At 41.0% G+C, this 235,180-nt stretch overlaps 13 protein-coding genes, 2 long non-coding RNA genes and 1 other non-coding gene across 23 annotated transcripts; 6 read left to right on the forward strand and 10 right to left on the reverse strand.

The window, feature by feature from the left end:
• Positions 1 to 3,898: 3,898 nt before the first annotated feature.
• On the reverse strand, positions 3,899 to 5,258 carry six3b (SIX homeobox 3b). The gene is made up of 2 exons (XM_034106911.1): positions 4,564 to 5,258; positions 3,899 to 4,031 (listed from the first exon to the last, which is right to left on the reverse strand). Exons 1-2 carry the CDS (start codon positions 5,256 to 5,258, stop codon positions 3,899 to 3,901), a joined length of 828 nt encoding a protein of 275 aa, XP_033962802.1.
• A 15,600-nt stretch (positions 5,259 to 20,858) lies between these two features.
• ppm1bb (protein phosphatase, Mg2+/Mn2+ dependent, 1Bb) lies at positions 20,859 to 65,662 on the reverse strand. Of its 3 annotated transcripts, none has more exons than XM_034106896.2 (6): positions 65,282 to 65,662; positions 34,697 to 35,539; positions 28,220 to 28,337; positions 27,619 to 27,730; positions 26,765 to 26,822; positions 20,859 to 21,539 (listed from the first exon to the last, which is right to left on the reverse strand). In XM_034106896.2, the coding sequence occupies exons 2-6, from the start codon at positions 35,525 to 35,527 to the stop codon at positions 21,510 to 21,512; spliced, it is 1,149 nt and encodes a 382-aa protein (XP_033962787.1). In that variant the 5' UTR covers positions 35,528 to 35,539; positions 65,282 to 65,662; the 3' UTR covers positions 20,859 to 21,509. The 3 variants fall into 3 exon arrangements, with proteins under 3 accessions (XP_033962787.1, XP_033962786.1, XP_033962789.1); XM_034106895.2 differs by lacking the exon at positions 20,859 to 21,539 and adding an exon at positions 24,361 to 25,171; XM_034106898.2 differs by lacking the exon at positions 20,859 to 21,539 and adding an exon at positions 25,122 to 25,211.
• A 6,197-nt stretch (positions 65,663 to 71,859) lies between these two features.
• Positions 71,860 to 71,953, reverse strand: trnai-uau (transfer RNA isoleucine (anticodon UAU)). The gene is made up of 2 exons: positions 71,916 to 71,953; positions 71,860 to 71,895 (listed from the first exon to the last, which is right to left on the reverse strand). It is a non-coding gene; the product is annotated as a tRNA-Ile (tRNA).
• A 1,079-nt stretch (positions 71,954 to 73,032) lies between these two features.
• mta3 (metastasis associated 1 family, member 3) lies at positions 73,033 to 98,703 on the reverse strand. Of its 2 annotated transcripts, XM_034106883.2 has the most exons (19): positions 98,421 to 98,703; positions 95,883 to 95,950; positions 94,634 to 94,727; positions 90,094 to 90,220; positions 89,800 to 89,863; positions 89,236 to 89,353; positions 88,603 to 88,705; positions 87,839 to 87,938; positions 87,566 to 87,754; positions 86,321 to 86,395; positions 85,086 to 85,144; positions 84,823 to 84,941; positions 83,721 to 83,878; positions 82,370 to 82,592; positions 80,595 to 80,687; positions 80,342 to 80,503; positions 79,789 to 79,820; positions 79,579 to 79,697; positions 73,033 to 74,431 (listed from the first exon to the last, which is right to left on the reverse strand). In XM_034106883.2, exons 1-19 carry the CDS (start codon positions 98,446 to 98,448, stop codon positions 74,260 to 74,262), a joined length of 2,103 nt encoding a protein of 700 aa, XP_033962774.1. In that variant the 5' UTR covers positions 98,449 to 98,703; the 3' UTR covers positions 73,033 to 74,259. The 2 variants fall into 2 exon arrangements, with proteins under 2 accessions (XP_033962774.1, XP_033962776.1); XM_034106885.2 differs by lacking the exons at positions 73,033 to 74,431; positions 79,579 to 79,697; positions 79,789 to 79,820 and adding an exon at positions 79,971 to 80,048 and having other exon boundaries at positions 98,421 to 98,700.
• An 810-nt stretch (positions 98,704 to 99,513) lies between these two features.
• Positions 99,514 to 102,744, forward strand: kcng3 (potassium voltage-gated channel, subfamily G, member 3). The gene is made up of 2 exons (XM_034106900.1): positions 99,514 to 100,282; positions 102,046 to 102,744. Exons 1-2 carry the CDS (start codon positions 99,657 to 99,659, stop codon positions 102,689 to 102,691), a joined length of 1,272 nt encoding a protein of 423 aa, XP_033962791.1. The 5' UTR covers positions 99,514 to 99,656; the 3' UTR covers positions 102,692 to 102,744.
• Positions 102,745 to 107,899: 5,155 nt separating this feature from the next.
• On the forward strand, positions 107,900 to 115,028 carry cox7a2l (cytochrome c oxidase subunit 7A2 like). Its single transcript, XM_034106921.2, has 3 exons — positions 107,900 to 108,067; positions 113,457 to 113,591; positions 114,152 to 115,028. The coding sequence occupies exons 1-3, from the start codon at positions 107,996 to 107,998 to the stop codon at positions 114,290 to 114,292; spliced, it is 348 nt and encodes a 115-aa protein (XP_033962812.1). The 5' UTR covers positions 107,900 to 107,995; the 3' UTR covers positions 114,293 to 115,028.
• A 6,749-nt stretch (positions 115,029 to 121,777) lies between these two features.
• On the reverse strand, positions 121,778 to 125,128 carry pigf (phosphatidylinositol glycan anchor biosynthesis, class F). The gene is made up of 5 exons (XM_034106920.2): positions 124,746 to 125,128; positions 123,743 to 123,834; positions 123,257 to 123,373; positions 123,024 to 123,132; positions 121,778 to 122,134 (listed from the first exon to the last, which is right to left on the reverse strand). The coding sequence occupies exons 1-5, from the start codon at positions 124,971 to 124,973 to the stop codon at positions 122,021 to 122,023; spliced, it is 660 nt and encodes a 219-aa protein (XP_033962811.1). The 5' UTR covers positions 124,974 to 125,128; the 3' UTR covers positions 121,778 to 122,020.
• An 858-nt stretch (positions 125,129 to 125,986) lies between these two features.
• LOC117464584 (cysteine-rich PDZ-binding protein-like) lies at positions 125,987 to 127,233 on the forward strand. The gene is made up of 4 exons (XM_034107113.2): positions 125,987 to 126,055; positions 126,259 to 126,324; positions 126,879 to 126,933; positions 127,107 to 127,233. Exons 1-4 carry the CDS (start codon positions 126,040 to 126,042, stop codon positions 127,231 to 127,233), a joined length of 264 nt encoding a protein of 87 aa, XP_033963004.1. The 5' UTR covers positions 125,987 to 126,039.
• An 8,127-nt stretch (positions 127,234 to 135,360) lies between these two features.
• On the reverse strand, positions 135,361 to 138,712 carry LOC117464466 (phosphatidylinositol-glycan biosynthesis class F protein-like). The gene is made up of 5 exons (XM_034106918.2): positions 138,330 to 138,712; positions 137,326 to 137,417; positions 136,840 to 136,956; positions 136,607 to 136,715; positions 135,361 to 135,717 (listed from the first exon to the last, which is right to left on the reverse strand). Exons 1-5 carry the CDS (start codon positions 138,555 to 138,557, stop codon positions 135,604 to 135,606), a joined length of 660 nt encoding a protein of 219 aa, XP_033962809.1. The 5' UTR covers positions 138,558 to 138,712; the 3' UTR covers positions 135,361 to 135,603.
• A 766-nt stretch (positions 138,713 to 139,478) lies between these two features.
• On the forward strand, positions 139,479 to 142,339 carry cript (cysteine-rich PDZ-binding protein). Its single transcript, XM_034106924.2, has 5 exons — positions 139,479 to 139,639; positions 139,841 to 139,906; positions 140,466 to 140,520; positions 140,694 to 140,797; positions 141,859 to 142,339. Exons 1-5 carry the CDS (start codon positions 139,624 to 139,626, stop codon positions 141,921 to 141,923), a joined length of 306 nt encoding a protein of 101 aa, XP_033962815.1. The 5' UTR covers positions 139,479 to 139,623; the 3' UTR covers positions 141,924 to 142,339.
• A 1,589-nt stretch (positions 142,340 to 143,928) lies between these two features.
• Positions 143,929 to 146,406, reverse strand: gch2 (GTP cyclohydrolase 2). The gene is made up of 6 exons (XM_034106917.2): positions 146,004 to 146,406; positions 145,471 to 145,580; positions 145,259 to 145,314; positions 144,603 to 144,634; positions 144,410 to 144,494; positions 143,929 to 144,067 (listed from the first exon to the last, which is right to left on the reverse strand). The coding sequence occupies exons 1-6, from the start codon at positions 146,293 to 146,295 to the stop codon at positions 143,938 to 143,940; spliced, it is 705 nt and encodes a 234-aa protein (XP_033962808.1). The 5' UTR covers positions 146,296 to 146,406; the 3' UTR covers positions 143,929 to 143,937.
• A 15,638-nt stretch (positions 146,407 to 162,044) lies between these two features.
• LOC139435823 (uncharacterized) lies at positions 162,045 to 163,988 on the forward strand. Of its 3 annotated transcripts, XR_011645025.1 has the most exons (6): positions 162,045 to 162,131; positions 162,284 to 162,436; positions 162,724 to 162,860; positions 163,380 to 163,483; positions 163,645 to 163,758; positions 163,922 to 163,988. It is a non-coding gene; the product is annotated as an uncharacterized lncRNA (long non-coding RNA). The 3 variants fall into 3 exon arrangements; XR_011645024.1 differs by having other exon boundaries at positions 163,645 to 163,938; XR_011645026.1 differs by having other exon boundaries at positions 162,060 to 162,084; positions 163,645 to 163,938.
• A 2,419-nt stretch (positions 163,989 to 166,407) lies between these two features.
• Positions 166,408 to 178,666, forward strand: msh2 (mutS homolog 2 (E. coli)). Its single transcript, XM_034108002.1, has 16 exons — positions 166,408 to 166,656; positions 166,841 to 166,983; positions 168,929 to 169,213; positions 169,622 to 169,768; positions 170,167 to 170,316; positions 172,010 to 172,143; positions 173,478 to 173,677; positions 174,133 to 174,242; positions 174,350 to 174,473; positions 175,933 to 176,083; positions 176,171 to 176,268; positions 176,567 to 176,812; positions 177,168 to 177,372; positions 177,455 to 177,702; positions 177,788 to 177,948; positions 178,389 to 178,666. Exons 1-16 carry the CDS (start codon positions 166,449 to 166,451, stop codon positions 178,566 to 178,568), a joined length of 2,790 nt encoding a protein of 929 aa, XP_033963893.1. The 5' UTR covers positions 166,408 to 166,448; the 3' UTR covers positions 178,569 to 178,666.
• A 116-nt stretch (positions 178,667 to 178,782) lies between these two features.
• On the reverse strand, positions 178,783 to 192,642 carry fbxo11b (F-box protein 11b). 3 transcript variants are annotated; one of them, XM_034107432.2, is made up of 21 exons: positions 192,322 to 192,642; positions 191,020 to 191,183; positions 190,766 to 190,826; positions 190,395 to 190,539; positions 190,179 to 190,308; positions 188,498 to 188,581; positions 188,193 to 188,325; positions 187,935 to 188,041; positions 186,481 to 186,592; positions 185,048 to 185,154; positions 183,549 to 183,686; positions 183,248 to 183,465; positions 182,886 to 183,066; positions 182,633 to 182,755; positions 181,594 to 181,679; positions 181,412 to 181,488; positions 181,181 to 181,324; positions 180,820 to 181,038; positions 180,615 to 180,723; positions 180,214 to 180,312; positions 178,783 to 180,110 (listed from the first exon to the last, which is right to left on the reverse strand). In XM_034107432.2, exons 1-21 carry the CDS (start codon positions 192,407 to 192,409, stop codon positions 179,981 to 179,983), a joined length of 2,655 nt encoding a protein of 884 aa, XP_033963323.1. In that variant the 5' UTR covers positions 192,410 to 192,642; the 3' UTR covers positions 178,783 to 179,980. The 3 variants fall into 3 exon arrangements, with proteins under 3 accessions (XP_033963323.1, XP_033963322.1, XP_033963321.1); XM_034107431.2 differs by having other exon boundaries at positions 190,395 to 190,536; positions 190,745 to 190,826; XM_034107430.2 differs by having other exon boundaries at positions 190,745 to 190,826.
• Positions 192,643 to 209,835: 17,193 nt separating this feature from the next.
• Positions 209,836 to 211,066, reverse strand: LOC139435792 (uncharacterized). The gene is made up of 2 exons (XR_011644988.1): positions 210,053 to 211,066; positions 209,836 to 209,969 (listed from the first exon to the last, which is right to left on the reverse strand). It is a non-coding gene; the product is annotated as an uncharacterized lncRNA (long non-coding RNA).
• A 5,024-nt stretch (positions 211,067 to 216,090) lies between these two features.
• On the reverse strand, positions 216,091 to 229,816 carry fshr (follicle stimulating hormone receptor). Its single transcript, XM_034107962.2, has 14 exons — positions 229,394 to 229,816; positions 225,153 to 225,224; positions 224,493 to 224,567; positions 224,297 to 224,371; positions 224,139 to 224,213; positions 222,325 to 222,399; positions 221,906 to 221,986; positions 219,994 to 220,062; positions 219,828 to 219,902; positions 219,174 to 219,359; positions 218,276 to 218,487; positions 217,760 to 217,941; positions 217,482 to 217,673; positions 216,091 to 216,665 (listed from the first exon to the last, which is right to left on the reverse strand). The coding sequence occupies exons 1-14, from the start codon at positions 229,522 to 229,524 to the stop codon at positions 216,216 to 216,218; spliced, it is 1,950 nt and encodes a 649-aa protein (XP_033963853.1). The 5' UTR covers positions 229,525 to 229,816; the 3' UTR covers positions 216,091 to 216,215.
• Between the last annotated feature and the right edge of the window lie 5,364 nt (positions 229,817 to 235,180).

Raw genomic sequence — 235,180 nt, forward strand, 5'->3', positions numbered from 1 at the left:
ATAACGTTTTGTTCACAAGTTATTGATCCGTGAAATCCGAATATCCCAATATCGTTCCAACTTTACTGAACTAAGCCAGTTGACCGTCTCATTTCGTAGACAGTGGCGCCTCCAGAAATGTATCATTGGGGTGGCCAAATGGGGCCACTGAAAATCTTGGGGTGGAATACCAAAACCAGGAATTTAATTGCTGTAAAAGTATAGACTAGATGAAAACAATGGCAAAGAGAATCACCTACTGATATACTTTGGTTTCTTATTTTACATTTTCTGATACTATTCATCTGAAGTGAATATAATACGGATAGTTAACATTTTACTTCAAACAACATTTAAAAGAACCTTGTTTTGTGTTATGTGTACATGTGCTGGTCATTTATTGTTTTGGTTTTTATATATGCTAGTTGTTCTTTCTTTTAAAAAAAGACAAATACAGCTTAATTTAAATAAGTTCCTTTATTGTAAGGCACACAATGTTCAGCATTCTCAACACATACAATACACAACAGCAACACAACATGTTCTTCAGTTATATTATGTCTCTAGGTTATAAATAGTTTTAGACACAACAAAGCTGTTTGTGTCACACTGGGATCAAAGATGATTGACATGACTTTATTAAATCAAGTTTTAAAACATGACTATTTTATTTCAACAGGACCCAAAAACAGGGGTATAAAATGGTAAATACATACTGTGATTGAACACAAAAACACCATATATTATTGACCTTTATAGCAAATTCAAAACATTATAAATGATACAAAACACCACCTTTTAGTATTAGACAGAAAATAGGTGACGAGACATATTTCTATTTTTTTAGATTAGGCCACTGTGGTGAGAGTAATCCATATAGCTTGTATTCCATTTGTTTTGAAATTAATTAGCATACAGAACATTATGAAAACAAACTTGACTAATGGTCGGCTCATAACCTCAGAACACAGAAGAGGAAAAACTGCATAGATTCTCGTTTCATTTTGAAGGAGCTGCAGACCTAAAGTGTGTAGAAGACTTAAATGATTAAAAAGGTCACAATCACATTAATTCAACTGTATTTAGGTTTTAGTTTCACTTTTACAAAACAGAGTTCCACATGTACTTTCTAGCATGTAAGGCCATCTCATCACTAGCCCTATGCTGCTGCTCCCCAGCCAGCTCTGTCTCTCCTTTACTCATCTTCCTCTTAAAATAAGAAGAGATGTCTGTTGACTTTCTCTTCATTTTCTGCAAATTGACATTACACACAGCAGTGATTAATAGTAGCCTACGCATTACATCAGCCCAGTATACCGACATCAGCTAACGTTAGCTTAGCAAGTTAAACTAACGCTAACTAGGATAGCCGCCAAAGTGTGTTTACAGACTAATTATACCTGAAGTCAAGCCAGCCTTTACTGAGCCCCGAGCCTGTTTTCCAGGTCTTCCAGCGTTTTTCTCGTTTTAATGCCATTGAACACACATTTTGATCAGAATAACAGCTAAAGGTAAGCATATCTCCGTTTTTTGCTACCTAAAGCTAACACACTAAAGCCTAAAGGGTTGTGGGGCTTAACAGGCAACTAATGTATATGACTTACCTTAGAAGTCTGGTGTATTTATGTCAAGTCAGTAGAAAAGTCAGTAGAAAGAAACGTTTTGCTGAAACCTGCTGCTGTCTGTGCGAATCTCAGAGTGATGCGCATGAGTATCAGCCTGGTGCGCCCGAGTATCAGAGTGGTGCGCCGAGTATCAGAGTGTTACCATGGTAGAAGAGGGAGAGGGAGGGCCTGCAGTGTGAGCGTTGGAAGCTCAAATCAAGCGACTCACTGGCTGTGTATTTATTGTTAAATATCAGATAAACTACTACGCATACGTGACTGGCGAGGCGGTGTGTGTGGTGGGGGGGCCAGTGGGGGGGCCAACAAATATATCAGGGTAGCCATGGCCCCCCCTGGCCCCCCCTGCTGGTGCCACTGTTCGTAGACCGCTCCGTTTGCTGTTCCTTCACTTTATTTTTATATACATTTATTTTGGACGCAAACTTAGCGTGAGGAAAGGCATGTGTGGCGTGAGTGCGTGAGATATGGGTTGATTGCATGACTCTCACGCTCAATGCGTGAGGGTTGGCAGCCCTGATGAAAGTGACTGACTGTGTTTCCACTCATACGGTTTCTTTTATCTGTATTTCTTTTTTCCAACAACGGAGGGTAGACTTGTGCATATTTACTTGACAATCAAAATATGGCAAGAAAAAAATGTGGGATATATTAATATGGGAGCCTTCTGAGTGCAGACATATTAGAAACTATTGCAACGTTTTAACAATTTAACAGAGAAAGCTTGAAAGTAACAGAACCCATCAGACAGCAGTGGAGAAAGTATTATTATAAAAGTAGCAATAGTTTAGCAATACAACCACAGTAAAGGCCCTGCATTCAAAGTGTTCCTTATGTAAAAACATTCAAGTGTTAGCATCAATAAAGTACATTATGCAGAATGGCCCATTTTATAATAATTGATATGATATAACTGGATTATTAATAGTGATAAGGATGTGACGGTGGTTTTAACTAGTTTAAATTCCACTGGCTTGTAAAATCATCCCAAGGAAACAACAATGTCTTATGTTAGGAAAACATATAATAATACATTAATTTATAACACATATGTTTGATGTATTCTACATTATTAATCTGCATCTTAAAGGTTACTTAAGGTATATAATACTACATGTATTATATACCTTAAGTAACCTTTAAGATTTTTTTAACCTTTAAAATAGCTTTTTACTGCACATGCAGTAAAAAGCTATCCATAAATTGTAGGTATCTGTAAAAAAATATACAAATTTGGTAATAGAAAAAAAAGCTTGCTTCATACTGAGATGTTTTAAAAATATTTGTTACATTTTTTATGTATGATTACCATATGCTTCTATTCAGTTTTTTATTTAACAAATTTAGATATGACAGATTAACAAACATAATTTACCAAAACTATTATTAACCTTTATTAACAAATAGATGTATAGACCATTGTTTTAGGCAATTATTATTATTAATTCCATTTTGCATTATATTCATATATTTGTACTTATTATGTATTGACTTTGATTGTCTATACATGAATGTAACTTAAAAAACATTTACAATTGTTGACAGTGATGGTGTTATCAAAGAAGAGTGTTGGGCACAATAACAGTGATATATTAAATACTTTTATTTATATAAAATACCAAAAACATTTATTCAGCATAAAATGTAACATTAGGTTTGACATAGTATCACACACAGACTGCACAGTGAACTCTGTGAACTTTAAATAAAGTAGAAGTGAAGGTAAAGGAAGAAATAAAAGTTCATTAACATAGAAACAGCCAGACAGGAAGGTAAGGCTTTAGTGCGTATTGATTGTCTACAGCATGACATCCTGGGGTCTTTTAGAGAAACAACTCGTTTCATTAAAAAAAACAAAAAAAAACATAATGACACATAATTAGAGAAAATAAGAGTGATTATCCCCCTGGCAGTCTGTAAAGGTCCTCCCAAGTGGGGGGTCCATGGGTTAAAGTCCAACGGGGGTCCATGGCTTGATGTCTGTTTAATCAGGGTGACGGTAAGCTGGGTCAACAGATGCACCATCCATGCATGGATGAAGTTAAAAAATCTAAAATGTGGGTCTGGTGATCATATAAACTTAAACCCAGCAGCATAGAGAAACATTTTTCACATTGTCAGGAAACAAAAGAAACTTCATGCAACTTGTTACATCACCTGTTTGATGGGCTGGGGATAAGCCCTGAACATTTATTGCAACCCAAACCGTGAAGAGCCTTTTGTCCACATCCTCCGCTCTCTGGTAATCCACAACTGACCATCACAGGCCCCTCGAAGGTCCATTGTACATTCAAGTCTTAAACATCCAAGTCAGAGTCACTGTCTGTTACTGAGAGAAGAGTTTCTCCATCTGCTCGCTCTTCATCTGGACTGCACTCTCCTCCGCTGAGCGACCGAACACCATCTGGACACATCCGGTGATGCTGCAACCTAAAAACATGTGATAAAGATGTGTCAAAAGTGGGAAAATCTGCTTGTGATGACATTGTTAAAATTGATAGAAATGTTAGAAATGAAGCCATTGTCCAACTAAAGTAGTGCATGCAGGCAATCTGCACCCATTAGTGAACATTTTGTCTTCATCAACAGGATGACCCACACACTGATCCTGAAGCCAATTATAGTGAGAGACAGAAAGAGGAAAGATCGTCCAGGTCAGACTGACAGAAGGAACACAAAAACCTACAAGCTGAATGGCTGTGCGTTTTTACGCATGAATGGCCCTCTTTTACGCACAACATTGGCTGCATGTGGAGACGAAATTGCCTCAAAGAGAGAATGAGTAAGAATAATCAATAAAGAGGTTGCTTTTGGCGAAATTAAAGTTGCTTTGACTTTAATAGTATTTCAATCCTATACCAACACAATCATTAGTAACACTTTATTCTGGCTGCTATCGCGTGGATTTTCAGCCCAATATGTTTTCTCTAACTGTTACTTATTAGAAGTCAAAGTCACTGACCTGTTTTTGGCGGCTGCCGCCCGGTCCCTCTGTCTCCGGTTCTTGAACCAGTTTCCAACCTGAGTCGGTGTGAGTCCGGTCGCATGGGCCAGCTCCCGCTTCTTCCCCGGGTTTGGGTAGGGGTCCTGCAGGTACCACTCTCTTAGCAGCCCCCGTGTGCGCTCTTTGAAACAGTGCGTCTTTTGCTCACCATCCCAGATTGTCCTCGGTAACGGAAACTTCTTTCTCACGCGGTACTTGTCAACAGGTCCAAGCGGTCTCCCCCGGAGCTTCTCTGCCTCCCGGTAGTGAGCCTCAAGCCACATCGCCTGAAGTTTTCCGTGCGATGCGCGCGTAAAGCGGTGCGTCTCCAGGATGTGATAAAGCTCGACGAAACTCCCCGTGTGGTAGGCCACCACGGCGCGAGCCCGCTGCACGGACTCGTGCTCAGAGATGGAGTCGCGCCCGTCTGCGGTCACCGGGAGGGACCAGAGGAAGCGGGCCAGCCGCTCGATGTCTCCAGTCTCCTCCAGAGTCTCGCAGACGCTGGCGATCTGCGCCGCGGAGAAACACATTCCCGGGAGAGCCAGGGGAGGACAGGCACAGGGAGGGTCCTTCGGGGACCGGGAGCGGGCCTGGGTAGGTGGCCCATCTGCAAAGTGTGGCAGGAGGATCCGGGAGGCTGAGAAAAAGTCGAGTGGCGACCTGAACACCATCTGGATGACAGAGTGACACCAGAGAGCAGTGCGTCTCGGAAAGAGTCTGACAGAAATCTGCTGAAGTCTGACTCTTTAGCTCACCTGGGAGTCAGGGAGGGACCCTGGATCTGACTCCTGATTGGACACCCTAGAGCTGATGCGGGGTTGTCATGGCAGCCCTGTCAATCAAACACAGAGGATTTATCTCCCTCTTGTTAAGCACAAGCTGGACATAGAGTCTCTTCTGAATTGACTCTCATTGTGACCTATTTCAACAGGAAACCGAACACTTATTAGCTTTTTCCAGAACTCTAAAGGAGATTAAAACGAGTCATGTCAGTCAGTAAATTAAAATCAGTGCCATTGGACCTAAAACGGCATCATAAAAACATTTAAAAAATATATGAAATTCCGTCGCAGTGATATATTTGAGATAAGATATCCACATGCCTTCATATCATCTTGAATAGTACTTTAAAAACAAGGTCTGTTCAACAAATGTGTTTGTTAAATATTAAAACTTTCTTTGTTATATTATCTCAAAAATATAAATGTATGTTAGCACACTATCTTATTTCAATCATATATTTTATTATTATTATTATAATTATTATTATTAGTATTAGTATTGTATATCTCACATTATTGATTTTATTATAGCCTTTTTTCCGTCCTGAATTATTTTTAATCCATGTAAAGAATTTGGAAACTCGTTTTGAAAAGTGCAAAGAATTATGAAAAGCTTTTTTTTTAAATGTATTTTTGTACTGTCGTTTTTTTTCTTCTTCAATTTAAATACATTTTATATTTCATCTGTTTTGCAGTGCAATGACTAACATAACAAGACAACCACAAGACGAATTGACTTGACTTAGCTTTTAGAGAATATTTAATAATAATAATTATAATAATAATAATAATAATAATAATAATAATAATAATAATAATAAATGAATAAATAAACAAGAAGGCCCTTTAAACATAGACAAATATATTGTGTACATGTTAAAAAAAAGAAGACAGGCTGACATCTCTGTCTGCTATCGTCTAAATCTCATAACCTCTATGGTTTTGGCGGTAAACCTCTCTCACCATTAATAGCAATAATGTGGACAGTGTGATTGAAATTCTCACCCTGAGCTGAAAGCATACGTTTCTCTAAGTGGTCTCCGTCCACTCTAATTACTTTCTAATCACTTTTCTATTCTCTAATATCCATAAGTTCAGAGATAAACCACAGCTCCATTCTCTTACCTTGGATTAGCATGGGGCCTGCTAACATTAGTCTAATAGAGCCGCATATTCAATCAGCATTAACACATATCGGGTTGGCCTGCTCCATATGCTTTGGAGCGTGGCACCCTTAGTGCAGATTTACTGCGTCTATGAGTGCGTATATGAATAAAAAGGTGATTCTTTTTAGTAAACCAAAACACACACTTTTATACGTTGTGCACCATCTCATTAAATGTTGTTGTCACAAACATGAAAACTCCAATGGGAGGTCCAGTGGAGATGTGTTGGGCGTGAAAAAGGGGGTCGCCCAGCTTTAAAGGGTTAATGCCAATTACCCCAACAGACAGATGTCCCTGCATGGCGGTGTGAGGAGACGTGTGCCAGTTTTTACCCCATGATGCATGGTAATCTCTCTCCTTCATTAAATATAATCAAATAGGCTTTACATTAATTAAAAATAATAACAGCCCAACGCAAACAGTTTAAGTATCTGAAAATGGAACAAATCCGGGGTTAAAAAGATCGCTCCTCATTTTTACTTGTGGCTAGCATCTCGAAGCTACATTAGCCGCATCACACATCGGAATAGCCAACCAAACTTTTGATGGTTGAGTTGCATTGTGGGTTACATAGTGCAAGGTTTTGACAACGAATGTGTGAAATAAAAAATATGTTATCTCCAGATCTGCGGCATGAATGTTGATCCTTTCTTTAAACTAAAGGTCATGCTTGGTTACAGGAGCACATGTTAACATCGTTTTAGCACCTTAGACTGACAGTAAACCCGATAGAGGAGATTTTTTGGGGATCGCCAAGGAAAAATGTTGCAGCCAAGAAGACGTTTCAATGTCAGTTAAGTTCCTTCTTGTTACCACATTCACATGGAGTGGTTCATTCGGCTCTACTTGAGATGCTTGAGTCTCCAGAGGATTGCAGCATGTTTCTGTGTGTGTGTTTAAACAGCAGAAAACAATGGACAAACACACACACAGAGTGACAGTCATGGCCAGGGCTCTTCCAAGTTGAAAATGCATTCTTCGAATTGAAGCAGGAAGGACGAACCAAACATAATCGAGGTGTGTATGGGTGTGTTGTGGTGATGAGGGGGCGAGTGTGTCGTAATGGTGACAATTAAGTTAATTCAGCTACATCTCCATTCAGCGGCGGGACAATGAGGGAGGAGGAAGGAGAGCAGGGCTGGATGACACTTCCAGGGTGGCTGGAGGAGCACAGCGAGGATACCCAGTGAATCACCTCCTGCGTCTCCTTATCCACCGTAAACAAAAGCCCTGCTCCTAATTAACCCCTCCACTGACCTCCACAACGTAACACTGACCTCTTAAGCCCTGAAACTTTAAACCCCTCACCTCCTCTTATGGAAGAGGCCATGCTGCCCCCGTAACTCCCCGCAAAGCCTCCTCCTCGTTAAGCCACTAATCACTTCCTGGGTCTTTGTTGTGCTTTTGTGCTCTTACTGGGATCCAGGAGAGTTCGGTGCACAATGGTACCCAGAAAAACAGAAAGGAGGGGGGCAAATTGTGGCGGGTGAAGGAGGATGAAAATTAAGATTTGGAGAGAGCGGGAGGTTTTTACTAAGAGTGACGGTTAATTTAGTGTCGCATAGTCTGTTTGTCAATAAGGTAGATGGTAGAAAAGTAAAATTATGATACATTCTCATTTAAAGGAGTAACTCATTTTATTTTTATTTAATGTTTCCTCATACAACACCTCATATGCATTATTCTACAGGCCAGCAATCAGGTTGAATGCACAAGACCCTGCACCATAAACTATTTCAATAACACCCAGCCAAAAAGGAAATGATGTACAGTATGGCACAACTAGGACACAAGCTGTTTTAAAGTCACTAATGAAGGAAAATGCTGGTTTCAGCCCCCATGAAAATTAGTTGCTTTATATACACTGTAAATAAAATATATTTGGGTTATGGGATATTGGTCAAATGAAATGTGGCATATGTGTGTGTGTGTGTGTGTGTGTGTGTGTGTGTGTGTGTGTGTGTGTGTGTGTGTGTGTGTGTGTGTGTGTGTGTGTGTGTGTGTGTGTGTGTGTGTGTGTGTGTGTGTGTGTGTGTGTGTGTGTGTGTGTGTGTGTGTGTGTGTGTGTGTGTGTGTGTGTGTGTGTGTGTGTGTGTGTGTGTGTGTGTGTGTGTGTGTGTGTGTGTGTGTGTGTGTGTGTGTGTGTGTGTGGTCACCATATGACCCCATGTCGACCTTTGCACAGACAGCTGAGAAAGACAGGTATTCACGTAACTGTACCTGAGCAGCTAATCCTGCTCCCTGATTGATTTGTAACCCAGCACCTGGAAGTTAATCTTGCTGCTTTTATTGGCGAGGTCATATTCCAGCTGTGTGAGTTGAAACCCCTGGAGTAGAGATGTTATTTTTTTACATAAAGAGAAACATAAATACACATGTAAACACCTAACCAGACACACAGATGCTCACAAACAATCATCCACACATGGCAGATGGGAGGCGAGACATTAAAGCACAAACACCTTACTAATAGATGAATAAACAAAATAATCAGATAATTTGACTAATAATTCCTCATATGACAGCTGGGCCAGATGTGAAGGCAGAGATTACATCATTATCCAGTGCTTTGTTAGTGTCATCTCGCTCAGTAGCTTAAGTGAGTCAAACACAGCAGCGGCCTGACAAACAAATGCAAGCGGCCAAAAATACAAACAGCTGGAACCTGAACAAACGTCTGGCAGAGACATACAGATGCAAGGAAAGACATACTGCCTCTCATACATTAACATCCTCCAATCAAACACATTCCTGTAAAACTCACCAGGTTGGGAAAACATGCCAAAGAAAAGGAAATGAAGAGAATGAGCCCGATTTTAAAATATTTTCAATCCAAACTGGGTATATAAATCTGGAAGAGAAAGAAAATAAATACAATTATTCATATTTGTAAAATGTATAGAGTGTCCACTCCAGACCGTGATATAATCCTACTTTATATTAAATCCTTTTTTGAGATTGACACTATTACGCATTTTGTTTTCATGCCTTTTCAAAATGATGCCCCTTTTTCAGGTTTTAAGGCCAAAAATGTGCCTTTAGAAAAAATTCTAACTAAACCCAAGTAGGAGGAATACTTTTAATATGAAATGTTAATTATAGGTTGCACTTTGGTAAAAAGTCACTGATCTCGGATCCAAAGCATTTCCACCCAAATGAATCCAACCTAAATGATTGTTCTGTATCTGAATTTTTTATTTGGCTTTGAAAGATTAGATTCCAAAACTTGGATTTGGACAAATAGAAGTGTATGTATTTGTAACAAAAATAAAAAAGATGTAGGAATAATAAGTGGAAAAAGCAAGACTAAGGGTAGAGGAAAAGTAGGGAAAGGATATAGAATTTAATTTAGCCAAGAGGATGAAGTGAAGCAAAGTCGAGGTCATGAAGAGTGAAAAGAGGAGGAAAGCAAAAGGGCGGGTGCTCAGAGGGGAAGTGGATGGAGGGGGGGGGGAAGCTGTGCTGTCTGGTGTGGTTTGGGGTAATCTGGTCTAATCTGCTGCATGTTAACCTATCTGAGCAGCAAGAGCCAGATTATCCCTCTAACAATGGCCACACGCTCATCTGCTAAATTACTCCACTCAAAATCATATGCTGAGACGCACACAACACAACACACACACACACACACACACACACACACACACACACACACACACACACACACAGATTTCAGGGGTCCATCAGTATATTACATTTCATCGTGTATGGATATTGCAATCCTTTTAAACTTTCATTTGGAGCCATGACAACAAATTCAGACACAAGGAGTCTCGGTTGAAATGTGATGCTCGTGCAAAATCACCCAGTTTGACATTTCAATTGTGCAATGTTACATCCTTCGCCGTGAAAGAGAAGGAGTGGGAGGAAGAAGAACGCGAGGGATAGCACGGGAGCAGTTAAAAAGCGTTTCTCATCCTGCTAACAAAGCTGTTGGTTTTTCTATTGGCACATCATCTTCAGCCCCTGTGGGGTCAAACAGGGTCAGCTGACCTTAAGATATAAAGAGGACTGAACATCTTCCTCTGCCTTTCACAAGAGGAATGCTTAAACAGCCACATACAGATACATTATAAAGATCCTGTAATGCAGGGCAGGTTCTGTGTCACCATGTATAAACTCTGTAAATTGAGTTTTTGTCAGCTTTCCCGACAGCTCCAGGTAAGGTGGAGGGCTGAAAAAAAGCTTTGTCGTTCAGAAGGCGCCGTCAATTTAAATGAGAAAAGAGGGAAACAAACCTGAAAAAATGTGATTAAAAAAGACAACTTTATATCATCAGCATAGTGTTTACCATGTTCACAATATCTTAGTTGAGCATGTCAGCATAATGAGATTTACCTGTCAGCACTAATTACCCAGTGCAGCTGAGGCTGATGGACCATAGGGGATCATGAGTTTTAAAGGTACAGTATGTTCGGTTGTTGTGTGTTGATGGTTATCCTCTTGTGGTGAAACTTTACAAACACGCAAGACTTGCTGCACAACAACCTTTCTTCACCATAACCAGCTTGTGGCATTTTCGCAGTTCTAGCACTACCCTCCAGACATGGCCAGTATTTATTCATAAACCGAAATATTAGACAAATTAGACCTTGTGATGGCCCAACATAAGGATATGGGCATAATAGATGTCTGAACCAAATTTCATCGCAATCTGTCCAATAGTTGTTTAGAGATTTAATTCTAAATCATAATGGTGTAACTACAGGAAAAGTCACAGGTTCATCCTCTGGGGAACATGAATGCCTGTACAAAATGTGTCCAACTCTATTGATTAGATGCCAGTAGTGTTTTGTTATGAAATAAGCAACTCAAAAAACATTAATAAGTACTTTTTTATCAGTTTTTCCAATATATGCTAAAGAAGACATTACTTCGTTTATCCGTATACAGTTTCAAAGCACTAATGTTGATTTATCATACAGAACACACAATAACTCAATAAAATATGAAGATTGTTTTCATCTTGCACAAGATCCATACCCTATGTGTGAACAAATAATATCTTTCAGGACACATTTTGCAGATTTGTATTATATAGTTTACCTAAAATATAATTTCGAATGCATGACTTTTACTCGTGAGTATAGTAGCTTTTTCTACCAATTCATGAAAGTCTATTAGAATGGTGATTGAAAACTTTAGAGTGCTGGTAAGTCACAAGATCTTCAACGTTTTCAAAATGGATCCAGTGTGAGTGAAGAATATCTGAAACACATTTCACGACACTCCATACAATAGGTTGAGATATTTCAGTTTGGACAAAGTGGTGGATTCCCCAAACGTACATGGCTTAGAATAAATGTGACCATGTGACTACAAAAAGCAAAAGGGGGTAGATCTGTGTCTTATCTTGTTTTATGTCATGTACTTGTACACAAACAAATTAAAGTGAAAGAGATTAAAGATCAACTGAGGAGGGGGGAGACACATTTGCAGGTCAGTGTCTATTGTTTTTGTAATATTAGGCTTAAAGTGGATTCAGTGGGTGAATCAGTGCGAGGGTGCACCCTGTACCCCCTCCATCATCAAATTAAATCCACCCCTTACACCCCCCTAAACACACACACATAAACACACAATCACCACAGTAATATATTTGGATGGCTCATTCACAGTCTGCCACACATGCTCTGCAATCCCATAATCCCACTACAGATTGAGAACACCTTCAAGATACGATGTGATTGTGATTAGGGATTAGGATCAAATTATGATAGAGTGACAGATTAGAAAGCGTGTGTGTGTGTGTGTTGTAATTAATCTATGGATGGCAAAGTCAGTACATCACTTTGGTTAGTATTGAAACATCTCAAAATCTATTGGATGGATAACCATGAAATGTGTGTAGACATTTATTATCCCCACAAGATGAAGCTTCAATCATTTATTTAGTTAGGAAAATATTTTTAGGTGGGGCTGTGGAAATGTTGACCAAACAATACTAGGGGGGCCCGGGGGGATGTTCCCCCGTTAAAAAAAATGGAGAAAAGACCCCTTAAATGATGACTTCTGGTGATGTTAGGGGGGGGGGGGGAAGGACAAATTGAGGCTTAAAAATATGAGGAGACTGATCAATACCTCCATAACCTTCAGTGTGGTTAGCTATGAATCTTCCAAAACTTCCAAACACCTTGTCCTGGACATAGTTTCTGTATAAACTGTGCAACAGTACAGTAGGCCCACACAAACTGCAGAACACCGGGGCTTTGGGAACACTCAAAATTATTTAAAGTGATTTAATTCCTATTTAACCTGTTAAGGGGCTTTTTACCCCTGTTTTTTTTCTCACAAAACTGTCTCAGGTCTTTTTAAAATGTAATAAACTATTCATGTGTCCTACTGATTTAACAGGAAGAAACTCAGCTAACTGATGATATGAACCATTTTTACCGAAATAAAACACAAGTCTCACAAGAAGCGTCTAAATGAACCCTGAGCGAAAAAATGCTAACGCACTCTAGGTATAAATCAATCAATATACTTATCGGATATGCACAAACAAGCGTAGCTAACAAGCTGAGATTCCACAGATTCTAGAAATATAAGTATCATCACTGAGCGATCAGAACTCGTGACAGGGGAAGCAAATACAGACATCACACGACGTAGCTTAGCAAAACACGGAGATATGCTCACCTTTTACTGTTATTCTGATCAAAAAACGAGAAAAACACAGCTGAAGGTTAATCCATAGGTTAATCCAATGTGTCTGTCACTTTGAAAAAATTATTGATAATCCATAATTCCATTTTTATGTCAAATGTTCATATTAGCTGCTAATGATAGCTTTCAGAGTGTATGACTGCTTCCGCCCCATGGGACCTTATTTCTGAAAAATTATGTATTGAAGTCAATGGAGAGAGAAAACTTATCTTTCGATCCCGTTTGAATTGTTCCATGAATTACACCAGTGGCGAACCATAGCCATCACAACTGGACGTTCTGTAGACACACCCACCCCCCATCCGCCGCCACTCCCCACTCCCCACACCCCTCCGTCTTTTCACTGAATTGTCGTCTTGAAAAGGGTACTCACAACAATTCCACAACAACTTCATCTTCACCTGTTGCACTTGTCATTTCAACGTTAAAAACAATAAAACGGCATGAATTGCTTCGTCGCATTCATCTAGATTAGATCCACTGTCTTGAACCAGTTAACTAGCGGGCCTTCTAGAGCAGTGATTCTCACATGGGGGTACGCGGACCCCTGGGGGTACGTTGGGGTACTGCAGGGGGTACGTGTGATACAAAAAAAAAGGTTAATTAAAAAAATACCATGCATGATTACAAAAATAATCATAGTACAATAAATTAAATAGACGCTGAGCGGAAAGCCAGTTGCAATATTATATTATAACGAATAGACATTGAAATGGAATTGTGGTTTAAACGTAGCAGCAATGGAGAAAAAAGAGAGAGACAAAATTGAGCCAACAAAATTACGTCAATATCAGGAGGTGTATGCTTTGATGGGATTCACGTCAACAAACGGCAACCCACCCCAGGCATTGTGTTTTTTCTGTGTGGAGAAACTAGCCAACAGCTCGATGAAACCAGCGCACCTCCAGAGCAGGGTTTCCGTTAGCCGGTAATTACCGGTTTTTAGCTGGTACAATTTATTAAAAACCGGTAAATTCAAAAACTGCCGATCAAAAGGTTTGGTAATAATTAGGGATGCTCCGATCGATCGGCCGCCGGTCATTATCGGCCGATATTCTCTCTTAATAGTTTGATCGGTGCTCTCTATAAAGGCCGATCAGGAGAGCTGGATCTGATCGATATGGACATAAACGTGAGTGAAGTTTAACAGGACGAGAGAGAGATCAGATCAGCTGCTGAGTCTGACCGAGACACGCAGCTCTGTATAATCACCTGAAGCCCCGCCCTCTGTTTAGCGAGCTGCAGGAGCTGCTTGAGAAACTGACGTGCTGTCAGGAGAGAGAGGGAGGGAGAGGGGAAAAGAGAGGATCCGTTTCTCCCGTGTTATTATTCAAATGTAATGTAAACTTCTGAATAATGTACGTTATCTACTACAAGTAGTTTGTTTGAATGTAATAATTATGTTGTTTGTTGTTTGTGGAATAATTTATTGAAAAATGAATCTGAATTTTTCGATCTGTTAAGATTATAAACTGAAGCAATATAAAAATGAGCCCCGTGAACTGAGTTTTAAACTGAAGCATATCTGCTCATAGTCCGGTAATTACCTGCTAACGGAAACTCTGCTACACAACTCTTATTATTATTATTGAAATATGACCGGTAAGTTTCAAATTTGTCCGGTAAAATAAATTCTGCCCGGACATTTGACCGGCAAGAAAAAATCCTAGCGGAAACCCTGCTCCAGAGACATCTCAGCACCAAACACCTGTGTCATGTTGGTAAGCCACCGGAATGTTTCAAGAGAAAACTAGCTGAGTACAGATCATCGCAAGAGATGATGCGAAAAGCCTCCACAGCATCAGCCAAAGCACTGGAGGCATCGGACCTAAAACTCCTAAATAGTGTAATTGCAGTGTTATTACATGGTTTGTTTATAATTGCACTTTCATGCATTGTGGTCACTACATTAGAGACTGCTAATTTAATCCTGTTTTCTTGCATGGGGTTTCGGATGGTATAGTTGCACATCAGGCACCACAGTGGATTTTATTATAATATTTGTGTATTGTATTTTATAGTTTTTGCATAATATATAATTTTGTTCATTGGTTTGCTAAATTGGTATTACTTAAAAATCAGTTTTAAAAAAATGTCTCATGCATAAAGATGAAAATATCCTTAGTTTGTTGTAATTCATGCATGAAGGAGTTAATAAATCACACACTGATGGAACATTACTATATTGTAATTATATAGGCTTTTTCTATCAAAAATGTTCGGGGTCGGTCAGGGGGTACTTGGCTGAGAAAATGTTTCAAAAGGGGTACATTACTGAAAAAAGTTTGAGAAGCACTGTTCTAGAGTACCCTGGAACCGAGGGGAACTCTGAAAGAATACGCCCATTGGCTACAAATCAATATATGATTGGTTGATCAAACTGTCAGTCCAAACGTACGCTCTCATTCAGTGCAACGGCCAGGGCATTATATCAAGGATGTAGAATACCTTGGTTGTAGGATATTCTACCCAGAGACCCAGAACAAGATCTGATTGGTTGCTTTCTTTTCTACTGAAATGCGTAGTGCATGGTCCGAGAAGGACAAACAAATCAACGTAACACTGTAATATTACAGATCAACAACACTCATTGTTGTCTCATTTATTCATTTTATATACATTTTATTACATTTTATTTATATAATTAAATCGATTTTTTGTTTGTTTTATCTGAGTGTTCCAGGGTATTCTCTGAATACCTTGAAGCACCCTGACGGTTCGCCACTGAATTACACATATGATGTTTGTCAATCTTTGTCTTAAAACTGTTGAAATATAAGACTATGAAAAATACGCAACTAGAAAGACTACAAATCCCAGAGTCGCGTACATTAACACATGGGCGTCTCAGCCATTATATGAGGGAAAAGTCCCCCCCACTTTTTCAAATGATTAGTTTCGACCCCCCCCACTTCTACCATGTGGAAAGTCCGTGAATCGGTCTCCCCACTCACCGCACTTTGTAGAGCGCTGTGTCAGTGCTTCACTATCAAATCCATTCCACTTGCTTATTGAGAGAATGTCCAAATCAATGAAACTCCGTACCATGTTTTCACTGCTACTTTGTACCAAGGCAGATTCTCCCATAGCGCGCACATGTTCAAGGAGTGTTGTCCAGTGGCGAGCCGTCAGGGTCCTCTAGACCCTCTGTGAGGGCCTAAGATATTCTAAAAAATAATATTTGAAAACATTAAAAAAAAAAAACGTTTTTTTAAAAATATTTTTTTAAATATGTTGTTGTTGTTACATTTTTCATTAGTTTTACTAAAATAACTTGATTTAATTGTATTTCAAATAATATTTCAAAAGAAATAAATCCTTCGAATCGGCCTGTTCAGTTTCTGTTGGAATGTGAAGGGTTAAATGCCTTCTCTGCGAGTTATGTGAAGACGGGAGGGCTTGTTGGTCCCTCTGTACATTCACAGAGGGCCCGCTATAGTAACTGAACGAGAGTAATGTCAAATGACAGTACAATTGACCAATCATATCTTCCCTCTAAATAGGCGGGCTTTATTTTCGCGGACTTTATGACAAGTTCCGCCCGCTGTGAGGTCTTTGCAAGTGGTGCAGTGACTCGTCCTAAAACCCGGAAGTAAGCTTCGCTCGGATTCCCTCGACAGAAAGCAATGGGATTTCTCCATAGGATTTTGGAAAATAGCTCGAAATAAGGTCTGTGGAAAATGAACCTGTTAGATAAATGCACGTTTTGTTCAGCCGGATAATATCCACATGTCTATCCTACTTTTATTATTTTCGAATCATAAATCTAATCGATAGATTTATGATCGATAGATTTATGATTAGCATAAGTTCGTTCATGATGGCTCACTTCAGTGATAGTGATGACAACGTTGCGAAATTATTAACCGAGTCATTTTCAAGATTGAGTTACAATGATAAACTGGAGTGGCAAAGGATCAGCTGCATGACCCGCCATCAAGTGCTTCATCCAAAAGGACAGGAGGATGGACTTTGTGTTTCAGTGATTTGATCATCAAAGGTAGGCCTAAGTCATTTTCAATGCGGGCCGCCGTGCCGACTTAATTCATTTGTAATTGTTGCTTGGCTGTGGGTGCCCTGTCATGATAGGGGGGGGGGGGGGGGGGGGGGGGGGTCAGAGGGGGCCTAGGTATAAAAGTCACGGCGCCACTGGTGTTGTCATAGTTGGACAGCTCAGATCTGTTGTGTGAAGCGATGCCGGTAGCGGAGGTAACACACCAAGTGTTCAGGAAATGGTTAATACAGCGAAAATCAAAGCTGACAATCTCTTTGGTTTGATATGTTTTCTCCCCCAGACAACATGGACATAAGAACATGTTTTTCAAAGAAGAGGAAAGTAAGTCTTCAGCTGGTAGCAGTTAATCAGTTAACAGTGATGGTGGCGGCGGCAAAAGCGTCTCATTTCTGGAGAGGAGTTTCGTCTTTATGTCATGATAGACAAATACAAATACTGAATAGTTTAGATGAGAAAAGGCATCGAAATGCCAGGTTACTAGTATTTACCATGTAAACAGGGAACATGAATAACCCGATCTCTATGTGCTCATGTAAACACCATGATGTACATGTAGACGCAGTCAGTGTTTTTTACTGGAGCCTCAGTTCGATAAGAGATTATTTTCTGAGTTCTTTAACTTAGGTACTCTCTCTCAAAATGGTAATGTGCATTATGTTTTAATTATACTTCTTATCATTCAGAAGCTTGTTGTGTGTGTTTTACTGAGTGCTTATAGGCCATTTCCATCCCAGTATTCAGTTAACTGTTTATTTTCTGTGCACATTACATACATAGCTAATATTCTACCTACTGCTTGGGACTTTGAGTCTTCAAAATGTCCAATGTCACAGCCTGGGACTTACTTTAGAGTCAGTTGTATTTACATTCAGTATGACTTGTTATGATTCAATGTGAAAGAGTATACTGCTCAATAAATAATGATCACTTCACCACCTCTCTTGACATCTAGGCGCTTGAGAGTGAGTCAGAGGCAGAACACAGGGACAGTGGAGAGAGGTTCATTGCTGAGGTGAGTGATGAAAGGGAAATGACAGTTTAGAGTAAATTGTGATGTGGACTCTCATCCCAGAATGTTAAGGAAATCAGTGGGGATATTGAACAGGAAGCATTTCAGTCAAGGGGCATCATATGGCCAATATAGACAGAAGAGCAACATTTAAGTCAATGATACCATTCCTAGGTGAACTTAACATCTGTATGGAGTCAGATCAGTCTCAATATTAATGCTCACAGAAGGATTCACAAATGTATTTTGCGATTTATATATAAATTACTCTCCACAACAATATCTCTCAATGCACTAACAAATATGTATTGTTGTATATAAATGTACAATGTACATGTGCTTTTTATTAATTCAAAGACGGCTCTGAATTAATAATCAAATATGTTTCCTTTCTTTACTACTGGATGAAATTACAAAATGTACCCATCATTTTCCTCATGCTAGTATAGCCACATAAAAGTATCAAACCACCTGATAAAATGCACCAGAATACAGGACATTTTTTTTTTTTCGTGGGGGGCGCCCACACCCCCCCAGTTAAAAATGTCCTCCCCACATTCAGGATGCTTCCTACGCCCATACATTACACATTACACTCGTGTTACTCACCAAAACCTTGTAAAGCCGGTCCCGCATGCTGGCTCTTACGGAACAGACTAACTCCCCTTTTGTGTACAGTTCTCAACATGGCCAGACTTGTAGTGATTTTCACCTATTTTAATACTTTTCACTTCATTCTGAAAGAAAGAGGTGAAATGTGCCAACGTGACGGCCATCTTGGTGTTGGTGACGTATGCAAGACCAGAGTTGTAGTTCATTGAGCGCTTCACACAAAAAAATGTGTTACTTCACAGTTTTACGACACATTTGATTTTTTTGGACTTGCAAAATTATCTTTTAAATTGACAAACATCATATGTGTAATTCGTTGCACAATTCAAACGGGATCAAAAGATAATCTTTCTCTCTCCATTGACTTCAATACATGATTTTTCCAAAATAAGGTCCCATGGAGGTCCACCGGCAAGGGAGGGACTTCGCCACTCTATACGAGTCCAAACAACTCACAGACTGCACCGGGCGCTGACATAGGTGCCCTGTGACCATCAGATTTGACGACGCTGATTGGCTGAAATTATGTTTCGGCGTCATAGTTTAAAGATAGCAACAGTTGGCTTCTGCTGCACTCTCGTCTGGGCGCTGTGCATAGCGCCCAGACGAGAGAGGGTAATGATACACGGGCAAGGCCAGGCAGGAAACATGTGACTTATCAGTAACTTTAGACATCGTAACACAATTTTAAACGAGATTTTATTGTAGATTATACATTTTACTGATACCAATAATATCATAATATTTACCTTTTTATTAAAAATAATGAATTGTTGTAATCAAATGATAAAGGTACTGGCAGACAAAATTAGGTTTGTGAATTTAGCATATTTTGTATGTCACTGTGGATGTACATTATAGTACAGTATGTACCTGACTGACACTTGTGGTTTATTTTTACCTGCTGCAACAGCATGTGGCTGGTATTGTTTTCACTGTGTGTGTGTGTGTGTGTGTGTGTGTGTGTGTGTGTGTGTGTGTGTGTGTGTGTGTGTGTGTGTGTGTGTGTGTGTGTGTGTGTGTGTGTGTGTGTGTGTGTGTGTGTGTGTGTGTGTGTGTGTGTGTGTGTGTGTGTGTGTGTGTGTGTGTGTGTGTGGGGTGTCATTACAGCATTCCTGCTGGGAATATAAAAAGCTTTTTGCAGCTATAGTTTTTGCAGTGTGGTTAACTATACCTCAGTCTCTTGATCTGATTGGTCCTGCTTCAGGATACGGGCCTCTGAGGTGAAAAAGAAAAGGCCTCTGGGGACGTACCCCAGCTTCCAGAAATGACATGACCTCTCATTAAAACAACAGCCACCACTTGATCCTTGGCAGGTATTTTATTTCATATATAGACGCTTTCTGTAATCAAATGTGAGTGCAATCAAACAACAGCAATACAAACATTACCAATGCAGTCTGAGAACCAGGAACAGGGTTAAAACAGGGAGTTCACTCACTCTACATAGCGAGCAGCTAGTAACCTCATGGACAACATTACAAAAAAAACAAAAAATGTTCCTCTGTCAGGACAGTCTGCCGTCATGTGTCATTTCCAACCATGAAGGCGGGGAGGGAGGTGGGGAAGCCCCCTTTGACCCACCGCCCTCCTGCCCTTACCCTCCTTCTACAGGAAGTCCAACCAGTGATACAACACCCCCCCCCCCCCCCACCCAACCCAACCCAACCCAACCCCGCCTCCATGAGTCCCACTTGCACTCGGCTCTTCAGTGAACAAGATAACTTCCCATTTACCCCGAACATGATTATCATCGTCATCCTAATTGTATCATAAACAACAAAAAAATCCAAATCATTTCCACTTCTCACACGGCAGGAGCCAATCAGAGTGCAGAGGTCCTTCGGGTTCAGTCAGTCTCAACCAATGGCTGTCGAATCCGGGTCGACTAGAAAAACCACAAAGCTGTACATGTAGAACCAGAGTCCTCATGCAGTGCCCTGCGAAGCTGGCACACATCAAATACACAGGTGGAAGTGGAGGGTGAGTTTGGGTTGTTTGTTTCTTTTTTTAATGGTGTGTGTGTGTGTGTGTGTGTGTGTGTGTGTGTGTGTGTGTGTGTGTGTGTGTGTGTTAGAATGTGTGTGTGTCATTAAAGAGGGGAGAAGCATGGTGTTAGGCAAATATTAGACCCAGTAGCACAATAAAGAAAAAAACTCCAGGAGAAGAAGAATCACAAGTCTTTATCCACATCTGTCTTCTCTTGGCCCTCTCCGGAAAAAAAAAAAGCACTCACACACAAACTCTCACACACACACATACACACATTATAGGTCCTCATGTCATTGTGAAGTCATGTGTTCAATGTCAACATTCAAGAAAAAAAAAAAAAAAAAAACACCTGAATGGTAAAAATCTCTACCATCACAATGCTTTCAGTTCATAAAATCTTGACATTTCTGAAAAGTGATTTTTTTTTTGTTTCCTCCAGGTTTAAAGCAGTATGCGTGTGTGTGTGTGTAGTTGTCGTCGTCGTCGTCGTCGTCGTCTTTGTCCCACTGCTGCAAACACACACACACACACACACATGCACAACCAACATACGCACACTCACTCCAACACACACCACATGTCCTCTTTTTAGTGGAGAAAGACATGGCGCAATGGAGAGACACTCCTCCTTTGGGCGGATGCACAGATCACCAGGAGGAGACGGGGGGTCGTTTCCACGGCTACCAGGGGTCTTCCAGCTCACCGGCACTCTGAGTGAGTGAAAAGGGGAAAAAGATGGGAGAGGTGTGGGTTAGTTGTATTGTTGCTGCGTCTTTCAATGCGCACAGAAGTAGAGACACTGCTCCTGATGCCCTTAAAAAATGGCAATTTTTGAACCTCGCTGCCCCTCTTATCTACCCACATTGAATGGATAATGGTGAAAGACAGTGACATTCCCCTGCCCAGCCTGTACGTTAACACAACTAGAACCCAGACCTCTGATGACTCACCTTGCGGAGAATCACGAGGCCAACTGTCAAGACTGAAAAACAGGGGGGAGAAATGGAGAGTCCCTATAGTCTACGCAGCTCCCCCTCCGCTCGTGTCGCCGCCAGCTCATGCAATGCAGCGGCAGGCTTTTATTTTGCTGCTATTCTTTTAAAGGAGACGACAGATTCAAATGTCTTTGAAGCAGCTGAGATGAAATTACAGGTCGAGTCTACGGAGCTAAAAGCTGACAGAGGGCGAGAAGGTGAGGATTTTAGTTTCTGCTAGAGTTAAAAGATCTTCGACACAGAAACAATAACAGCATATTCAGTATAGAAAGAGACACTACGGCCCTCAATCAAATGCCTCCACTTTACCTTGGGATCTGAAGATTTCTTGGGTGACAAAACATTTTTTGATTGGGAGAATATGACTATTGTATGCCTAATTACAACCCTGATCTACACATGTGTAAGGTTTGAAACATGTGCAAGACACAAAGGGACAGCTGTACATTCAAATTACAGAGAGATACTCTTACACACACTGGACACAAATCATAGCATTATACCTCAAACCATTTTTATTTGTTCATTTGTCATTTTAAAGTGTGTGGGACTCATTTGGCCCACATAACCACATACAAATACAACTCATACAAACACGCATACATACATACGCGCAGTGTTTAGCATAACCTCCCCTCCTATAGTTAAGTGCCTTAGATATTGTAAGGATAAGTGCAGTGCATGCATTACACTGGGTGCTAGGCTTTATACAGACTTTCAATAACATTCCTCTAGCTGCTATCACAGAAGAATGAACACTGCAGGTTCAGTCTGTTCTCTAACTTTCACAATGACGACAGACTTGTGCTGTTTTGAAGAGACGTTGTCATAACCTGTGAGGAATGGAATATACTTTGTGTGGGATTTAATCAAGCTGAAACACATCCTGCCAGGGTTCATACCAGCGGCTGTCGGCATGAACAGTGGGAACCTAATGAAAACCTGCTTCATTAAAACTTCAGCTACAGAGAACTGAGCGCAGGTACACAACTCTCTCCCATTATGCCTACAGTGGGGTTAAATGCTATATGTTTTAGCCACGCTAGCTATGACTCTTTAGGGATGTAATGTTAGCCATGTGTTGGGAAAAACGTGTGAGCCTGAGTATGTAGCCAAAACGTATTGTTACCTGAAGCATGATTAGTTAGTATCGATAGTGACTTTCTATGTGTGACGATATCTGCGGTCCCTCCAACAAAAACATTTGAAAAACTCAACACCAATGACTCTTTCGGAAATTGTGACCTTGTTAGTCAAGACATACCATAAACTTTATTAATACAAACTTATTTAGTTTTGTAGAAAGGAAACTAGAACGATACATTGCTCTTGAGTTTTTAAAGGAATTTCTGGGCCCTTCATATTCAAGAGAAGTCTACAACAAAACAATGTTTATTGCTAAAAAACACTATAGGTAAGAAGAGAAATATGTGTTATAATCTGGGGGGAACTGTCCCTTGACCTCAGGTTCAGTTCCACAGTTTGACTTTTTCTTAAAGATGAACTTTGTCAGAATAGCTGCACTGTGCATTGAGATGAATGCTAATGAAAGCATGTAACCAATGCTAACATGAGTATTCATCCCAAGCTCACAAGCTAAAGAACTGATATCAAAAAGTAGTTTTCTGATAAAGCAGGGATCATCAACATGTGCCCCCGTTTTCATTATGGGCTCATTCCTAACCTGAGCAGGCAGCGTTTAAGAGTAGAGCACAGCTTCCCTCTGGGACGGGGCTATGCCAACAGAGGCTAGGATTTGCTGACAGTATTACAGCCAACACTGACAAAGATGACACAGCCAGTACAAAGGTTGATCCATGTCACACGATGTAGAGCAAGAAATCACACACTGTACAAACTAAACCCTTTTTAATTGAATCCCTCCAACAGGTAACTTTTCCGCTGTGTAATGAGCATTACAGCCTTTGAGGGTTGCTACAGTAGGAGTAGTAATATACTGTACTTAAAGCCTAATTCTCATTTAAACAAACATTTAGTCACCTACTTGAGCTTTACTGACATATACAGGAACATATCTTGACCTTTATGTGGTTGTGAGGCAGCGTAATAAATGTGGTGATGTGGAAATAAGAATATGTGGTGATGGAATGATCTAAATAAAATGCCGTTCAAACTACAAGTGTCCCACTGTGGCTTAACTGCCCGGTTTTCCTGTATCCGGACTGGTTTGAACAACCTCAACATCGCTGAGCTGATAAACGGGCTAACAACCAATAATCACCCACTACCACATTTCTTTTTGAAATTACAGTAGTGATGATTGGTTGGACTCACTCAAACCCTCGCAGACACACGTACACACACTTACATACATACATAAACGAAAAAGAAAGTGTGTTCTGAGTCTGTAGAGGGAGTTGGCCTGGAGACAGTGCAGTGTGAGTGTGTTCTGAGTCTGTAGAGGGAGTTGGCCTGGAGACAGTGCAGTGTGTTGAAACACAGCTGGAGATCTCCTCGCATTCTCTTTGTCAGTACGTCCACTGTAAGCAGGTTTGGGGGGTGAGGCTCAGGGGGGGGGGGGGGGGGGGGGAAATCAGCCAGAAGCCATTACTGGTAAAAATGTTGGCCATGGAGTGCAAAGTTCATTTTTTGCTTCACCAGCCACTTTTGAATGTAATAATAATAATTTGTTATTGATTATTTCCTAGTCTAAACATCAGTGTGGAGTGTGAAAGTGTCTGGCAAGTTTAGGGAGTCCAAGCTGAGGCGGTCAGAGGACAGGGGAGGGAGGCAAAAGAAAAGAGCCCTCATTAGGAGGAAGGTATGCAAGTGGCTCGGAGACAGAACTTGAATGGACAGAAGGGCCGTTTTTTTAATTTCCTTTGCATTACAATATACTGAAATATTCATGAGCATGGTAGCTGTAGTTGTGCAGACCATGATGGAGGCCGATGTGTCCATTTAAGTTCTGTGCTGAAGGGAAGGAGGAGAGGTCGTAGCACAGCTGACTAGGGCTCTGGGGTTGGGCTGGGTTGGAAGGGGGGGTGGGTGTGTGCTCAGTCAGAGGAGGGGTCGGACTCGAGGGCGGGCGCATCTTGGCTGGCCTCCGGCTCTGCAGTGGCGGGTGAGGGTGGGGGTGACCGGGGAGAGGGAGGGGAGGCGGGCTGCTGCTGGCCGTTGTTGTCGCCGTCTCCGGGGGTCCTCCTTCCCTCCCCCGCCCCCTCCGCCGCGCTCTCCCCCCGCAGGGTGTAGGTGGCGAGGGACTCCTCCAGCACCGACTGATACTGCCCCCGGTGGTGCAGGCGGAACTGCCGCAGAGCCTCCAGCAGATGAGCCGCCGTGCTGCCACCTCCCTCCTCACTCTCCTCCTCTCCCCCCGCACAGGCCTGAGGTGACACGCGCCAGGGGTCAGACTCTGCAGGCACGCTCCACGGTCAAACACACACACACACACACACACACACACACGTACACAAACAAGCAACGGCAACAAAACTCACATCATTGGCACACAATTATCTGCTACACACTAGCGTGACGACGTCTGAGACATTCTTGCACCAGTTGGACCAGCCCATGCAAACGCTGCCTCTGACCCTGTGACCAACAACCCTTTGTGATTTTCACTGTATGGTGTAACAGAGAGGGGGGGGGGCACGCACACAGCCCAGAGACAAGAGCCTGCAAGTCAAGACTCCACTGATATTAATATGACAAGTACACTCATACGTAAACACAAACTCGCATCTCACACTTCCACGCCGTTTAAAACCTGACACTGAGCTCCGTTTGTCCCCGTGGCCTTTGCATCTATTTCTTTAACGTGATTCTCGACTGTATATTGTTTGTTTTTTTATTTCATATTCAAGCCCTGATTCTTTGAGGTCGGATAGGTGACTGTGTTAAGCATCTGTCGTTCATTTTGTCACAGAGTGAGGATACACAATCTTAAGATTTTTGTAAACAATTAAGCCATATTTCTAGCCAAGTGTAACTAAAATAATAATGACATACAGAATAACTGTAGTTATCATGGGCGAGTCATGTTAATAGCATTGTTCTAAATCGATACACCGTTATAGAGTTTTCCTGAATAATCATGACATGATTTTGATGCTAGAGGTGATTTGCCTATTTCTGCCCAGGTTGGTTGTTTTCCTAAAGAAATGTAATGAAGATGAATTATATTATCCAAGACAAGAAAAATATAGTCACGTGTAGCGATGGTCTTGCTTTCTGGACATACTTTATATCCTCTGTACGCTTCAGCTAGCCGCTTTTTAGAAAAAAGCAACATATTTATCTTTTTTTTTTTTTTTATTCCCTGCGCAATCAGAAAAGTGTTTTTCTTATAATAATTTAAGATTCAACGCGCGATGTTTGTGCAGAGTTTTACAGTAGACGTCTGTTTTCCCCTTCGTCTGCTTAAGAAGGAACGTTTCTCTGTGCTCACCCTGAATCTGCGTTTTAGACATGTACCAACCTGTTAATTGAACATAAGTGTGATGTGGAAACTTGAAGCCTCCTTGTAAAAGCACAACGAATGGACTGCTCAGTGAAGCACCTTGAGTCCGGTAGTTCAACATAACTTGATTCTAAGCAGTATTATTATGTCTTAAAACATGTGCGGGGTCTTTTGAAAAGCTATTAAAGTCATCAGTAGGTTTTTGTGGGCATTTGTTGCCGAGGAGTTTATGAGGTTAATGGAGGTCCTAATACAATACTATTCCAATGATAAATACAAGATCGACCGCGACGCTTCGATGCCTTTTGACATGGAATGCAGACAAATGAGTTTCACTGGGCTTGCCAAGGTAATTCTGCCAAGTCTATCCTCCACCCTCTTTCACACTTAAATCACATTCATTCTCCAACACACCCACACACACAAAAGTGTCGTTGTCTGGGCCTGTGTGCGTTTACATGTTGAGGGGGGGTGAAAGGTCTGAGAGGTGAGGGGTTTAAAGAGATCAACTCACCCCTTCCTCTTCTCTGTGAGGGTTCAGCTTGTTGTACACGGCCTCGATCACACTGCGTCTGTAAACACACAAACAGCACACAGCTCGCAGCTTAGAGGAGAGGACAACTCCCAACATAATACAAACAGTCTCTGTTCATTCTTTGCAAATGTGTATTGATTCACTCTTTAATGGAACTAAGAAAGCAGCCGAGTCGATACTTGAGCATCCGCTATTCATGTATAAATAGACCTGCAGGATCTCTTCATACTTTTTTTACAGGTAAGTGTTTTGAGGAGGAGATCAACAGAGCTAAACCCACATATGTTCTGTCTGATAGAATGGAGGACAATGGAAAGCAAACAATACTTCATTGTGGTGATTTTGGCTTGAAAAGTGCCATTAACGACTTTTTGGGAATCAACAAATTGTTTCAGCTCTATGTGTCAACTTAAAAAATAATCAGACAATCAGTAAACAAAGTGATGGATCAATAAGATCATAACATTTAAATAAATTCAGGTTTGTCCATTTTTTTTGACACTTTTTAGATAAAATGATTAACTAGGAATAAAGTGAATTCATTGATAATGAAAGTATTTTTGTTTACAGCCTTGTTATTGTATAATCTATTTCCTGTCTGTCATGTCCCTTTTTAAAGCGCTTTGTAACCATGTTCAAATTGCTATACAAATGAAGTGTTTGTTATTCCTGACACAGGATTTCTGTGTAAATAAGGGTGCAATATCTTGAAGATAAATGTTTGTGAAAGTATCCGTCACAAAATAATGGATGTCGACAGTCAAATCCAATAACATTTGAACATGTTCTGTGAGTAAGATGTAGTTTAATGCAGTTCCAGGCTGTGTATTTACTTGCTGGCCAGGCCTCCGCCAGGTGGAAGGTTGGGGATGTTCTCCGAGGCGATGCTCCTCAGGACAGAAACCAGGTCAGGGACTCCCGCCTCCCCACAGTTCCCCAGGAGCTCTGCACACAAACACAAAGGACACCAGGGGTTTGCGAGAGGTTATGTTGTAGATGTAGGTGATAAAACACTACCTTTGTCAGAGAACTCCTCCATGGTGCTGGAAAAATCACAGTGTGTGTGTGTGACTGATTTAAAATATTTGTAATGCTACCTAAAAAATGTTTATTTTGCCCAGGTCAAGCACATCACTTTTTTTTAAAAATATTTTTTGAAGAAGGCAAACGAAAGACTGCTGGGCCCAGAAAACAATGTGGGCATTTAACTACAACTCCTGGACAATTTATAATCCTTTACCACAAATACAGCACATAAGTCCGTTTAAAGATAAAGATCACTAAAATAGTCCTTAACAGTGCCAAAAGAATATGGTCAACTACCAAGACCATAGCGTTTTTCTAAATCTTTCTGACTAATTTGTAACTGTACCCTACAGAATATTTTTGAATAATGCATGTTTGTGTGAGTGAGCATGAGGTGTGTGTGCTGACCCTCAACACGGGTCTCCAGGTACTTATCCAACTCCTCTTCTTTCTTCAAAGCCTCCTCTGAGATCTTGGGAGCTCCGGGTAAAGACACCAGCACCACACTCATATTGTCCCTGCTCCCCTGCGGCACGAGGAGAGGACGAGAGAGAACAAAAGAGAAATTAAATTGTATTTTGTTAGTTATACAGAGATTTTTTTTTATTTGTTAATACAAATATTCTGTTTATTTTTTGTGGCTTTCTAGCCCAACAGATACCGTGGTGCTAACGTAAGCTGCCAGGTTGCTCGCACTCACAAGCTGAGGTCATGTTCGGCTTGTGATTGGCCCGTGCAGTTGAGTGGGCGGAACCTCAATATTGTGGCTCCAGCCCCTCAATCACTAGTGTGACAACTTTGCCTCAAAAATTATGTCAAAAGATGGCAACTTCCGTATGCTTCCTGGGATATTTTGGCTTCACTTTTGTACAGTGGGTAGGAGAGTAGAGGTGTCATCTATTTTTATATACAGTCTATGTTTATAACCGTTAAAGTCAACTGGGCAGTCCCAATGTTCCTAATTTTTCTTCCTTTTGTTTTGTTTTAACTCAGTCAGGGCTTTCCCTGTCAAAATAAATGCTAGGCAACAAGCCAGTAGTGTCGTTACTCATAGAAACAGTAGAAGACAAAAACTAATAGTGTAAACATCCTGCTGAAAGAAGTTTAGACATGATGTTTTTATATCAGAGTAATGTGTCCAGTACAGACCATTAGGGGTGGTGAAAGCATTTATATTCAAATATCTGTTACTAGTCCGCTCATAATTCTTCGCCTGAGTATTAATAAATGGTTTGGGATGTCAAAAATGTTTGAGCACAGTATTGAAGTGAAATGGCCAAAGTTGTGACAACACTATGGCCATTAAAATCTCTAAATGCTATGGAATTTATTCAAATGGAAACATATTATAGAAAAAGCAAAGCTCGGCCTATGGCTGGTGGCAATTTCCTGAACAATGAACAACATATTAATTGTCATTTATATGACACAAACAGTTAGTGACAAGATAGAGTTCTTGCACAGTACCTTGTGATTGCCTTGTAAAAGTCGATGTGGTCAGAGTAGCTTACAGTGCGTGTACAGTGTCACATAGTGCTGCGTACCTGGACTCACATTCAGGTTCAGGTCCGGACTCAAGTCCAGAGGTTCAGGTTCAGGTCCGGACTTATAAGTCCGGACCTGAACCCATGGCTTGTGTCAAGTTGTGTGAGTAACTAAAGTGAACTTATTGTGAGCTAATTATCAATATCAATTGAAAATTAACTCATAATCAACTCAAATTCAAACTAGTCAGGTTTATTGTGCTCCCTTCCAACTTGTGTCTACATTTCTCTACAAAGTACAAATGTAAAACAAACACTTTTTGCCACTTAATCTACAAATGACTTGCAACTACAGTGAACTACTACAAAGTTCAAACATTTATTTCATTTACCAAACTAAAGTAACCAAACAGTCCCTGAGCTGACTGAGACTAAATCCCTAAAACGTTGCTTTAAGGTAGAGTGTAGAGTAGACTATACGCATTACACTGTTACACACCTACTATACAGTATACACTGTAGTGACTGTACAGTCAGAGTGTACTGTACTGTATGCACACCATGTCTTTTCTACAACTCTACATGTGTACATTATACAGTACATACCAGAGGTGTGGAATCAAGTCACATGACTTGGACTCGAGTCAGTCTCAAGTCACCAATTTGATGACTTGAGACTCGACTTGACAAAATCACAAAAGACTTGCGACTCGACTTGGACTTGAACACCAATGACTTGCGACTCGACTTGGACTTGAACACCAATGACTTGGGACTTGACTTGGACTTGAGCCTTCTGACTTGAGGTTACTTGATACTTTAATTCAGAGGTCTCCAACACGCCGATCGCGAGCTGCCGCTAGAAGAGCAGCCTCCCGTCGGGGAGAGCAGAATCTCCAGCCGCTCCTACTCTTGCTGAGAATCCTTGCAGGCAGGGGCGGGTCTTTATTTAGCTGGGCCACCATGCGGCCAATCATATGCGAGGACACACTAGGATCATACCATTATGTGAAAGAAGGGTGGGGGGCACAGCAGGTGTAGTGGTACAGGCCAGTTGCACAGAGCGACGGGGAGACGGATTTAAATGCTAGAGCGTCGGAAAAAGTTAAGAAATGAGCGAAAACCGAAGAAAGAAGCAGCATCTGGCTGCATTTCAATGATATTGGGGAAAGCAAAGCTGAGTGCAGGATTTGTAAAATGAAAATAACCTTCAGAGCAGGGTTTGTTTTTTTTGGTAACCAGGATTTACTGTCAGAGGTGGGAGAAGTTCAGATCTTGTACTTGAGTAAAAGTACCAGAGTGTAGGAATACTCGGTTACGATAAAAAGTCCTGCATTCAAAATGTTACAAGTAAAAGTACAAAACTATTAGCATAAAAATATACTTAAAGTAGCCTACCACCTGCAGAGGGATCTAGATTCAGGTGTTCTCTTCCCCATAGAGCCCGCCTCGCTGCACATTATCCCTGGCATAAAGATAGATTGTGGGTCCCTTATAACATGTTGTACACAGTGCCAGTGGAAATAAACATTCTGGTCACCTCAACATCAGGGATCTTATCCATTAAACTCCTTCTGAATCAAACCGTCACGGTAGCCTTACCTTACTGATCCCTCTTAAAATAGAAGAAAACACGTACTTTACCAGCAGAGAGAAAATTGATTATTAAATTATGAATGTGACTAATAAAGAGCAGTTGGATTATTAAGTATTATTCTGTTGATCGATGTCATTACATTGCATTACATTGCATTACATTGCATTTAGCTGATGCTTTTATCCAAAGTACATTCGACCAGGAAGACACAACCTTGAAGAAAACAGAATCATATAAGTACATCAGGTTTCATAGAGCCAAAAATTTCAAGTGCTACTCAACTGGCTTTCGATAAGCCAGCCCTTTATTAGTATATAAGTGCTTTGTTAATAGTTCTATCGCTCGAAGTGGAGTCGAAAGAGATGAGTGTTCAGTCTCCCCCGGAAGGTGTGTAAGCTATCTGCTGTCCTGATTTCAATGGGGAACTCATTCCACCATTTTGGAGCCAGGATAACAAACCCACGTATTTTTGCTGATGGGAACTTGGGTCCCCCTCGCAGTGTGGGTGCAGCGAGCCGTTTGGCTGATGCAGAGTGGAGTGCACGTGCTGGGGTGTACAGTGTAACCATGTCCAGGATGTAGGAAGTACCATTGTTTTGAAGTGGATTCTAGCAATTACTGAAAGCCAGTGAAGGGAGCGGAGGAGCGGGGTGGTTACATTACATTTGGTGAAAAACACTTAATGACTTGTTTAAGACTCGTTTTGTCAAAGTTTAGGACTTGACTTGAACTTGAGCGCAAAGACTTGAGACTTGACTCGGACTTGAGCGCAAAGACTTGAGACTTGACTCGGACTTGAGCGCAAAGACTTGAGACTTGACTCTGACTTGCAAAACAATGACTTGGTCCCACCTCTGGTACATACTACATACATAGTGATGTCAGGGTTTCCCACACATAGACTATACTTGGGCGGGCCGCCCAGGTATATTAACAGCCGCCCAAGTATATTTCGCGACCCATTTAGGTTTTTTTTTTATTATTTAAAAAAAATGTATATATTTTTTTTTATTCGTACGTGACCACGACACCATCTGCGATCGATTAACTTGTGGACAATGATCCATCGCTCCCTTGCACTGATCTCGCCTCCTTCTGGCCTGTTAAGTGGCCTGCCTCACACAGGGTGACTGGCTGTCCACATGATGTGGCCTGCCGACATGGCCACTGTCATACAGATCATAAATCAAAGCCCTTGATTGGTCTCTGTGTCATTCAAGCTCGGGATAACCTCAGCTCAGCTCAGGTGAGGTAAAGGACTCTCTGAGTGTTTAGATAGTTAACTTAGTCTAAGTTCTCAGTGGGTCTCAAACGGTGTGGTCACCATTTATGTAAACACATATTTCCATTTGAGAGGGTAGTGAGTGGTCTAATGGATAGTGAGGTGGGCTGAAGATCGGAAGGCTGTGAGTTCAAATCCCGCCAGGAACACCACCACTAGTGTGCCCTTGAGTAAGGCACTTAGCCCTTAGTTACTCCAGGGAGAATGTCCCTGTAATCGATCATTATAAGTCACTTTGGATAAAAGCGTCAGCTAAATGAAATGTAATGTGATTAGTAAAATATGCATGAATGAATAAATAAATAAAAAGTTAACTGGGTGAAAAAAGGTAAGATACACTTTTAAAACTTGTTGAGAGAAAACTAGTCTTTGCTGCTGCCTCAATGAGGAGCAGGGGGAGAGGAGGGAGACAGGAGAGGCTGATTCAGGAGCACAGACACACTCACAACTATAAATGAACCAAAAATAAATTAATAAACAAGTTTCAGTGTTTTTTTCATATTGGAAATGGTATGTTATTGGTTATGGCCATGATTTTATGATTATTGAAATGTATACAGTTCTGTTTAATATAGGTGTTTCCATAGATCTAGTCTCTTTATTTTCCCCTCAAAATGCACCAGATTGATGCATTTAACTCCAAAATAAAAAATAAAATCTTACCGGGGGGGCATGCCCCTGGACCCCCATAGAGGATTTGAGGTCGACCCCCACTAAAAATCACATGGATAGGTTCCTAAATACATGTATAAATACATTTATTTTTTTAAATAGTAACCCATTTCCATATGTTCATGTGTGGGTAGTTTAAACTATAGGGCTATCATTATGGGCCCTGCCTGTACCTGTTCGCTCTGCCATCGCGTGAAGGGTCTGCTAACAAGCGACCAACAGAAAGGTTAATGTTGTTGCACGTCACCTCACCACCACCCCCCCCCCCCCCTTACCACCACCCCCCCAAGTATATTTCAGATATGTGGGAAACAGATCTGTGGGAAACACTGGCAGTTAATGAACCAGCACCAGAGGTGTTCCCATACACACAGGCGTTGGAGCTGTTCTTCATGAAATCCCAGAAGGATGAAGTGCTCTGACAAACAGTGCCATCTTTGCGCAAAATGATTATACAGGAATGAAAATTCAATAAATAAACATGTTGTTAAAACTTTTTTTTTTTTTTCGGCGTGGTTAAAGTTGTGCATGCTCTATGAGTGCACATACAGGTACTTCTCAGGCATGCCGGGTAATCTGTGACGTTTCGCTCTCTCAAAAGTTGGGCCATTTTGTCATCATGCGCCATTGAGCAACTCTCATAGGAATGAATGAGGCCCCGCCTCCCACGCTGTATCCAGTTCTTATTATACATCCATGACCTGGGCTGACGGGAGATGAGGAGAGCACCTCCTTTTGCAATTTCATTTGTACACCACCGCATCTTTTGTATAATTAAATAATGTTAACTTTTATAAGCTTCCCTTGACTCTTTTCAGTCTCTCCTGCCTTCAGGGAGGTTTTAGATGGTTTAGAACAAGAAGGAGAAGATACGTAAGTGCTAGTTTTTTTGCGAGTCCAAGTACCGGTTCCCGACGTTCCGGTTTTAACCGGACTTGAAGCGAAACTTTTTACAAGTCCAGTACCGGTTCGGCGTACCGGTACGCAGCACTAGTGTCACACACATCACAAAAGGCAGTGGCAGCAGAGGAGATTTATGACAGCGTGTGGCTGTTACTTGAGATTACCCATCCAGTAAAGTAAAAATAACTAGGCTGCTGTGCACTTGTTGGTTCTTGAGTACTCGAGACACAAAATAGGTGACACTCGGAAGGCAAAGTCCAAGATGTGGAGTGCTGCATGAGCTCAGCTGAGTAAAAAAAGCAATTTGTGCTTTTGTTTGGATCGATAGCTAAGAAAGCCAACAGGGAGGGACTGAATTGAAAGCAATAATACATTATTAATAATCAGATGTTTATGATCTCTCTCTCTGAGAGAGAACATTAGCCCATTTTGTTATCTTCTGATGCAGGTTTTCAAAATGTATTCCAGTATATTAATTTGTATTTTGAAAATATATGTTTAGTTATTTTGTTCTTTTCAAAATTCTAAGAATACGAGGCAAAACTGATGATGAACGCATTTAATATGCAGAAGAGGTATCTGAAACATAATTGAAATAAAACTACAACCTCATCATGACACTTTTTTCTATATTACTGCAAATGGCTATAATTAATCAATTAATAGAAGCATTCAGATAAATCTATCTTCCCTTATTGACCTTCACCAAAGCACCTGCCTGTCATTGGAGCCTTTGCTACACTGCACGCTTTGCTTTTATTAGGGAACCCTCTGTCCCGACTCCCATACACACACTGGACTATCCAACTTAATATTGGCATTTCAATCTAAGTTATGTTCAATAGCTCTTAGCTTAAAGACTAAGCTGAAAAGCATGTAACATTGTATACACTTCACCCACAATGTACATAGATAGAATAAATAAATAATGAGGAATAAAAGCTTACCTTGTGCAGACAGGTGTCCACCACCGAATTACAGACCTTCTCCAGGTCATCGCACACCAGGAGTCGAGAGCGCACAAACTCACACAGCTCCTCGTTGGACATGACATCCCAGATTCCATCACACGCAAGCACCACAAACTCGTCTCCTTCGGCCGCCCGCTCCAACACGTACACCTCAGGCTCGGGGCTCACCAGCTGCTCTGTGGGGCCCTTACCATCCACACATTTGTAGTCGTAGTCCCCCAGGGCCCGGGACACAGCCAGGGAGCCGTTTACCCTCTGGATCATGACTGAGCCGCCAGCGTTCTGGATGCGCTCCTTTTCACGGGGGTTGCAGGGCTTGTGGTCCTGGGTGGAGAAGCCCACCTTGGTTTCTCGACTCAGCACGGCCCGCGAGTCGCCGCAGTTAATGAAGTAGAGGTGGGTCGGGCTGAGCAACACGCACACAGCTGTTGATCCGCTGCGGTCCAGGCCCTGCCGCAGGTCGGAGAAGCTGCGCATGTACTCGTCAATGTTCAGGAAGCCCAAGCGGATGCCGTCTTTCACGCCATCCACGGAGCCGGATCCTGAACTGAACTCGGCCCCTCCTGACAAGATGTGTTCCAGCAAGTGGCCGGAGCAGTAGTTGGCCACCCGGGAGCCTGCGTGGCCATCGTAGACAGCAAAGAAGGACCAGTCGGTGAGTCCATGGGGGAGGCCGACCGCCGCTGTGTGGGCATCCTCCATCTCCACCCGCCAGCCCTGCATGGAGCTCAGGCCGTAGCGCAGCCCATTGCCATCACCGTGGGCAGTATGCTTCTCCGTCTTCGGCTTGTCCAGGAATGCACCCATTGCTGCCTATAGCTATTAACAAAGGGAAAAGAAGGGTTTATACAGGTTTAAGATTACACCATCACTAGTTAGGACAAAGAAGATATTTTCATTCCACTACTGTAGCATACATTTACTCACTTTATACAGAGTTAGTAATAGAGGTAGACCAATAAATGGCTCAATATTATAATATTAGATATTGGTGTTTATGTTGCAGTCCAGAAAAACTCATGTAGGTTTGAAGTCATTTAGAAAGTGATACCATTACAGTAACATATTTTACAGAAAATCTGTAATACTCCAGTCAGGGAGATCGATCATTATGCTGTCTTTTATTTATTTACACTGAACCAAACAGCCTCAGAATATGGCTGCACCAGTGTTTGATTTTAGCATGCGTTACGCGAGTGAAATAAGCGTGAAAATGTTTTTTAAAATCAGTATTGATCGAAGCTATAATTGGTGTAGGCAATATCAATTCTTAACTTCATTTAAAAAATGTGTTAGTTAATGTTTAACTTTATTTTTACTGTAAATATAAGGGGGAAAAATCCAAAAGGGAAGAAAGCATTACCATAACTGTAGTTGATATTGTATGTGTTTATGATTTACAAAAGTCGAAATAGTAAATAGTCAAGACTAAGTACAGATTATTTTCTCACATAATTATATTACAAGTCATTTTTATTTCATGTTTAAGATGCCAGTAGAGATCATATCATAAATTGTATTTATCATATAAATCCCTGTGCAAATCAGCAGTTATTAGTGTCAGTAATTCAGTAGGTTCCTTTCTTCTGTGATTACAGAGTGCTTTTAATTACTCAAGGGATGGTGAGAGCCCAACAACAAGACAAAGGTGCTGTTTACACGAGAACGAAATGGGTTGCATCTGCTACTTTTCTCTTCGTTCACACGAGGCCGTAACGGAACCGCGGAAACGGACCCCGCAAACGATAATGGGTCCCAACTAGTGTTGCAAGGTGTACCGATACTTGAAAGGTACCGCGATACCCTGCCGTTAAAAACGGTACGATTCCTCCGTTTCATTAGTATCGGTACTTTAAGAATGACGGGGAAAAGTACTCCGGTGAGAAAGCGCCGTTTTAATAAAAGCCGTGTGTTCAGCGCTCTGCTTCCACTCCCTGCACTGCAGCCGTGCCTGCCCTGCAGTCCCGCCCCTCTCAAGCACGTTCTAAGTCCCTCCCCTCTCTCGTGCACGCGGCCACGCGCTAGCTGCCAGAGCTGTGAGAAAACGAGAAGCATGGCTGCAAGTGGGAGTGCAACTTGCGCTGCGCCTCGGCTTGTTGACAAAAAAGACGCCATAAGCGAAATTTGGAAGTATTTTAGTTATATCTATATATATAAGCCTACGGACACCACGAGGCCTGTCTGTGAGAAATGTTTTAGATCCCTGCAAACCAAGGGAGCCAACACATCAAACTTGGTTAAGCACCCGCCGACCGGAATCCAGAGCTGTTTAAAGAATTTAAAGACAGACAGGTTAGCGAATGTGATAGATAACATGCATGATAACATGCCCATGCCCTCAAATCTAAGTCAAACCAGTGTAATTTATTTTGTGACAAACGAGGCAATTAATGGCAATGATAACTGTCTAATATGGCTATCGTTTTAGCTAACTTACCAATGTGGCTAACATCTGCAATATAATGTCAATAATTATTTATATTACTGTACTATTACAAGTTAATAAAATATAAAAAAAGTTATATTTTATAAAACAAGAAAGTTGTTTGAGATGATGCTTAATTTGATTTAATACGAATTCTTGTCATTTATTTTGTTTATTGTTCTCATCGTTTAAAAGTTTGTGTTATGGTTATGGTTCTGGTGTGAAATAAAGCACAATAATTACATTTAAGACGGTTTCCCTTTTTTTAAGAAAAGTATCGAAAAAGAATCGGAATCGCAATTCTTGACTTGGTATCGGTATCGAAACCAAAATGTTGGTATCGTGACAACACTAGTCCCAACTAAGGTGGATAGATCTGCAACCGGAACGTGTGAACAGACACGGTAAATTAGCCGAATGCGTGTGAACGGAAGACTTTTTTGAAAACGAATTTGGTGCGTAAACGCAAACGTACCTGTGTAAATGGGGGGCAAAGATAGCAAGGAGGAACCACAGAGCTGAGGATTACACTGCAGCAGTAAAGCTTCTGTGAGCACACATAACCTCTTGTACTCTGAGCACAAGATAACTAATACTATTAGTACCATTAATTTGTTGACAGGACCTCACATTACTGAATTAGCAAAGTGTTCACCTGCAGAGCTGAATGGGAACTCATCTGTCTATGTTTTTGTTCTTCGACAATCAAATGCATTCCAGGAAGTCCAGTTTGAGTGGCAGACCAATGAGTTTGAAGGCTTATCAGACACCGAAAGATAAGAGTGCACCAGGAAGGAGCACTTGAATTTAATTTATTGACCAACACAGTCTCCTGCACTGTTTTGTTGCAAGCTACAAGCTAACAGAGCTTGAATGAATTGCTACTGAAGTTAGTTAAATATAGAATATGTATTCATATTTTTGATCTACCCAGTTAGACACAGGTAACTGTTCAAATGAGGCAGAGGCTTTTGACTGAGGAACATATTTTCAATGTAGATAACTAATCTGTATCAGCCTTCAATTGCCTGACTGAAGAGCTTTTTCTTGTATACGAAAATGAAAAGGCCCCTAAAATTGCAACGTTTACAGTTTTTTATGTTAGTTTCATTCATTGGGTCAGAAATGTGTTGTTTGTCTACTGTTACTAGCAACTGTACCTGAAGACCCTAGCAGCCTTAACCTCATGCACAGCCCTACCCCACCATATCTTTGGCATTTTATGACCTGCACTATATTTTCCCATAATACCAATAAATTCTGACCTAAATGTTATCAACTGCTTCTGAAAGCTACTTACAGTATGTATTGGTTGGCTGGTTTAGAGCTCATGAGATCTCAAAATCAATATAAAGCAAAAAATATATATTGAAAGTGCTCTGAACATGTCTTTTCTTCCAACATATTGATTTCTCTCCCTGCATTACCTCCCACGAGTGCACACACGGCATGACAGGCATGTGCCCAAAAAAGGCTGGTACATGCAAGGAGTGACTTCAGCTGGTTTAGGAGGAACCTATGTGTGTATGTGTGTTCTGCGCATGTGTGCAGTGTCATAGGCTAGGTGCGAGAAAAAGGCACTCTATAAATATGCCAGGCCGGTTTAGATTTCATGTCCAGGGTGGGGCATCGGGCCACGCCATTCACATTTTTCCTGCCGTTCTGCTACAGGATTGAATGAACAGGATTCCCTCGATCAAGCTCTCAGCACTAGCTTCTGCCACTCACAATTACCTATATGTTCATGTATGGTAAGAAAGTGCCTTCACATACGTATGTGATAGAAAGAGAAATCTGTTATGTTCACCAGCAGTGATTCTCTCTAAAAATAAAACAAACACACTGCCATTGCCTAGCAACCACCCTCCCTGCAGGGCAAACATCCAGGCTAAGCTTCATTCAGCGACATCCCCCTCTCTATGTCTCTCCCTCACTCGCTCTAAAAGAAACACACACACAGCCGCCTGGTAGAGAGAGGAAAGGAGAGTTGCATCATCCATCCATTAAAGCAGTCGCAGCAGCCAGACCCTGAAAGGAGACTGCAAAAGCACATGCAGATACTATGAGATTCCTCTGTCTGACAATTGTTTTATTACACTGCTGGTAAAAATACACTGGGAAATATCTCCATTGAGACATCAGACTGAAACAAGGATCTCCTAACCACTTAACCCCCTCAAAACTGCTGTCACCCGAGCTGGAACCACAGGTTGAGAATCAACACCCCCTAATGCGAAGACGCACACGTCTGCCAAAAACCACTGTGGCTACGAAGAGGGAAGTGGAAGGTCGGGATTACATAATGCTGCAGAGAGCCTGAGTGCCGCTGTGAGAGCAGTGCACAAATAAGTTAATGCTATCCTGGAAGCAAGGTTAACATACAGCTTCCAGCACATCAGTACATACTAGGGATGTTAAGATTCACCGATTCGCATCAGTGCACCGGCATAAACGTTCAAGATGCGAGTGCACCGGTTGAAAGAGTGCACATCGGCTACAGTTTGGGTTGAACTCGCGATGCATCGATTGTAGCGTCTTTGCATCGGTAAAAAAACGATTCATTCATATAATATCCCCTCATCCTGTCAGCTCTCCGCAGAGACAATCTTTGATCCGCACTACGGAGGCCGAGAGTCTCAGATATCAACACACATGAAGTCGAGGATTTTTCAAGAAAGACGGTCAACTTGAAAAATCGCTCGCAAATTGTAAACGATGCCGTGCCGCTTTAAAGTACACAAGTAGTACGAGGAACTTAGCGACGCACATAAAGAGGCGACATGGGGTCTGCGGCTGAAAAGAGAAACCTGAAAGTTAGACATGAGTTAAATCACTCAGTGAGGTGTTCTGTCAGAGAGAGTGGTGTTTAGTTTACAGCAGCCTGTGACGGCCAATAATAATTTAAATGTCTTCCTTACTGTAAGGAGTTATGAAATACCTGTTTGTGAAAGGTTCTTTGTATTCTTTATTGTTCATATAGAAACCACTGCTTTCTGCTCACTGGTGAGTTAGCCTATGGATGAGTGTTAAGCACATCAGGCTGGCAGCTGTATGGGCATTGCATTATGGTAGTTGTTATTTGCACATTGTTAATCATAGGCAATGCATCCTTAAATTGTTTAACTGTGAGGTGTTATACAATTGTACTTTACTCTGGAGACAGAGAACACTACTACACTTGTGAAAATGCCAGTTTGTGAAAGGTCCAAGTGTTTGTTTTGTTTAAGGTAAAAAAGAAACCGCAATATGGGATGTGCAGTAGCCTACTAGTAGAGAGAACCAAATATGTAAATCACTTTTTTGTTAATTTATGATTTGCTGCATATGAGGAATAAAACAAAAATCCTCTGTCGTACCATATTGAATTGTATCATTATTTTGCATCGTGTTGAATCGCATCGTATCGCCCCGAATCGCATAATGTTGAATCAAATCGTATCGAACTGTATCGCAACAGGGGTGAATCGTATCGGATCGCATCGCCTGGTGTTTCAAAGGTATCGTTAATGTATCGTATCGTTGGCAGCGTATCAAGATGCGCATCGTATCGGCCTCAGTGATCGAGATGCACATCCCTAGTACATACAGTATGCTGCAATATGATGGGCTGATTTGGGAGTCATCAGCTCGGTGTGATCAATATATGATTTTGATTTGATTACAGTCTGAACGTTCGCAACTAATGGCTTTTTACCTAAAAAATATAATTAAAGTCATTTCAAGTGTTTCTCCAGAAAATGCCAAACCCATATCCTACATTTTGTTGAGTATTACCGTTTCCCTTGGTGTTGCTTTTCATGGATAACTGAAAAATAACACTATAGTGAGTAACAAGCTACCAAGCTGACAGACAAGAGCATCTCACGCAAAACTGTTCATCATGCAGTGTCATAAAATACAGGTCATTAATGAAGGCCCTATGAAATCCGTTTTATATTTTAAATTCTGTGTAATCTGTGTTTACAGTTTAACCCTCTGGTGTCGGTGGACGCGCCGGCGCGTCCAGGTGCGCATAATTTTACGTAATTAAATCATATATTTTCGATTATAAGGAGTAGAAATATGATTCAGATATCCGCGGAATCGCTGGAAGAGTAGCTTTCCAGTGGTATCTCCTGTGAGACTGTAACCAGGGCACAGCAGCCAATATATCAAAGCAGCTTGACTTTACTGTGTGGGATTGGTGGATTCGTGTGTCCGTCAAGGAAATCTCGGCCGGCAGCCATCATGGTCTGAAATGACCAATGGACATCGAGAAATCACTAAGGACCTACCCACCAAGTAAACAAAACATAAACCACGTGTCTCCCATCAGTTTACGTCTGTGAGGGGAGAGAGAGAGAGACAGAGAAAATGGCTAAAAAAAACTTTACAGTTGCCGACTTCGCTAGAGATTTTTTTCGCTAGCAGCAGTGAAGATAGAGCCTCAGAACCTGAAGTTTTCAACTCTTCTGAAGAAGAAGAATACAAAGACAACAACAAGGATCCATTTGGACATGGGTAGGTGTAAATATTACAGTAATAGTGTACTGGCAATGTGTGGGAAATACCGCGAAAATGAACAATAGGTATATTGATATATATTTTTTATCGAGAGTCATGAACTTTTTATTGGGACAAAATAGACTCTCCATTAGCAAACGTTTTACTCTGTGTTAACGTTATTTTGGTGTGTAAAAGTGAGATTACATGTGTAGATGATTAAATTAATCATTTATTCGTCCCACAACAGAGACATTTACAGTGACATGTTTTTGCCATCGATTATTTTTATCATACTGTTCTGTACAGATGAGACTTTGTAATCAGATGTACAGATGTAGCACTCCAGATCAGACTCAAATGGGTGTGTCCCAGTCAAAAGCCCAGCGGATGCCAGTGGCTGGGGGTGTTGCCAAATTGCTAGAGGGCGTTGCCCAATTTCTCCATTTGTTCAATTACAGGATTTAACCATGAGATGGCGCTTCATTCACAAAATACACAAAGACAACTGGGTGTTGTAGAACTTAGTCTGTTTCAATGTTTGCAGCTCTGCAGTTGTGTTTGCTGAATACTGTAGCATTTAATCACTTATTTGTTACTGTATGGTTTTCACAAGCTACTATAATGAAAAAACATCAATATTTTAGATCAAATAAAGTATATAGTTTATTTTATGCAGTATATTTCTTGTAATATTGTTGGGGTGTTTTTACACAGTACAGTAGATTGAAGTAAATCAACTTATACATTAAGATAAGATAAGATGGACCTTTATTAATCCCGTGGGGAAATTCAGTAGTTCAATCAGTAACAGAGTGAGAGTGAAAAACAGGACAGCACAGATTCACACAGATTAATAAAATCAAAAATAAGATGAGCGATAAAAATAATAATAATGAGAAACTATGAAATAAGAAATGAATAAAACTAAAATGTAATTATCATATCATATATTATAATGTATTGTATTATTAAGTAATATCATACATTAACCCCATTATAGCAGATGCCACATTGAATGGATGAACACATGTATGCATCAATAATTACAACAGAGTATTTCTAAATACAAGTTGTAAAAATACTTATATGTATTTAATATTAACCCTTTGGAGTCGACCATCACGCCGGCGTGATCAGATCACATGACCTGTTCAAGCCGGTGCCGCATAAAAACAACAGTCCGGACAACATTGCCCTGTGTTTCTGTCGAAAGTACTGGCTTGAAACTATATCCCAGTCTTTGTTTCATGCAAAAAGACCCAGTAAACACGGAGATACGATGATATAAACTTAATACATTTCAAAAGTATGAAAAATGGAAGCACATATTTGAATATCTTCGCCGTATTTGATCATTTTACGAAACGGAAAATACTGGAAACTGTAGATCCTGCTCAACAGGATGTATATGTGTATTTCTGTCGAAAGTACTGGCTTGAAACTATATGCCAGTATTTGTTTCATGCAAAAAGACCCAATAAACACGGACATACGATGATATAAAGTTAATACAGATATATTTCAGAAGTATGAATAATGGAAGCACATATTTTAATATCTTCGCCGTATTTTATCATTTTACGAAACAAAAAATACTGGAAACTGTAGATTCTGCTCAACAGGATGTATTTACCAGGGAGGGGGTGAAGTAATCAGGTAAACGGAGTGATACGAAAAGAGACGAAGAGGACGGCGGGAACCGAAGAGAGACGGCGGGAAATGGAGAGAGACGAAGATATACGAAGACAGGCGGCGGGAGACGAAGAGAGGCGGCGGGAGACGAAGAGAGGCGGCGGGAGACGAAGAGAGGCGGCGGGAGACTGCAATTGAAGTAAAGTGACAGACAAACATTGAGAATTTAGATATAGTTAGATAGATTTAGAGTTTTGAAGATTCAACTATGATGAAGAGAACTCTGAACGTGAGTCAAGCTTTAAGCTTGTTTTTTGACATGGAGGAGGAGGAACCTGTGATGTTGCCCTCTGTGTCGTAGTTGACAGAAACCGCTTTGAAGCGCGGCACAGATAAAGACAGAAAAAACAGATTTTTGTACATAATGTGTATATATTAGGGGTGTAACGGTACCCGTACCGAAATTATTCGGTACGGGCCCTTCGGTTCGGTACACGTGTGTACCGAACGAATATAACGTTAAACGTAAAAAATTGAGAACGTGAACAACTTCTTGGAAGTAATCTCAGGTGCTGCGTCGCAGCATTCAGAGTAATTTGCTCCCATTGTGTTGGAGCGAGCAAGTCATTTCATTGGACGAGCTGGTCAGAGGGATGCGTTCAAATGTAGTCAGTAATTTGAGGAACTGGCGAAATGGCGAACGCAGATAAAGTTGAGCTCGAAAATCCTCCAGCATCATTGAAGTCTCCGGTTTGGGAACATTTTGGTTTCGCAGTTACGTACAAGGATGACGGACAAAGACAGGTGGACCGAACCAAAGCTGTTTGTCGGCATTGTTCAACTAAAATTGGTTACGTGGCTGGCAATACATCAAACTTGCACACTCATTTGAAAAGGCATCACCCGAACGTGAATATCACCGGTACCAAAAGACTGAAGTGCAAACCCAACTCCCACTAGCATTTAAGCCTCCTTAAATGCTTCAGACCGAGCCAAAGCTATTACAAACGGCAAATATCCTTATGTTGCCAAGTTAGCAAAGCGCTACCTGGCTGTATCTGCTACTACCTCTGTCCCTAGCGAGAGGGTGTTCTCCACAGCAGGAGACATTGTTAGTGCCAGCTGATCTGCCCTTTCGGCAAGCAATGTGGACAAGTTCATCTTTCTTTAAAAAAACATGAAAATACAATGACAAGCAAGTCCTAATGTCAAACTGGCTGCTTAGGTGCTAGTACAGTACAAATACAGATTATTTCAGTTCATCGAAAAGCTGCACCTTAATGTTTATTTTATATTTATTTGAGTGAATATTCATAGTTTAATAATAATTAAAAACCCAAAACTAATATTTTATGTTTTGTGAGTACTAGTACAGTAAAGTTCAAATACAGATTATTTCAGTTCATCGAAATGCTGCACCTTAATGTTTATTTTATTTTGTATTTATTTGAGTGAATACATTATTCACAGTTTAATAATAATTTAAAAAAAATATGTTATGTTTTGTGATAATTTGTTCTGCTGTACCGAAAACGTACCGAACCGAACCGTGACCTAAAAACCGAGGTACGTACCGAACCGAAATGTTCGTGAACCGTTACACCCCTAGTATATATATATATATATATATATATATATATATTTGTATTATATTTATAATAACACTTTTGCATTATCAGAATGAAATCCCATAATACCTCAATCAAACTTTCACATTATCATAGTGACATCCCATGTATATATTTCCAGCTTTTAAATGGTTTCGTTGTGTATGTTTGTGTTACCTATATGAAAAATAATATCATTTTCAAAATCTGTTTTTACATTTTTTACAAAATGTTCATATAGTAGAAGCTGCTCTAAATAAAGTCAAAAATCCTACATCCAAATGAAATAAATATAATTAATTATGATGAATACGTTAAGTCTTGTTCATTGTTTTTCACTTTTATTAAATGTTTGATATTTCCGGTGGAAATGGTGGACTATCGGACATTCAAAATGCGGCATATTTTCACTCTTACACACATATATTCTCTTTTACATACATACATTTTCACTCTCACACGTATATATTTACACTCACACATTCATACATTTTGCTCTCATATTATCATATTTCAATGCACACATTCATATATTGTCACTCACACATTCATGCATTTTGTTCTCATATTCATATAATTTACATTTTGCTCTCATGCAAAATCTACTAAAATAAAAGTATGTCATGGTGGTCAGCTGTTAAACACAAAAGTGTATCTTAAGGGCTGTAAATATAATAAGCCTGTTGTCAATTTTAGACACAGGCTTATTATATTTACAGCCCTTAATAACATTCATTTTCTGGACTCAATGTGTGTCTTGGCCGTTTTCTTTGTTCCGCAAACGAGTGCTTTTTGTTTTGAAATCACTTCCACGAGTTTCGCGGGCCTCCCCCTCGCTCCACTGACCATTAGACCATTTAGTAAGGTAAAAAGCAAAAGGGCAAAAACGCCTCTCAGACGCTCTTCCGTTTACTTTTTTAATAAAGAAAAACAAATGGTCCGTAGATACACGGACTCATAAAGCCTATGTATGTATACTGTAAGGAGAATGTATGTGCGTGAGAGGACCAGTATGAATTACGTAATAGAAATATGCTAACACAAACCTAAAGACTGGGGGATGGGAGATCACAGGAGTGGGGGCGTGGGGGGGGGGGGAGAGCTGTGGAATATGACCCTTGGGAGAATTCCTCCACACATTCCGATGGCCAATTCGTTTTAAACAAAGAGTTCGCAACACAGGACAGCATAGGCAACATGGAGGGTGGGGGCTGGTGAACGGTCTGGTCAATGTTTGTACACAAATCCCCAGGATGTGTCCTAATCAAACCAAAAGAGAAAATGCAGATATCATTCTCTCTCTCGACTCGCTGGCATCTCGAGCTGAGCGCTCATTGGTGTTCATACTGCTCACGGGCTGGGCTGCTGTGTATATCTAGTGTATTCATACTGTACCCCTCCTCACTGTTTATTCATCACTCAACCATTTACACCTTCCTTTTTTCCCGTCAAGAGGTTGAAAAAGATTGAGTCCTATGTTTCCAATTGGTTCCCAAATCGGAACATTGACCAGTGGCATAAGACCAGGAGCCGGGTAAATGAGAGACTGAGGAGCCCCCGAAAAACAGATCCCGAAATAGCTCGTCCTGGTTTCCGCAGGGGATAGGCCTACATATGGTGTCTGTTATGTCAGTTATTTTAAATAAAACGTTGAAAACTGAACTTGAAAATTGTTTCCTCTTTTTATTTTATTTATCATTTTCGGGACGGGGAGACGTGGGGAGACGTGTGTTATTAAAAATGTATTTGCAGAAATGTAAAGTGATCTAACTAAGTTCTATTCATATTCTTGACGGGAAGAGCCGTGTAAATGGGTGGCCATATATGCATTTGAAAAGCAATATAAATTACACAGTTATTATACAATAGGCTATAAAAGCACCATCGATAACCATTACCTTTATCCAATTCAAACTTTGGATGGGAAAAAAGGAAGGTGTACATGGTTGGGCTATACTGTAGGCCTACTGTATACATACAAAGGCCATTCAAGCTAGAGTTCTTCTGCAAATGTTCACATCAGGCACCTTCAAGTTAAACAATACTACAGTAAACAATTAACACAGTAGGCCTAAATTATGTGGATTAAACCACATTTATTTCGTTAAAAATAAACGAAATATGATTTTGTTTGAATGATTAAATGTCATCAGGCACCTTCAAGTTAAACAATCAGGTGCACACTTTAATGTGCCGCCACCTCCGGACTCGGCTTGACTCGGTTTAAAGAATGCACAAATGTGTTTAATCGTTTATGTCAGATATGTACTAAGTAGCCTAAATACATTTGTTCCTGCTCAAGATTAGATTCAACTTTATTGTTATTGCACATATTGTAGGTACTGAGACAACGAAATGCAGTTTAGCTTCTAACCAGGTGCAACAAGCAGCGAACAGTAATGTGCACAATACTACAATAAACAATTAACACAGTAAATTATGTGGATTAAACCACATTTATTTCGTTAAAAAGAAACGAAATATGATTTTGTTTGAATGATTAAATGTAGGGTGAATTGCCCTAATGTGGGACATTTTTGCATTTCAGACTTCGGGAATATATTGCGATATGAAGCCGATACAATAAATAAAAATCCAGTACCATTCCGAAATCTCCAGTAATATTAGACACTAATAATACAGTAAACTATTAACACGGTACATATTATTGTTTGCCCGTGGGATTAGGATGATCGGTAGTGAGAGCCGCTGCATTTTCCTCCGGTCGGATGTGATATAAAAACAAAGCGATTATTTTTGTTGTTGTAAACTCACGTGGATTAAATTTAGTGCATTCATTTCAACTCGCGAACATATGATACATTAAATGATCGTGAGGATGATGATTGAAAATCGTTTGTTTGAGCCTGGATGCATTTCCTGATCTAAAAACATAGCGATGGTTTTGTACTTACGCCAACGTGAATTAAACATTATTTTGTTAAATAAAAACATGGTGATGTTTAGTAAATGATTACATGTCTCTTATTTAGCACAGAATATGATCCTATCTGTGACATATGGATCTTAACAAATATCCGCTATATACCTACGGATACCTGTAGATCAGCTGTTTACTTCACATGAGTTCCAGTGTGGCCGCTTTTCATGGCTCCCCCTGGTGGATCCATGATCCATTGCAGCTGGTTTCATTATAATTAAATGTATTTATCAAGGGGGCGTTTCAAGTCCTGCAGGGGGGTTTTCCTTTTCAGCAGGGGCCCACCCCGTGCTGATCACGGACCCGCACGGGTGGGCGTCTGAAATGAAGCGCTACATCTGTAGCCTGTGTATATGTGATTTTATACTGAATGTAAAGTAACTGGAAATACCTGTGTGTGTGTATGTATGTATGTATGTATGTATCAGGGTTTCCGCTAGGATTTTTTCTCGCCGGTCAAATGTCCGGGCAGAATTTATTTTACCGGACAAATTTGAAACTTACCGGTCATATTTCAATAATAATAATAAGAGTTGTGTAGCAGAGTTTCCGTAAGCAGGTAATTTACCGGACTATGAGCAGATATGCATTGCTGATGTTTAAAACTCAGTTCACGGGCTCATTTTTATATTGCTTCAGTTTATAATCGTAACAGATCGAAACAATTCAGATTAATTTTTCAATAAATGATTCCACAAACAACAAACAACATAATTATTACATTCAAACAAACTACTTGTAGTAGATAACGTACATTATTCAGAAGTTTACATCAACTTTGAATAATAACACGGGAGAAACGGATCCTCTCTTTTCCCCTCTCTCCTGACAGCCCGTCAGTTTCTCAAGCAGCTCCTGCAGCGCGCTAAACAGAGGGCGGGGCTTCAGGTGATCCTGCAGAGCTGCGTGTCTCGGTCAGACTCAGCAGCTGATCTGATCTCTCTCTCGCGTCCGGTTACACTTCACTCGCGTTTATGTCCATATCGATCAGATCCAGCTCTCCTGATCGGCCTTTATAGAGAGCACCGATCAAACTATTAAGAGTGAATATCGGCCGATAATGACCGGCGGCCGATCGATCAGAGCCTCCCTAATTATTACCAGACATTTTGACCGTCAGGTTTTGAATTTACCGGTTTTTTATAAATGTTACCAGCTAAAAACCGGTAATTACCGGCTAACGGAAACCCTGGTATGTATGTATGTATGTGTGTGTGTGTGTGTGTGTGTGTGTGTGAGAGAGAGAGAGAGAGAGACTCCTTCTCCAACCTCCCAAACTTTCTTTTTATGTGTGCATTGTTATTTGTGCTTGAGCAATATTTTACTTGAACTTTATTTCAATGAAATTAGTTGTAATTATTGTCCTACATTTTAATTTGTTTTAAAGAGATGTTTCACAGCTGTCTGGGCCTAGTGGCCCACAGGTGGCGGCATTTATCCAGCAGCCAGAACATCCATCTGTACCTGCCCCCAGGTCAAGATCTACTGTGGCTCAAGGGCCTTCACCAGAGCCATCACCACCAAGGACCAGCAGACCAGCATCACTACAGCTGCCTCCACCTCCATCTGCGTCTGCCACCAGGTCAAGATACACCTCAGCACAAAGGCTCCACCACAGCCATCACCTTCAACCCAGCCAGCAAGGAGGTCTCATGGAGGTCTCGTATAGCACTTGTACACAGCAGACCATGCACCATCACACCCACCTACACAGCAGCCAGACCCACTGTCTTGGAAGACAGACAAAGACCTTGACACTGTCTTGACATTTATAATGAATAGTTGGTTGAAAGTTCTGATGTTCAATTTTGTAAATAGTTATATTTTCCAGTTTCTTATATTTATATAAATAGTTGGTTGAAAAAAACATATTTATAATAAATTGTTGGTTGAAAAAAAGGTTGAATGCTCAATTTGTATTTGTACACATCACATGAACCTTGGTATGTAATATGAAGTCATTATTCAGTCCTAATGTATCTCAGTCCCTGCTGTGGTGAAAGTAAAGTGATAAACACGTTTTACTCAAAATTCGAATTGAATTTTTTTCATTTTAGACATGAATAACACATTTATATACAGTGTAATTCAAATATTTCACTGCTTTTGTGATCCTAAGACTTTGGTAACCAAATCTAAAACACCAAAACAATTCGATCACATGAGTAAATTTGTGTTTTCACAAGAGTTTTGAAGATTTTCCGAAAAGCTTTATCTCTTATCTCTTTATCTTTGTCAAATTTTAAGCTTTATCTTTATCTCTTATCTCATCAAACGGTGCTCTAAGGTGAGTAATTTGCATATATAGCAATACCAGAGATTGTGCTGAACATTTTGATATGTAACACATGGGGTGCCATGTTAGAAGAAATACATTTAAAAGGTGATTTAAGAAAACATCTAAAAATCGAGAAAATACCCTTAGACTCCAGAGGGTTAAGCACATCGTCATCAGAAATAGGGTTCATTCATGAGGTGGATAAATGACATGTAAACAATTTCAACATTTAATATTCAGATATGCTATTTAATGATTATCAATTAATTATGTTCATTAAAACAACTAAGGATGTGTTTCAAAAATAATTCTGAAGAATTGCAGGAGCCAAAACCCAGCCCACACATTTGTTGTGCGGAGCCCTTAAAAAACCGAGAAGAGAAACAGATATTTTGATAACCGACACGAAAACTTTGCAGCGTATGTCTTTTCATTCGTCTTTATTAAGGCATTATGAGGAAAATTAAAATAGAATCCACATTTTTAGCAAATTCCAATATATTAGATAACTTAATTTTAGCAATAAATGTCAATATTTTGTTTGTGTTTCCTGCATATCGTAAAATTATAAAGCCCTAAATAATGACATGCTGTCCAACCACAATTGGCTAGCATCAAGAGTTAGCTACATTAGCTTACAAGCTAGCAAGCCCATCCATTTTCTCTCATGTTATTGTGACAAAGATTTAGTTACTTGTTTCTTGGTAAGTTAATCATTAACTTCCTGTGCCTTGTGACATTGAAGTAGGCCTGAAAGAATAGCCGACTGAGGGTGACAACAGGACAAACTGCAGAAGATAATGTAGTGAACTCGTGCTTATGAACATTAGGCAAGCAGTCTAGCAAGCCTGCTAACTTCTGCTAATAGGATAATACGCTAATACACTGTTTTTATGTAAAGAAAATGTCATCTCAATATCGACTCACATTCTCTGCAGTCTTACTTAACTCATGCTGGCTGGTTGCAGGGTTTCATTTCTTTCAGATAGGAACTACGGAGCAAAGCTACGCTTGGACAAGGACAACAAAAAGTAAATTAATATTGTTTCAGTCACAATCTGAGAGGTTTCTGTGCCTAAGATCAAACTGAACCAATAAAGACCGCTTCAACCCATATGTTTCCAGACCAAAATTCCACTTTTACAGTAACATCGAATTGAATTGAATGATAAATGTCTTCCTATCACAAGGCAGAGAATTAAGGATTTTGGGAGATGGCCCTGTGGGCCATCTAAGCGAATTTACAGATGGCCCTGAGCCCAATAGAGATTGCCCTGAAAAATGCGCGCGGACGAAATGGCACGAAGGGTTTGGGGGGCCTCCCCCTAGAAAATTTAGATTTTTGCAGGTCTTAGATGCTGTCTGGTAGATTCTCTAGACTGAATTATAAGATGAACCACCACAATATTATATTGTACAATTTCAATTGTATTCTTAATTTCACTTGTCTGTTTGTTTGTTCTTGTTTGTGTGTGCTCGCTTGCATGCCCTGCATAGCTATAAGAAATACTTAAGTTGTTGGTCAAGACACTTTCCATCTGATGAAGGCAAAGGCCTTCCCAGATGTAAAAAAGTAGAAAACATTACATTCAGTTATAACTGCCAAAACAAACATTATCTACACTATTATGGCCCCTGTTAAAAATGTTTGTAATTCTATCTACTGTAAATTGGTCGAACGAATGCCTCCTCATCCGGAAGCTGACCGAGCAGACCCGAGCAGCAGTCGAGAGGAGCCGAGCGCATCCGCGAAGCACACAAAATGGCAACGTCAGAGTTCCCGTTAGCCGGCAAATCTAAATCTCTTCGGTCAAAATAATTTCCCTTTAGCGCAATACCGCTTCAGTTAAGCCACTTATGTGACAGACAAGAAGAGTATGTGACAGACAAGAATAGTCAATTCTAATGTCTAACACTTAATGTGGAGAAAGAGATGTCCTGTATGGGTTGATTGTGCGTTGATCTGTTGGTAATGCCTCGGGGTTCCGGTGGGCATGTAAACAAATGCATAATGCTGCGCTATACTTTGTGGCCTCACCCAGTTGCATAGCGACACTTATTGTTTAGGTGTATTTTAATAAGCAGGTAGTCATATCATTAGCTAGAACTAGCTGGATCTGATTGATATGGACATAAACGCGAGTGAAGTCTAATCTGACGGGAGAGAGAGATCAGCTGCTGCTGACTGACGAGTCGACACGCAGCTCTGCATGATCACATGCAGCGGTGAGCGGACAACACACACACTTCAGGTTAGAATATCACACGTAGCTATTTGAATTACCTCTCAAACTACCTAAACTAGTTATAGATATGTTTAGTTTCACTATCGGGTCACTCATTACTGGATCCGCGAGCTGCATGATACTGGCATAATAGATTGCCCTATCGGGCAACCAGCAGGTGAGGCTTCATTGCCCGAGCTAAATACTAGATGGCCCCGGGCCATCGGGCAGTCGTTAATGTCGAGCCCTGAGAATTATCTGATCTAATTCATGATAGAAATAAGCAATGGTCCTTAGCTAGAAAGTCTAACACTAGTGATGACTGGCTTCTTTTTCGTGTCCTCAGAAATAAATGTTCAGCCCTTATTAAAAAAGCTAAAGCTGATTACTATCTGAGCTTAACCACTGATTGTTTTAATGACCATTCTAAGTTCTGGAAAACAATTAAATTACTTCAGAACAAGAAGGTTTCTAGTTTCCCACAAAAACTGAAGGTCAGTGATTCTTTTATTTCAGATTCAGGTGGTATGTCTAATGCTTTCAATGCTGACTTCAAAAAGGCTGGTCACATTTTTGATGAGCAAAGTCAAGACTCTCTAAATGGTCATACTCACAGCCCTAGTCAAGAGATGAACTCCCCTGTTTTTGATTTAGCTTATTTCTCGGTCTCTGAAGTCTTACAGGGTTTGCATTCAATTGACCCTAAAAAGTCTGCCGGGCCTGACGGCCCTCGACCCGTTCTTTTTAAAAATTGCAGCTCAGATTATAGCACAACCAGTAACTGATATTTTTAATCTCTTCCTGTCCACTCACAGACTGCCAGCTGTGGTATCGCCCCTCTTGAAAGCTGGTGATCCCACTGAGTTAAATAACTATCGTCCTATCTCAAATCTTTCTGTGTTATCAAAGATTCTTGAGTCCCTAGTTTCTACTCAGCTAAAACTTTTTTTAAATTCACACAACATCCTTAACCCTATGCAATCTGGATTCAGATCAAAGCACAGTACTGTGACTGCCAGTCTGAAAGTCTTAGACGATATTAAGGCTGCTTTGGATAAAAAATCTGTTTGTGTTGCATTGTTTATTGACCTTGCCAAAGCATTTGACACTGTAGATCACCACATTATGTCTAATGTTATGTTGATATCTCGTTTCGGTCATAATGCCATTTGCTGGTTTCAGAGTTATCTAACCGACCGTACTCAATGCGTCAGGTTGGGTAGTACTGTCTCTGAGCCAGACACCTTGGAGAAGGGAGTTCCACAGGGATCTATTTTGGGGCCTTTGCTCTTTTTATTATATGTAAACAATATTTGTAATCAGATGCAATTTTCTACCTATCATATGTATGCTGATGACACTATTGCAGGGGTCGGCAACAGACCTATACGGGCCCGAAACTATAATCAATACATTAATAGGAGATTTCAATTTTGACGGGGCGATTCTCTTTTAACTGCCGCCGACAGGGGGCGAAAGAGACGAGTGAGCGATAAAGGGAGAGAAACACAGAAGAAGAGACAAGAGCGCGGCAGAGAGAAGCGGAGAGGAAAGTGTGAAGAGAATAATTAGCGATACAGGGAGAGAAGCAGAGAGGAGAGTGAACAGGCGTGTTAGCAGCAGACAGGGAGAGACAAATAATTACACATGGCGCTCTCCAAGAAGAGGAAAGTGGACAGTGAGAACGGAGCTTTTAACCCTGAGTGGACGGACTCATTCATGTTCCTCCTGCCCACTGGGAGCACAGAGCCAGTGTGTCTCATTTATTCAGAGACCGTGGCGTTCATTAAAAGTGCCAAAACACCACGATGAGACAAAACACAAAGTGTTTGACCAAACATTCCCTCTCAAGTCAGAACTGAGGTCACAACAAATAAATATCGTTCCAGTGCAGGCTAACCGAGGCTAACCAATGAGCACCTGCAGGTCGTATGAGAATGGCCCTGACACCATTTCAGCCCAGATTTAAACTCCTGGCAGGACAAGCTCCAGCTCAATTCTCGCACTGAATACAAAAAAGTGAGTGAGGGACTGCAATATAAGAGGGAAAGAAAGATAAACTTTAAAACTGTTCAATTGTTATGATGTGTAAAGAAAGACTGATATTGTTCTATAATCGTCTGAAACAGTTAATTCATGATGTGAAACGGTTAACAAAGAAAACCTCAAGCTGCTGCTACACTTTATTTTATTTATCTAAAATTAAGCACTTTTGAGATGCACACATTTTCAAAAGCTATTTTATTTATTTTCTCTATTTAATTTTTAAATGCAGCCCGAGAGGAACATTACACATATCCACAGTATTTTACTGTATATCTGTGTAGTTCAATGTTAATTGACAAAATGTATATAAATATTGTTGTTTTTGAATTGTACTTTCTTGGCAGTCAGTTGTTGATTACATGCAGACGTTGATAAAGCTACAGGCTATTTCAATATATAATCACACTAATTCATAAAGCAAGTTAGACATTTTGAAGTTCCGGACCTTGGCATGGGGAGATTTTCTCTAACTGGACCTCGTTGAATTTTAGTTGAATACCCCTGCACTATTGTATACTCATGTGCTCCTTCTCTGGATATGGCCGTTTCCAATTTAAAATCCAATTTTATCACGCTGCAGCATACACTTCTTGATTCTAAACTACTATTGAACAGTAAGAAAACCAAAGCAATGCTTTTTGCTCCCAAGTCAGCGTCCTCTTGCCTCTCCATTGACACCCTCGATGGCGTCTCTGTTGAGTTCGTCGATACCTACAAATATCTTGGCTTTTGGTTGGACAGTAATCTGAACTTTAAACATCACATTGAAGTTTTATCAAAGAAATTGAAATGCACTCTTGGCTTCCTTTACAGACTTAAATGTTGTTTTTCAACTTCATCCCGTAAAAGGTTGGTCTCTGGCTTATTCCTGTCCCAGCTGGACTACGGTGATACCATTTATAGATTTGCCTGTCCCACTGTTTTGGCCAAACTTGACCCAGTCTACCCAGTCTGGTAGACTGGGTCATATATCAAATGCACCCTATAGGACTCATCATTGCAAACTGTATAGCCTAACTGTGGATGGTCCTCACTTAGTATGCGTAGGATGCAGCATTGATTTTTATTAATGTATAAAGCCATTTTAGGTAAGCTTCCACTGTACATATGTGCCAGATTTGCTCCAGTATGTGACTCTTACAACCTCAGATCCAGTGCCTGGATACGGTTCCAGGTTCCTGCTGTGCGGACTGAGGCTGGGAAAAGGAGTCTTTTTTTATTATGGTCCTTGGTCTTAGAATGACCTTCAATCTCGCCTCAAACTGAGGGCACTTGTCTCAAAAGCATGTTTTATAGGGATGTCCCGATCTCCTTTTTTTGCTCCCGATCCGATTCCGATCATTTGATTTTGACAATCTGCCGATACCGATTTTTCCCGATCCGATCTTTATGCAATGCATTAAGAGAAAAAAAAGAAAAAAAGCATTCAAGTTGTCCCTTAAGGTTATTTTTTTTATTTAAATGACAGTACCCAACTATCCATTCTATCCAACATGGATATAGCTTATTTTTTTCACAGCAACATTGGATCAGTTCAGTTGTGCAGCATTGGATCATAACAAAATAAAGCTTATCAGTGGTCCACCACAAAATAACCATGTAAACAAATTGAGTGCAGATAATGCAGTAACAAAACAAAAATAACTACTGGAAAGAGGTAGCTTGACTAGCTTCACAAGTTCACATTCAGTGACAAATAATAAAATAAAAACGTGGCTTAGTGCAGAATTCTAGCCTTAAGACTAACTAGTCTAGTAATAATGCAATGAACAACAGCAGCTTAACATAACATGAATAAACAAAGTATTATATTTCCATCTTACTGTAGTAACACAATTCAATAGTAATCAGCAGCGAACCACTTCAACACGTGTGTTTCGGTGTATTCACGGCATTCATTTTGTTATTCTACAGTATTGTTGTTTTATAGTTATTTGTTAATGTAACCCAATTTGTGTTCTTTGAAATTGAAAAGGATATCGCATTGTGTTTGTTACTTTCGTTGCAGTTGTATATGTCTTAAGTGTAATTTGGCTTGGCTTCCTATTTGTGGACATGCTTTTATTTTGAAGGAGAGGTAGCGCTGTTGACAGGAAGTTGTTGTTGCTTTGGAAACAACGTGACGGAGATTAACGGAGAAAAGTAATATCTACATATAAAGACGGAGAAAGTAAACGATAACGTGTATGGTTAAGTGTTAGCACCTCCCGAAGAGGCACAAGCTCTTACCTTGATATTGGAGATTTCAATACATTTGAAAAAAAAAAAACGGGGGAAAAAATGAAAAAACAAACAAAACGAATTTCCGGATAACGAAATTGAAACCCGAATAGTACTCCAACGAACGAATATTCGGGTACAGCCCTCGTGTACTCGCCGTGTTGTTGTTGGTGTTTGTTTCTCAGGTGGTGTATAAGATTGGTCGTGTTGAATGTACCACGCGGAACCTCCTTCTTGCAAACATTGCATCTGGCTGTTACACTGCCTTCGCTTTCAATTTTATAATACTTCCAAACTGCTGACATTTTCTCTGTGACGACTCCCGAGTCACCAGCTGAACGTAGCCTCTCGTTAGCTTACTGCTACTATTAGACACTGCGCTCTGCCGACTCTGTTGCCAGATTTGAGAGAAATAAGTAACCAGGTCTATGAAAACAAGCCCAAAAGAAGCAACACATACATAATGTTGTGTAATTTTTAGGGCTGTCAAGTTAACGGAAAAAAAAATTAACGCCACTAATTATTTTAACGCGATTAACGCATGTGTATTTTTTGTCCTCGGCCGCCCCGTAGTTTCAGAGAGCATCAAGTTTAAAATACATTCTACAAGCTGATGCTGACAGCCCCGCTCCTGCCGCCCGCTTGTTCCAGACCACACTTCCACGCTCACCGGCAGGCACCGACTGGCCATCGGGAGGGTGTGGCACGAGCGAGCGAGGCATACCTTACGTGTATTGCTGTTGTTAGCATCTGGTGCTAGCTAGCTGCGCTAACGGATATAAGGAGCTGTTTCAATGAAAACAGGAGCGACATTTCGCCGAGCACTTGACTTTATGCAGGTAGCCAGACAGTGGGACATTGTACCGAAAGTCAGCACACTAAGCACGGATAGTGCGCGCAACATGATTGCAGCGTCCAGGCAGCTCCCGTTCGAGCATATGCCTTGAGTTGCATATAGCTCCAACAATCCATCACCTCACACACACACACACACACACACACACACACACACACACACACACACACACACACACACACACACACACACACACACACACACACACACACACACACACACACACACACACACACACACACACACACACACACACACACACACCACACACACACACACACACACACACACACACACACACACACACACACACACACACACACACACACACACACACACACACACACACACACACACACACACACACACACACACACACACACACACACACACACACACACACACACACACACACACACACACACACACTTTGCGATTAACTATGGACAATCATGCGATTAATCGCGATTAAATAGTAATTAGTAGTAATTTTAAACCAAAACTAAGGCCTCAGGATGACTTTAAGACGTGAACATGGTCATTTTTGTTTTGTAACATTAAATAAAATTATTTAAAAAAAAAAAAAAGATTCCCGATCCCCGATCTTTTTCTCCCGATTCCGATCTTTTAAAAATCACGTGATCAGCTCCGATCCCCGATCACGTGATCGGATCGGGACATCTCTAATGTTTTAAGTTGAAGTTGTCTGAGGTCCTTACCACCAGCTGCTCTTGCAGTAATAAGTAGTGTACCTTTCTTACTGTCCTAATGTGCACAATGTAGCGACTGCTTTTTTGTCTTTTGTTTTCTTAGTTATGTTCTCTGTATTTTATATGTTTGTGTTATGTGTAACGTTGCTGCATTGCAAATGAGATTTTATCTCAATGCTTTTTATCTGGTTAAATAAAAAAAATTAAATACCGATCATAAATCAAAGCCCTCGATTGGTCTCTGTGTCATTCAAGCTCGGGAGGGTGTGTGTATGTATGGCACGAGAGAGAGAGAGAGAGAGAGAGAGAGAGAGAGAGAGAGAGAGAGAGAGAGAGAGAGAGAGAGAGAGAGAGAGAGAGAGAGAGAGAAAGAGAGATAGAGAGAGCACGCACCTGTTACTTGTATTTTTGTTGTTAGCATTTGGTTAGCTAGCCGCTCTAAAAGACATAAGGAGCTGTTTCAACAACAAGGTGGAGGGAGAGTCCTCTGCTCTCAGACTGAGAGAGATAAACAGCTCAGGTGAGGTTAGGGACTCTTGAGTGTTTAGATAGTTATTTTAGTCTAAGTTATCTCAGTGGGTCTCAATCAAATATGTGTTTACAAATTGTGTAAACACATATTTCCAAGGCACTCCTTTATAATTATTAGGATAAATAAAAACAGGTTTGAAATCATTCCAATGTATACTATAGGACAGTGAACCAAAAATATCGTTTAAAGTTGGAGAGATACAAAAATATGCATAAATAAATAAATAAATGTTAAGGTAAAAGAAGATATAAATGAACAACAAAAATAAAATAAGTCACATTTATTTGTTATTGGCTATGGTAGGTTATTGGTTATGTTCACATACTTATTTGATTATTAAAATGTAAACCGATCTTTTTCATATGTGTGTTTTAGGTTCATACCCCCGGACCCCCCTAGAGGATGTGACATCCACCCCCCAATTAAAACATGTTCATACAATACTGAATACTAGGGATGCACGATAATTATCGGTTCGATATTAGGAATTATGACGTCATCCCGATAAACCCGATACCAGTATTAATAGCCCCGATAATATACAATATATTTTTTGGATTAAAAAAAAAGAAAGAATACTGAGGTGTGGGTGGATTGGGATGAGGGGCGCTTGTTTTTCACTCGGCTCCTCCCGTTTTGCCAGTACTGTGGTATTAGTGGTTTAGGAAGAGGGGAGTTCTTCACAAATCCAGCACTCCCTAATACTTCGAACCTGATCAGTCACCTGAAACATCGCCATCGCTACGATGGTGTGTTAAAAGCGTACGAAGACAATAATACAATACAAAGTGTGTGTGTGTGTGTGTGTGTGTGTGTGTGTGTGTGTGTGTGTGTGTGTGTGTGTGTGTGTGTGTGTGTGTGTGTGTGTGTGTGTGTGTGTGTGTGTGTGTGTGTGTGTGTGTGTGTGTGTGTGTGTGTGTGTGTGTGTGTGTGTGTGTGTGTGTGTGTGTGTGTGTGTGTGTGTGTGTGTGTGTGTGTGTGTGTGTGTGTGTGTGTGTGTGTGTGTGTGTGTGTGTGTGTGTGTGTGTGTGTGTGTGTGTGTGTGTGTGTGTGTGTGTGTGTGTGTGTGTGTGTGTGTGTGTGTGTGTGTGTGTGTGTGCTTGCGTGCGTTGGAGCTATGTGCAACTCAAGGCATATGCTCGAACCGGAGCTGCCTGGAAGCTGCAATCATGTTCATGTATCCGTGCCGAGTTTGCTGACTTTTTTCGTACAATGTCCCACTGTCTGGCTTCCTGCATAAAGTCAAGTGCTCCGCGCAGTTGTGGCGAAATGTCGCTCCTCTGTTTTCATTTAAACAGCTCCTTATATCCGTTAGCGCAGCTAGCTCGCACCAGATGCTAACAACAACAATGCACGTAAGGTCTCTCTCTCGCTCGCTCGGGCCACACATACACACACCCTCCCGGTCCTCCAGGTGGCCTGCCGGTGAGCGTGGAAGTGTGGTCTGCCACAAGCGGGCGGCAGGAGCGGGGCTGTCAGCATCAGCTTGTAGATGGTATTTTAAACTCGATGCGCTCTGAAACTACGGGGCGGCCAAGGAAAAAAAAATACACATGCGTTAAAATAATTAGTGGCGTACATTTTTTTTTATTATCGGTCTTGAGAAGCAGGAAGTTATCGGTATCGGTTTCAAAAAACCAATATCGTGCATCCCTACTGAATACATTTGAAGCCATTTGTACGTATATGACCTATGTCAATAAGTTTCTGTTTTTGTAGTGCATTTGTCTTTTGTAGAGATTTTTCATTTAACCTTTATATATAAAATCTCGCCTAAGGCAGCAAATTGGCTAGAACCGGCCCTGGTACTAGGTCTCAAGGGCCTTTCTTGTGCTGGCAGACTCATAGAAACAAATCGGCGGGGCGCACTTCGCACAAACAAATTCCACGCGCTCCGCGCTCTAGGGCTGTCCCGAATACCATTTTTCGGGCTCCGGATATTCGGTAGTAATCAGCAGCGAATATTCGGTGCGGAGAGATTTGTATTTTTTTTTTAATACATTTTTTTTTTTCCCCAAAAGGTTTCATAACATGCTCCGAATCCGAGACACCTGACAACACGCTGTTAAGCAGAAGCGCAGAAAGAGCATACTATTACGATTTATATGTATTTATTGTCTCAGTACTCGCAAACATTAAAACTAAATGTGTCCTCTGCATTTAACCCAGCGCAGCACCCGGGGACCACATCTGGTTCCACATTCCGTCTATAACATTTTACAACCTGAACAGTCAAACAAAGATACAAAACACATATTTCAGCTGCCAGCTTCATGTTGCTGGCATTGTCGTGGACAACGGCTACTCGCTTATAATTCGGAATGGCAAAGGCGTCCGCCACTTCTCCAAGCTGTTCTGCAATATTTACTCCCGTATGGTTTACTTCCATTACTTTGGTTTCCAAAACAAAGTTACAGAGTTTCCACTCCCGAGTTATGAAATGACAGGTGACAGCCATATACGCCTCCATACGCACCGAGGTCCAAATGTCCGTTGTAAAATTTACGGCAGTTGAGTTTTCAATCTGAGTTACAATTTGGTCTCGGTGATCGCTGTACTTCAGAGACATGGCATCTAAAATACTGGAGCGTTTGGGGACAGTGTAGCCGGGCTCCATCTTCTTCATTAATTTTCTGAAGCCTTCGCCTTCGACTATGTAAATGGGTCTCATATCCATAGCGATGAAATCTACTATGGCATCTGTTATCTCTATCTTTCTTTTCTCCGTTATCGGTTTTTGGAACTGTAGGGTCTGCTGTATTTTTGAGGATGTTGATGGCTGGGATGCGTGGGGATGCACCTATGGACACAATTTATTATTAGGCTGAGCTACTCAACTTTATGCCAATAATTGCCTTAGCCCCAGATGTTCCCACATTACTCCTATTATTTTCACTATTCTGATAAAATTAAAAAACAATTCGGTTGCTTGCTTGCAACTATTTTCCAAGCAAAGTAAGTGCACGTTTTTATCATGTTTAACGTTACTGTTTAAACGGCGGATAAAGCAGCTTCATCATGGCAACTTCACAACAGCTAAGCTAAGCTAGGCTACTACTTACAGCATCCAGGTGACTTTTCAGAGTTGTTGTGCCACCGTGGTAGGCCAGTTTCTTATCACATATTTGGCACACTGCCTTCTTTTTACCGTCATCCAATTTAAAATGGTCCCACACAGCTGAAGTATTCGGCATTTTATGGGTGAAACGAGGTGAAGAGAGGTGAAGCGTGCCGTTTGCGTTCGTGACTGTGAACAGTGAATGATTGTACATATTTCCGCATTTTAACAGTGCAATTCAAAAGTATAAATATAGTATAAGAATATGGCAATTCGCCTTTATTAATAGCATACATTTAGAAAAATATATAAAAAAAATGGAAAAAAAATTAGTTTAATTTTTTTTTTTTTTTTTTTTTTTTAAATAAAAAAACGAATATCCGAATAATGAAATTGAAACCCGAATAGTTGGCCAACGAACGAATATTCGAATAGTCGAATATTCGGGTACAGCCCTACCGCGCTCACATTATGCTGGGCCCACGTGCCTTAGCACCGCTGCTATGACTCCATCCTAGGGGAAACACAGTAATGGAACTTAATTTCACTTTTGTAATTCACAACAGATAAGATCTGAAGGGCCACTCATCTGCCAAGAGAGTGGAGGAACCAACTTACTTGTCTGACATGGCACGACACGACGGGAGAGACAACAAGGGCGGCAGCTGATGATTATTTGTATGATTAGTATTATTTTTGACATTTAGTCCAGGCTCATCACAAGGTCTGAGAGTAAACTTAAAATATCTTGTTTTGACAGACCAAAGCTTAGAAACCCAAGGATAATACATTTCCAATGGCATAAACAATAGAAAAGCAGCATACATTCATATTTGAGAAGCCGAGACCAGCAGATATGTGCAAATACGTTGATTTAAAAAAAAGTATTGATTAATTGATCAAATTTGTTGCAGATTATTTTCTGAGGAGTGACTCATCAATTACTAGACTAATTGTTTCAGTTATAGAGGCAATTGCGCATTTGATGGTTCTGTGTTGTCTGGATTTTTAAGAAGAAACAGTTCAGCTACAATCCTGGCAGCAGTTTACACATAATCCGTTTTATCAAGATACTAAGTAGAAACTAAATCATTACAACTTCTAAATAACAAATATTTAAGAACAGGTATCCATAAACCACAGCAGTGCATATGAAGTTGCTGAGGGCAACTATATATTAGGTCTGCAAGAATAATTATTTTCATTATTGATGGATCCTTCCCTTCCCTGTGACAAATTCAATGACACGTTTTGTGACTTGGTAATCTGAATGTCTTGTTTGTCTGGTCAAAAACCATAAAGGTATTATTCAGTAAGTTTACCATTGTAGACAGGAAAAGCACAACATATTTGATAAGCTTGAAACTGTGAACTACTCCAATGCAAAAGTTGATATTCCAAGTTACACAATTGCCTTCATGTTGATATGTTCTTCTTACCCTAACACAATAACCCACATTAGCAAATGAGACCAATGAATTCCAATTCAAATGGTTAAATTAGCTTGTCAGTGAGAATATTTGTACCAATGTGGGCTCATATTGTGATTTACATTATTTTTAAGGCATCTTGAGAGACAATGTTCCATAAGTCACAGCATTTAAGATCCGTCAAACTCTAAAATGAGCTTGTTGAGTGTCTCAGTCTCATACTGACACTGTGTTCCATCTGCTCCTCAGTCTTTACACACCGACTGCTGACTCAGATAAGATTATCAGCTATTTAACTCCTCCCGTATCTAGCATGTAGGGCACAAGCCCAACACCAAGTGATGTCATATTTATACAGGGTCACCTGTGCACCTTGTCACCATCTGATATACTAGAGAAGGTGAGTAGGGTGACTGCGAGGCTACATTTCAACTCTGCACAATGCACAATTGATGATGAATGCTAATGTATCATAAGCCTTAGCTTATAGGACATATCTACTCTACTAGAAACATTTAAAATGGCTTGATCATCTAAGGTCATATCAAATGTTCCAACTGTAAAGAAATTACGTTGAAGGAGAACTTTTTGCATTGCTTGTGGCATTTCTGCTCTCTCTCTCATGATATGATAATTATATATATATATTAATATATATATATATATATATATAATATATATATTAATATATATATATAATATATATTAATGTTCAGGACAAACCCTGCTGTCCTGTGCCTATGGACCCACCCCTCCCTAATAGAGCATAGCATATAAGCAATATATGTATATTTCCCAAAGACATAAACATATAAAGTGGTTACTGTGTATCATCAGTGGACTGATGGTACAGCTATATCTATTGCTATATGTTTATGGCAACTGAGGCATACATAACAAACTTTGAACAGTACAGCTATTCTTGACCAGTTCAAATGCAAAACAATGGTAACAGTTTAAACATAGTAGAAACTATAAATAGTAGTAGCTAATTATATATGTATGTATGTTTAGTTTCCATTCTCTTGTTATTATAATGTCGCTGTTATAGACAGTTTTCCGGCTTTACAATACCAACTGAACTGTTATTTACCTAAGTAAACAATTTAATATTCTATATTATAGGTAAATAATGAGCAGTAGAGAAGGGCTCAAGTGTTGGGAGGAGCAGTGCTGCTGCCGCAGTAAAACATGACTGGTTGTAAACACCTTACCAGCAGCTTGTGACTCAAATGACTTGTTATCTGCTTAGATTATATTGAATATGTACGGACTGATTTCACGGGCTTCAACAAAGATACTAGACGTACAAGGGGGGCTTCGGTTATAATTACCCTCTAAGGTCACTGCATACACAACAGAACATACAGTAAGTTAGCTATCCAACTGGCATTGAATGCAGTCTGTTCATACATTTTAACGCTAAATTGTGGACGTTAGTATCGCTATTTGGGTACATAATGAAATAAATAGTTCTCACATCAGTTTGTGGCTGTGCGCTTGTTTAAATATACTGTTATATCGTCAGAAATACCATTACACGGCCAAGCTAACATCACATAGCTAACCATTGACACCCATATGACAAAGTCCGCTAAACTGTCATTAGCTGGTTATAGCTAGTGTAGCCTACACCATGCTAGATTAGCTCGTTTGGGACCAGACTAAACACTGGAGGCCAACATGTCGTTTAACTGTTAACAAATATGTTTACTCTAAATTTGCTTCATTCAAAATTGCCTCACAAGCCTTGGCGCTAACGTTATCCAAGTTACTTTGTAACTTCAGATGATAAGTCAGGTTTTATTTGGACAATTGTTTGATTCAACACAAACGTTATTGCACAACACGATATATGTTGCATGAACCGTTTGATTGTTTTTGGAAATGCGTTTATGTCTTAAATACCAATCCACTAACCACATGCTGAACTCAATTCCACCTAACACTGCTCCCTCTACGGAAAGGCCTAGTTTGCTAGTGTGTTGATATGAGCTAACGTTAGCTGACTTGCTAATGTTAACTTAACAGTTAGCTGTCGTTGGTGCCAACGCAATTCCCCAGCTTGTCAAACTCAAGCTAATGACGTTAGCGCACATACTAGCATGCTACTTACGTTTTCCTGCTGTTGCGAATGTAGATCCAATCTTGATTATCTGCTGGATTCTGCTTTTGTGTGAAGATATGTCGGTTACCTAGCTATCTACGAAGCTAACGTTCGCTAGCTAGCTATGTTATGTTTCCTTATTTGACAAAAATAATCGAGATTGGCCTCAGATGAGCGGCGATAATTCCTTTCTCGGTGGTTCCCTGCTTGGACAGCGTTGATTTTTACGCATGTTTGACGCCAGTTCTGTCTCTCACATAAAATGAAGACTATTCCGATCGATCCAAAACAAATATGGACACTGAAAATTGGTTATATTATTCAACACTGACAAATCTAGCACTTTCTTCAATTGAAAGGCCAGAGCTATCCTTCGACTTTGGGTGCTGAACAAGAGGAGGTGTTATTTTTGGCATATGCTTGGTGATTGGTTACAACGTCAGGGCGAAACGTCTGTTAATTGGCTGCTTCTTCTGTCAATTAGCTCTGCCCCTGTGCCATACTAGATTCTCATTGGTCTATTACCGAAGTTCTATGATGCACTCGATAATGTAGAAGACACTCGTAACGTATTTTGGCTTACGCTGAAGCAAGTCTAGATAGGCGGGGTCAGTCTTGAAATAAAAACATTCAACGCTGTGGTGGAAGTAGATCAACTGCAATCGGTATCTAGAGAATACAAATAGAAATAAAATCAAAGGTTGCACGGTTGAGATTAAAATACTTTATCACAATCATGCTCTACATATTTTGAAGTCACCACACTCACGTGTGCCCCGGAAAAAATAACAATCGCAACCCTAATGAAAGTACAGCAGGGGTGCATAAAGGGCTCCAGTGAGAGGCTCCAACAGAAGCAAGTATTGTTCAATTGTACTGTCATTTCTTTAGAAATGATGTATGTTTCCCACACTCCCTTCCCTGTAACCCAAATATTGTCAAGGCACGTTTGAATGATTAATCAAATATGATTTGTCTTTACCTCACAAGGGAAGAAATATTATTAAATATAAATTATGATGACAAGGATGTTTAGAAATTGAAGGATCAATTTTATCTTCAAGTACCAACACATTTCCATAAATTTACTACATGATTTAACCCCGTTCAGGGATCTATTGTGAAGCTCATTTAAATAAAACTTTAGGAATTAAATTAGGATGTGGCATATTTCTTGAGTTGTTTTTACTGTAAAGTACTGCTGTCTTTTTGTTTAGCAGCTCAATAGGTTCAAACACCTATGGTTGACTGTAGAGCTGCAAAGATTAAATCGACATATCAATAAGATAATCACCAACAAATAATTGCGTGAATAGTTGTGAAAGTAATTATTCATGCAACAATGACAGAAAATGCTGTTTTCAGTCTTTCCAATGCTTTTAATTGTTTCATATCATAAACTAATTATCTTTGAGTTTAGTACTCGACAAAACAGTGCTTTGAATGACATCACCTTTTACTTTGACAACTTGGAGAACAATTCATTTTAAGAGAATATCACCTTCTCCAAAATTATGCATCGAGTCTTTTCGACCCTCCTCCAAATCATATAGGCTATTGGTCACTCATAAAGTCTTGATTGTACTGGTTTCCAGCTTCTCAAAAGTAACTTCTTTACTGTATATTTTTCAATAGCTTATTGTGTTTTCAATGTGCAGCTTCTATGTCTGTCACAACTTGCGACAGTTGTGAACATTGGCTCCACTGGATCATCTGGTCAGCTGGTACAGTTAAAGCCACAGGGGGGATGCAGATAAAGTTGGAAGCATCTCAAACGTAATCATGCCATAGGGTTGCATATCGTTGCCCTTTTTACGATACCGATACTCAACCGATACATATCGTGATACTTTCATGTTGCATCAGGGAAAAATGTAATCATCCAGCAATTACTCCCATGAAGCGCTTTATGATATAGTTAACATGTCAAATTAATATTAAATTCAATTGTGGGACTTGGACCTTTTAGTACTGAACAAACAATGAAAAACACGTTATCTATGAAGAAAACAGATTCTGCAATATCATTTATAACAACCATCAGGTGTGAATAGTACATCTTGTCAATGGAAAAAGAAAATAGCACCAGTATAATCAATATTCAACCTGAGATTCGACTGACCAGAGAACACATAAAGGATCATGAGATCTCAGCATTGCACATAAAACAAATAGCATCATTAAAATCAACATTTGCCTGATGAAAGAAAACAAATCCCACCACAGTTCAGTTTTGTGCATTCATCTCCAAGAAGATGAGCATATCTGCTCTCTGGATCCAAACGGGCCCTTTCACAGCGTAGGATATCACCTGCTGAACTGAACACTCTCTCGCTTGGCACGCTGCTTCCCTGAACACAAAGGTACTTGGTTGCCATACGAGATAGCATTGGTTGGAGGTTGGATGTGTTGCCACCTTTCCCAGAAATAAACTTCTTGCAGTGGTTACAGACCCCACGATCAGACTGGCAGTCATATGCAGCCACACTTTAGATTTTCTAAAGTGACTCATTTGCGGAGTTTCACTGCGAAATTGACATCGTAATTCCGACGGTTTGGGCGCGAGTTTAAGGATATTATACGCCTCACTTTTATAAGGGTATCAAAAACCGGATCTGATTTCGGTACGATATACCGTAGGCGCCAGTAACCGGTATTTCGGTAATACCGGGAACCGGTATGCACGCCTGCATGCCACCACACACATCTGAAAACGTACACTGTACCCAAGGCTTGATTACCAACAGGCACAATATGGAACTTCCGTCTGGGTCAAGGTAGTATTTCAGCATAGACTATAGAAAATGGGAGTGTGTATCGGGGGATAGGGCATGCAACAGATACAACTTCAGTTTGAACCAGAGAAATATAAGTTCAATGCACTTGTTTCCTCTTCCATTGCACCATATAGCATACAATAACTTTGGGAACAATAAGGACGTTTTTCATGGAAATAAAGGATTCAATAACCAACATATGTCAAAGGGCTGCATTACCGGACATAATTAGTACTTGTTTTGAATGAGCACTGTCTGGTCTCATCTTGAGCGATATTAATTTAGACATCTCACAGCGTCAAAAAGTTATCCAATGTTGGAGTTAGGGAATGTAAGGATCTCCTTCAGGAGTACCTGGTTAAAAAACTCATTTTCTCCATAAAACATTTAGCATAACTCACAGTTGGAGCACCTTGCTGCTTGGATGAGGATAAACTCTCCAAGATACAGTACAAAACATGGGCAACTAAAAAATATTGTTTTGTGATGAAAAGTTAAAGGTAGAGGTTTTTGTGAAGTAAGATGTGAGGTGAAAACAAAACTCTATGGGCAATTATTCTACAATCTTAGAGCACAAAGACAATGTTTCTGGCACTCACCAGCAGTTGAAGGAAGCCACATATTCCCTCTTTGCTTAGTTTTTTTTTTTACAACTGTCTGCACCATTTTTTTAGCTTTCTCACGCTTACGGTTTTGCACCAGGTCGCTACATTTTTACACACACTTGGTTCTTGGATGGAAATCAGGAGCAACAGTGTGATGCAGCCATGGAGGCTATGCCCTCTCAAATAAGGCCTTTCCAAAAAGATAAACCCTTAGACAATCAGGCAGAATCTTTGCAAGTGTTATGAACCCTTTAATCTACAGTACAAGGGCTTTTGTATTTAAATCAGCAGAAATAATGGATACGTTGGTAGATCTCTTTCTTCTCCACACATTATGAATAAAGATATGTCATTCATTAGAATAACAAAGACGTGCAAAGAAAAAAAATGTAGGTTGGAGGGAAAAAAACTGGGATTAGGGGATTAAAGCATAAACATGAGTGTAAATATGTGTATAAAGATGTCTAGTTAGATCTGTGTGTGTGTGTGTGTGTGTGTGTGTGTGCGTGCGTGCGTGCGTGCGTGTGTGCGTGCGTGCGTGTGTCTTTTAGGGGAAAGCTGGGTTTATCCGTTGTCATTTTGTGGTCTTCCCTCAGGATTAGGCTTGTGTCTTGTTAATGAAAAACTCATCAGATATCAGAACAGTTCCCCAAGGAACCAAGCAGGGTTATGAGACACAGGTCAGATTAATACCCTGCTTAAATACTGTGTGTATGTGTGTGTGTAAGCGAGTGTGAGTGAGCAGCCGAGTGGTATTTAATTTTTCCAAGATGGGGGATTATCACTGGCAGAATTTGATCATTCTGCTCTGATCAGGATGTTCAATCGCAGCTTATCCCTAATATTAAACTCTCAGTCTTTTGTCCCGTTTCCCCTCAATCCCTCAAACTGACACACACACACACACACACACACACACACACACACACACACACACACATATTTCCACACGTACAGATGCGTCACTCCTCATTGAATAAAGTGGCCCACTGAGCCTGTACTGTCAGGGTGTTGCGTGTGATTGTTCAGCCACCTGGTCACCTCAGGGTGAGGGGGGAGGGGAGGAGGAGCTGTGGGGTGGGGTCGTGGGGGTCTCTGGTGGGGTGATGCAAGGCTTTAGCTTCTTATGGAGGCAGCTGAGGAGAGTAAATTAAAAAACAGTTTTGTTTAATCCGGAACACCAAGAACAAGTGGCACACACTCCAAAATCTGATCCCTCGTGTTTACATGGATCTGGAAGAGCTTAAACACACACACACACACACACACACACACACACACACACACACACACACACACACACACACACACACACACACACACTACAACATTCCCTCAAATGATAAGCACTTTCTTGCAAACATACACACATATTCCCTGCTGTTAAATACTTTGTGATTGTGTCCCAGGCTGGATAGAAGGGTGGGGGGGGGGGGGGAGGTACAAGACCCTGATCTGCACTCTCATTTTCAGCCTGGAGATCTGCACCCGGGACATCTGGGTCACATCATTACTCCAATCTTCTGCTTGTTCATTCCCAGCTTTAGAGGGCTTAGAGTGACAGACCTGCACACAAACACTCACACAGAGCACACACAACACACGTCCAAATACACAGACAGGCCTATACAGCATGTTACAGTCATGTACAGTGAAATACATCATGTTTAAAAAAGATTGATGGTTTGAGTTAACAGATGTTAAGATGCAATGATAAAATGAGCACAATGTAGAGGTTCTTCAAAGGATTGCCAGGATAAAATATTTCTGAATGGCTCAATTTAAAATGCCACTTGTCAAGGCAAAGCAAGTTTGTTTATAGCACATATCAGCAATAAGGAAATACAAATTGCCTTTGTAAAACAATGAAATACAAAAATAAAAATAAGGTACACCACAAAATGATATTCAAATGCAGTTGAAAACTGTCGCCAAAGGCCACAGAAAATGGACATTTAAAACAAACTAAATACAGAATAACAGTAAGAGTGCAGTGTGAGAAATTCATTTTTATTTGATTCAATAAAAGGCAGCAGCAGACAGAAAAGCTATAGTTGCAGCCAACCTGCATTTTTTCTGGGATTTGTTGCAAATATATGGTGCATAGAAACTAAACGCTGCATCTTTAGTTTTGACTCTGAGGACACACAGATAGTCAATAAATAGATTTATGAATACAAATTATTGTAAGAATGACAGGAGGTGGACTATTCAAAAATGGTTGTGCACAGTCACCCTTCCAAATGTTTATGAGGAACATAAATGCACGCACCTCTAGATAGAAATACTTATTTAGAGCTCCGGGACTCTGTTCAGCGCAGTTATACCGCCCTCTAGTGGTAAGAATGAAGACGTTTACAATAGTCGCAGTTTTGACTGTCGGCCAGCAGGGGGAGCTATTGTTCAGCACAACTGAGAAGATCGCGGTAGAGTACAGTTGACATGAGTACCTTTTTATATCATTAAAGATCGTTCGTTTAACTAATAATAATTACAATAAATTAAATTAAGAAGGAGAATAATAAGTACTTGGTCCTTCATCCATTGATTAAATGTAACTTAATATATTCAATATATGGGTATTATAATATATTTATTGTTATATAATTATGTTATGTTTAACGTTTTGTTATGTTATAGTATATAACTACATGTTAACATAATATATATATATTATATCCCATACCATATTATAGCCTATTGTATTGTGTAATACTGTGTTAATCTGTCTTCTTTTACATTATGTACTACGTCTACGTAGTAATCATAATAATAATAATAATAATAATAATAGAGACAAACACGAGTTCAAGTTGAATGACTTAATAATTGTTTACGACACTGTCACTTTTGCTTTGTAATCTCGTTATGTAGCCTATTTTCTATTTTCACTTCATTTTATTTGTAGTTACATATACTCTACCTCTTTTATCTTATCTTATAATTTATAACTTCAGGTTCTGATTAAATAACTTGCCAGATCAGCCCTTTGTACGACGTAACGTCCAAACTATTCAGTAATTCAACACGTCCACAGTTACTTCATGTAAACACACCTGTTGTCAGGAACTAAGAAGCTTTTCTTGTGTGTATTTGGAGAAATAGCACTACTTCGAAGTACCCCGGTTGTTGTGGGGGATCACTGTGTGACGTATTTTATATGCGACGTCCCATTTTAACCAGGTGAGGGTCAATCCAAAAACTGTGCTCCAGGTGAGGCTCGAACTCACAACCTCGGCATTGCTCTGCAGAATACTGTCATATAAGTACCGCGCGCTAACCGATTGCGCCACTGGAGCTTCGGCGGTAATCGGCTAATAATTCGATTCAAGAATGACACGAGCGCCGGTGACAAACAAACATATAAGATTTCGATTAACTGTTTTTTTATTTGGGCTGATAGTCGTATTGAAAAGTGGTGCAAGTAATGAAGAAAGCGTGTGAGAACTTCCCAGGGTGCATGTGGTGACTGTGGTCACTCAGAGTCCAGCACAGAATGCTGCGTTCAGGCACCTCTCACAAAGCTCCGAATTTCAACTTCAAATGAGTATCTATGGCGTATATGTTTTAGCTTTCTCTGTACAGGATCATACTGAGGAAACTTTAAGCAGACAGCCGATACATCATCTTTATTAATGGTGTAAGCCATTTGAGGTAAAAAAAAAAAAAAAAGCAGGAGTAAAGTCTAAACTGAATGAAAATGTAAAATGTCAAGAAAACACAGCAGCAAGGTCCATTATGCTCTTTGAATTGGAATGATCTTGGATTAAATAACGTTCAGATGTCCATTTGCGCACTATAGTAACAGTAAAAGTAAAACAAACTCCAATGTGCAGCGGTAACACAGGCCTATAGGCTATGTAGAAAAAATGACATGATGAACATGTTAAATCTGCTGAGGCTTTTCTAATCCCCTGAAGTCCCACATGACTAGCTGAAAGACAAATTCATTTACAAAGTGTCAGGTTCGATCTAAATATTTTCATTCACACTCTGTATTTTTTATTATGATTTACACATTCAGGGACAAGGGAATTTCTGTATAGAAAATATGATGAAAACAAATAAATACAGCAGTTAACTCACATTTTATCCCATTTTAAAGCTATGAATGAAAAACATTTCACACACACATACCTAAAACACTGAATTACCTTGAGGCAGACTAAGCTTCCAAGAACATGATTTATATCCTGAGAGCACTCATCACTCTTCATCACTGTTTCAAATCATCATATCTTTTTAGGGTATTTTCTGATGTCCACACACAGGCCACAGTGTGTATTATTTATAATGCTGGCTGTCAGGATGTAGCACCACAAAATGACACACTGAGACTCGACACCATAATCTTGTATTGTGTTGTTGTTGTTTTTTTATTATTATTCTTCTCATCATATTCATAATTCAACACATGACACACAGGAAACACTAACATAAACATTCTGAATGAAAGAGAAGAAATCATCAGCGGAGGCTCTCACCTCAAAGACATGCGTCGGCAATGCCAGTTTAAAAACTCATAATTAAACACACCTGAAGGCTGGGTTTGTTAACCTGTCATGTTTTTGAGGCAACGCCCTCTGGCAACATGCAGAAGGAACTGGATGGACTTGACAATTGGCTTTAAAGAACAATGAGGGAATATTAGCAAAGAGCTCATGGAAAAGCCTCAAAACGATGCCGGTGCATGGCAGCCTTGAGGAAAGTGTGACAGATCCATGCCCTTTTCTGCTGCAAAGGAAGTGCTCTAGTATCCATGTTAGGGCTAGCTAGGTACAGTCGGCCATAGAAATACGATGAGTAGATTTACAGTACTTTAATGAGATATACCATATATTATACAGTGATTCATCACAGAGGCGTATCATGTAAGCTCTCTATATCTTTGCCTTGTTATATTTTCAAGCCTGCAGATTTGTAAAGTAATGTCACCATGGTCATTATTATTGAACACCAGCTTCAGCTCCTTGATTTAAAAAGAGGGTGAAAAACTGCAGGTAAAACATAATTAAAAGCAGCCATTTTTTTTTTAAAAAGGCCACTTGTTCAGTCTTCTTAGTGCATTCTCTTTTTAACGTCAGCGTTGGACACTTGCCTCTTCTCCAAAATTGAAAAAAACCCACAAATGCAAACCCAACCCCCACCCTAATCCAACCCCATGCCCCCACCCAAAATAACTTTATACAAACTGATAAAACTTCACAACAATTCACGATCAACACAAAGAAGTCACATAAAAGATGATGTCCAACCATAAAAAACTAAGAACAGCACATGGCTCAACATCCCCTCGCTCTCACACACTCACACACACACGCACACACACTCTCTCTCTCTCTCTCTCTCTGCCACACACTTGCATGCACTCAAATATAATATTTACACTTGAAAACACATTCCCAGGAATAAATTCAGGCAGCACTTGCAGTCAGGTCAGGTGTTTCTATTGCATCACGGCTCATTACATCCTTCTGTTGCCAGCTTATTTTAGAGTTCAGGATTATTACGGCATTTTAAAGGAATAAAGGAACTTAATGATAGAATATGAGGTGAGAATCTGTTGGTATGTATGCAGCAGGAGGGTCAGAGGGTCAGTGTAGGCTCAGTCGTGGATGACGATAGGGCCTCGCATCCTCAGGCTGGGGTGGGGGTGCGGAGGGGCGAGGACCAGCCCCTGCGGCAGGCCCTGGGTGACACTGCGCAAGGTGATCTGCTCGCATGGCTGCCGACAAGCGTGCCTCAGCTGGGTGCGGGATAGCAGCCGTCTGGCCCTCCTGGAGGGAGGGAGACGACACAGGGCATAAGTGCACATGAAGATATACAGATGTGAAAGCTCCTTCTTGACCTTGGAGACAGTAGAACTAGTAGTATTATACAAATAATCTCACACGTTTGCCCAAGTAGCCTAATGTTTCGAAAGCCAGGAATACTTTTTTAAACCAACATTGATGACAGGTTTGTAAAGTGTTCCGGGAAAATTCTGTGCAATGACAATAAAGTGGAATTTAAAGGTCCCATGTCATGCTTTTCCGGTTATTACCCGTCCCCTTGTAGCGAGTAAAACTCTAACACAGAAAATACCTATATGCTGCCCCAGAACACCTCGTTGGAGATTTCTCATTTTCCATTGTTTGCTTCCTGGGTTCTGTGACGTGTGAACACCCAAATCAACAACAAATGACCGGCCCAAATGGACCAATCCGCGGAGCACCTCACACACCAGGATCCCTTGGCTAACTAACAGGGAGTCCATTGACTTGCGTAGAGCTCCCTGAACGCTGGTAATGGGCGAGTTGGGATCACGGAGAAATGCTCTCCGCAGACCCGTTCTCACAGCGTTATAAACCTTTTTCTTACTCAATATCAAGCCACACATTGTTTTTACTTCGGCTGTGAGTGTTTGTGTGTGCTCAGGATAAGTTTCGCTGTGTCACGCTGTATCACCGACCCGGGAACCTGTCCTCTCCTCGCAGCAGCGAGCCTCGCAACGTCCCGACCAATCAGAGCACACTGGGCTCACAGGGAGGGGGGGTGGGGCAGGAGCTCCAACAAGCCGTTTAGGACAGAGAGTGAATACACATACTATACAGAGATGCTGTATGAGAAACCAATGTGAGTTTGGAAAATTGCACAATATAAATCTATTCTAGTAGACCTCAACAATGGAAATATGATCAGTAGAAATGGCCATGACATGGGACCTTTAATGTAAATAGGCCTTGTGGAGATTTTGTACTGTCAATCAAAATGTGTAATTCAGATTTTAGGCAATGCAAGGCTAGCCGTTTACAGTCTTTGTGCTAAGATAAGCTAACCGGCTTTTGGCGGTGGCTTCATATTTAGCGTACAGATAGGAGAGAGCGGTCTTTTTAACTCTCAACAAGAAGCATAAGCAGATTTCATAAAATGTCAAAAAAGTTTTAACATTATACGGACTATGATTGCATGCCTGTGTTTTGCTTTCAGGAAATGTGTGCTTTTAGAAATGATTTTGTATTTACTAATTACTTTATTTCTTTAGATGTTAACCAGGAAGTCTTCTAAGATACACGTTATTTTCTACAATCCAAAAGGGAAAAAATAATTAGAATATATATTATAATAATAATGTAATTGAATTCTTCAGAAAATATATTTTGAAGGTGATGTTTGAGAGACTGATATTTGATAAAAAATACTGGCCATTAGTAGCAAATCATTGCATTTTGGGTATGTTTGCAATGTTTTGTGCCATGCATCTACCCTTGCAGTAAATCTAATAATTCATGACTGCATGTTTATGTTAAAGCAGCTGAGCCTGCGGATAATGTTTGTCTAATAAATTATTTATACTAGGCTGACCAAAGGCTTGATGCTTTGAGAACAGCCTGCGGTAAAAAGGGCTGCTTCCACTAGAAACAATGATGAATCTGGCATGGGCTGTGGGCTTTATGCGACAGCTGATTTGTCACGTATGCTTTTGGTTTACAGGTACTTTGACAATGATATGCTACTGGACTGAGGTAATTAATCATTCAGTTTGCTTGTACACATTTTGAGATTAGTAGACCTTTGACTCTTTAGCGATGTCTCCTCTCTGTTGCTGTTTTCTGCATATCCAATAGGAAACTAAAGAGAGAAGACTACTGTGGTTTAAATGATGAAATGCATGACTAAAGTTGAGTTAAAGGGCGACAAGTTGAGGTTCCAGGCTGTTGAAAAATTCATTAAAACAGCCACTCTGTCTTGTTTTCTGTGGTAGAATTATACTATACTGTTATGATTAAAGCGAAGGGGTTACTTCTCTGCAGGATTTCCAGACTTAAAATGAACTCGCTGCATTATCAAGACTCAGTGGGCTTTGTGCTGTGACGGGAAGGCTCTGTCAACAGCCCACATGCAACAACAGCACTGCATAGCCATGGGGTGCACTCTCTAGTGTTGGACACAGAACTAATGGGATTGATTCATACACAGACAAAATTAAGATACATAACGAAACCATATAGTTTATTCATGCTCTCCTTCAGGCGGAGGAGAAAAAACACTTTCAGAATTTCTTCCTCTTTCTATGTCCTGAACCAGAAAAGACATCAGTTTCCTCCAGATCCCCAGCTGTAAGACAAATGTGCGCTAGCTAGAGCACTCTGGAACTCTCTGCCTGTTAAACCTGGTATAGTCAAAAGGCCTGACATTGTATGAAACAGTTGTGCATTTTACACATCATTCAAGTACAATGGACCCATTTAATGCACAGCATGGTCTGCTTGATGTCACTTAGAGCTAGAGTTTGAGCCGAATACAAAGCTGCGTGTCTGTTCAGCTGGCCGTTGAGAGGAGAAAGGCAAACATGTAAATCCACGCTCAAATATACCAAGCTGTCTCATTTACATTTCTGTTTTGCTTACTCTCGTTCTGGGCTCTAATATTCCTCGTTTTTAGAGCTTAGCTAAAATATTTATTTTTACAAATTAAACTTTACTGTGGGGAAATTCTCAGATTGGTACTTTTAGTATCAAAAGTACAAATGTTAAGGACACATGTCTCCTGTTACTGATATATTTGAGTTTGATTATGTAATTCAGTGGTTCCTAACTCCCCTCCAAGGGGTCCCAAGACAATTTGTGAGATAATTAGGATCTCATTAAGAAGGGGAAATGAAATGTGCCAATTTGTATACAGATTATATACCATGAAGATTTGACCTTGATTTGACCTTGTTGATCCTGAATTTGCATCAAGGGCCACCAGCAGGTTGAAATCGTCACATATCCAGTGAGTTATATCTTTAATATATTAAATGGCCCAAGAATAAATCTTTGTTTGATTCACAGTTCTTTCATCTAGTGCCTTTCTTGTTGGATATTGGATTGATTGCCATGATATATTCTATTAACATTTCTGGTCCCCTTAGGTTGACTCCTGTCTTTGCTGATCCTTCGTTGATCCATCATGACTTTCACATTTTGTGGTTCACAGTGAAATATCTTGGCAGCTAGATGGACCGCCATATGGATGTATGTATATGGATTGTCAAAGTCTGCTATAGGTTGAATCCCAATGAGATCCTCTGACTGGTCAAAGCCGTCTATTATTCAGTAAAATATCTCATCGAGTGATATCCTGGTTGGCCAAACATTATCAGGTATCTATTGTTTTATTATCTTTGTTTTCACTGTGTGCTTTGTCAAACCCTTGCAAAGAAACATTTCCCTGTCTCTATTTGTCTCCTCCCTGAACATGTGGGAGTGATCTCTCACTCCTTCCCCCTGCTCTGTGACACTCTGCGCTCTTCCTCACGCTGAGGAAAAGAAAGGGGAGGAGGAAATTAAGCTTCCGTTCATATTTCGTTAGCAGCCGCCTTTCAGAGCAGAATCTATTAATACCTTTTATTCAGAAAAGCATTTATTGTCTCTACAGGGAGAACGGTTAGTGGCAGTGTAATATAATAAAGGGACAGCCTTCAGAATGACATGTCTCTCACACATACACACACAGCCATGTTGATATTGGTGGTAAGAGAGTGATCCATACGAGAGCAGCCCCGGTTAATGGTGTAATGATATTTCCACTCCTGGCTCCTCGTTGGCCCATCTGCACCAGTTAGCCGCTCTAATTTTAGCCGCGCTGATCGGTGGGGGGCGATGGGGGCCGGGTGCCATGGCTCACACACAGGCTTAATGAAAGAACATCTTTCTCCCTCACATACACACATGCAACATTGATCAGTATGTGCATGTGTGTATGAGCAGGTGAGAGACTGTGTGTGTGCGTGCGTGCGTGTATGTTGAGATAAACAAATAGAACCTGATTTTCTATGTGTAAAACATAATGGCATGTTTATTCAATTACAACATAATGTGTGCTGAGTACACAAAGAGAAACAAACCATCAAATGAGTCCCTCTGCGGTTTGGATTTTTGAGACGTTATCAATATACATGCCTGCCTGTATTAGAGTTCAAGCAAGTTCTTTTTTGTACATCAATACCAGCTATTTATGGAGGAGTTGGTTTTATTACATTTTCATTATTCAGTAAGAGTGTATCGTAAATCTTACATTTCTGCCCACATTTTTATTCAACTTGAGTCTTGAAAAAAAGCAAATATCTCTACAAATGCAGAACTTTACACTCAATTAAAGGCATTTATCGGCATACAAACATACACAAAATGACATAAATACCTTTTATTTTAATTTTTAGGCTTCATCTATCAATGGTGGCCAAGAGTATCCGAACCAAATTTGATGGCAATCTATCCAAAAGTTGTTCATGCGAGGCTGTAGAGGAGTGTTACAATATAGAGGACACGATTCAAGGCCCACCATCACCATGTATAACATTGTCAAAGAAAATGTATGTTTGATGTATGGTCAGGTTTTCAATTATCCTCTAAACACTATCCTATATCCTGGAGATTTTGTCTATTGGCATAAAAGTACTTAAAATCATAATAGAAACAAATATAGACTATAAAATACGCTCAAAGTTTAAAAAACAAAAAAAGCCAATATGACCCTGGTAAGCTTCTCCTCTTGGATAAAAAAATGTCTTCAGATAAAAAAAACGTAATTAAGTCCATCGACCTAGGTGCTTTTACCATAATAAATGTTGGTAAAAAATAGCACTTTCACTTTTTATCTATTTTAACGCTGCAGGCTCCCCACTCTATTTCATCTGAATGACTCTGCCTGTGTGTTTCTGTGAGCACTACTCAACTGTCTGAGGTCACCACCTCTCAATTCTTCTTATTTTCTGTTGTTCTCAGCATAACTGGCTTTTTACCTTGACACACACACACACACACACACACACACACACACACACACACACACACACACACACACACACACACACACACACACACACACACACACACACACACACACACATACACACAGTCAGCCAATCAGAGGTTATAAAAGTGTCACCTTTGCTTACCTGGTCTCCCGGGTAACAAGAAAGAAGCTGTCATCAGGGGCATCAATCCAGTTGGGGCGCCTCTTACGGATCGTCACTCCTCCCCGGCTGTTTCCACTGCTGCTGCTGCGGCCGTTATGCTGCCAAAAGACAATTCAAAACAATGTTAATAGAATAAGCTGGGACTCAGTTGTACCGGGTTTGTTTAAAAGCAGAGTATAAGACACCCACCAGGGGGGGTCCACCTGTTGTACCAGGGATATCTGCAAAAACAAAAGAAAGGTGCATGAGGGAATCTGTCACTTGTGAAAAGTATTGATTACTTTTCCTTCAAGTGGTGCAACAAATGACTGTTTCAATTTCAGTAAAAATAGAGAAGTTACCAATAAATAACAAAGTGTCAGACTGAAGTTGAATCATCCAATTTATCCAATTGACCCCCATCTGCTGATTCGTTTTCATTAGAATTAGTTGTCATTCTCTCCAACGAGCTAGTTTAGATAAGAAATGGTAGAAAAGGTTATCAACTCCGGGTGTATTTCCACTAATTTGATTTGATCAAGCAAAAGGATTAGGACATTGGATTAGAACAGTCTGGTCCCCAATGTTCATTCACATCATTTTCCAACTTCTTTTTTTTTTTGGGGGAGGGTTAACAGATATTTAACAAGTAATGACTTTTTGCGTCGAGGCAGGATTAAATTAAGCAATCACACTCTTATTGAAAAATAACTCATGACTTTTGTGGAATTGAGCTGAAAGAAAAGAGCATCTGTGTGTGTACCTGAGCGTCTGTCTGGCTCAGCCCTGCTGTGGTGATGGTAGCTGCGTTTTCCCAGCATGCCGTGAGGGCCGTGTGGGAGAGAGGAGAGGAGGCGTCGAGGGGGGGGCGTCTGTAGTCCCGGGGTGCGGTGGGAGCGAGGGGCTTGGGCTGCTGGGCGGGACTCTGGAAGAGACACTGGAGCTGCATCAACTGGCTCCTATAGACCATCTGAATATTCTATAGTTATCATTTCAGTAGATTATGTGTGATTTACCTAGAAACTGCACCACACTGGTAAGAGTGCTCCTCTGGGGGGCTCTGGTTTTGGGAAGGCGAGTCCCCTGCCCTTCCGAGACCCTTAACATATCTAAACCAAACACAGACACACATTATACAAACCACTGCAGACAGTCTCTCAGACTATATCTGCTCTTTCGTTCTAAAAGTGTAAGACTTGTGACAGAAAATAGAATTGTGTATGAAAATGGAAATGTCAGGATGTCTTGAAAATAACCTTTCATTGTGAAATGAATTATGCATGTGACAAATCCCTCTACGGTGTGAATGTAGTGACTTATTTCACGGATGGTATGACCACGCAAAATCATATACCCACATGCTCGTTCAGATATCTAAATACATGCACACACAAACATAAATATTGTAAACACACATACATTAAAATATGAAGGTCAGGCACAGGTTGAGTCCATGCTGTAGTGGGGGGGGGGGGTGGGGGGGGGTGTCTTTATGGTTCCTCGGAGTGTGGTGGAGTTGATGGACAGATAACACGGGACACATGAAGCACAAGGACTCAGAAGAGATGCTTTCAGGTGGGATTTTATTGGAGGTCGACTCTCACATTCACACAGTGATGGAATAAAAAGAAAAAAAGAGCAAAAAAGAAGAGGTCGAAGATGAGATGAGGATATTGCAACAGCTGTTAGAAAACGGTGGATGGGGAGAAATGACAAAGCGAGAAAAAGGCAACATGATTCATGTGATTGTTGCATGATTTGAACACAGGAGAACAGCCGAGTGGATGGCATGGCGAGGGAGGATATGATCCAGTTGATGACTCCGAATGGGTGAGACTGATCAAGAGCAGCAAAGAAGTCAAGAGCAGCTTCTTATTATTGTACCGAAAACAAAAAAAAGTCCTAAAGCTTCAAGCTCTCGTCTTTCAAGTTTTATCAGTGCAAATTCATCTAAAGCTCATTTTCAACCCAAACACAATTCATTTTATACACATGATTAGCAGCATGAAGAAAAATGAGTGCGCAAAGAGGAACAAAGATGGTGATGGGAAACACACTGCAGCTGAGGTTCAGTATTTACAATAAACATTCAGTGACTTGTTCTGCCGTGACAGAGTGGGCACGCCTGTACCAGGGCGCCGTGCAAAATAGAGCTTCTCTTAGAAAATACATTTTCTCTACATCTAACTTCAGCAGGTACGCGGCTCAGACTAGGATATGAGTTCTATCGATTACAATCTATTAGTTAATAAAAGCAAATTCAGTTACTATGCGTGTTTTCAAAGGGTCTGCAGCTGTGATCGGGGAGAGTAGCCCTGTTTAACCTATACATCTGTGTGTATCATTCCAACAATGGCTTTCAGTTCAGTGACCAAGAACCACAACAGATAAGAAAATAAAAAAATATGAATGAAAAGATGATCAAACTCATAGTTATGAGGACAGGCAGTCTTTATTGGAAACAGGGAGTGGGAGAATACAAAAACCAAAATAATAATAATAACAATAATAATAAAAACAGAAAGAGACAGACAGGAGGGGCAGATGGTGGGGTTGATGGTGGGGCAATCGGGTGAGGAAGGTTGGTGAGTGTGTGTGTGTGTGTGTGTGTGTGTGTGTGTGTGTGTGTGTGTGTGTGTGTGTGTGTGTGTGTGTGTGTGTGTGTGTGTGTGTGTGTGTGTGTGTGTGTGTGTGTGTGTGTGTGTGTGTGTGTGTCTGCATGTGTTGTGTTTTGTCTGCAGGTGTGTGTGTCCATGTGGCAGAAGTTAGGAGGAATTTAAAGAGCTCTTACACTCTGCCTTTATGGCCCCACAGTTAATGGGGATAAAGGGCCGGCGCGCTGCGCGGCGCAGCCTGATGACATCACGGCACATGTGCCGGGCCAGCTTGGTGAGGCGGGTGGCCTGCAGCAGGAAGGCCTGCTTGGTCTTCATGTTGGACTTGGGGCTGCCGCTGTTTCGCATGGGTATCATGTGGTTGGACTGGCGAGCAGTGTGGCCCCGAGAGCGAGGCTCCTGGGAGGGGGAGAGAGGGAGAGGCCGCTGAATCAAGCTGAACTGATCACTGAGGCTGCTAAAACATTAAAGGTAGTTTGAAAACCTTTTATCTCAAACAGTTTCTTACTATGAGCGATGTGCTTCAAAGCCATGGAAGTGAATACAGTGTTTGAAATACAACACCACTGAGAGAAGTCAACACCAGTTTAACACAAACAAAATACTAATATCTTAGCATTTAAATAGGAAAATAAAAGGAATATAGTCTATTATAACAATAAATCCTACCTGCGTGAAGGATAATGGAGGCGTTAATTCAGCTTTATGGTTCTTTTGGAGGCTGCCGTTTGTTGTGCTGTTATTATTCAGAGGTGATTCTTAAATATTTTCCACCCTGCTTATGTCACTGAGCGTAACTACAGACTCCAAATGACCGTATGATTCAGCTGAATCGGCATTTTATTAAAAACACCGAAAATGAAAACTGAACATTATAATCTTCATGAAGGAAGGATTGAATGCAGCGCTGTTGTATCAGACTGTATTAGGCTGTTGAATCATGCTGATAATGCTGCTGCAATCCATTTATGCCAGCTGGTTTCAGGGGTTATGTTGTAGTGTCCGCAGGCTAAGAAAAACATTATGGGAATCATTTGATTAAACAGAGCCATAATTGATGGTTTTAATGACAGAGTTAGTGTCTCTGTATTGAATTGTATGCAAATGAATCCTTGAAATAAAATAAACGTAGATAAAAAAAATTGGCCAATAGAAGAAATTGCTGTAATGGAAAACAGAAATAAAGCATAATAGCATAAAAAGGGGTAAACTACAGCATGGCAGGTGACATACAAACTAAATCCCTCTCTCACTTTTCTCACTTAAAGAAGAGGAAGGTCTGTAGATGTATTAACAGTTAATATGCAAGATACAGAATGTTTAGATTTGACTGAATAATTGATGTTAAACTTTACTGAGCTGCAGTTGTGTAGTGCTATGCTTTATAAAGCATCTTACTTTGGGATACAACTATTTAGCAAGAGATAAGGTGGTTTTGAATGTTGCATGAAGAACGCACTATTTTTTTCAGAATTTTCGCACATACATCGCATGTTTTTTACATGTGTGCATTCTGGCGGAGCTTACAGTAGGTACTGGACTGGGGGAGGTACTCTCCTCTGGGACCTCGGCTCTGCTTGGCATCTTCAGGCCTCCGTACTTCTTCCAGTACATCCAGCAGGAAACGCAGAGGCGGCACTGCATGTTGGGAGGGCCCCACGAGTACCACTGGGCCGACTGCATGGCTGTTAACGCACACAAACACATCATTGAAGGTTAGAAGCATCGCTGCAGAAAACTGATCATCCACCCTGTTATCAAATCCTGATTTCAGTTTTGGTGTATCAATGGGGGAGGAGTTTTAACCTCAATATATTTAAAGTATAGGTCCACTGACAAGAACATACATTTAAAGTGTTTTTGTGATTATTTTTTGCAATGCTTGGACTCAAATTGGTGAACGGCTGGTTTTACAAATTCAAAAAGATAGCGTTTCTGGTTGCTGCTTCACAATCAAAGCTTCTGCCAGACAGCTATTGTAAGGATTATTTTGTAAAGCGGCTTTATCAGCCAGTAGCCATTGTTATTCTATTGAGACAAACTGTAGCTTCTTCGTGAACTTCACAGAAAAGTGTGTGCTAATTGTGATTTCTATAATTCATAATTTAAGAAAAAGCCAAACATTATTTAAATGCTTTTTCCTCTGGGTATTAACATTGTAAATGGGATCATTTCGAAGTATGAGGATATTGCTCATTTTCACTATTTTCTGTCAATTTATAGAAAAGAAAAATCCAAACAACTGTCAAAGTGAAGGGAGATATTGCCCATAGTAACAGCTGTCGGGTTACATCGGTAGAAAGGCAGTGAGGGTGAAAATAAAGGGAACGTATCTCTTCCAGAGCCAGAAGATGAAAAATAATCATTCAGCTTCAAACACGGCCTCAGTTTCCCTTCCATTTCTTATTGACCCGTGCTAAGCGCCCATGGGACACACACACACACACACACACACACACACACACACACACACACACACACACACACACACACACACACACACACACACACACACACACACACACACACACACACACACACACACACACACACACACACACACACACACACACACACACACACACACACACACACACACACTGTGAAAACAATACCAGCCACAACTCACTATAGCAGCTCTCGCAGGCTCTGCCCCCGCCTGCTACATGGAAGGCCCCGGGCCCCGCTCCATTCACTGTCGCCATCTTGCCATTGGTCAGTGAGATCTGGTTGGGGTTGGGCTTGTTACTGCCAGGGAAGAACAGGAGGAGATTTAAGGAAACAGACAGCAGCCGCATTCTGCAGTGCTTTAAATCAAGACATTAATTATGCATTAAAAGCCACGGTTGCGGTAATATGCAACCAACCTCTATAAATGTGAAAGCGACTTACTATGTGGGGATATAAACCTGCTTCAGTTTGCTCTCTGCCTCTGCTGCCTTCAGTCTCTTCTGCTCAAAGAGAAACACAGTGGATTAGGGCTGTCCCGAATACCATTTTTCGGGCTCCGGATATTCAGTAGTAATCAGCAGCGAATATTCGGCGCGCGCTTTACCACGTGTATTTCGGTTTATTCAAGGCATTCATTTTGTTATTCTACTGAGTATTGTTGATTTATAGTGTAATTTGGCTTGGCTTCCTATTTTGTATGGACATGCTTTTATTTTGAAGGAGAGTTAGCGCTGTTGAAAGGAAGTTGTTGTTGCTATGGAAACAACGTGGTGGAGAAACGGAGCGGAGATTGGGAGAAAAGTAATATCTACATATAAAGACGGAAGAAAGTAAACGATAACGTTTATGTTAAGTGTTAGCACCCCCCGAAGAGGCACAAGCTCTTACGTTGATATTGGAGATTTCAATCAATTCAATTTGGAAGCCGCAGTGCAGCGCGGCTGCCAAAAAAAAAGAATAACGAAATTGAAAACCGAATAGTACTCCAACGACCAAATATTCGGGCACAGCCCTATAGTGGATTTATTCATCAGCAACAAAACATATCTGAAAGCTGTGTCCCTACTTATCAAATATTACTTAAACTTATTTGACAACTTCCCATGCTTTTTCTGCACAGAAAATCCACTCTCCTCTTGTCAAAACAGCTTTATAATATATGTTGTGGCTCTGACACATTTTTGACAGAAAACATGCTTTCTGATTGGGGAGGTGCATGGAGTTTTAAAGATGAGTGCATTTAACAGGCTGGGAAGGTACACTGAAAAGATGCTACTGAGGTGCAATATCGGAATTGTAGGATCTAATATTTCTGAAGTTTGAGTCATTGTAGAGACTAGTATTGAACATTTCTTTGCCTCTGCTATCGGTTTCGACCATTATGTTCAACATGCAGAACATACTACAGAAATATGTTACATATATGCGGACATACACACTGTTTGGTGTGTATGTCCGCATATATGTAACATATTTCTGCACATCAAAAGCATAATTTAAGACCCTGACACACGACAATATGTACAGATAACTTTTCAAAAATCTTTGTTTTGTCTGTTCTCATGTAAATGTAACTTTAAAAAAAAAAAAAAGTATTCAACAGGGCACCTTTAAGCCTAACCTAAAAGATACAAATGTTTATATTACATTATGTGTAAATCCTGAACGAGTCTCACCTGCTGCACATATCTGTCTGTGGTCTTCCACATGTAGTAGTACTCGATGATACTAGTCAGAGACTTCCATGGCAGCTTCACAGGAGGAAGTAATGAAGAAGTGTGAAGACAGGGGAACAGAAAGAGAGACAGAGCAAATTAATGATATTAATATCTCATGTTCTCGCCATCTGGGTACGACCGCCTTCGTATATATTCATGAGACGCAACGTGACCACAGAGGCTGAAAGCTAGCGTCTTTGCTCAGTGCTGAGCCCCAGACCAAAACATACTCCCTCACGGACACACACACACACACACACACAGTGATTCACACATTTAATAAGTATTCATGAGCACCTGGTGCCTCCGCAAACACCCATATCCTGCCTTTATTGTAGAGTACAGGTAGAGTGGGTAGAAAGAGTCACCCCCTGTTGGCTTGAAAGGCGGTAGTTAAAATTGGTGATTTTAGTTTTCCCTTTACAGAACTGTGAATCGTGAAGATTACAGCAAATTCCAAATGTTCAACGTTTTTCGCTGAGGAGGTCTCAACATTTATAAAGAAACTCTTGAATATACTTATGCAGCATAATTAATGGTGCATTTATATGCTAAGTACGTTTTTAAAAAAAAGAAGCAATTTTCCACAAAAAATCAGCTTGTCACAGAACCTGTGCTTTTTACTTAACTCTTGCTTCTGTGATCACGTTTAGTATACGCAGCAGCCCACAGTGTAAGTTCAATTTCAACGGACATACATGAATAAACAAAAACAATAAAGTAATCAGTCAGTGAAGAGGGAAATTACTCACTTAAAGTGCGAGCATATATGCCTACTCTGAATAAGAAAATAAATCATGCAAAAATAACCATGAAATGGAAGCAGGATCTACATTGTGTAATACATTGACTTTACATGTAATATACTAAGTTAAAAAGAGGATTGAGTGTTGAGTTACTATTGTAACAAACTGTTATTGTTTCTCATCTTAGGACTGGAACTTTAAAAATGCAGCACGTTTATCCTGTTCTTCTGGTTTCATCTCCTCATCAAGTTAAATAAATCTTTCAGGCATTCACATTTTGAGTCTAGAGGGGAAATCTTAGCCTCATTTCAGCCTGACTGAGTTATTGAAAAACTTGTGTTTGCTTCTTATTACAACGACGTATATTATAACACTAAAACACTCCTGAACACAGAATAGTGCTTGTGTTTGATATGTCGTTAAACAAACCAGAGTTCAGTTGCAAAGACAAACTTACAAAGTCTTGTCGGATGTCGTTGAAGTCTTTTCCGTATTTCTCTAGTGCCTCTTCGAACATGGCGGCCTCCGAGGCGCTCCACTCCTCCATCTCATCCCTGCAGAGCACGGGGCCGCCGGCCGGCACCAGAACACTCAGCGCACTGGACAGGTCGTAGTTATGGCGATGCAGTGTGTCCATCGCATGGAACTGCAATTGTAAACAAAGAAGGGAGGGGGGGTTACAACTTTCCTTCAAAGTCAAAATCAAGTACTGTGTGCGTCTTCTACTAACCAGTGTGATATCTCGTGAGGCTGCGGCTGCACTCATGTGTAAACTCGGCTGTCTGACTGAGCTGCTGCAGTCTAACGCTCGAGCAAAGGTCCCGACCGCTCTGAAAAAAGTACAAACAACCATAAACAAACTTAAAGAATATATTTAAAAGCAGCTGCACAGCTTCCAGTAATGAGACTAAACCAGGCTGATGACTCAAACACAACAAAAAACGTAACTGTGCATTATACATTATTAATGCTGTTTTCGTCTAGTTTAGAAACCCAAACTGTGATGAATTCTCATATACTTTTTTTTAGGTAATAATAAAAAGTTACTATAATGAACTATACTTTGGAACCATCCCTCAATTAACAACAAGGCACATATATTACATTAGGGATTATATTTGCAATTATTCTTCCACAAACAGAAAAACAACGGCTGAATAATGCAACGGTTAGAGCTGCAAATTGAATGGGCATGCTGCCTAGTTTTACAGTTTAATCTGAATTCACGAGCAGTGATTAAAAGTGTGGTAGAAGCGCCTTAGATCTTATTGGTTGTTTTTCTTTGGGCACGCTGGAATATTGAACCGTCTACAGATCATCTACTTCATGCACGAGAGTTAGGATATAGTGAGAGTTTCAACAAACATGACAAAAAAGTTATTACTAATAAAGTTACTGCAGCATTATTATGGATAATCTGTCTTTAGTGGCATTTCAGAAGTTGCAGCTGCAGACTGGAGGTTCATAACATGCTGTCAGAGGTGAGTGTCTTACCGTGCCACCACTAGGAATTGGTCTATCTGTTTGCTGGAGAGCGGACACTCTGGATACCACAGCTTCTCCTCCAGCTTGGACTGGTCCCTGTCATCTGCCTCACCTGCAGCACACACAGAGGCAACAGCTTACACACAGCACGGGCCAAAGGGGAAGAAACTGAACAATATAGAATAAGATATTCTAATAATAATGAACTACCCTTGAGATTACCACATCAAATGTCCCGGTAGAGCTAAGAGATTAAACTCAGACAATTTGACTCCAGACACTGTTAGAGCTCGGTCATGTTTTCAAGCTGGATGTGTGAAAGAGGATTAAGAGTCAAGTCATGGGACAGTATCATTTATTATTCTCGTCCTGGGTAGACTCGTATAAACAGAGAGGGTCAGTCATGTGCTTTGCACTCTGACTACATTTATAGCGGATTATTTAAAAAGGCAGCCATTGTCCCCATTTATGAACAAAGAGTGTATATTCACAACACTACCTTTCCCTGCTGTAACCTTTCGAGTCCAATCGCACACAAATACACACATGGAAATGTAAATAATGAGACTAGAGATTTGACATGCTCGGGTGTCAACAATAAAACCTGTAATTGTACATTTAAAATCACATGTTCTGACTGACCCTCTGGTAGCATTTCAGGTACGTCTGCCTGAAAGCGCGGTCCCACTCTGATTTCTCCTTTGTCGGCCAGAAGGGTTTTCTGTGTTGGGTCGTACACCAGCGAGTAGAAGAACGTATCCTGAAGAGAACAACACACACATTTTAGAAAGGCACATGGTTTAAAAAAAGGCTCTAATGTCAAACGCAATGTCTTCTCTATTATACATAGTTGACATTTGTATGTAACAAAGATACCAGCTACAGAAAAATTACTTTTCTCTAGCTGAAATTACATGTACGGATTTGTCTGTCCAAGGAATAATAAATGTAATGTTTTAGCCATGAGGTGTTGGTAGGACCAAAAAAGTAATCCAACACTTTCATGATTGGTGTTAAAAAAAATGATACTGCACACAATATTTTCCTACATTGTATAGACTTAACGATAAATCAAGAAAATAATCAGGTTATTAAACAACCAAAAAGTTAACTTTATCAGTAAAAAGATTAAACCTGTGAAAACACAATCTGCTATAAGCACAACACAGCAAGAGATGACAACTCCAGTTCTTTTCTTTGGCCCACCTCTTTGTCAAGGTATGAAAGAACGGCTTCTGTCTCATTCAATAACGCTACACTGCACTTCCCCCTGAAAGAGAGAAAGAAAAAGAGAGGGGGGGGGACAAGCACCGTGTTAAAACACAGGAAGTGGGCAGCACTAGATTTGTCAGTTCATGGCTGGGTGAATGACTATCCATGGGCACTGCCTGCAGATGAGATGTGAGGTTCAGTGTGAGTGAGTGAGTGAGTGAGTGAGTGAGTGAGTGAGTGAGTGAGTGAGTGAGTGAGTGAGTGAGTGAGTGAGTGACTGTACAGTACCTGATGTGTGTTGCAGGTAGACTTTCGTACTGCCGGGAGAGAAAGAGCTCTCTGTGGCGAAGCTGGTGTTTCTGTTTATCTGACATATCTGTCTCTACCGGGCTCTCCTTCTCTTCTTCCAACTCCTCTGCAAAGAACACGACAGAGAAAAATAAATAGCTTGAGCTTAATGGTGACAAATAACAGACTGACACATTATCAAACTCACAAATGGTCTCAGCCAAACTCATCCATTTATCTGTTCGATTTCATAAAACACCACATACTGAGCTTTCTTCTGCAGACTCCTAAAATGGCTCTCGGAAGTTTTACAGTCAAGCTACTGCTGCCATCCATTAAAGACATGCACACTTTTATGCCCAGGACTACTTTAAGAAATTACATTTAGGAGAACACAGTGTTCATCCATAAAACTGGATTAGCTGCAGCCAAGTCGCCACAAAAGACCCAGCAGCTAAACATTAGAAGTTGTTGTTACACCGTGTAAGCATACACATAGTTGCCAATAGCAGATGATGTATATTTATCTCCTATAACACTATTTGTTTTCACTCTTCTGGCTCTATTATATCCATTTTAGAAAGAGATTTCCTGTTTCCTCTGTCCAAATATGTCAAATTGCTTTTTTAAAAGGTGCTTCATATTGTATGTCTGAATAGATTTGGAAACCCCCTCCTGCCAGACATTTGTGATATCGGTTTGTGGAGGGCTTCGTGTGACAATTACTGAAACTTTCCGACACCGACCATCTGAAATGTACGCCCACTTCACAGCGTGATTGCGGAGGTGAGAAGCAGTCAGGGTTTGAATTTCTTTCACAAGTTCTTTTTTTTTCCAGTCTTGCCAACTGCATCTGTCATATTTGATGTGAACAACACCATGAATGTCTTCCAATAGAGACTGTCTGTAAGAGTTTGCCTTTATACTCAAACAGTATTGCATTCCCCCCCCCCCCCCTCTCTATGTGGACCAGCTTCTCACCCTGCTCTCATTGTGGCTGTTTAACCAAACCCATTTTAAGTGTTAGACAGCATGTGTTGACGTGTACATTTCCACTCTAAGAGGAATACCCTTAAGGCAGGTGTATGCTCAAAAGTGTATATAGTGGTTCTGAATGGGCACGCGTAGGTTAAAAACCTTCTGTCATAGTTAGTGGCAACATGTCATGGGAAACATGACACTCTTTGGGTTGCTCAACAAGGTGTTTGTTGTTGGTACACAAAATAAGTGTTAAAAAAAGAGTTGGTGAGAGCAGTTCAAATCCTGCTTATTTCCAACTTACACAACCATGAAAAACAAACAGGAGTTGGGGATCAATAAAAGATATCTAATCTAAGTGTGTGAACTGGGCTTGGGGACAGTTCATTTCTGAAAAGCAATAAAACCTTTGGAAGTTGCCACTATTTCCAACATCAGATATTTGGGAGGGAAGGAGATTTCAGACGATGAATACCCCCTGATAAGCACTTCAGATGCAGCATTCCAAACCCCTCAGTGTCTCTGATTGGCTCAAAAAAAATGTAAGTCCCTTCCTTTAGATTTTAGTGTAAAATAGACTCTCTGATTCCTGTATAAGTTGCTGTTCTTACTTTTATCCAACAGATAGCAGCCTTGCTGTTTTCTGATATGTAACTGATAACTGATGCAATAAGAAAGGTTTTCCGGCAACTGCAGGAAGTCCACCGATTGATTCTCTTGAGGTTAGCGACTGTTTGCTAATTCATTGTGGCAAGATTGCGGCAGTGGATGAGTAAATGCATGCACCCAAATATTGCAAAGTCAAAATAGTAAAAAAATGTATCTAAGATAGTTTTAGGTGGTTTTGAGAGCAGCAAACACAAATGTTTTCACTACTATTGGCAAGCACTTTGAGCACCAGGAAAAGCGCGATATAAATAACATCTATTACTATTTTGTTAGGGAGGCAGTCACAGTAATCTCAGCGGAAAATACATTAAACTCTAGAAAAATAAATTCAAAACTGTTTGCACGGATTGATAACAATGGAACATTTCTATTTTTAAAATATTCTGAACCATGGCTCTATAATCCAAATATTTAACTGTAGCTTGGTCATAAGTACAGACAGTTAAGATGTGTTCGCTATAATACTGCACACTGATTTATATGTGTGTATCACATTCACCGTCTGTCCTTTTATTTTCCTCCTGAGCCATAAACTGTGTGACTTTTATTTTTTTACAATGCAAATTGGTAGGCAACGCTAAATGGTACTGTTACAGTATCTTCTGAGAGCAGCTGGTAGACGACAGACTCAAAAAAGCTTGTGGAATTGGCACTGTGCTGCGATGAGTGCATATGTCCATGCAAACTGTACGGTTCATATTTTAATGCTTTATGTTTACAGAGTCTAGCCAAATTAGCACAACTGGTTTTCCCCAAAGTTTTTGCTGATGGGAACTTGGGTCCCCCTCGCAGCGAGTCGTTTGGCTGATGCAGAGCGGAGTGCACGTGCTGGGGTGTACAGTTTAACCATGTCCTGGATGTAGGAAGGGCCAGATCCATCCAGCATGGTACGCAAGTACCAGTGTCTTGAAGTGGATTCTAGCAGTTACTGGAAGCCAGTGAAGGGAGCGGAGGAGCGGAGTGGTGTGGGAACATTTTGGAAGGTTGAAGACCAGACGAGCAGCTGCATTCTGGATGAGCTGCAGAGGTCGGATGGCACATGCAGGTAGACCAGCCAGGAGGGAGTTGCAGTAGTCTAGGCGTGAGATGACGAGAGCCTGGACCAGAACCTGCGTTGCTTTCTGGGTCAGGAGGGGACGCATCCTCCTGATGTTGTACAGTGTATCTGCAGCAGCGGGTTGTAGCAGCGATGTTTTCAGCGTTACATTACATTACATTTAGCTGACGCTTTTATCCAAAGCGACTTACAATAAGTACATTCGACCAGGAAGACACAACCTTGAAGAAAACAGAATCATATAAGTACATCAGGTTTCATAGAGCCAAGTATTTCAAGTGCTACTCAACTGGCTATAGATAAGCCAGTCCTTTATTAGAATACAAGTGCTCTGTTAGCAGTTCTTTGTTAGCGTTCTTATCCTAATCATCCTACTCAAAGTTCTGAGATTGTATTGGCAGACGTGTCTTGTTTTTATTTCAAGGAAGTGATCAACAATTAGTTTTATTGAGATCAAATGACAAAATGAAACACCACTGGAACCAGTTAGAAGGATTCCGAAACAGTACAGGTGTTATTGTGATAAAAGAAACACTTTTCATTTTCCTCTTCATACAGGCTCAATCTAATTCTCTCCCTCCTGGTCATTGAAAAATGTATGTGGACTATAAATATGAATAGCAGCATATGTTCAAGTTGCACTGGAGCGTCTATTTATGTGACTAAATGGTTTCACTATGGAGCCGTGACAGACATGAAAAAAATAATAATGATATTGGTGATAAATGTAACAATGTGCACAGGACGTGCTAAGTGGAAAAGCAGCTGGAGACGTCTGCTTGACTGACAGGCGGCATAAAGCCCATAATTACATTTTCCACACTATGGCTGGCTCAAAACACAAAGGAAAACCATAAAGTTTTCGACTGCTCCAGGAATATCTATTCATTAGTTCAGAATTGACCAACCATTTTAACAATAGATTCATCCTTTGAGTTATTCATGGTGTTAAAATGTAGAACATTCCCAGATTCCCACTTCCCAAGTGTGAAGATTTATAGATGTTGTTTGCTGCTAATACATTTCAGTTGGCCTCCAACCAACAAATTAATTATTTATTTTTTAGCAATTACCCTGTAGGTTATTTTCACAATTGATTGATTAACCAACATTTTATTTTTAGAATCATAAACAACAGAGAAAAGCTGAAAATGTTCCCCTTTTGTGAAGGTAAAACAAGGAAATGTTTAGCATTAAAATGTAAGTTGTTTCTAAACTATTATCTGTCTATGAGCTACCTAACTGATGTGTATTGTACCGTCTCCTTCAACACTGAATTACTTTTTAAAAAACGGTACTTTTATTCACATGTGACACCTGAACAAAAAGTAGTCTTATGGCGCATTTCCATTGCAGGGCCTCGCTCGGCTTAGTACAGTATAGTTAGGCCTTGTTAGGCCTTGTTAGGCCTTGGTAGGCCAGGCTCACTTTATGCTGTGTTTCCATTACAGTTTAGTAGCTGGGGCAGTAACTATAGTGACGCAGTGTAGGCGGAGCCGTGACGTCATCTTCAATGCGAACCACAGAAAAGCAACATCAGCCTTTAGCTGTTAGCACTCAAGCTCACAGCTCCTCATATCTGTTTAGAAACTAGACAAAAGTTAAACAAGTACAAACCACAGACTGTCTGTGTCATGGTGAATACAGTAGCTGGTTTATTTATGTCTGTAGGCCGTTGTTGTGGACGGTCGGAGCATATACTGCGTTAGCTTAGCCGATCTCCATTCAGAAAACACGCATTTTAAAAACGGGCCGGGTTTGGCACGGCACGCTTAAACCGTGCTACGCGCTGCAGTGGAAATGCGCCATTAGTGAGCGACAGGAGTTACTACTCACTTGCGTGTTTGTCTGCAAGCTGGATGAGGCTGTGGGAGATGTCTCTCCTTCTGTAGAAACAAACCACCTTGGCCTCCACATTTCCACTGGCTGTCTGAAACACAGAGAGCAGAGGGATCCAGGGTGAATGAGAGCAGTGACAACACCTCCCTTTGTGTGCACATCAGGCTATGCTGCTATGACAGGCTGACCAGGGCAGCAACAGCGCTTTTGATCAGATGATTGATTGATTGTCATGCTGTGTAATTAGGCCGACAGGCTTAAGGACTCAGCCTGTATTAAATTCCGTGTCAAAACTGCTTCCAACTTCTGCTGCTTTCACATTGAGCTTTTAGGTAAGAACAGATGTTTTTTAGGACAGTGTTAACCTGAGAGATGTGCAGAAAATACAATAAATGCAAAAATCAAATACAATGCAACACCAACATAATCTACAGCCACAAAAATGTATGTCAATTTTGATCAACAATTTTCTTTCAGCCACAACAAAAAAAAAAGAACAAAACAAGCTTCATACCGGCAGCATCTGTTGGAGGGTGGCTGTGTTACATTGCATCATGCTTCAATGAGCTCCTGTTATTTTGTCTACCCCCGTTTATCACTAATGATAACAATCTACTGTGTACGCATATGTACTATATGTTTGTGTGACCTCTTTCCACCCACACCATGATAATGTATCTGAGTACAAATGCACACAGGAAAAGCTCTTTTTGTTATGATTGTTTTGGGCTCACCAGTTCCCTTTTTACAGAGACAGAATAAAACCAAATCCTGAGGTCAGAAATGAAGTTGGATCCTTTGCTGTGGGTACTACTCTTTTCGGACACGCCCATTAAAGATGCTTGTCTAGTAGTAAATAAAAGTTAGCTTTGGTGTGTTCCTAACTGACATAATTGATACTCATCTAGGATAAAGTAAAAACAGGAAGCATCGCCAGATCGGCCACTGAGCTCATCTTCTATTCAAAGCTAACTGAGCTCCTGAAAAGTTTGTTACAGTATCCCCCCCCCCGCCTACGCATTCAGGTGTGTCCAGTGATATCTGTGGCCGTTATGAGGCTGGTTATCACCTGGCAGGTTACCTTTTATTACAAACACTTTTTAGTGTTCACAAATTGCAAACACACGCACACACCCTTTCAAAGTGGGGGGTAGGGATGCAAACAGGGAGGAATCCTAGCTATTCACCCTCAGGCAATAAACGGCATAAACACACACACAAAAGAGACAAACAAACAATTCAGTACCTTGTTGAGTTCTTCTATTCGCCGGATCAGGTAAGGGTTACTGGAGGAGTTCTCAAAGAATACATAATCTGCAAGAGAAAACATGGAATGATCACATCACTGTATCAGATTACCGAAAGACTATCCTGTGGGACACATTGTGACCTCTTTTTAGCTAAACCTGTCAAATGGAATGACATTCAATAGCTCACCGTCATAAAGTTTTAATTGACACGGTCAGAGATGATTTAATACGTAAGAGGAAGGAAAACCCCATTAGATTTTGGATAATATCTGAATCACAGGCCATATACTCAAATTTTGCTTCACTTTTGTCAACATTGCGAGTTTAGATTTGTTGTGATGTATTCATCTTGGGTCAGAATAATCGGTTCCAGACTTGAAAAAGTTTACGCGAGTGGCCCTTAAAGTCTGAAACACTTGGAAAACTAGCGAAAGCTTAGTACACACTTTCATGGCTCACCTGATTGGTTTCACTTGTACTCTGTTGTTAGGCAAATAGGCTTCCTGGAACACTGAGCAATAAAACAGGACTACTACGGATTTTCTTTGCAACACCTCCGTGTTGTTTCCACATTACCACTCAAAGCTCATTAACACATCAAAGTCTGAGGATCGTCTCGCCAACTCTGTAAATGGGACCATCCATGGAGCACATGTATACTCCATCTGCCTATATGGAGGTCTTCACTATCCAATCTAGTTAGACAATAAGTTTACCATTGATGTTTTAGTTTGCACAGGCATTGTATTGTATTGTATAGATAATATCAACCCTTCTCTGACAGTGTCAACAACGCTATACATTACAATCCTAAAAGTAGAATTAAATTGTATGGTTGTACCTTATAAAGTGAACAGGATGTATATGCTCAACAACCCGTTTTATTGCACCACTAACCCATTCCTAGCTCCCTGGGTAAGCTGAGAACCAGGAAACTGGCTGAGCATAAAGTGAGAATACGATTTTTTTTAAACATACCATTTATTAACTAATGTTTCACTTCTATCAAATTGTTACATCTAACGGTTGTAAGAGCCATTAATAGACGGGATAATGGATTGAGCAAGCATCACAAACAATGTCTATTCCAAGTCAAATGGGTTCAGGCAACGGTGATTATATTTGACTGCAAGGTCTCCAAATCCTGTGAGACAGTCACCACACTGTTGTGATTGTGTAAGATAAATACATTGAGGACAGAGATATATTTCAGTCAAACTCACTTTACTGAAATCTAGCCTGGTTAACCTCTACCTGAGCAGAACATACAGTAACTTAAGAAAAGTTCTGAACATGGCAAATGCTGTCTTAAATATTGTTATAACTATGTTTCAGGCACATACACAAGTCAGTTAAGAGGTCAATATATTACAGTTGTCAAGGTTTCATATTCAGTCACTGCATATAAATACTACAATTCTCCACCTCTGGATTCACAATGTTTATCCCCAGTTGTATTGTTGAAACAGAAAGAATTATAGCCCTGGCATGTATATTCTTCTCTTATGTTGCACAAACTAGGACGAGCTATAGGTATGAACATTTCCAAAAGACTAGATCCAAATCAGATGTGTTATTATTTCATTAAAACAACTGAATCATCAAACTTCATCCTATGAGTTGCAGTTTTCAAAGAGTACCTGAAGGCAACAACAGAGCTGAAAGAGGTGACCATAAGGACAACAAGCTGATACATTTGGTAACAACATTTATACAAACGGTTGCCAATTACATCAAATGTGCAGAGATGCTTCATGTTTAGGTGACATGGCAAGCTTATGAGCAATTTAAGATAAATTAATATGGATGTGAATAAAGATGTAAGTGCATCCAGAAGCAACGACGCCATTCATCGAGACTGTAATTTGATAATGAATTACAATACACTGCTAAGAAGCTAACAAGCCAATGTGATAATGAACAGTTCTTCTAAATAATGTAGGTGGACATTGTGGCAAAGCCGGGTGTGTAATGTTACCAGGACTGTGAAATGCATTCCTCTTAAAAGTGTGGTACAGGCGGCACAGCTGCAATAATGCTAATCAGTGAAGCCATTGCTGGTGCTAACGTTAGCTAAATAAGGTCTCGTACTAATGGCTGCATGCCAGAAGAGGCAAATACAAAGGCAGCCTTACACTGTCCGTGGTAACATTTTAACAACATTTTGAACACATGTCTAGTTCAGTAGTGCTACAGTGTGTCCGTAACCTCGTATTCCTTGTGCGGCTATCAGAAAACCAAAGAGCAACAAGGGTGCCGACAATTGAAACATGTTTACATTGTAAGCTAGCCATTTAGCAAGCTGGCGGCTAGCTGCTGTGGCCACGACAGACGCGAGGCCTGACCCATTTTGAATCCAAAATATTTAGAAACGCTCACCTTCCTGCGGAAACTTAACGCACCTCTGTACGTGTAGCACAGCCGTATCTCACTATTAGGTGCAAACAAACCAAAAATAGCGCCACACAAATCCCAGGGGATGCAAAACTGGAAGGGTTTCAGTTTGATAAAAAGATCCACATTGACATACATACCTCCGACCCGGTACATGTTGGCCGCCATTTCTGCCCTCCCGGAGTGTTAACGTAAACCATAAACTAAGAGAAATACAATAAATTAATAAAAACAATAAAACTCTATTTTAAAAGGTAAATGGTGAGGTGAATTATGATCGTCGAGACTCCGGATGTGTACCCAAGCGGGAGATTTTTTTTGCCAAATCAACCCCCCCCCCTTCCTCTAGGATTCACAGTACCCTTTACAATACAGTGAACTCACGGCAGCCAAAAGAAGTCCGATCAACCCGAAAAACCGCTAGTGACGTTGAGGGGGGGGGCGCGCACTCACATGCGCACGCACTAACACACAGTTACCTTGATCAATCCTGATGATTACCTTTAAAATGTGTGCGTAATTTATTCTTGTTCCAACTTTTTTTGACATTTGCGTAGCCTGTGGATTTAGGCTACTTAAGGGGATAGGCTTACTAGGAGGTAGATGTTCGTAATAAATTATTATACATGTGTTTGTTCTTCACTGTCATGGGCACAACAACATCAGGCTTTGGCAATGCAATTCAGAATCAGAATAAGGTTTATTGCCAAGTTGATTTTCAACTACGACGAGGTTGTTTTAGTGTTTGATGTATACATAAATCATAAAGGGAAAACAGGATAATACAATGTCAAGAACATACTGTAAATTGTGGAGAAATAGAAATAGAATAGAAACATTAAAACAGAATAGAGTATTGGTTATGAGGAAAGATAAAAAATAATAATCTTTAAAACAAATCTTATTAGAATTGTGCAAAAATAATTTGATAGTTGATAGGCAACAATGTATGTTTATTGAGGATTCTGAATATATCAGGTTGTGGGAAATTAGCGTATGATTCATCCGTAAAAGTAGTGTAGCCTACTTTTTAAAGTCTATGTCAAAACATTGTTTGTTATGTTTGTAAAATGAGTCCCTCGAGTTTCCCTGTATGTTTTTCTTTCAATGTGTTCGTCCGTGCGCGCGCATGTGACATCATTGATGGGATTGGCTCGCCCTTACTGGGGTGGAGAGTCTGTTGTACAGGCTACAGAGAGAGGAGAGGAGTAAAGGACAGAGGGGAGAGTTTCCTTCAGACACGGAGCTGCACTCAGAGCCAACCACGCCTCATAGGGACAGCCAGGGGAGACTAGCCCCCACATGTCCACACTCCTGTGATGGAAGGGACGCTGGACTGTGAAGATGAGTTTTAGTGTGGGTTACAGGTTTGCAAGATGAAGTTCGGAAAGAGCATCTGCGTACTCAATGTAGGGGGAACCCGTTACGCCTTCACCCGTGAAGTGATAAAGGATTTCCCTCTCCGGCGCGTCAGCCGTCTGCATGCATGCGCAACCGAGAAAGAGGTTCTTGAACTGTGCGATGACTACGACCGGGACCAGAACGAGTTTTTCTTTGATCGCCACTCACAGGTCTTTATGTTCATCATGTTGTACTTGCGCTCCGGTAAACTCCGCTTTGTCCCCGGAGTGTGTGAGCTTTCCTTCTACACAGAGATGCTCTATTGGGGACTGGAAAGCGTGCATTTGGACTCCTGCTGTCAGAAACGCCTGGACGACAGGATGTCCGAGATTGGAATTGACACTATTTCCGAAATGGACGTCGGAGTTTCGGGGGATGACTCCCAAAGCTCGGGCGAACAGGTGCACGAGACTGCGCTCACCGGTCGCGCCAAATGGCTCGAGAAAATGCGCAAGACGTTCGAGGAGCCAAACTCTTCAATTTTGGCACAGCTTTTGGCTTCAGTGTCAGTAATCTTTGTGCTGGTTTCTATGATAATGCTGTGTGCCAGCACCCTGCCGGACTGGGATACTGCCAAGAGAAACATTGTGGAGGAACAGAGGTAGGCGATAGTCAGGGATCAGTTAGGTTTGGAGGAATAAAACTGGGAACTTCCTGAAGATGCTGCTAAATCTTAGGACGCAGTATTGTGCTTTACATCTGGTGCGTAAAAGTCAGTTGTGACCTTATGACCCTAACACGTTTTAATATATGACAGATTAATTTATTTCATAATCAACAATCTTTACACATAATAAACACACTTATGGACACACGCATGCGTTTATTGCGCATGTTCCATGTATTATCCATAACGTTTGGCATGGATGCATTTTTCACGTGCCAACATGTTGAGCCCTGATAGTTTTTCCTATATTGAATGGTGTAAAATCAACAGTAACTTCGAATTTATATACAGTATATATTTAAAACATGACTATACACCAAGGTTCAAGGTTTTTATTTTTGTCATACGAACATAGCTACAGTGTTGTTATGACGATGAAAATCTTAGGTCACAGGCTCCTCCAACAGTGCAACACACAGTAAAACATCCATCCATCCATCCATCCATCCATCCATCCATCTTCTCCCGCTTATCCGTGGTCGGGTCGCGGGGGTAGCAGTTCCAGCAGAGAGCCCCAAACTTTCTTTTCCCTGGCGACACAGTAAAACAGATAAACAGAAATATAGTGCAAGTAAATAGTATATAGTAAATACAAAAATAGTTTGAAATAGTGAAATAGTGCAATAACAGTCTATATGCAAGTTATTGGAATATGCAATGTGTTGGTATAGCAACTTAAGCCTTTTGCTTAAACTGAAAACACCATCATGTGTCAGAGAAGCTCCAAGGAAGCCAATCAATAAACAATCCATATTATGTACTAAACGTGTAGTGTTCATTATTACACCCTGGGTTTTTCCGGAGCCTCATGCCTCATTACCTAAAATATCTTTATTGGCTTGGTTAGTTTACAGTGCACAGTAGCCTACACAAGAAGGACACACATATCAGACTCATGATAGATACATAAGCCAGTGGGTAATCATTTGAAAATAGAAAGTGTACTGAGGGATTTTATATTCGTGTAAGCAAACAAAAGGGAATGAAGCCATTTACAGGATTCATCTTCTATCAGTCAGCTTCTTGAGTATTATTTTGGCCTCAGTTTTTTGGATGCGAGGTGGAAAATGCACCTCTCTTTTCACATTATTTTTGCACAGCATGTTCTCTCTATGGAAGCCCGAGGCAACCTCTCTCTGTATAAGGCTGGGTTTTGTTCACTCACGCTGGACATAGTTTTGGATCACTCACAGTGGTTAGGTAATCACTACAAATGTAGTTTACTCTCTGGGTCAAGATTTTTCTAATTTAGTTTCATGCCAGTAGATTATGTAATTCTCTGAGTAACTCTATAATTTAGTTGTGTGTACTTATCCTGAGTCTCTGGCTGTTCTTTTGTCCAATACAAGCTCCGCCTCACTCTGGTTCAGTTAGATTGCCTTTGCTGTGCTAATCAATGGGGTTATCGTGTGCTTGTTTGTTTTTTTTATTTCTATGTGAGGGTTTTTAATCCCCCCTCTGTGCAGTTTCCAGGCAGTTTCCACCCTGCTGTCCTTGTTTAATTATGTCAACCCTGAAATGCGTCACATGTCCTCCTTATTTCCCATCATTCATTTCCCTCTTGCTCTGCATCCTTCTTCCTCCTCATTTACAGATTGTCAAACATGTCTCATATTATCCATATCTCACTGTCCTCTGCCATTTCCTGTTTACAGTCACTTCAGCTCATTTTTATCCTCTCCTGTTTTTCTCTGTAGGACGGTGGAGGCAGTGTGTATTGGCTGGTTTACAGCAGAGTGCACGATACGCTTTCTGTTGGCCAGAAGCAAGTGCGAATTCCTCCGCCAGCCGCTGAACATCATCGATGTGATTGCAATCACCCCCTACTATGTCACCATGGCACTGGCCCAGGCCGGGGTGCCTGATGCTGGGCTCGGGGTGGCCGGGGTGGTACTGCGGGTGCTGAGGATGATGCGAGTGTTCTGGCTCATGAAGCTGGCCAGACACTTCCTGGGCCTGCAGACTCTGGGGCTAACGCTCACACGCTGCTATCGGGAGATGGTTATGCTGATGGTGTTTGTCTTTGTCGCCATGGCAATATACAGTGCTCTGGCCCAGCTGCTGGAGCACGGGTTGGATTTAGGAACACAGAACCCAGATTTTGCCAGCATCCCAGCATCCGCCTGGTGGGTCATCATTTCCATGACGACTGTCGGGTATGGGGATGTGTACCCTGTGACAGTTGGAGGACGGGTGCTTGGGGGAATGTGTGTCGTGAGCGGCATTGTTCTCTTGGCACTGCCAATCACATTCATCTACCACAGTTTTGTACAGTGCTACCAAGAACTCAAACTGCGCTCTGCCAGATACGCACGCAACTTGTCAGTGGAGTTACTGCAATGAGCATGCATTTATACCAAACCTACATCAGAAGAAAACTCAACAAACCCTAAGTGATGTTCCTTTTGTGTAACTAACTATCAACTTGGAGTCCTCTGATAAAACCATTTCCATGAGTGAAAACAAGTTCTGTATCCACTGATGTGAATCTGCTTCAACATTTAGGTTTAGAGTTCTTCTTCACTTCACACACAAAGAAGTTCCATGAAGATCGTACCAGTAGGTTTTTACGTCATCCTACTGACAAACCAACAAACCAAAAATCATAACCTCCTTGCTGAAGATGATAATAATGATCAACTTCGTGCCCTGTCCTGTTTCCTGCCTGAGCTGCACCTGATTTTATTTGGCCTGTCTCCTGCCGGTTGTATTGATGATCTGAAATCATCGTCTTCAACCAGCATGCTCTGCGCCTGTCTCCTTAACAACAGAACTTGGTCAGGGGAATAGGAACTCAAAATAATTATTCATTAAATACACACAGTCAATCCAGTTTTGACAGCGGCTTCTGTTTACACTGATTCCCATGATTACAGCATTGGCAGAGACGGCAGCTTTTTTCTAAATGTTGCATCCAGTGCTGTGTGTGTTTGCGCGTTTGTCTGGGCATCAGCTTTTTACTTTGTCAAAGCTTTTCCCCCAGATGGTACAAGTTACACAAGGCTGATGTGTGACCTAGATGCATTGTGAAATATAAACAAGGAGTGAACAGAGAAGTGAAGAAGGGATGAGAAAGGGGTGCACAGAGGGATAGTAGGAGGGGTCTAAGGCATGGGATAATGAAATATGGAGACAGGTCAGAAAGAACAAGGTGCTAGACTAATAAAAGGGCGGCAGATTTGACAGCGCAGATGGAGTGTGAACTGGAGGATAAAATATTCTGGGACAAAAATGACAGAATGTGTAGCAACCCTGAGCACAAAGACTGAAAAGAAAGAGAGTGTTTTGCTTCTCCATTTGTGACTGAATGTAAGGCATTGTGTTTCTCCAAGGCAACCTCTATCCTGCAACATGTCAATCATAATGGTGGTTGGTTTTTGTGTGTACACAAATATAAGCACATATCCACGCACACAATTCCTGGCTGGTGCGCAGCATTTTATTACATTTCGATTAATGGGAAAAGGATATCAAATTCATGATTATTTTGTGGTAAAAAAAATTAATTAGAGGTTATTGTTCTGACTTTCATGATGTTTGCATTGTCGATGATATGATTTGTTGAAGCGACACATGATCCAAGTGAACAAGTCAACACCTCTCCCACACAACAGCCTTTTTCTGCATCTCCTCTCCTCTTGCCATCAACGTCCTCTTTGTACACAAATCCACATACAGACACATGCACACTCATGCACAAGTGCACATCAAGCTCAAGCTCTTATGTTGTAAATTATACATTTAATGTGTCTGTTATTTATCTGTCAGTCCTTAAATTTCAAGTCTGCATTTGTTGTTTCCTTGTTAACATTATTGTATGAGTTTAGTATGTATTTTGGACAGGACACATCTCATCATCTTTGTTGTTGTTGTTTTATCAATGTGCTTTTAGTCACAAAAAAGATAATCAATGGTTTACCACATTCTCCACAAAACTTTCCAGCCCATGTGACATAGCTTTCTGCACAGTGAATATTAGCCAGGCTTGATTGAAGCCATCAATCAACTTTTTCATCAGTAGTCTATAAACTTGAAATGATGTGATTAATATATGAGCTTTTATAATAAATACAAAAATGTGGGCTAATGTCTTTGAATATGTGATTGCTTATTACAAATCAAACTGAACCATACAAAATGTTACATTTAAGTTGAATCAGACTTAATAATATTCTTTCAGTTATTCCTAATCTTAAATAAGCTTCTTATTGAATAATCAATGCTATGGATAAGGCTTTTTTTTGGCAGGTGGCACTTGATAAAGCAGGTATTGATGTGATGACTATTAACACCTCTAGGCCACCTGCTGTCAGAGCAACATTCAATGTGAGGAACACCTGATCCCATTGGCAAGGACATTCAGTGCAGTCATCAGATTCACACAGGGGAGGATTAAGTAAACTGAATCACAAACTGAATCACAAACTGCTGCTGATCTGTCTGTTATCAGAGTCCAGACCTTAAAAGCATGTTGAACATCTGTCAATGAGCTCTAATGAGTATCCTCCACTGATTCGGTAACTAAAATAGACATGAGTGACATATTTAAGAAAGATCTAACATAAAGCGTCTGAAGGTGTTAAGGCTTAAATTGGTGATGGAGTCAACTTTCTAACAAATTGCTCCACGAGCGGTGTTTAATTGGGGCAAATTATGTTTCTTAAATCATTTATTTAGATTTGTCCATTGGCACTCACTTAACCTCAATTCATAACCAAAGGGACTTACTTATAGACCATGTTGCTTGGTTTAAAATGCTAACTTCAGCATAAAAAAGTTAAATTAATCTTTATCTTTGAGCATTTTGTCTATTTTTTTGAAAAATGAATTACACACAGTTTGGGGGCCATTATGAGAGACAAAGTGAGGAATGAAAAGACAGAAATGTGTTAACTAGCACTGGATTATTAACATGATAATTACAATTGTGTATTATTAACATGATATCAATATTTTAAAAATGGAGGAAAAATCAGGGGATACCATAGTCAGTATTTATCCTCTGGAGACAATAAATATGTGTACCAAATGTCAAGGTTATCCGTCCAACAGTTTTTTGTTTTATTTCCGTCTGTGTGGTGGACTAAGGGTCCATCATTCATTGAGGCTCAGAGAACGCAAGGTTCTGGACTTGTACTTGAAAGAGCTTTTACTTAAATAGCACTTTATGTAACACAGTACAAAACATTCAGTGAATACAAGTGCACTGAGCCTGGGGGAGAGAGACAGAGCAAGAATCAAATGTCGACAAAGATGCTCACACAAACATTCTGCTTTCAAGAGAATGAGGGATAGCATCAGCTTTTACAGTCAATAGTATATTATATATTTAAAAAAAGAAAGTCATGGTTGGACATTTCAATATTTTAATGTATGCAGGACATGTAGGACTTACCTTTCACAAAAGTCAGATTGATTAAAATATATGTTTTAGTGCTACTTTATAGGCGATATATATTTGTTCTTTTAGTCAAGGTTTTTCATTAAGAAGTCATGCATTCACCAAGGGTGCATTTACCAGACTTCTGAGATGGTGGGATTAAAGTCCTTTCTGGTTTTTTCTCTCTTGGCTGCTTTAATCTTTGGACTAATGTAGTTTATTGACGCTATATTCTGCCTGGGTGGGAGACCTATTCACAGCTGAAGAAATGCTGCTTTTTCCTCAGCACATTTTTAAAGGAAAGAATCGTTAGGTCTAATTTTAATGTGCACTTATCAATGTCTGATTATATTTTTCTCCTAAAGTAACGCAGGAGTTGAACATCAACTAAGATAAGGGAGTACTCTTTTTAATAACAGTAATCATTATCCTTCATTATCTTTTAGATCTTTATTGGGATTAGTTCAATAATAATGCCAATACCACCTTGTTATTTGCTATAAAATGTTTAATAAATCCCAGCTTCTACATGGTTACTGCAAAAGGTACAGTTGTGGTGAACAAAGTACACACATATTTTTAATGTATCAAAAGTTAAAGAAGAATGCTCATTTGCAGAATGGCTCATTTGAAAATCATATAACATTATATTGCATTACTTTATTATAAATAATATGGATTATTCACTTACATCAATGTAATGTTGCTGCTGACAAACAAGGGCGAATTACGCCAACTCTATATATAGACTTGGTAGCTTAGCCTATAATAATAGACCAAAACACGATTTATTAGTTGATTTACGATCTAAATCTGCAAAAAACCTAGCAAACTAACTTAAGCTATCAAATTAAATGAAGTAAAAATGTACCGCAATATATGGCAAATGATACATCATCAAAATAAAGCTCAAATAAAATCCTGGACACACCATTTGACCAGAATTATTAACCCTTATGAAGGACAAACATTTTCGTAATTGATTTGCAGTAGGCTACAGAGCTAGTTATTTATATACACAAGAGCTGTGTCTTAGTATATTTACAGTCATGGTTTAAAAATAGTTAAATAAGTAGACCCATGGAACAGAAATGCAGTTGTATAGTGGAGTGGAAGTTTAAGTAGCATAACATGGAAATACACTCAAGTTAATAACCGGTTGTCAAAATGTTGTTTAAGCACTTTGACTTACTTAAATGTTTAACATACTTATATTGTTTACTTTATAAAACATTTCCATACACACCTCATCCAGCACAAACATGGCTTTCAGAGTCTTCGAAGAATATGATGACAAGACATTAAAGTAATACAATTAATTCAAATTAACTGTGGAATTCCATTTCTATTTTTCATTAGTTTAAGGGCTTTACATGTTTTTAATGAAACTCATTGTAAAATAATAAAAAATGTGGCGTTTCCTTTTATATATTTGGATATATGAATTTAACATTTACATAGAAAAACTATTTTATTGACCAAAAAGTTATCTATAGTCTTGTCTAAAGTAAGTCCATAAATGATGTAGTTTTGACAAAAATGTGGTGAATCCCACATTTTTGGGAAAAGCTAATCATGTACATTCAGCCATAAAGCCTCAGGATACAAACAATCAAAACAAAAGATGAACAGTTGTTTCAGGACAATCGCTAAATACTAAAATGTTAGTTTCTATACCAAATCGCTGTCGTATCAATTCATTGGACTGCCAGAATAGAGGCATTTTCCTGTACTTCAAATTATGGGAGGCAGATTTGCTTTACGTGCAGTGCATTTTTTGAGAGGGAATTTCATATACATAAAAAGAGATGAGCTGACTCCAAACAAAAATGTGAACATTTTTACCAAGAACTAAAACAATGTAGCACCACTATTAAAACTATTATAAATAAAAAGGAAATCAAAACTAATTGTGTATTTAGCAAATATTCAATCTGAAATATGAATCTGTTTTTCTTTGTATTTATTTACTTATATCATTTTGTACTACTTTATATATGTCTACCCCTGATGTAAACGTTGCTGTATACAAAATATATATTGTTCATATGTTGTTGAATGCAAAAATATAATTCATTGGACAGATAAACACCATTTAAAAATGTAAAAGGAATTTCTGTAGCTTTTGGAGTCCATTTGAATTTTAATCAGGCAGTGTCGGACCAGCTGACTTCAGACGTCATCTTGCCTCGACGGTCGCAACCGGAAGACCCTTTACCGGTTGATTTTTGTTGAGGATAACATCTTCCCCGTCCTTCAGAAAGAACATGTACTACAAGTTCAGCGGATTCACCCAGAAACTGACGGGTTCTGCGCCCACGGCTGCCTACAGCCCTCAGGTGAGCGCGCGAGGCGGTGGCTCGGTGCCCTCGCGGATGACCTTCATATCACCGCATTGAGCAATATGCCCGTAACGTTAGCTGCCTGGGGTTTCACAACACGTATAGATATGTAGAGGTCTCCAGTGCAGTTAGCTCAATTTACTATATGTGTTTTAATTCCTAAACGTGTGTGGTTTCCCTTTCGTGTTTTATCTGCTGAAGAATATTATTTTTAACCAGTTTCGTCCTGGTATCTTCACTTGTAGCCTACATATAATAAGCTATAGATATGTCTCATAAAGTAATCTCCTTAAAAGCTAATCTAACTTTTCTAAACTTCGAGACAAGCCTTAAATAGTCAGTGTAATTTATTTTGTAAATGTTATTTGTTTTCTAAGCATGGAACCTTTACTTAACCTTTTATTTTTGGAAAGGTTATGCCGATGTGGTTATCATCTGATTTTACAGCCAATTTCGAAAACCAATGGCCTCTCAGAGCGTCAGCCAGATGTGACCTTTATTAATAATCCCTGTTTTTTTTATTTCCATCAGTTTTTATTGTATTCATGGAACTGAGAAGACAGGAGATAATAAATTGTTGACAAAGGTTTGACAAATAACAATCCTGTCACCCCCTCCCACTAACCTGAACTCTGAATTAGTGACTGGAAAACATACACAGCTAGAATGGGAAGGGTGTGTGGGGGGGTGATATAGTTGGATGATGGTACAGGGTTTGTTTAGGGTCATGGGGACACCGGAGAGCAGGTCAAACTGTTACATCTATTACAGAGATGGTTGATGTCCGGTTTAATTCTTGGACGACCTGACCTTGGTACAATATATTTGATGTATGAGCTCAGGTTGATTAGAAGGTGACTGGTGCGCTTGGTGGAGGAAATGTATAGACCTCTGTTGTTTTCACTACAGCCTCCATGTTGTTCTATGATTTTACAGTTTATAAAATGGGATAAATTGGTAATATTAAACTATCCATACATCCTCTGAATGACCCCTGTCTTTGAGTCTACTGTTGATTATCCTAGATCCCACACCAGCGAAATGTATACAGCCAGGTTAAATGAAAAATAAAGAGGTCTCATTACAATTAAATAGCTGCTATGGAGACTAACATCAAAACACATTAATTCCCTTGGGCTCATTTGACCTACAAGACTTTCAGCTTACCAGTCATAATCAATTTAGGTAAATCCAGAATGTTTTGGGACCGAAGCATGCAGAAATAGTCAAATACACAATGTTTAGAATAGGTGAAAATAACACTGCATGCAAAACACTTATTGGGATTAGCACAAAGTGGCATGTCTGTTAAGAGAAGAATCTTGGGTATTCATAGAAATTAATTTAGATAACATCAAGGTGAGACGTCAAGGGACTCGCCACTGGACTTTTTCAACCTAAGAATGAGTTTTTTCCTTATTCACAACAGGCTATAATGCCTTTGTTGGTGCCAAAGGATGGTAGTTCATTAGCATGTGTTTATATGTGACAACAGTTTATTTATATTCGGATGCCTTAGGTGTCACAAAGAGGCAATACAACTACCTAACAGAGCTTGTGTCTAAGGCTGGAGCCACACGAGGACGATAAAGCAAACGGACTGCAATCGTTATCAAAAAAGTCTTCCAGAAACAGGCACCAGAAACGTGTCCGTTCACAGGAGACCGCTCAAAAGCGCTGGAGACGCTGTAGTACATATGCCAGGCCTGTAAGTGGCGTTGTAGTCCTGCCACAAAAGCAGCGAAGAAGACTTCCCGCACATGGTTGCCATGGTTGCCCTTCTGTTTATTCCCCGCTGTGGACGCTCTGGCTCTTGTTCTCCCTCCCCGAGGCAAGTGTTTGCTCCTGCTGTAATTCTCTCCGGTATTCCACCAGCAGATGAAAAATACCCACTTACCCACCGCCTCTTACAAGGGACGAGGGGACCGTGCGGCAGAGTTTCAGTTCGATTTTTTTTCACTGGTCAACATGTCCGTTAAAGTTTAATAAGGGGCTATTGCTTCAACGTTATCAGGAAATGATCGTATAGGCGTAAACACGGAGCCGTTTGCCCCCCCCCAGAGCGTTTCGTTTGCAGATCTACCCACCTTGGGACCCGTTATCGTTATTGTTTTCTGCGTTTCCATGTCGGCCTCGTGTGGCCAAACCGTCTATCTGATGGAGAACTGTAGCAGATATGACCGTTATCGTCCTCGTGTGGCCGGGGCTTTAAAGATTCAGGAAGGGATTTATTGGCCTTCAAGCTAAATTTATTTGAGGATCCGAAATGAAATCAGCTATATGTACAACCATCCCTACACCCTAGCCCTAAATTACTACTGGGACAACATCTGCTCTTGGGTAAAATCCTAGAACAACATTCTATAAATGTGTGTTATTCTTAAATGTATTAAACACACAAAACGCCTTTCAACATTATGCATTTAAAACATTGCTAACCAATGAACAATGCTGCGAATAACTGCCAATGACTACCATAACGGCTAAATCCTGAGGTTATTAAAAAACAAAAGGCAAAAACACGATTCCTTGCTGTGAACACTTTTAGTTATGCCTTCTCTTAAATGGCGTGTAAAAATAATCAGCTTTTAGTGCCTCTGCATTTTCATATGTCAGATTTAATTCACCTGCTCCCACACTATCTGCCTCCACACACCCGGACCAGGCAACAGCTCTCCCAGTAATTCTGATACACAAGGTGGGTGAGCAGCTTCCTCCAAGTGAGAGGATAATAGGGAGGCCCACAGTGCGCCTCTGAAAAGTGGAACAGCATGAATTAATGATATAACTGATCATTTACCAAAGTCAATCACACTGCGCTATCATTTTAAAGAGTTATGGGAGACCAATTATCACATGGATCTTTATTTGTTTTTTTGTAAAGTAAGTCTGCAAAAAAGCTGATAAAATGTGCTGCCAGTCAAATATTGTGTTAATGTGACAAAAATAACCTGGTTGTTAATGCACTGTAGTTTGTAAAGTTGAACAGCAACTTGAGATGCTCTTTAATAATCTGAACAGGCATTTAAAGTCTCTAACAAGTGGAGGAATAAGATGTGAGTTGAGATGAATCACGTTCTCATTTAATCACTTAGACACTAAGGGTGTGTTCACACCTAATAGTCCGCTCTCTGGTGCGCACCAGACCACAGTTTGTTACATTGTTTCATTTTTCAGAAGGTTCGGTTTGCGTTCACACTGGCAAAAACTCAAACGGACTATAAACTTTAAACACAAGTCATGTGCACGGAAATGCTGTTCAACCATTGGTCAGACATTAAGCGGGTACAAATGCAAACCCCGGCAATTTCTAGCGGAGCCTCCGCCATGGAGCATCGGCACTTTCGGCAGGTTATTCTCATGCTGCTGTTAGTCTGGAGATCAACAGACATGATTATATAATCAAACAACGTCCGTTAAAAAACATTATTACATGGCTTTGTTGAATACTCGATTCTGATTGGTCAATTCAAAACACGTGACACGTTTTTAATCCAGAACAGACAGACCGCTGTCAAGGATGTATTGACCGTTGTTAAGGACGCTCACATCTGCACAAAGAAGTCCGTTCGATTTAACTGTATACAGTTTGGCTGAAACTAACTGACAAGAAAACAGCGGAGAAGTAACGGGCAGAAACCCTCCTTTTTACGCAGCGGTCCAGACATAGGTCAGACGGCGACACATATTCAGTTGCCAGTTACTTTGGCATTAGGGCAGGGATATCTAGATACTTCCCAAGGTTTGACATAATGAATTGTGCTACTTTTAAAGCAAGCAACGATTTTCAAATCTGTAATCAAAAAGCTCCTCAAAAACGCTATCGAAGCAGTTCCTGCCGTTGCTACGTTAGTTCAAACAGTAACAACGGACTATTTTTCTTAGCGGATGCATGTACATTTAAATACATACAACTATTTTTTAAATCAATAAAATAATTTTCTAAATCCACAAAAGCATTTCAATTAATATTGGGAGTCATGTCGTTACTTTGTTGAGAATGTGGCCATGTAATAAGCGGCATAATGTGCAGCAGCGCGGTCATTATGGGGAAAATAACACCTTCATGCCGATCTAGATCCCTCCGCTTCACGTCGGGCTCCTGATCAGCCTGTCGGTGTTCTTTTCCTGCTTATCCATGAGAGACGTTCTGCAGAGGAGGGGTGTTTCACCGACGACAGGTGTTCTTACTTTTATGTAGCTGACGGAGAATGTTTACTTTACACGACACTGTTCAACACTTAATTCTGCTTTACTCTTTAACTAAACAACCGCGGATGTCTTGAAAGACTCTTTCGCTAAATATTTTTGAAGATATCCGCGTTCTTGTGACACGTAAATACTGCGCTTCCTATGTTTTGGTGCGGACTGCGTTCACACCAGCAATGAACCGCTCCAGAGTTCGCAAGCAAGCGCTCCGAGACCACCTATTTTAGCGGACCAGAGTCCGGTTGTTTAGTTCACTTAAGAGGTCTCGGACTGCGTTCACACCGACCCAAATGAACCGCACCAAGCGGCTAAACGCACCAGGGTTCGATTCAACCGGACTATACAAGGCAGGTGTGAACGCACCCTAAGCTTCGTTGTACTAAAGATCTGAAAATAGTTGTTTTGATTTTACTTTCAAAGCTCTTTTCTGTAAAACAGAAAATGATTACACCCCTAAAAAATATGTTTTAATACATATTTATTTTAAAAATGCATTGATCTGGAGCGATTTATATGGATTCAATGACCAACGCTGCAAAAGTCTAAGGAAAAGTTCAAGTAAAAACACTGATGCATATGATCATCTTAACGATCCCAATTGTATTTTATAATTCTTATTTTCATCATCTTAAATTGTCGATATGCCCCTCAATTCAATTTAAATCAAAACAATATCATGAAAAATCAGAATCTTCCATTTAAAGTGATGTTTAAAACTCAGTTAATCAACTTAATTATTACATTCAAATGAAGTACATTATTCAAGTTTACATTAACTTTTGATAATAACACGGGAGAAATTAGCGGAAGCGCTCTCTTTTCCTCTCTCCCTCTCCCTCTCTCCTGACAGCCTGTCAGTATCTCATGCAGCTCACTGATCCAGTAATGAGTGACCCGACAGTGAAGAATACTTAAGCAATAGCTCACGACAGGCCGTGGTATATGCTCATTATATCACAGCTAAGGGGCGTGGTTCGGCCCGACGCGAAGCATCGGAGCATCCCTACTGTTTTGTCATTTACACCCTTAATGTTTTTTAATTCATTTTAAGTAACCCTTTCCCGGAATATCTTCATTATTTCCGATGTCTGCCGAAAAAGGGTGCTTTCATTGAATAAGGTTGAGTAGAATTGTGCATTATTGTGACCACTCTGTTGTTGTTGTTGTTGTTGTTTAGGGGCTGAGGCCAGGTGTGCCAGCAGAAGCCCCACCCATGATCTTCGCCTCCCCCACCAAACTGGTGTCGGAGGCTGGGACCGTGGCGGACTACATCGGACCAAATCGGGTTCCTGACCTGCAGAAACTATTCCAGGTAAATAAGAACAGGAAACTGAAAGAGTCTTAGTCACGACGAGAGGTTGATGGGTTCCTACCTGGCGCTGGTACGGTTCTCACGGTGAATCAGCATTTGTTCATTCAAAGTAGTCCTCAGAATTAAAGTTCAAGAACTGCCAAAGTGGTCAAACTTTAGTCAAAGCACGGGAGATATTTTAGCTCTAGGCGCTGGGTGGTAATTATTTCACTCTGTTCGTAATGGCCCCCTGCCTTTTCATCACAGTAGGCAGTGAGCGGAATACTTTGAAAGTGGGGCAGACTAAAACAAATGGAAATGGAAAATCAGAGTAATGTCTGCTGAAAGGACTTTTTCTTATTGAAAGTGAAGGTTTTTCAGACAGATACTAACGGGAAATATGTTTGGAAACTATTGTATACAAAGCAAAAAAAAAATATGTGTTCGGATATGTGTTCGGAAATCATTAGAAAATGTCAAGACCTATCTCCCCAGACAAATAGTTGAGAACACTCTGTACTCTCTGTAACACCTTCATTATTGGTTTTTCTCACATTTCCTTCCTTTTTTCCCTCTCCCAGATACCGGACGGTGTCCCCATTCATTTGAAGCGGGGCGTCCCTGACAGACTACTGTACCGCACCACCATGGCCCTCACCATCGGAGGGACCCTCTACTGCCTGGTGGCTCTTTACTTCGCAGCCCAGCCCAACAATAAGTGATCAACACAAAACCCCCGGACCTTTCTAAAACACCTCTAACAGGTCGCAGTTCATCGACCCAACATTTCCAGTGTCCATCTGCCTCGCCATAAAACCTCTTGGGACTGTAATTAAAACATCACCCCTCAATTAAAACAGTAATAATGTCCATTTTCTTTGTAAAAACAAATGTCTAAGTTAATACATTTTAAAGGGAATCAAATGTAAAACATGCTTCTTTTTTCCTATTTGTCTGTCACTGAAACAGCACTCACTGTATCAGACGTGTTGCCAATAGACGGCAAGATGCACGGACATCTATAAGAGCTTCTTACAAATGCCAAAAGATAAACAAAGATGTTTCTACTCTCGCATCTTTAAATAGGCGTGTGGTTGAGCATTGATAAGCATCTGTGTGCAAGAGAGAGCAAGCATGATGGAGTCACCCCGTCTGTAACATAGCTGCTGCTCTATTGGCTCGATGCATGCAGTATTTACGTGTGTGGGCTCTGGTGTGATGTCAGAGGGAGGCTGTTTCAGACTGACAGCCACGCATTAAGCTAACACTGATGGCATAGTTCTGCATTGTTCACGTATGTTCATTTTGTAGCAACTTTATTTGTCATTATTTCCAGGCAAAACGTCAGTTAACCGGGCTACTTCTCGCAGAAGAACTGGGTCTTTCAATAGAATGTTACCACAAGACACAGGTTACTTAAGACATGCAGTGAAATTAAATATATTTTTTCCCAATTTATTATCCTGTGTCACTGTGTTATTCATCATCTCTTTGTATGTGTTAAATAACATCAAACCATCTATTAAACTTAAAAATGTTATTGACGACTCATCCAGAACTCAGAGAACATCCGGAGAAAAATTGGATTTGGAGTGAAATCAAATAAAAAAAATCTTAATTCCAGAGTACAAAAGTATTACATTCAAAATGTTCTTAAAACACTGAAAGTTAACACAATCAGTATGCAGAAGTATATATATTTTTCTCTGGGTCGGCTTCGTCTTTTTAACCTATAATAATACTATAATATAATAATGACAATAACATTATCTATTTCATTTATTTTTGTAATTAAATAAATATGCAAAATATTTTCTATACTACTTCTTTCAAAAATATGCCTTTTATCAGTGCATTACACATAGATAATGTTTCCCCTTTAGTTTATTTCTTTGAAATGTATGTCAAATCTGAAATATTTGAACAGATATTTACCCCTTAACAGGAGTTTTGCCCAAGTGTAGTAATACTGCAATCAACTTGTATTCCAAATGCTTTCGTCATTTATTTTAAAAAGGCCAAGCTCAAAAATATCTTTAAATGGTTGGCCTTACTTTCTTTCACCACACTGCTTTTAGGATTCAATTTGATCCCATTTCTAAAGATTTCAACTTTTGAGTCACAAAATATGATATAACTTTAGATTTCAGATGCATTGAGGTTATCTGAAATCTTTTTTATTTCAAGGTGCTAAACAAACCTAGAATACTGCTTTGAACCAGTATTTCTCCATCTTCTGACTGAAATGCCCTCTCTAGTATATAAACAAGTAAAGGACACTGATCAGAAGAAGAAGATGGACCTTTATTATTATTATATCAGGGAACTAGTCGTACCATATATTGTGTCTGATGACTACTTGCATTCTTGCAAGGATAATAAATACATGTATCCTGATTTTGAACCTCAAGCCAGTATCGGGTGAGATTTTTCTGACACAAAGTTTGATGTATTCAACGTAAAGCCTTATCACTATAGATATAATGCTGTGGTCAGTTGGTTTGGAACTACTTGATACTGTATGTGTGTGTTTCTAAGTGTGTATTGATTGCTCGCTCATGGGGCAGGGTCACATGACGACCTCCGAAGTGGCCTCGCCAGATATAACTGATTGGTACAGACCTCCTGGACAGATGCAGCACTTTGTAATCATAAAGAACACATGCAGGTACAATCATGTACATGTGGCATTATGACGCGGGGGGGGGGGGGGGGGTTACCATAGTATCAGCTCTTGCTTTCTTTCTTTTTAAGGGCTTCAAAACCTGTAATGTTTATAAAACTGCCAGAGTACAAGTTTTGCCTTGTAGGAATTTTGTTAATTATGATATGGCGCAGTCATTTGTCAGCATGACTCCACGTTGTCATGGCATCGATATGTATGTCACACTGTGAGGAAAACCTTATAATGGATAATTGATGGCAGCTCTGATTTAACAAAGAATAATTTGACCTTCTGCAGGGAAATAATGAGTACTGTTAATAATTCATTACAGAAAAGTGACTTGCTCTAAAACACCCTATCCTACAAAGCGAGGATGGAGGAGAGTGAGCAAGTAAGGGTTAGTGTTTCGTACAAAATGATGCTCTATACTAAATTAGCAATGAGTGAAGTTGAATACAATTGTAAGACGCCTGAAGAGGTGCAGGTATCTGGGGTTAACAAGATTTCCGTGATTATAGGTTAAAAGTATACCATCAGAATTCACAATTCACACTACGGGCAATATTAATGTGTGTAATAAAGTCATATTAAAGCAATCAATCCAAAAGTTGATGGGAAATTTCATCGAAAACCACAAATGTCCTATTGTACTAATAAGGTAAAACATTTAAGGAATCACCGGTGTCAGTAGAATCAATCCTATGGGAAATACAAATGTCTGAATACAATGTTATGGCAATCCATCAGATAAAGGGTGTCTACAAAATACTATCACTTAAATGTATTTATTTTGTGACCCTTGGAGAGTCCAGACACTCGGAGTGTAAATCATATGAGAAGCTTAAAAGTCCAATTTGAGAAAAACCTATATTATATTTACAAGGGATCCCCGGCTTTGTTGTTCCTTTCACATCTATTGTATTCATTCGCTATCCTCCCACTGTTCTTAGAAAAGCATATCCATTATGTGCACACTTTTTGAAATGCACCTATGTTGGTTTGATAATAGCCCTACCTGCTCAGGTCAGAATTCTATCATTCGACCCGTCTGTCTCCCCCTATACCTTTTGCGTCATGAGCCCACTTGAGCATCTCTCAGTCACAATGGACCCTTTGTTGTGGCTCTGAGAACTGACATGAGGGCCCTGAGAGCTCTGCAATAACATGTTTACCACTCAATAACACAGTGACTGTTAATGAAGCACGAACTATGCGGGGGGTGTGAACACAGGACACGGGGGAAAAGGAGAGACACAGGAAACGAGTTGGGTGTGAGAAATGGGGGAAGGGGAAGAGTGTCAGGAGAAGGTAGTTATGTGGAGGAGGGGTGTGATTTATGTGGGGAAAATTGAAAATGCAATCTGTCTACTCTCTTTCTCATCAGCAGTATCATGAGGACCTGTCTATCCTGTTTGAAATATATACAAATAGAAAACAGTAACTCTTGTTGGGAAGATCATGGCATAATAGTGCATGCACCATAACCCAAGCATTTTGGAGGGAAATTCACAGTTATGTTGAGAACGTCACAGTTCTGCAGTTTGTATTCTGCAAACAACTTGTACCATAGATATTTCATATCATATAGTTTTATAGTGTATAACAACACAGGGACTGGAGTGTTTCCTCATCAAGAGGACGAGATGGTTATGGATATGGACGGATGTGTTCTACCTCTCAGTACAATGCCATATCGCATTTTGGCTTCCCTTTCCTTTTCTCTCGCGTCAGTGTGGAACATTTTGAAAGCTATGTGTCTGGAAATTGGCATTTTTTTAATTTGATCTAACATCTGTGAGGCTGCACTGTACCAACAAACCTAAATTGTAATAAGATTGCATCAGGTTAATGACTTTACCCCTCATTTTTTAAAGCTGCATCACTGTATTTGTGGCCACCAGGGGGCAAAAAGTGTTGTCAGACTATTTCCACATAAAACACACACAGAGCAACATGTTTCTCCAACAAGAAACATAATGTAGCCTGTAAGCTGTTTTATATTGTTCATTATTCTATTGTTTGGTGTGAGGAGTGTAGTGTCAATAAGAACTTGCTTGTTGAAAACAACCCTCAAACCGACAATAATACGAGTTCCAAGACTATTGGTAAAATGCTGCAGAGCTGGGTGTTAATTATGTGTTCCCTGCAGCCTGAGCAATCTATTTCTCTCATTTGATTCTATGCTAGAGTAAAAAAATATTGATTCAGTCGCGTTTAATTTGGGTACAATCTGCCACAGAGAGCAGAGGCTGCATCTCAATTCAGAATACACAACTCTGCAGAAACATGTCCACAACATCTGCCTCGGGGGAAAGGCTGGGGAGATAGGAGGTGCAGGGAGTGAAACATGGCCTCTAGCAAAGCCTGAGAACAAACAATGAATACATAGGGCTCTCTGAGATTGAAGTAGGTAAGAGTATCTTGTGAAGCAGTAGCTTTTATGTGCGTGTTAGCCGTCTCCTTGTCTCTGAGATGAAAGGAGTAAGAGTTGAATTGAGTTTATGAACAAAACAACTCCATTCAGTCCCCAAAGTACACCGATTACATACAAGACCACAATCAGGGGCAAAAAACGAGACACTCCAGAAACCACCAGATGTGACATGCCCAGTGTGGTGACACGCTCAAAACTAGGTTGGAGGTGAAATCGGTTAATCACACCCTTTGCTGCTAGGGAGAATAATGTATCAGAAGGTGTAGAAAATACAAATAAATAAAAGAGAAAACGGGAAATGGAGGTAACAGCATGAGGTCAATTGAATCTAATCAGAAAGATGGATGGAAATAAAGAGGGTGAATGGTATCATACTCTTTCCTATAACTTCTCCATCATTTATGACTTCTGAAAATGTATCTTTTCGCTCTTTTTGCTTCCAGCTATTTTTCGCCTCTTTTCCCTGGCAACTACCTTACGCAAGAGTTCAAACAAGGGGCAAACGGGCTCTGTGCTGAAACTGTCTACCAATTCAACTCACACTGCAACATGACGACTGAAATGTCCTTTTATTCCTCTCCTTGCACTAAAGGACTTAAAGAGCCTGTGACACGGTTTTCCCCCATCATCCAAACCCATCAATTTGAGTACATATTGTCCCCTTGAAAACCGTTACTGAACTGATTTTGGATATTTGTACTTTGATAACCATTAATCTGCCTTCAATGTTGACAATTTTCTGGATCTTCTCGCGGATTCTTCAAGTCCCGCCAAATGATGGGTGACGTCATTGCGGGCACAGCGCTCCAGCTGCACCGTTCAGGATCCCAGCATCTGCATGTAAACCTTTATATATATACAGTCAGATGTAAACGCACGACGGCGCACACAGCAGCAAGCTCAGACAGCGATGACAGGTTAATGTTGAACGTGTCTGAGAGCTCATATGTGGCTGAAGGATCGGTTTATGTTGTATCTGTTAGAAGTTTAGGAATGAGGTGCGTCAATATGGGCGATCATATGGTCATGTAGCCAGTGGTGGAATGGGACTAAAAATCATCCCGGGACTCTCGACCGGCCCACTTCGGTACCGCTAGTAAATTGTCAACGGGGGGAGCGGGGGATGTAAAATACAAATATAATGTATAATGTCTGTGTCTTTGACATTAGCGCTGCTAGCCACCTGTGCCCTGTACTACGAAGACAGTTCAACAGACCCTGGATATGTTTGAGTAACAAACAAACTAACAACAAACTAACAAACGAGATCTCGCTAAGCGGTCCTACGACGCTGGTTATCAACTCGGTAAATCAAGCCAGGGTTTCTCTCTCCAGCTGAGAGCGCGTTCACGTCTAAGACACGAGTGGATCTGACTTTAATTACATTTGTCTCGAGTGTTTCGTCAACATAATGTGTTAAATAATACTTCTGCATACAGTCTGTGACACTGTGAGTGTTGCACGGCCAGATGAGGCTGGAGAAGATGACTCAGATAAGGAAATATATGATATATTATGATATTATATGATCGATGATCTGATTGATGATGTAATATGAATGATAAGTGCGACACGTCGGCGTCTTCTCTGCATGGCAGTTTAAACTGTATTTTCTTTATCCTGTAATATGACTTGAGAGATTTAAACTCCGCACACTGAGTGGATCTCTTTTCTATAGACGCCGGAGGCGGGCAGCGTCAGGTAAAATAAGTTATGTAGCCTTCTCAAACCTGAGCCTCACGCGCCGCCTATGGGGGATGTGCTAGTTACTTATCCGACCGGCCCACTTCGGTACCGGCCCATCGGGATTCGTCCCGATGGCCAGTCCGCCACTGCACCCAGCCCACGTAAACTGTCAACGGGGGGAGCCTCGCTGCGGGGGAAACGGTGGACCTAGTGTCCCGATCGGAGTGGGAATAATAATAATAATCCGTGCATTTTATCCATTAATTTCCCCAACATTGTGGTAAAAAACCACACGTTTAATCCACGTTGGTGTACTACAACTACAAAAAGCATCGGTTTGTTTTCTCATCAGTAAATGCAGACCGGCTCAAACAAACGATTTTTAATCATCATCCTCACTCATCATTTAATGTATCATATGTTCGCCGAATTGACATGAAAGCACTAATACATGTAGTTTCATCCACTTGAGTTTATAACCACAAAAATAATCGATTTGTTTTTATATCACATCTGACGGGAAGAAATTCAGCAGCTCTCACTCCCGATTTGTAATCCTAATGTAATCATCATCTTCACCACGATCATTTATGTTTATGTCGCCGAATTGACATGAAACCACTGACAAATATGAATATACTGTAGTCAACTTCATTAAAACGTTATTAACGTGCCTAAACTCAGTAATTCACCATTTCTACGCATGACACAACACACTTTGTCCGTGTTTGGCTCTCGAAGCGTTCCCGCATTGACGTCACTTCCGGCTTCCCCCAAAACTTCAAAATGAGTGAAGGAATTTCCCCGCGATGTTCGAAATTATTGATATTTAACGAAACGGTATGGCTTTTTCTTTTTTAAACTGACGGTTCGAGATTACTAGTAGCCCAATATTTCATTGCACAACAGTTGTTGGGATGGTGTCACAGGCTCTTTAAGTTGTATTACACATATCTACACTGTCTGCAAACAATGTCCCTAATTTGCTTTACAATTTGAAGTTTCATTGGGCTGCGAGGGGAGAACAAGAGATGTGGGCGGCATGAAAGGAGGGAAATGAATGTCCCTAAAATGGAAGTGAATGAATATGGGGGCTAGAGGATGTGAACAGCTGGAATGAGAGCAAGAGCAGGAGAGGGAGGAGCGTGAGTTTAAATAGAGTTGGAGCAAGATTAATGGTTGTTTAGAAGAGAACACACACACACACACACACACACACACACACACACACACACACACACACACACACACACACACACACACACACACACACACACACACACACACACACACACACACACACACACACACACACACACACACACACACACACACACACACACACACACACACACACACACACACACACACACACACACAGGTTTAAGCATTTTAAGATTCATCAATCCAATAAAAAGGACATTTATTAGTCATAAACTCCTTATCTTTTATTCCAAAACTTCAATTCATGTCAAAACTCTTCAGGAAAATTATCAGCCTTCATGGGTACAAAACAATGATGCTCATACCCTGTTGTGTTATTGCAAATCATCTTGTCAACAGGCAGCAAACGGAGACAATGTTCCCAATAAATAACCAGTACAAGGTAAAAGGAATACGAGGGATGCCCTCATGGTCTCACACACACACACGTATGTCGGCCCCTCACTTGCACTTGTAAGTGAGCTGTTTGCGGTGAAAGTGGATCCAGGCTGGAGCCGCAACAAGCCCGGTGAGGAAGCCGATGGTGGCGCCAAGACTGCAGGAAACAGGCCACGCCTAAGAGAAGAGGGGCGAGTCAGATCATTGCACTGATAGATCAAAAGGAGCTTAACTATTAAATCAATTCATCCTCTCGCCCCAGAAGCTCGTCTGCCTCAAAGAGAAACTTTTAAAGTCAAATGAAACCCCGGCGGTACAGTGGTGCCATTCAGAGTTATGCTCCAATTACCACCGTCTGCCTCCCATTTGCATTTTCCTCCAGTCATTCTGCAGAGAGCTCCCTTTGCAATTATAGTTATAATCATCTTCCTTTTTTGTCATTTAAAAAGGAAATTGAGTTAGGTATGGTAACCGGTTTGAATTACATTTCAGAATGATGTTTCAGCTCTACGACATTCAATCACTGCTAATCAATGATGAATGGAAGGCTTTGTTGTTAACAGAGAAACCTATGCTGTAAAAAAAAAAGAGAAATGGCAGAAAACCATTAAAAAAAGATGCACCAGTTGCAGCAATTCAACATCAGGGTCAAGCTTGAATCATTTTGTAAATTCCCTGTTGTTATGAAGTCTTAAAATCTATGTCTACTTGCCAAATGTCATCTGTCTACAGGTCACGGCCAGGTTCATTAAACAGTGATGTCTGAATGTACCAATTGAATCCGAAGCATGAAGGAAAATGTTGTTCTGCTTTCTTCTCCTGTTAATTATCTCATGAACCCTCTGATTTACCTTCCGACTGCTCCTAGGGGTCCCTACTGAAATCATAATGCCTACATCTGAGATATACTATTCTCTTATTTAATATATGTTTCTTTACAAAAAGAGATAATTCCACAATTCTAGATTTACTGTAATTGTGTGAACAATTTTGGTGAATCTAATATTAAGATAATAATCCCACAGTATGCATTCTGTTTATACGAGTAATTCTCCCATGTGCTGACCTGCCAGGGCCTGTCCCAGTCCAGAGGAATAGGAAAGGCTCCCACCCAGGCTCCTACCAGTGTGCAGGCCACTGTGATCTGTAGACAGGTGTCCCACACAGACATAGCCCTGGGGACGGAGACAGAGTAAATCTATGTTAGAATATTCGTAAAGAGAGATTAGCACATTAAACACGATTCATCAACACATCATTGAAGGACAGGTATCAGGGAAAAGCAGATTTTTGGCCTACCCATGCCGGCTGAACACTCGTATCCAGGCCTGGACGTTGGGGCCGAGGACGCAGAGACACCTCAGAGTGGTGAGAGAGGTCAGCAGCACAGAGAGGGAGAACGTCTCCAGGGCGGATCTGAAACACAGAGGAGAAAGTTCACAGTATCAGTGGCGGCTGCAACTAGGCAGCAGAGTTTAAGTGATACACACATAACCTGTGTTGATGCAGCAAAGTAAAGAGAACAGGATTTCATAGGAGTGAATGATGACAGGGTAAAGCCTACAGAGATCAAATAGAAATCTGTAACGTGTCATGAAAATAATCTTGTGATGTGCAAGGAATACTATTCACTTATTTGACCATTAGGCAATAGGTGTTAATGGATTGCTTGCTATGGTGCTCTCTAAAATCAGCAGCCAGCAACAAGTCCTCCTTTGCTGCCCTTTGTTTGTCTTTAAAACGTATCTCCGTCTTTTTACACACAGATATATCAGCAGTACTCACTCAATCAGCGGAGCTCCATAGAGAACCACCACCGTGTGGAAGAACAGGCACGAGAGGAAGAAGTACAGACAGGAACGAAACAACCGAGAGAGCTGCAGAAAAAAATGAACAAGCAGAGTTAAGGGGAAAATATCATCAAGTTTAACGAGTAAACATTACCGTTGATACCCAAGTATTCAATATATGATGAGAATTCCATTAACATCAGTACCATGGAAACTTAGCCTGGTGATGAAAAAGGATCCTGCATTATGCAATATGTATATCAAAAATAATAGGATAGCATCCCGAAAATAATGACAAACTTAATAACAACCTACTTATCTTGAAATAATATCATCTCCAAACACAGACAGAGTATTTTTATAGTGTAGTCAGAGGTGGAAGAAGTACTCAGATCTTGTACCTGAGTAAAAGTAGAAGTCCCAGAGTGAAGTGAAAGTAAAGTCCTGTATATAAAATGTTACTCAAGTAAAAGTACGAGAGTATTAGCATCAAAATATACTTAAAGTTCCAAAAGTAAAACTGCTTATTATGCAAATTGGCCCATTTCAGAATAATATATCATGTGTTTTGATTATAATTATTGATCTATTAAAGTGTTATCACAGATGGTAAAAGAGCAGCTAGTTGTAATCACTTTGTATACTGCAAGGTTTACTCCAGGTGTAACTAAAGTGCTTTTTAAGTGTTGTTTATATTTCACATTATTAATCCAAATGTGTAAAGTAACTAAAGGTACTAAATAAATGTAGTGGAGTAAAAGTACACTTTTTACTTCTGAATTGAAGTGGGGAATAGGTACAAAGTAGCATACCATGGAGAAATACTTAGGTAAAGTACAAGTATATCAACATGTTATTCAACTACAGCACTTGAGTACATGTTCTTAGTTACTTCACACCTCTGACTGTATTATTGCTACTTTTACATAAATTAATAATCTCAATACTTCTTCCACCCCTTCTTAAACTCAACAGTCACCATTACAGAAAGTGAGCACCTTGTATCCCACGGTGTGCTTCTTGGCGGGCGGTGTGATGCCCAGCAGCCAGAAGATGGCAACACTGACAGCGGTCACGGCTCCGGACACCGAGTAGAGCCACAGTAGGTGAGTCCCGTACACCGAGAAGCCCGGCACCGCCGCCGCAGGTAGCACGGTGGCCATGAACACCGAGGCGGCGAGGATAGCGTGCGTGGACGCCATGGCTCTGATTTCATGGTCCCACATGACGACAAATGAAACTACCTACAACAAGAGACCTAGACAAGAGACAACATTCAAATAAAAAATACTTTAAAATGTCAATTTAGCAACGGGTTTACTGAGTAGGTTAAATCCATGGGTGAATTATTTGACCTGTCTTCCGTAAACATGGAGTTACTTCCGCTCCGACTTCACAATAAAAGTCCAACAGTATTCCAGCGCAAAAAAAAGATAACAACTGAAAGAAACAATACAAAAGATAATACTGTTTTATCTAAATATGGTTAGAATGCACCATTTAAATGTATTGGATATACCGCATGCTTGTTAAAGTATTATATTGCCCTCTCCTAACCTCTACCTTTTTTCATTTAGTTTTGTCATTAAGTATGACTTAACACTTGAGAAACGCATACTGAGAGTTTCAGAGATCGTCTTAATGATTCTGGATTATTTCTGAAATAAATTAAAAATCTAATATCAGAAAGCTGACCATATTGCTGTATCATATGTGATTTTTCCCATGAATATTACTCGATTTATTTTTTGAACAAAATCTCTGTTTCGTGTGGATCATTTGCTGTGTCAATATGCATCTGATGTTTTGTGTAAGTAAAATTAAAGAGCAGATGAAAAATAGTCACATTTTCCTAAGGGCCAATTAAAAGTATGTTGCCTAATGAAATCAAGTGTTTGTTAGAATATAATAATATGTCAAATATATCTACAGGTGAACACATGGCTGTTGAATATATGGGAGATTGTTGCACAGTCTTCTCTAGGTTTTACATTTGATATAATATCCAATACATTAGCATCAATCAATGGATCTTATTCGTTCAAGGGCAATTTCCTATTTTAGTGGACTCTTATTTTGAAGAAAACCACCACTTTTAACAATCGGAAAGGGGCCAGCGACCCTCTGTGACGGACGGGAGTATCAGCTAATGATATGTGAGATGGGCACACAGACGTAGAAACGACCGGAAGTTGACATGTTTTTGCCAAACAAACCTGAGCTAACACTTTTATTCGGTTTTTCCCCAACCTTTGACGATAAGTATCTGCTTGAAAACATCATAAAGGAAACATGGTTTGTGACAAGTGTACGTATCACCCATATCGGATGCTTTTAATCTCAAATAACTTGTATATTTGCCGTAAGCGAAGGCTTGAGGTTCTTCAAGAGCTAATGCTATGTGACTGCTAGCTAAACTGTTTATGATGCATTTCCTCGTCGTTATGTTGGTTAACTGTCCCTTACACTTCGAGAGTTATTTCTTTACATGTTTGTTTCTTAATATTACAGGCGAGACGAAGCTCGGTAAAGTGATCACACCTGACACCTGGAAGGACGGAGCACGGAATACAACAGGTAAGTTGAGGACACAGATTCTTGGGAACTATTGTTTGTGTCTTAACTGAGTGACATATTGAGCTACATATTCCTTCATAACAACAACAAAAAACAGGCTTTACATGTGTAGAACCATGTATTCAAGGCAGGCATTTTTAAATACTGTCTTACTCATACTTTAGTATGAAGGCGTTTTTAAAAATAAAGCCTTCAAGAAAGAGCCACTACATCTTACTAGTGTATTTTAAGGCTGTATCTTGCTGGCTTTATGACTTTACATAATATATACATGTAGTGCCTTCTTTGATTTGTTTATTATAACTAAATGTTATAATTTATAAATGTTTGCGTTCAGATCTCTTATGATAATAACTACTTTTATTATAGAAACAAACTTGAACCTTTTTTTTTCATTCCGATCAACGTTATTGACATTTATTTCTTTTTTTTTAATTGTATATATATTTTAGTATTTGTTTTACTTAAGTTATTTAGAAGTTGTGATTTTAACTTCTATTTACTGTTATTTAGATGATGATGTAAATGTGGGTCCTTCTGCTTCTTTCACTTAGAGGGTGGTGGGCGAAAGCTCAATGAAAACAAGATCCTTACTTCCAAGAAAGCCAGGTGAGTAGTTTGCAAAAAGTCCATCAAACTTTGATGTTAAAATCTACATAAGCCACACAATGTCGGTTTTATTGAACACATTTAATATGTGCCTTGAACCAGTGCCACTATCTAGGCTCAAACACATATCGGTGCATCTCTAGTTATGTATCTGTTATGCATCTCCCTCTCAGGTTTGACCCGTACAGCAAGACAGGTTTTGCTACCTGCAGGATCTGCAGAAGCTCAGTTCATCAGCATGGATCACACTACTGTCAGGGCTGTGCGTACAAGAAAGGTAAAATAAACTCACTCACTTGACAGATGTTTAATAGTAACATGCATTGTCTGAAAAAGGCTAGTGGTTCTTTCTTGAGAATAACGATTGATATTTAGCTCTTTATGTATCAAGCAATGTAGATCGTACACCTCACCTGTGATCAGGTACTATTTTTTATGTGTGAAGTAGTTCCAAGACACATGATTGACAAAGAAGTATGTGGATCATTTAGAATAACTTGGACACTGTTTCTTGAAAGAGAGGTTACCAGATGGTTCCCAAAACACTACAACGTTCACAAATTGCAACCTAACAGGGTATTTGGGATTAGGTGGGTACAGGTAGTGTGTGTCTTTCAAACAGCTGTGGGGTTTGTTTGTTTAATGTAAACATGTTGACTTAATTCTTAACAGCATGTACACTATATGCCCATTAGGGCTGCTCAATTAATCGTATTTTAATCGCGATTACGATTATGGCTTGCAACGATTACGAAAACAACGTAATCGAGATTAAACGATTATTTTTTATTATTATTATTACTTTTTAAATGATTTTTTTGGGGGTTTTCAGTTGAATTATACTTACAGTTCAGGGTAATCAACTGTTGAAAACATAGTGTTCCAATTTTTTTCTGCAATAAATGGATGTTTTCAAAGTCAATGAATAATCACATTTAATAATCGCAATTACAATTATTGACCCAAATAATCGAGATTATGATTTTTGCCATAATCGAGCAGCCCTAATGCCCATTACTAAATGTAAAATCGACAATCTAAGCGACAAGCAGCAAAAGAGGCAAATGATATCCCTGCGGGAGATGGTGGTGACCAAAATCAGAGCGAAATGAGAATGAATCTTGGATTGATATTGATCAGGTGCACAAACTGTACTGTGTCTGCCTGATTTGCTAACAAGTTCTACATGACAACTAACTACACTGATTTGATGTCAATGATGTATTCACAACGTGCCGCCCCTTCTCCTGATCTTGCTTTTATTTTCTGTCTACATTTATTAATTCTTATTTTTAATTGATTTTCTTATGCCTGCTTCCTTTTTTTGCCACTCCAGGAATCTGTGGCAATGTGTGGAAAGAAAGTTTTGGACACCAAAAACTACAGAAAGACAATCTGTGTGACAGCGTGGCCGAACAGATAACAGTACAGCGAGTGAATAACATGATGTGAGGATGACACGGAAGTGTATGTTTTTGAGTAAGCTTCCACAATATCATGCTCAACATACAGCCATAACTCTTTTATGTTATTTTCCCCACCTTTTGTGAAAGAAAGGAGATTTGGAGCTGGCTTTGCCCTCTTATTACAAAATATCATATAATGCCACTGGGAAATATTACAGTGGCCGTACACAGGGAAGGCACCTTTGTATCCAAATAAACCACCGGTCATCAACCTGTTACTCTACTAGAGGCTTATAGATTTCCTTGTATATTTTAAACTCAGGCTTATATATATTTTCTTTAAAACATAGGTTGATTTCTGTATGTGATGTATCATGTGTGGCATTTTTGATTGAATTAAAGCATTCAATATAAAGTACATTTGAAAGGAGTTTTATACCTCTACCTGATGCATACAGGGTACACTGTTAGCCTCTTACGCACATCATACCTATATTTGTCCTGTATGCCTGTAATATTGGTTTACTCTTCCATAATCACATTAAGAAACGGCATGCTCCGTTGTCAGATGAGATGCCCCACTTCTCCATTGCTGTCAAAGATAAAGGTTAAAGTTCACAGGTTGTCTGACAACAGGCTCCTCCTTTGATATTTAAAGGCCCTTCTCTGCCTCAGGCCTTCGACCATATGCGCAACACTTGTATTTATGTTTCATTATTGATTTATGCTGTTGCGCCACAGCACAAAAACAGCATCAGTCTCCAACTAACACACGCAATATACAGAGTAGGTCATGGTGGGATGTAGCAAATGAGTCAGAATAACCCTTTCAAAAGAAAAAAAAGAAACGACTACAAGTGGATATATCATTTTTATCACTGACCTTTTGCCCCTGTTATTCTGTGTGTGTGGTGCATTCAGGGACAACAGTATCCAGTTAATAGCCAACCTTAGAGCCCCAAATGTTCACGTCATTTGTAGGGTGTGTGATACTGATTCAAAGATCATGTGTATACCTGGCCGTATTCCAAGTCCTTACTAAATACTATAGTATTCATCATGAACTATATACTGTATCTGTCAATGGTACTCAAGGAAACAATGAATCTAATGTTTGTGCACTAATGATGTAGACTTAGTCTATAATACCAGCAAAACCAATAACATTCCCATCAGCCTTAGCTGTACTTAGTGCTAATAAGCCAGTATTGACTATTTTTACATCATACACAAAAACCTTTTCTCACAAGCTTGGCAAATAAAAGCTGTTACAAAAATGTTTCCCTTCCTTCAAAATATTTTTTCAGCCAAAATCAATCAGTGTAAATAAAGGTATTTGACTAAATCAGTACACTCTTACATCCTTTTGGACAGCTCTCTCTTATCGACACAAAGTAACGCTGACAACTTTAGTAATGTTTTCTTCATTTTATTAACGCAATGAATCTGCCAAATACATGCAGCATTGGTCATTTTTTTTCAGTACATCATTTCTTCTTACTTTGGACAGCAGATATAATAATTAGTATCTTTATAAATGTTATATATTACAAAGACTTGATAAATGTATCAATAAATGACACATAAATAATTTGATGTTTAAAATCAACAAATTTCTAATATCATAATAAAGCAAGAAAGGGTATAAGAAGAGTAACAGCTAAAGCACCAATGATATTTCAAATGAAAAAAGATAACATCTTAATTTCTGACATTTTATCAGGTTTCAAAACCTTATAATGGATAATTGATGGCAGCTCTGATTTAACAAAGAATAATTTGACCTTCTGCAGGGAAATAATGAGTACTGTTAATAATTCATTACAGAAAAGTGACTTGCTCTAAAACACCCTATCCTACAAAGCGAGGATGGAGGAGAGTGAGCAAGTAAGGGTTAGTGTTTCGTACAAAATGATGCTCTATACTAAATTAGCAATGAGTGAAGTTGAATACAATTGTAAGACGCCTGAAGAGGTGCAGGTATCTGGGGTTAACAAGATTTCCGTGATTATAGGTTAAAAGTATACCATCAGAATTCACAATTCACACTACGGGCAATATTAATGTGTGTAATAAAGTCATATTAAAGCAATCAATCCAAAAGTTGATGGGAAATTTCATCGAAAACCACAAATGTCCTATTGTACTAATAAGGTAAAACATTTAAGGAATCACCGGTGTCCAGTAGAATCAATCCTATGGGAAATACAAATGTCTGAATACAATGTTATGGCAATCCATCAGATAAAGGGTGTCTACAAAATACTATCACTTAAATGTATTTATTTTGTGACCCTTGGAGAGTCCAGACACTCGGAGTGTAAATCATATGAGAAGCTTAAAAGTCCAATTTGAGAAAAACCTATATTATATTTACAAGGGATCCCCGGCTTTGTTGTTCCTTTCACATCTATTGTATTCATTCGCTATCCTCCCACTGTTCTTAGAAAAGCATATCCATTATGTGCACACTTTTTGAAATGCACCTATGTTGGTTTGATAATAGCCCTACCTGCTCAGGTCAGAATTCTATCATTCGACCCGTCTGTCTCCCCCTATACCTTTTGCGTCATGAGCCCACTTGAGCATCTCTCAGTCACAATGGACCCTTTGTTGTGGCTCTGAGAACTGACATGAGGGCCCTGAGAGCTCTGCAATAACATGTTTACCACTCAATAACACAGTGACTGTTAATGAAGCACGAACTATGCGGGGGGTGTGAACACAGGACGGGGGAAAAGGAGAGACACAGGAAACGAGTTGGGTGTGAGAAATGGGGGAAGGGGAAGAGTGTCAGGAGAAGGTAGTTATGTGGAGGAGGGGTGTGATTTATGTGGGGAAAATTGAAAATGCAATCTGTCTACTCTCTTTCTCATCAGCAGTATCATGAGGACCTGTCTATCCTGTTTGAAATATATACAAATAGAAAACAGTAACTCTTGTTGGGAAGATCATGGCATAATAGTGCATGCACCATAACCCAAGCATTTTGGAGGGAAATTCACAGTTATGTTGAGAACGTCACAGTTCTGCAGTTTGTATTCTGCAAACAACTTGTACCATAGATATTTCATATCATATAGTTTTATAGTGTATAACAACACAGGGACTGGAGTGTTTCCTCATCAAGAGGACGAGATGGTTATGGATATGGACGGATGTGTTCTACCTCTCAGTACAATGCCATATCGCATTTTGGCTTCCCTTTCCTTTTCTCTCGCGTCAGTGTGGAACATTTTGAAAGCTATGTGTCTGGAAATTGGCATTTTTTTAATTTGATCTAACATCTGTGAGGCTGCACTGTACCAACAAACCTAAATTGTAATAAGATTGCATCAGGTTAATGACTTTACCCCTCATTTTTTAAAGCTGCATCACTGTATTTGTGGCCACCAGGGGGCAAAAAGTGTTGTCAGACTATTTCCACATAAAACACACACAGAGCAACATGTTTCTCCAACAAGAAACATAATGTAGCCTGTAAGCTGTTTTATATTGTTCATTATTCTATTGTTTGGTGTGAGGAGTGTAGTGTCAATAAGAACTTGCTTGTTGAAAACAACCCTCAAACCGACAATAATACGAGTTCCAAGACTATTGGTAAAATGCTGCAGAGCTGGGTGTTAATTATGTGTTCCCTGCAGCCTGAGCAATCTATTTCTCTCATTTGATTCTATGCTAGAGTAAAAAAATATTGATTCAGTCGCGTTTAATTTGGGTACAATCTGCCACAGAGAGCAGAGGCTGCATCTCAATTCAGAATACACAACTCTGCAGAAACATGTCCACAACATCTGCCTCGGGGGAAAGGCTGGGGAGATAGGAGGTGCAGGGAGTGAAACATGGCCTCTAGCAAAGCCTGAGAACAAACAATGAATACATAGGGCTCTCTGAGATTGAAGTAGGTAAGAGTATCTTGTGAAGCAGTAGCTTTTATGTGCGTGTTAGCCGTCTCCTTGTCTCTGAGATGAAAGGAGTAAGAGTTGAATTGAGTTTATGAACAAAACAACTCCATTCAGTCCCCAAAGTACACCGATTACATACAAGACCACAATCAGGGGCAAAAAACGAGACACTCCAGAAACCACCAGATGTGACATGCCCAGTGTGGTGACACGCTCAAAACTAGGTTGGAGGTGAAATCGGTTAATCACACCCTTTGCTGCTAGGGAGAATAATGTATCAGAAGGTGTAGAAAATACAAATAAATAAAAGAGAAAACGGGAAAAATGGAGGTAACAGCATGAGGTCAATTGAATCTAATCAGAAAGATGGATGGAAATAAAGAGGGTGAATGGTATCATACTCTTTCCTATAACTTCTCCATCATTTATGACTTCTGAAAATGTATCTTTTCGCTCTTTTTGCTTCCAGCTATTTTTCGCCTCTTTTCCCTGGCAACTACCTTACGCAAGAGTTCAAACAAGGGGCAAACGGGCTCTGTGCTGAAACTGTCTACCAATTCAACTCACACTGCAACATGACGACTGAAATGTCCTTTTATTCCTCTCCTTGCACTAAAGGACTTAAAGAGCCTGTGACACGGTTTTCCCCCATCATCCAAACCCATCAATTTGAGTACATATTGTCCCCTTGAAAACCGTTACTGAACTGATTTTGGATATTTGTACTTTGATAACCATTAATCTGCCTTCAATGTTGACAATTTTCTGGATCTTCTCGCGGATTCTTCAAGTCCCGCCAAATGATGGGTGACGTCATTGCGGGCACAGCGCTCCAGCTGCACCGTTCAGGATCCCAGCATCTGCATGTAAACCTTTATATTATACAGTCAGATGTAAACGCACGACGGCGCACACAGCAGCAAGCTCAGACAGCGATGACAGGTTAATGTTGAACGTGTCTGAGAGCTCATCTGAGGCTGGAGGATCGGTTATGTTGTATCTGTTAGAAGTTTAGGAATGAGGTGCGTCAATATGGGCGATCATATGGTCATGTAGCCAGTGGTGGAATGGGACTAAAAATCATCCCGGGACTCTCGACCGGCCCACTTCGGTACCGCTAGTAAATTGTCAACGGGGGGAGCGGGGGATGTAAAATACAAATATAATGTATAATGTCTGTGTCTTTGACATTAGCGCTGCTAGCCACCTGTGCCCTGTACTACGAAGACAGTTCAACAGACCCTGGATATGTTTGAGTAACAAACAAACTAACAACAAACTAACAAACGAGATCTCGCTAAGCGGTCCTACGACGCTGGTTATCAACTCGGTAAATCAAGCCAGGGTTTCTCTCTCCAGCTGAGAGCGCGTTCACGTCTAAGACACGAGTGGATCTGACTTTAATTACATTTGTCTCGAGTGTTTCGTCAACATAATGTGTTAAATAATACTTCTGCATACAGTCTGTGACACTGTGAGTGTTGCACGGCCAGATGAGGCTGGAGAAGATGACTCAGATAAGGAAATATATGATATATTATGATATTATATGATCGATGATCTGATTGATGATGTAATATGAATGATAAGTGCGACACGTCGGCGTCTTCTCTGCATGGCAGTTTAAACTGTATTTTCTTTATCCTGTAATATGACTTGAGAGATTTAAACTCCGCACACTGAGTGGATCTCTTTTCTATAGACGCCGGAGGCGGGCAGCGTCAGGTAAAATAAGTTATGTAGCCTTCTCAAACCTGAGCCTCACGCGCCGCCTATGGGGGATGTGCTAGTTACTTATCCGACCGGCCCACTTCGGTACCGGCCCATCGGGATTCGTCCCGATGGCCAGTCCGCCACTGCACCCAGCCCACGTAAACTGTCAACGGGGGGAGCCTCGCTGCGGGGAAACGGTGGACCTAGTGTCCCGATCGGAGTGGGAATAATAATAATAATCCGTGCATTTTATCCATTAATTTCCCCAACATTGTGGTAAAAAACCACACGTTTAATCCACGTTGGTGTACTACAACTACAAAAAGCATCGGTTTGTTTTCTCATCAGTAAATGCAGACCGGCTCAAACAAACGATTTTTAATCATCATCCTCACTCATCATTTAATGTATCATATGTTCGCCGAATTGACATGAAAGCACTAATACATGTAGTTTCATCCACTTGAGTTTATAACCACAAAAATAATCGATTTGTTTTTATATCACATCTGACGGGAAGAAATTCAGCAGCTCTCACTCCCGATTTGTAATCCTAATGTAATCATCATCTTCACCACGATCATTTATGTTTATGTCGCCGAATTGACATGAAACCACTGACAAATATGAATATACTGTAGTCAACTTCATTAAAACGTTATTAACGTGCCTAAACTCAGTAATTCACCATTTCTACGCATGACACAACACACTTTGTCCGTGTTTGGCTCTCGAAGCGTTCCCGCATTGACGTCACTTCCGGCTTCCCCCAAAACTTCAAAATGAGTGAAGGAATTTCCCCGCGATGTTCGAAATTATTGATATTTAACGAAACGGTATGGCTTTTTTTTTTTAAACTGACGGTTCGAGATTACTAGTAGCCCAATATTTCATTGCACAACAGTTGTTGGGATGGTGTCACAGGCTCTTTAAGTTGTATTACACATATCTACACTGTCTGCAAACAATGTCCCTAATTTGCTTTACAATTTGAAGTTTCATTGGGCTGCGAGGGGAGAACAAGAGATGTGGGCGGCATGAAAGGAGGGAAATGAATGTCCCTAAAATGGAAGTGAATGAATATGGGGGCTAGAGGATGTGAACAGCTGGAATGAGAGCAAGAGCAGGAGAGGGAGGAGCGTGAGTTTAAATAGAGTTGGAGCAAGATTAATGGTTGTTTAGAAGAGAACACACACACACACACACACACCACACACACACACACACACACACACACACACACACACACACACACACACACACACACACACACACACACACACACACACCACACACACACACAACACACACACCACACACACACACACACACACACACACACCCACACACACACACACACAGGTTTAAGCATTTTAAGATTCATCAATCCAATAAAAAGGACATTTATTAGTCATAAACTCCTTATCTTTTATTCCAAAACTTCAATTCATGTCAAAACTCTTCAGGAAAATTATCAGCCTTCATGGGTACAAAACAATGATGCTCATACCCTGTTGTGTTATTGCAAATCATCTTGTCAACAGGCAGCAAACGGAGACAATGTTCCCAATAAATAACCAGTACAAGGTAAAAGGAATACGAGGGATGCCCTCATGGTCTCACACACACACACGTATGTCGGCCCCTCACTTGCACTTGTAAGTGAGCTGTTTGCGGTGAAAGTGGATCCAGGCTGGAGCCGCAACAAGCCCGGTGAGGAAGCCGATGGTGGCGCCAAGACTGCAGGAAACAGGCCACGCCTAAGAGAAGAGGGGCGAGTCAGATCATTGCACTGATAGATCAAAAGGAGCTTAACTATTAAATCAATTCATCCTCTCGCCCCAGAAGCTCGTCTGCCTCAAAGAGAAACTTTTAAAGTCAAATGAAACCCCGGCGGTACAGTGGTGCCATTCAGAGTTATGCTCCAATTACCACCGTCTGCCTCCCATTTGCATTTTCCTCCAGTCATTCTGCAGAGAGCTCCCTTTGCAATTATAGTTATAATCATCTTCCTTTTTTGTCATTTAAAAAAGGAAATTGAGTTAGGTATGGTAACCGGTTTGAATTACATTTCAGAATGATGTTTCAGCTCTACGACATTCAATCACTGCTAATCAATGATGAATGGAAGGCTTTGTTGTTAACAGAGAAACCTATGCTGTAAAAAAAAAAGAGAAATGGCAGAAAACCATTAAAAAAAGATGCACCAGTTGCAGCAATTCAACATCAGGGTCAAGCTTGAATCATTTTGTAAATTCCCTGTTGTTATGAAGTCTTAAAATCTATGTCTACTTGCCAAATGTCATCTGTCTACAGGTCACGGCCAGGTTCATTAAACAGTGATGTCTGAATGTACCAATTGAATCCGAAGCATGAAGGAAAATGTTGTTCTGCTTTCTTCTCCTGTTAATTATCTCATGAACCCTCTGATTTACCTTCCGACTGCTCCTAGGGGTCCCTACTGAAATCATAATGCCTACATCTGAGATATACTATTCTCTTATTTAATATATGTTTTTTACAAAAAGAGATAATTCCACAATTCTAGATTTACTGTAATTGTGTGAACAATTTTGGTGAATCTAATATTAAGATAATAATCCCACAGTATGCATTCTGTTTATACGAGTAATTCTCCCATGTGCTGACCTGCCAGGGCCTGTCCCAGTCCAGAGGAATAGGAAAGGCTCCCACCCAGGCTCCTACCAGTGTGCAGGCCACTGTGATCTGTAGACAGGTGTCCCACACAGACATAGCCCTGGGGACGGAGACAGAGTAAATCTATGTTAGAATATTCGTAAAGAGAGATTAGCACATTAAACACGATTCATCAACACATCATTGAAGGACAGGTATCAGGGAAAAGCAGATTTTTGGCCTACCCATGCCGGCTGAACACTCGTATCCAGGCCTGGACGTTGGGGCCGAGGACGCAGAGACACCTCAGAGTGGTGAGAGAGGTCAGCAGCACAGAGAGGGAGAACGTCTCCAGGGCGGATCTGAAACACAGAGGAGAAAGTTCACAGTATCAGTGGCGGCTGCAACTAGGCAGCAGAGTTTAAGTGATACACACATAACCTGTGTTGATGCAGCAAAGTAAAGAGAACAGGATTTCATAGGAGTGAATGATGACAGGGTAAAGCCTACAGAGATCAAATAGAAATCTGTAACGTGTCATGAAAATAATCTTGTGATGTGCAAGGAATACTATTCACTTATTTGACCATTAGGCAATAGGTGTTAATGGATTGCTTGCTATGGTGCTCTCTAAAATCAGCAGCCAGCAACAAGTCCTCCTTTGCTGCCCTTTGTTTGTCTTTAAAACGTATCTCCGTCTTTTTACACACAGATATATCAGCAGTACTCACTCAATCAGCGGAGCTCCATAGAGAACCACCACCGTGTGGAAGAACAGGCACGAGAGGAAGAAGTACAGACAGGAACGAAACAACCGAGAGAGCTGCAGAAAAAAATGAACAAGCAGAGTTAAGGGGAAAATATCATCAAGTTTAACGAGTAAACATTACCGTTGATACCCAAGTATTCAATATATGATGAGAATTCCATTAACATCAGTACCATGGAAACTTAGCCTGGTGATGAAAAAGGATCCTGCATTATGCAATATGTATATCAAAAATAATAGGATAGCATCCCGAAAATAATGACAAACTTAATAACAACCTACTTATCTTGAAATAATATCATCTCCAAACACAAGACAGAGTATTTTTATAGTGTAGTCAGAGGTGGAAGAAGTACTCAGATCTTGTACCTGAGTAAAAGTAGAAGTCCCAGAGTGAAGTGAAAGTAAAGTCCTGTATATAAAATGTTACTCAAGTAAAAGTACGAGAGTATTAGCATCAAAATATACTTAAAGTTCCAAAAGTAAAACTGCTTATTATGCAAATTGGCCCATTTCAGAATAATATATCATGTGTTTTGATTATAATTATTGATCTATTAAAGTGTTATCACAGATGGTAAAAGAGCAGCTAGTTGTAATCACTTTGTATACTGCAGAGGTTTACTCCAGGTGTAACTAAAGTGCTTTTTAAGTGTTGTTTATATTTCACATTATTAATCCAAATGTGTAAAGTAACTAAAGGTACTAATAAATGTAGTGGAGTAAAAGTACACTTTTTACTTCTGAATTGAAGTGGGGAATAGGTACAAAGTAGCATACCATGGAGAAATACTTAGGTAAAGTACAAGTATATCAACATGTTATTCAACTACAGCACTTGAGTACATGTTCTTAGTTACTTCACACCTCTGACTGTATTATTGCTACTTTTACATAAATTAATAATCTCAATACTTCTTCCACCCCTTCTTAAACTCAACAGTCACCATTACAGAAAGTGAGCACCTTGTATCCCACGGTGTGCTTCTTGGCGGGCGGTGTGATGCCCAGCAGCCAGAAGATGGCAACACTGACAGCGGTCACGGCTCCGGACACCGAGTAGAGCCACAGTAGGTGAGTCCCGTACACCGAGAAGCCCGGCACCGCCGCCGCAGGTAGCACGGTGGCCATGAACACCGAGGCGGCGAGGATAGCGTGCGTGGACGCCATGGCTCTGATTTCATGGTCCCACATGACGACAAATGAAACTACCTACAACAAGAGACCTAGACAAGAGACAACATTCAAATAAAAAATACTTTAAAATGTCAATTTAGCAACGGGTTTACTGAGTAGGTTAAATCCATGGGTGAATTATTTGACCTGTCTTCCGTAAACATGGAGTTACTTCCGCTCCGACTTCACAATAAAAGTCCAACAGTATTCCAGCGCAAAAAAAAGATAACAACTGAAAGAAACAATACAAAAGATAATACTGTTTTATCTAAATATGGTTAGAATGCACCATTTAAATGTATTGGATATACCGCATGCTTGTTAAAGTATTATATTGCCCTCTCCTAACCTCTACCTTTTTTCATTTAGTTTTGTCATTAAGTATGACTTAACACTTGAGAAACGCATACTGAGAGTTTCAGAGATCGTCTTAATGATTCTGGATTATTTCTGAAATAAATTAAAAATCTAATATCAGAAAGCTGACCATATTGCTGTATCATATGTGATTTTTCCCATGAATATTACTCGATTTATTTTTTGAACAAAATCTCTGTTTCGTGTGGATCATTTGCTGTGTCAATATGCATCTGATGTTTTGTGTAAGTAAAATTAAAGAGCAGATGAAAAATAGTCACATTTTCCTAAGGGCCAATTAAAAGTATGTTGCCTAATGAAATCAAGTGTTTGTTAGAATATAATAATATGTCAAATATATCTACAGGTGAACACATTGGCTGTTGAATATATGGGAGATTGTTGCACAGTCTTCTCTAGGTTTTACATTTGATATAATATCCAATACATTAGCATCAATCAATGGATCTTATTCGTTCAAGGGCAATTTCCTATTTTAGTGGACTCTTATTTTGAAGAAAACCACCACTTTAACAATCGGAAAGGGGCCAGCGACCCTCTGTGACGGACGGGAGTATCAGCTAATGATATGTGAGATGGGCACACAGACGTAGAAACGACCGGAAGTTGACATGTTTTTGCCAAACAAAACCTGAGCTAACACTTTTATTCGGTTTTCCCCAACCTTTGACGATAAGTATCTGCTTGAAACATACATAAAGGAAACATGGTTTGTGACAAGTGTACGTATCACCCATATCGGATGCTTTTAATCTCAAATAACTTGTATATTTGCCGTAAGCGAAGGCTTGAGGTTCTTCAAGAGCTAATGCTATGTGACTGCTAGCTAACTGTTATGATGCATTTCCTCGTCGTTATGTTGGTTAACTGTCCCTTACACTTGAGAGTTATTTCTTTACATTGTTTGTTTCTTAATATTACAGGCGAGACGAAGCTCGGTAAAGTGATCACACCTGACACCTGGAAGGACGGAGCACGGAATACAACAGGTAAGTTGAGGACACAGATTCTTGGGAACTATTGTTTGTGTCTTAACTGAGTGACATATTGAGCTACATATTCCTTCATAACAACAACAAAAAACAGGCTTTACATGTTGTAGAACCATGTATTCAAGGCAGGCATTTTTAAATACTGTCTTACTCAATACTTTAGTATGAAGGCGTTTATTTAAAAATAAAGCCTTCAAGAAAGAGCCACTACATCTTACTAGTGTATTTTAAGGCTGTATCTTGCTGGCTTTATGACTTTACATAATATATACATGTAGTGCCTTCTTTGATTTGTTTATTATAACTAAATGTTATAATTTATAAATGTTTGCGTTCAGATCTCTTATGATAATAACTACTTTTATTATAGAAACAAACTTGAACCTTTTTTTTTCATTCCGATCAACGTTATTGACATTTATTTTCTTCTTTTTTTAATGTATATATATTTTAGTATTTGTTTTACTTAAGTTATTTAGAAGTTGTGATTTTAACTTCTATTTACTGTTATTTAGATGATGATGTAAATGTGGGTCCTTCTGCTTCTTTCACTTAGAGGGTGGTGGGCGAAAGCTCAATGAAAACAAGATCCTTACTTCCAAGAAAGCCAGGTGAGTAGTTTGCAAAAAGTCCATCAAACTTTGATGTTAAAATCTACATAAGCCACACAATGTCGGTTTTATTGAACACATTTAATATGTGCCTTGAACCAGTGCCACTATCTAGGCTCAAACACATATCGGTGCATCTCTAGTTATGTATCTGTTATGCATCTCCCTCTCAGGTTTGACCCGTACAGCAAGACAGGTTTTGCTACCTGCAGGATCTGCAGAAGCTCAGTTCATCAGCATGGATCACACTACTGTCAGGGCTGTGCGTACAAGAAAGGTAAAATAAACTCACTCACTTGACAGATGTTTAATAGATAACATGCATTGTCTGAAAAAGGCTAGTGGTTCTTTCTTGAGAATAACGATTGATATTTAGCTCTTTATGTATCAAGCAATGTAGATCGTACACCTCACCTGTGATCAGGTACTATTTTTTATGTGTGAAGTAGTTCCAAGACACATGATTGACAAAGAAGTATGTGGATCATTTAGAATAACTTGGACACTGTTTCTTGAAAGAGAGGTTACCAGATGGTTCCCAAAACACTACAAACGTTCACAAATTGCAACCTAACAGGGTATTTGGGATTAGGTGGGTACAGGTAGTGTGTGTCTTTCAAACAGCTGTGGGGTTTGTTTGTTTAATGTAAACATGTTGACTTAATTCTTAACAGCATGTACACTATATGCCCATTAGGGCTGCTCAATTAATCGTATTTTAATCGCGATTACGATTATGGCTTGCAACGATTACGAAAACAACGTAATCGAGATTAAACGATTATTTTTTTATTATTATTATTACTTTTTAAATGATTTTTTTGGGGGTTTTCAGTTGAATTATACTTACAGTTCAGGGTAATCAACTGTTGAAAACATAGTGTTCCAATTTTTTTCTGCAATAAATGGATGTTTTCAAAGTCAATGAATAATCACATTTAATAATCGCAATTACAATTATTGACCCAAATAATCGAGATTATGATTTTTGCCATAATCGAGCAGCCCTAATGCCCATTACTAAATGTAAAATCGACAATCTAAGCGACAAGCAGCAAAAGAGGCAAATGATATCCCTGCGGGAGATGGTGGTGACCAAAATCAGAGCGAAATGAGAATGAATCTTGGATTGATATTGATCAGGTGCACAAACTGTACTGTGTCTGCCTGATTTGCTAACAAGTTCTACATGACAACTAACTACACTGATTTGATGTCAATGATGTATTCACAACGTGCCGCCCCTTCTCCTGATCTTGCTTTTATTTTCTGTCTACATTTATTAATTCTTATTTTTAATTGATTTTCTTATGCCTGCTTCCTTTTTTGCCACTCCAGGAATCTGTGCAATGTGTGGAAAGAAAGTTTTGGACACCAAAAACTACAGACAGACATCTGTGTGACAGCGTGCCGAACAGATAACAGTACGACGAGTGAATAACAGATGTGAGGATGACACGGAAGTGTATGTTTTTGAGTAAGCTTCCACAATATCATGCTCAACATACAGCCATAACTCTTTTATGTTATTTTCCCCACCTTTTGTGAAAGAAAGAGATTTGGAGCTGGCTTTGCCCTCTTATTACAAAATATCATATAATGCCACTGGAACTATTACAGTGGCCGTACACAGGGAAGCACCTTTGTATCCAAATAAACCACCGGTCATCACCTGTTACTCTACTAGAGGCTTATAGATTTCCTTGTATATTTTAAACTCAGGCGTTATATATATTTTCTTTAAAACATAGGTTGATTTCTGTATGTGATGTATCATGTGTGGCATTTTTGATTGAATTAAAGCATTCAATATAAAGTACATTTGAAAGGAGTATTTTATACCTCTACCTGATGCATACAGGGTACACTGTTAGCCTCTTACGCACATCATACCTATATTTGTCCTGTATGCCTGTAATAATTGGTTTACTCTTCCATAATCACATTAAGAAACGGCATGCTCCGTTGTCAGATGAGATGCCCCACTTCTCCATTGCTGTCAAAGATAAAGGTTAAAGTTCACAGGTTGTCTGACAACAGGCTCCTCCTTTGATATTTAAAGGCCCTTCTCTGCCTCAGGCCTTCGACCATATGCGCACACACTTGTATTTATGTTTCATTATTGATTTATGCTGTTGCGCCACAGCACAAAAACAGCATCAGTCTCCAACTAACACACGCAATATACAGAGTAGGTCATGGTGGGATGTAGCAAATGAGTCAGAATAACCCTTTCAAAAAAAAGAAACGACTACAAGTGGATATATCATTTTTATCACTGACCTTTTGCCCCTGTTATTCTGTGGTGTGGTGCATTCAGGGACAACAGTATCCAGTTAATAGCCAACCTTAGAGCCCCAAATGTTCACGTCATTTGTAGGGTGTGTGATACTGATTCAAAGATCATGTGTATACCTGGCCGTATTCCAAGTCCTTACTAAATACTTATAGTATTCATCATGAACTATATACTGTATCTGTCAATGGTACTCAAGGAAACAATGAATCTAATGTTTGTGCACTAATGATGTAGACTTAGTCTATAATACCAGCAAAACCAATAACATTCCCATCAGCCTTAGCTGTACTTAGTGCTAATAAGCCAGTATTGACTATTTTTACATCATACACAAAAACCTTTTCTCACAAGCTTGGCAAATAAAAGCTGTTACAAAAATGTTTCCCTTCCTTCAAAATATATTTTTTCAGCCAAAATCAATCAGTGTAAATAAAGGTTATTTGACTAAATCAGTACATCTCTTACATCCTTTTGGACAGCTCTCTCTTATCGACACAAAGTAACGCTGACAACTTTAGTAATGTTTTCTTCATTTTATTAACGCAATGAATCTGCCAAATACATGCAGCATTGGTCATCTTTTTTTTTCAGTACATCATTTCTTCTATACTTTGGACAGCAGATATAATAATTAGTATCTTTATAAATGTTATATATTACAAAGACTTGATAAATGTATCAATAAATGACACATAAATAATTTGATGTTTAAAATCAACAAATTCTAAATATCATAATAAAGCAAGAAAGGGTATAAGAGTAACAGCTAAAGCACCAATGATATTTCAAATGAAAAACAGATAACATCTTAATTTCTGACATTTTATCAGGTTTCATACTTTATAACAATATTGCCATGTAAGACTAAAATATCTACCAAAGGCCAAGAATGTGAGTCTTACATTTCCTATTGTGTTCACAGTGATGGATTTCTACAGCAGGACTGAAAACTATCAGGCGTCAGTGTATAGAGGCGAGCTCCAGAGATCCTGCATCAAACCGCAGCTTGTGTTTCCTGCTCGTGGTTTGTAAATAAAAATAAACAAGTCAGATTAGAATCCAAAGATACGTCTAGAGCTTTCCGTGTGTTACAAAGGCCCGGGAGTGAATGACGTCTGTTAGGTGCTGCGTGAAAGAGTCAGGAACTCCTCCCGGGTTTTGGGGTCCTCCAGGTAAATCCCCAACATGGTGCTCGTCACTGTGCGGCTGTTCATCTTCTGCACACCACGCATGACCATACACATGTGCCTGAAAACACACACATGTCACAATCAGATTTGCAGCTACAGCATTGAGGAGAGACTTATACCTTAAAAATGTGTATAAGTGGAAGAGCTGTTTCTGATTTCATTATGCTGATAATTGTGTGTGTGTGTGTGTGTGTGTGTGTGTGTGTGTGTGTGTGTGTGTGTGTGTGTGTGTGTGTGTGTGTGTGTGTGTGTGTGTGTGTGTGTGTGTGTGTGTGTGTGTGTGTGTGTGTGTGTGTGTGTGTGTGTGTGTGTGTGTGTGTGTGTGTGTGTGTGTGTGTGTGTGTGTGTGTGTGTGTGTGTGTGTGTGTGTGTGTGTGTGTGTGTGTGTGTGTGTGCTTACGATGCTTCAATAACCACAGCTACACCTTTTGGCTGCAGAGCCTCTGATATTCCCACAGCAATCTGCTTGGTAAGACGCTCTTGAACTGAAACAATAACATATATGTAAACATCATGACACCAGATGCATTCAAATTATTCGGTAAACTACAAGAAAAGTGCTGTATGTATTGCATATTTCTTTGGGAGCTTACCTTGAAGCCTACGACTGAAGATCTCTACAATCCTGCAGAAAGCAAAAAGAAGAGGACTGATTACAGATCAGGCGTAATAATGATTCATCGTTTGATAAACACAGAGTGGAGCCTCTACTCTGGCTGTCTAACTGTACAGACCCTACATCTGTGAATGATTCACCCTACAGAACTCTCTGAATCTGTAGTGCAAGACTCAACTGCAAGCTTTTCTAACCCAACAACACTGTTGCTGGGTTTGTATATTCAGAGATGGTGTGATATTTTAGGAAAGGGAGAAAGAAGGTGACCGACAGAGAGGCTGTGATAATAACTGGTGATTCCCACAGGTCTGAAGGGATTTTCTCATGGCTCGAGAGCGGATAGAGTTCAGACTTGTGTCTGATGAGGGGACTGGATGATGGCCACTGGGCTTAGACTTAATCCTCCAGGTCAATGCGCTGAAATAACAGAAGAACGCAGCCAGCCTGCAGTAACACCAGAAACTGTGTGTGTGTGTGTGTGTGTGTGTGTGTGTGTGTGTGTGTGTGTGTGTGTGTGTGTGTGTGTGTGTGTGTGTGTGTGTGTGTGTGTGTGTGTGTGTGTGTGTGTGTGTGTGTGTGTGTGTGTGTGTGTGTGTGTGTGTGTGTGTGTGTGTGTGTGTGTGTGTGTGTGACCTTGCCAGCTTGCTCAGTCCCACCACTTTTTTGTTGGGAATGTACCCGATGTGGACCTATAGAGAGAGATGACAGCCAGTGAGTGCAGGGGTCACATAATCAGATCAAAGGATGGCAAATATTAGCAATTACAATGTTGACTTAGAAACCCAATTTAATGATGATCCAATATTTGCTGTTAACCCACTAACACTCCACATGCTTTGTCTTACCTTGCCAAAAAATGGCACCAGGTGATGTTCGCACAGTGAAAACACGTCTATGTTTTTCACAATCACCATCTCATCATGGTCTTCGTCAAATATGGCGTTGTTTAAGATGTCTGGGGACACAAACACACAGGTTTGAAAGAATATCCACTTAAATATCAATTTTAGAAAATCTTGTTTTTCCCACCAGCAGTCCAATTTTATTCAAACGCCTATACTGCATTATCAGATACGTGAATTACTAGACTTTTGGAACTTCTGGTGTAGAGAAAACTCCTAAACCCTAAATCAAATAAGGTGCAAAACTCTTACTCTGTGTAGCCTACAATTGAATGCAATCAAATGAAAATGTTCCCATCACAAACTACAGCTTTTTCCAGGTGGAATCAACAAAACTGCATTTCAGGGTGTTGTATTTGCAGTGCACTTTTCTCATTAGTAAGATAAAAACAAGACCATACTACATTGGTGACTGTGTACCACCCTGCATCCTCATGAGAGAAAAGCCCCCCCCACAGAAGGACCTGTTGATTCACCTTCGATGGTCTCGTGGTAGCCCTTGGTGAGGAACTGCATTGCCTTGGCGGCGCGCTGCGGCGTGCGCAGCAGCCCCTGCCGGTCGGTGTCCTCCCCCAGCTCCCGGAGGATGCTCGTGTAGGCGGCCTCGAGCGCAGGTAAGCGGGACTGGTCCTCGTCCTTTTTGCGGGACGTCTCGTGCTTGCGGTGCACGACGGACTTCTTGCTGTCGATGAGGAGGTCGCTGAAGCTGTTGTTGCTGTGGAACTCCTCCACGGTGTCGTTGACCTTTACGTTGCAGTGGCCGTTCATGTTGGAGTTGTTTAGTTGGTGTGTTTAACTCTGGAAACAGAGAGCTGAGAAGAGTCCTGGAGTTGAGACACCGTGCCGGTCTGGAGAGATAGTCCTGGAGTTGAGATACCGTGCCGGTCTGGAGAGATAGTCCTGTTCCCAGTGCTCACCGTGTTTATAAAGCCCAAACAGGGTGCCTCGTGTGCATCGTTCGTCAAGGTGCCGCACGTCATAACATTAGTTTCGTCAGCAGGGTGAATGTCATCACAGAAAGCCCCCCCCCCCCTATTGAAACCCATCGGACATGTAACTGACTTTTGTTCATCACTTGACAAATCATCATTTGCTCTCATTATCTTTCTTTACTGGAAATCAGACAGACCTCTTTCTGACTGCACGCTCATGACTTCACGTGGAGCTCAGGCATTATTTATTTACAGTTATGCTAATTATGTTTATTTTCAATTTAACCTAGAAAAAGCTTAGTTTACAGCTGTGTAATACTGCGTATATGAAATTATATACAATCAATAAATAAAAAGCAAAATCCAGGTATATTAGACAAATCATTGATCAGTATTGTCTGAACATTTAAAAAAATACTATATTCTTATAGTAGGCCTACTACTACTAATAATTCTTATTCGTAGCCTATTGGTGTGCATGCTATTTGAATGATGATAGAGATTCAATATTTGTATGGTCTTATAATGTGTAGCTAACTGTTTCCATTATCAATCAAGATTTGTTACGTTTATATCGTCAATCAATCACAATTTCTCAGAACCTATAAGGTCACAAATGTCTTGTTTTGTTAGACCAATGGTTCAAACCCCAAAGATGTTCCAGGTAAAAAAAAGAAGCCAATCATTATTTTGGAAAAGCCAGAAGAGTCTTTTGATTCATAAATTAACTCAACATTTTGAATTTTGAATGTTCAAAACATGATCTTCATTCAACAGAAGACACGCTGATGCTTTACCAAAGCGCACATGACTACTGTTCATGAGGACCCTAAGAACAAGTTGACAGGAAGTCTGTGGTGTCTGTGCAGAGTGCACATTCTCAAAACAAAAAATATTGCTGCACAATACATTTTACGCTCATCAATATTTCTTTCTAAAATTGTAGGAACTCCCAAATCAAACACACTATAGTTGAAGAAATGTTGCTGCACATTCATGAGGCTTATTCAGTTTTGCTGATAGGTTCATCATTTGAACTATCAATGTCATTGTGAGACCTTCAAGTAACATGAACGGTGTGCTAAGTGTTATTCCACATTGTGATGAATATCCATTTCCATTGCCTTTTAAAATATTTAATTTAAAGGACTTATGTGTGTTTAAACATTTTGGGATAATATGGAAAGCCCTGCAAGGGATACAAATGACCATTTTTCCCTTAACATGCCATGGATGAAATATGGATGTACCCGTTCCCAGGACCCTTATTGTAAGAGATTGGTTAGGGCTATCTTCCCAGTTCAAACACAAGAGAGTGAAGGGAGTTGGATGTGTCAAATGCCGTTTGAATGGTAAAAATCAATTCAACCTCTGTTGAGATATGAATGTCTAATGTCTCAAAAATGTCTTCCTGAAAAATGTGAGGAAACAGTAGGCGCATTCTCACCGCAGTACTTTTCCCACAAAGGTTAATGAGAACTTAGTTCATGCGAACTCTTTAGTTCTCATCAGCGCCATATAGACTGAGAGTTACGACATCTCCGTTCACTCCAATGGACCACTTTTTTACAGCAATGGCGGATCGTGGAGCCTCTCAATCGTTCCCCGGAAGTTAGCGCCAAGGCTAGCAGAGCTGTGGAGTTGCAGCACAATAGACCGTTCGTGACGGACTTTTAAAGGTAAGAAGAAGTTTAAAGATTTATATTGCGGATATTATCAGTACATCTGATTCAAATTAACATGTGTATTAAAGGATGTCAGTGGATTATCCCTAAATTAGTAGATTTAGGGAACGTTTACAGATAACAGATTAAGCTAGCATACCGAAGCAAGTTAGCAACACACGTTGAACAGCCTTTTAATTGTAAATTCCGTTCTCTTAATGTCATTTCGTCCAACGTTGTTGAATTAGAGAAGAGGGGCTTCTAAACGGGATTGTATGTGGGGGTGGAGGGAGTTAAATATTAGATAAATATAACTTTGGTGCGTGTAAGAGTGAGTGTTTTTAGCAGAGCCATATTTGTGTCCTTGTGATTATGTTGATTATTACCTGTCTGTATAATGTTGCAGCTCAGCTGATTCTGGATTGATGGCAAAGGGAGAGGGACTTAAGTGAGAGTGAAAACACAAGGTAAGTTTAATACTACTGTTTTATATAAGTAAGCATACTAAACATGTATTATATCACTGTATTATATAAGTAATCTTGTTAGTAACCTACTGTATGGCAGGTGGAGGGACAGTGATGTTACAGGTGGAGGAGCAAGACTGCAAACTCACAAGACAGAGAAATCAAAGTTTGTTCTCCAGAGAAGAGGTTGGAAATGGCAACAAAATAAAACTTGAGAGCTGTAACCAAGACAACTGTAACAACATGAGTAGAGAGCCACCAAGGTTTTTCAAGTCCCTCTCTTACTCCATTTTGCCAACCCAAACTTCCAGATACATGACAGGACACCTTGCTTGTTTTTGTTGTTTGCGCTCCTCTGGCGAGAGACAGCAAGCGCATTTCGTGGCATCTGCAGGCAGTGGCAAGTCCTTCCGGCATATGCCACAGAGGCCACTACTCTGTGGTAGCTGTGGCAAGTCCTTCCGGCATATGCCACAGATGCCACAACTTGCCGAGGCATCTGCCGCTGCTCAACGGGAGTTGCCACAAGATGCCAGAGTAAGAGAAGGTTTACTGTAGCTGCCACTCGCCTTCCGTGGAAAATGCAGCTATTTAAACCCGTATTTATCGTGTAAAATGTCGCTGTTTAGGCATGACTTTATCGAACTGATCTGTACACAGGACTGATGTGCGATCTCTATTTTTCAAAAAGATTTTCATCATTTCTATTCAATTTTACTTGAAGCATGGTTTGCTAAAATAAACAAACGTGCCATATTTATGATGAAATATTGGCGAGTGAGGGTTGCAACGCCCTTGGCAATTGTCGCTTCTTGAGGGGAGTTTCCACTGCTTGCTACGATAAACCAGGTATATGACTAGTAAAGACAAATAATTAACAAATAAATATCTGTATGGACACAGCAACTTGTACACTGGTGTTATTAGACTTGGCTACAGACTTAGGGCAGCTGTAACTGATTGCAGTTGCCACTGCTAGTGAGATGCTAAGGTTAGTATGAAGGAGGTCCTTGATATATTTCCATTAGGCAAATGACTTATATTTGCCCCATACCTTCAGCAGCAGCAGGCCATTCACTTTGATTTGATCCAGTTATGAAATGTCATCATTTCGACAATAAAGAAATGCTACATAAACGTTATCTTGCATGTTTTATCGAACCATCTCCGTTTCTAACTTTCAATATTTAAAAAGAGATCTCTCTCTCATCTGCGTGCGGGGGCGGGGCCTCACAGACATGCTGCTGCGCTGTGCACACAGTTCTGCCGGTAATGAATATTAAGATACATTTTGTGAGGAAATTTTTCCACCAATAATTCCAATAAGTATTCCAAAATGTATTAAATTCATCTTTACGAAAGTAACTGTATTCGGATTAGTTGTTTTTCAAATGTAACGCAAGCTGAATACAGTTAGCCTACTTGGTATTTGTATTCTGATTACGTAACGACCTTACATGTATTCCGTTACAACCCAACCCTGTGTACAGATCATCAGTCCTGTGTACAGATCAGTTCGATAAAGTCATGCCAAAACAGCGACATTTTACACGATAAATACGGGTTTAAATAGCTGCATTTGCCACGGAAGGTGAGTGGCAGCTACCGTAAACGTTCTCTTACTCTGGCATCCTGTGGCAACTCCCGTTGAGCAGCGGCAGATGCCTCGGCAAGTTGTGGCATATGCCGGAAGGACTTGCCACTGCCTGCAGATGCCACGAAATGAGCCAGGCCCTACTGCCTCTGGCTGGGTGCTGGCAGATGGAGGGCAGTGATCCCTTCCCTTCTTCCCTCAATCTTTGAGACTAATGTAAGTAGAAGACATGGCACTGTACATTTTCGAACATTTAAAATATTATACCACTTAAAAATAAGAAATATTACTTTTGTTACTAACAGTTCATACTTATTATACCTGTGTCACCTTTCACACTATAGCTGTTGTAGAGGCTAAGCCAACACTTTAAGCCTCTGAGGATCCGCTTGGTGTGTGTAATTGACGCACACAAGTTTTCTGCCGAATAAAGGTCAGAAACAAAGTTTCCAGTTTGAAACAGTCCATTTATTTCCATTTGACTGGTTTCCATTTACTTGCTTCTTTCCATATTCACCACACGATATTACTGTTTACACAATACCTTTGCTTTGCTTGTAATCCCGTGTTTGTGTGCGTGTTCTCCGTGTGTGTGCTCCTTGTGTGTGTGTTCCGTGTGTGCTCCTTGTGTGTGTGTTCAAAAACTGTATGGGCCTTCTGGCGGAACCTCTCCCCAACACACATAGGTTCCTACCTTTATACCCACAGTTAATTGGCTCCTACAGCTGTGATCATGAGCTATGGGCTTTGTAGATACAGGTCCCGCTGTGAATCGTGGTGCAGGGGCCCTTCTCTTTTTGACCACAGGGCGATGCACGAAGATGGTGGGTATAGCCTCTGCTCTCAGCCTAGTCTTGCCCTTTTTTCTCTTGACAAACTGGTCTGCATCAACATGTGCCTGCGGAGTGACTTGAGGTTACTTCACACACAGAACAACTCAGTTTTGTCTGCCCACATACATATTCCATAGTGGTTGAATACACAGTATTAGGACACACTTTATACTTACTGGACATGTTATACTCATTACATACTGTATATAAAATATGACCAAGAATGTGAGACAACTTTATAGAAATTCATATCACATCTGTTACTGATGCCATTTGTCATACTTTGTTAAACTCACAAATAATAAAGTTCCATAACTTCAGTTGGGAAAAAAGACCACACCTTATCTCCCCAAGGCAATTTCCCATCCAACAGGTGTGCTATATAGGTGTGTATAACCCTTTCTCCTGTCTGTTACTCCCTCTTTCAGCACAAGAACCAGAGGGTGATTCAATGGAGCCTGAATACCTGCACTGAGACCCTCACCCTGCACCCTGAGTCTCAACTCTGTGTTTTTCAAGCCTTTCCCTGTTTTTTTGTATTAAACAAAACATTAAGCTTTCCCAATGGTGTGGTTTTCGTTTGGTGAAAAAGTGCAAATGCAGTGTTTGTATATAATTACATCACATATTTTTGTGCTGTTGGTCGTGAAATTGCTCCTGCTGACTTGAGCCAGCCATTTTTTCCTCCGCTCTGTGTCAGTGGGGAAGCCGTACATTCGTACTCCTTTCTCTGAGCGATTGGAGCATCCCCAGGCAGCACAGCAAACCATGGTGGCGACTAGGAGGCAGCACAGCAAACCAGGACAACACGGAGGAAAAGGCACCGACAAACTGCATTATATGCTATCCAATGTTTATTGAACTCCATGTATTTGCAATGGATGTTCCTAAAACAACACATTTAACATCATCATAATCATCATATGCTGCTGCTGCTGCTGCTAGTCCTTTGATAGTCACCTGTCGGTCTCCTGTCCTTTCTGAAAGCCATAAAGAGGACATTAGTCATTTAGATAACTTGCGTCCTCAATTACCAGGGGATTACTGAAACTACCATGAATTTAAGAAAATGGTAGAAATGAATCTAATCTGAATTTTAAAGCATTACTTTAGATCCCCTCCCTCTAAATGTATCAATAAACATTAGAAAGTGATGCTCCTGACTACCATACAAGTTTAAGAAGATAATATTGGTTTTAAAGAATTCAAAGCTATAAATAAACAGCAACAGGCTCTTTAACCAAGGCACTGTTAGTAACATATAAACTAGTTGTTCACACTAATCCTAATATTATTACTTAATATTAGCAAATTCTATTTTATTTTTTAAAACATATTGATGTAAATACATACACATATTGATTTGTTGTATAAATATTGCAAATCAAAACCTTTATTCACTAATGATTACCAAAAATCGTAGTTCTATCTCCTGTTATCAATGCATTCACATTGCCCGCCATGAACTTCCGGGGAACGATCCTCGTCTACATGAACCACGTGACGATAACCGTTTTTGGACTTCCGTTGTCGTAACTCTTCTATTATATGGCTCTGATCAGCGCCATATAGACTGAGAGTTACGACATCTCCGTTCACTCCAATGGACCACTTTTTGCGTTTCTGCGCTAGGCTAATGCTAATGCGAGGATAATAAAATGGCGGCTTCACAAAACCTTTTGGGAGTTTTACGGGGCGGGGTTTGCAATCCGCCCAGCCAATCAGACATAGGAACCTTTTTCTCCCACTAAAGTCCCTGCTCTCTATCAAGAGGCGCATTCACACCGCAGTACTTTTCCCACAAAGGTTCATGAGAACTCTTTTGTCGCGTTCACACCAAAAAGAGCCGGTACTAAAATTAGTTCATTAGAACCTTTTGACCCCCTTTTCAGTCCCTGCTAGAGAGCAGGGACTTTCGTGGGAGAAAAAGGTTCCTATGTCTGATTGGCTGATTGCAAACCATGCCCTGTAAAACTCCCAAAAAGTTTTGTGAAGCCGCCATTTTATTATCCTTGCATTAGCATTATTAGCATTAGCCCAGCGCAGAAACGCAGAGAGACTAACTTATGGAAACACAAAATAAAACATGGGAGCGGTGAAGATGAGGAGGTGTCGGCATTCTGGCGATTTACTCGAAAGGCCAGTCCCCAACTCCGGGGACTTCCGGCCGGGGACTTTGGGTGGCAGTATACACCGTGAAGTGGTTTGCGGCCTGTCAGTAAACCCAAAGCAAAAGAAGAAGTGACGTCAGCGGCTTAATTTGCCTAATCCTCCCTCAGTGACTTATTCCGGTGTGAACGCGATGATCTGTACTTAGTTCATGAGAACTAAAGAGTTCTCATGAACTAAGTTCTCAAAAATCTTTGTGGGAAAAGTACTACGGTGTGAATGCGCCTAAGGACGGAAAAGGGGGTGAAAAGGTTCTCATTAACTAATTTGAGTTCCGGCTCTCTTTGGTGTGAACGCAACATTTCGGAACTATATCGGAACTACAGTGGGAAAAGTACTGCGGTGTGAACGCGCCTATTGGCTCACTACCATCCATCCATCCATTTCTCCCGCTTATCTGTGGTCGGGTCGCGGGGGTAGCAGTTCCAGCAGAGAGCCCCAAACTTTCTTTTCCCTGGCAACATCAACCAGCTCTGACTGGGGGATCCCAAGGCGCTCCCAGGCCAGCGAAGAGATATAATCCCTCCGCCTGGTCCTAGGTCTACCCCTTGGTCTCTTCCCAGCTGGACGTGCCTGGAACACCTCCCTAGGGAGGCGCCCAGGTGGCATCCTAACTAGGTGCCCGAACCACCTCAACTGGCTCCTTTCGACGCGAAGGAGGAGCGGCTCAACTCTGAGTCCCTCCCTGATGACCGAACTTCTCACCTTATCCCTAAGGGAGACACCAGCCACCCTGCGGAGAAAACCCATCTCGGCCGCTTGTATCCGCGATCTCGTTCTTTTGGTCATGACCCATCCTTCATGAACATAGGTGAGGGTAGGAACGAAAATGGCCCGGTAGACAGAGAGCTTTGCCTTCTGGCTCAGCTCCCTTTTCGTCACAACGGTGCGGTAAAGCGACTGCAGTACCGCTCCCGCTGCTCCGATTCTCCGGCCCATCTCACGCTCCATTGTTCCCTCACTCGAGAACAAGACCCCGAGATACTTGAACTCCTTCACTTGGGGTAAGTACTCATTCCCTACTTGGAGTGGACAGTCCATCGGTTTCCTGCTGAGAACCATGGCCTCAGATTTGGAGGTGCTGATCCTCATCCCAGCTGCTTCACACTCGGTTGTGAACCGATCCAGTGAGTGCTGAAGGTCGCAGACCGATGAGGCCATTAGAACCACATCATCTGCAAAAAGCAGTGGTGCAATCCTTAGTCCACCGAACTGCAGACCCCCTCCCCCACGACTACGCCTCGAAATCCGATCCATGTATATTACAAACAGGATTGGTGACAAAGCGCAGCCCTGGCGGAGGCCAACCCTCACCGGAAATGGGTCCAACTTACTGCCGAGAACCCGGACACAGCTCTCGCTTTTCGAGTACAGAGATTGGATGGCCCTGAGTAGAGACCCCCTCACCCCATACTCCCGCAGCACCTCCCACAGTAACTCCCTGGGATCTCGGTCATACGCCTTCTCCAAGTCTACAAAACACATGTAGACCGGATAAGCGTACTCCCAGGCCCCCTCCAGGATCCTTGCGAGAGTAAAAAGCTGATCCGTCGTTCCACGACCAGGACGGAATCCGCATTGTTCCTCCTCAATCTGAGGTTCGACAATCGGCCTGACCCTCCTTTCGAGTACCTTGGAGTAAACTTTCCCGGGGAGGCTGAGTAGTGTGATGCCTCTGTAATTGGCACACACCCTCTGATCCCCCTTTTTAAAAAGGGGAACCACCACCCCGGTCTGCCACTCCTTCGGTACTGTTTCCGACTTCCACGCAACGTTGATGAGACGTGTCAACCATGACAGTCCCTTAACACCCAGAGCCTTCAGCATTTCCGGGGCGGATCTCATCCACCCCCGGGGCTTTGCCACTGTGGAGTTGTTTGACGACCTCAGTGACCTCCCCCCGGGAGATTGGTGTTGATCCCCCGTCATACTCCAGCTCTGCCTCTAACATAGAGGGCGGAGTTGTCGGGTTCAGGAGTTCCTCAAAGTGTTCCTTCCAACGCCCTAACACTCCATCAGTTGAGGTCAACAACGTCCCATCCTTACTGTACACAGCTTGGATGGTTCCCTGCTTCCCCCTCCTGAGGTGTCGGACAGTTTTTCAGAACAACTTTGGTGCCGCCCGAAAGTCCTTCTCCATGTCTTCTCCGAACTTCTCCCACACCCGCTGCTTTGCCTCGGCCACGGATGAGGCTGCTGCCCTTCGGGCCTGTCGGTACCTTGCAACTGCCTCGGGAGTCCCCCGGGATAACAAATCCCTGAAGGCCTCCTTCTTCAGTCGGACGGCTTCCCTGACCACCGGTGTCCACCAGGAGGTTCAAGGGTTACCGCCCCTTGAGGCACCTAGGACCTTGAGACCACAGCTCCCCGCCGCGGCTTCGGCAATAGAGGCTTTGAACACCGACCACTCTGGTTCAATGTCCCCAACCTCCACAGGAATGCCCGAAAAGCTCCGCCGGAGGTGTGAGTTGAAGGCCTCCTGAACTTGGGCCTCCTCCAGACGTTCCCAGTTCACCCGAACTACACGTTTGGGCTTACCAGGTCTATCCAGAGGCTTCCCCCGCCACTCGACCCAACTCACCACCAGATGGTGATCAGTTGACAACTCCGCCCCTCTCTTTACCCGAGTGTCCAAAACATACAGCCTCAGGTCCGATGATACGATAACGAAATCGATCATGGACCTTCTGCCTAGGGTGCTCTGGTACCACGTACACTTATGAGCATCCTTATGTTCGAACATGGTGTTTGTTATGGCCAATCCATGACTAGCACAGAAGTCCAGTAACAAACCACCACTCCGGTTCAGATCAGGGGGGCCGTTCCTCCCAATCACGCCCCTCCAAGTGTCTCCATCATTGCCCACATGTGCGTTGAAGTCTCACAGCAAGATTAAAGAGTCCCCTTCAGGAGCCCCATACAGGACTCTTTCCAGGGTCTACAAGAAGGCTGTATACTCTGAACTGCTGTTGGGTGCATAAGCACACACAACAGTCAGAGTTTTCCCCCCTATAACCTGCAGGCGTAGGGAGTCGACCCTCTCGTCCACTGGGGTAAACTCCAACAACGAAGCACCTAACCGGGGCCTTGTGAGTATCCCCACACCCGCCCGGCGCCGCACACCTTGAGCAACTCCGGAGAAGAATAGAGTCCAACCCCTATCCAGAAGTAAGGTTCCAGAGCCGACGCTGTGCGTAGAGGTGAGCCCAACCAGATCCAACTGGTAACGCTCCACCTCCCGCACAAGCTCCGGCTCCTTCCCCCCCAGAGAGGTGACGTTCCACGTCCCCAAAGCCAGCTTCTGTCGCCCGGGTCTGGTCCGTCGAGACCCTCCGCATTCACTGCCACCCTTCTGGCAGCGCACCCGACCCCATCGATGTTTCCCGTAGGTGGTGGGCCCGCGGGACGGAGAAGCGGAGGTGTTGCCCATGTTGCCTTTTCGGGCTGGGCCCGGCCGGGCTCTGTGGCAAGCCCGGCCACCAGACGCTCGCCGACGAGTCCTCCTTCTGGGCCTGGCTCCAGAAAGGGACCCCGGGCTTCCTCCGGGCCGGGTATCCTCACTTCTTGTGTCGTCTTTCATGAGGTCTTTTGAACCAATCATTACATCTGAAACAATTTGTCAGTGACGGCGTGCTTACTGCTATTAACGGGGGATAATCGGTTCTCTCAGCAAACACGAACAATTGTGCTGCTGAGCTCATGACACCCTGAGCTCCTTAATGTCCATGATGGCTCAGAGCTGCCCTCCTCCTGCCTGTCGTGTGTACTTACTATGGAGGTTTACAGTTCATCAATTGAATTGTTTCAATCCAAAATAGGTCACCTGATCAGAAATTGTTCTTAGTCAAATAGGATTCATTCATGTTTTTACAGTTACAGCGAACATTTTGGTCATGCTGTCAGGTTTGGATAAACATCTAATTTAGTCCTTCACTTCTAAATGCTCACAAAAAGTGTACTTTTTTACTAAATGAGTCAGCTTGTTCCAGACATTGAATATTTAATAATAATTATATTTTTTAATAATATCTAATATTGGTTTAGATAATTAGATTTGGATTTCTGCTCAGTGTTTGGAGGAAGTCATGTTTTTCAAATAAGTTGAAAAACAATGTCTTATATTACAAAAACCTCACTGTAAATAGATTTGTAAATTTGAGTTTGAAGTATTTGTGAAATATTCCCACTCTAAAAATAAAGTTTATTCGGGAATAAATCTATTCAACAGCTAATGTGATGATAACATGACCTAACATTTAAATGTATAAGCACTACTTGTACCTTAGCGCCACTATTATATTGAATACTTCCTCCTAATACATTATAAAACGTAAAAGTTGTTGATTTCTTTTTATATGGGACAACTGTTTCTGTCAAAACACCTCGGGCCAAAGCTTCAGTAAAATAGAAGGTATTAGCAAAAAAACATTGCAGTCACCACCGCTAAGCTAAAGGCGTCTAATGCTCGGAGTGATGACGTTTAATTAAAACACCAAAAGCAACCGCCGTTTATAAATTCACCAGTGGGTTATAAACTAATATATATTCTATGTGAAAACTTTAACGAAACAGCAGTGGATGTATGTTTCACCCTATATTTACAATATTTGCACAGCACAAGTATCACACATTGAAAAAATAAATTCAGCTATTTTGCATTTAGTTTGATTTATTTGTGTATAATTGGCATTTAATGGCTCTGTACTATAACAAATATATCCTACAGATTAAATCTGATCGACTTCACATTGGGTCTAGACCTTCTTAAGAAACACAAGTTATTAAAAGCTTTCTTTTACATGGAACGCCCTAGCCGTTGGCCATTTTGAGACACTCGCCATGAAAGAGGAAGTTGTTGAAACTTGAGAGTACTCCAAACTGCTCCAAATGTATTGTGCTTGATAGAGTCTCGGCCAACCTGATCTCACCAGAATGCGTGACTCCTTTACACCACAATGCGTGGTGGAGTCACGAACTTTGTTACATTTACGTGTCGGCACCACGCAAACAACCCCAATGTAAAGTGAATGAGGCTCCTTTGTCGTGGTGCACACACGCATTTCTACAACGTCCCGCAGTGAGCTTTTATTCTATACAACGTTTTTTAAATCTACTTTATGGCTTGTAGTAACTCACGGGAGGCTTCTTTTATTTTATTTGTATTCATAATTATTTTTATTTTTCGTCAGAATGTAAAAATTACATTAGTTACGAATTTGTGTTCTCAAAAAACACTGCATTGTGTGTAATGCAACTGTGATTTTTATTAAATTAGACCTTCCTTTTTAAGGAAGGTCAGAGCTTCAGCTGTGTCAAATAGATTGTTCCCTTTAGTTAACGTTATTTAAAAGATAAAGATCATGTCCCCTGTATTAGCCGCGTTCACACTGCGGTACTTTTCCCACAAAGGTTCATGCGAACTTAGTTCATGGTCGCATTCACACCAAAAAGAGCCGGTACTAAAAGTAGTTCATGCTAACCTTTTTACCCTCTCGAAAGTCCCTGCTAGAGAGCAGGGACTTTCGAGCGGCTCTTTTTTGAGAAAAGAGCTATATTCCTGATTGGCTGGGCGAATTGCAAACCACGCCCCGTAAAACTCCCAAAAAGTTTTGTGAAGCCGCCATTTTATTATCCTCGCATTAGCATTAGCATTAGCCCAGCGCAGAAACGCAGAGAGACTAACTTATGGCAACACAAAATAAAACATGGGAGCGGTGGAGATGAGGAGGTGTCGGCGTTCTGGCGATTTACTCGGAAGGCTTCAGTAGAAGCTGCTGGGAGTCCCAGCAGCTTCTACTAGCAACATAGCAACATAGCAACAAAGCAAAGCAACATAGCAACAAAAAAAAGATGGTCTTAACATGACCCAGCGGTCTAGAAGTTAATAAAAAACAATAATATCAAAACAAAATATTACTACTAACTTTATTGTGAAATTAAAACAGAACGGTAAAAGAATAGTTTCCGGTCTATTCTAAGCCCGATCTCTGTAGATAAATAAATAACTACGACAGATGTGTAATATTTAATACAGCCAAACCATTTATTACAATGCATTCATGTGATGACTTTCAAAGAGTAAAGCAAGCACTGCTGAATAAAGTATGATTTTCTTTTTTACGAAACGTTTTTTTTTTTCATATGGAATGCAGTTGGAGGTCAACCAATCAAAGAGCTTGAGGACTGATCACGGGGTTTGTCAAGCTAAGCACATGGTGTAGTCCCAAACGATAGCTGAGGATTCTGGGTAGTGTAGTGTCTTCTGCCTTCCAAAAACTCCGAAAAAATATTTGTTTCTCCGAATCGAAGGGGGAAAATGCAAAAGCATTGCACACAATTCAAACCAATCAATGTTGTGTAATTAACAAGGATAATCTGGTGTTTTTTAGTCGATGAGTAGTGCAGATATCACTGTAAAATCAATCGACAGTAAGGAGAATAGGCTACTTACTTCCGGGTGTACAATTCTCCGTTATCCAATGGGAATGGACGCTCGTAATACAATACAGGGGACATGATCTTTATCTTTTAAATAACGTTAACTAAAGGGAACAATCTATTTGACACAGCTGAAGCTCTGGCCTTCCTTAAAAACTAACTAATTTAATAAAAATCACAGTTGCATTACACACAATGCAGTGTTTTTTGAGAACACAAATTCGTAACTAATGTAATTTTTACATTCTGACGAAAAATTTAAATAATTATGAATACAAATAAAATAAAAGAAGCCTCCCGTGAGTTACTACAAGCTATAAAGTAGATTTTAAACACGTTTTATAGAATAAAAGCTCACTGCGGGACGTTGTAGAAATGCGTGTGTGCACCACGACAAAGGAGCCTCATTCACTTTACATTGGGGTTGTTTGCGTGGTGCCGACACGTAAATGTAACAAAGTTCGTGACTTCACCACGTATTGTGGTGTAAAGGAGTCGTGGTGGAGTCACGCATTCTGGGAGTCACGCATTCTGGTGAGATCAGGTTGGTCTCGGCCTAAGGACTTTGACAGGTCAATATTGAGTCATGGTGGTCATAGTGCCACGGTTCTCAATACCTAATTTTCAGACCATCACAAGTAATATTCACGTGTGGCAGGTCTTCAGCGATCATGGTAATTCACTGCCGCGTCAACAGGCGTTCTAACAAGTACGCAGTTCCTGTATTAAACACAGTATCACTGTTGTTCTACAAACAAACACAAGAGTTAGTATTGAATGGTTGCTGATGACATTATTCATGCAGTTTCTTGGAAACTTAAAAGCTGCATGGGTTTTCACGGTCAAATATTAATCACTGAAAGGGAGCAGATGTGGCACGTAACTCTCACATGCAGGCATGAAATTAACCTTCATGTTTTGCCCTTTTTATTTAAAAGAACAAAACACTTATTGTCCCCACAGCTGACGAATTATATAATTGTTTTGACTGCACTCAAAGTCCTTTAAGAACTTCAAACATTCTTATAACTGTTTCCATGTCAGTTGTAAAACTAACATACGTGTAAACCGGCTCTGATGTAAACGATTCATAATACACAATATAGTCATTTCGCTTTATAAATGTAAGATACCAAAATGATGATGTTGTACATTTCAAAATCCATTCTTCTTTAATGAGAAATATTCAAGACAAAATAGGCTTATAAAAAGTAAAAATGCTAATATGACTTCTTCAAACAATCAATGCATGAATCAACATACTGCGATATAGCAGGCTGTATGCATAGTTTACGTTGCTTTGCAATCCACAAACAACTCCGAAGAAGAAGAAGAAGAAGAAGAAGAAGAAGAAGAAGAAGAAGAAGAAGAAGAAGAAGAAGAAGAAGAAGAAGAAGAAGAACGTAGTTAAAACCAGAGCCCTAGAGATACTAGATACTAAGAGTTACGACACTCCCATAGACCTCCGTTGTAAAAAAATGGCAGCGCCTACTTCCGGGGTATGGACATCGAAATAGTTCAAAATATTGTCATTTGGGCGTTGGACCTCATTACGGCGCGTCGATTAGTTCCAGAGGTAAGTTGCTGAAATATCGAACTCTTTTGAATTGTCAGCTGTCTATATTGTATCAGAGGCCCTTTATTATGCTTATACTGGTCTTCATTTGTATATGCACAGCGTAATTATCTATATTTTATCTTGGTTATTACAACCAATTTTGCTAGCATTGCCTGCTAGTTAGCTAGCGCGACTTCGTCAGCTTTGATTTGAAGGTAAGATTTCAGTAATGAATCGCTTGCAGCTTATATATCAATGATGCTGGGTAACTAACAAGCAGGATTTAGATTGATTATGTGTTTTTATTGTTATTTTGGTTTTTATCTGCTGAACCTGACCGTGTCAGCCATCCTTAGTCGGCTTTTTCTGTATGATATGACTTTTTCTGTATGATATGACTTAACTGCTAGCACTAGTAGAAATGAAGTGGCGTTTGTGATAAATATTTCATTGCATTTTGGGATATACTAACATTTCATTATGTGACATGTTGACTGTACTTAGTTTTTTTTTGTACTGTTCCGTGTTAACTTATCTGTACTGTACAACTAGCCTAGCGCTACTTTTTAATGCTTGATGGCATGCTAGGATAGATTCCTTTGTGTTGTAATATACACACTAGTTTAATGATTGTTCTTCAAAGGTATTATTCAGTCTTAAAAATATAATAGCCTACTGAATAGGCTACTCTACAGCAGTGAATGAAGAATGAGCCTAAAACATGGTCATGCATCCAAAATGTTTATTTTTAAACAAAATAAACACTTAAAAAAAATAATAATTAGCACTTTTTTTTATTCAGCCTCATATGTCAGCCTCATCATGGCTGTTGCTGCTGCTGAAGGAGGGGGCTGCTGACGGAGGACCGGGAATGGAGATGCCAAGTACATCGATGGCAACGAGTAAGGTGTTTGGCAGTGGCCTAGATGTTATGACCTTCGGTGCAGAGGTCTGTTGGGTCTTCTTTGCCTTCTTACTCTGACTCTTGCTGCCAAGATACCATTTATGTTTATCCTTCCTCTCAGCCCTGATGCACTTTGATGCAATCCTTAACCTCAGCCTGATGTATGTTGACATTGTTGAGAGGATTTTTTTCTTCAGGTCATGGCATGAGGGCAGGTTGCTGTCCAGCAACATGGCTTCTTGTTCTAGCTGTGACACTGCATTTGAGGACTCCATGAGGGAATCGCTCATCCTCACACGGAACAGCTGCTCCACGTTCTGAACAAGGGTGAAAACCTCATCTGATGGACGGTAAAGTGCACCCCTTTTAAATTATTTTAATACCAGCAGACCAGCTCTCATTTATATCCTGTAGTACCACAACAGAACCTTGGTTGTATTGCTTTTTTCACGGTGTCTTTCCCCCACCGTATCCCACCTTTTTTTGATTGCCCAAGTGCTCTAATTTGGTCTGTGTTGAAGATTTTTTGAAACTTTAGATTAATCAAATTGTGTTTTTTTTTTAATGCCGAATGAATCCTCTTCTGGTTTACCAGAGCCCTCTCGGCTCTCTTTCTTAGTAATCTCTCCCTTCTCAGTTGCCTCATTAGATCCTCCACGTGAGCCCGGTCACAACTGGCCCTTGGCAGTCTGGTCCCTGGAGCACCTGACCATGGCAAACTGGCCTCTTCATAGCTGACCCCTGACTGACTGGTTCCTGGCACACTGATCTCTGGTAAGGTGGCCTCTTGATTGTCGGCCCCTGACATACTGGCCCCTGGCAGTCTGCTGACATCTGTCTCACTCTCTCTGTCTGTGATGTCCCTTTCATTCCCTTGGAACTCCACCTCAATATCTCCCTGAATCTCTGTAACAATAACAAGGCAATTGCTGTTATATGTGTATGCTGCCTTTACATGTGCACCTATTGTCATTTAAGGGTACACTATACTCCTACAGTATAGTGACATTCATCCAAGTTCGCCTATTGGCAATGTTACAGTATGAAGAAATCTGTAGATTATGTACATGTGGTATATGAGTCTTCAGAGAATCCCTGAACCCTGGTAGTTTTGAAGCTGTATAATCTGAAAGTTGCATTAGGAGTGTAGTCTATCCTTGAATTATATAACATGGGAAACATTGTTAGCTTCATATATCATACCAATGTTTGATGTGCAGTAATAGGTGTGGTCATTATTCCTGACAGCTGGAGGCATGCTCCTTGACGTGAATTTTCTCCTTTTCGGTTTAGGCCGATGTATAAATACTGTTGGAACAGCATCTGGCCTCAACCTCAAATTTCCTCCTGATTTGTTGCCAATATATTGGTCGTCTTCAAAGTGTACCTGTGGATAGGTAGGTTTGATCAGTTTCCCCTGCACACTTCAAATGTCATTGAAGAGTCATCATTCTCTACACTAGGAAATATGATGCCCTTTAAAATGTTAATAAGTCATGTCACCTCTGTGAACATTACTTACATGACAGAGTTTTCTGCTGTTGTTGTCCTCTGTCAGACACAGGTTTTGTCTGTTGACCATTGCCATCCATCTCTTCCTTCGCTCTCCGTCCTTAGGGAAGCCATACATCCGGAACCCCTTCTCGGATCGATTAGAGCACCCAAATGCTATGTATGACAACTGATCTATTAAAATGCAATATAAACGAAAGTGCCATAATATTTATTGTGCTAACATTTTAACATGAATATTGCTATGTCCTCTGTTCAGTCTGCTCCCAACTGTATTCTCTCCCATTATTCACCACTGTTCCTATTCTTGCTCTGCTTTTTAGGGCCCAGGAAACAGATGAAGAGGATGTCACAAAGGAACCTTCTTGTTTTTTTCAAAATGGTTAGGCCCCTGGATGCCCTAGACTAGAGTTCTGTATTGCTTTTTTGTAAATAGTTGTTTGTAAATATTTGTAAAATGCCCCCACCCACAATTGTTGTTCGCACAATTATGCTTGTGCGAACAACAATTGTGGGTGGGTGCTTATTGTGCTGCAGACGTTGAAGGACCTGAGTCTCCTGAGGAAATACAGGTGAAAGGTGAGGAGAGGTCATCGCTTGGAAGGTTTTATATCCTGTGGTGTCTCAACAGAACTTAATATGAATTGCTTTATTGTCTCGTCGCTGGATCACCTCCCCCTGGCAAAGTGGCCTCGTCATTTTAATTGTTATTGTTGACAAACCTGTTTGTGTTGCTCTGTTGAACCATGGTTCAACAGGAGCTTCTGTAAAAAAAATTGTAAATAGTTTGAATATTTATCATAGTAATCATTTTCAGTCTCCCACTCTCTCAATTTAATTTATCGTTTCTTTGCCCCACCATATATTTTGTTGTCCAAGGGCACTCATTTGGTCTGTGTTGAAGATTGTTTTACACTTTAGATTAATCAAAATTGTGTTTTTTGGCTGAATTAATATTTTTCTGTTGAACCCTAACCCTCTTTGTTCTCATTCTCATTCATTTGACTTTGTTTTGTTCTAACACACATCACTTTTTCCATACACTGTTTTTAATAAGTAATAGGCTACCAAGCTTTCCGTTGTCACCCTGCCTCTCCAAATGCAAAACTGTCAATAAAAAGTATGCAATAATGCAATTACAGCTGAAAAAGTACTTGGGTGTGTGTGTTTTTTTAATATATATATTTACTATTCAATAACGCAATCGCTGCTGTCTGTCTGTCCCATATAAGAACATGACAACGCAGCGCAACTATACTACGGACGTGACTGACCTGACAGTGACAGCAACATAGCCTGCTTGTGCTACCACACTTTCCCCTCAAAATATCGTTAAATAACTAAACTTGTACATATTGCCAATCCATACAAAGTGTAACCACATCATGTAAATATGAAAGCAATCTTTAAAAAATAACAGCGTTGGTTTAATCCATGACTATTTTGACCATGTTTGTGCCGTTTTTGCCATAGGGAAGCATTGCCACGGAAGTGCGTTTTGAACTATCCCGGCATACATAAACCACGTGACCGGCTGGCGGCGACATCAAAGAGTGTCGTAACTCTTATCTCTCTATGGTTAAAACCATAGATATATATAAACACTCAGGTAACGGCACTGAAACAACCGACACTTTCAGAGACTTTTAAAAGGAAAGAGAAACTGCCCCAGAACAGTGAAAAGGCCAACACAATAACAGCCAAGATAGCTGAATTCATCGCGTTGGATGACCAGCCGTTATCTGTTACCTTTTTTTTCTCTTAATGCATTGCATAAAGATCGGATCGGGAAAAATCGGTATCGGCAGATTGTCAAAGTCAAATGATCGGAATCGGATCGGGAGCAAAAAAAGGTGATCGGGACATCCCTAGTTTACATGCAGATGCTGGGATCCTGGACAGTGCAGCTGGAGCGCTGTGCCCGCAATGACGTCACCCATTATTTGGCGGGACTTGAAGAATCCGCGAGAAGATCCAGAAAATTGTCAACATTGAAGGGCAGATTAATGGTTATCAAAGTACAAATATCCAAAATCAGTTCAGTAACGGTTTTCAAGGGGACAATATGTACTCAAATTGATGGGTTTGGATGATGGGGGAAAACCGTGTCACAGGCTCTTTAAGTTGTGTTGAAAAGAAAGAGCAGTTCTGCCTCTCCCACTGGTGTAAAGTTGCTGGGTCAACTTTGTAATACTAGGTCTCACTGACAGCCTCTTGTTATTAGCCAGCTAATAAATACAACCACATACACAAAGAAAAGCTGCAATTTCAACATGTCCAAGCATCCTGTATCATAGCCATGCTAATCATGTTTATAATAAACCAAACCGTTTGTAAATCAGTCAAGATTTCAGTGAGTTAAGAGTATTTGTGTGCAGATCACTCACCTTACAACAGCTACCATAACGCGAATCAGAGTAACTCTGTTAACTGTAGCAAGATGGCGGCCGGTCAGCTACGCTGGAAAATCTCCCATGAGCCATCTAGTGTTTATATATATCTATGGTTAAAACTGCCAGGTCAAAAAATACAGACAAGAAAGACAAACTCTGAAGACAGAAATCAGGAAGCTTGGAGTGGACCAACCAACACTCAAAGATATATTAGACATTGGGTCAGGGAGACTTTTATAGTAGTTAAGACAAACTCAATAAATAAAGACAACTAAACATTTTTCTTTTCTTTCTTTATTCTTTTTTGGGGGTTGGTAGATCATTCTGGTCCACACTCCAATACAGTAGGTAGCGGTAATGCACCCATAACGCTGGTTGCCACCCACCATAAAACCGTATAAAGAAGAAGAAGAACGTAGTTTCCGGTTTGGCCACAGTGGTGGCGGGAGATTCCAGCATGGCGGTGCAACCGAAACACAACCTGTCTATGGACAGTGCAGCCGAAAGTGGCTTTCTAAGCTTTATTTGTTCCATGCCGGAGAAACCGGACACAACTTTCAGAATATTTGACCGTAATGACTTCTACACTGTCCACGGAAAAGATGCAGTATTCGCGGCCAAGGAAGTTTTCAAGACGAATGGGGTCATCAAATATTTGGGCTCAGGTAACCTCCACTAGCTAGCTAACCAAGTAGCTGGAGCCGGCAGACTGGCGGCTCCAAGCTAACAGTTGTGATGCAAGCTAAGCTAGCTAACTTACAAATGCATGTATTAGCCACACCTTCTGCCACATTAGCTAAAGAGCTTTGCATAACAAATTAAAACTAATATGGGCGTGTTTGTCTACAGGGAGTCGCAAGTTGGAAAGTGTCTGCCTGAGCAAGATGAACTTCGAGGCCTTTGTGAGAGACTTGCTGCTAGTGAGGCAGTACAGAGTGGAAGTTTACAAAAACCACAGCAAGAGCAGCAAAGACTGGAAGCTTGAGTACAAGGTATCGTGATGACTACCGATGACATGTCTGTGTGCCCAGTCTCTTTGTCCCCGAAGTGCAATTGGTTTTGCAGTGTGCCACATCAAACAAACATAGATAGCATGCATCAGGGTAACGCAGACACAGCAGCAGTGCATGAATGAAGAAGCATAATAATCAGAACAATACATGATGAAATCCTTCCTCCCCCTAGTTATATCGAGATCAAATAAACCAAAAACAACATAATCAGAGATCAACATAAGCATAAAGTCGACGTCTTTAGAATCCATGCATTGACAGAAAATTAATCAAATATCTTCATGAGGATATTTGATTAATTTTCTGTCAATGTATATATATATATATATATATATATATATATATACTCTTTTTCTGATTTTAAATGTAGTGCTACGTGTTATTTCATTGTGCTTGTACTCCAATATACTTTGTTGTCTTTGTATGGTCTGTACTGCTTGTAAAGCTTTAGTTTTGCATGCCTTAATCAGCATTTGATAATTTCACCCGGTGTGCACTGACTATTATTGCATTACCAGTGTGAGAAAAAGTTTTTAGAGAGTACTTGTCCATGGACAAGTGAGTTTGGCAATTTACTTGTCCGAATACATTTTTCACTTGTCCAGAATGGACAAAAATTGGGGCCACTGGAATCTTCTTCTTCGTATTTTACATTTTCCCACGGTTTTTACGACACTGCTAACGTAAGTGAGCGGTAAGATTTTACTGCATCACACATAGGGTTGGGTATCGTTTGGATTTTAACGATTCCGGTTCTGCTTTTCGATTCCGGTTATTTTCGGTTCTCGATTCCGGTTCTTTGAGAGGGTAAAAATAAGTCAAACTGGGAGAAAAATATATTTATGAAAACATTAATTCAAATCTGTATTCCTATTTACAAATCACTTCATACTGTTTAATTTCTTATGGTTATTGAATACAATTATATAAAAATAATCTCTGCATTGGTTAGTTAGTTCTAAGTGGTGCAGTTTGAGAATGTACAATTGGCCCAGTCTCCTCTGATGTTACACTGCAACCTGCCTGTGAGACAGAGTCCAACCACACATGTCCAACACATAGGACATACCCTAATAATAATAATACATTATATTTATAGCCTACAGTATAGGCCTAGCGCTTATCTACAACTCAAAGACGCTTGCACGCATTTATTTACAAACAGTGAGCAGCTGCCCAGCTGCAGTAAAATGTACAGAAAACGGCGAGATGCATTTCCTTAGGAATCTACAAGCGGAACCGAAACTAACATTTCTAAACGAACAATGGTCGGACACGGACAATTTGCGAATGAGTTCTGCCTTTTGTAAAAGGAATGTATCAATAATTTGTCAATAAATCAGGCCGAAAAACGTCACTTGTGCCCCGGACAAGTCAATTGAAAGATCTACTTGTCCGATATTGTAAATAACACGTCCCGGACGGTGGGTCGTGTACTTTTTCGCACCCTGATTACATTATGGTCAGATATATTTGCAAATACTTTGTTTTTAAATTGATATATGTATAAATCCACTTAAATACTTTGATCACCCTCATAAGGACGTCTTAAAGTGTCAAAAGATGTCAAACGTCTTTATAAATCTTCAGATCATACATTTTTTTTACCAAGCAATTAATTAATTTCCTTCTCAAAAGCCATTGCTTAAACAATGTGAAAAGGGTTTCTGTGCTTTACCAAGAATTATAGTATGTTTCGTCTCATTGTGTATTTGCCAGAAATTCCCCTCAAGATTTGGTAGACACTAAAAACGGAGTTAAGATGCTCTGTTATTGCTTGATGTCTTTGTTAGCAACTGTTCGCTAACAAAAGATGATAATATGACAATGTTGGTTCACCACTTAAGTTATTGTAGGGAAGGTTTGTTTCTCTGTGTTTATATCTCTTGCCTGTGGTCCATATGCCCATTTTCTTCCCTTCCAGGCCTCTCCAGGAAACTTGACTCAGTTTGAAGAGATTCTGTTCGGCGGGGGAACCGGAGCAGTGGAGAGTGCAGGAGTTGTAGCCGTGCGTGTTGCTACAGGAGCTGACGGACAGCGCGTGGTCGGGGTTGGCTATGTGGACGCTGCCCAAAGGATGATGGGAGTGTGCGAGTTTCCTGACAACGAGATTTTCTCCAACCTGGAGTCTCTTCTCGTCCAGGTCGGCCCCAAAGAGTGTCTCTTGGCCCAGGGCGATGGCAACACTGACGGCAGTAAACTACGGGAGGTATGTGGTGGTCAGGGACTGATGACAGCAAAACCTCTGCCCTGCATCTTAAATACATTTCCTAAGTGAGTGACTATATGCTCCATAAATATAAAAAACTATACATTAATATTTAAGCTTCTGCAGCTTTTGTATTGTAGCCTATGTATGAGAAATTCCCTAAAATGTATAAGTCTCAAAAAATAAATCCGCTGCAACAAAAATAATTATTATAAAAGGCCCATAATAATTGCCAAGACCAGATTTTGTATGTCTTGTCCAATCAATTTCAAAGCCTGTAACTGGACCTTTCCAATATATTTAATGTATTCATTTTTGTACGCCCACTAACAGTATAGGCAGAAGTAGGTTGTGAATGCATGTGCAATTACGGTGTGAAGACATCGTTGTTATTTTGTGTTTGTGCAGGTGGTGGAGCGAGGCGGCGTGCTGGTCTCTGAGAGGAAGAGAGCAGAGTTCAGCAGCAAAGACACGGTCCAGGATCTGAACCGGCTGCTGAGGGCCAAGAAGGGAGAGAGTGTGGCGAGCAACACGCTGCCTGAGCTGGACAAACAGGTGATCACATAGAAAGAGCTCTCGTACACTCGAGGAGTTAGAAACCCAACAGCACCACATGCATTGCTATAGATTCTGTTGCATGGTGTTTTTCCCAGGAGAAATTATAATCTTGCAAATTCCCTCGTAGTGTAACAAAACAAGAAATAAATTAGTAAGCAAGCATTCTGAACTTGTACCCAAGTGCACTGAACAGGACAATCTGCTCCTTAATAATCAGATGTATTAGATAATAAGCCCATGGAACATATAACACCTTTTGACAACTGTTGACCCACGAGTATCCAGTACAAGATAATGTAAATGCCAGATTTGGCTACTGTAAAATCTCTATTTATCTTCCAAGCGCTTGATATCCCCTCTCACTTATGGTGGTCTGTGTGTGGTTTTGTTCTCAGGTGGCCATGTCGTGCTTGGCTGCAGTGGTGCGTTTCCTTGAGCTGCTCTCTGACGAGTCCAACTTTAACTCCTTCAGTCTGACCTCTCTGGACCTGGGTCAGTACATGAGGCTGGACAACGCTGCCGTCAGGGCTCTCAACCTCTTCCAGGTCAGTGACAGGAGCCAGGTCTTCAAGGCTTTCACCCAATTCACATAGCTAGAAACTACAGAAAGGGTCAGGGAATCCAAATCACAAAAGAACCATTCTTTGTCTTACCTGTCATGCATGCAGTTTGACTAGGGTTTATTTCACATATCTATCAACCTTATACCTTTAAGTTGAGTTTTGTAACGTGAGCGTTAGGGGTGTAACGGTTCACAAACATTTCGGTTCGGTACGTACCTCGGTTTTTAGGTCACGGTTCGGTTCGGTACGTTTTCGGTACAGCAGAAAAAATCATCACAAAACATAAAATATTTGTTGTTTTTTTAAAAATTATTATTAAACTGTGAATATTCAGTCAAATAAATACAAAATATAATAAAATAAACATTAAGGTGCAGCATTTCGATGAACTGAAATAATCTGTATTTGAACTGAACTGTACTAGTACCTAAGCAGCCAGCTTGACATTAGGACTTGCTTGTCATTGCATTTTCATGTTTTTTTAAAGAAAGATGAACTTGTCCACATTGCTTGCCGAAAGGACAGATCTGCTGGCACTAGCAATGTCTCCTGCTGTGGAGAACACACCCTCTCGCTAGGGACAGAGGTAGCAGATACAGCCAGGTAGCGCTTTGCTACCATGGCAACGTAAGGATATTTGGCGTTTGTAATAGCTTTGGCTCGGTCTGAACTTTTTGCGAGTGGTGGAGGCTTGAATGCTAGCGGGAGTTGGGTTGCCTTCTTTTGGTACCGGTGATATTCACGTTCGGGTGATGCCTTTTCAAATGAGTGTGCAAGTTTGATGTATTGCCAGCCGCGTAACCAATGTTAGTTGAACAATGCCGACAAACAGCTTTGGTTCGGTCCACCTGTCTTTGTCCGTCATCCTTGTACGTAACTGCGAAACCAAAATGTTCCCAAACCGGAGACTTCAATGATGCTGGAGGATTTTCGAGCTCAACTTTATCTGCGTTCGCCATTTCGACAGTTTCTCAAATTACTGACTACATTTGAACGCATCCCTGTGACCAGCTCTCATAGTATGCCCCTCGTCCAATGAAATGACTTGCTCGCTCTAGTTGAACCCAATGTGAGCAAATTACTCTGAATGCTGCGACGCTGCACCTGAGATTACTTCCAAGAAATTGTTCACGTTCTAAATTTGTTACGTTTAACGTTATATTCGTTCAGTACACATGTGTACGTGTACGTGTACGTGTACGTGTACCGTTACACCGCTAGTGAGCGTCTAACAGAGGTTTGGAACTGTTAGACGCAGACATAGTTTAAGTCTGCAGCTTAAACCATGTGCCTTTTAGATTTTGAGTGCAGACCAAATTCACAAACTCAACAAGGAAGCATTGTGCCTCTGAGTGGCTTCTTTCCCATAGCCACAGAGCTCATGGTGTGACTAGAGATGTCCCGCGTGCCATAATTGGTAGACGGAACATTATTTCTCAAGAGAAAGTTGAAATCTTTAGGCCTTGTGGTCATGAAATGAAAACTACCCAGGATAGTGTGGACTGCGCCTCGTGTGTTGCCGCTGCTGGAGCATTATATATGGGTGAGGCTGATTATATGCTAATGATAAAAAATGTGTTTAATTGTTGTTGTTTCTTTTACCCCAGAGATAAACATGTGTTATAGAAACCCTGGGAAATGTGTATTATCCTTACCTGTTAATGGATTCCTGCAGGGAGCCCCCGATGACACAAGTGGAGCTCATTCATTGGCCGGTCTGTTGAACAAGTGCCGCACGCCGCAGGGTCAGCGGCTGGTCAACCAGTGGATCAAACAGCCGCTCATGGACAAAACCAAAATAGAGGAGAGGTAATACAGCCGTGGGAGCAAACTGTCGAGACCAAAGATTTCTTCATGTTCTGAGGCGTATTTGAATGCGTTAGTCTTGGGAGAATTGAAGCCCATCACCTCTGTTTTCTCACCTCACGTCTGTTCAGTGATTTAAGCTACGTCATATAATATGAATGAACCAGGACCTTCAGTTTATAGATCAAGAAGCTGTTGAGAGATACAATGACATCATGTGTGTTGTCATTCCAATGTGTTGAATACCTATATTATAGACAGGGGTGCACATAACTGGTACGCAGGTACTTGACACAAATCTGAATTGCGTACACACACTGAGAACTGCGCCAAATCAGCTGATCGCAACATTCAGGCTCTGTGGTCAAGCTGCTGCCATTTTGTTTAGAAGTTGGAGCAAAACACAGAGCTGCAAACTTCCTCAGGGTGTTAATGCAAGACTTTGAAATCAGACAGAGGTGGAAGAAGTACTCGGATATTGTACTTGAGTAAAAGTAGAAGCACCAGAGTGTAGGAATACTCTGTCACAGTAAAAGTCCTGCATTCAAAATGTCACTCAAGTAAAAGTAGAAAAGTATTATCATCCAAATATAGTTAAAGTAGCGACAGTAAAAGTAGTCATTGTGTAGATTGGTCCATTTCAGAATAATATATATGATATGTTCTATAATGATTGATCATGAAAGTGTTCTCAAAGCTGGTGAAGGTGCAGCTAGTTTGAATGACTTTGTATACTGCAGGGTAGCTTGTGAATTTACTCCAGGTGGAACTAAAGTCTGAGTAAAAGTACACCAGTTACCTCTGAATTATAGTGGAGTAGAAGTACACAGTAGCATAACATAGAAATACTCAAGTAAAGTACAAGTATCTTACAATTGTACTTGAGTAAGGTACATAAATAAGTGTACTGGGTTACTTCCCACATCTGAAATCAGATATGACTTCAAGTCAGGTGATCATTTCTTGGTATCCTTCAACTTGGCCTCTGGAAATGAAAAGACTTCACATTTTGGAGAAAGCCAATGGGAGGATTAAACGGGGACAGGGAGGTGCATCTGCAGCATCTTCATCATCTACCATGCAAGAAGAGGAACTAGAGGACAGTGAAGGAGACACCGAGGAGGACAGTGAGGAAGACTATACTTAATAAAACCACGCTTCATGTGGGTTGAGTACCAAACGCTGTCTCCTGGTGCTCACCTGAGTAACTCACTAAAAGAGTTATGTGCACCCCTGGTTATAGATACATTTAGAAAAGAAATACATTTGAGACATTCTAGGGGAATTCAATAAGCTCATAGGACAAACTTATAGTGTGTTTTGTGGCGTGTTTATAGGCTGGACATGGTGGAGAGCTTTGTGTGTGACTCTGAGCTCAGGCAGACCTGTCAGGAGGATCTGTTGCGGCGTTTTCCGGACCTTCACCGTCTGTCCAAGAAGTTCCAGCGTCACTCTGCGACTCTTCAGGACTGCTACCGCGTCTACCAGGCCGTGAGCCACCTCCCGACACTCGTCAGCGCCCTGGAGAGATACTCAGGTACACAAAGCTGCAGGTCATGACGGCTATGTGTTACTGCGCTGTACACTATGGGGCCAATTTATTTTGCTGGTGCCGTTTGTTGCTCCTCCTATGGCCTTCATTAATCTGGCTATTTACTCCACAACTGTCAACATGATGCAAAATAATCCTGGATTTGTCCATTACTAGTCCAGAACCTAATAAAGAGTCACTTTTCTCTCCACTGAAAACCTTGTTACCTGACATAGTCTCCAGCTGCTGTAGCCCATTCATATACAATGAACCTGTACCCTCAACCTTCTGATTGTTGCTAAATTGCTTACATTCTTTATGAATTCTAAAACTTCTTGTTTGATATTTTGGTACATTGGATGCTGGAGGTGTAGCTGATAAACTAGTGATTAACATGCATTAGTAGCCCACATACATACACACACTGCAGTGCATTCGTTTATCTTCCGTGTGTACTGCAGGTAGCTACGAGGTTCTGTTGGAGGCGGTGTTCCTCTCTCCTCTCAGAGACCTGAACTCTGACTTTGTTAAATACCAGGAGATGATTGAAACCACACTGGACATGAACCAGGTATTTGCTCTAGTATTTTATGTACAATTTAAGAATATTGCTCCCATAATATTCTATTTAATTCTTCACGCTGTTTACACGTTTCGTGTCTTGCATGTTTTGTGTAGATTGACCACCACGAGTTCCTGGTGAAGGCGTCATTCGACCCCGTGTTGAGCGAGCTGAGAGAAAAGATGGACGAGCTGGAGGAGAGCATGAAGGCGGTGCTGAACAGTGCAGCCAGAGAACTAGGTGAACCACACACACACACACACACACACACACACACACACACACACACACACACACACGGCACTGAGACCAAGTTTATCTATCTAGCGGATATCTGTGAAAATGAGTGACTGCACGCATCTGCTGATGAGCTTTTAATATGTGGGACAAAGAAGTCAAAGCAAGTCGATTACACCGTGAGGTCATCATGTGCTTTTCTTTTCAGTGTAGTAAATTCTTCAGATCGTAACAAAATTAAAGACCAAGATTAAATATCAGGCTGAATGGAAAAAACCTTAAACTATTTTTGAGAATGTTGTCTTTATATATATATAAAAAAAGAATGACGTTTTCTAAGTCTCTGTCTGTAGGACATCTAAACTTCAATGTCTTTAATATACTCATGGTAGTTTTTTTATTTTCACATTAGAAAAGAAAGGACAAAAACTCTTCCTACTGCTTCAGCTAAAGCAGGTTGGAGCTCTTATCTTCAAATTCAACACAATGTTCCATAGAGCAGCAAATCCATTTTTCCTGACGGATAACTAATCTTTTGTCTCCTAGTACAGACGGTATAGACCAGGGATGGGCAAACTTTTTGGCTCGGGGGCCACTATGAGTTTTAAAATTTGAAAGACGGGCCGGGCCAGTAGCAGATCGTTGAAAAAATATTTAGCTGTCCACTCATTAAACGAAGCCTCTGCACCGCATCAATCTGCTGCCGAGTGCGCCACATTCGAAATGGCTGAGGTGAAGGCGAAGCTCGGAGAATACAGCATTGTCACGCAACTGCGTGTGTTAATAATTGCATGTTTTCACTGCTCATAGGATATGCGGGTTCGGGTCGGTTTGCGGATCTTGTGCCGATGGGTCGGGTCAGTTTGCGGAACTAATTGGCTATATGTGCGAGGGGCGGGTTCGGTATTACACGTCACGGGAGCGGGTCTTGAAAATCAGACCCGTGCAGGACACTCTGGTGTACATGCTTTAATGTTCAAAAAGGTCTTTATTTTTCTCATATTCATTTACATGCAGAAAAACCTATATGGAACACTACAGGAAAGAAAAAGCGTAATAGGGCCCTTTTTAAAACAGTTGGCGATTAAAATAATAGCTGACAAGTAATAGATTAATCTTTGCAGATCTAGAAATGCCTTCATATCACAGTATGTTATTATTGCACAGCCTTATTTGGAAAATTTGTCACATTATTCATGCTTTTTACTTAAGTGAATACAAGCCTAACTTTATCGCATAAGAACAAGTAAAGTAAACACAATAGACACTTATATTATATTCTTCAAACAAATGTAGCTATTTCAGTGTTTTGTACATTTATGTGGCTACCTATTTTATAGAGTATACGTTTTTGCAAAGTGTGTGTGTATGGTCCTTTTCTCTTTGTGTCTGTACATGACTATGTGATTCCACTGATGTTTGAATTGGCGTCTGAGCTCACCGCAGTCGCGTTGTGTTTCAGGTCTGGACGCTGGTAAGACGGTGAAGCTGGAGTCTAACGCCATGCTGGGCTTCTACCTGAGAGTCACCTGCAAGGAGGAGAAGACTCTGAGGAACAACAAGAAGTTCAGCACGCTGGACGTCCAGAAGAACGGAGTGCGCTTCACAAACGGGTCAGTCTCACACACACACCTCATGTCCTCCTCGTATAGATGCTCTCTTCCTGTCAGCTGACTCTCTGTTGTCTCGCATGTCTACAGGAAGCTGAGCTCTCTGAACGAGGAGTACACTAAGAACCGCGAGGAGTACGAGGGGGCCCAGGACGCCATTGTCAAAGAGATTATCAACATCGCCTCAGGTGAGGAACGCCATCACATGCTGCTCACTGTGGCTCATCGGCATGGCATTGATTTGAGACAGAAGACGTTACGTCGGCACGATGATCCCGGATTTGTCTTATGTGACCTTCTAGTAAACGATTTCATGCACATTCTCTACAAAGGTCAACACACTGTAGTGTACTTTAAACAGAGAGTGGAATAACATTCTAGTCAGATGGTGTTCTTTAACCAGATACACATCTTTTCCGCACATGCTGCAGTCTCCTGTTTCTCTGCCAATTCATTTGAAGTGCTGAACCTTTCATCACCCACCAGGCTACGTGGATCCTCTCCAGACGATGAGCGACGTGATAGCGCAGCTGGATGCCGTGGTGAGTTTCGCCGTGGCGTCCGTCTCCGCTCCTGTGCCGTTCGTGCGGCCTCGCCTGCTGGCGGACGGCTGCAGGCGGATGGAGCTGACGCAGGCCAGGCATCCCTGCATGGAGACTGACGCTGACACCGCCTTCATCCCCAACGACATCACCTTCACCCAGGGAGAGAAGAACTTCTACATCATTACAGGTGTGACCAGATATCGCACTTCCAAAGTGACATAAACACTTTCATTGCAAGTCTGTTGAGAAACATATCAAAGCTTATGGGATTAAATGATTCAAGAATAAAAACCGACTTCTCAGTTTCCTTTTCACCCATTCCGTCAATTCAGAGATCAGTCACACAACAGCCAATACAAACAAAGAATCTCCTCTTTCTGTATTTCCTGTGTGTGAGAATTGTGTTTCAATCCCAGAGGTAAGGTTGTTATCTGTAAACATTGTAATTTGCGTAAATCTTTACACTTTTTCAGATGCTTTCCCCCCTAGTTCTGAGAATGAAGGCACATGACAATGGTCACACATAACTCTTGTCTCCACAGGACCAAATATGGGCGGTAAATCGACGTTCATCCGTCAGGTGGGAGTGATCGCTCTGATGGCGCAGATCGGCTGCTTTGTGCCGTGTGAAAAGGCGGAGCTGAGTGTGATTGACAGCGTCCTGGCCAGGGTGGGAGCGGGAGACAGCCAGGTCAAAGGAGTGTCCACTTTTATGTCTGAGATGCTGGAGACGGCTGCCATCCTGCGGTAACAACAAACACACAAATTGCTAACAGCTTAAAAATGATGCACAACGCATTTTTCTCATTGCACGTTTTTGCCCCTTCAGCTCGGCAACAGAGAACTCTCTCATCATAATCGACGAGCTCGGAAGAGGCACGTCCACGTACGACGGCTTTGGTCTGGCCTGGGCCATAAGCGAACACATCGCCTCCAAAATCAGCTGCTTCTGTCTGTTCGCCACTCACTTCCACGAGCTGACGGCCCTGGCAGCGCAGCAGCCCACCGTCCACAACCTGCACGTCACCGCTCTGACCTCACACAACACTCTCACCATGCTGTACAGGATCAAACACGGTGGGCACATATTTAGGGCTGGGGAGTTTATGAATGTAGTGTAACAAGCTTTGTGACCTGACCCGTCGCCTGACTCTATGTTCAGGTGTGTGTGACCAGAGTTTCGGTATCCATGTGGCCGAGTTGGCTTGCTTCCCGCCATCGGTGGTGGCCATGGCGAAGGAAAAGGCGGAGGAGCTGGAGGAGTTCCAGGAACCAGCGGGGGGGAAGGGGCCCGAGGCCAAGAGACGACGCACGGACAAACAAGTAGGGCTCAGTGCTTCACCGTCCAGCTGTCATGGCAACCTACATACAATCATGCATCATGGCCTCATTAGAAACAAGCATCCGACCCCAACGTGTTTCTCTAAATTCTATATTATTTGTGGTATCCAATTTTTTTTTTACATAAATGCACTTTACAGTATGAGACATACTTAACTTTTCAATGGCAATTTAGGACAAACGGTATTATAATTGTTATGATGTACTATACTTATATATTTAAAATACATCCAATAAATGTTGTTTTGAGGCTGAAAAGCTGGTTTTCCCTTCAGGACATTTTACACCAACGGCAATAGGTTTGACCTGACCTGGTACAATTCCATCAAGCTTCCCAGCATCAGTGATATAATGACGGTATACAGATAGATGTGGTGTACTGGCAGTAGTAACATCTGACCTGATGTGCCTCTCTCCTTCAGGACGGGGAAACCCTGATCCAGGAGTTCCTGGAGAAGGCCAAGTCCCTCCCTGCTGCCACCATGAGTGAAGAAGAGGTGAAGACAGCGCTGAGGAAGATGAAGCAGGAGCTACTCTCCAAAAACAACACATACATCTCAGAGATCCTTTCACGCTGTGTTCCTGCAAAAAGTTTGATTTAACAATCATCGAGAAACAAACCTCTTAGTTCATGTGCTGTAAGTAACCACACTAGAGCGCTTTAAATGTATAGTTTTGCAATAAAAAAAGTATTACTGGATATGTGTGAGTTGTATTTCTTTCCCCCATTACTGCCATTTTTTGAATACATAATGCATGTCCAAACGAGATTCTTCAGCAGCAAATCCACAACAGGAATTTAAAGACAGACACCTGTGATCTAATAAAGTTTTATTTTCTTAGAAATGGCCAGTTTCCTGTTTAGTCTTTCTAAGAAAGTATACCCCTTTTTGAATTCCAACTAGCATCTACATAATGGTTATTGAATACTCACAATATATTAAGTCTAGATGTTATGGTACATGCATACGATTCAGGCTGCATGAGGAGCCACAGTCACCACGATACACGGGGGAGGAAGGGTAGGGACGTCTGCAGAGGAACTCATCAGTTCCAGTTCAAAGGAGCTCTGACGCCTCCTATGGAAACCCTCTCCTCAAAACACTGACTGCATCAACTTATAAACATATACACACACAACTTTCACTGTACACAATACACTCACACCTTTATACAAGGGTATGCCCCCACCTGCCATTTTAGCTAATATATCGGAGAGGGTTTTTAGTGTTTAAACGAGATTCTCTTTCACAGAAAGAACTTCACCACTGGGACATTTGAGTTTCTGCACTTTGCCTTGGAGTGGGAGGAGGGATGCTAACCAAAGAAAAATAATAATATATAATAAAATAAAAGACAATCAAATACAGTCAGCTTTTTTGCTTGAAAATACAAAACTACATGAGAAAGCATTGAAATAAAATCCATTGATCAGAACATTTTTTTTTTTTTTTAAAAGCCCAAGTGCTCCATCTCACACACACAATCTTTCTCTTTATCCACACTAGAGAGCAACATCCGCCCATCCGTTGCCTAATTACAACTGGGCAGCCAATGGGATGGCAGCTGCGAGGAAGCAGGACGTCACTTTGACAGCAGTTCTTGTGAGGAAGAAGAAGTGGGCTGGGAGCCGAGGATGAACACCGGGGGGAACTTCACACTCTGCCACCGAGCCCCTCTGCCTAGCCCCTTCCCATCTTTGTCTTCAGACTGCAATAAGAAATACTCAGTGAGGAATCTCTTGTGGCCGTTCTGTCTACTCTCAGCTCCACGGCTCCCTCTTGAGGAGTCTGTGTGTGCCTGCAGCGTGCAGCGGGGCGGAAGCCGCTTCCTCTGCAGCCTCTTCCACCTCCATCCCATCTGAGAGCGCCGCAATCACAGAGTCTCTCTGGGTCCTTATGGCTGCGAGTTGATGAGTGTGTGTAATGCGTGTCATCGTGTGCGTGCGTATGGCTGAGTGCAACGTTATGTGTTTATATGCTTATGTGGGAGGGTGTAACTGGACCGGACGCCTTCAGTTATGTTGCAGCGTGTTGGACTCGATGGGCGGCGCCGAGTCGTACAGAGTGTCCGTGTCGTGCGTTGGCTCTCCCGCCAGCGTGCAGGGGTTGGACAACGTTCCCGCTCCGCAGTCACAGAAAAACCTAAAGGGAATAAATGTCAGGGATTATAAAACGGACTCTTTTTTACCTCCATGAAGTGGCAGTCATAGAACAATTTTCAGGAAGGAACCAAATCATGTCTTACCGATCGTGCCGTATAAATTCTACATCGTGCCCTTGGTGGCATTTTTTGATGCAGTTAACACAGATGGCGTTCCTATCTGTTGTATTACAGGTGTGACATCTGGAGAGAAGGGAAACAAATAGATTTATGGCAGACATATGACCATTCTTGTACATTTAGACGATTACCAAATTAATGGAAATGAAATCATGTTTCCTAAATGCAAACATTTAATCAATCTGCTGGTCTACAAAATCAAATAAAAAAATATATATATTAGAACTTACTTCAACTTCTATTTTTATAAAAAGGTATTTGTTTAACTGTCACTAAAAACAATAGACTATAAAACTGGTTAAACATACATTTAGTATCTTATTCCTTTCACCTCTCCTTGATTTCCTGTATGCGTCGCAGCCTACCTGTAGAAGTCGTGCATGGGGTAGCTGGTGTAGCTGGAGATCTTGTAGAGGCACTGCCCTCTGCTCACTGCTTTCTCAATGGCATCCTGGTTATTCAGAATCTTATTATCTGACAGAGGGGGGCAGGAAATGAGATTAGGAAGCAGATCCTAACAGCTTGGAACCAGGCCGGTCAGAGCGGTAATGTCCAAAAAGCAGCCGTTACCTTTCATGGTGACGTTGACCCCCGAGGCCAGAAACAGGCCTCCGAAGCGATTGTTGAAGATCTGGTTGCCTTCCAGTGTGGCTGTGGCGTGGTTAGTGATTTCGATACCTGCAGCGAAGCCGTCAAAAATGCGGTTCTTGCGGAGTATCGGGTGGCTGTTGGTGCTGATCAGCACTCCGGCCTGCGCGTTTCTGAAGATGTCGTTTTCTTCCAACAGACCTAAAGAGAAAATGAAATCATGGTTCAAACTGTAGATGTGCAGGAACAAACGGCAGGGTGTGAATTTAAACGACGAAGCTCAATTGTACGTTGATAGTACGATCAAGTTTCAAGATGTTTAAGACTTTAGGCGTTTAGGTACCTCTGCCTCCGTTGAAGATGCAGATGCCTCCATCTCTGCCGTCATGAATCTTGTTTCGTCTCAGCGTGGGGTTGCTGTCAGTCTTGATCCACACCCCCGCCATGGCATTATCAAAGATCTCATTGTCCTCGATGAAGCCCAGACCTGTTGTATTAAACATCAGGGTTAGACATGCCGATACACAATCAATACATTTGGGACAAGGGGAGCAGCAGAATAGAAGATACAGACCTGAGTTGTAGACTAAAATCCCTCCGTTCTGCCCCCCCCATATCTTGTTGCGCCTGATCTTTGGGTTGCTCCCGGTCCTGTCAAGAATCAACAAAAATGTTCAGAAACATTCAGGACTTTAAAGATGCATTTCATTTGATCTACGTTAGGAGAGCACACTGCAGACTGGAGGAAGCTGTCACCTTATTTGTACACCAGAGTACATGTGATTGTAGATGTCATTGTCTTCCAACACACCGTGCCCGTTGTCATAGAAATATACACCAACCTAAAAATAGAAAAAGTCAGGCGATCACAACGTTTAGTTAATACGATTTTAGCTATACAAAATATATCCCAGAAGAGAGAGAAGACAGAAGAAGTGAGATGATGCTGAGACCGCCAGGCCTTAGTGAAAGAGCATTTTTATCATTTTTGAAAGGTGTATGTATTTTTATTACTTAACATAATTCAGTTTTTTTGTAAAAATACACAACTCTAACTCACACATACATGGTGCTGTACACATTTTGTTTCTGTCACCCAAGGTTATAGTATGATGTGCCAAATCATAACCAGATTCCTTAAGGAACCAAGAACTGTGAATGGAAATTAAGAGTCTGAATGGCTTTAATAAGTTTGATATGTTTAACTAAGTGTACAGTATTGCTGTCACTCGAGTCATTGCAGCTGCTTCTGACACGTGTAAGTCAAAACACACGAGACCACATCAGATGCAGCGATCGACTAGCCTCAGGTAAAAACTGGCTGTCAGCTGATTGGCCATGATCAGTGGCTGCTCCTATAGTCTCATGTACAGGTCAAATGTACACATTGAGCTCACAATCCATAACACCCGCAAGTCCAAAATAAATAAAATCAACATTAAAATGTGTCATGAAATAATGCACCAATTGTCTTGTGGGAAATTAAAGTAGGATATAGTGCGATTCTTTTTGAGTTGCATTGGATTTGTCCAGTAATATAGAGCACTTTGCCTGAAATCAGAGAAGATATGTTGACTTGATACAGATTTGTGGGAAGTTGTTTAAAAGCTAATGTCTATTTATGAACATACTCCTGAGTTTTCCATGACAGATCGGTCGCAAAAAGGTTTGTGTGTATGCTGTTAATTAAAAATAAATACAGTCGGAATCTGCAAGAGTAGTAATCGGCCAAGTTAATGACAATCTCTGCTCCACGTGTGTTTACAGGGTGAATGTTAGACCACGTTAATCCCACCTGCTTGCCGCTGTGGATGCGGTTCTTGCGGAGGACCGGCGTGCTGCCCGTGGTCACCCACACTCCAGCCAGGGTGTTGCTGTAAACCTCGTTCTCCTCGATCACCCCCTGGCCTTTCTCATGCTGAAACACAGAGCAGGATCAGTGTCACGCACCTCTGACGGGGCAGCGTTTCAGCTTTTCATTCAAAGCTGAAAAGTGTACTTGCTGGGGAAAGGGGAAACATTTCAACCATGTTCCAAAGGATATTTACCACATAGATGCCCCCATGCTGTCCATCGTGGATCTTGTTGTGCCGTACAATGGGGCAGCTGTTGGTTCGGATCTGGATTCCCGCCAAGGCGTTACCATAGATATCGTTACTCTCTATCAAACCCCGTCCATCTCCGAATATGTACACCCCTCCTTGGTTACCGTTGAATATAGCATTTCCCCTGGATATAAAAGGAATAAACACAACATTGGAATAAACATGCAGGTAGAGACAGAGACATCAAACTTCCTACAAAACTATTTTTTCTTCCAAAATAACATAAGTTGAACTTAACATATTTCCTGTCTCCAATAACATCACATTTTGCTCATATGTGTCTTGTGGGAAGTCTTCATCCTCACCGTATCGTTGGGTCGCTGTTGGACGTGATCCACACACCGGCAAAGTTATTGGCGTAGATTTTGTTCTCTATAAACTGCCCCCGCCCCTTCTCGTGGACGTAAATACCCCCCGTTTGGCCGTGATGGATCTCGCAGCGCACCACCGTGGGGTTGGCGTAGGCCTTCACCTCGAAGCCTGCTATGCGGTTTCTATGAATGTTACAGTTCTCAAAGTAACCCTGAAACACAGAAAGAGGAATTAGAAGTCTCAGAAGTTCCTTTGTGTCAAATGCATGAGGTAAAGCAGTTGCTGTGTATTTACCATGCCGTGGTCGAAGGTGAACACCCCCACATCTCGCCCGTGGTGGATGTGGTTACGTCTAATGATGGGATTACCGTGGTTTTTCACCCAAATTCCTGCTAGTGCATTGTTGCTGATTTCATTGTCTTCATAAATGCCCTGGAACAGACGAGAGAACATGGAGTCAGAAGCCTGCATGATATTAGTGCACGTATTGTGAACGATAGTGGTGGTAAAGAGGTAGGGGCGGACTGGGACTACAAATCAGCCCGGGACTCTCGACCGGCCCACTTCGGTACCGCCGGCCCGGGGGAGGGGGGGGTAAAATGGACTTGTATTATCACTGGCCCACCATTGTAACCACTGGCCCGGAGCATTCGTCCAAAAAAAAAATAATCGACTAATAATGAAGAAAATTAACACATATTTGGTTTATTAAAATAATGATATTGTGGTCATTGTTAAAAAATGTCTGCTATTATTATGAGTATTATTATTTGTATAATGCACTTTCTGCCTTCCTGTCATCAGGAGTTAGATATGTAATGGCTATGTAATTGATTTGATTAGAACCTTCATTATCCTAAACTGCTGGGACATTTCGCCAATACCTTTATATTGTCTACTCTTCACTTACTTGTCAGCATAGGTCGGCATTGATGTACAGAGCCGACAGAAGACCTTGTTTATGTTGGCATCATATTGAGAGGTGCAGCCAGTGACGCGTCCTAAAACCAGGAAGTAAGCTGCTGGTTCCCTCGACAAGGGTTTTGGAAAATAGCTGGAAATAAGGTCTGTGGAAAACTAACCAGTTTTATAAATGCACGTTTTGTCCGGATAATCTCCACATGTCTACCCTACTTTTATAATTTTCGAATCATAAATCTAATCGATAGATTATAAAAAAGTTTTAGGACGCGTCACTGCACCACTAGAAGCCAACTCCATCCATCAAGCTGAAACGTTCTCTCCCTCTTCTTCTCATGCTCCCTGTCACTCTCCTTTAACTCCTCCGGTGACTTTCTTTTATTTGAAGATTGTTTTTTGCACGGCGCTTGTCCGATTACCGCTGGTATTAAAAACATGTTGGCGAATGTCGGCGCGATAGTCTGTATTGAAGGAGCGCGCTCACGGGAAGCTCACGGGAGCCTGCTCCCGCTGCGCTCCGCAGCAAACAGCCGTTTGCTTTTCACCCAACAAAGACAACCGACTCACGGAACGCTATGTTGTAGCGTTAATAAACGAAACAATTTAACTAAATTGCTAGTCAAAATACCTATACTGCAGGACAATTTTTTTAAAGCAATATTTTTAGTGGCCCGAGTGGGCAAGTGGAAAGTACGTTATGCTGGCCCGGGGTGTTTAAATAGTGCTTCCGGGCCAGCGGGCCATTTAATGTCGAGCCCTGCCGGTTACTGGCCGGCCCACATCGTCCGACCGGCCCACTTCAGTACCGGCCCATCGGGATTCGTCCAGAACGTCCCGATGGCCAGTCCGCCCCTGTATAGAGGAGGATTTACCTGTGCATGATCTGTGATGTACAGTCCTACGTTTTCACAGTCACTGATGTTGCAGTGTTTGATGGTTGGACATGCTCCTTGGCCACTCACACACACAGCTGAACCCACTACAAATAAAACAGAAGCAGCACACAACGTTAGGGTTTTAAGTGACATGAACAGACAAGAGCAATCCTTAAGAAGCTGAAACAAGCAAAACTTTGTATTTCTATAAAGACTCATATCATAATTCAATTGGTAATTTTCTGATGTGATTGAGGGCTGTATTAACACATGTGCATACAGTATATCAGACAGGTCAGTAAACAGCTCAGCGTGGATAACATCAAGACTTAAGTTATTTGGAATCCAATTTTGGGGCACATTATTCATATTAAAAAATAGCATTCATTTACAGCATAAAGAAAATAAATACTAGGGCTGTACCCGAATATTCGGTCGTTGGCCCACTATTCGGTTTTCAATTTCGTTATTCGGATATTCTTTTTTTGGCAGCCGCGCTGCACTGCGGCTGCCAAATTCAATTTATTGAAATCTCCAATATCAACGTAAGAGCTTGTGCCTCTTCGGGGGGTGCCAACACTTAAACATAAACTTTATAGTTTACTTTCTCCGTCTTTATATGTAGATATTACTTTTGTCCGTTAATCTCCGCTCCTTTTGTCCGTCACGTTGTTTCCATAGCAACAACAACTTCCTGTCAACAGCGCTAACTCTCCTTCAAAATAAAAGCATGTCCATACAAAATAGGAAGCCAAGCCAAATTACACTTAAGACATATATAAAACTGCAACGAAATTAACAAACACAATATCCTTTTCATTTTCAAAGAACACAAATAGGGTTGTATACATTAACAAATAACTATAAAACAATACTGTAGAATAACAAAATTAATGCCTTGAATAAACCGAAATATACGAGTTATAAGTGGAAGTCCACACACTACTAATCTCTCCCAGGATTTATTGACAAGGTGTGCTTTGACATTTCATACAACATGGTCTGAATTAGACTATGAAGACAGTAAATCACATGAGCAGAGCTGATGGAAACTAAGCGTTATATTTATATACAACTATTTATCATGAGAATAAACTAACATATTAAGAGTTAGTTCCAAAAAAAGCTACTGCTCAGGGTTTATTAGTCCAAATGACAGATGTAGTCTTTCTTTCTGGGACATTATGAACACACTGATCAATTAGTGAAATACAAAAATTAGAGACACCGTTTCAGACTATAAAAAAAAGGAAGAACTCGACTGTTTTAACACAGGAGTACGCAAAAACAAATAAACCTGAACAATACTAGAGGAAGGATAAGTACCCTGCAGGAAATGCTACTTTTATGAGGCTAATGTTGCATCTGTCAACGCCTCTGTTCATGTCATTGCACCCATATTTAGTACAAAAGTGTTCAGTGTGCGTTACCTGTGCACGTGGAGCGGATGATGCAATGGTCGATGTTGGGGCTGCAGTTGACTGTGATCTCCAGACAGTGGTGGGCGTTATGGTGCTGCGCTGACTTATCATCGGGATTAAACTGAGGAGAGGAGAACCGCAGAGGTCAGACACTGACGACACATCAAGCTTTTTCCACCCGCCGCATCCACACAGGACGCTTCCTACGGAGGGCATTAGTGCTGCTAAAACTGTAGCTCGAACAGTCTATAACCAGGAAACAAGGATAGGTTACAACCAAAGAAACATAGAATGCTCAATACGATGTTACATCGAGTGATTTTTAACTGAACTGAAGAAAATGCAAGAGACGTAACTTTAACATTCTCAAATACATATTTACACATACATTTGTATAGCTGGTTTAACTGCATTAAAAACTCCACCCAAACATCAAACATTGTTGTAAAAATGACACCTTCCACATATCTGTCAAACATTAAACCAAGCTCTTGCGATGTGGCCTGTGAAATTAGCCATTCAAAATGTTATTTGAAAAGCTTTGTATGTAAACAAAAAAAAGGAAGACCTTTGGTAGTACATGATTATCTAAATGTGGAAACGGCTTATAGTTTTCATACCATAGTTTCAACTACAAGAGGAAAAACAAATACAAGATGGTTCCAATATTAATCCAACCATCTAATTAGCCTTTGTAAATCATAAGTAATGAAACAGGTAGTTTGGCCATTTACTGGCTCGCTGCCAACTCTACTAACTTTCCCCCCACCAGGGCCCGCCTGGGGCGAGGCTATGCTGGTTTTTGGCTGGCTCTGTCACTGCAGGGCAGGTGGTGCATGCAGATGAAGCCCTTTACCGAGATACAGGGGCAAAAAGACTTATTGCAGACCGGAGAGAGAGGAGCACCGGCAAAGGCTCCGGGAACTATCTGTCTGCCCAGTCTCTTTTTACCCTTCATCACGATTTAAAAGTCCATGCAGCACCTTCTAAAAAAAAAAAATCTTCTTGCTTGAATTCATATGAAAAAATATCACTTATCTACTTGTGTGCAACCCTCCCTGAAACTGAATGCATGATGAAGTACTCATATCAGGCAATTCTCTTTTGTAAGCAAAGCATCTTCCAAAGCTTGGTCAAAGTGTCACTTTCAAATACTCGGCATTGCTGATAGAAATGTTCAGGTTGACCACAACATTTATTTATTTTTAGTCATTTAGGAACCTGTGAGCATCATTAAAAGCCATTTTGTTTGACGTTTGCCTAATTTCTGGTTCTTTCTCACAGAAACCCAGAAAATAAGAATTGTATCCTCAACTACAAATGATAATGATGATAATTAAAAATGGGACAATGACTGCATAGGTTAACAGTGGAGCGAGAGATAAGACTATAAATAGTGTCTGTAATATTCAGCCAAGTTTGATTGAAAGTAAGTCAAATCAAGGAAAGTGTGAGAGGTTTACCTTGATAGTCATGTATCCCACATAGGCATCCTCCGAGCCCTCCATGAAGACAAACGTTGAGTCTCTAGTATTCTCTATCACCACCTTGTCTGCTACTTTACCAGGAGCTGAGAGAAAAGCAGAGAACGCTCATTAACACCCTCATACACACAGATATAAAGACCGCTGAGACAGTATCCCATCTTAAGAGAGATATTGATTGCATGCGGCTCGAGCAGCAAGGCATTAAGTACTTTCCAGTGGAGGAAACATGCTTACCTGCACCAATCATGGTGATGGGGGACTCTATATAAATCCACTCGTCTGTATAGATGCCAGAGTGGACAAAGATTAGACCGTCAAAGTGGGCCTCTTGTACTCCACCCAGCGCGTCCTCAATGGTGTCATAATACTGCAGGAGAAAGGTACAAACACTTTCAGGCAGAGTATACATTCCAGCAATTCACCATAAGGCTGTTTTGAACATGCAAGCAGGTGTTTACATTAGCTGGGCTTAGCATTGATCTCAGTGCTATGGTCAAACATGTTTATACTCAAGGGTTTCTCTTTTAGCTTTGACTTACCAACATATTCTCTCTGCCTTTGTACCTGCCGGGGTTACTGTAGAAATGCTCAGCGAAGCCTGGCTTTACATGCGCTCCTTTGTACTGCAACACAGAAAACACCAAGGTCAAGTTTCTGGTCATCACACAGAATCAGTAGGTATCCCACTAAAGGTTTGGTCGTAAAGCAAGACATTTGTTTATTTGAGGAAACAACAAAAAGCAACAGTGAGTAGATCAGTCATTTGGAGATTAGGACCCTGTAAACATAACAGAACGAGATCAACAATCACTTGAGCAAATGGCATGTTGCAAAAGTGGAATCAATTGTAATTCTCCAAATGCACATATTCTAAACTTTCATTTCTCAATTTGTCCCCTTTATTTCATTGCATTAGAGATGCCTTTCAGTTCAAGCTTCCTTAGTCACCAGCTAGAGGTCTTTATGTTTGTCTTTTCAAAGCAAAACAAATTAAGAAACATGTGTCATTTCCCCAGCTGTAACCAAAGTGCCACCAAGCTGTGACCCCAAAATCGAATCATGACTTCTGTGTACAGTTACATCTCTGGTGTGTACTAGTTGTAAACACAATCACCAAATTATTCTACTTTAAAAAGGGTCAAAGACAAACAAAAACGTCTCATTTTCTATGGAATAAATTTGCTTTGTTCTTCTTCCTGCGCTGTTAACCATCCTGCAAACTCTGAACCAAACATTATGAACAACTGGTGGCCCCAAACAACAATATGCAAATATTCCTTTTAGACTTTTAACAATAGATTCAAAAACACAGCATGATTTGCTTTAGACATAGATATCATAGTTATAAGCCATTGACAATAAGAGGTTGAACTCCTTTAAAATCTTTTCACTAAAGTATTTCCATAACATTATAATCAATAAACCAAACATGTGTTTCTCCCATTAGCCTGTGGACCTAGACAATGTTTAGTCTGTGAACAACTCTAGACTCACAAATTAAGATAACAAGATACTATTGTTGAGTTGACACAGGCTTATAGCAGCATTGCGATCTCATGTAGACATGTTGCACTGATCTGTCTGTTAATGAACAACAGAAAGCCTTCATTGTCAGCTTCTGAGGAAAACTGTTTAAGCATTTAAAAAAGGAAGAAGAAGCAGAAGGAGAGTTTTAGCAGTTACTGGTCATAAAAGGTCGACCCAAATGTCCCCGGACAAAGACACGAAGGAACAGCTTGTGAAATTCTAAGTAGCACATTATTGTTTTTAGAAATACTGACATTACACTAAAAACTACCACTTAAGCAAAGTTACATTCAAAGTCAAAAGTTGAATGCGGAAGATTTTTTAATTTAACTGCATACAGTTTATTTTTTATAAATTAAATGGATTTTTACTGTTTTACACATTTTGTGGTGATAGTTTTGCTTCCATTATTCCCAACGCATATTAAGTTATCTAAAAAAATATTTACAGATATTGATTCACTGTTGTGTGTTTGTGCCAAGTGTTCTGGCTTTACAAGCACTTGCATATTATAACCCTTGTGAGGTTCATGGATTTCATTGCAATGCCATATATGTCTTAACAGAAACTGCACATTGTTGATTTTTACATACATATGCAGAAAATGTAAATATAAACAAGTTGATGCTCTTCAGAGAGCAATTTATTCTTCTTCATGCGATAACACACAGAAAATAATGAGCGTAGACTTACCAGTTGTTGGAAGCTTTCCTTCCAGGGGTTTGGGTGTTCATGCTCCTCTGGGCTGACTTGGTAGAACTTGCCTGGCTCAGGATGCATCATGGGACGTGTGTACTCAAATACCTCCATGTATAGACGCTTCCTGGAATATTAAATAGCACATAACATTTATTTTAGTGACTGCCTTTTAATGAAATGACACGTTTCCATCTCTTGAGCAGCACTGACCATAGGATGGGGTCATTGGCTAGCTGGCTGAATCTCTTGCAGACACAAGCTGCCTGACAGAGGTCCTGTTCCAGTAAGTAGGAGAAGATCTTCAAAACAACCTCATCTGGAAGCTTCTGTTGCAGATATTGCTCTGCTGGGGCTGCTAAAAAAAAAAACACACACACACACACTCAGTGTAAGCTTTATGAAAATACATTTTTACTCCAAGCTAATTAAACCATGGAGTCATGCTATTTAATAGATTAGAAAGTAACCAGCACACACAGAAAAAAGGGGGGAAAAATCAATAAAGAAGGAAAAAAGCTAACACTATCTCCTTGCCACAGCTGCGGAGATTTAACACACACCTGGCAGGTCGTGGCTCTTACCGGACACTCGTGCCCGCTTGGCTCGATGGCCAAAGGCCTCTGTTGATGAAGTGGAAGCTCCCTGTAGAAAAAAGGGGGGAAATAGGGTATTAACCTAATGCCAAGATTCAAGCACTAAGTAATGAACTAGAAAATGTATAGCAACAAAATCATTGTGTTAAAAAAAAAAATCAATCACCATTTCTCTAATTTTAACACACATACGTTTTCAGACATGCACATTGCACGAAAAAATACATTTTGATTTGTCTAACCTCCATTGGGCCCTTGCTCGGGCAGGCAGAGGCGGTGGCAGAGGCAGCAGCGGTTCTCTTGGGAAGCAGGGTTTTGCGTCGAAGCTGGTAGGGACTGTTCTGAGCTCCTGGGCCGGACTCCTCAATAGCCATTTCTGCTGCAGCTGCTGCAGGAGCCTCCTCATCTGGACAAAAAGGAAAACAGATTTCCATACGTTAACCACTTTCTCAAGAGGCACTTCAATGCACAAAGCTGCAGTATAGACCAAAGCCACGCTATTTTTTTAAAGCACCGAGAAGCCGAATCATGATTCTTTTGCTTAATACACAACTTAGCGGTCTCCAATAATTTCAGCCAACACTATGGTCTGCATTCAGCTCACATGCTGTATGCGCAAGCTAACAGACAGGGTAATAGATGGTAAGGCAGACAAAGGTTAGTGATTGATAATGGCAGATGCACCCCCTGCAGCCCCGTTGCGAGTCTTTAATGTCTAGCCATTCACAGCTGAGATCAGAGAGTGTGCATTTGTGTCTGTGTCCAATATGTGCAGGATCAGAGACATCTTATTTGCTACTGTCAAATTATGGACCGCAGATCAAGTCGATAAAACGTGCAGCTAATGGCTAAAAACTGAACTGCGTAGCTGGCAAATCCGCGGTGTAAACAAATCGAGCTACGGCTAGCAAGCTCAGAGAACAAGGAAGAGGATGTGGGTTCACTCTGCTGGCTATGTTAGCTTTTAACTTCAAGCACAGTAATTAGACTCGATGAATTCACCAAACACACGCCGTATCATCTATCATAGCTGATCTTGTGTGGCCTCTTATAGCTGGGGCAGCTAGCTAGCATTGCACCCATTCGCTGCTAATGTTTTTGTTAACGTTACACCCCAAAAATGGCAGTCCAAAGACGCCGCAGATTTACACCCTCAGAATCGTTAGTGACAGCTGGGAATGCGACGGCCGAGAAGACACGCAAATTGTAGTCAACACGTATGAAGACTACCCCTTTATCCCTAACTGAAGTTACCTGAATGTGCGCTATTAACGTTAAAGGTTTAGCTAAATACGCATTACGTTGGGCAAAGACAACCCCCAACCTCAACATAACCTGGTGAGCTAGCTAGCGGTGTTAGCTAGCCCCAATCACTCAAGCCAAACAAAGCGCGGCCTGGCCTAAACCACAGAACAAGAAGCCTCGGTGTTTCCTGCTGAACCAGCCGTGGAGACTTGACCGGCAACACAAGCTGGCGTTATGTGAAGACTGTTACCGCCTGACACCGCGTTGTTACATAATTGTCTGACTGTGGCCTAGCTTACCTCTATCCCCGTTGTTCCGTTCGGGCTGCACCGGGCGCGGCCTCGACACTCGCCTGGGTCTCCTGTTGGTGGCTCTGACGGAGTTCATCTGGGGAGTTGGTTGTTGAAAAATAGACTGCTTTCCTCGACCGCCCGCTTCTAAATTTAGCTATCGACCCAAACTACCACCCTCACAGCCCTTTTCCCGGATACACCCAAGCAATTGCGATCACAAACCCGTTGGTATTTGGGGTATTATCGCTTTTTTTCTCCTCCGTGGTGGTACAGCTCCCCCCGTATCGCTGCTCGGTGCCAGCTCCGTCTCAGTCTGTAGCAGGAGGAGCCATTAACCCACACGGGAAACAATCGCGAGAAAAAAAGAGCAGAGTATCCTCTCAACCAATCAGCTTTGGCGTTATATAATATACGTCTGCAGCGACCAACCAGCCGCCTCATATCAGACGACTTGACAAACCTTTTTGTTGGGGTTCGGGATCGGTCAAGCGGCGATTTGATCAATGCACAGGCAATGATAATGCTAAAAATAATACATTTTGCAGCCCCCATTGTTAGTGATACATAAAGAGAGATATACTCTAATATTAAACAAAGCATTTCAACAGTGGCCCATTATTAACAAAGAGCATAGCTGTGATGTTGTCCAATTGTCTTTCTCTCTAATTGATTTATAGTTTGCCATATGTCAGTGAAAATGTGAGTGTTTGAAAGACACTGAGCATATGGAGGACAGAGATTGTGGTCATGTTGAATGCAATGTTTACATTGAGAAGTTTATATAAGTTTCACATTTTAAAATCTTAAAGTGAGATTGAGATGCAACTGCCAACAAAGAGTGCATGCAATGTCAGATAGACCAATTTAAACTGGAGTAACAATTTAAAAAGGAAATGTAAGGGCCCTTTAAAAGTAAGTTTTATGACCTAATGATTTCAACAGAATAATTAACAAATACATTGAATTATCTTTCTGCCATTTTACACTTTGGGTGTTTAATATGTCAACTAAGTAAACACATTTAGTATACCAATGTATTATTGAATTTCAAAACAAAACACTGAAAAAGCCTATAGCAATGTGTTATAGCAATACAATTAGAATTCATTTTTAACTGACATGAGTGCACGGTAAGACTTATTTCCAATATTTTTACAGCCACTTTTTACGTAGGAGTCACAATGATATAATGTAGGTGCACACTTTAATTAACATGGTCAATTGGTATCATTTCATATACTTGGACCACCAGATGGCATTGTTTGGCTGCAAGGGTATGAGCTCATAATTTTGTTGTAGTGTTACATTGTTTTATTCAGAGGTTAATTGTTTGTATTTTTGTGACTTTACTTTTGTATTTGGAGATAATCTTAGGAGCTCTTACCAGAGCTTTACATTTTCAACAAAAGCAGCAATTAATCATTTAAAGTAACCCATGAATATAAGTTTAAGGACAATTACATTAGAATACAGGGAGGTAATCTATTCAATCATTTTAAGTGCTTAGGTTGAAATAATCAAAGTTAACCCATGAGTTGTTATCAAATAAACTACATTCTGCTGATATCTGGTTGGTTTGTATTGCTTTATTATGTATTGTTGTAGAGTTGGACAGTTAATTTACAACAGTTAATTCAACAGTATACCCATATTGAATCTGAAAGTAGTTCCAGGTAAAAATCCAATGAAGCACAATTGCTCAAATTTGAGGCACTTTAATCTCACAATGAAAACTCTACTTTTTACTCCCCTAGGTTAGGTACAATAAAATCCTCTGGGATGAGTTGTAAAATGCATCGTCAAAACGCTGAGAGAAGGGCTGTTTGTCTGAGCTTTTTAAATGTAGACTTCTTTAAAAATATTTGGTTCTCACAGGACAGTGACACCATGGTTACCATACAATGATCTAACCTACTAAAGATTAAACTCCACACCATGTTATAAAGTAGAATATATAGCACACCCTTCTCACCTATAAGTCACCATATACATTAATGCAGCAACATTATTAACCAAACAATGAGTCCATTTATTTGTCGGTTATCTCATCGCTAAAAACTGTGACAAGTGCAATACTTTTGCTTGTAGTGGAGTATCTTCACATACCTTTACTTAAAGCATCCTAACACTTCAGTGCTTTTTTTCCGTAGGCCTCAATGTGTGCGGCACTCTGTCCAGGGACTTTAAAGATGTTCAGCTGTATTGTCTGTAAGGGCAGGTAAGGACTAAGGGTTTTTAAAAACCTTGAAATTCCCTGTTTTATATTTTGCCGTGTGATTCAGTAATGTTTAAGTGGAAAAATGCATGTTTTGCACTACTGCATAACATTCCTTTGCTAAATTTTTCTGGAGCCAATCCACCTCATCTTCACTTTTTTCTGCATGGCAGCACTATAGGTCCTTGCATCTGAGGATGTGAGAAAAGGAAAGTGATTGGTTACTTAATGATTTGATTAAACTCCCAGCTATGTGTTTACTCTGCCCTTGTATTACAAGATTCAAGGCTTTTATTGTCATTACATAGCTACAGTGTAGTTATGACAATGAAAATAGTAGGTCACAGGCTCCTCCAACAGTGTAACACAATAAAACAGATAATAGTGCAAGTAAATAAAATAAAATAGAATATAATAGAAATTGTGCTGAATACTCTATACAAAGTAATTGGAATATTGATATATTTAAGTTGCAAACAGATGTTATGGATGTTCTTTCAAAAGTTCAGGTCTTAAACAGTATTATGCCCTGTGAGATGAAACTGTCCCTTAGTCTGGTGGTTTTAGTCCGGATGCTGCGGTACCGCCTGCCAGACAGAACAGTTTGAATCTGTATTCGAGAAGGGTACTTCTGAATTCTGCAAATCTTTTATGACATTTTTATCGTTGATTTGGAAATATGGAATGTGCTATGTCTTCACATTTTATAAGGAATACTATCAATTGGTACTTGTAGAGCACAACAACTCCCACATCAGTAGCATCACCTGGTGGTTGAAGAATATAAATGCAGCCACATATTCAACGTTGGCATGTAGGAGGCAGTGTATCCATATCAATGAGATGGACTTGGATTCCTTCTTGCAGCTGCAGCCTTGAAACCCTGGGTTTCTTGCTTCAGTGTTTGTGGGTTTTATCTAGCTGCTATATCCTTCCTTCTGTAATAAGCAGAAAGAGCAGCTGTGTAGTCTCCCCTCCCACAACCCACCACCCACCCTGGCACACAGAGCAGGGGTTGGTAGGGTCACTTTGTCCTTGATATAGCTTTGGATGCTCTGAAGGACAACATTTCTAAAATAAATACAGCTGAATGTTGTGTGTGTTAGTGTGTGTTTTCCTTTTTTAACTCTCCTCACACGTTCAAATTCACCATTCAAAATGTAAAAAAAACATTGCGAAGATGTATTTGATAGAAAACACACTGATATAGATATTTATATATATATATAATATATATCTTTTTTTTAAAAGAGACACTTAAAAATACTTCAATTTAAAACAATAAATGTATATACATCGCAAAATAAGTACTCGTCCTTCATTTTTAAGACAGTGAAGGGTAGGAGAGATGTGGAGGCTTGGAGAGTTTATGAGAAGATTATTAATCAGCAGGTCCCTGTGGTATGCTTCTTATTGAATACCATTCAATCCTAACATTGAATGTGGATCTATTATGTGCGTATAACCTTTGTTATACTGATTCAAAAACAATTCCGTTTATTTCATTATTTTGAGGCACCTGATGGATGGCATTTTTTACACAAAAGTTAAATCATTTTTTTGGGATATGTTGTCATGATGCAGTAAACTCCACCCATCTGTTCAAATCAACACAATAATTATCTAGGACAGCTATTTGACCTAGATTTGGTCAACTGTGCATACAATGAAACAAAAATATGACTTTGATTATTTGTTTGCCTTCTACAAGAAATTATATATTACATTTTAGTGCTTTAACTCAAAATGTCTCCTTTTATTTAATGTGTTACTTGTATTTTGCATGTAGTTTTTTAGTAGTAGTAGAACCTTTATTTAGCCAGGAAAATCAATTAAGAACAAATTCTTATTTTCAATGATGACCTGACAGGAGGCAAAAGGCATCCTGGGGGGGGGGGGGTTGGGAGGAAGAAAATAAAAAGACAGACTCTGGGCACTACAGAACCCAGGGGACAACACAATGACACAGAGCAGAGATGACAGGCAAAGCAGTATATCTAAAAGAATACTGCTGGAGTTCAATCAGTCATTAAGATAATATAGAACATTCATCCATTCAATCATTCCTTCATGGCAATGCATACCATTTGTATCATCATTGTGATACGTACATTTTAACCGTAGGACCAAGTCAATATTACCAAAGTATTGTGTTGACTGTCAAACGGTTAAAAGCTAATAAAGTTTACCTTGGCACAAAGGTGAAGGTGGGTGACGCCAATGACGTCAGAGGAGTTTGCACACGGTACAATTCACCCATGGGTCACATGGGCCCTTTGCCCTTTCTCATTTCTCTAACTCCCCTCCTCGACTCCTATCCTCGAGACTTAAGAGGCTTCTCAATACTCAAATTTCCCCTCCTCGACTCCCCTCCTCGATTCCCCTCCTCGAGACTTAGTCCCGCCCACAGGAGATGCGAGCGGAGGACCGAGGAGGGGAACCGAGGAGAGAGGAGGGGAAGCAGCAGACGTTTAAAGAAATGAGAACTCCTCTCCTCTGAGCGGTCATATTAAAGCGACGTCCGTTCATTATTACGTGGCAACAGCTGCATCAGCTGTCGAGTGTTTTGTCATATTTTATAATCTCTGTTAGATCAGCTGAACATTGTTCCCCCACATATTTACCTTGAATTCATTGAGAGTGCGGTATAATGAGACAATAACAGGCTACAGATGCGGACACACACACACAAATATATTTATATAAATATATGCAATTTAAAGTATGAGAGCACTCTCATAATAACGTAACACAATCAGAGACTGGATATATCCCCCCCCCTCTCTCTGGTCGCTGAAATGGGGAATTGAAATTACGGGCCAAAAGTTGTATTTGCAAGTATTAAAAGTAAGCAGAGGACACCAAACCAACTGAGACCTGTCTGTCCGCCGCATCTGCGCACACACTGTACCACACACACACCTACACACTGTACAGGACACACCTACACACTGTACCACACACACACACACACACACACACACACACACACACACACACACACACACACACACACACACACACACACACACACACACACACACACACACACACACACACACACACACACACACACACACACACACACACACACACACACACACACACACACACTGTACCACACACACCTACAGCTCCTAAAGCATAATCAGGCTACAGCCGTTGTGTATTTTATTATGTGAAGCACTAAATGGTTTTAGAAAAATATCGACTCTTTGTTTGTATATATCTACTAAACTAAAGCAAATAAAGAGAGTAGGTCTGTTATACTGAGTGATATTTATTTTACACACTGCTCTGCTTTCTGCAGGACCTCACAGCTGTTCTCACTGTAAACATCGCGTTGCGATGAGAGCAGTTTCTAAAATAATATCCAGGGGATGCATGCAGAGCTGTCATTGGCTGAGATAAGTCCGGCCGTGCGTCACGCCTCCACCGTTCCCGGAAATGCATCCGCGGAGGAGCCGTGGAGGAACCATCAGTGTATCCTCGGTTATAGCTCCTCCAGAGAGCCTCCTCGACGCTCGATCCTCGGTCCTCGGTGTGCATTTAGAGAAATGAGACGTCCTTCAAAATGGCGCGCTGAAATTCATTTCCGGGTCACTACCGGAGGACCGAGGAGTCGAGGAGTCGAGGAGGGGAAATTTGAGTATTGAGAAGCCTCTTTAGTCCCGCCCACAGGAGATGCGAGCGGAGGAACCGAGGAGGGGAACCGAGGAGAGAGGAGGGGAAGCAGCAGGCGGGTAGAGAAATGAGAACTCGTCTCCTCTGAGCGGTCATTTTAAAGAGACGTCCATTAATGATGACAGGAGGCACAGCAGCCCTCTGTCTGATGGACAGATGTGTTCATGATGACTTATATATTTACTTTGATTCATTCACAGTGAGGTATAATGAGACAATAACAGGCTACAGATGCGGACACACACATATATATGTATATATTTATATAAATATATACAATTTCAGAATCAAACAGAGCATTCATAATAACGTAACACTATCAGATACTGGATATATCCCCCCCCTCTCTGGTCGCTGCAATGAGGAAAATAAATTACGGGCCAAAAGTTTTATTTACAAGTATTACAAGTAAGCAGAGGACACCAAACCAACTGAGACCTGTCTGTCCGCTGCATCTACACACACACTGTACCACACACACATACACATAATCAGGCTACAGCTGTTGTGTATTTTATTATGTGAAGTACTGAATGGTTTTAGAAAAATATCGACTCTTTGTTTGTAGATATCTACTAAACTAAAGCAAATAAAGAGAGTAGGCCTGTTATACTGAGTGATATATATTATACACACTGCTCTGCTTTCTGCAAGGACCTCACAGCTGTTCTCTCTGTAAACATCACGTCGCGATGAAAGCAGTTTCTAAAATAATATCCAGGGGATGCATGCAGAGCTGTCATTGGCTGAGAAGTCCGGCCGTGCGTCACGACTCTTTGAAACATCTCTGTTCCCGGAAATGCATCCGCGAAGGAGCCGTGGAGGACCATAGAGGACCCATCAGTGTATCCTCGGTTATAGCTCCTCCAGAGAGGCTCCTCGATGCTCGGTCCTCGACGTGCATTTAGAGAAATGGGATGTCCTTCAACATGGCACGTTAAAATTCATTTCCGGGTCACTACCGGAGGACAGAGGAGTCGAGGAGTCGAGGAGGGGGATTTGATGAAATGAGAAAGGGCCATGGTTTAGGAAGGACACTTGTTACAGGTCAGTCAGTGGCTGGCAGAATATATTGAATATATTTATCAGAGATACAAGAAAACCAACAACATTCAATGTCATCCTAAGCTCAAGAGGAGGAGTTTGTGCATCATATTGAGGATTGAGCTGTCCGTTTGGTGTTTCCACAGCTTGTACACAAGACAACAGGTGCATCTCCTTAGCAAAGTTTAGTTTCTTGTCACTTTAAAGGGAAATGGAAACACTTTTCAAACTGCTTTCCATGCGACAATATTACCATTAGGAAATGTATTTATCTAGTCTATTTCCAATATAAACGATCGAGATACGCGAATTTACTTTTTGAAATATGTGCCTAATGACCATGGGCGCTTCCATTGCTCCGGGACTTTCCCAGTGACGTCACTGATTGGGTACGGCTTCCTGGGCCAAAGCTCAATAACAAACAACATGGCGTGCAATGCACCAGTAGTTTACATTACAAGAAAACGGTCGTCGTCAGGAGTTTATTGTATTGCCCCAGGCTGCACAAATGGATTTTATACAAAGAAGGAAGAAGTACATTTCCATAGGCTGCCACTAAAGGATGAGAAGCTGCTCAAAGTCCAGTCTGGATGCCTGGTTCAATACAAAACATTGGATTTGAAGCCAGGATCTGTTCCCACAATATTCGATTTCTCAACGTATGCAGTCGGGAACACCGACCGTCCCAGCACGTCGGCCGCGCAAGACAATGACAGTGTCAACAAATGTGAAGTTCGAGCCACCAAACGAGTTGCTTCAGCTGCCGAGAGAGAGGTAAATATTGCAGCACTACCAGATTACTAGCTCACACATGTATTTACTGACACAGTGTGACCTTATTAATTAACGCAATCGCGTCCAAACTAAATGGTAGCTATTATGACGTACAATAGAGAATTGGGGGTGTTCTATAGCTCAACTAATTAAACTGGCATACACACGCTCATCTGTCGAAAACAGCCCTAAAAAGGCTAGTATTGCTATTGATGGATGGTATTGCAGGACCCAGAGCGCACGGAGCACAGAGCGGACAGCAGATAACGGAATTGCAGTTGTATTGCTTATAGATTATCAGAACATTTCAAAGGGGACACAGCCCCATTGGATATTAACCTATGGATTAACTACATCATCGTTTTTATCGTTGTAATGCCATTGAAGACCAGACAATGAGGAAGGTAAGCCGTTAGCCTGGCGTATGTTAGTACCTAGCGCCACTTGTTTTGATGTACGTTTTTGTGGATAACCTCGCGAGTTTGTATCTTTCAGTGTTGAGGTGGGCACCGTTAGATTCTGTGTCTCCTTGCGATCATAAACGATGTGTTGGATGTGCGGCTAGGATAAGTAATAAGGGAGCTAGGAGGGATTTTCGGTGCAGTAATAGGTTAGCATTTTCGCTCGGGGCTAATTCAGAGGCTCACTGTTAGCATTGTGTTTTTTTAATTTTTTTATTCCGGATCGTATGCCACTCTATTCAACCGAATCGGTTCATAAGCATAGGCCATGGGATGCCTGGTAACTGTAGATGCTTCCACATCAATGTCATCTCCCGACGAATAGTCAAATTCATCGTTCAAAACGTCGATCTCATTGCAAAATTCCTCCATCGCTGCCATATCTGCTACGTTGTGTTGACTTCAGGTGGAGCGAAAACACAGCCAGTGACGTCACCATTTGGGACTCCCCTAATGGTGGCGGCCTGGTCCCGGAATTCCCCACCCAGCCGGCTGATAATTAATTTTCTTTTGGCGAGTAATATCATATACAATAAATATTACGATCAATATCCATTGTAAAATGAATAAACTACCGGAATATTATAACTGTAATTGGTGTTTCCTTTCCCCTTTAAGGAAGCACTATCCTGTATGTTATGTCAATAACTCCTCCAACTAGAGAAATGTCTGAGAGAAATAGGGTGTCTGAGGAGAAAAATAGGACTCTATTCTTTCACACACACATACGGGTTTTGGGCCGAGGGCGACACCGTACTTCCGGTATGCACCATTTCACGCGAGGTGCAAGCAGAATATCATAGTCTATTGCCTTAATCAATATCTAGTCAACTCTAAAATACCACATATATGCAATGGCATGATAATATTATTGTGACAAGTGGGGTATTCACCTGGTGTTTCCAGAAGATAGACGTAGATGCTGCCAAAATCGACCGAAGGCCACTTTCGAGGGTCGTTTTTCCATACATCTGCAGGCAGTCTGTAAGGGCAATCGGACAACCCACACAGCTCTAGTTACCCTGGTAACGACCTAGAGCACACCCCTCAAGTCCAGAGATGTAATCCGAAGACATGCAGCGATTTCTTCGGTTATTAATTCAGAAAACAAACCTAGTGCGCTCTGCCTGGCTACGTTAGCTAGCTGTTTACGTTAGCTAGCTGTTTACATTAGCACCTCCAGGAAAATGGCGGATTTATATATATATCTATGGCGCGCGTTGCATTGTGGGTAGCTCGTGACGTCACTGTGTCCATCCATCCATCCATCTTCTCCCGCTTATCCGTGGTCGGGTCGCGGGGGTAGCAGTTCCAGCAGAGAGCCCCAAACTTTCTTTTCCCTGGCGACATCAACCAGCTCTGACTGGGGGATCCCAAGGCGCTCCCAGGCCAGCGAAGAGATATAATCCCTCCACCTGGTCCTAGGTCTACCCCTTGGTCTCTTCCCAGCTGGACGTGCCTGGAACACCTCCCTAGGGAGGCGCCCAGGTGGCATCCTAACTAGGTGCCCGAACCACCTCAACTGGCTTCTTTCGACGCGAAGGAGGAGCGGCTCAACTCCGAGTCCCTCCCTGATGACCGAACTTCTCACCTTATCCCTAAGGGAGACACCAGCCACCCGGCGGAGGAAACCCATCTCGGCCGCTTGTATCCGCGATCTCGTTCTTTCGGTCATGACCCATCCTTCATGACCATAGGTGAGGGTAGGAACGAAAATGGCCCGGTAGACAGAGAGCTTTGCCTTCTGACTCAGCTCCCTTTTCGTCACAACGGTGCGGTAAAGCGACTGCAGTACCGCTCCCTCTGCTCCGATTCTCCGGCCCATCTCACGCTCCATTGTTCCCTCACTCGAGAACAAGACCCCGAGATACTTGAACTCCTTCACTTGGGGTAAGGACTCATTCCCTACTTGGAGTGGACAGTCCATCGGTTTCCTGCTGAGAACCATGGCCTCAGATTTGGAGGTGCTGATCCTCATCCCAGCCGCTTCACACTCGGTTGCGAACCGATCCAGTGAGTGCTGAAGGTCGCAGACCGATGAAGCCATCAGAACCACATCATCTGCAATAAGCAGTGGTGCAATCCTTACTCCACCGAACTGCAGACCCCCCCCCCCACGACTACGCCTCGAAATCCGATCCATGTATATTACAAACAGGATTGGTGACAAAGCGCAGCCCTGGCGGAGGCCAACCCTCACCGGAAATGGGTCCGACTTACTGCAGAGGACCCGGACACAGCTCTCGCTTTGGGAGTACAGAGATTGGATGGCCCTGAGTAGAGACCCCCTCACCCCATACTCCCGCAGCACCTCCCACAGTACCTCCCTGGGAACCCGGTCATACGCCTTCTCCAAGTCTACAAAACACATGTAGACCGGATAAGCGTAAAAAGCTGATCCGTCGTTCCACGACCAGGACGGAATCCGCATTGTTCCTCCTCAATCTGAGGTTCGACAATCGGCCTGACCCTCCTTTCAAGTACCTTGGAGTAAACTTTCCCGGGGAGGCTGAGTAGTGTGATGCCTCTGTAATTGGCACACACCCTCTGATCCCCCTTTTTGAAAAGGGGGACCACCACCCCGGTCTGCCACTCCTTCGGTACTGTTTCCGACTTCCACGCAACGTTGATGAGACGTGTCAACCATGACAGTCCCTCAACACCCAGAGCCTTCAGCATTTCCGGGCGGATCTCATCCACCCCCGGAGCTTTGCCACTGTGGAGTTGTTTAACGACCTCAGTGACCTCCCACCGGGAGATTGGTGTTGATCCCCCGTCATACTCCAGCTCTGCCTCTAACATAGAGGGCGGAGTTGTCGGGTTCAGGAGTTCCTCAAAGTGTTCCTTCCAACGCCCCAACACTCCATCAGTTGAGGTCAACAACGTCCCATCCTTACTGTACACAGCTTGGATGGTTCCCTGCTTCCCCCTCCTGAGGTGTCGGACAGTTTTCCAGAACAACTTTGGTGCCGCCCGAAAGTCCTTCTCCATGTCTTCTCCAAACTTCTCCCACACCCGCTGCTTTGCCTCGGCCACGGATGAGGCTGCTGCCCTTCGGGCCTGTCGGTACCTTGCAACTGCCTCGGGAGTCCCCCGGGATAACAAATCCCTGAAGGCCTCCTTCTTCAGTCGGACGGCTTCCCTGACCACCGGTGTCCACCAGGAGGTTCGAGGGTTACCGCCCCTTGAGGCACCTAGGACCTTGAGACCACAGCTCCCCACCGCGGCTTCGGCAATAGAGGCTTTGAACACCGACCACTCTGGTTCAATGTCCCCAACCTCCACAGGAATGCCCGAAAAGCTCCGCCGGAGGTGTGAGTTGAAGGCCTCCTGAACTTGGGCCTCCTCCAGACGTTCCCAGTTCACCCGAACTACACGTTTGGGCTTACCAGGTCTATCCAGAGGCTTCCCCCGCCACTCGACCCAACTCACCACCAGATGGTGATCAGTTGACAACTCCGCCCCTCTCTTTACCCGAGTGTCCAAAACATACGGCCTCAGGTCCGATGATACGATAACGAAATCGATCATGGACCTTCTGCCTAGGGTGCTCTGGTACCACGTACACTTATGAGCATCCTTATGTTCGAACATGGTGTTTGTTATGGCCAATCCATGACTAGCACAGAAGTCCAGTAACAAACCACCACTCCGGTTCAGATCAGGGGGGCCGTTCCTCCCAATCACGCCCCTCCAAGTGTCTCCATCATTGCCCACATGTGCGTTGAAGTCTCCCAGCAAGACTAAGGAGTCCCCTTCAGGAGCCCCATACAGGACTCTTTCCAGGGTCTCCAAGAAGGCCGAATACTCTGAACTGCTGTTGGGTGCATAAGCACACACAACAGTCAGAGTTTTCCCCCCCATAACCCGCAGGCGTAGGGAGGCGACCCTCTCGTCCACTGGGGTAAACTCCAACAACGAAGCACCTAACCGGGGACTTGTGAGTATCCCCACACCCGCCCGGCGCCTCACACCTTGAGCAACTCCGGAGAAGAATAGAGTCCAACCCCTATCCAGAAGTAAGGTTCCAGAGCCGACGCTGTGCGTAGAGGTGAGCCCAACCAGATCCAACTGGTACCGCTCCACCTCCCGCACAAGCTCCGGCTCCTTCCCCCCCAGAGAGGTGACGTTCCACGTCCCCAAAGCCAGCTTCTGCCGCCCGGGTCTGGTCCGTCGAGACCCTCCGCTTTCACTGCCACCCTTCTGGCAGCGCACCCGACCCCATCGATGTTTCCCGTAGGTGGTGGGCCCGCGGGACGGACGTCACTGTGTGTGAAAGAATAGTCCAGCAACATTTTTTACTAATGGATATTTAAATGAAAGTGGCTGGGCACCCATCTAGAGTGAATGTGTTGTCTATGGCAGTGACCACCAACTGGCGGCCCGCAGCAGGCCACATCCGGCCCGCCAGACATTCTCATCCGGCCCGCACGACGGGGGTGACTGTAGCGTTGGCCGAGTGGTTAGTGCGTTCGCCTCCCACCCAAGGTGCAGTACCGGAGTCCAACAGAGAGGCAGCAGCTGCGGGTCAGTAGACTGCGTACTGCGAAAGGTTCCCTGCTTTGAAGAAGAATTGATCCTTCGTTGTGAAGAAGAGTCATGGGAGGTTTCTCAATACTCAAATTTCCCCTCCTCGAGACTTGGTGCCGCCCACAGGAGATGCGAGCGGAGGACTGAGGAGGGGAACCGAGGAGAGAGGAGTGGAAGCAGCAGGCGGTTAGAGAAATGAGAACTCCTCTCCTCTGAGCGGTCATTTTAAAGAGACGTTCATTAATGATGACAGGAGGCACAGCAGCCCTCTGTCTGATGGACAGATGTGTTCATGATGACTTATATATTTATATTTACTTTTAATTAATTCACAGTGCGGTATAATGAGACAATAACTAGGCTACAGATGCGGACACACACACACACACACACACACACACACACACACACACACACACACACACACACACACACACACACACACACACACACACACACACACACACACACACACACACACACACACACACACACACACACACACACATACATATTTATATAAATATATACAATTTCAGAATCAAACAAGTATGAGAGCACTCTCATAACGTAACACAATCAGAGACTGGATATATCCCCCCCCCACCCCTCTCTCTGGTCGCTGAAATGGGGAATTTAAATTACGGGCCAAAAGTTGTACAAGTATTAAAAGTAAGCATAGGACACCAAACCAACTGAGACCCGTCTGTCCGCCGCATCTACGCACTGTACAACACACACCTACACACTGTACCACACACACACACACACACACACACACACACACACACACACACACACACACACACACACACACACACACACACACACACACACACACACACACACACACACACACACACACACACACACACACACACACACACACACACACACACACACACACACACACACACACACACACACACACACCTACTGCTCCTAAAGCATAATCAGGCTACAGGCTAGCCGTTGTGTATTTTATTATGTGAAGCACTAAATGGAAAAATATCGACTCTTTGTTTGTAGATATTAAACTACAGCATACAAATACAGAAAGTAATGTAGGCCTGTTATACTGAGTGATATAGCCTATATTTTACACACTGCTCTGCTTTCTGCACGGACCTCACAGCTGTTCTCACTGTAAACATCGCGTTGCGATGAAAGCAGTTACTAATATAATATCCAAGGGATGCATAAGTAATATTAGTACATAACGATTGATGTGCACATTAGCATAATTACTAGCTAGCCGCTAGCTGCTAACTGTCGCCTCGTTAATATCAAATCCATCATAATAACAAACCATTACCATGCTGTCATGAACGCACGGTGCTGTTACGTGTACGCAAATTGACTTGCTTGATGTGAGAGCATTTTGGTTAAAGTTGCATATGCTCTATGAGTGCACATACGGGTACTTCTCAGGCATGCTGGGTAATCTGTGACGTTTCACTCTCTCAAATGTTGGGCCATTTTGTCATCATGCGCGAATGAGGCCCGCCTCCCACGCTGTATCCAGTAATTGTAATAGTCCACTTCCATGATGAGAACCTCGTCGTCCATTGTGCGTATCGTAGTGGAGGTGTTGTGATGAAGGAGGGGGGTCTGCTAAATTAGTATATGTGGGGGATGGGCCTGGCCCGGATGCTCACCTTTCCACTTCCTGCGAGGGGGGGCTGCCTGCCCGACCTTATGTTACGGCTGCGCCGCGGCAAAAATAGGATTCATCCTAATTTTAGAGAAGCGCTGCGCCGAGCCGCTGCGCCGAGCCGCTGCGCCGAGCCGCTGCGCCGAGCCGCTTCTGGGACGCGTCTGAGCCGTAACGCGGCGCGTGTGGTGGAATAGCACCCATTGACTAGAGTGGCCGCGATCCCTACGACCGCCGCAGACGTACCCAGTGGAAACTAGGGGTGACCCCCAGTTTCCACCGGGTCCGCCTGCGCCGCGGTTTTGGTCCGGCCTCCTCCGGCGTCATACCCTACCGGGCGCGTTTCACGAGCGTTTCAGAAATATTATGGAAGCGGAGCGTCGTGCATGCCGGCTCGCAGTTATTGTTGATTTGGGCATATTTCCTGGACATTTGTACTTCTACAAGAAAGTAAGTAGGCTACGTAGTTAAATGGTTTATTTTTGTGTCTGTTTAAATCGTGTTTATTGTTGTTATTTCCTATTTTGTTGTGTTGTAGACTACAGACATAATTAATAATATTTGTAATAGTCCAGTTAAAAACAACATGAATCAAAGATGGGTTGCTGTATTTTAATGGTAAAAAAATGCATTCATCATCATAATTATTCTATATAATTTACACACAGTGCCTGTAAACCGAAGGAGAACGCTGGCCTTTATTCTCCTACTGGAAAGACTACAGAGGAGGGATGGGGGAGGAGAAGGAACTGGTTTTGGGGGGTGGGCCGGATGCTGTCACCGTTCCACTTCCTGCCCGACATTACCTTACGGCTGCGTCGCGTCGAAAAATACACTTCAATCCTATTTCGAGCGGAGCCCAGCGGAGCGGAGAGACGCTTCTGAGCCGTAACGCGGCGCGTCTCGTGGAATAGCACCCATTGACTAGAGTGGCCGCGATCCTTGCGGACGCCGCGGCGCAGCCGCAACGCGCCGCAGATGGACCCGGTGGAAACTAGGGGTTAGACTTCTTCTTCTTCTCTCGGTTTTTTGGCGGATTTCAAACAACTTTAAGGTGTATATATACCGCCACCTCCGGAGTCGGCTTGACTCGGTTTGCATTTATAAAGAATGCACAAATGTGTTTAATCGTTAATGTCAGATATGTACGAAGTAAATACATTTGTTCATGCTTAAGGTTAGATTCAACTTTATTGTTATTGCACATATTACAGGTACTGAGAGAACAAAATGCAGTTTAGCTTCTAACCAGGAGTGCAAAAAGCAGTAAAGTGAAAAGTAATGTACACAATAGACAGAATAAAATATAGAATGAATTGAATGATGAATAAACAGTGACTACACTAGATATACACAGCAGCCTGTGAGCAGTATGAACAGTGTGTATGAATACACTAGATCAGTCGTTTTCAAACTGTGGGGTGCGACCCCTGGTGGGTCGCGGAGGTACTGCAGGGGGGTCGCGGGAAGATTTTATTATTTTCTCCTTTTAGCTTTGTGAAGCACCTTGAGAGATGACGTTGTTTTTAAAGTGTGCTATATAAATCAAATGTATTATTATTATTATTATTATTATTCAATTGTAAACAAACACTGCTCGAAAATATCTCATTGGTCAGAGAGCTGTGGGCATAATGCTGCCTTTTGCACTTGTGTGAATAGGCTTTTTCTGCTGTTGCTGCCATCAAAACGAAATACAGATCAAAGCTGAACATTGAGAATGAACTGAGAGTGGCAGTCTCAAAACAACAGCCCCGGTTTGAGAAGATCTGCAAGGGAAAGCAAGCACACACAAGTCATTGATAAGCTATGTGTGAAATAGGAATGGTAAAGTGATGAGTGATGTGATAGTTTGCAACCTGCAGTAGAGATAGTTAATTCATATATTATCCTTAAAGAAATTTGAATTAAAAAATCTACTACTCAGGGAAGAAGGCCAGCCAGTTTTAATTAGGCCAAATTAATTAATTAATAAGCAAAATAAAGTCTGCCAACTCGCGCGGAGTAAATTGCACAGACAGCAGAAAGATTGATTTCAGTCGCCACGGTTTTGAAAACTTTTGTCACGTAGTGATCGTCTTCTCAATAGAACATCTTTGATAACGGTGTTGCAGGAAGTCCCGACGCAGAATACTTTTGCTGTAGTACAGGGCAGAGCCATATAATAGTAATAATATGGCTCTGGTACAGGGGTGCACATAACTGGTACGCAGGTTATGTGCGTAATCTGAAATGCGTACCGTCACTTGTGTCACAAAGCTATAGGCCCTGGCTGCGGAACGCGGAATGGGGCGGGATCGGATGTGGGCGGGGCTGGACGTCCGATGGGCGGGGTGTATGGATATCCTAATGACACAAACAGCATCATCTGCTGGACAACTACAATAAGTACAAATACAAATCTGCACTGACTAAATATAATTAATCTGCACTCGACTAAATATAATTTAAAAACTAAAGATAAAAACTTCCTACTAATTAAATGCATGAATGTATTTAAATATGTGGTATACAAAGTCATATATTCTATATTAGTGTATTTAAGTTCATTATTTAATATTTGTTTTAAATGATATATTAGTGTATTTAAGTATATTATTTAATATTTCTTTTAATTGATTATTCATTTAGTCAGTTCTGTGCATACTCATATCTAGTCCATATATTTCAAATGATACATTGCACTGCATTTCATAGAATGATAGAAAAAGCATTTATTATTTACAACATTTATCATATAACAGAACAATCATTAAGATAACAGAACCGAAAAAGCAAATACAGTAAATATAAAAACCAAAGCAAGTATACAAAAAAAAAATCTATACAACAGTGAAAGGCTTTGCTGATGCAAACATTCAACCGCGCTCTTCAAAACAGGCATGAACCTTAAGGTTTTCTTTATCAAGGCACTGCTCAAAAAACATTAAATAGTCCGACTCAAATTTGAACCTGAACATAAATGCTGTGCTGCCTGGGGATGCTTCAAGCGCTCAGAGAAAGGAGTATGAATGTAAGGTTTCCCCACTGACACGGAGAGGAGGAAAGAATGGCTGGCTCAAGTCAGCAGGAGCAATTTAACTATCACAAAAGACAACAACTGCAACAACATATGTGAGGTAATCATATTTTTCACAAAACGAAGACCACACCATTGGGAAGCTTAACGTCTGTTTAATAAAAATAAGGAACGGGGAGAGGCTTGCAAAGCTCTGGGAGTTGAGACTCAGGCGCAGGGTGAGGGTCTCATGCAGGTCTTCAGGCTCCATTGAATCCCCCTGGGGTTCTGGTGCTGAAAGAGGGAGACAGGAGAAAGGGTTAGATACATCTAGCAACCTAGAGGATGGGAAATTGCCGACCTATTTTAAAACGTACCTTGTGTTTTCACTCTCACTTAAGTCCCTCTCCCTTTGCCACCAATCCAACATCAGCTGAGCTGCAACTTAATACAGACAGGTAATAATCAACAGAATCACAAAGACATAATATGACTCTGCTAAAAACACTCACCCATAAATTACGTTTTTGTTTACTGTTTGGAAGTCTCAAATATGCACTCTAAATCCATATCGATAGCGAGGTATCACAAAAATAGCTCTCTTCCTTATTATTGTGTAACGTTAACTATATTATACTAGCTTGAACTCCAAAATGGATATCCTCATTTCACCACCTCCACCCACTACAATCACACGCCCCAATGTTATATTTAACTAATATGTAACTCCCTCCACCCCGGATAAAAGCACGTTAAGAAGCCCCTTTTCTCTAATTCCACAACATTGGAGGAAATAACATTAAGAGAACGGATTAATAGGATGTTCGTGGTTAACGTGTGTTGCTAACGTTATCCGGCATTCTAGCCTAATCTGTTATCTGTAAACGTCAAATATACTGATTGAAGGGATAATCCACTAACATCCTTTAATACACATGTGTAGTTAATTTGATTCAGATGTTCTGATAATATCCGCAATATAAATCTTTAAACGTCTTCTTACCTTTAAAAGTCCATCACGAACGGTCTATTATGCTACAACTCTACTGCACTGCTAGCCGCAGATCCTCTCAATAGTTTCCCGGAAGTGCTCCGCGATCCGCCATTGCTGTAAAAAACTGGTCCATTGGAGTGAACAGCGGCGCAGCGAGGACCTTCTCTCACAAAGCGCATTTGCGTACCGACGTACTTGTGAAGCTTTTCCAGAAGGCGGTTAGATCACCGGACGACAGAGTCGGTCTCCGTGTGCACAGACAGGGCTGCTGTTAACGTCGGTCTGTACAACGGAACTGTACCAAAACTACGCCAACCGGTTGCGGAGGGAGACTCCCCCCTTCACGGGAGAACTGCGCTAAAACAGCTGATCATAACGTTCACACTCTGTGCTCACGAAGTACTCCACTAGCCCCCCCCCCCTCTGTCGACTTTCCTGAAGTACTCCCCCGTTGATAGAAATCAACACGTAATGAATTAAGACCCCACGGTTTGATGATTGATAGGTGTGTGGGTTGTCTTTCATTTTGACACGCAGACAAATGTTATAATAAACATAGATAGCCTACTGTATGTTAAATGGATATATCCGCCTTCTTTCATTTATCTTTCCATTCCCACAACAATATACATAAATAAATGGCATATTTTGGACATAGTTCGAATGGTGATTAATCATGATTAATTAATTTTTAAGCTGTGATTAATCTGATTAAAATGTGTAATCGTTTGACAGCCCTAATATATATATATATATACAGTGCAATAATTCTTTCATGCTAAATGAAGCTCTGTTGGATATCACTAGATCCTGTTACAGCATAATAGAAGTACATAACAATTGATGTGTACATTAGCATAATTACTAGCTAGCCGCTAGCTGCTAACTGCATAATAACAAGCCATTAGGCTTGTTTGAGACACATTGCGGCTCGCCTCGAAAGTAGACGAGAGTAGCCGATCGCAGCCGGGGGAGGTGTCAAAAAGCTCGTCTTAAGTCGGACAGCTCGGACTCGGCTTGACTGGCTGGGTTTGCAATGGCGGAAATTCCATTTTACCCACTGTAGTGAAGGTGATCTCCATTGCTTTATATAGGTTTGTTAATTCAGTCATGATGATGAACCACACCAGTGACTGGGTTCCATAATTAGAAATTCTCCTCCCTCTTAATGTTTGCAAAACTGATAGGTGGACAGGCTACAAATGATCAGTCCCTTCAGATCCGCACACATGAAGCTTCATGAGCATGAATTGAACAGACCTGCTGCTGTGTTAATTCTTTAGCTGCCACTTTAAGCTTTATGATGTGTACAACATGGATGTAATTTGATTTTAAATGATGTATTCAATAAATAAAGTTAAACCAAATCATTACATTACAATAGATTTTATTTTAATGATTTGGTTTAACTTGAAGAGAAACTTTATTGTTATTGCACATATTACAGGTACTGAGACAACGAAATGCAGTTTAGCTTCTAACCACCAGGTGCAACAAGCAGTGAAGTGGAAAGTAATGTACACAATCTACAGAATAACATATAGAATGAATTGAATGATGAATAAACAGTGGGGTATGAATACACTAGATATCAGCCTGTGAGCAGTATGAACAGTGTGTATGAATATGCTAAGATATATAAAGTATGAAAACGGTAAGCAGTATAGTATAACATATATAGATATTAATTTCACGATGATAAACATTGTGGAACAATGATGAAAAATGGGAATGGATGTGGCGACGTAAAACTGACACAAAACAACAACAAACTTTTGCCAGCCAATTGGAGAGTTTCATCAGCAGCACGTGGTAAAAACCACCAATGAGCGCTCAGCTCGAGATACCAGCGAGCCGTTTCCCATCAAGCATTTCGCTTCCGCAACTCGTGGAGAGTAACTGCGCCAACTCGCCTCGCCTCGCTCTCAAGGCTGCGGGCGTCTTTGTCCCGCGAGATTTCAAAGTCTCATGTGGGCGAGCCTCCAGAGCAAGTCGGACAAAATGACTAACCATCATGCAACGCACTAGCAAGACATTGATCGCAACTGCGCAGGTCTGCGCAGGTCTTGCTTGTCTCAAACAAGCCTATTACCATGCTGTCATGAACGCACGGTGCTGTTACGTGTACGCAAATTGACGTGCTTGATGTAAACGAGCATGTTGGTTAAAGTTGCGCATGCGCTATGAACGCACATACGGGTACTTCTCAGGCATGCCGGGTAATCTGTGACGTTTCACTCTCTCAAAAGTTGTGCCATTTTATCATCATGCGCTCATGAGCAACTCTCATAGGAATGAATGAGGCCCCACCTCCCACGCTGTATCCAGTTCTTATTATACATCCATGGACGCGGCCAGTACACGGCGGTACACGATGGTACACGACACGCCCACCTGACACGACACTACGGTGGCTGAGAAGGGTCTAGCTGCGGCCGCGGACAGTGGAGGTTGAACCAAGCCCCCAGGAGTGCGCCGGAGTCTTGTGGCCAAACGGCGGTACTACACTTCCTTTGTGGTCTCTCACTCGTTGGATAATTTTTTTTAAACTAAATAAACTACCCAGTATGAACGTTCCCGGGTAGCAGTTCTCTTCCCTCCCTTCAATCGAACCCTTCCCTTCCCCCCATCCTAACCCTAACCACTCCCTACCTTTTTACCTAATCCTAATCTTCCTTCCTCCCTCCTAAACCCCAAAACCTCTCCTACTGTAAGAAATTAAAATCAATGTTTATACTACATGGGCTGTATGATGTAAATCTCGTCAATTCGCTTTTAACGGTGGTGCCTCTCAGCCACCGTAGTGTCGTGTCAGGTGGGCGTGTCGTGTACCATCGTGTACCGCCGTGTACTGGCCGCGGCCGCAGCTAGACCATATTGTCGCCGCGACTCGGTCTCAAGTCTGCGGGCGTCTATGTCCTGCGAGATTTCAACGTCTCATGTAGGCGAGCCTCCAGAGCAAGTCGGACAAAATGCAGTAGGGCCTGGCTCATTTCGTGGCATCTGCAGGCAGTGGCAAGTCCTTCCGGCATATGCCACAGAGGCCGCTACTCTGTGGTAGCTGTGGCAAGTACTTCCGGCATATGCCACAGATGCCACAATTTGCCGAGGCATCTGCCGCTGCTCAACGGGAGTTGCCACAAGATGCCAGAGTAAGAGAACGTTTACGGTAGCTGCCACTCGCCTTCCGTGGCAAATGCTGCTATTTAAACCCGTATTTATCGTATAAAATGTCGCTGTTTTGGCATGACTTTATCGAACTGATCTGTACACAGGACTGATGATCTGTACACAGGGTTGGGTTGTAACGGAATACATGTAACGGCGTTACGTAATCAGAATACAAAAACCAAGTAGCCTAACTGTATTTAGCTCGCGTTACATTTGATAAACAACTAATCTGAATACAGTTACTTTCGTAAACCTGAAGTGAATACATTTTGGAATACTTATTGAAATTATTGGTGGAAAAGTTTCCTCACAAAATGCATCCTAATATTCATTACCGGCAGAACTGTGTGCACAGCGCAGCAGCATGTCTGTGAGGCCCCACCCCCGCACGCAGATGAGAGAGAGATCTCTTTTTAAATATATTGAAAGTTAGAAACGGAGATGGTTCGATAAAACGTGCAAGATAACGTTTATGTAGCATTTCTTTATTGTCGAAATGATGACATTTCATAACTGGATCAAATCAAAGTGAATGGCCTGCTGCTGCTGAAGGTATGGGGCAAATATAAGTCCTTTGCCTAATTTATAAAGTAAACTTAGCATCTCACGAGCAGTGGCAACTGCAATCAGTTACAGCTGCCCTAAGTCTGTAGCCAAGTCTAATAACACCAGTGTACACGTTGCTGTGTCAATACAGATATGTATTTGTTAATTATTTGTCTTTACTAGTCTTACACCTGGTTTATCGTAGCAAGCAGTGGAAACTCCCCTCAAGAAGCGACAATTGCCAAGGGCGTTGCAACCCTCACTCGCCAATATTTCATCATAAATATAGCACGTTTGTTTATTTTAGCAAACCATGCTCCAAGTAAAATTGAATGGAAATGATAATGTATAATCTATTTGAAAAATAGAGATCGCACATCAGTCCTGTGTACAGATCAGTTCGATTTTACACGATAAATACGGGTTTAAATAGCTGCATTTGCCACGGAAGGCGAGTGGCAGCTACAGTAAACCTTCTCTTACTCTGGCATCTTGTAGCAACTCCCGTTGAGCAGCGGCAGATGCCTCGGCAAGTTGTGGCATCTGTGGCATATGCCGGAAGTACTTGCCACAGCTACCACAGAGTAGCGGCCTCTGTGGCATATGCCGGAAGGACTTGCCACTGCCTGCAGATGCCACGAAATGCGCTTGCTGTCTCTCACAAAATGACTAACCATCATGCAACGCACTAGCAAGACGTTGATCGCAACTGCGCAGGTCTCGCTTGTCTCAAACAAGCCTAGTGCAATTATGGAGGGTGGAGATCTGGAGTATTTCATCAAAAATAATTGTACTAAACTTCCGCTACAGCAGCAACAACAAATACAATCTGATTAAAGGTCTCCTGATTTAGTTTGTGAATGAATGCTTATTAGAGTTTCGGCTGGAGAGTGCGTGGTTAGATAACAGGCACAAATACAAATACAAATGTGTGTAAAATGATACCTGGTGCTGTAATCACTCATCTGGTTACGTTATTACATTGACCACCATACCCCCGACCCAAAAGAAAGGACGTATTATTGGCTTCCCCTAATTTTTTCCCCACGCCACGCTACTGAAAACGGAGATGGTTAGATAAAATGTGCAAGATAACGTTTATGTGGCATTTATTTATTGTCAAAATGATGACATTTCATAACGGGATCAAATCAAAGTGAATGGCCTGCTGCTGCTGAATGCATGGGGCAAGTGACTGGAAAAAGTTTTAAAAGTTATTATATCGTTTCAGATAATAAATAATAATGATAATTCATTCTATTTAGGGGCGCCTTTCAAAGCACCCAAGGACACCTTACAATTCATAACATATTCCAAGGAAAGGTTTTAAGACAGTACAAAGAATGCAGTCCGGGTGATGTTTTTTATGTGGGGTGCAGATGAGAGGGAGCTGTCCAGAATGACACGAAGATGTTGTGTTTGAGTTCTTGATAAGCCATTAAAACAGTAAAATAAGTGTCTCCTGTGCACCAAAACATACCCATATGTTATGGAAAAAGAAAGTATTCCAAAAGTAATCTGAATACGTAACTGTAACTGTATTCTGATTATATTCAGAGCATGTATTCAGTATTCAGTAACTGATTACATTTACAAAGTAACCGTCCCAACCCTGCCTAGAAGTTATCCTTCGTTAGCGTGAAGAGTCTGCTAAGCGTGTGTGCTCCACCCCCCCCCCCCCCCCCAACTTCAACAATTCTGGGCTATATAAAAATCGCTGGCCCGCGATAGTGTCTATTGGATACATTTTGGCCCTTAGACAAATGTAGTTGGTGATCCCTGGCCTGGTCTATGGAGTACAGCACAACATGGCTGCTCTTACATCCTGGCTACTGACAGGAGGAGCTCTCCGTCCGGTAAATCTGCGCCCGAGTTTTAAACAGGCCAAAGCGAGCCGTGAGAAGAAAGAAATCCCGCCTGAAGGTGTGAGTGAAGAAGGCATAAAGAAAGGGGTTGGAGCAGGAGTTGATGGGGTAGAAGAGGACCAGCAACAGTTTGGCATCTGACACGGTGATGAGAGGGAGCTTGAGGGCGGCTGACACAGCAAAGACGGAGATGGGAGCCATGCAGACAAAGTCTGTGAAGATGAGCACGGCCATGCGTTTGGCCACGCGAGTGTCGGCGTGGGCGTGCACAGACGAAGGGTTCCGGACGGTCAGGTAGATGCTGAGGTAACAGCCACACACACAGAAGAAAGCCAGGATGTTGAAGAGGAGGAGAGACACCACGTAGACCTGAGCCATCGGAGACTCCACATCCATGGGCAGGCAGATACTCACCTGTAACACACACACATACAGACAGGTGAACATCAACATATACTGCATGTACTGAATTATCATGATATAAACTGGAATTAATATGCTAAACAAAGAAAGCTTTAAAGTCTCTCAAAAGGTTTGTGGCCAAGAAAGCATTAAACAGACATCTACTCTTTATGGAAATATTTTTATATTCAGATGAACAAAGAAACTACATCACCATCTTAAGGTCATTCAAATAAAGAACATAACACCTTGAAGTCATTTTTATATAACTGAATTTGTACAGCTTGTAACTTTCTTTAAAAACATAGGTTTAATATTGGAAATGATTAAGTTTAATAATGAATATGTTGATCGACAGAATGTATCTGCAATCATTTTGTTAATCAATTAATTGTAAAAAAAACATTTGATGATCTTCAGGTTCTTTAATGTTTTAAAGACTTGAATACCTGTGATGTTGATCAGCCACAATAAAACATTTAATTATGTTACCATGGGCTCTAGAAGGGTGACAGTTTTCACTTTGTTATTATGTTTTATGGATCAAACAATAAATTGAGAAATAATTGGCTTAAAAACTAATACAAATAACTGCCCTGTATCTAGAATGTCATCTCAAACATAAACAATATTGCATTTAATGAGTTGTTTTTGCATGGTTTGAAGCATGTTTTAATGCATATAAATCAGTATGTCCATTTGTAGAAAAAGACTTGACTGACCATTTTGCATTCCTAACCATATGGACTGGAGCAAATTCTGAAGGAACATATAGTAATATTTTTCACAGGGAGTATGGAGAGTGTGCGGCCTTCACAGAGCGCTCACCTTGCCGTAGCTGCTGACCCCGACTGTGGGCAGCAGAGCAGCGATGGAGGAGAAGATCCAGCCTGCTGTCATGACGACGCATGCGTGTCTCAGGCGAAGTTTACGGTCCAGCCGCAGAGCGTGTGTGATCGTGTGCCAGCGCTCCAGAGTGATCGCTGTTAAAGTGAACACTGACAGCTCACTGGCAAACACCTGTCATGGAAACAAACAGGCAGACATTTATGAGTGTTGTTATTTATGTAGTGCTAGGATCTGCCTGCACAGAACTCCAAACACACCGTGAAGAAGCCCGCAACGCTGCAGCCCAGGCCCGTCTGCCAGTCTATGGCCCAGTTGTAGTACAAGCCACGAGTCAGCATGTCTACCGTTGCTATGATGATCAAGTAGATGCCCATGCAGAGGTCAGAGAAAGCCAAATGGCACATGAGGAAACGAGGAACGGTCAGTTTGGAGCGGCTGCCTGACAACACATGAGGAAGAGAAAAAAGACAAAATCTTTGTCATCAAACTGTTCTTCGTGAACCAATTCTGTAAAACCTCATCAAGTCGATATTTTGTCGTGAGAAAGAGAAGAAGAAACTGATATCGCCTATAAGCAAAGGACAAAAGCAAGGAACTTTAAGAAGGAAATTAGGAAAGGCAGGTAAAAATGAAGAAAGAGCACAAGGAAGGAAAGCAGAGAGTAAAAAAGGGAAGGAAATGAATAAACAAACACTGAGAGAAAGTAGGACAGATTAAGGGAAGGTAGTAAGAAACACAATTACTATTGATTGTTATATATTGGTATTTCATACCTAACAAAACCAGAAGAACGGCTGCATTCCCCACCAGCGCAAGCACAGAGATGATCCACATGAGGGCCCGCAGGGGGACAGCAGCCATGATGTCCTCACAGGGGTTAAAGGCATCTTTGATTGGGGTGCAGGTGACGAGGGTGAAGTTGGGGCAGCTTAAGTTTAGCAATTTATAAATGTTTGCATTGGGGCACGGCTTCTCATTCCCCGATCTAGCACAAAATGACACAAAGAGTTCTACTTTGTTTTTACCATAAATACATTATCCTCTTTACTTTACATATTTTTCAGATTTTATGTCAACAAGACTTCAAGATCAAGGCTCTGTGGGCAGTTCTATAGTATTAGTTAATTGTAATGATCAAACAATGGAGAAGACACTGATATCACAAACAAAACATTGCTTAAATATGTAAAATATATTCCTGTTAGTCATTTACATTTAAATATTATGCGTTGTACACCCTCACAAAAAATGTGATCAAATTGACTAAAATGTTGCATTAATTTGACCTAATAAATGGGTATATATGTTTGTATGTTTCCCCAACAGTAAAACCTATAAAATATTATTTAATAGACATTATTTAAAATGGCTGATATGTTAGCCTAATCGAAAATAAATGTGATATCTGGGCATACATTTTTGCAATAATAAACACATTTTAGGAAAAGAATATATATTTTTGGAGAGAATTCTAAAACAAATATCTTGATAAAAGCCCATAAAGTTGTACATTTGTTTTTAAAATAATTGTTTCACACAGAGAAATTAAAACATAAGAGTGCCATTGATCTTCTCATTCAATCTCTCTGCAAGAAATCAGCATATTTTGTTGATCTAATACTCCTTTAATTTCCTGTTCATAAACCTTTTGGGATGATAATGCATGCATACCCATTTCTGTAAATCTTTTTGAAGGGACAGCAGTGAGACGGGTACGTCAGGTTGGCGCGTTGGAGTTTGGTGAAAAGTTTAACATCAGGAAGCTTTTTCAGATTATGTGCGGACTCTGCGATCAGCACCAGAAGTCCACTGAGGTTGCAGTGTGGCAGGGATTTGAGGGCTGTGTTGGAAATATCCCTACACACAAACAAACACAAACAAATTGCTATCTAACACTCATCATTTCATAATTCAATGTCACATATGTCTTTTTAAGTTAATCAAAGCTTAAATTCACCTTTTTAAGGGAATAGAAACTCCAGTAACAAAATGTAATTATATTATTGGTAGAAAATTCATGACTCTGACTGATTTCCAAATGATTGATGGAATGTGTATTAAAAACACACCATAGCAATGAAAGTCTAAACTACAACAGTCTTTTCTTCTGATTGCTACTTCAATAGGTGTCTCTTTGATTGGAGTACAAACAGGTGAAAGAAATCTCTCTCCAAACCAGATTAAAAGCACTTGATTTATTTTTATCTTGAATCTGGCATGTATATAAGGTGTTTCTGAGCCACATTGTGTTTGTCGTTTTCTCCTAGTTTTTATAAGTGATGATGAGCAGCGAGAATCATGAGTGACTGCTGATGTCATGCTTACAGTATTTCCAACTCACTGGAACCTACAAAGGCGTTGCGATTGATGTGAGTAAGCTGTTTGTTTCCTTTTAGGGACCTAAGAGAGAAAAAAATCAAATATGTAAGATGATTTTTTTCTTTTCTTTTTGAGTAAATCTTCTGTTTGTATCGTGTGTGCTGTGACTCACAAACTGCCAATCTTTGTGTCGTTGAAGGCGTCACTTGCCACCTTCTTGATGCCATTTCTGCAGAGCATTCTGTCATTAGAAAGGGAAGCCAAAAAACAGTTATGTGGCTCCAACACAAACAATTCCTAACAATAAACTCTACTGAATAATACAAGCTAATTTTAGTGTCTGCAGTTCCTTTGTCAGTATGATTTCACAAAAACACGAAATTGAAAGTATTAACTATTATGTAAGACTTCCTCAGACGCTGTTGGCAAAAAACATTTGTTAGACTATACAGTATATTTAGATTCTACTTAAATGAAAGCGGTATTGCCACAATTTATAAATACTCCATTATAAGCAAGAATTTTTTTAAATGACAATGTTCTTGCAGAGGTGCATCATTGAACTAGAAAATGCATTTCCTGCAGAAAATCCTTGCGAATGTGATCATTTTAAAGTTGGAATGAAGTCTCTAGCTGAAAGTATGTGGAAGGAGAAGCAATTGGCGCAAGGTGTAGGTAAAAGAGGATTTGAAGGTTCCTCCCATTGACTTCCATGTTAAAAAAAGAGTTTAAAAAGCTGAATATTCCAAAAAGTATTGAAAGAAAAAAGATGAAAGTTTCCCATCGATTGCTGAAAAGGCTGAATAGTTTGATATTTGAATGGTTTCTGTAGCTGAAAGTGTGCTGAAGTTATTGAGAGCCAAAGTATTGGTTGATTTGAAGATTCGAAGAACTATAGTGGAATGCTATAAATAGCATTCACACTAATTAGGTTTACTGAAAGCAATAATATTAAGTTGAACCTAATATTTTAAACTTAATATTATTGCTTTCAACTAACCTCATACAATTATGTGGAATCTGTTGACATAATACATTTAATTAAATTCAACGTTTCAATTTCTTGAGTGTATAGTATATTTCTATATATACAGTTTTTAAGTGTCCAACTTTTGAAAGAAATGTGTCTAGTACAAGTTAAAGTACTAAAGATTAAAAGTAAAGTCAATTGTTATCTGAAGGAACATGTGTTTTGGTACATTCTGTCAAAGAATATTTCTGTCTTTACTTTAGATATTTAACCTTATTGCCTGTTGACGTTTACGACTAACCCTGATCTGTGACGCCAGCTTTAAGGAATGTGCTCCAGCACTTAGTCTCAGTTTTATGACCGGTCAACTTTCGGTCACAGAGCCTAAGAGTCAGATAAGTGATTCAGTGTCTCCAGGCCCCAATATGCTCATTAACTCTCTGTAAACTAGTTAAAAGGTCTATCGAGAGATACGCTGGTCAGATTTGACATGGCAACCCACCCGTGCAGTCAGAACCTTTTGCTGCTGTGACTTGTGATATGAATTCTCCGGCCGTTGACTTGTAATAAACATCATTGTTTGACATCAAAGCTCCAACTCTCCTCGTGTCTCTCTGAGTCCTGACTCTCCATTGCTGCAGAAGTTTCCCTTACACATTCTATGTATTATAATATGATATTATTAATTATAAGCATTTTATTGTTGCAACTGGTTGAGAGGGAGTTACTTTTTTACAATATGTAAGGTAGTTCAATATACAGTATTTTATTTACTGATGAGAGGGTTTGTATTTAAATAATGATTTGTTAAGCATCTAATAAACTGTTGGAAAAATGTACATAAGCAATACACCACTTAACTTACACATATAGTATAGTAGAGAGAAAGAGACGTAAGGTAGCATACATATGGAGATACTCAATGGAATAAAAACAAAGAGGCAGCACGAGTGTTAAAACTGCTGAGAAGAAGACAAGTTGTAGAAACACATGCAGGACTTAGTGAAGAGGGCAGAGAGTGTTTCAGGGAACATTCATCATTGCGCATGTAATGCCCACTCAGAGCTGTGTGAGGGTGGCACACGTGTTTCTAAAAAAGTAATGAATGTCTTACATCTTGCTGATGTGTTGAGTGCAGAGGCCTCTGAAGGCATTGCTGGGGACTCTCCTTATGTCGATGTTATCTTTCATTTCACTAAGCAGCACAACGATAAAAACATTAATTCAAATATGATGAAAAACAGCAGATATGAGTACAAGAAATATCAGTAATACATGCTGCAATCTTCTTTAAATCCACTTTGAAGCTGATGGATGTCAGATGGTTTGAAGAAGAATTTATAAATGCCGGGGATAAGGGACAGATGGTTTGTTTTCTTGATACTCCGTTCTGTAGGGACTACTCAGTGCGTAGGTTTTGTTCAATGGTGTGATTTCTTCTGGGCATATTTAACTCTGTGTGCAAACAATAGCATACATGTTCAAATGCAAGTGGGAATAATAGTGTGTGGGAATTTGTGTTTAGATACGTACAACTGAAAGCTTTCGGCCGTGGAGTGGATCTTGGTGAAGTTTGGAAATCTTTTCAGCCCGGTGTTGGAGATTTCCCTATGAGGTGCAGATTAACCACCAAATGTTACTACAGTCACACTGACTGCAGACTCTGAACAACACATATTCTGTGTGGTGAGTCATCGTGATAAAATCAGACAATGTTGCATTCATTGTATTAACAGGGACACAAATGATTAAGTGAAGAGATTGCAAGATATTCAGAGAGAAGCTCATGTGGCAGAGGGATAAATAAAGCGCTCCCTGTTCCAAAAAACACACATAACAAGTTAAACGTTCAGCACTCATTTAAAACTGGGACAAAAAGGTTTTTAATTTAGAAAGACAAACAAACAAGGACAACACATTTTTTAAAAGCAATATTTTAAATATCGAACCATAATATGGAGACACCTCACAGTTGATTGATTTTTTCATATAATTTGATCAGTGCTAGGTGCATATACCATCTCTATTAAATCCAAACGACCCTCAAAATAAATCAAATGGACTTTTTTGCCATTTCTTTGCTACATCCAATGGATTCAATTTAGGTTTTTATAGAACAAAACTTTCCAAGGACACTGACTTCCAGTGGTGTAAAGTAACTAAATACATTTTCTCAATTACTGTACTTAAGTACACTTTTGAGGTACTTGTACTTGAGTATTTCCATTTTTTGCTACATTGTACTTCTACTCCACTACAATTTAGAGGTAAATCTTGTACTTTTACTACACTACATGTATTTACTTTTCAGATTTAGATGAATGATGTGAAATATAATCAACATTTAAGTAAGACTTTAGTTCCACCTGGAGTAAATTCACAAGCTACCCTGCAAAGTCATTAAAACTGGCTGCACCTTTACCAGCTTTAATAACACTTTAATGATCAATCATTATAATCAAAACATATCATATATATTATTCTAAAAATGGGCCAATACTTTTGGTACTTTAAGTATGTTTTGCTAATACTTTTGTACTTTTACTTGAGTAACATTTTGAATGCACAACTTTTACTTGTAACACTCTGGTACTTCTACTTTTACTTAACTACTTATCACAACTCAGTTGACTTCAGCCTTTCATTTAACACATTTAAATAATAATACCACATTTAAGAAAAGTTTTTTCAAAGGGAGGAATTTTGGCAATGAATTATAACAATTACTTTAAGTTATTTGAAAAGATGTAAACAATAAATGCATATTTTACATTGCTGAAATGAACAGTGTGTGACACTTGATCTATTTTCCACTGGTCGTGAGGGAGCCCTTAAAGTAGGCCTGTCTGCCATGACCCAATTTGGACTCACAATCAGCTTGAAAAACACACACTGAAGAAGGAAGAATTACACTATCACTGAGTTTAGTCAGACAACTCACGTGTTTCTTAATATGTTTATTAGAAGCAGCATATAGCTTGAGTTTGGCGTCTAGGCTCGGGCCTCATCACTCCACAGATTTACAAAGAACATTGAGTGATGATTAGATAACTATCCCCCGAGCCTACAGGTGGAAGCTGGGGTGGAAGCTGGGGTGGTGGTGGGGCAGGCGAGCAGCAGCAACATGAAACACAGCAGCAGGAACATGAACGTAGCAATAGTAAGTGAACACAGCAGTGGCATAGCGAGGCAGAGGCAGGAAGACCTGGCAGCTTAAATAGAGCGGCATGTTTAGGAGAATGTGTTTGGTTGGTTGTTAGAGGGACGAGGTGCGTTACATGTTAATGTATGATTGGTGCTCGAGTTGACTGTCTGAACTAGCTCGCAGGCTTCGCCACATTACTTACAAATGCTTTAGTCTCGTGATGTTCTTGAATGCATCTGAATGGATGTGGATCAGGTGTATTGCATTAATTATGCTTCTGAAAGGAATGCATATGTACCCATTAATATAACCGACTGCTATGACATGGTTTCACAGCTGCCATTATCGTGTTATACTTACATCGTTTGGAGTTTAGGGAGGTCAGAAAAAGCAGAAGCCTTTATACTCCTCAAAGCACCGTTGTCAGAGATGTAGCTGAGGAGAACAGAAGAATGAGCTGAGTGTGCAGCTCTTTTTGTTCCATAACAGAGACTCAACACACGAGAATGTTGTATAAAATGCGTCACAGGTAGTGTAAAAAAACCGGTATGCTCACATTTCAGTTAGCAGGGGGAGTCTGGTGAAGGCAAACGCGTTGATATTCTCCAGCATGTCGTTCCTTGATATTACACTTATGTTTGTGGTGAGAAACAGAGATTAGAAATTACATTTTGTAGAGAGTTTTTGTTATAAAGACTAATTTAACATCCCTGTTGTTGCATGTTTGCTATTTCAAATAATTACATTACACATTGTAAAAAAACCTAATGAAGTTAAAGGCGCAATTAGAATTGCAGTACTTCTGGTTCCTGTTTTCCATAGTTTTAGTGATTTGATTAATTAAATCTCATGTAAATACTATATATATATATATAATATAATATATATATATAGTATTATCATGGCAATGATGGCAATCATTCGGCTTTACAGTATGTACCATACATTTTGTGTTCGCTATTATCCACATGAACACACAATACAAGACTAAGGTTTGCAGGACAAATAGATTTTTTTGGCCTTTCTTTTTTCCATTAGTTTAGATGTGATGACACCTAAGGTAGAGTCACCACCAAATGAATCCAAACACAAGGCTGTATTTGTAATCTCAATCTATATACCAAGAATTTGAGGCCCGACCACTTCTCCTCCGTGTTTTGACTTCCCGTTCATTATGTTCCAAGTCAAAGAATAAACATGAACAGCAGACACTCACAGCCTCGTGAGGTTCTGCAGGCGGCTGAAGGCCCTCCCGGGGATCGCTGTGATCTGCTTACGCATGATAGACCTGTTGATACAAAGACCATTCACATCACCTCTCAGCAAAGATCACTGGAACATAATCACAGAGGAGAAATCCTTAAAAAGTCATTGGTGGACATTTCCACATTTGCGCATGTTACTCAATAATATTAGGAATTGTTATTTCACACAATAAGTAAACTGTTTTGTTTACAGAATATCTATCAAACATCCCAAGCTTATGTTGCTTCTGGTGGTTTTGGATCCTCGTTGAAATGGCCGTCCATTGCCGCATTCTTGTAAATATCTCAGTGTTCCTGAGCCTTGACCTTCAAGCAGAGCAGAACGGATGAGCACACACACATCGCCTCCTGGGAGTTCACAGAACGTCTCTTGGGAATGAACGCTTCTTCTTTCTGCCACAAAGTTAGTTAGTGTGTCAGCTGTATTGTAGGGTAAGAATATGTAAATCTGTGCGTTGCTCTTGTGTATGTTTAAGTGGATGCTTGTGCTTTAGGAAACCCTAACTCTTAGGCTGACCCTCTCAACCATTGTCCCATCCCCTCCTCCTTCTGGCCTTGAGATTCCTTGCAAACCTTTTAAAGGCCAACATAAAAGTTCATAGTTCACACCCTGTATCATCCAGTTATGTGTCAATGTGTCAAACAACACATAAATCACTTGCAGTATTAGCTGGCACACACGTCATTACGTCAAATCAGGGCCCTTCCCCAGTTCCTACACCATACGCCCAGTAACACTATTCTCAAAATCTGTCCTCACACACATATAATATGACATAGGCCCGCACACTTACATTACATCTTTTAATTGTTATCGCAATTTTTGACATAATACCGCTAAAGGCTGCGATATTGCACGCAGGGATAATTTGGGTTGGTTGAAAGAGAGTATCAGAAGGAAACTGCACTTTAAATGTCCTGTTTTTCATCAATATATTATAGGTCTCAGATATATACAAAACATATATCTGAAGTGTTTGGCTCGAAATAAAACAAATTGTGCATTGTAGCATCCCATAATCCCCTCTGTTTCAGCCCTGTTTCAAAAGTGCTGATTCTCTGTCTGTTACTTTAGATGAAAATAAGAAGCCACTCCCAACGCCCCTCTGAGAGATATTTGGTTAAAAATAACACAATGTCTTCAACTCTAGGAGGAGATTCAGATGATAAGGTGATGATATGTTTATGTATAAAAGTAAATCCACTCGTGAAAAAGTGGATTTTGCATAATAAGTGACCTTTAAAATGGAAATCATTGTTCGTTAGGATGCATTTTGTGTTCAGTTCAATATGTGCAATAAAAGAATGTTGGAAATATTTCACTTTATTTAAATAAAAAAAAGAAACAGGGATTTTCCTATGTTTAATCGGTGCCCTGAAAGCAGCAGGCAGGCATTGGTTTATTTATCGCAAGTAATATTAAGATGTTCAACAATGTTTTCAAATATTTTCCTGATCACTTGCAGGTTTATTATAAACTGTAGATATGGTCTTTCCAGCAATACTGCTATTATGCTTAGCTATTATGTCAACTTTTAGCACTGAGCCCATAACTACTGATTGTGGGCTGGGGTGCAGACAAAACACTAGAGAGGCTTCTCAATTCTTAAATTTCCCCTCCTCGACTCCCCTCCTCGAGACTTAGTCCCGCCCACAGGAGATGCGAGCGGAGGACCGAGGAGGGGAACCGAGGAGAGAGGAGGGGAAGCAGCAGACGTTTAAAGAAATGAGAACTCCTCTCCTCTGAGAGGTCATTTTAAAGAGACGTCTGTTCATTATTACGTGGCAACAGCTGCATCAGCTGTCGAGTGTTTTGTCATAGCACTGTATTTTATAATCTCTGTTAGATCAGCTGAACAATGTTCCCCCACATATTTACTTTTAATTCATTGAGAGTGCGGTATAATGAGACAATAACAGGCTACAGATGCGGACACACACACAAATATATTTATATAAATATATACAATTTAAAGTATGAGAGCACTCTCATAATAACGTAACACAATCAGAGACTGGATATATCCCCCCCCTCTCTCTGGTCGCTGAAATGGGGAATTGAAATTACGGGCCAAAAGTTGTATTTGCAAGTATTAAAAGTAAGCAGAGGACACCAAACCAACTGAGACCCGTCTGTCCGCCGCATCTACGCACTGTACAACACACACCTACACACTGTACCACACACACACACACACACACACACACACACACACACACACACACACACACACACACACACACACACACACACACACACATACACACACACACACACACACACACACACACACACACACACACACACACACACACACACACACACACACACACACACACACACACACACACACACACACACACACACACACACACACACACACACACACACACACACACACACACACACACACACACACACACACACACACACACACACACACACACACACACACACACACACTTTATGTACCACACACACCTACAGCTCCTAAAGCATAATCAGGCTACAGTCGTTGTGTATTTTATTATGTGAAGCACTAAATGGTCTTAGAAAAATATCGACTCTTTGTTTGTAGATATCTACTAAACTAAAGCAAATAAAGAGAGTAGGCCTGTTATACTGAGTGATATATATTATACACACTGCTCTACTTTCTGCAGGACCTCACAGCTGTTCTCACTGTAAACATCGCGACGCGATGAAAGCAGTTTCTAAAATAATATCCAGGGGATGCATGCAGAGCTGTCATTGGCTGAGATAAGTCCGGCCGTGCGTCACGCCTCCACCGTTCCCGGAAATGCATCCGCGGAGGAGCCGTAGAGGAACCATCAGTGTATCCTCGGTTATAGCTCCTCCAGAGAGCCTCCTCGACGCTCGATGCTCGGTCCTCGGTGTGCATTTAGAGAAATGAGATGTCCTTCAAAATGGCGCGCTGAAATTCATTTCCGGGTCACTACCGGAGGACCGAGGAGTCGAGGAGTCGAGCAGGGGAAATTTGAGTATTGAGAAGCGTCTTAGAATAACGCTGTTCTGCTGACAGCCCTTGGTAGGGGTAATATGCAAAGAATTGTGAAGAACACGATTGCAAGCCAGTAAACATGAACGTAATCTGTACACCATTTCTACAAGGAAGAACAAAGTGCATTCAACATATTGATTATGCTTCAGGGATACACACAGTGTGTTTTTGTGAGAAACATTGACAGTAAGTGTAACTTTAGTTTGTTTACATAAGAACTCCACTGGCCATCTTTAACCTGTGGACACATTAGAAAGCTTTGAGTTGCTGGAGGCGAGCAGACACACTCTGCATACATTTCATTAAGCAAATATTTAATAAAGACAGCATTTCAGGGCAGAATTCAGCCATGAGGACTGATGGAGGATTAGAGAGGAAAGTCTAAATGATTATGCATGCTCACGGGATGGGATATTGGACAAAGGCATGCTCCCTGAATCTGGATTGGTGTAACATGGTGAGAAATACTATTTTGGGTTGGGTTCCTTGTAATATTGACATATGTCGGCTGTCGGGGTTGAGTGAAGGGACACTTTACTCAACTACATTACACATTAATACATGAAAATCATAAAGAGGACTCAGAAAAAACGCTTTGATCAAGTCTGAGCTTTCTAAAGTTTGATACAATAACCTCAAATGACCTGATAATGGCTAGAGACTACAGATTTATAGCGAAAAAACAAAAATGTACAAGACATTTTAATTGAGCTTTTGAGTTGGTTGGCATTATAGGAAATGTATGATGACATGTTATCCAGAGCTTAAAAGTAAGTAAAGTGGATTCAAATTCAGGATATATTGGTTTTTAGCTGATTAGTTTCTGGTCCTTCTTTTTTAAATCTAAGTCTCATAACTCCAAAAATAAATGCAAAAAAGAAAAGCGCACAAATATACATGTTCACGAAAACCATCTACAATAGGGATAAGTTGAAGAAGAACTATTTTACACGAGGCTCCATATCTGCATATCCTTTGTTTTTCTGTACATTTGCCAACAAGCAGAGAAATGTATAAAGAGCTAAGAGGCATTGCCGTTATTGAAGGAAAATCCAAAGTATTCCTCTCAGATGTTAAATTATTGTGTAGCAAGCAAATTGGAATATCTAAAGTGGTTTAGACAGCACATTTTAGTGTTCATTAAACGTGTACATAATGTTTGTACTCACAGGCAACTGGTGCTGCTCGAGACATTTGATGGAATCTCTAAGACCCCAGAAAGATCTTGTTCAATTCTCCGGCAAGGTGACGCTGTCTTCATCATCGCAATCATGAACATGATCAGAATCACCACCATCATCTTTGCAGGATGTTGTTTTTTTTAGGTGTGTACTCTTTAAATCTCCTTGTTTTTCTTCCTTTGCTTCTTCTGATTGATATTTGTTTTTTTTGTTTTCCGGTCTCTCTGTCTCCCACGTGGTGTTTCTCATACATGCAGGCTGTCAACCAAAGCTGACACTCCACATTTGATATAAATAGTTTTGCCCGTTTATCAGTCTCCAACTCTGGGTCCCCGCTAGGTCGAAGAAAGAGAAGAAGTGTGAGGTGATTTGGGGGTTTCTCCCATGCACTGGTGAATAATGGGGGCATGTGAAAAGCTTTTGGTGTTTGAGGATGTAGGAGGTCTCTGCTGTGGTGTGTGTGTGTGTGTGTGTCTGTGTGTGTGTGTGTGTGTGTGGTGGAATAATGTTTTAAAAAATAGTTTTTTGTCCCATTATAATTTATATTATCTTTATCTGTGTATGTTTATATATTGATGGAGTTACATTGACGTTTCTTGGAAATCGTATCAAAGATACATAGAACAAACAACAAAAATACCGACAAAAGGGAGTTATATTTGGCCCGTTGTTTTTCAAATTCCAAGTTATGTGATTAAACTAACACAAACAGGATAATTTTAGGGAACAGGCGTGAATCTGTTTTGTCTCCTGTCTCATATTTGTGTTGAAAGAGGAGTACACCTAGCTGTGATAGCGATGGACATAATATTCCTCTCTAACTGCAGTCACCACACGTCAGCAGGACTGACAGCCTGCAAGGACACTCTCTTTCACAAACACAAACACACACACACAAACACACACACACACACACACACACACACACACACACACACACACACACACACACACACACACACACACACACACACACACACACACACACACACACACACACACACACACACACACACACACACACACACACACACACACACACACACACACACACACACACACACACACACACACACACGTTACAATCAAATCATGTTAAGGCTTTTAAAATGTTCTATTTGATGCATCTTCAGTTTCCCACACATATTCTTTTGTATTGATACATAGTTGTGTTTCTCGAACTGTGGGAACTGCATGTGGATGAACAGAGCCCTTTATTATTTATTCCAAAGCAGAAAGAAAAATACAGCCTTGAGCTCCTGACATGACCACACATTCATACATTCTCCCACAGTTTGGCTTATACACAAGGCAAGAAAGAAACAGAAAAGAGAGAAAAGACAGGAAGATAGACAGGGTCTTGCATATGCAGCTGCAAAAAGGAGTGGAAGTGAAGGACTGAGGAAGAGGAAGATAATGACATCTGTGTGCATGTATGTGCTGATACATGATACATGCAATCCCTTGCTGATTACTTTGCACCTGGCAGGAGGAAATAGTGTAGCCTAGCTTTTAACTCTGCAGCATGAAGCTAGACAGAATCCTTTATCTACAAGCATATAGATGCAGAACATCAAAAAGTAAATATACATTTTTCTCAGGATAGTTTGTTCCACGACCCTGATAGTGTGCCTCTTCATTTACTAATGTGGCTTTAGTGGGGCATTTTTAAGGACCACTGCTTTTGATGATGTAATTTCAATCACTTGCTCTCCTATATGTCAAATGTCTGTTGTGAAAAAATAGCATTGATAATGTACAAGCCTACACCTTGATGTTTTCCAGTTTATAATTTCAAGTTTTCGCACATTGTTTCACGACAGCAGCCTGTGTGTCTCTTATAACAATGACCTGACTTCTGGCATTAGTTTTACTCGGCTCTGCTTTTACTTAACAAGATATTTACAGGAAGATTCAAAGACTTAGCAATACCATTGTCACACCTGCATGCAGCAGCCTATCATAATTGCTGTCATATTCAAACTGGTAGTCTTCAGGCTCTACCGACACTGACTCAAGTGAAATCAGTTAAAGCTATGTCTTTTTGTAAGCTCTGTCCGGAGCGTCAATCATTTTTATACAACTAAGATACATGCGTTTCCCCTCAACACGTTCTCACTCCCAACCCGTCACATGTTGACGGTCGGTCAGGGCCCCTCCCCGTCACTCTATTACGCACAGGGTACCCCTTGAGAGTCAGTTTTCAACGGGCAGGGCGTCCCATAGACCTTCATAGACCTCCCATAGCGTTGATAATAGACGCCATGAGAACACTCCCCAGCAAATGCTACTCCGACGGTCGGTTGTTATTGTCAATATTAATATAATAATGATTTATTTTTTAATAGTCACACTCGATTTCGCCGATTTTCTTGTTGCCCCAGCTGGTCGACACCTCTTTTAGCAGAAACAAAGGCTACATTAATGTATTAAATCGATGTTAATCCATGTGTGTGGTTGTGGAATTAATGGACGTGCCGTTGTGCGATTGTGTTGCCAGGCAACGCAATAATTTACAAACTCTTCAACTACAACCCTAATTATATTTAAAAACATTTTAGAAGGCCTCACGAAATACTTTAATGTAAATTAAAATGTAAATGTGAAGGGATGTGTGTAATGTGGTGATTGACATTATTCACCCACGGACCTATCGGTTGTTCCGCACGGACATTTTAGTTAACCGGACTTCCTGTTGATGTGAAATCCGAAAAATAAAATAATACTTTATTCCGAGTGTGCTTGCTTTTCTCTTTGGAGGTCATCACATAACGGCATTGTAATACACGGTTCGGCTGCATTAAATATTACATATCTGCCGTAGTTCGCTATTTATAGAGCCCTGATGGGAAGACTTCTAGACAAATATGAGCAACTGCCGCCGAAACTGAATATGTGACGTGGATCATAAATATATCAGCAATTAAACAAAATCTTCAATTTCTCTTCACAATATAAGTCTCTGACTTTTATATTTGATCCAATCGGTATATTGGTATATTTACACCATAAGGGTGCACTGCTGATAGAAAGGGACACCTGGTGGTTAAAGCACGTTATTGAAATGTATTATTTTTATTATTAGATATTAATAGGAGACACAGACAGACACATTAATAAGGCTTTATTTAAACATTAAAGAATACTTTAGGTTAAGGTCTTATTTTGAATAAGAAAAAAGCTTTGGGGGTATAAATATTAAGCCTGACAAAGTACTAATATATTGCTTTCCTGCAATGTTGTATGTTTAAGCACTTATTTGAACTGATATTATACATATGTAGGCTATTATACTCTTATAAGATGTATGTAGATAGTATAAGAAATGTGCAGAATACGACAGTTTAATGGTGGAGGTATACACATATTGATAGATGTCTTGTAATGCACTGTTGAGGAACCTGCGACCCAAGTTTTTCATCTCCGACCTTGTCAGGTATTGAATACTCAATAAATAAAGAACACAGAATTATTAAATATAAAACACAGAATTTGTGTGATTATACTAAATGATTTACAAATAAACACCACTGCATATTTACAACTGTTACACATGCTGGTGTAACGCAAATGTTTCCAACTTGGGATCAATAAAGTATATCTTATCTTAAGATGATCGATGGCTACTGCCATATTTGCACAATTTGCCTCTGAACCTTGACAAGTGCATGTTTCAGGCTTATCAATGAACAACAGGAGGGGTCACAGACATAAGACCAGCTGTTAAATAAAGCTCTTCTGACCTTAGCTGTCATGTGGGTATATATTAATGCTGCCCATTAAGGGCACAAGAAATTTTCACCCATTTATTAATTATATGTTTTACATTTGAGTGTTTCCTATCCCCTAAACCTCCAGGGATGTACACAGTTTAATACTGGCAACTTCTTATTATGGGAAATACGAAAACGTCTTTTAAAACTACAACTCCCACGTGCCATAGAACATGTTGCAAAACCATAGTGCAAAACACACAATAGCCAGCATGTGTAGTTCTGGGGACGGGGTGGGGGAGGGGGGGACGGGGTGGACCCGTTCGAATCCAGTTTTGGACAGTCTGCCATGGTTCCATCCCATTTCAAAGTGTTGTTCGACGCTCGGCGTAACCCTCGGCGCACACTCAAACATCCAATCACAGAGCTTGAGGACTATCAAGGGAAGCGGAGAGAATACTTACTTCCGGGTGTAAAATTCTCTAAAGCAACTACTATGAGCTGCTCCAACCCTCGGTCCTGACGGACTCCAACTTGTGTTTATTAATCAAACAAATAAATAAACACAAGGATAATTATGTGTTATTGTTGAGTAAATAACAGTGTGTGGTTTAGAAAAGAATACAAAATTAGAAGTAAAAAACAATGAAACAATACAGATTTCAGTATTCTGAGCCCCTACTCTCCCCATAACTGACGGCAACAAAAGTCCTACATTATTCGATTAAAATAAAGAAGTAAAAACAATAAGTGTGGCTTGATATTGAGTAAGAATAAGGTTGATAAACGCTGTGAGAATGAATCTGCGGAGAGCATTTCTCCGCGATCCCAACTCGTCTATTACCAACGTTCAGGGAGCTCTATGCAAGTCAATGGGACGCCCTGCCCGTTGAAAACTGACTCTCAAGGGGTACCCTGTGCGTAATATGGTGACGGGGAGGGGCCCTGACCGCCCGTCAACATGTGACGGGTTGGGAGTGAGAATGTGTTGTTCCCCTTTAGATAATGCTAACATGCTAAATTAGTTACCATGCTTACTGTAAGCACACTAACAGTAGCCTACACACCAAACTATAATATTATCAAGTTTTAATGTCTTGTCATTATGTTAGGGTCACATAGTTGTTAATTAATTGAAAATTAACATGTGCAGTATGGGGAGGTTGAAATAATATTATAAATTCAAAGCCCAGCAGAGTTTAGGTAAGTAAGCTAAGTAGTTAGACAATAGTTTAACATGTTTCTGCTAATGTGATCATGTGTGAGCCAGGGACAGTCCATCCCAAAATAAAACAAATAATAAAAAATATACATAATGTAGCAGCAATGTCTCCTTGGATAACACTGTGCAAAAGAAAGCAAACAATAGCTAGCACCACTGAGTTAGCCAACACAACACGTTAGTCAAGGCGGGCGTTAATGTGAACATTTCGTGCTTTCAAGGGAAGAGCCTGTGGTCCATCAATCGATGCACAACCAAATTGTTGATGTAGATAACAACGGTGCGGCCTATAGCCTATAGTTCTCCATCCATCCAGGTTTTGTTTTCTGGATTGTGAAGATAATTAACGAAACTGCTCTTTTCATCTGTAAATGTAAATTATGGAGGTGTATGTTAGCATTAGGTAACTGATTTGCACTGGGGTTGTTTCTTAATAAACGGAGTAGAGCAGGTGCTGTCTTTATCTTAGCTGGCTGTGGTCAAGGACAACACAGCTACAGATGGTTACATCCAAACACAAGCCTTTTGTTGAGCACAGACTGTTCAGAGCATAAAGACAGAAAAGAAAGACAAGGCGTGAGACAAGAGAGTCACATTTGGGAGGTGTTTATTGAAAATAGCAGGTCCTTGTAGCTTCTCTCACCTGAGGATGCAAGCTCAACCCTGAGTCTCAGGGTTCTTTCATCCGGCAAAAAGCAACTCTGCAGAGACTTACGCTGCTCACTGCACTCATTCACACTTCAAAGCCCTATGTGGTGTGTGCGAGGTGCGGATTTGTGTGTCTACTGTCCCAGTTAGACACAGCAGGACATGAAAGAAAAGGTGCAACTTTCCTTACTT

The sequence above is a fragment of the Pseudochaenichthys georgianus genome, chromosome 19 (genome assembly GCF_902827115.2).
Source record: "Pseudochaenichthys georgianus chromosome 19, fPseGeo1.2, whole genome shotgun sequence".
Taxonomy (NCBI): Eukaryota; Metazoa; Chordata; class Actinopteri; order Perciformes; family Channichthyidae; genus Pseudochaenichthys; species Pseudochaenichthys georgianus.

Bases quoted from the DNA above. Each gene is read 5' to 3' on its own strand.
- six3b (XM_034106911.1), bottom strand. From the start codon at position 5,258: ATGGTGTTCAGGTCGCCACTCGACTTTTTCTCAGCCTCCCGGATCCTC. The intron at 4,032-4,563 runs GTCAGTGACTTT...ACATGTTTTTAG, and splicing joins GCGGCAGCCGCCAAAAACAG to GTTGCAGCATCACCGGATGT.
- ppm1bb (XM_034106895.2), bottom strand. From the start codon at position 35,527: ATGGGTGCATTCCTGGACAAGCCGAAGACGGAGAAGCATACTGCCCAC. The intron at 27,731-28,219 runs GTCAGCACACAC...GTTTGTGTGCAG, and splicing joins CCTGGAGACCCGTGTTGAGG to AGCTCCTGGGGAACTGTGGG. The intron at 26,823-27,618 runs GTAAATACACAG...GTGTGTTTACAG, and splicing joins GGCGGAGGCCTGGCCAGCAA to ACGCAGTGTGATCGAGGCCG.
- mta3 (XM_034106883.2), bottom strand. From the start codon at position 98,448: ATGGCGGCCAACATGTACCGGGTCGGAG. The intron at 86,396-87,565 runs GTAAGTTTGTCT...CCTCCTGTGAAG, and splicing joins ACGACATCCGACAAGACTTT to CTGCCATGGAAGTCTCTGAC. The intron at 82,593-83,720 runs GTAAGCTCCGCC...TCCCCCTCCCAG, and splicing joins CCCCCAGTCCAGTACCTACT to GAGCCTCGCTCTCGGGGCCA.
- kcng3 (XM_034106900.1), top strand. From the start codon at position 99,657: ATGAAGTTCGGAAAGAGCATCTGCGTACTCAATGTAGGGGGAACCCGT. The intron at 100,283-102,045 runs GTAGGCGATAGT...TTTTCTCTGTAG, and splicing joins AACATTGTGGAGGAACAGAG to GACGGTGGAGGCAGTGTGTA.
- cox7a2l (XM_034106921.2), top strand. From the start codon at position 107,996: ATGTACTACAAGTTCAGCGGATTCACCCAGAAACTGACGGGTTCTGCG. The intron at 108,068-113,456 runs GTGAGCGCGCGA...GTTGTTGTTTAG, and splicing joins CGGCTGCCTACAGCCCTCAG to GGGCTGAGGCCAGGTGTGCC. The intron at 113,592-114,151 runs GTAAATAAGAAC...TCCCTCTCCCAG, and splicing joins ACCTGCAGAAACTATTCCAG to ATACCGGACGGTGTCCCCAT.
- pigf (XM_034106920.2), bottom strand. From the start codon at position 124,973: ATGTGGGACCATGAAATCAGAGCCATGGCGTCCACGCACGCTATCCTC. The intron at 123,835-124,745 runs GTGCTCACTTTC...TTTTTTCTGCAG, and splicing joins AGCACACCGTGGGATACAAG to CTCTCTCGGTTGTTTCGTTC. The intron at 123,133-123,256 runs GTAGGCCAAAAA...CTCCGTCCCCAG, and splicing joins CGAGTGTTCAGCCGGCATGG to GGCTATGTCTGTGTGGGACA.
- LOC117464584 (XM_034107113.2), top strand. The intron at 126,325-126,878 runs GTAAGTTGAGGA...TCTTTCACTTAG, and splicing joins CGGAGCACGGAATACAACAG to AGGGTGGTGGGCGAAAGCTC. The intron at 126,934-127,106 runs GTGAGTAGTTTG...TCTCCCTCTCAG, and splicing joins CTTACTTCCAAGAAAGCCAG to GTTTGACCCGTACAGCAAGA.
- LOC117464466 (XM_034106918.2), bottom strand. From the start codon at position 138,557: ATGTGGGACCATGAAATCAGAGCCATGGCGTCCACGCACGCTATCCTC. The intron at 137,418-138,329 runs GTGCTCACTTTC...TTTTTTCTGCAG, and splicing joins AGCACACCGTGGGATACAAG to CTCTCTCGGTTGTTTCGTTC. The intron at 136,716-136,839 runs GTAGGCCAAAAA...CTCCGTCCCCAG, and splicing joins CGAGTGTTCAGCCGGCATGG to GGCTATGTCTGTGTGGGACA.
- cript (XM_034106924.2), top strand. The intron at 139,907-140,465 runs GTAAGTTGAGGA...TCTTTCACTTAG, and splicing joins CGGAGCACGGAATACAACAG to AGGGTGGTGGGCGAAAGCTC. The intron at 140,798-141,858 runs GTAAAATAAACT...TTGCCACTCCAG, and splicing joins GGGCTGTGCGTACAAGAAAG to GAATCTGTGCAATGTGTGGA.
- gch2 (XM_034106917.2), bottom strand. From the start codon at position 146,295: ATGAACGGCCACTGCAACGTAAAGGTCAACGACACCGTGGAGGAGTTC. The intron at 145,581-146,003 runs GTGAATCAACAG...TTGTGTCCCCAG, and splicing joins CTACCACGAGACCATCGAAG to ACATCTTAAACAACGCCATA. The intron at 144,635-145,258 runs GTCACACACACA...TGCTTTCTGCAG, and splicing joins GGACTGAGCAAGCTGGCAAG to GATTGTAGAGATCTTCAGTC.
- msh2 (XM_034108002.1), top strand. From the start codon at position 166,449: ATGGCGGTGCAACCGAAACACAACCTGTCTATGGACAGTGCAGCCGAA. The intron at 174,243-174,349 runs GTATTTGCTCTA...TGTTTTGTGTAG, and splicing joins CCACACTGGACATGAACCAG to ATTGACCACCACGAGTTCCT. The intron at 174,474-175,932 runs GTGAACCACACA...GTTGTGTTTCAG, and splicing joins CAGTGCAGCCAGAGAACTAG to GTCTGGACGCTGGTAAGACG.
- fbxo11b (XM_034107430.2), bottom strand. From the start codon at position 192,409: ATGAACTCCGTCAGAGCCACCAACAGGAGACCCAGGCGAGTGTCGAGG. The intron at 181,039-181,180 runs GTACCTAAACGC...TTTTCTCTTTAG, and splicing joins CATCTTCAACGGAGGCAGAG to GTCTGTTGGAAGAAAACGAC. The intron at 180,724-180,819 runs GTAACGGCTGCT...CCCCTCTGTCAG, and splicing joins GGTCAACGTCACCATGAAAG to ATAATAAGATTCTGAATAAC.
- fshr (XM_034107962.2), bottom strand. From the start codon at position 229,524: ATGATGGTGGTGATTCTGATCATGTTCATGATTGCGATGATGAAGACA. The intron at 219,903-219,993 runs GTGAGTCACAGC...TTTCTCTCTTAG, and splicing joins GACACAAAGATTGGCAGTTT to GTCCCTAAAAGGAAACAAAC. The intron at 219,360-219,827 runs GTAAGCATGACA...GTTTGTGTGTAG, and splicing joins TCCAGTGAGTTGGAAATACT to GGATATTTCCAACACAGCCC.